Source organism: Anguilla anguilla, chromosome 3, assembly GCF_013347855.1.
Source record: "Anguilla anguilla isolate fAngAng1 chromosome 3, fAngAng1.pri, whole genome shotgun sequence".
Taxonomy (NCBI): Eukaryota; Metazoa; Chordata; class Actinopteri; order Anguilliformes; family Anguillidae; genus Anguilla; species Anguilla anguilla.
This window is the reverse complement of record NC_049203.1, coordinates 23,744,367-24,028,503: the sequence shown is the minus strand read 5'-3', so window position 1 is coordinate 24,028,503 and position 284,137 is coordinate 23,744,367. Positions and strand designations below refer to the sequence as shown.

The window sequence follows — 284,137 nt, the reverse complement described above, 5'->3', positions numbered from 1 at the left end:
GAATGATTACTAGTCTGTAAAGGATAACAGAAGGGAATTACATTACAGATAAATGTTATGCTCATAGTTTTACAGCTTTGTCATTTCTAAACAGACCCGAAGTGACAGTTTTCACACTGAAAACCAATAATTAAATTTGTTTTAAGATTTAAATAGCTGTTTTCACAGTTGCTTTAAATAAAAAATAAAATGAAAATACGTCACAAAATTGCAAAGCAAAATAAAATGCAACTAACACTACTGGTACTACTACACTACTACTACTGATAATAATAATAATAATAATAATAATAATAATAATAATAATTCACTTTGCCACCAGTTTTCTCAGACAGCCCTCAAGAAGTATTACATGCTTCAGTGCATCTTTTGAAAAAAGTGACAAACAGATTAAGTCTGTCTCTGTGTATTTGAAATATTCTGCAGCCAAGACTACCTTGTTAGAGAACTCCTGTCACCATTTTGGTGACATAAATTTGATCAGTCACTTCTTGTATGTTTTTTCTGTGTGGATTTTACTAATATTTGAGCCACTGTAAAAATTAAAATTAAGTTCAGTTTTTTCTTTATTTCTTTGTTTCTTTCTTTTTTGAAGAGACCAAAGCATTCCAATATTTTCCAACAGACCAGTTCACAGCTAGCTCTGGGCAGCCAGTGGGGTAGCCCAAATTCCAAAATCTATCATCTGGAAACACACAAAAGCTCCCTCCATCAGATTTTCTTTTCAAAGCAAGTTGGAAAAAAAGCAAGAGAGGAAAAAGAAAGGAAAAAAGAGACCGAAAGTAGAAATCTGTTATCCCTTGTTCCTCTTTCCTCTCTCTCCCATTCATAAACTCCAGAGAGTGAAGAATGAATAAAACAAATACAGGTAAGAAAGCCCCTATAAAACCTCAGTAATGACAAAACTATCCCACACTTACACCTTGTTTTTACAAATACTACTTTTCTTTCATTGGAGAATTTGAAGATTCTCGTTTTAATCATCTCCCCATTCAATCTTGGTCGGAAAAATAATATTGGAGAGATTTGCATAAATATAAACCATCAAAGACTTTTTATCTTCAAAGGGGTTTCCAGGACCCAATAAGCTTTGTACTGTAATCAGGAGGTCACAAGCCGGCAGGAGTATCGCTGCTATGGTAACAATAAAGCTAACGCCAAAGGCTTAGCATAATGTGCCCCCTAACAGAGAGAAATCCGTGTTCCCAAAAAATGGAACCTCATTTGCGGCCTGCTTCATTTCCTTTTTTTCCAGCCTCCACGAGGGGCTGAGTTCTCTTCATAATTCCCAATCCTTTTTTTTTTTTTTCAAAAAATAATCATAGCTGCTTGATTTTGATGGGGAGGCAAGCCGATGGAAATGCACCTTTGGTAGCTCACAGATTACCGCAAAGCTGAGCAATGCAAGCTCTTATCAGAAACTTAGATGGCTATTAGGACATGTTTGAGCATAGAGCAATTCACAAGTACATTTTCACTGGCCACAGTGTACAAAGAGCACCACTTGTGATGTGTTCATTTGCTTTGACAAGTCTGAAGAGCATTCAGAGTTGTCATTGTAACGGTGTTAAGTAGTCCTCTTCAGGGAAGGCCACTCTTGGCTCTCCATTGTCAGCTCAGAGGAGGATGACCCAGACTGAAAGTGGAAGCCATTTTAACAGTCATTTATCGCCTGTCTGCAGGCACTTTATCTAAAACACCACCCCATACTTCATTTAATGGCACGTTCCCTCACCCACTTGTTACCAATGTAGGATAGTGGACCCAATGGTGGTTTTGAAAAAAAAAAAAAGAAAAAGATATGCCACCGGTCATGATAGAAAGAGAAAAAGGGCACAACCAAGAAGGCGGCAAGTGGACAAGATTCAATTAATTTCCTTTCAAAAGGAGGGCAGATTAAATGTTTCCGGACTGTTGAAGTGTTCATTTCACTGATGAGGCGAGATTGAGGAGGGAACACGAAGAGCGGACCGGGGCTATTCTTCTGAGCGCTAACGCACAGCCGATAGAGCGGCCCCAAGAATGCACACAGCTCCGAGTTTGTGGGAGAATTGTGCCCGCACAAAAAGAGGGGAGTTACGCTTGTTATAGTCCAATAAAGCCTCGTCAGTCAAACAAGTGCACTCAGAAGGGTACAATGGGGGAGCAAGAGATTCTCACACAAAAGAAAACAAGTAAGTCCATCTTTGAGTTACACGTGAGTCTAGCGTTTTCCCCCCCTCATAGGCTATAAATAAAAAGGAGAGGGAAATAAACAGGAGGATGTATAGCTCTGTCAACAAGCCGGGGAATAATGATGCCAGTTTTTTTTCAACTCATAACAAATTTCTAGCAAATTTCTTAGCAAATTTTGCATCCAACATAAGTGTGCTGGGGTGACCACGAAAGTATTCAGTAAGAACCATTAGAGAAAATATTGCAAATCCAATTTATAAATGGTTAATCTATTTCATCACCTTGCTTCATATAGTGCATAAATTTCGGTCGGCATTTAGAAATAAACTGTAAAAATAAAACAAATATGGGCATTAGATACACACAACATGACACAATAAACATTTAATTATATTGTTAATATTGAGGATCAAACAAACAAAAAAATAGAAATAAAAGTCAATATTGGGGAAAAGAGGTCCAGTAATGTTTCTTAGTGTGGTTGTTACTGTGACCAGCAGGTCAGTGTGGGCCCAGTCGTTTTATGTCTCTTGCTCATCACTCTTTCAAAGTAGCCGCCTGGGCAGGGTCACTGTGATGTGACTTCCTCGCTGTGCCCAATGCTATGTGACCTGCTGAGGCTCGGAGCTTTGCCATGTGTAAGGCATGTGGACAGCATGTTTCACACGCCGATGTGTCTCTGTGTGTGCGTGTGTGAGAGTGTGAGACAGAGAGAGAAAGAGAGAGAGAGAGAGAGAGAGAGAGAGAGAGTCTTTGTGATTTTCCAGCGACCTCTGTATTCATACACTACCAATAAAATAAAATGATTTAATGAAAGCAATGCAGACTGACAGTCATTATTTCAATGAACAATGAAAATGAGCATTACTAACTGTCAACTATGTAGAGAAAAAGAGTATTGATACACACAGCAACAGGCAACAATATACAGTACAGGCAACCGATATAGTTAAAAAATATATATATATTTTAATTAATTCTATAATCATTCTGCCTATAGTCATTCAATGTGTAAATGTTCCATGACCAATACACTATAAACCAAATTTACAATGAAGCATACAGTTATATGTGCTGTCTGAAAATGGAAAAAAAGGTCATATGCAAAGTTAACTGAAAGAAGAGTCAGACCCTATCATCAAAGCGGGTAAACAATTTCATTTCAATTCAACAAATGAACCGGCATTCAATTCATCTGTTGAAAAAAAGGCCACAATGGTTTTTTTTTTTTTTTTTTGAATTGACTGAATTGCAATTGAGTTGAGAGCCACCTTTGTTACAATTAAATGAAATCTTAGTCTGTATCCTTTCCTCTTTTGGTAACTTGCGGAAACTGGATATTTTTAAAAACATTATAAAAAAAAAACTTTATATACAGACAGCAGTGCGTGAAAAAAACAAAAGGCTAATGTATTTTTGACTCATGGTGCTGCAACAGGTGTTGCACCCAAATTGCATTTTTTATTTGTAAAATAGTCTCAAGGGAGAGTCACACTATAGTCCTAATTTTCTAATATTGCAGGTGGGAAAGGATACAGTTTTGCTAAATCTATCAATTCCAGCAAGACTTGTCAACATCAGAATCTTGCAGTCGTCCTCTACTGGCAGGACCGTTCTCCAACTATTTTGCGCTCTCTTCACAGCTGTTTCTCCTCTCGATTGGTTCATTTCAAGACCCCGGTGATTTTTAACAATAGTGATTTTCAAAAGCTAATTTCAGCAATGCTGGCTGGCTCACAATTTTCCTAATTGTGGGCAGTTAGTGGACAGCTATTGGATAGTGTATGCTTGCTAGCTGTGATGTATAACTAAAATTGACTTTAACTGCCTCACCCAAAGGCAATTCACATCAAAATGAGTGCTCACATAAAAAAAATACAATAATAAATTCCAAAATATAAAGGATATAATATGTAGATCTAAAGTCAGGTCATACAGTTCTTTCACTTGACTAGACATGTAGCCAGGTAGACATACAATAGCTGAAGAACAATTAAAAGCTGTTTAATGTTTTGGGCATACACGCACAAAAAACAACAATGACAAAAGATTAAAATTTGTACTTAAATCAGCCATTTTAAAAGGAAGAAAGCCAGTCATTTCCAGATAATTGCACTAATTCAAAACATGTGCTTCATAAATGCTAAAAAAACTGGCTCTTGTCTGAAATTTACCACATTTCCTGATTTCCTCCACAGTCTCTCAACCCAGCAATAAAGGCCCACTCCAGACTTATATTATGTGAGAAGTAGTCATATACATGGTCTTGAGACTACTGAGTTTTAAGCACTGATAGAGCATGTCCATGATAATAACACAGTTATTGTAATACATAAAATGGTACCACCAATAGCATAACAATCTCTAAATAAGTGACAATGCAAATACAAGGGGGTGGGGATGGGAGGGGATCCAAGATGCCAGCTGAAAAGGTATGTGTGCACTCTGGCCAGTAATTCTGTTGTCCTGATCATCGCTCATAATTCTGTTTTATTGCATAGCCAGCACATATTGTGCAGGATATTTAGAAGGTGGGGCTGGTATAGTTAGCAACTAAGTGCCAATAGAAGGAATGTACAACCGTTGTGGATACCATCCAAATGTGACACATATTTCATTTTATTTATTTATTTTTTTCTGTACCAAAGTCACATTGTATTTATTACAAGATCAAAACATCCCTGACATCCAGGTCACATTTTAAAATGTCATGTGCTCCTTGAATTGAGTCTTTATATGTTTTTCTCAGGCCCAGAAACAGTGGATCAATAACAATTTTTATGGCTTTGAAGGAACCAGTGACTAACTCCTACTTCCTTAGTTTGTGTAAGACAACTGCTGTGCTCAAAGGGTGAAAAAGTGAAATGTCATGGATATTTTTAGCAACTTCATACTTTGTCCTTATGATTCAATGTGGCACAATGTTTAGTGAGAGAGTAAATTCCTGAAATTAAAAATTTGGTTTTGGAGATCTGTAAAGGTAGCAATGCTTAATTTAATTTCAGTTCGTCTGAAATTATATTACATTGACAACTGTTCATTGTGAAGCATCAGTAAGTTCAGTAGTCTTCATCACTGAAGCTCCTGCCAAACATGCCCCAACAACCACCATCTTTCAAAGTCACTGAGATCTCCTCTTCTAGCCCTGGAAGCCAAAATAATGAGCAATTGGGTCTTCCCAGCATTTTTATACACAACTGTGTGCATGATGGGATTAGTTGCTTAATTAACCACACCTTTTTAGAAACACCCACTTTCAGGATACTTTGTAAGTATTATTTATTCTGTTGTTTTCTTTAATTTGGTAGTTACGTGACTATACTGTATGTGGACTTGGCTGGGAAATATTATTTGACATATCTTTCACAGCAGTTTAATATATTGCAATATCTGAAAACAACACATTTTCCATTATATTGTGAGGAGTTGCAATATATTGAGAATATATTAAAAATATATTCCATTTCCGAAAGTGTATACTGCCCACCATTGAATAAATTACCATCTTTTTTGTGTGTGATTATAAGCATATATTACATTGCCTGTTTTATTTTATGGTCTTCACATGGCAACGGTCTGTGTAAATTATTTAAATACCTCAGAGAGCCCAGAAACAGATATACTGTGAGCCATCTTTATGGATAGATGAAACCGTTTAATGATGGACAGAATTTGGAGGATGCGTTCATTCCATTGGCAAAGATTGGCTCCTAGCTTGAATAAAATGCTTTGAAGGAGAAGTGTTTTACATTAATGGATTGCCTTCTGACAAGCAAAAGAATATCTCCTCAATCAACTCTCATTCCAGTGAGTGTTTGTGTCAAGTATGAGACATCACTAATTTCAACCATCAATTCAGTCAGTAGATCTTCACTTATAGACATGACAGGAGACAAGTGATGTGAAAAAGAGGCTGACTTTTAAGTGATAAACTTTTAAATTCCAAAATTGTAGCCCAATGATGATTTGATGATACAATTCCAGAATTGTATCATTAAAATGCAGATGGACAGCTTCACAATTTTTTGATGCCACAACATTTTCAGAAATCTAATATCTAATAGAAATCTAATATCTCATGATAGATTCCTTCATCAGCCAATGTGTACAAAGTACATGGTTCACCAGATATGGATGTTAACACCCTCTTATTAAAGCTGACAGTCCACACTTTACCCTCTTCTTTATTGTTTTATTTCAAATCCAATGTACCAGAGTATGAAAAGAAAACAACAAAAATTGTGTCACTGTCGAAATACTTACAGACTGCAAAGTAGGTTAAAACTAGTACAGCCACAATGCTGATGTTCACATAAAAAATAAAATCTATGCATAATCTTATCTTATGAAAGTAATTTTGGTTTATTTACAGAAGAAGTCTAAAGGGAGTCAGTCTGTGGGAGCTTACATAATGCATAACTATTGGCTGTGTTAATATTCTCTTTGATTGTGAGTCACTCTTGATAAGAGCAACTGCTTAATGAATGTAATGCAATGTAATTAATTAGCTAGCTGAAGAGTCGTCAGCCCAGACATTGACAGTCATTGAAAGCCCATCACTGTAGCTTTTATTGCAATGCTACTGTAGTGTGTGAATGTGATACTGTTCTTAAATACGAAAGTCTCACATCTGATGTGCGACACTTGAGATCCTTGTCAGGGCTGAATGGAGCACAGTCTCTTCCTTATGCTTATTGGACCATTTATACCTGGAAACTGTTTCCTGTCTCACTGAGGGATGATCTAGGAGCTGGCATGTCAGGCTGCTCCAAAAAGGATGCACTGATCCAGTGAAGAGATCAGTGGAATCACAAGGGAATTCACAGAACTCATTTTCCACAATATTGCAGGTGCAAAGCTGTCATGTTCCCCGTTACCTGCTTGAAACAGACCGCTGAGCAGAACAGGACCGGTATTCTGCAGGCTCGAAGACCTGTCATTGATTGCATCACGCTTGTGAAAAGTGAGCTTACCATGAAAAACCTGCTTACAATGGCTTTCACATTTTCATGTTTATAGAACTGTTGGTTGGCCAAAAGGGGGTGAAGGACAGGCAAGGAGTACATTTGTGGAACACTACAGCCGCTTTTCCACCGCATGGTACCGGCTCAACTCGACTCGACTCTACTCGCTTTTGGTAACAGGTACTTCGTTTTCCACTGCAGATAGTACCGCTGTCAATGTAGCTGGTCGTCATTAGCGACGCCGCATGAAACGTGTTGCTCTGACCAATCAGTGGTTTGCAGTGTTTTCACGTCACCTTTTGGTATCGCCTCAGCTCGCTTGGAACAAAAAGTACCAGGTACCAGGTACTATCCACAACTTTTGCCCGATGGAAAACCAAAAAAGTCAAGTAGAGTCGAGTTAAGTTGAACGGTACCATGCGGTGGAAAAGCGGCTTAACTTGTTTCTTCTGGTGGATGGTGTTTGGTTTGTAATGGTGTATTGCAGCAAACCATTGCTACTTTGTTATTCTAAAGGATACTCGCAAGTGTAACTATTTCATGAGACACATTCAGATCAGGTAGAAGAGGGGAACTTGTAATTAAATGTAATTAAAATGACAAGAATGGACCATAATTGTAATTGTTTGAAAAAAAAAAAAAAAGAAGCATGTAAACAGATTTCATCTTCATGAAAAATATATTTAATACGTTCATGGAATAACAAACATTATAAAAATAAACATGAAAATTGAGCTGCAATACTGACAAATGGCAAAGTGGTAGCTAAATATGTAGCCAGGCAGTGCTTTCTATATTACACGGGAATTGACATTCTCTAGACTAATAATATAACTGTCTTCAACTTGTAAATTTGGCCTACATTTTGTACTGTTTATTTTGGGACATTCTGCATTAAGTGACACTTAATGATCCATGGCTTTTTTCTCACCTAAAATGTCTTCCAGTTCTGAAAGTTTAGTATTGCTTTTGAACATTCAACAATATAATTGCAATTAGTATTTCAATCCTGCTATTTGCTGTTTTTAAAACTGGGACTAGGGAATTAAGTTGCTTTGCTCCTCCGATGGACTTGAATTAAAATAGTTGAATTTACCGAGAACAGTAAATGAGAGGAATTTAATTTGAACAGATTTTAGAAAAACAAATGGATCAGGAAGAATAATCAAATTGATGGAAGTTAAGACAGAACTGCATTTGAATTGAATTAGTGGACCCCTTACCCTAGTTACTATTTATGCCTGTACGATGCTCTGCCTTGGAGGGACTGGGATTAAATATTATTTTGACCTCCGCTAGACCCCCTGCTGTCTAGTTCTTATTTGGCCCCTTTATGGCCACTGATGTCTTGTTCATATCTGGGCCCTTCAGGGTACTGGTGTCTAGTTCTTTTTGACACTTTCAGGGCACTAATGTTTAGTTCAACTGTGACCTCTTTATGGCACCGATTAGTGTGCGTCCTACAATGCCATTAAACGGATGTGTGGTGTCCATTTGACACTCTAAGGGCAATAATGTTTAGTAATCATTTGACCCCTTCTGAGTGTCTGTCACTTTAAACAATACTTTACACAATAAGCGGCAGCTTATAAACTGTAATGCATTTATAATACATTTGAATATATGTTAGCACTACAGATATATTTTCCAGTACATGCTAATATACTGTCTTAATAATATATTCTGATCTAAATACTATATACAACTATATTTTGCCACTACATTCAGATATTCCCACTGAGATTAAATTGGCAGTGATTTGTGTATTTAGCTTCATATTTCAATATAGTATTCACCATATTTCTAAATACAAATTATGATATGTTGTACATTTCAAGTAAGACTGTCCCCAAATACGATGGTATTATGACTTCATATCATTACCACATGAGTCAAAAATACCAATATAATGGGAAAATGTATGTTTTGTTGCATGAGAGATCTGACATCAAAAACAGGAAATCCCTTCAATAGTTAAATTAAAACCAAGTCAATACTATTTCTGAAACACGATTACCAGAAGCAATATCACAAAAATGCTTAAAAATGAAAACAGGAAAATGGGTGGTAGAACTACAGAAGAAAGAAAGAAAAAAAAAACAGCAGTGCAGTTGAAAAAAATAATTCTCCTGTGAGAAGAAAAACACAAGTGGCAAGATTCAAGATCACCACTTCCTGTAGCGAAGATAGTGTAGCAAATTACCAAAGTATACCATTTTCTAAAGAATCTTAGGCTTGGTAATGCACTGGACAGAGAAAACGGCATACATTCCATACTCCTCTGCATGTGTACTATGGCATGAGATAGACTCAAGCTTTGCCATCTGAGCTGGGGAAACAAAAACTCCATTGGGGGAGGAAGGCCTGGCCCATATGCGAACCCCCTCTGCGGACAGAGGTTTCTTCCTCTGCCATGGCCCCTTCTGACCTGTTATCTCTTCTCTATCTGTTACCCCCTCAGTTTGTCCCTGCCTGAAAAAAAAAAAATAAAAAAATCAAAAGAAGAAGGTAGCCTGTTCACTCTCCTTAAAAATAAAAATAAAAATACATAAATTATGATTATTTCAATGTATGAATGTTGTACTAAATCCATTTCTGATATACTGCACAATTTTTAACATTGTGTTTTAGACACATTTTATGTTGTAGTGTGCTAAATAGGGACTGCACTGCAGCCTGTAGTGGGTGTGGAATACATCTGCAAATAATTCACAGAGAGGAACTAGTCAGGCTAGAACCACTCCTAATTTGGACACCGGTACCATTCCCTCACACCACCACTCTCTTTTATCTTGTATAGGGAAGTTAAGGCTCAACCTGATAAAAGCAACATAAACAGAATTAAAGAGCATCGGATCAAACCCACAACCTGCGCTTGTTTTACTTGCCTGTGCTACTGAGTCCTCACTAAACAACAAAGTTGTGAGACCCGACATACCTGACATAAAAAAAAAAAAGTGCTCAGCTTTGAAACCAGAATGCCAGATTCAAAGCTGGTCCTCTGCCCTCTAGGCCACTAGGCAGCAAGGCAAGGAACTCTTCATACTTAAAGTTTTAAACACAAAAAGAACCCCCACCAGCGCTGAATAAACTGGAGCATGGGAGATTGTAGCCAGGACGTTACCTTTATAGCCAAGACAATGGACAATTCAGTGCTTCACAGAATTACCTTTTTTGGCAGATTTTTAAGAGCACTGAAATACTACTGCGCTGAATATTTTCACCATTCCGCATCCCCAAAGGAGTCATTCTGCCACCTTTTTTTCCACTCAGAAAAGCGTGGATGAAATTAGCAGTCTCGGCACAGCTGTGATTTTATACTCCACTCCAGAATGCCATTATTGTGCTAACCAACTGTGTTTGCCTGTTGTGCCGTTATTTTACACCCTCAAAATAGGAGCGTCTATGTTTTGCTATTTGTGATTTTAGAGAGGTAATGGGATTTTTGGAGCAGCAAAATATAAGGGTTGGTAGAAAAGCAGTGTAATGTAATGGAAAGGAAATTAAGCAAAGGTTGTGGGTTTGATTCTCAGCTGGGGTTCTGTTGTTGTGCCCCTGAACAAGGTACTTAACTTGAATTGCTTTACTAAGCTATACAAATGGATTGTATGTAAAAATGTAATGTGTGTAAGCCCTTCTGGAAAAGAGCTTCTATAAGAGTGAAAATGTAATGGAAAAGTACAATGTTGTTGCTGTCATTTTAAGGTTGACTTAAAAAATGTTTTATCTTCAAAGTATATGCTTGATTGAATTCTGTCTGCCTCAACAGAAGCACAGCTGGATTTCAATGGTTACTCTGTCTGTCAAGGGAATGAAGGCTTATCCTAATGCCATTTTCTCCATTCTCAGATCATAGGCACTTCATATTTGTTGACAGGATAATCCTGTAAATTCCTGTAAATTGCTGAATGTGAAGAAAATGAAATAAAATAATACGTATTTATTTATTATTATTTGATAGATCTAGAACAATACAACAATATAATGTTCGATGGGGTTGTGGATGGGCCTAGAATGCTTTCAGCCTGTCACATCTGCTCACTTCCTGCAGTTTGTCATTATGGGGGTGATCACCTCGTTTAAAAGGAATGTGAAAGCGTCCCCCCCCCCCCCCATTAATTATTTCATAAATGTAGATAATGTGGCTATTTTAAGAGTCTCACTTAGGTTGTGTCCTATGGAGTGATTAAGGGCTAGCACAAAAACATAATTTAATCCAAGGTGTATGGAAAATAAAAATGTGTGATCTTTCAATCTGCATCTCACTAAAGCATCTCACTTTTCGACCGCATGGTACCGGCTCAACTCGACTCGACTCTACTCGACTTTTTCGGTTTTCCATCGGGCAAAAGTTGTGGATAGTACATGGTACCTGGTACTTTTTTGGTATCACCTCCGTCGAGGTTCCAACCAAGCCAAAAGGTGACGTGAAAACACTGCAGACCACTGATTGGTCAGAGCTACGCGTTTCATGCGGCATCGCTAATAACGACCAGCTACATTGACGGGGGTACTATCTGCAGTGGAAAACGAAGTAGCCTACCTGGTACCAAAGCGAGTAGAGTCGAGTCGAGTTGAGCCAGTACCATGCGGTGGAAAAGCGGCTTAAGTTACCTTGATGTGACAATCATTTTGACCACTATGGCTTCTCCTTTACTTTTCTCCTCCCCCCAGTTAAAACTACACCCCCAATCCAATGGGCAGACCGGCCCAAACTGTGACCCACAGAAAGAAAATATATAGGCTTAAAAAAAAAGAAACTGCCATCTGACCTGGCTGCTTATCTTCTCTGTTTTATTGTTTTCTGTTTTCAGCTGTCTCATTGCCTAAGGACTCACTTTGAATCTAAAATTGAAACTGCCACAAATAGCCCACAGAATCTATTTACTGTTTTCCGTTCTTCTTAGCCCACCTCCACCTCGTGAACATGGGTGCTGCCCCCATTGAAGTTAAGGAGGCCAGAGTAACAGCCTTACTCAGAAAACCCATGTTCAGTCAATCTGTAGTCCAAAACTAGCAACCTGTACCCCTCCTCCCTTTCTTCTCTAGAACCATTGAATTAGTTGTATTCTCTCATCTTACAAATAGTCTAATCCAGAACAACCTCATTGACCCCAGTCTGCCTTCAAAGCTAACCACTCAATGGGTCTCTTCACTATAATGGAAGCACTCTAATCTGGAGGTGCAGCATCCCTGTCATCTGTCTTGATCCTACTTGAACTTTTGTGGCATTCGACAGAACTGATTATCAGGCATTTTGGCAATCCCTACTGAAATGGGTATCTGAGGCATTACTCACAAATGGTTATCTTCATATCTTTATAACCTATCAAGCAACCTGGTAGGACTCAAAGTCCAACTGCCTTATCACGGGAGTCCCACAGGGAGCCGTTCTCGGCCCCCTCCTGTTTTTCTAAACACTAAATCTCCTGGCTCAATAATATGTTCACACAGCTTCTCCTACCACTGCTATGCTGATGACACACTGATATTCCTTTCATTTCCAGTAACAGAGGAACATATTGCCTCAGAAACAGACATCAAAGCTTGTCAAAATGACATTTCAAGCCAGATGATCAGTTGGCATCTCCAACTCAATCTAGCCAAAACTGAGCTGCTCTACCTACCAGCTACATCCTCCCCCATCCAGGATCCAGGATTACCCTTGATTATACAAAGGCAAGAGACTTGGTATAGTCTTCAATAACAGGCTGTCTTTCACTGAAAATATCACTCCAGTAACTCTGCTGATTTCTCCTTTACATCATCCAGAATATGCGTCCTTTATTTCACATCCTCCCTACCTCATTATTCAGAGTCTTGTGCTGTTCTGAGTGGTTCACTTGAATTCTCTCCTTGCTGATCTCCCTGCAGGTGGCCCTCCAGCTCATTCAAAATGCTGCTGCTTATCCCATCTACCATCAGCCAAAATACACACAACACACCTCTCCTCATCATGAACAAAATACAAATCTGCAGTCCTGACCTATGGTGCAGCAAGAGTAACAGCACCTTCTTACCTATGATCGATTACCAAACATTACGCTCTTACACTTACATAAACCTTTCACATGCACTTCCTGTTCCCTTGGAAAAAAAGGGCCTTCCTCTCAGTTATGTCTCTCCTGGCCTCTTAGTGGTAGAATGAGCTCCCCACTACAATCCAGGCAGCTGAATCCCTGTCCATCTTGTACCGCAGGCAAAAAACTATTTAACCTATTTAAAATAAGTTCACAAAATGCATGGGATGGGTGGGCAATTCCGGTGTGTATGCAGGTTTTTGTTTCCACCTATTGCCCTGGGTAAACGAGCTGATTGGTTGTATAAGCCAACACTGGTTCACTCGTAGATTAGATTACAGAAAACATTTTCATACAGGGACACAAAAACAGTCTTCGGGTGTCATTCACATGCTTATCAAGGAATGTAGCAAAAATGTCAGATGGTGTAAATGTTAGGGCTAATTGCATAATTAAGGCCAGAAGTTGGCATGAAAACCAGAAACAGATATGGCCCTTGTTGCCCACCTCTGATCTATGATAAATCTAAAAATGCATTTCATCACCAATTTTCTTCCAAGTAATAATACATTGTTTACTTGCCTTTTACACCTACCATGGCATCTAACTTTATGTTGTAAGATGATTTATTTGTCAGGAGGTGAGCCTGACAAACCGCCAGCTTAGCTGTGCTGAACTCACGGGGAATTGTTTGATTGGGATCCGCGTGTGGCATGCATTCCAGGGTAATTGATTGATTGGTTGCACTGACGGGGAAGCGGCACAGCTGATTTTCGTTGAAATTAGTTAATGGGCCAGGTTATAAAGAGGGAAAGGAAGAGGCAGAAGACAGAGACGCCTATACTGACAAAGGGGTTTCCTAGTGTGAGGATTTTAAACCTTTGGTTTTCAAATTATTTTGCTTTTGTTTCTGTTTTTTTTTTTGTTTTTTTGTTTTTTGTTGTTATTGAGTTTTTTCTGTGGCAATGAACATGTCATTTTGTTTATACAGATCTTTAAGGCGGGTCTGTTAGGCAGAGATATATTCCCCTTAGATTCCTGTATTGGAAGAATAAAAAGATGAGCTGTACTTTGAAACACTGTAATAGAAAACATCAGAGACAATGTGGCCCTTCTTACCCCTCTGCACAAAGTATTGGGCGATCCCACTGAATAAATCTGTTAAAAGGGTAAAGTGTGTGTGCGTTGGGGGGGGGGGTGTGTGAATGAGAGAGAGGGCTTTATGCGGATGTCTTTAATAAGAGTGATTCCATCGAGAGAGAGACAGAGCATTTTGTTAATGTTTTTCACAGGAATGGTTCGAGAGAGAGAGAGAGAGAGAGAGAGAGAGAGAGAGAGAGAGAGAGAGAGAGAGAGAGAGAGAGAGAGAGAGAGAGAGAGAGAGAGAGAGAGAGAGAGAGAGAGAGAGAGAGAGAGAGAGAGAGAGAGAGAGAGAGAGAGAGAGAGAGAGAGAGAGAGAGAGAGAGAGAGAGAGAGAGAGAGAGAGAGAGAGAGAGAGAGAGAGAGAGAGAGAGAGAGAGAGAGAGAGAGAGAGAGAGAGAGAGAGCATTACATCAATGTATTTTATAGGAATGATTCCGCTGAGAGAGAGACAGCATATCTCTTTCATAGGATTAATTCCAACATGTTGTCCTTATGCTGTGTTGCTGTATATGGGAGCTGTACAGTTTTGCTGCATGTACAGTAGCTACATTCTATTCAGAGCCTGGCTATTGCAAACAACAGCAGCGGATGTATAAACAACAGCAACACACAGAGCCTAAGGGTCATTGAGCATTGCCTTATAAAACATAGTCTTTCCATTGGTTCAGAGGGCCAGAGCCATTTTGTACTAATGTTAATGATCATAGCTGTATACTGTATTCATTATTTATTCTGTAGGTTGGGCTGTATAAACAATTTTAACAAGTGAATGGTTAAAATAGCTATGGATCATCCATATCATCTATCTTTTTCCCTTACCCTTTGCCCTCAAAGAGCATTTAGGTATCTGAGTCACACTTACCAAATCTGGTAGGCTTGTTTGGATGGCTAAACTCTACAGCACAGATTGGCCACCTGGCACTATAAAGCACACAACAAATGTTTTATATTTACAAGCCCAGTCCCTGAACCTCATTTGATCAAGTTACAAAGTGAGTACGTACATTCCTGTCCTCAAGAGAGCAAATTTGCCTCAAAGACCCATAACCTACCCCTTTGTGCAAGCATAGTGGTCAGGACACTGGCATCCTGAGATTGGTCATCCATTTTACGAGCACCCTATCCCTGCAGGGCATGAAAAATACTCATTCAAATTTCCTGTGTGCTGATATGTGCTAGATGAATGTAAAATTTTCCTTTGAGTGATCATAAATAGTAACATGTAAAACGCTGTCCCATCCCCTGCAACAAAAGATTGCAATCTATAGATTACTGGAAAAAACATACAAAAGTGAATGATTGCATATTTAGGTGTCACCGTGTGCCATCATGTTTTTGCATTATTTTTCAATCTGATATAAATTCTTCATCTTAAATTTAAAAAATCATATGAGGCACATTTAAATGCTTTATAATGGGGAAAAAAACATTCATTTTTGGAAAGGTTATGGAAAGGTTTTTGGACCCCTACATATCCTGGACCCGTATACTGAAAATATAATTATTCCCACTTGCAAATAATGCAAAACTGAGTTTCATGAGTCAAAACGGTTGATTTGTTGTGAAATATATGATTATGTTATGATTTATAGCATAATTTACACAGTTTGTATAGATTTGTAGATACTAAGGGATACCAGGGTACACTGCTTAATTGTGCTTCATAGATCTTTTATTGTCTTGTGTAGGTATCTACTTCAGGTTTTGCACATGTGGGGTCAAAGTGTTTATGATCCAGGCCATGCACGCATAGTTTAATCTGTTGATTATATGTGATCTTTCAGTATTTTATTTAAAGCAGAACAACTTCATTTTTGCACAGCCAACATAATAATTGCATCTTTGGCACTTTATCTCATAAATTATGAATATAAACTATTGGAATGGCACAAGTGTATTGCTTCAGTCAGGTCATTGTCTAAGTCTTCTGTGATGCTCACATCTGGAGCTCAAAAGCCTGAAATAGAACACCCCCGTAGATGACTAAATGAGTATTGGTCAGATTTGGCATCTGCACAAAGTTGTTAATATGCTTCCGCTTCAGTAAAAAATGGACCGATTTGCACACAATTAGGGTGTTGCATATATGGACAAGTATTATTTTTCCTGTAGTTTTGCAAAGGATGGCTGAATGACAACCAAATGAATGTGCAGGAGAGCATAGCTCTTTGAATATGTACTAGATGATTTAATGAAATGTCACAACTTGTACATAATCACACATTTGACATGACCTCACAAAATAATGTTTTATCACAGAGATCTCAACTTACTAGAACAGTGCATCCAATACTTAATTACAAGAACATGTGATTCTGGGGTATGTGCCATGGATCTTGGGAAATTCCTTTGGGCCTCCACACTTCAGTTTTGCCATCACTCTGAGTCAACCAAGGCAATCTTGGTCTCATCTGTCCACAAGACCTTTTTCAAGAACTCTGTTGGCTCTTTGTGGTAATTCTTGGCAAACTGTAACCTGGCTGTCCTGTTTTTTCAACTAGTGGTTTGCATCTTGCAGTGTAGCCTCTATTTTTGTTTGTGAAGCCTTATGCAGACTGTAATCACTGACACTGATATCCTACCTCCTGAAGAGTGTTTCTGAGAGGTGTTTGGGGTTTTTTCTTCATTATGGTCAGAATTTTTGGTCATCAACTGTAGAGGTCTTCCTTGGCCTACTAGACCCCTTGCGATTGCTGAGCTCACCTGTTCTCTCTTCTTAATGAGTGTCTTCTTAATGATGTTCCAAACAGTTGATTTTGGTAAGCAGCCTATGTCTTTGACAGTTTTTCAGTTATCCTTATTTCTGCGCCTTATTATGGCTTCCTTGACTTTTATTGGCACAACCCTGGTCCTCATGTTACCAAATGGCAATAACAGACTCCAAAAGCAATCAAAAGCGTAGAATCAAGACTAGATACTGAAAGCTCTCTTATACCCATACTATGAAAGGAATGTAACAGACCCAAGTAATTGGAAACACCTGTGAAGCCATATGACCCAAACATTATGGTGCCCTTAAATGCTCTGAAAGGTATAACAAGTGATTTTCTACATGGTGAGAATGTGCACTTTAACATTTTAATTATAACATTTTAGGCTTGAAGTGGGATAAGATGTGTTTTCATCATTATTTATTACATTTTAAAACTATGAAGATTACCTTCAATAGTCAGAATAATAATCAGATAATTATATTAATCATGTTGTATTTTCAAAGGAACTTTTAGTAAATTGGACAATTCAAGAAAGATGTAATCAATAAAGGATTAAAACCTGTTACATTATTTATCTGGCAAATGTATTGACAAGAAATAGGACATTAAATTGCAGAATGATATTAACTATGCATTACTTCTTTCAATTAAAATGTAACCCTGCCTGGATCTGAAAAAGGGCATTGGAGCTGAGACAGTTCTGAAGCTCTGAAAACATTTGGAATGTCTTGTTTTAATAAGCACTATAATTATGTACTATCTGGACTCTGCTTTTAACACAATTCAGCCTCTGCTAAACATTCAAACACATACACACAAACACACACACACACGCACACAGGCACGCACGCACAAACGCACATGCACACACTTTTTAACTTGCATGGATGCAGTTTTTTTTTGTGTCATTTTTTCCCTCACTCAGTTTCAAAAGGTCATTGCATTTTTCTGCAACATTTTTCAGTTTTATATGTGGCTATGCATGACTGGCCTTCATGTAGCCAGATGTCATTGGGTGCTGCCAGCACATTACTCTGCCCCCTGTGGGAGAAAACAAGGAAATACACATTCACTGGTTTTATGTATGCATGTTTGAACTTTCAAACGCAGGCTATGAGCCAGTGGTGTGTGATTTAATGACAGTTTGAGAGGACCATTAATTTATGTCTTCAAGTGTTCTTTTGCTGTCAGTAGGCCAAATATTGATTTACAACAGTAAGAGGCAATGTTGTTTGTTTTATCATTTCTCCACCAAGCCCATTTTCACAAGGAGCAAGAACATGTTACAAGAACAAGAACATCCAGTTCAAGTCACAATGAAACTACAGGGGAACCCTGTATTTGTTCATCACAGAACAACATCTTTTATGGTCTTTAACAAGCACTTTGAGAGCCATAACATGCTCCATTATAAGAAATAAAATAATAAAAATGAATGAACCATTCTAAACAACACCTTATTAGATTCAATTAAATTAGACAATTTGTTTTAAAGGCAGTATATCAAAATCCAATTGAGCTTATCTACATCTAACATGACCAATGGCAACTGACTTTCTCTCGATATGCTAATTTTACAATTATTTTCAGAAACAGACTGCAACTGCAATCTCAGTGTCTAAAATTCATAGCATTCAAAAATGTTTTTTTCTCTCTCTCTGATAATCAGCATCCTTTTTATATGTAAAACACCTCATTGGTCTGTCAAGCAAAAGCTTTTTAAATTGAATTAAATAAATAAAGATAAATGCTGGTGGGAAATCGATGCTGGGATGCACAAACAAGCCGTCGCTTCCCCACAAAGGAGTCGGCGAGAAATAAAACGGTCAAAAGTCATCAATATTTATCTCTTTTTTTATCGCTCTCCTTGAATTATCGAACCTACGACTCAGCGGCAGAAATAATTCCAGTGAAATATAATTCTCAGCATGAAAGCTACTCTTCCTTATATGCCTCAGGTCTGAAGACACAAGGGCTAGAGCGCAAACTGTGCAGAAATAAACCAAGGGGAGGGGGGTTGAACCAAGAGCCGGAGCACTAAGATTCTGGGCCTGTGTAGGGGCCCAGGGCTGAATGATCCAATCTATACCAAATAGGATCAGCTGGTGGCGAGTGACCCCGCCAACAACATCTCAAGAGCGGCACAATCACATCTCGTTCCCTTCCCCCCCCCCTCCCCCTCTTGCCCTCATTAGGGAGGATTTTACGCCTTAATCCGCACAATGAGGATGAAGCCATACAAGTTATCTTCAGACGTCAATGTATCTACCTGTAATCCCTCGAAAATGCTTGTGCTGTCTCGCTCGCCTCTATCTCCGCTGACAATGCGCCTACAAGCCAAAAGCAAAAGGCTCTGCCTTCAATGCCTCAGTGTTGATGTCTATACACCAGGCCCGTTTCAGCTGTCAGACATCAGATTCCTTTTATTTATTTATCTCCCCCCCCCCCCCCCCCCCCCTCCAAGAGGTTTGAGGTTCCTCTCCTTGTGTGACTGAGGGAAACATCAAACATCTATATCCGAGGTGGGTGTAGGCATAGGAGGAAAAAAAAACCCAAGAAAAATCAAAACAATGCCGCTCACTTGCTCTAATATAAACTCTAATGAACTAAAACAACAAAAACTGCCAACAGTCACTGCTGTGCACTATTAAAGACTAGAAGAAATGAACAGTTTCATTTTTTTCTTCAGTTTTTCAGTACCAGATGCTCCATGGAACCTACCATCTTCACTCCAAAGTTGTTTTTCTTTCTTTTTGTGCTGAGAATTCCAGAAAAGCTCAGAAGATAGCATCTTTTTTTTATTTTCACATATTTTCACTAGAAAAGTCATTGAGAAAAGAAAATCTAATAAAATCAGAAAAGCGGAACCAGGGCTGGGTTGTGGGGAGGGCACAGAGGTTAGCTTTTAACTTAGCATTTTTATTGACTCTGGGAAAACAAAATAACGGGGCCATATTAAGATTATGCACTCTGTAATAGACATTCAGGCCTTTGGAGCCTTTTTGTTGGACTTTGAAGAGCAGAGAAAGGACTCCCACCGGCTGAAATCCAGTGGAACATCCCAACAACAGGGCATAACTGTTCCCTTATGCCTGAATGGGAGGGGGATGAAAGGGGGAGGTGGGGTTTCAGAGGTAGGGCCATGAAACAAAAGCAACAAAAGTGCTGATCATGAGGGAATGACGTGGCTGGGTTTGAGGTGGCGGGGGGGTGGGGGGGGCTAGGAGGCGGGTTCTCCCGGACAATGGCCCTCACAGAGGAGTGACACGCGGAAGAATTGAAAAATCTACACAAGAACTGTCTCCCCTTTGAAAAATAAAAAATAAAAACCCACAATGCACCTCTGGGCGGCTACGAACGGCGGGGGTGGGGCCGGTGCCGTCACCGCGGTTCCCACACCGGGGAGACAGACACCGTGGCACCGCCCCGCGTAAATCTTCGCGCTTCTTCAACCCACGGTCCCTGACGAAGACTTCGCCGAAACACATCAGGATCTTTTACAGTTCGTTAGAAAGTTCCATCTACTGAAGCCATTTTATTTATCATTTTCACTGTAAGAGAGTGCCTTGGTTTTCTTTCTTTGTAGATCATTTACTCACCAAGACTCCTACATCAAAGAGCACCTTCTATTGTTGTTCTTTGACTTTCTTCACTTCTTTTCAATCAGAGTTCATTTTCTGAGGTCTCCCTTCGCGTTCAGATGGTATTAGATTTTCAACCTGCTTATAAGTTCCAGCAGATGCATTCACTTATTTCTGAGCCAAATGGAAACGGTATCCATCACATACATTACATTATATTACATTACAGGCATTTAGCAGACACTCTTATCCAGAGCGACTTACACAACATTATACATAGCATAGAATGAGACATACAATGAGTCCGATGTTGGGTTGAATTAAGAAAGAAAATGGTGTTTCTGGGCTTTGTGCAATTTCTCCTCCTCGTTTAACTTATTCAATGCCAGTTTCAATAATCTCTACTCATTTATAAGAGGAATGCTGTCCTGCCCATTCTAAATGGTGGAAATAGTTCTTCACAGAGATTTAATGAAGGCAGAGAAATGTCCCACAATTGGTGAGAACATGAGACTTGGCTTTTGAATGAAATCTAAAAATTGTGTACAGATAGTATAACATTCTGCTTTTAATACAGTTCTGTTGAACATTTCACACACACACACACACACACACACACACACAAAATACTTATTTGGCATACACAGACTCAAAACCACAAAATCAGCTTGAACCGAAGATATATAATCAAATTTTTTTTTTTTCCCACAGGTGGCAACTGTCAGGCCGAGAATGAAGGATAGAGCACCGCTGTTGCCTGACCGCCTAACGCTTGTTTGAAGCCCCTGCAGCGGCCCGGTTTTAACCAGGGGCCCATTATTCAGCCGCCACTTCAGCTGATTAATGGTTAAACGCGGTAATTGATTTGTGGAGGAGTGTGAATTTAAACAGCGTCGGCAGAGTTCAGCGTAAATAGTGACCCCTCTGACAAAAGCCGGCTGACATAAAATGAAAAAAAAGGACAGCCTGTGGCCGGAGCTATCAAAGGGCGAGAGACGCGAAAGTGGCCGGCCGCTCTCCTGCGCCGCGCACCTCCTCCTCCTCCTCCTCCTCCTCCTCCTCCCTCCTTTTCTCTCGGCAGAGCCGTGTGTTAAACTGACAGGAGCCGTTACGCGAGCCGCTCGTCAGTTCACCTCAAGAAAGCGAGCGGCGGGAACAGCGCTGGAATTTTACGGCGAGCGCGTATCTGGAGGGGGGGGGGGGGGGGGGGCGTCCTAAACCACAGCTCGGGCGGCCCGGTTCTCGCGAGTTTAGGCGGAGCGGACCCTCTCCCTGCACTGCCGCTCCTGAGAACAATCCTGTTTTCCCCAGAGTAGGACCGGAGACGTACGTGGCGCTAGTAAGACAGCTTTGCCAAGAGCAAGAACCACTCACAACGCCCGGCCAATGTGTATCCAACCAATCTGTCACATTCGGTAATTCATATTTTTCATTGACTGTCCTTTGCTTGACCGTTGAAGGAAATAAAAGTGTGACAGGGATAAAACATTACAATGGGAACAACCATTTGTTAGGAAGAAAACAAATAATGACCAAAAGAGCAAATGATATATTTTTTTCAGAAAAAAAATGCACTGGGATATGGAAATAGTGATATGAAAATGGCTGTTTCTGGAACATTCTGCCATTTGTAACATAAAAGTGCGGTGGGATTTTGCTTCAAGTTTATTTACCGAAAACAATTTGCGTATTTTTTCCCTCTCGGTGTGACAATGGGGCCACGGAGCGCTGAGTGTGTTTTCAGTGCAGGAGAGCTGGGCCTTTCCACACATTCAGAGCGACAGCGGGTGTTTGGCACAGAACAGGCTTACAGCACCTGCGGAATAAAAGGGTTAGAGCCCATTCCAGAGCTGAAATGTGCAATAGTCTGTGTGTGATCTGATTCTTCCTTTCCAAAATATTTCCCACAGGCTTCTCCTCTTGTGTGTACTGTGCCTTTGAAGCAGTGTCCAGCGATCTCAAATCCTGGTTCAAAGCTTACAACAAAAAAGGAAAAAAAAGAAAAACACCTGTTCAAAGATTCTTTTTCGTAATAGGCCTACCCTGGAACTTATACATCTAGTCTTCTGAAAGTGTTATTTCATGGCAAGTGGACTGTTGAAGCAAATTTATATTCAAAGTCATGCTACATTTCAACATACATACCTGTGAAGTATACTATATTTATATAAACGGTTGCAACATTCATTTATCTATCATTCATTCATTCATTCATTCATTCCATCATTCATTGTAATAATGATTGGGTTGTCAACCTGGCTGTTGGTTGAAATGTGGGAAAGCTTTGGGAAGCAGATAAATTATCAAAATTGTCTAATGTGAATATACTGTGAAGATGCACATAGTGTGGGGGGTGGGGGAGAACAAGTAGTGTGCTATATAAAGTTGCTCACAATGAATATGAATTAACATCGCAGCCAACCAGGGAACAGCTGAACATTTGAACAGTATACCAGTTCCACATGGTAACTCAAGCACACTGATCAAATAATTAGTCTTGATGAGTATGGCCTATTCCAGTGAATATCCTTTCAGAAAAAGTCACATGACTGGTAAGTCTGTCTGTGTGTATTTAAGATCTCATTTTCAATAAGGACCTAGGAATATACGATAGATAAATGAAAATGTATGTGATAAATAAATAGTGCTTGCTTTGTACATTAGTATATATGTACTGGAGTATAAAGCTCATATCAAAGCTGCTGCATGCTTTAATACCACAAGAAGTTTGACAGAAGGCTCTCTGTGAACTTCTATAGTGCAGTGTACCAGCAGGGGGCGACACATGGCCTTGCAGCCCCACAGGAGGGCTGACCCTTCCGGTAGGAATGCTGAGGTTAGCAAGACGCTCGCTTCAGCCCAGATCGTTGCATACCAGGGTGTACCAGTAGAAAAGGACGATCGCACTGCTCACAGGTTCAGATCGCTCCTCACGGGGCTGCAATAGTGCAGGCTCTGCAGCACTAGCATTACCCTTAGGGGCATTTTTAATCAGGATTGCAGAAAACACAGCTGGTCCTGTTTTGTTGAGGCGATCGGCATCAACAAGGGCAGAGGGTAGGTTTCAACATTGTCTGACCGATCAGTGGACAGCTCACCATGTGGAACAAAATAATGGTCAATTGTCAGAATATATACATACACACACACACACACACACACACACACACACACACACACACACAAACAATAAGCTGAAAACGAAACATTTTTGAAGTCATTCTTTTTCCGGGTATACTTCAGTGTAGAATTCAGTTAATTTGTTTAAATGGTTACTTGCCTGCTTTGTTTACCGTGCCCTCCAGTGGCAAAGTAAAGTTACTACAAGTGTTTTGAAAATGCACACATTACGGAGCATTTCACCCATTAAAAAAATTAATTAGTCTAATTAATGTGCATTATACCATATATTAAGAAGTGTAAATATTAATTAATCACTAATAAGGGCCCATAATCTTGCTGTATAAGATGGAAAATAATAATAATAATAAATAATATCCATCTTTTGGATACATAGTAGCGACTGTGTTCACTCTGTGTGAGTATTCTCAAGCACCACCTTGTAGGAACAAGCTACTCTTTCAGAATGTTCATTACAGGCATGAAGAAGCCAAGGATTCCATTAGAAAAAATGCATATTCATAAAGAATTTAATACTTTTAATATTATCCTTATCTTTACCTGATCGATTTATACTGTTCACAGGGCAAGAGTAAAAAGGTATAATAATAATAATAATAATAATAATAATAATAATAATAATAATAATGATACATTATCTATGCTTATATAATGCGGTCTTGGATAAGGGTAATAGATATTTTAGTTTGGCTCTCAACTCCTCAGTTTCTTCCAGAGGAGGAAAGTCTCTTGTTCCCTGAATGTCCGTGGAGTCCAGATCCTTTAATTAACAGTGGCTTAGGTCTGATTTTTCCCGACACACCGGGAGCTCCCTGAGGCCCCTCCCACTGTCTCCCGACATTATGCTGAAGCCCGGGGCAGAAGCCGCCCATCTCCTGCCCTGTTAACCAGGCCAGTCATTAAAAGTCAGCCTTCCTCAGGTTATAAACTCTGGGATAATAGGCTTTGCCCTAATCTGTGAAGAAGCTACTGATTCTTTCTGTGAGCCAAGAGGGGGGGGGGGGGGGGCATCCAATTGAATTTTATTAGCCTTTCTATCACAATCATTGTCTGAGAATGTGATGATGCCATGAACTCTTCACGGCTATGACTTATTGCTAACAGGAAGTACCAGAAGACACAGAACAGAGCATTATCCTGAGTAATGAAGTAGGTGCTGTTGAACCATTTATAAGAATTACACTGTGCATCTTGCTCATGCCTTTCTGATAGACTCCAACTGCAACCCAATATGTTATAAATTTAAAGATTAATTGATAGTAGACACACATCTCAAATGTATGATAACGTGTAGCTTATTTCATCATGAAAGTGGCAAAATTGTTCATCTTTAAAAAACCTTCATAAAGTCATGGATTTTTTAGTGCCAGGTCATAAAAGGACACTAGGTAGACAAAAGATTCTGTTGGTAATCCTGGATATATGGCTGGTCTCAACAAAGTTTTCAAGACTTCTACATCCACTTTCCTCAAAGGCAAACCACAGGGAATTTTCAGTTTTGTGTACAGGTAAATCAATGAAATGGATCCATAACTGCCTCACATTCTTAATACATGTTTTGAAAATGTAGCCCTGATTCTCAACTAAATCACTAATGCATGTCATCTGAAAAGCAGCATAACAATAACAAACGAAACAAAAAGATCAGATGGCTCGGAGGAAGAGGTGTGCATTCGTTTTCACGCCTCTGGCCAATGAATTTAGTAATTTACCAGGTGGCGGTGGCAAAAACCGAGAGTAAATTGGCCGGAGACTCACAACTTCACAGCATCTTTTAAATTTGGCTAAAACCCAGTAGACTTGCTGCAGTGAGGGGCTTAGGGGTGTGATGGGGAGCCATTTAAAGAGCTCCTTGACCCGTCCCTTATGGATGCCCCAGAATACAAACTATATCTTTCTTGTTTCCATTAGTTTTTTTTATCTCAAACTTTCTGCAAATGAGCAAGATACAAAAACGTTTGCCTGTTTATGCCGAAGAATGAAAAGGCGAAAGTCGCCTGGAGGGGGGGTAAGGGCGTGAGGTCACAGAGGAGAGGGCTGCGCTGGCTCGTGAAAGACCTATGTTCAAGAATGTACTGTAAAATAAGCATTGTCATAGACATTGCACCATAAATGATAAAACGCGGAACTTTTTTTCTCAATGATCAGGATTCTTGGTAGATCTGTTCTAACAGATGTAGAGTTGCAAAGGTGAGTTTCACTGTAAAATGGTGCTCGGCGTTGGGGCTGGCATGGTTTAGGTACAGTCCCTACCACATCACTGTACCATGTAACTGAGTCTGAATGCTATACTTATTGTCAGCTGTTTACAGGTTTATACATTCTATGGTTGTGTGGGTTCACCCTCATAAATGGTGTCGTGTGATGCCAGTCAAGTAAAGCTACAGTACCACAATCCATGGCAGTTGCTATCACTTCAGGCTCTCTCTCCAGGTTTACTTCACCAATGGTTGCTGACCAATTTGTATAAAATATGATAGTAGTGACAAAAGGGATCCTTGCTGCAGATGCATTGATTAACTCAGAATGGTTCTTTTCAATTCTACTTCCCACAGAAGTCTACAGTTGACTTGCAGCTGCTCAGTGTGGACAGAGCATAAGACCGGATTCAAGTTCAACTGAAAAAAAAGGGGAAGCTGCTGCCGGCATGCCTTCCTTAATGATTCCATAAATCCTGAATACGTGCCTTTAATCTTTATTTCTCCTGCGATGCATTGCTACAGTCTGGCCGGAGGGCACCCTTCATTAATGGAAATCAATCCTGTTTTCTGTCCGTTTCTCGCCGGTCTGCGCTCAGACCCAAGCTGGCTCGGTGCGGCGATATTACGAATGCAGAAGTTAACTCGGAGTAATAGTCCCTTCCCCGCCCATGGCTGGACTCTGTCTTTCCCAATTATCACCTTCTAAATGCCAGCTGGGTGCATTCCAGACCATCGGGGGGCAGTTCCATTTGCATTGCTCCGAGACAGCGTCACGCTCAAGTGCCTCCATGATAACGTTCGGCGCACGTCAGGGGAATTTATGGTGTTTTTTTTTTTTTTTTAAAGTTGTATCGGTGGCTAACAGGTCGCCTCGAGTCATCTTCTTATTATCGGCCCTGAAAAGAAATCGCATGCCATGAAATGAAAACAAGCCAGCATCAATAGGAGATGCATTCCCTCAATTAATCACAGAGCCGATTGAGGAACGTCTCTCAGTTCTCCTTTATTTTTTAAGCAAAATTCTGCCTTATTTTAAGATGAATGTTGCACGACTGATGAATTATATAGAGCGCTGCTCTAAATAAAACATTACAAGTTAAGGCTGAGTTACTGTTCTTATATCATAGAGCAGTTCAGAGGCTGAAACAGCTTGTTAAATATTTACTGTGCTGGAAATATTGAGCAACATTACAATTTTATAGTATATTCTTCTGTAAGACAGGTATTCAATCAAAATAATCGTCCAGAACATTTGTATTTAAATGTGGCAAGTCTCCAAAATCTTTTTTGCCATTCTTAGCAGCGCTTTCTTGAGATTAGCTCCTTTCTTTTCTTTATTTTGAAACCTTACCAGGTATTTTTTTAAAATGTATTTTCCCTCACCCGCTGCCAGGCGTACAGCACCATCAGGATCTGTTCCATTTCCCTCCGTACTGGATACAGCATCATTTAGCTGCGATTTAATTTTCATGTTTAGATATGTCCTGCGGTGAGGAGGTTCTGTTGGCACATAATGAAAAATCCACAACACTGTGCATCGATTGGCCTTGCAGTTTTCCTGAGTTGTGCTGTTACACAAAGGACAAGAAAGGGGAGAAAGTCAAAACTGGACCCCCAATGAGGCATGTGACCTCCAGGGCATTATAATATCAGTAATAATAATAATAATAATAATAATAATAATAATAATAATAATAACACAGAACACATCAATGCCTTTCATCCATATATGTATAATATAAATATATATAATTAAATGTAAAAGTACGGAGACAGTTGTGTCAAACTGGTTGTTTTTCCTCCATACTAATAAAATTTTCAAATCAAACAATGACCATGTGGCAGCATTCACAATGTCTGCATTTATTCCATGTTGCTTTTAAAATAGATATTGAGCTATATCACAATAATGTAGTTCAATGGGTCAAGTACCCCTATTCCAAGACAGCATAGGTATTGAGACAAATGTTAAAGTTATTTCAGATTCCACAGGTCTACCATATTACTCTAATCATTTATAAATAGATAGCTGTGAGTGTCAGAGCATATGTTATGAGCTAAAAGAAACAAGACAAGGAAATTACAGATGAGGGTCTGAGAACTGAATATGTCAACCAAGAAAGCTATTGTGTGGGTGAAAGAAAAAAAAAATCAATTAGAGTTATTGCATATTCCAAAGTCAATGACATGGAATATCCTAAAGGAGAACATAACTATTGAAGGACTTCAGAATCAATCGACAGGATTATTATAAGAGCTGAGAAAATAAATCTTAAATTGTAATTGAGTAATCGCTAATGATCTCCATACATCGGGGGTGGAAGCATCACAGGACACAATGTACAGAAGACTGAGAAGCAAGTTAGAGACTACATTTCAAGATGTAAACCTCACTGGCACAAACACTGAAATGCTTGGAATTAGCGAAAAATTACAAAGATGAGCCTGAGAAGTTTTGGAAACAAGTTTTATGGACAGATGTGAGAAAGACAAACCTTCACCAGAGTGATGGAAAGGTGAAAGTGTGGAGGAAGAGAGTGACCTTCAGCACACTTCTTCATCTGTCAAGCATGGTGGAGGCAGTCTGATGGTCTTAAAAAAAAAGGCCCTTCTTTTTTAAATGGTACACAATGACTTTCAGAGCCAGATAATGTGTTCACATGCTTTTATATAGTGATAGCTATTGAAACACTTGCAATTGCATGGGTTAAGTAACGTTCGGTAACCAGGTAACAGTAATTAAAGTACAAGTTCAGTAACGTTCGGTAATCAGGTAACAGTAATTACAGTACAAATGCTCCACCTCTAAACAGTGGAGTGTGTGTATGTGTCTGTGCGTATTTTTGGCTGGGCTGCAACAGCGGGACCAGCCCTACAAACGCGAATGTCTGTGACTGAGTGACTGAGTGATGAAGTTACACCATTGGCCGGCCGAGTTATGAAGTTACACCATTGGTCGGCCGGATGAAGTGTGTTAAGTCCAGCCATATACTAGGTTTTGACTTGGTCTTGTTTTTTTTTAATTTCCTCCAAAAGCTCAGCTGTCACCTATTCCAACAGCTGTTGCGCATCACTAGCGATGGGCTTAAAACAATCTGTCCTACCCTGGGCTAATGCAGTTTGATTTTCTCTCTTTCTCTGCAGCCATATGACAAGCTGGCCTTTGGATGCCACTTCTGAGACATAACCCAGCTTTACAAATTCCAGAACTTATGATAAAAAAAGTAACACCAGACGTGCCATCTTAGAGCGTGTGCAAATGCATAAAATGCATCAAGCTTGAGTTTCTTCTTTTCATCAAAAAGATTCCCGTTGTAATTTTGGTTTCTTTCCTGTTATGTCCGAGTTGCCTTTTATTGTTTATTTATTTATTTATTTATTTATTTATTTATTATTTTGGACCTGTTACAAGGATCAGTGCCATGCAAACTTTAGACATAAAGAAAATTGGACGGAGGTTTATCAAGCAGCAAGACATCATGGACCAACTTGAATATTGTCAACAAAAAAAAAAGAATATGAAACACAGTGCTGTACTGGTGCATTGGTCCAAAAAAGTAACAATAAAAAAAAAGGTGCCAGAAGGATGTTTTCAACAACTCGAAGCGATCGGTAGCACGCAGACTCTCGCACAATCCAATCCTCATGGCACACATGTCACGAGGAGGAATCCCAACGCCGTGGTTAGCGGAGGAGAAAAGGCGAGGAGAAAAGCAGCACATTTTCCCCCACCGTGGAGATCACACTGTTTTTCTATTTTGTCCCACGGCGTGCGGTACCCACAGCGTGTGTGATGAGCAAGGGCGCCGACCAGCAGGACCGATTCAGAACGGGAAGACAAAGGGAAGCTGTTCTGACTCAAAGCCTCAAAGCTAGGAATACAGATCCCCCCCCCCCCCCAGCCCAGAATAATGATGCATCATTCAAATAAATAAATGAATAAAAAATACAATGGAGTATTAATACTGTAAACGCTAAACTGTATCGGTGTAAAACCCAACTGTGCATGGAAATGTATTTCATTATGGCCAACTGCAATATGAATCGGAGGTTAAAAGGAATCATGACCAAATTAGAAAAAGAAAAAAAAAAAGACTGCCCAACATTTAAAACCGGTAACAGTTCACGTAAAAATAGGAGGTTTTGCAAACTGGCCAACTGCTGTGCTCTCTCAACAAACATACATTTGTTTGTATAGTCTGGTATCAGGGAATTATGACAACAGAAATAGAAATGGCTACAATAAGAGAGGCGTAAATGTAAATAAATTCAATCTTGGTTGAATGTGAGTTGCTCAGATGGGTCAGTAGTTCTTGGCATTTATATGGTAATAATTATCATTCCTGAGTGGTTTATGGCCCTTCAATATATTTGTACCTCCTTTGAGAATGTGCCAGCCTCCTCATATTACTAGAATACCTCAGTATTATGTTATTTAACACCATGAAACTATAATTTTATGTATCAGTGCAATTTTTCAAGGGAATGCCTTGGAAAGCGATCCATTGTGTGTAGTGGTTTAAAACGTTGCTTAATTGTCATACTATGGCACTAAATGCCATATTACTCAACCATGGAACAATGCACTAATGATTTTGGGTTCAGATTCTGATCACATAAGTTGTCTTTGTTGAAAGGCAGGATTTAAAAAAAGTATACAGTTTTCATTAAAATCTTCTACTTATATTGAGCACTATTAAAAAACAGATGTCCTGTATAGGGAAATGTATTTTTTTGATTTTGGTTAATTCAATGTAAAGACAGGTTTTTTTTTTTTTTTTTTTTTTGGTAAAACAACAACCAGATGATGTGATGAGTCATCCTCATAATCCCCAGGTTAAGTCACTATTAGAAATTAGATTAAAGGAAATTGCCACAACAAAGTAAATCTCTTATTCATGGCCACTGGAGGAAAAAAAGTCTTCTTAAGAATGTGGAGGTTTTTATAAAGCTGTAGGCTTTGATTAAAGCCTTATTTTAACCACATCCGACAAGAAGAGGATGCCCACCCCTTCATTTACACTGCTTTAGACTCCCATGCCCCTGTAAATCGCTAACAAGCTCATAATGATGGACCACAGCAAATGGATCCAAGCCACTGAGCTGCTGTCCTTACAATTAAGGTAGATATTCCTACATTTCAAAAGACAAATGATGCACTCGAAATGCATCACACGAGTCACCTCAGGAACAAAACAAAAGAGAGAGTGGGGGGAGAAAGAGAGAGAGAGAGAGAGAGAGAGAGAGAGAGAGAGAGAGATGTAGTGGTCTCCTACCCACCTCACAAACAACATGCTGTTGCTTTTAAGCCTTTTATAAAGAGGTTTACTTTCTTCTTGCATTGTAAAACAGCATATTGGAAACAGAAGTTCCGTTTAATACAAAACACAGCCTATAAAAACATCCTTGGGAACCTGAACGCTTTGCAGCCTTCACAGCTTCTGGTTGCCATGGGAACTATAAACACTATAAAATCAACCAAATAAACAAACTATTGCAACAAAAGTTCACATATAGAGTACCTGTCTTTTAAAAAGATGATACAGAACAGTATTTTTGACATTCAAGGTGGAGGCCCTCTCTGTTAACTCAAAATGGGACCAACGTTGTTCTCCTTGGACAACTATCCCTTTCCCCCATACCAGTGTGAAGGGATGCAGTTTTTTTTTTCCCTTTTTGATGCCTTCTGCACCTTTTCTCCCAATTTGGAAAGCGAGACCATATTTTTCTACTGCCGCTCATTGTGCAAACACAGCTTGACAATTCAGACAAGAAGTTACTCTCCTCTGAAGCTTGTGATGCTATTTTCGACATCAGGTTCACACAGAATTGAGTTGAAAGAAAACACTTCATATGCAGCTCAACAGACAGACCTGTAGGCACCTGCTTGACCAGTGGGAGGAGTCGCTGGTGAGCAACGTGCTGACTGAAACCCTCTGTCCCCCAGGGCAACACTAGCACCAACTGTGCATTACCCTATAAGTCTGCATAGCCTGTAATTAAGGACCACAAAACACAACTATGTGTAATCCCATTTCTTGTAATGCATGTGGCAAACCTACATTCCATACATCATATAATTTCACAAACCTCAAAAACTAGCTGCTCTACTACCAAATGATCAGAAGAAATGAAAAAAATAATTTCATAATTTTCTAAGTGTTACAATGTATTTATATTTCAAGCATGTTTTTAATGGGGGGGGGGTTGGTCTGATTTTAAGTAATATAAAAATATAAAAATTGCACTGGAAGTTCATAAAAGCAGCATGCAATAGTAAACTGTGTAATAGTAAACAAAAAGGCCACGGAAAAAACTATGATAGCCAATGCCAATGCCATCTACTGGCCTCGCTCTGCACCAAGATATATTTTTCCCCGTATAAAATGTGTGATATGATGTTCCTCATGCTTTCAAGTTTTGCAGCAGCAGGCAATGGGGGCAGAGTTGTGAAAAAGCATATAATAAGTACATTCATCACTATGGATGCATTTCAGAGACATGATTTCTAATTTATGTTCAGCCACAATGGAAATGTATCAATTTTGAATTACTTTATTATAATTGAGTCATTTCAATGACATCACATTAATTAATTGAATTAATTAGAATTGAAGTCACAGATGATCATGAAAATAATCAAAGAGACAGAGTCTCTATTACCGCCCTCATATTAGACTTTTTAATTTGCTGTGGTATAGACACAGCAATGCCCCAAGAACTCAACCACAACACTGCAAACAGTGACACCATGGGGTATAAAAGGGAACAGCAACTACAATATTATCTTGCTTCAATGTACTGTATGTCACCAACGCAAAATTCATCTCACTAAGGGGGACCAGATTCCCAGGAGAACCATGTACATAATGCAATGGGGGCCTACAACAATGGCAGTTACAGACAAAAAAAAACGAATTGAAATATGATACGGTAGCTGAAATACTGGAGATTTAAAGACTAATTCAGGAAAGGTCAGGACATGTGAAAGAAGGTGGACATACGGAGCTGTCCTGAGATAAATGAGAAGTCTGGTCACTGTACTCCTTGCTAACCAGTCAGACATTGTTGGCTATTAGCATTAGGTGTGTTCAATTGCTTCTTAGTGCAAGTATAAGAGAGCTTTCAGCATCTAGTCTTGATTCTTGGCTTTTGATTGCCTTTGGAGGCTGTTATTGGTGTTGGTTAACATAAGGACCACAGTCATGCCAATGAAAGTCAAAGAAGCCATTACAAGGCTGAGAAAGGTGGGGGGGAAAAATGTCAGAAACATAGGCTAAACCTTAGGCTTACCAAAATCAACATCCTCATTAAGATCACTGTCCCAATACTTCTGCATAATGCAACTTCTTTATTAGTCCTGATATCAAAGGACTACTGCATGGAATTAGCCCTGGAGTCTTGTAGGATCTCCCTAAGAACATGTTGTCAGATCCATATGTAGTGCAATATTCATTTCAAACAACCAGCTTGTTACTTTTGTTCTTTTAACCACCTTGAACCTATAACTCCCGGCAACACAAGCTTGTGCTTAGCCGTATACACCTTTATGTTGTACAGTAGCTGGAGTTAGGTCATTCAGTAAAGGCTAATTTGGCTAATTTCACCAGCCATAAATTATATTGAGTATATATTTCAGAATACTTAAAAGTGTGAATGCTTTTGTTTTGGTTTTTAATTTAGTTTATTCAATGTATTACAATATCAAACATATGGAGAATACACAATAAGAAACATGAGGTTGCCATTATTAGAATTTAAGGTGCACATGTTTCACTGTTCCCTAGTCAAAACTTCAGAAAATATTAATACTTTTCTCAACCTCTCTCAGCTTGAGTCTGAAGACATTACAGACTGTATTAATCATGAATTGGCCAGGTCTGAGAACAAAATTCTTCTCATCTTGAGAGTGTGTTTACACAGATGCAGTTCCACATACTTTCTGAAGAAGCAGACTGCATTCTGTTGGTCAAAAGTTTTAAAGCTAAAGAAAAGGTGATTGTTTGGATCATGGTTTGCCTGTGGGGGGCTCAGAACAGGCCTTTCCATCTGTTAGCCGCAAACATCTTCTCAGTTACCTCTGGGATGAGAGAAATCCTCCCTGTCTTCCCTCTGCATAAATTTACTCAGCTGAGCCTCAATCCCATTGCCAGCGTTTTGTTTTCCCACAGCAACATGTGTTAAGTTAATGCTCTGGAACACATTTCAAAGACAACAGTGCACAGGACAATAGCAATAACAAGCAATATGCTGATCTGTTCCTGACATGACATTTTTACAAAAGCATCCAATGGGAGTTTCCTTATTTTACACAGTCAATAATGAACTTTTGTTCAGTGTTCAGAAAATATAATCAGTGAGATTAAGGATATTTTCTCCGGCATTACAAATGTCTGTTTTTGGAATTGTGTCTGCTTTATTGCCTTTGTTTTGTGGCATGGCCACACACCTCTGCCAGTGCTATCACAATGTACCAATGCGTAAAGACATGTTGACACACCTGCATTTACTCACGACAGATTATTTTACAAAGAGATCCCTCTTACATTGTAAGAAGTCAGCTTGGTTGGGGTGTGTTTAGACAGGGAACTTTCAACTGAAAAGTTTTATCAATCAAAATCCTTGTGCACTGGGTGCAGAGTTAATATTGACATTCATCTCATTGAATACATCCCCATCTACTAATAGTGCCTTTTTATATTCCAAGGACATCTGTACAGTGTACTGTACTTAGAATCTGCCATATGTTCAGCAAATCTTTTTATTGGTTTACCAATATGTACTGTATAACAGCCATGAAATTGCAAGAAGCTCCACACAAAATTACAAATTTGGAATCTATTTTTAAAGTAAAGAATTTTTTACTTAATCCAGCCACCTATAGAAAAGCTGGAAAAGCACTGCTATGTTGGACATAAGATACATTCAAGATAAATCCCATTTAAGGATGTTTCTAGCTTTAAGTTAATAGATTTGTTGAATATAAAGTCTCCAAAATAACTGGATTCTGCGGTATTAAAGTTTATCAACAATCTAATATAAATAACATAACTCACACAAAATAATGAACAAAGATTATTCAATCAAAGCATGAGAGGAAAACCCATGTTTAAATCTGCCCATTTACGGCCACTGCCTATTTACAATTCCTTTGAAACAGATGGTGTCACTGATGAATTATGCTTTATACTCTAAAGCAGTGGTTATAAAACTTTTCTGGGCCCCCAGAAATGAAAGTTAAGTCTGTGGGCCCTGCATCTAATTCCATGCACGGGCCAAAACTCCCGATTTAAGTGAGTAAACATATACCTAGATTTTGCATAGTTGATGGTAGAACAGTAGAACACCTTTGCTCACAGTAGCTGCAAAAGTTAATGTGACCAATGGAGCATTACCATTGTGTGTGACACTATGCCACTCTGGGTAGTTCACCAAATAGTCCTACAAGGAATAGATGTCAGGTTAGTGACACAGGTTCCCCAACACAGTCTTTAAATTTAATGAAACAAACAAGAAATATGAATCACAGTCATAAAAGTTTTATTTACTTAATAAATAAATTAACTTATTTTTCCAAAAATACTCAAAACCGTTAGTAGGGTTATTTGTATATACTGGTCTTATGAGAGACTCACCGGTCGAATGAAGGCCCTGTTGTCACGAGTACGGTTGACGGATCTGGAAAAACAGCAGATTGTGCACAACCAACCATATGAAATAGTGCATAAATTGTGAATGAATATGAACCAGGTCATGAGAGGACCATACGTTCACATAGCAGTGAGAAAAAATAGAATAAGGAGACAAGCTCGGGAAAAATGGCCGATGTGTCCCATATGTGTGTATGTGTATGAGTATGAGTGTTTGTGTGTACACACAGCAAGTGGGTCATATGAAAGTGTGAATGAGTGTGTGTTTGTGTGTGTATGTTCAGCTATGTATGTGTAACTACGAGATTTGTGATAAGCAGGAAGATGGGCATGCAATATATATTATAAACACACAGAGCCGGTGAGTGTGTGTGAAACCCAGTACACTACTTCACTGCCTTCTGGCCCTGTACTGAAAAACTTCAATCCTAGCCTTACAACTGTCACCCTTTATGCTTCACACTCACATACCAGCAAGAGGGTATGACATGACAGCTGCTTCACAGTGTATATTAACAAGGCCATCATTATTGCACCTCCGGGCATTCATCTGCCATGAATTAAAAACACCTGGCACCAAGTTGCAATGACCCCAGCAGACAAATTACTGGAACCTAGCAACTGTGCTTTTCCTCATAGCTGCCATTTAAAACGTTTGAAGTTCCTTGTTAAGTATTTTTTACACAAATTAGACACAGGTGTATAAAGCTCATAGTGTACATTACTAGTTAAATTGAGGGAAAACTGCAGTTTTATGGAACTATTTAATGGTTTATTAGTAGAAGGTCTAGGGGAATGATTTCAGTTTTTTCTACTGGTAAATGTGTGCCTGTAATGCATTGTAAAGACCTACGCTATATGATTTGGACTCCTTACTGCAGTGTCTAACTTGTCTAAGTGGCACTAATATAATAACTCCAGTTGTTTAAGAAATTATGGTGCATATAGTCATTCAGATGAAGTAAAATACATTCTGAAAATCTGCAGCTGTTATAATTTTGTATGAATGGAAAACCTGGAATCACAGCCCATTTGTATGTATTCAACGAATCTCCTGCACCCTAAAATTTGCTACATTCCACTCTATAAAGATGTGTGTCTTTACAACCATCCTGTATTTTACTGAGCAGCTAGCATCTCTAGACATATTGTGACAGTTCTAAAGCTTCTTGTTGTAGAGGGAATGGGATTACCATGTAATAATGACCAGGCAAGGAACATGTTCTAAGAGAGTCTCAATGAGCAACAAATCATTCATTCCACTGCCTAGTACATCACGATTGGAATAGCACAGGCATTTTTCAGGTGTTACGCATTTATATGAAGGAAAACTTTGGCATGTTATATACATATATATAAACTAAAGTGACTTTTATTCACTGGTTTTCAGTGTGTTCTTGGCACCAGTGGATCAAGTCACTGATCGGCTATATAATCCACATATCTGGTCCTCAAAGCCTTAATTGGCAGCTGATTGAAAGGAAACCACAAAGATCTGCAGAAACTGCAGCCCTTGGGGAATATAGTTCGATACCCTGAGACTGTAGGTGATGTTATCCTAACAAAACTGTGAACATATGACCTTTACATCATGGACTATAATCCCTGACAACATTTCAAAAAGAATTTTGAGCTAAACCCACAAAAATAAAGAAATAAAGAACCCCAATTGCAATGACTAAATTAAACACTTTTCAAAAAAGTATGGAAGGAGTCTCAGTTGCTCCACATATTTAAGGCAGTCAATTTTTTTGGGCAGACCCCTTTTGCTCGATGCCTTTATCGTCATCATCTTAACTGTCATTATCAAACCCTTACTCAGAAAGCAAAGGCCAATATTTTCACATTATTAAAAACCCATCAATGCATTTAACAGTTAAATGATTTCACATTTCACTTTATATAACAAATGTGGCATGTGGCAGGCATGTCGAGGTCACAAAGATGCTCCACACCATTTATAGTTCCCTCTTGGTAACACAAAGTCAGTAAAGCCGCGTTTCCACCGCAGGAACTTTACCCCGGAACTAGGAACCTTTTGAGGAACTCAGTGCGTTTCGACCGCAGGAACTAGGGTCTTTATTTTACCCCCAAAATCATCCCTGCTCGGGGGGTAGTACTTTCCAAAAGTACTGGAACCTTTGGGGTGGGGCGCAAGCGCTGAAAATTTCTGATTGGTCGACAACTTGCAGTGTTTTATTTCAACCGCCATTTTTAAAAATCTGCAGCCGCAAACAGATTTATTTTCATAATAACTTGAAATCAAACTTGTATGTTATGCGGCGCAGTAGCCTACTTTTGGTTATAGCCTGCCAACGTCTTGGAATTATAACGTGTGCTCTTCTGTTCTTTTCTTGCTTTAGTATTCGTTTTTATAAAATGCTAAGCATTCGTGCTGGGACAGTTACGTAACAAAACATTCAAACGGTTTAATTCGGTTGCTGAATATTTTCTTCCGGATTTTCTTTGTTAGCCCGTTGTAATTGAATCAAAACGTTTGATACAGTTATGTGAGGTATGCGGTAGTTATGCATAATTTACATTGGTGATACAGTAAAAAGCAAACTTGAAATCACCTTCCGCACTTTTTGTCAGGGTAAAATAACAGGTTAATTCTAGTAATCGTCCCTTTTGCTTTTTCAGACTGCCGTAATTTTACTCCACAAAAAGACCAGGAAGACTATGGACTAATTTATGGTGCATGGTTCACATCTGGAGGGCACACTTCGCTGCTCGGCTAGCAGAAACTTTGAAGGAAAGCAAACGGTGGCTGTACCACTGCTAATTTAAATTTTCACGCAAGTCCGAGTTTTCGTTCTATTCTTGTCATTTTGCGATTAGCCTATATGGAATTGACAATAAGAAAGTAATCAATTCAACAGAAAATTGTTTACAACGTGTGCATGTTTTCTGCTGTTGTTGCCAGTTATTTGTGGAATGTGAATGCATTATGTCGCCTCGGATGTCAAGACATGAAAGTGAATGTTCACATAAAAACATGATGAATGTGTTTGAGAGGATATATAAAACAGTTACAATCTGACTATTGGCCTGTTATATCCTATTTGTTGCATAACAATGGTCCAAGTTCAACTACCAACGGCAGTTTTGCTTGACAATGGTAAAATATGCCCAAACGGCTGCGGAAGAATATTTCAATTTCAGGTGATTAAATCGATATAAATACAAAAGTAACCATATATAGTCATTGTTGGTAATCTGTTGTATATAAGTGGAATAAACCCCTCCGGGCTGTCCCAGTTATTAGAAAATAATGTAGGCTACTTCGGTGGTAGTATGGGGTTACAGAAGAAATCATAGGACAGATGGATCAACGACAACGTCGCTTTTTTATACGTCAGTGGGCTAATTTGCCTAATCTTCGCGGGACTTTAGACCGCGGTGAAAACGCAGACAACAATGGGCTGAAGGAAACTTTCAGTTCCTTGAAAAGTAGATCCTGGGACTAAAAGTTCCGGGTACTTTTGGTGGAAACGCGGCTTAAGTTGGAAAAGTCAGTCAGTAGGGGTGATGATGCCTCTTCACTCATCAGCGACCCCTGCAGGTCAGTGGAGTGCCCACAGTCTCCTTGCTGAAGTTGCATATGAACAGTCTTCCTCAGACTCATTTCTGTGCAAACTTGCTGACTGCTGTGTGAAAAGAAGCAGCAGCTTGACACAGCATGTTTCAGTGCACATGATTGCCTGCACTCTCCCACGTTCATATCTGATTTTCTTTTTGTTAGCAATGACCACTGCTGATAAATATGCTGAGGTTTTTCAAACTGGGTAAAAATGTTGAAAAAACATTTTTCTGTTTTTAAGGATAATGTTCCCTTTTTACACACCACCAGCAAAACTGCTAATTATTGCTGCTCCCAATTTAAATTCTGTAAGTTTCAGCATTCAATCTAATTTTACAGTGGTTTATCCTTGTAATGATTTGATTACATGGTTCAAATTCTATGTTAATTTATAATTTTAGTAATAATAATTATGTACTATGAGCATGCAAAATACTTAAGCTGCTCATGTGTGAAAAGGGTATTTGTCAGAATGACAGGTTTATTTAAGGAAGTCCATCAACCAATCAGATCTAATTCCCAGCTCTGAAATTGGACAGAAATGCTGCTTGTCATTACCAGCCAAGTGAACCAACGAGTATCATACAAATGTCAGTGTATCTGTTGTGAGTACATGACATTTAGACCAAAGCTTTCAGTTGTTTGAGATTTCCAGGAATATGCTGTGCTTCCATTCCATATATCTTCAGTGCAGTACTTACGCTATAATTGCAAAAAACCTACACTGCCTATTTTCCTAAAATATTTCAATTTGTAACCAACCTGCAGCACCCTATCACTGATTACATCCATCAAATGGGGCCCACACATCAATAAGGTGTCAGTACAAAATAATTCAAAACACTTACTGTGGTCATTTGTACATTTATTACTGAAAATTTACAGTATAATCGATAAGTATAATCAAGAGGCACAAAATGTATAGAGGCAAAAAAATTTTTTTTAAATGAAGCAAAGCTCATTAACAGTTCAGTTGGTATCGTACTGAAAAAAAAATAAAATAAAAATGAAGCTTGAAGCATTCCACGACCACATTTATTTTTACACACAATTCAGATTACCTACTTTGAGCATTAGAAAACATTATTTACAATAATATTTACGTTCACTGCGGAGTCTTAACAACACAACTACGGAGGCCTACGGTAATTTCACTCCATGTTAGTAAAATGTATTATTTACAATTTTCATGAAATGCACATATATAATTATAGTGTTTGGTGATATGCCGTCTCCTTTGCAATTCATTTAATCATAGTAACGGTTTACAGGATTCGCTGCATATAAAAGGTGAATTTCTGATGAGTTTGTGGGAAAAAAAAAGTGAAATTTACGACTGGTTTTAACAGAATTTTTCTTTTCCTTTAAAACCGGGAAGTCCTGGACAGAGAGAAATCCCAGGCTGGACAAACTCTGTCTGCTCTGGAGATATCAGTCCACCTTCACCACACTGTAGATCTTGGTTACAAACCAGAAACAGGCAAAGAATCCAATCGTTCCTGAAAGAAAAATAAGGAAAAATCCAAAGTCTTATAGATAGCACAGGATAATTAAGTTACGCAATGTGAAAACTGAATGAAACAGCTGTTAATTAAATATGCAAATAAACAACACAATTTGGCAAAAACCTGTGTAATGTTTTCAAAAGATTCTCCCAGCCTTGACTTCCCTTAAGCCATCCATATCAAAAAGGACAATACTTTGTACAGTCATATAAAGATAGCTAACAAATAAACACCAAACGGAATGTTTCACCCAATACATTCTGAGGGAATTAATATTTGTTGGTGCTGTTACAACATAACTGCTCAGAAACATACGAAGTACAAACACTAATATGTTAAACCACAATATTGTGTTCTATACATCTTATAAGGACGGAGTGTAGCACAGTGGGTAAGGAACTGGGCTTGTAACCGAAAGGTCGCAGGTACGATACCCGGGTAGGACACTGCCGTTGTACCCTTGAGCAAGGTACTTAACCAAAATTACTTCAGTATATATCCAGCTGTATAAATGGATACAATGTAAAAAATGCTTTGTAAAAGTTGTGTAAGTCGCTCTGGATAAGAGCGTCTGCTAAATGCCTGTAATGTAATGTAATGTAATAAGGAGGGCACCACACCTGCACTTTGGAAAGCCAGAAGCCAGGAAGGCCAAGCCATTGAGCTCTTACAATGGCAGCAATCCGACTCTTCGTGTGGAAAGAAACCCTAAACTGATCAGCCAATGCCAGCTAACTCGTCAGATCTGGGCCCTTTCGATCTTCACTTTGTGAAAATAGTAGCAAGTTAACTGATATCCCTTATTTCAGTGTTGTACAACATAAAGGACAACTTGCAAATGTAGCCTTGACATGACAATTTATTTTATTTTTTAAAAAGCACAAAATCATGAGTCCTTAGGCACTCAAAAAATCATTAAATGTAGTCAGTTTAGGAACTCATGACTAAAAATGTCTGAACACCAGTAAATACTAAATATGAATAACAAATATTAATACGTTTTTGCTAGTAAAATATTATGCACATTACTGAAAATTATAAATAACATCTATTTTCAGGCGTCTTCATATTTTCATGGCATCCAATGAGTATTTTAGTATTGATTTGACCCAGGTCTGAATTTAGTATCAGGAGCAACAAATTATATCATGACTAATTCTGCACGCTCGTCAGGCCGGTGAGGGTTCACCAGCTCATTCGCTGTGATACCTGGTTACGGATCCAGCTGCGAATCAGAGACTGTGGAGCGGCTCATGGCCGGCCCCCTGCCGGGGCTGACCAATGACCTGGAAGGCAGCGTTGTGAGCATGTTCAGCACTGAGAGATCAGCGGGGCTCCATCAAAGAGCCCTCCCGAGCAAGCCTTCGACATCGCTCTGACAGATGAGCAGGAGTTAGAAAAGGTTCTTTCCGAAGCACTAAATTCAGGTTTCCCTTGTTTCCTTGACAGGCAGTATATTGCCCTACTACTTACCTTGGTATCCTTTCGTTGAACTTATTTAATAATACCCGTTTCCCCATTTATTATTTACACTGTTTTCCCCCTTTTTTGATAAAGAATTCAAAATTGCTTGTTGAAAAGAGGTTTTGCTCCCATTAAAATTGCAACAAGAGCTGCACATGAATAGAGTACATTACTGGTGGGTACTTTCCAGGCAGTACACATTTCAGGCAGGATGAATAGTTCAAATGAGGATAAGGGATGACAAAAATGGACACCATACACACAGACCCATCATACACATTTTACCATACCAAGAACCAGAGACATAATCATGCATGTAACCATTTAGTCTATCAACTGAGCCATTAAATTTGAGCAGTTGCCTTCTAGGTGTCTCTGCAGCCATTCCAAGTTCAGCAGTTCTATCATTTTGCATTGATAAACAGCTTATTATTCCCTAAAAGGAGGGTCGTATGATGGAATCAGCCCAGACACGTGACTACTTTTACAATTAGGGACTAATTATGCGTTAATTAGTATAACCAATAAAGTACATATATGAATAATTGGCAGACCTTTTTCTTTACTCAAATGTATGACATTAACAGCTGCCCCATTTTTTAACTGCTTACAAATTTATTTTCTTTTTGCCTAGAAGCATTATTTATTTATTTTTTTACGTTTCATTTTTTATTTATTTTTTGGTTTATTCAGACAAGTAGAAACCACAGAAGATAAAAAAAATAGGGATCAGATCCCACTGGGGGGGGGGGGTAACTTTTATATAGCTTGACAGAGTGTAGGCCACCCTAAGGCCTGTGCCAGGTATAAGTATCAATTAAACTTTTTTTAGGCATATAATGATTTAAGAATCGTTATTGAACACATTCATTAATAGACTTTTAATAATTTTCACAACTGACCAAGCTAAAATAGAACGGACACAAATCTTGCTTCCTTAACTGGTGAAATAAAGTAATAAAAACCATCCTGTACTCATGCACTGTTCCAAACTATTCCCCAGCTGTTTTTGCGTTTGAGCAATACTTCAATAAAACTAAATACAAACACAAGACTGGGTTTTGGCAAATTTCATTAGGGCCAAAAGGCTCAACGTTGGCGGAAGACAAATGGGGCGGAGTCAGTGACCCAATAACAGCCAGCTGTCTGAGTGCACTGCCCTGACTGCACATTAACCAAACAACACAAAATGGATTTGGGGGCTCTCTCCCCATTTTGGCTCACTCAGTTTCCTACTTTCTCACTTCAATTAACCAGATTAACGAGCAGGTCCGGAGCAGGCTTCCGTGCACTCATCTGTGCGGCCCCAGGCCTGTATATGGGGCAGCTGTGCAACAGAAAGGAAAGCGGTAGAGGAAGTTAAATAAAGATAAAAACGCAGCTCACCTGTGAAGAGGAAAAAGATCAAAGCCATGATCATTGTGTAACCGAAGTAAAGGATGGTGCTGGCCAGCCCGGTGATCTGGAGCTTAGAGAAGAAGTAGTGCACGGCATACACCAGGAAGTACACGGCGGTGAAGCCGCTGGTCAGGAAGGACCGCCACTGCCAGTGATAGTCCTGGTGGACAAAACAGAGAGGTACATTCATAAAAAAAGGCACATTCACACTCCCACATAAGAACAAAGCTGGTTACCCAGTTACAGATGTGAGTTTACTAAAATACAATAAAAAAAATAGATGCATAAATAATCCAAAAATATCACTGAAGGCCTGTCAAAAACATATATATACATATATATAAAAACAATATATTCATATTTAGGATTTACTGGTGTTCAGACATTTTTAGTCATGAGTTCCTAAAGTGAATACATTTAATGGTTTATTGAGTGCATAAGGACTCATGACTTTGTGCTTAAAAAAATAAATAAATAAATTTGTCACGTAAAGGTTATATTTGCAATTTGTACTCGATGTTGTACAACACAGAAAATAAGGGATATCAGTTCACTTGCGCTACTTTCAATCAAATTCCGCAGAACTATTTGCTCAAAGTGAAGTTGACTGCCAACTTCACCCATTTTGAGTGCAGACTCCACCCCTCCCACCTTTTAAACTATATTAATGATTTCCCTTCATTTAAACAGAAAAAAAACAAAGCTGCTCTTTTCCTGACCGCACTGAGCTGGTGTATATGGGTAATAATGAATAGAGTTATGATAACTAAGTACTAATAGAACTGGCACATCGCTGCATCTCTGGCCAAGCTCACCTCTGCACACAGGTGGAAGTAACAGAGGAGGATGGTGGCTTCGGAACAGGTGATCAATAGGATGATAAACACCAGGAACAGAAACCCGAACATGTAGTACATCTGGTGAGACCTGCAAAGGTAGGGGGAAGGAAAGCATAACTTATTTTATGCCACTCGCCCCAAGGGCCTCCAAGATGGTTGAAAAATAAAAAAGTACATGCTATGATAGAATCCTTTACTGGCATGGTCCACAACAAGTTTGGATGAAAAGGTGTATTCAGTGCAGAGTAATTGTCGGGTACATCTTTTTTCAGGTATAGCACCCCCAAGTGTCCACATTTCATGAGACTTGGTGGGTGGCCCTTAGACGCAATGACATGGAGAGGTACCAATTTTGGCATCAATACATCAAAGCACTGCCAAGATATGACTTACTTCCTGTTTGGCGCCTTCGCCATCAAATGTGTTTGTTTGCAGTGGCCATATTGTTTGATCTAGCAACTGTCTTTTAACAACTTTTGGCCAGCCTACTCTGAAGACGATACATGCCAAATTATGTGTCTAGGAGGATATGTTTAAAATGTGTTTTTCATAAAATTCAAAATGACAGAAACAGATAGGGGTGAGTTGAACTTCGCAGGACTGAAGGAATCTAGAGACAAAAGAATCACAACTCTAGGCGAACAGTTCAAAAGTTTCAGCCAAGAGTTTGTTTAACTTTGACCTGTTGGTGGTGCTAGAGGGGTTGAGGTATTGACCCCAAATTTTGAGGTGATACCTTGGACTGTCTAAACGAACAAATACAATAGGCTCCTACACAGCTACAGTGCTTGGCTCCTAAAAATAACACATTTGATATGAATGGTGCCTTTTAGGGGAATATTAAAGTGTGCATAAAATTAGTGAATTAACTAAAAAGCATGGGACTAGGAAGCAGCTTGAGAAAAGGTCAATTACTTTCCAGGGGTTAAAATACGTTCAAGGATTTTCAAAGACAATAGAAGGCATGTGTTATGTCAGTTTACACACCAGATGCTGTTGAGGATGAAGAAGAGCTGGATGAAGATGCATCCGAAAGGCAGGATTCCTCCCATAATGATCCCAGGGAGGGGCTTGGTGTAGAAAGACTGTTCCGGAATCTGTCGAGGGATCTGGTTCGTACGGACTGGGTGCTCGATCCCCTGTGTTTGATGATGAAGGCAAAGTTTACTATGCAACATTTCACAGAAGATGATTTACCATTTTGCTCTTACAATCTGTTGATATGAAATGAACAGTATAAGAGTTGCATTCTTATGTTACATTACACTTACATTAATGTGACTCTGGTCCTAGTGTGCACGTTGGTTACGGTTTCAAGTATACACAGCTGTATATACCTGTACTAGCACATGCCTATATCAGACCACACCAAAATGTTTTCACCAAGGATGCATGTGCAGTGTGCAGCAACACCTCAAAACTTTATCAAAATGTTCAAAAAATTAATTAAATAATTGAGAGCAGAAGTTGGGATGAAATTCTAAAACAGTTAGTTCCTCATTGTGCAGCAATGGTTCTGCCATTTGGGATCAAGGTGGTGTTGCTGACAACAACCTCATACAACCTGGAGAGTAAAGTACCATTTGGAAAAGCTGTCAAATGAACGGCAAAACAAATTCTGCCGATGGTCGATGCCAGAGATAATTCGCAGAGCCAAGCCTATGGACACTTACGCTTTTCTTGAAGCCGAAGTATGCTCCAATGAATGTGAGGGGCACGGAAATGCAGAACCACAGAGCCAAGATGGCCACCAGTGTCCCGAATGGCATGGCTGCTGACGACCCCTCCCCCCACAGAATCAGGTTCATCAGGAAGAAGTCCGCAAACACAATCCTGTAAAAAAGGGAATCAGTGTGAAAAAAAAAAAACACATCCTCTAGAATTCAAAGCACCATTACTGGGAAATGAATAGGGCTGCTGTTTGCTCAGTCAATGCTTAATATATACAGTAGAGTACTTTTTTATTTATGGCATTGATAAAGATGGAAAAAAACACATACCTGTATTTTACACACTATCACATTCAGTTTTTTTTTTAAATATTCAATTGTATGAATAACAAGGAATCTACTGTGCACTTCACATTACACACATAGAAAAGAATCAATCACATGAAAATAATGAAGCATCTTGGCGAACAAATCTTTGAAGGAAACAATATTGAACAATATTTTTATTCCTTGCCAGTCAAATTGGCATGGATGCAGAAAACTCAAAAGAAATATCAAGGAAAAGAAATACATTAAATGCTGTTTTCCGAACTGATAAACTGATGCAATGAATATGTTTAGGATAAAACAGCAACATACTATTATTTTTTTTACTCCTCATCAAAAAAGTCTAATAATTAAAGGTTTACACTCTTACACGCTTATACAAGTGTTGGACGAAATTTAAAAGCACATGTTATCACCCTGCTGACAGAAACGCTCACTCACCCCGGGCACAGGAAAGCTGTCAGTAGAACATTTGTTTTCCATTTTTCACCACCAAAGGCTGCACAAAGAGTAGAAATAACAAGGTGTTAAGGGAAGTACGCCAACCCTCTGTAACAGAAACCGTTAGCTTCTTAGCATGGCAATTCAACGTCGCTCATTAAAATGCCCCATCAGTGCCTTTCAGACCAATCACGTCCCTGCACCTTTGCCCCTTCCAATAAACACGCACAGGCATAATTCATAACAGACAAATTTGGTCGGAAAGAGTTTTCCATCAACAGACCTATGGTTAAATTTTTGGCAGAGGTTTTAGGATATTGCCCTTTTGTTAAAGTTCCTCTTAGTAAGTGGTGGAGGAAATGATCATACATGCCCATGTTAGATGAACTTCGTTACCAGTTTCACATTAGTCTTTAGGGCTACAGGCAATGGACAAACCAATGACCCTCATAAACCAAGTAGTTACACTGCCAGCTGTCTTGCATTCAATGCTATGCTTCCTCATTTATTTAAATACCACTGAGGAGTATATCAGACAGTGGAAGCATTAAATTCCAAAATAATATTTTACGATAACATTATAACAACATTAAAATATCTTTCAAAAATACACTAAATTTTGTTTAAAAAATAAAAACTATGTATGTATATTTATTTTTATTTATTTATCTGCTATTAAATAATGCCTTTCAAGGTACTTATTTATAAACTCATTACAAACAAATCATGTCGCATATGCTAAACAATAAGCAAAAAAGTTTAAATAAATAAATAAATAAATAAATAAATACATACATAAAATTGTTATAATACGCTCAAATAACTGAGAGATACAATGCTTCAAGCTACATTGTGGATCTTAAGTGTTACGGACACCCGTCATGGGAAACCGCACAAGGGTGGTGTGGTGGACGCGTGGCTAATTGCTGAATTATCGATTGTCCGCGGGCACGGCTGTGGTGTCAGATAGCAGGGGGACTGAAATAGATATCGCGCCCGGGATCTGGTGGCCGCTGGTGCTGCTGCCCTGAGAGGCCGTGGAGGAATGAGGCTGCCAGGCACCCGCCTGTCACCTGCTGACGCTGATCTGGCCTAACGAGTAGGGGCCGGGGGAGGGGGTTGGGGGGTGAGGGGTGGGGTTCGTGCGAGGCTCCTGTCAGACCCTGTTTGGCCTCCTGCTTACATTTGTATAACCTGGCAGCCACGTAACCCGCTGGAGTCCCCAGCAGAACCCACAGCACCACCGCGCACGTCATCAGCGCTCCGCGATTCGCCGGCGACAGGAAGCCCAGGCAGGCGAAGACTGGGAAACAAAACAAACAAACGCACCCAGGTTAATCCCAATTAGCGGTTCGCATTGGGCTAGCGATAAGGCCCGAGCCCGCCTAAGCCCAATACAGCAAGACTCAGACCAGCCAGACCAGCTCTCGTCAGATTTTAAGCCCAAACCCAGTTAGGCCTGATTGCTGAAAGAAGAAGAAGCTGCTGCAAGTGAAGGTGCTTGGGATTATGGAACGGGGGAAAACAACAATTTCGCCAGCTTGTAACAATGATTGACAACAATGGGGCAAATCAAAGCTTCTAGTTTTTGTAGCGTACCATATGCTCAACTAGCAAATTAAAATAGCCGTATTTGAGCTTTCATGCTAACTTAACGGTTTTCTTCTTCTTCTGATGATAAGTTTGGCACTTGCACCACTGCAAAAAACGGCACAGGAGCAACGTCCTCTTTCAGTATCTGTTTGTATAAAATGTCTATTCCTTGTAAGAGGAATAGTTTACAGTGTATTTTAATGTTTGTAATGATCAAAACAGGCTAGCCAGCTAGCTTCAGTGCTGTTTTTCCTTCTCTGAAGTTAATAGGTCTATCGCACCAATGTTATCAAATACGGCTGTTTTCATTTCCTAGATGAGCATAACTGTACACTTCAAAAACTGGAAGCTTTGCACCATTGTTATCAATGATTGTTAACAGCTGTCTACTATTTGTAAACTTTCAGGCTGGCAGTGGGCCAGTAACCAGTATCTGTCCGGATCACAGAGCAAAAACAGGCCCGATACCCAGCCTGATCACAGCATACTTTCGGGCCCCATCGGGTTCGGGTCAGGATGCAGACCTCTATCCTACTAATTACACAGTGAAACAACACTGGTCTGCCAATCGCTCACAATCTTATCACCGAACACCATTTCATTTAAGATGGACAAAAGAAACTTCAGTCCTGTTTGTGCCTTATATCTGCATTTCAAGTGCAAATGTAAGTAACAGTGAATAGAAACCAATGAACCTGAATAAACACATGCTGTGCACAGTGTTATGGAAGTGCATACTTCATAAAACTATTATGAAGGATGTAGTACAAGATGATCCACAGCGAAGCCTATGTTAGCAAGTCTGGTTCTCCCCGGGCAGTGAGTGCAAAAAGAAGCTGCAAACGAAGACGGGGTGCGCTCACAGAGGGTGACGAAGGTCATGATGAAGATCTGAGTCCCAGACCCCAGGAAGACGGAGAGCAGCATGCCCTTCCTCGGCGGCCTGAAGACGTCGCCGTGCACCAGCTTCCAGCCGAATTCCTCCTGGGCGTCCTCCTGGAAAACAGCGTTTTAGCCGAACGTCGCACACCAAGCCCCCGACGCCAATTACACCCCATTGATGCCCATTAAAGACCTCGCGCGGAGGCCGGGGAAGGGGACTGATCACTCCGATAACATCACCTGTCAGTCCGTTTTTTCTGAGGGAGAGAGCTGTTGAAATAATGAGCCGGAGGTCGGCGGATTAGGCCCGCGCAAAAACGCGAAACCGAGCGCGCGCGTGGCCTCGGACGACCCCGAGGCCCGCCGTCTCGCGGGCAACGGGGCGAAGCCGCGCCGGCACAACAGAACTCGGGTTTTGCTTTCAGACGCAACGGGCGTGTCCGCAAAAGGCTCGGTGCTTTGGCGAGAAACGGAACACAGCTACCCAAAACACGGCCATTGTTACGCCGGCTTTTGTCGGGCTGCCCAGCTAGAATCAAAGCGTGACCCTTCGACTCGCTCCTATGGCTAATATAAAATACGCTGTTTAATGCCACTCTTCATTATGCTGACCGTATCACATACGCTAATGCTAATGATGGTCTAGAATTTAACTAGCATTTAAACAGGTTATATTTATATATAACAACCTCAAAAGGACAATAGATAAATCACTCACTGGCACATACCTTTTGAAAATTTGGTAAATAGGGGTGTTTACTTTTTTTAAAAATTCTCTCTCAATTGTCAAGGTCCAACCCGTGTGCCTGTGTTCATCACTGCGACCTCCGCTGTCATTCCAGACAGGCACACGATGCGAAGCCGCTGCATCTTTTCGTTTCGCAGTCCACTTACACGGTCAAGCTTACACGGACGGGTGAGTCGCGAAGGACACTTCATATGCAGCGTGTGCACGCGGACCCCAGGAGCCCGAATGAAGAGAGGGGGCCCGCTGCTGCAGGATGAGACACAGACACCCAGCAGGCCGAATCTCTCCCACCCTGGGCGACGCTACACCAAATCAGCGCTGCCCCACGGGGCCGCCGCGGCGCGGTTTTGGTACGACGGCGGGTGCGGTCTCGGTTCGACTGGCAGGACTGCGAGGCCCCACCCGCACACCGGAGCAATGGCGTAACGGGACGAGCGGCAGGGGCGCGTCAAATTACCACCGAGTCCATCTGGTTGTAGCGGGCGATGTCCTTGTGCAGGGTCCTGAGCATGATCATGGCCACCATGCCGGAGAGGAAGAGAACGATCACCAGGGAGTTCATGATGCTGCAGAGACGTCGGGAACAACATGCAGTGAGGATCGCAAACTCCCACGAGAAAAACTGTCATTAATCCAAGGACAGTTGAAAACTCTCAGATATAACTAATTTAAGTCTTTAAATCCTAATGAAATTTGAGATGATAGTACTGATGACAATGAATGCTTCTCTTAAAATTACCAGCAATAATTCAATCAATAAACTGGTGCCCTTCGATAATTAAGGAATATGCTCAAAGTTTACTGGTGTCGAACCGGCTTTTAAACTAATATATTGGCCTCAGGTATGAGAAGCACTTACCTAAACCACTGGATGTTCGTGTGGGGCATGGACTCCAGGATGTAATCCCAACGAGAAGCCCATCGGATTTTCTGATCCTCCTACAGACATAGTTAAACAACATTACACACTGGTCTAAAACAGTGGAAGGACATTGTGAGGCCAATGTTGGGTGGAGCTACGATGTACTAACAATAACTACGGACTACTCAAAACACTCCGCACACAGCAGCAAGATGGGTATACTGGTCCACACACAGCACATTACAGCTCCACCTCAAACTGTCCAAGACTAGTCTGAAAAACATTTCACGTTTAAAATGTTATTTAATTTTACTGAATCTTTTCTTTGAATTTCATTTAGCCTGTTTACGAACTTAGCATCAATGACCTGGCAAAATATTTTGTTTAAAGACCACACCCTGTTAACAATTGTTGCCATTTTAGTAAATTTTTTTTAAGGAGTCAACAGAAACAAATGAGAAAAACTTACTACAAACTGGACAGAATATGTGTAGGGAATTTTCAGATCGCCAGAGAACTTGTTGCTCAAGTCCATGGGTGCCCCCGTGCAGTCTGGTTTGTCAGCACTTTTATGCTTGTAGCTTTAGGAAAAAAAACAAGAACATTTTACTCAAACACTATTTAAACTTTAAAGGGGGTGGGGAGTAGCATAATGTAACCGCCTATTTATATTCACAATTTTCACACATATACGGCAATGACATTAATAGGTTTACAATCACGAGGATGACATGTACATAGCGTATAATTCTACCTTTTGGGCTCCATTTTAGCCGCAACCAATCTTGCCCCTGCAGCTTCGTTCTCCACCATGTGGTAATAGATTGTGATGTCAACGTGGTTGAAGATGTAGAAGGTGTCTTTATCATTGAAATCCGACTGTCGAGGGAAGAAAAAGGTGCAATTATTCAACTGTCAATGGTAACTTATTTCTTTTAAATTCATGTAATTTTCAAGCCAAGGTAGAATAGATGTCCATGTGTCAACATCTGGGGCTGCCTTTGCCTGGTATGCCTAATAACACTACTTAATGAGGAAAATCTCACTTCCCAGTGTATGAAATAGTGATACACTGAACTTTCTTTACAGGGAACTGATGATTCAGTCCAACTCAAAAAGGCTGATCAGAGGCTGCTGGGTGGCTCATTTAGTCAAGCCACCGTTTTGTTCCGGAGTCTAGGATCAGATCCTGACCGTGCCAGTGATGACACTGGCCGGTAGCCCTGCAGGGCAATGCGTGATTGGCGGTAGCATTGCCCAGTGTTCAGTTAGTGGTGATCCAAGCCAGTATTGTTCTCTAGCGACCCTCGCTGGTTGATCAGGACTTCTGCAAGTCACTTAAACTGACATGAAGCATCTTACACAGACTCGTCTCAGCGCGAGCCGGACTCGCGAGCCGCGGTGTGGTAAGAAGTGGCGCTTGACGTCACGCGCTTCGGAGGAGAGCGCGTGCTTGTCTGCGCTTTCCTGAACTGATAGCCAAGGATCGCACTGATATAGGACTGGCCATTCAAAACTGAGGGGTAAATGCAAAATAAATTTTAAAAAAAGGCTGATCAAAACTCAAACTTTTTTTTTTGACATTTAAAGTCACATTTCTTCTAGATGTTGGTTTCTAATTTTTTTAAATTAAGGCTGTTAAGCCTAAAGAACAATTAAAGGCTTAATTGTTAATTAAACAATTGGGGGCGACATAGCTCAGGAGGTAAGACCGATTGTCTGGCAGTCGGAGGGTTGCCGGTTGAAACCCCGCCCTGGGCATGTCGAAGTGTCCTTGAGCAAGACACCTAACCCCTAACCCCTAACTGCTCTGGCGAATGAGAGGCATCAATTGTAAAGCGCTTTGGATAAAAGCGCTATATAAATGCAGTCCATTTACCATTTACCAAATAAGAAATATCCATCCACTAAGAACAGGACTCTTATCAAGAGCTCAACGCTTCTATACACATGCAACTCCAAAGACGTGTTCGGTATAAAACTAACGTTGACAACGCAGGCGTCTTTGGGTCGGCCCGCATCAGTAACGTAACATCCGATGGGGAACCCGGGATTGCAGAACTTCTGTCCGTCCTCCACGTCGTAGCACCAGGTCACTGGCATGTTATCCACGATCCTGCAGAGTCAGAGTCCGTTATTATCGGCACGGGTCCAACGGGGTCAAACCTGCAACCTTCACAAGCAAATGTCAAGGCCCCCGGCGTACATTAGCAATCCCATCTCAACTCTAGTACAGGGGTCCCTCAACCCTAGCCTGGCAGAGCCACTGAATCTGCTAGTTTTTGTTTTCACCTTGAAATAAGAAACCAATTCAGATCCAAGGATCTGCTCATAAAATAATAACCTTCATTTGGAGAGCACCTTTCATACAATGAATTTGCAGCCCAAAGACAGCATTTCAAATGCAGGAAATAAGTTATAAACAAAAAATATACAATAAAAATATAATAAATGTAAAAAGGGCTAATGTGAAATAACTGTGTAAGGTGGTGAATGACAAAAAAACAGCATAACCTGGCCTACAGCTCTTCAAGGCTCAGGACGATGCCATCGACCACAGCAAATATAGTGCCTTCAGAAAGTATTCAGACCCCTTCACTTTTTCCACATTTTGTTATGTCACAGCCTTATTATAAAATGGATTAAATTATTTTTTTTTTATTCTCATCAATCACACAGTACCCCATAACGACAAAGTGAAAACAGGTCTTTAGAAATTTTTGCAAATTTGCTAAAAATAAAAAACTGAAATATTACATTTACATACGTATTCAGGTCCCTAGGGCCTGGGGCAACTTCCAGAGATGGCCAAACTGATCCATTGAAGAACTAATATATCTCAAGCAGCACTGTGAAAATCTACCAGCAGTCTCAACACTTCAAAAAAGCCAAAAGACCAGGACCACCCGTTATGCGCCCATCAAGCTGCTCTTTTGGCCCCAGAGCAGCTCGGTGACATCACCACCTGTTTGCCGACTTGCACACGCCCTACGTTAACGGCATCCTGAACTCTGAAAATGCTTGGGCGAACGGAGACACGTGAAGCCACGGGCAGTTCAGAAAATATGCGCCTGGGGGCATTTCTCAGGCAGCACGTGTGCCGTCAACACTTAAACGCGACCTAGCGATTCGATTAGGGAAGAGAAAATGAAACGCTTCCTTGATAACTGTGTGTTTAGACTGGTTCCTGCAGTACAGTAAATACACAAGTCCCATAAAAGCATACAACCTTATATAAACAGACCATTGCGGTACAATAGTACATTGATAAAGTTCACGCTAGACCTAGGTCAAACGATTATTCTAAGCCTTCAAACATTTGTAGCCGTTCAATAGACTACTGACATTTTTACAAGAAAGTTATTTTCATCAATATTCAGAATAAAATTCTTGTTTCACATGAAAGTACACTTTGATTAGCAACATCCTTTGGATATTTATAGGGATATGCCAAACTATCTAACTACCAGCATACGAATAGTTAAGTGTTTAAAATGATTGTTTGACTCATGTCCTATTTGCACTCTGCTCAATAGTCTTTTAAATAGGAATAAATAAACCAAACAGGAGGGATCAAAATTCTAACCAAATTCAAATGCAAATGAGGTTTTGAAGTTGAGCATCTTATTCCACAAAGATAGTTCTTGGAAAGTCTCTGTTCTCACTCATCCATTGCGTTTGCCTTTTTCAACTGTTGTACATCCTCTAGTGGAACAGCAGCCTGATGAAGGGTAGTGGCCTCCAGAAGTCTCAGATAACAGGAAATATTGCTCTGGAAACATCACATGCTTCATACTGTCCATTTGCATGTACTGACATTACTGACATAAAGCGTGGGAAGTATGGTAAAACTCTTGAGTAGTAGTTACACCACTGGATTCTTGTCAAGAGTGTTGAGTCTTTTTTAAAATTATTATTTTTTTAAACCATGCTTCTCTTTTTAAAATATCCAATGTTACCAGTTTCAGGCTGGGAAATATGTCTAGTGTATCACTGTAAGCACTCACTGACTCCAGGGTAGGGGCTGCTACAGAGTTAGCAACATAATGACAATACATCAGGCCTGAAATTACTCACCAATGATGTTGGTAGTTCAGCAGCATTCCTTTCTTCAGGAAGTCCAGCTTGGCTTTGTCGTCTGCCTTGTCTTTACTGTAGGTCTTGGTGCAAACATGCTTACACTCTTCTTTCTTTTTAAATTCAAACTGTAAAGTGAAGTCATAGAAAACAGTTCAACATCAAAACAGTTCAGCCATCTGCACAGCTACAAATGGGTAAAATATTGTTTATTGATGAGGATCTCTAAAGCACACGTAATGAGGAAATTGTATTGAAAATGGATGTTTTCTGTAGCATTATACTGTTTTAATGTTTAGTGTAGAAGTTTCAGTGACTTCATTGAGCCTGATTGTTTGCTACTTTTGTGAAGTGAACTATTTGGAGGCATGCTACTTTCCTAAAAATGTATTCAATGTCTACAAAGGCACCCACTTCACTCTCCAAGGACTAAATAGAACAATTTGTTATCAGCACACTGGTATTGCAGTTTCCCTCTTTCATGCTGTGTTAATACATACCTTGTATGGAGATGGTTCGATTCGCTCACCAAATAAAACCTGACCCAAATTCTCAGAGGGTCGTTTCTCTGACTCCTCTGAGCAGAAATCAAACCTGTGACAAAGAATATAGAACAATATTTATATTTTTTAAACATAACCTAAGATGCAAAATGTTTTGTATGGGTTAAATCAATGAACAGTCAGAAGCTAAATAAATACATTTGGCCAAGGAAAGGCCTTTAATATGACACAGATATGTTTTCAACATCACAGGCAATAATTTGATTAATAAAATTCTTCTATAAATCAAAACTCAATTGTTTAAGATGTACTGGGAAGCTAAATGTTTCACATTTCCCTTGATATTCTTCTCAATATGGAAATTAAACAGACAAAAAATGTAATAAAAACAAAACAAACTGCCCAAAAAATACATGCCAAAAAAAGAAGAAAAAAAAAAACAGTCACACCAGACCAGAGTTCATTTCACATGGAATGATCTGTATTTCAGCACTAGACTGAAAACAGGAGTCATTCTGTGTTGAGTTCCCGGACAGAATTGCAAATAGTCATCTCTTCAGAATGGCAGTTGCCTTTAAAAATGATACAGCTCCTGGGGTGTATCTCCTGTCCCCCTACACTTTCTGGTTTCTGCAACACCATTTACTGTGCAAATTCCTTCCGATGCTGTTTTTTACCCCCTCCCTCTTTCCGCTTTCTATCAAACAGAAAAGGTCACCTTTCCAAGAAGTGACTAATGCGGCCGTTTCATGCTGGGTCTTCACTTTAAATTTCACAGAATCATTTTGTCACACAGCCATGGGCCCACCATGTTCTAAGTGCTTGATGGCATTTTCCAGCACGTTACCAAACTGGTGCCTTTGAGATGTAAATTTTAAAAAGAGCATCTTCAGCCAATTTAACTATCTGACAGATAGGGAAACATAAAATAAATATGTAAAATCAATTCTTCTAATACAACACTATACTTAATGGTTCAAGTAAACATGTTGCCTGTTCATTTGTCATTTTTGCAGAAAGCTGCTCAATATTATACAGAAACACAAATAATAAAAATTTACAAGATTAAATAAATGGCTTGTTTACCATGCCTCAGAAGGAAATATTTACTCTGTATGTGCAAAGACAACTTATTGAAGTAGAAACCATGTACATGATTTATCCATTTATCTAGTCAAAACAATTTTGCATACACAGTTCCATAACATGTTTTTATTACAAATGACTGTTATAGATAAGTTATAGCTCCCGCCAGTTTCTGGAGAATTTCAAAAGTCGCAACCTACATGTACACGCAAAGCTCAAGAAACAGGCCACTATTCATTCTGGAACAATCTGGGCCTAAATGTTCTAAGCTATGACCGCAAAGTGTAGCCAGGAGCTTATTTTTAAAAAAAGCAGTGTGTGACAGTGTATGTGTTCATTCAGAGCTTGAGAGCACGAGAGGCAGCAAGAGAGGGAGCATGAGAGGGAGAGACAGAGAGAGAGCGAGAGAGAGAAAGACACCTGGAGTAGAGAATTTCTCTTGGCATGTAATTGTCCAATGGACAACAATGTCCAGAACAACAAAGTAACAGAGGAAAATCACAAACAGAATTAGGCCAAAAACCACTACTAATTAACATCCAAAAAAGAGCCATCAAATCTTGAAAACATCTAAAAATGAGCGGCCCCTACTGCTTTCATTACACAGCCCTGAAAAGCCAGAAGGTGAGAGTAAAGAAGAGTGCCCCAGGACAGTGACATCCTAGCTCAGAGAATACAACCACAATTATTTATAAAACAAAACCAAAAAAACTATTGGACAGAAATGACAAAAACCCAAGACAAACTCAATAGCCATCTGGCCATAAACAAATTACACACCATGGATAATTATTTGACCATGGTAACAGATAGCAACTTGAGGAACACTTTGACAATATACTAATTCAATGAGTGCAGCCAAGCAAAAAAGCCAACACAAGCAGACTTTACTTCCAACAGAGCCGGTTCTGCAGTGAGGGAGTGGTGGAGACAGAGCTGCAATTCATCCAAACATGTCAAAATGATCATGGTACCAAAATTCACAGCAATATGCTCTGAATTCAAACATTTAAATGATGACCATTAACCTCCCTAATTATAAGGGGAACCAAGAAAATGTATTACACTGTACATGATGTTACAGGTTGCCACGAGCATGGGGGAAACCAGAGACCACTAAATTGAGGAAAAGTAAACTTATACACACTTAAGTAAAAATTAGTATATTTGTCTGTACACTACATGACTAAATCAGTCTTTATGCGTTAAATTCCAATTGTAAGTGTTTATTTTCCCTCTGTGCACTGGCAACATAGGATGCATCTTCTCATGCCAATAAGGCATTCCAAATTTAAATTGACTAGCGGCAAATAAACGCTTGTCATAAGCAGAGGGACAACCAGTGATAATATTAGGACAGGCAGCTACTTGTCTGTAAACTGTATGTCAGGATCCATGTACCATGGACTTCCACTGTATATGTTCTATTCTGTGCTTTGGCAACATAAGATATACCTTGTTATACCAAAAAAGCATTTTGAATTTGAGAGAGAGAATTTCTGTTAGCTGGCATATAACCGCACAGCCCAAAGAGACGTATCCAAAGCAGCATTATAAAAAGACATCGTTTTTAAATATCAATATAGTCATGGTTTAGGATTACTTACGCTGTGTATTCATACGGCAGGACTGACTCCACAGAATCCAGTCGATTCACGAAGAGCTCAATTTCAGACTTAACAGGAAAGAGAGAAATAAATCAATACAAAACAACACACATCCCAAATTTCTTTTGAATTTAATTACAGCTACACATATTATTAGAAAAAGTTAATGGGGGGTTACTCACAAAACTTTCCAATATACCATAACGAGCCTGCCTGACAACATTGTGACGTAAGGCGAAGGCTTAACGCCCCCCCCCCCCCCCCACCCCCACCACCACCCAGCAAAGTATTAACGTTATGTCCGGGGCTGCTACAGTCTGCCGTTCTGTTCCATCAATGCGGAATCCATTTCCCTTGATAGCTTTACGATTTAGCCACCAGCTAACTTAACAATTTGCAGCACAGCTAATCATAGCCTTCACGGAATATACAGATATGTGAAACAATGCAACGCAATATAGCTAGGAAGCTAAAATTATCATTAAGCCAAAGTTGCACATCTACCGTTAGCTAGCTAACTTAGCAACTTTCTGGAACGTTAAGACAAACGGTGGGTGCCAGCTAGCAAGCGCTAGATAAGTAACGGAAGAGCAGCTAGCTTGCTAATATAGCGGTGGAATGCGATATCGCACATGACAGTCCATCAGCTAAATTATGTACATCCGACTAATGCCAGCTAGCTAAGACTGCTCAATAGCTAGCTATAATGCATTTTCAGTTCGCTAATTGACGTCATTTAAAAACTAGCGGGGATAGCATGCGTTCATGCCACCCAGGCCTTCACTTATTATTACTAGCTACGTTAGACTACCTCTAGCCAGCTAACAAGATGCACACCCAGATGAATGTTGTCAGTGTACCGCTACGACTTGCCAACTAAATAATTGCCCCACGAATTGAAATTTTTTGCTGTTTTTGCATTGACAAATACCCTGCAATCCGGTACGTCTTGTTCTTTATCAGCTTGTTGTCCTTTTTCACAGAAACTGACAGGAGCCAAACCAGGAAGATAGAAACTTGAGACGCAATTCAAGATTCCAATAAGAAGAAAGACCCTCAGAACGGGAGGGATATAAGCGAATCGCATTTTCTCTGTTAATTCAACACAGTCACGCTTCAACGCTGAATATCGACATACGAAAGCAAATTTGGTTACTCCAATTGTCAGCTAAAATACATGTATTAGCTATCTTATCTACGCTTTTTGCAGGACATCTAGCATAGCTCAACTGCCATGGTGGCTCAGCGTCAGTTCCAATGAGACACGTCATCGACCACTTCGTCGTTGCTTTCTTTGGAAGAGCATTGTGGGATGTTGGCGGAGAAGGTTCGAGCCAGGAAGGCCAATACATTGGGGCGAAAAAAAAAATTATATATATATATATAACCGGTAGCTTAAATCAAGCAATCTGATTGGTTCATAGCCGTGGTATATTAACCATATACCACGGTTATGACGTCTAATTCCTTTGCACAATTCAGTATCACTCCGCCTCTGAGGGGAAAAAAAACGTTTTAAAACTATTTAAATTGGAGTGTGTTTTACTTTCATATCTCCATACTTTGTGACCGTTTTATAAAAGCAGTAGCTCACAACCAGAGTTCTGCTTGTCAACAGTAAAATAATTGTAGTTTGCGCAATTCAGTATTTAAAAACTATTTCAATTGTCTGTTACTGTCATATTGCCATACTTGGTGACCGTTTTATAAAAGCAATAGCTCACTTCAGGGCGTAATATATTGTCAGTATATCAAAGCTAAGGGGCTATATATTATATGCCACGGCCTGTCGTGAGCTATTGCTTAATTGTGTGTGTGTGTATATATATATAAGTATATATGTATAGATGGCCATAGCACACCCACCATGAAGCCATAGTATAGTGACCATGAGCGTAAATTACGGGGGGATGGGGGGGTTGTAATCGCCGCAATAATCAAAACCGGCCAAAACACCCCCGTGTTATTGGCACCGTGGCAATGTGTATCGGGTGGGAGTGGGTTTGAATAGTTGACAAAATGGGTCCACAACCATGCAACTATGTTATTGAACTTTAATACATAAACAGCTAGTCTTTAATAGCCAATCAACAATAAATCCAGTTGGTTCACATTTGTGTATCGCCTATCACTTGCATTTATTTGTAGATTGAGACCATCCTTGTGGCACAATTTGCCAGCCATGTTTTATCTTCATATTTTAAAACATCCTTTCGCTAACGCCCACATTACTCTGACCAATCACAGCACGTATACACTCCAGGATTGTGTTGTGTAGCACCAAGTGAAACTGCATCATCTTATATTTGTACTAGCTCATTAGATTTGGAGAGGGGCTGACTAACAAAGTTGTAACATATGGTCAACATGGCCGCCCCTAAGCCTAGGCCCATAATTACATAATCACTAATTTTAAAACATAACTACAACTGTCATTATAGTGCTGAAAGTGTGGAAGTGAACCACATCATGACAAACACTAAAATGAGCTAGCTAGCTACTGCTGGCTAAGTACATCAGCAAGATATTATTTGCGGTACTTCATTGTGGGACTTCAGCTAGTGCGCTAATTAGCAAGCTAAATAGTTACATATGAGAGAGAGAGAGAGAGAGAGAGAGAGAGAGAGTTTGTTTGCTGTTTGCCTGTGTGATTAATTTGTAATTGAGAATCATAGAAATCATAGAATAAAATCTTTAGTATTATTTATTGGCAAAATATGTAATGTTAGCTCCATAATGTTTGGGACAAAGACTTTTTTTTTCTTGATTTGGCTCTGTACTCCGCAGTGTTAGATCTGTAATCAAACAATACACGTGTGGTCAGCTTTTATTTAAGGGAAATTTATACAATTTGGTTTCACCATGTAGAAATTACAACAGTTTTTATATACAGTCCCCCATTTCAGGGCACCATAATTATTGGGATATATTAATTTTATGTAAATTGAAGTAGTCATGCTTAGTATTTTGTTGAATATACTTTACATTCATTATTATTATTATTATTTTTTTTTTTTTTAACTTTGAAAAACTCCTTTGTTGTTTTAGCAGTATGTGTGGGATTATTGTCTTGCTGTAGGATGATGTGCCATCCAAAGAAAAAAAAACAAACAAAAAAACAGCCAGAGACATAGGCCAAAACTTCTGCTTACCAAAATCAACTATTTGGAACATCATTAAGAAGAAACGGAGCACTGCTGAGCTCTGTAATCTCAAAGCGCCTGGTAGGCAAGGACAACCTCTCCAGTTGATGACCGAAAAATTCTCACCATATTTAGAAATATTCTACACTGCAAGATGCAAAACACTAGTTAGCCACAAAAACATGATGGCCAGGATACAATTTGCTAAGAAGTACCTAAAAGCATATTTCTCAAAACTATTTATTAACTGGTATTTATAAACTGCATTTATTTATAAACTGTTTCACGATTAATGCAATATTTGGCAAGAATGTCTCTTTTTGGCATGATAAATATAATAAATGTAATATCAACATGAAACAAAAATGAAGAAATAATTAGCATTTACTTTAAACAAACAATCTTTCCAATATATGTATTAGCTAATAGCTACATAATTGAGCCATTTAATATATCTTACTGTTTGAAATTTTATAATTAGCTTAAACGTGAATTTATTTGTCCAATGTTTTTTCTGTATAAAAACATAATATTAATGCAAAGAAAACATTTTTTTTGCTTGTATACTTTATTTCAAATCTCACATAATGTCATTACCACTCATGGGCAAGAAGATAACTGTTTTCAATAAACTTTTACTGACAAAAATGACTCTGAGAAACAACGACTGAAGATTAAAGTTTTAAGAGTACTCGACTTCTCCAAGCACAGGCCTTCCATAATTTGTGCCTGTACTGTATCTACAGCTCTCACACACACACACACATATATATATATATATCCTGTAAATCATTAAAAGTTAGTAAGAGTATCTGTCTGCTACATTAATGTAATGTCATGTCATAATGTTCTCACACAGTGCATTGTTCAGATAGCCACTCTTGCCATATGGCATATATTACTTTGGAATAAACCTAATTAAGCAGTCGGTGTCGGCCCTGTCATCAGAATGCGCAGCTCTAACATAATCTAATAATACATGCTAATGATGAAATGAAATGAAGGCTAGGTGTGATCAGAAAATGCTGAACTCGTCTTTGTGACAAAATGGGAAGGAGCTAGTGGCAGGGAGCCTGGCTGAACTTCAGCAGGTGTCCCTGGCCAGGAGGAAAGGTCACTCTTGCACATCCAGCAGGTGGGACACAGCCCAGAATGAATAATGCTGAGGAAAGGAGAACCGGGAAGCATCAGGGGAGAATAAAGCAAATTAAAACTCCTGATCCAACTAACACCTCATCCATCTTGCTGGTGTGCATTTATTTTTGGGGAGAAGGATATTTAAGGAGACTTATGCAAATACATCCAGCTACCTTTGCATAGATGGGATGCAAGAATTAATTTGGCAGCATCTGTGTTACATGGTATCAAAATATGTATGAGGTTTTTGAGAAATGTTAAAGATAGCAGATATTTAAAACATAATCTTATACTATTGTGTGTAGCTATGTTTTTTATTATTAAAAGGGAGCTGATAAGACAATTTTTTCTTCGTTTTCTTCTCTTTCCTACATCAATGACCATGGACACTCTGATCTTTGTTTTTGATGAAACATGCATGATTTTTTATTGCTCCAGTTTGATCTAGTGAGTGTGTAGAGCTTAATGCCTGGCCTGTGTTTCTAAAGCAGCAGGTAATGGCAAGTGAGATGTTGGAGCGTCATAATTATTTGGTATCACGGTTATTCACACACAGATGGAGACCTTGTGAACTTTGACATTTCTGAATGACACATTTGAAATTCCTGCTTTTTATTTGGGCTTCAGAAACTCATTATCTGAATTTTATGCTTTAAAAAGGGACATCTTGCCTCCTCTTCTTTCAGATAGCTCACTAATGAAGTCCATTTGAGTTATTTTCATAAAGCTCAAAACAAGGCCAAATAATCCCCTAATAATATAAAGCATGATAATGATAAAAAAATAATTTGATATAATAAAGATATTGGTGTCATTATCTGATTGGGATATAGGCTACAGTTCAGTAAGGCTGGGTGTTCTTCACGGAGGTCAAAGGTCTCACTCGCGTTCCAGCTGACAAGACTTATATTTAAGAGCCCGCATATGGTCAGCAAGGGGCAATTCTCTTTTCAATAACTTTTTTAGTTTTTCATGAGGCGGCTACAAGGGTTTTATATAGTGCTATATCCAGCCCCTTTGCCAGATCATCAAAAGACAAGAAAGAAGTTGAAATGTCAAAATCAAAATAGTATCAGTAAAGTTTGTAGCAGTGGTAGTAGTGGCAGTGCGACCTGTGTGCGTCTTAGGTTCAGAGGTTATATAATGGGTCAATAGTAGATGCAGTGCTATAAGAAAGTGGGCAGACAGAATAGGATTATGTGAGTGGATTACAACCAGGTCTATAAACTATAACCACAATAATGTGGGAGAGATGTTTTCAGTAAAGCTGATTGATTCTAAAATAAACGTGAATGCAGATGTAAGAAGATAATCTGCATTTTCAAAGTGCAGGGCACATTGGGTGGATTACAACATCACTGTCATCAACACCAAAATTTAATACCAGGTCTAAAGTATGGCCCCAATAATGTGTGGGACTGACAACATTTTGAGTAAAGTTGATTGATTCTAAAATAAGAAAATGCATTTCTGCAAAGAAGAGTGGGCTAAAATTCTTCCACAGCAGTGTAAAAGACTGACATCAAGTAAAATTTAAAAAAATGTGTCAACATAGAAAATTGGGTTAAAGCTATGTTTACATTCTCTATACCTACATTTCAACCTTATGCACTAAACCACTTGCTATTTTAAGATATAATGTGGTTGTTATACACCCACACTGAGGATATTGCATCATTTCTGGTTAGCAGGAAATATGAAATCTTATATAACAACAAAATTATCCAACCCATTTCAGATATTATGGAACATAAAATATCAACAATTTCATTAAAATAAACAGTGAACATGGATGATATTATAAATTAAACCTAAATCATTCGATGGTAGTATGTTTTTTTGTAGTTGGATGTAACAATCCTATTATATTATGAATTACATTAATGATGAGTGACATATGAACACAAGCAGAAAAAAAGAACAAAAGTATTGATAAGTTGACAAAGTATAGGCTAATAGCAGTTTGTTCAGTAAGTGACCCTCCACATGCAAATCACTTCAATCACCTATCATAGTCATCACATTTGGCACAATGTATAATTTTGCATGGGAAATCTTTTCACAGAGTGAACATACACAATGAAATGTCCAATGTTAAATAAACAGCTATTGGATTTGTATGTACTCTATTAGAGTTGAATTGACACTCAACATTTTACTGTGACATTTTTTTGACATAACTTTATTGACATTAAAAATATACTTGAACACACCAGTTAGTGAAAACACTCTTTATCATGCACTTAGATGTATGAAAAAAAACTTTTTTTAGAACAGCAGCTTTCATGTAGATACTATACATGCAGCTATCTTGCTTACTCTGCATTAGCATTTTCTAGTGGGTGTGAGATGAAAGGAGTCTGACACTGTCTTAGGCTTCATTGAAGGCATCCTTCTTCAGTTCAGCATCGACCTTCTGTGAAGACACACAGCGGGAACTGTCTGTTGAACTGTAGAAGATTTTACAAGTTGTCGTAAGTTTCAAAGCTTATATATTTAGTTGTTTTCAAATGTATTCATACTTTTGTGAATTTTAAATATACACTTTGAAATAGCTTTAGGAATTTTAATTGCTTTATGTTTCCATCAGGAGATATGAATGTTACACTACTTAAACATGCATAGTGAAAATAACCATGTCTTTGAAACATGTAATGCTCTTATGAATGGTTTATAAGTCAATATATGTACTGACTATGAGTCAATTTAAGAAAGAGTTGTCTTTTAATTCATAATATTGATGTATGTTTTTGTTGAAGATAGTCACCCATGAATATGATGCTAATGCGGTGGTATTTAAGAACCATGGCATAGTAAGGGAAAAAAGGCTGACTTTCTGAATGATTTGTGCATAAACAGGGATAAAGGCCATTAAGTCAGTGTGGATTGTGTGAGGGAGTGGAATGGATCTGAACGCCAGTGCACCTAATGAGACCTGCGATGTTTATATCTGCAAGGAGACCGCCCAAGTCCTTTTTCCCATATTCTACACCCTGATATTCCTGTTTAGCATCATGGGCAACAGCTTGGTCCTCTATGTCACCTTCCTCAAACAGCAGAAATTTAACTCCACCTCCCTGTACCTGGTCAACCTGGCACTTTCCGACACCCTGTTCTCTCTGGCACTGCCGGGCCGGATCGTCTACTATATCCAAGGGTTCGACTGGCCCTTCGGGGACTTCCTGTGCCGGCTGACCACCGTCATCTTCTACACCAACACCTATTCTGGCATCGCCTTCATGACCTGCATCAGCCTGGATCGCTACCTGGCCATGGTGCACCCACACCGGCTGCTCCGCCTCCGGAAGGTGGAGTCCGTGCGGGTGATCTGCGCCCTGGTGTGGCTGCTGGTGTCCCTCCAGACCACACCCCTCCTCTTCAGGAGCATGCTTGGCCGCAGCGGTGGCAGGCGCACCTGCATGGAGTACTTCCGGCTGGACGGCTCCCCGTCGCTGCCCTACCTGCTCCTCCTGGCCTGCGGTGTCAGTTTCTGCATCCCTCTGGGGGTCATCTTGGCCTGCTACACCCAGATCAACCTCAAGCTGTTCAGGGCGGCCAAGACGAACCCCCTGACGGGCCGCTCTGGGGCTCGGAACCACAGGGCCAACAGCGTCATCCTGCTGATCCTGCTCACCTTCGTCCTGTGCTTCAGCCCCTACCACCTCAACATCATGCAATTCATGGTGCGCAAGCTCATCCGGGAGCCTGCCTGCGAGGAGCTGAAGGCCTTCAAGATGTCCCTGCAGGTCACTGTCTCCCTGATGAACCTCAACTGCTGCCTGGACCCCGTCATCTACTTCTTCGCCATCAAGACCTACAAGCAGAGGGTAATGAGCCTGTTCAAGGGTCGCCTGTCAACATCCGTGCCGTCCCAAAAAACCACAACTGACAACAGCAGCAGCAACACCTGATAGGCTTCCTCTGCCTTGCCACATTGTGGTTTCATTAAACAGGAAGTTTGAAAACATGGGGTGGACTCTCATCTGATTTCAGGCGGCTCGAGTGATTCCTGTTGTTACAGAGTTTGCTCAAGGAGTTAATGTTAAACTGTGTTCAAGGCCGCCTTTGTTGATCAGTATATGGCCATCCTGTCGGAGTGTAAACATATCAGTTCTTACAATGTAAATAATGCATCAGTATCCTCTTTCATACAGAGTCATTAAAAGAGGTTGTTTAAAAAAAGTAGCCAAGTAGATTGTGTTGTGTTGGAACCCAGAATGCCTCATAATTACTGTATGTACACTGCATATCTTGTCTGCATGAAATTCCATTTACCTTTTTGTATAAGAATAGGCCTACATTATAGATAAATCATATAATAATCATTATAAATGTGTATGTTCAAAATCTAATAAAGTTGCTTTTTACTTCATGGTTTCAATATTAAACTGCCAAATGGGAAATTAAATGGAGTGGCTCTATGAATGCAGTTACACAATTCAGTTCCTCTTACTGTTATACTGTTATAATTGATGATAATCAATTAACTAAATCACTATTTATTTTCAGGCTAATAACAAAGACTGACATTACAGTATATGACTTGTGTTACACGCTCCACAAAACTCTGGAACGTTTAATCCAGGATGAAAAATAATATAATTGTACACAAATTTCAAAACTGATCTAGTACCTCACTTCAGGTCCTAGCTGACTTATAAGTGTTAGACATATTTTCAGGGTTGTGTCATATCCTCTCTATTTAGAATGACCATCGGTTTAAAATAAATTTTAAAAATATTAATTTAGTAAAAAATAAAATATATAAATAGAATACCAGATACCCCAGAACACTTTTCCAGACTTATGAAGGATTTCATAGCTCATATATGATTATTTTTCAGTCATCAAGTCTCATTTCATAATGCCTTGTGACATACTAAGCAGTGAAAAAATCTTGTTTTAATCTGAATATTCCAAGTAAAGACAAGTTCCCCACAAAATACACAGAAACAAGGGGAAAACCAGAGAGTGTTATCTTAAATCATTACACTGTGACATGAAAGAAAAAGGTTGCAACAGGGAAACTTGTTGAAAATTAAAAAAAAAATTATTTAGAAAGGACTTTTTCTCTTCATACTAAAAAGTATATCTTTTGCTAGTATTCAAAATGTCAGCTTAAGAAACTCGTTATTCTCTTCGTTGTTTCTTTACAGTAAGTGAGAACCATTTGGGTTTGCCAAATATGGTGTTGAATGTCATGTGATTTTATCAAGAAGTTTAACATTTCACTCAGAAGTGAATTTTCAAAAGTTGACATGTTTTCAAAATAAATGTTCCTTTGCACCATGACAAACTTAGTTCCCATGTTATCAGATTGCAAATTAATATCATATATTTAAATAAAAATAAAATAAAATGACTCACTTGTTTTCCAGTCATACCCTAAAAATGGGATGTACAAAGTCAATTTCTATTTGACACACATCTCTCTCTCTCTCTCTCTCTCTCTCTCTAGATAAATAAACATATTCAGTTCAGAATTCTTTGCCCTTAGTTTTCTAAGAACATCACATATTTTTATACATTGTAAAACACAACACACTGAAAAATGAGAGAAGCGAAATGTCAAAGATTATTGCTAAGACATACTGCTCTGTACCCACAAAACAAAAAAGAAGGAGAGAGACTGTAGGAGGGCAATGAGGTGAGGCAAGAGAGGAAGCAACTACACTTGAATTATCTCTATCTCTCTATCTTCTTTCCTGACCTACTTTCCTTACAAACATTTATCTACAAGCCTGAAAAACTGTAGTAGATTTTTTACAAAAAGAATAAGTGGCAACAGGTGTCCTTTCACAAACTGTGTTTTTGTTCTGTGATGGCATTTTGACAGAGATCTTTGCCAAAACAGGCCAGAATGCTTTACACTGTGAGCAACTGCCAATCAAGATTTATGTAACTTTAACAGGATTTAAGATTAAACTTTCACTTATTGTAAACAGATACAAGCTTGTATTTGTCTTTTGCCAAAAATGTATTTTAAGAAACAGCTGAACATTTGCATTTAATTTGCATAAATTCTGATTGAATTCAGGCCGATGCCTAAAGAGAGTACAAGTTATCTGGTAAAATGAAGGTACAACCCACATCTCAGGGTTATTCGTGGCCTTGATGTCATTTGAATGCAGAAATTACTTCAGTAAAAACTGTCTTTGAGCCAGCACCAAAGTACATTACAGTGAAAAATGTGTGTAGACTAGCAACTGTGCCGACAGCAGGCTAGGAGTGGGCCACTGTATGCTTGTTGGCAGGCTACCTGCAATACTTAACCATGCAGTCTCGATGGGTCCTTTGTCTGAATATACAGAAAATATCATCAGGCATAGAAGGTAGATTTCATGAAATTCAAGATTATCTTATCATGTTTTTACCAGTTTGCATACTAGATGTGATTACCATTAACCATTTATAGCAAGACTAAATAAATATGTGCTTTGCAATTTGATTACCCCATATATTTAGACTATGTTAGATACCTCAGGGTTTTCCTCAAGAAAATTCCTCTCTTAATTTCTCTTAATTTGCCACCCATATAATCATTTTAATGTTTATGTCTCTTTTTTCTTCAAACCAAACACTTGATGAAGAACAAACATAGCTACAATACTACTCTTTGTTTTGCTTAAGCATTTTCTTCCTGGCCCAGCAGTCGGACAGAATCAACGACCCCGAATATACATGTCATTGGTTCCCCCGGTGTACTCATGATTTTTGATTGGTTGAGGGATCGTTCAATGTATGGATCTACATGTAGGTGGTTGACAGGCAGGACTGGGACTTTTTGCACTGCTTCCAAGTGTTACCCCATAACCATGCTCTCCAAATTACAATTTCAACGTCTATGTAAAGTAAACAATACAGGTAATGAGCTAGCAATATAGTATGCTCAAGAAAATAGAAGTATATATTCTTGCATACCACAATGGTTGCAGGGAAAACATTTAGTTTGACAAGTAAAGTCACAAAAAGATAAGTGACACACCCCTTGATTTCAGTAGTTTGTGCCCTCTCTCTTTGGAGGATGGTGCACCCTCCGTTTGCAAGGTTGATGCAAGGATCACGGAGGTAGATCAGGGTTGACTTCTGTCTTATTGAAAGCATTGATCTGGCTGTACTTCTTGCAGTGACTGAGGAGTGATTGACATTTATGTGCTGGGAAATAAAAAAGCATAACCACAATAGAGAAGAAATAACAGATATCGTTTCCAAGATCTACCTTTGCCATCTCTGCACCACATGATTGTGTAAGGCAAAATGTACTCAATATGCATGCATACATGTATGCATACAAATATTAAATCAACATGTATTTCAGATATATATTTTTTAAAGTCTACTGTTTTGAATGTAAAACTAAATCAACAAAACAAACTTTTGTGGTTTTTAATTCAGTTAAAATCACATCAACCATCCAGAGGAAGCTGCCTTACTGCTGTGTATTTTGAAGATGGTATCTCAAGCTTTAGTACATGCATTTGCAAGACTGTGCTCTTTATCTTAATCTCTGTACATAACTGTAGTACATGAGAGGCAAAACATTTATTTTGTACATATGCAAGAGTAAGAGTGTGTGTGTGTGTGTGTCTCAGAACTCACAAGAGTGAAAAGTTGCACACTACAGCTGTAACCGCTTATACTTTTAACCCCTTAGTAACAGTTCTTTTAAAGAAATGTCAATGTTCACCAATATTCAGAAGAAACTCTTATTTTATGTGATTGTTTCTTTTTTCAAGTAAATTACATGTTTGTTTGGTTTGTGTCTTGGGGAGCTATAGCGGTGTTTCCACGTTTTACCAGCACATGCAGAGCTAAAGTACTTCACATGTGTATTTGACCCATATCTGGATGGCAGGAATACTGGGAATATGATTAGTTTTACCATATAATGCCAGAAGGGGGCAATATTCCTCTTTTTATCATCATAGCATGAGCATCTCACCAATCCATGCAATTTTCCAGTGTTTGATCATTTCATCAAACACTCGTATAATCTCATCAAATAAACAGAAAATAATTTATTTAGAACCATTGCTGGAAAAACATAAATCACTGCACTCAGCACAAAATACAGTGCTTGTACCTGTTGGAGGACACTGAATTCCTTTCATACAATAAACTTCACATTACATCACATTAATCGGATGCTTTTAACCCCTAAGAAACGCACAGTTTATGTTTCACCTGCATTAATCCATTTAAAAACATAGTAATTATCCAAGCTATTCAGGTTAAAGACCTGGCTCAAAGATACAACAGTACTGTCCCATCAGTTCCCTAACAAAAACACCACACTCCCCCAACACACAGTGATTGTAAGAAAACCATTGCATATTATGCAGTTATGGAAGCAAGCCTTTGCTAAAGTCATTGAAAGAAAATGGCCACCTCAAGGGTATAACACAAACTCTCTTCCAGGTATTTGTCCTCACAACCTATGGGCTGTGGGCCGTCAAGCATTTTTCCCATGGTGGGTCTTGGTGGGAAGTTATTGGTGATTTGAATCCACTCTGCCTTTGGCAACTGGACTATTTGTATAGTGCTTCTTACAGAAAACTATAAAGATGCTGTACAGAAAATAGAACAAAAACCAGGCGTGAACCCTCAAATAGCAAGCATGTGAGGTAAAAAAAAAAAACACTGAATGGGGAGAAAACACCTCAACCGGTGGTTAGAAACAACACCCCAATGGGAAGAAATATCAGGAGGAACCCAGCTGCACTGTAGGTAGGGGGGAGGCATCCTCCACTGGCCAGCCTGGTGTAAAATAGCGGTAGAATGGATGTAATAAAAATGCAATAAGGGAGCTATCACATCAGTTATAATGGGCTGAGCGGGATACAGTTGAGGTAATTAACTAACTGGAATAGTAGAAGCCCAAATTGTGTAGTTCAGTATAGTACAGTTTAGTGGAGTAGAGTGATATATCTGGAGCTCCACGTTGCTTCAAGGCGTGGGCATGAACTGGGGGAGGAACAGGGCAGCAGCGGTCCGCGGCCACGGAGTGAGGGACAGGGCTAGAGCGATTCTATGAACTCAGGGCGATGAAACAAGGCTGGAGCAGTCTGTGAACTCAGTGCGAGGGAGGGGCAGGAGCTCCAAGCACAAATAAATGGAGAAGACAAGGTTAGGAACTATAAAGATTGTATTTGTACAAGTATTGACAAGTACTAGAACAATGTGTTAGGTGGTCAATGTCCACAGCATGTGCCTATTCATTTTATGTCACACTTCATTCAGTGTGATCAGCACTGTACTAAGTTCCTCTGTTACTTTGTATTGCCGAGGTGCCTACGGTCATGTAGTGCTGTTTCCTGGAATCTTTTTGATGTAAATTAAGAGAGAGAGAAATTTGAATAAAAAAATCAAATGGCAGCTGAGTAACTGCACACCATTGACATTCACATCAGACACAGCCCTACCAAAATCAAATGGGACATTTGTTCTCAGTAGCATTCAAGGCTTTACGTTGGACAAATGACAAGTGATATATGCAGCTTACCTGAAAGTCAAGAAGAGAAAGATTACCCTGCCACAGAAGGAAAACACAGTGGACATTTTCTGGTATCAGTCATAAACGTGACATTTGGTAGCATCTGCTGAGACAAATTGAAACTAAGAAGCCTTGGCCATCAGATGAAATGTTTGCATTTTGATTTCTGAGGTACTTTCGCTGAGTGTTTGCAGAATATTAATAATTTTAAGTTCAAGAGCACTATTCTTTGTAGATCAGACCACAAGGATAGCCTAAAAGCAACAACTTTAGATAGTCTTCTGATGTTCTTTAGAACAGATTGTAAAAAAGGTCACGCGATTTGGCCTTGATTAATATATTTAATCAAGGCCAAATCGTTCCTACCATTAACCTGTGTACTATTTATGTGATTTAATAAATGTAATCTTCTATAATTACATATCACAATGCATTGTTCTGAAGATGAGGCTTTTGCACTTGTTTGGATTACGGTAGGTTCTTTCCCACACAGTAAAACACAGCCGTCTTCACAGATGAAGCTTTACAGGGTGAGAGACAGGATCCACTCTTCCTGTGTGGGTGAAGAATTCGCTCACCTCAGCGATGCTAGTATTTGTACTCTGATAAGGAGTTTATAAACACACTCACACATATACACACAGGCACATATACACATAGGTATGGACAGACGTGCTCCCACAGTCTGCACATACAACACATGACATTTGCCGCACATATGCATGTCAGTGTGTTTGCATGCACAGGCACCCACATAAAGGCACACACACACGTGCATACATGCTGTGGCAGACGGCAGGGAGAGGTGAGGGGAGTGGTAATTGAGGGCAGATATGTTGCAGCCCGCTGGCTCCACCCCCGAGCCTTATATGGACTTCCTGCCCCAACGAGGCAAGCCTGGGCTTCATTAAGCCATTAAGTGCATGGGGATAAAAGGGGAAGCGGGTTGCACAAACAGTGCAAAGTACCGTGAGGGAAACGCGTGTTGCGGAGAGTGAGAGAAAGCTAAAATATCTGTGTGATTACCTGTTGTGACCTGGACTGTTTGACAAACCCCGCTGTGTACCGAACTGCTTTGGCTGAGGACCTGGTTTTTTGGATTACCCCTGGAATACGGAAAAAGGAGAACGAGAACGGATTGTGGACTTTGGATTGGTTGCTGAATTTCCCCCTTTCCCTCCTTGTGTAAATTCTCCCTAATAAATCCCCCAATTGCACTCCAGTTGTGTTTCGTGTGCGTGTTTAGTTATCGAATTGGTGACGTGGAAACCCCACACCCGTGAGCCTGCCACAATGCACACACATGCAAGTACAGTATGCACACAAATGCACAATAGAAGATGTATAATTACCATACCTGACTAAACCTTTGTAAATGTTTGGGTACCTACTGTAACAGTGCAACTGCAGAACACCATAAAAAGCACTGCATTCGTATTTAAACCTGATGGTTCTTTAGTTAGTGTGGCAATGTGATTTAAGTACTTGCACAGTGCCATGAAAGACTATTTGCCCCCTACCTGATTTCCTGTTATTGCATATTTGGTACACTAAATGGTTTCCGATTTTTAGACAAAATGTAAATGGACTGCATTTATATAGCGCTTTTATCCAAAGCGCTTTACAGTTGATGCCTCACATTCACCAGAGCAATTAGGGGTTAGGTGTCTTGCTCAGGGACACTTTGACATGCCCAGGGTGGGGGATCGAACCGGCAACCCTCCGACTGCCAGACAACCGCTCTTACCTCCTGAGCTATGTTGCCCTGTAATATTAAACAAAGGGAAACCGAGTAAAGACAAAATACATTTTTTCTCAATGTAGGTCCATGTAATGTTGTCCCCTTATGCTATTTTGTGTAACCTTATAATGCTGGTACTTTTTGAGGCTAACTCATAAGCATGGAGAAAGTCAGAAGAGCCAATTCAGCCCATCTAAGCTTATCATGTCATCTACTTCAGTTTTCAGTAAAGAATTTTGTAACACAAGCATTTATTCACAAATAATGCCCAAAGCCACAGAATTATTGGAAAAAATTAAAGTTACAGAAAGATTCTCATACATTACATTACATTACATTCATTTGGCAGACACTTTTATCCAAAGCGACGTATAAAAAAGTGCATTTCATGGTCGTAGACAACTGCCAAACACGGGTTCAGTAAGGTACAATACTTATTTTGTACAGCTATTTCTAGCCGAGAACAGTGAACACTATTCTGGCCTAACATCTGCAAAGCCAACTAGGCAGAAGAATAAGCTACAGTATTAGGACAAATACAAATTACCATAAGTGCTGGGATGGGGCAACATGTAACAAGTGACAGGAAAAGGTTTTTTTTTTTTTTTTTTTTTAAATAAAAGAGTGAAATATACAGCGTGGTGGTGGTTAGTCTAGGTATAGTCTGAAGAGATGAGTCTTCAGACCACGGCGGAAGATGGGTAGTGAGGGGGAGGTTCGGAGAGGGACGGGGAGTTCGTTCCACCACTGGGGAGCTAGGGTGGAGAAGCTCTGTGATCCCTTTGGGTGGGTGGGAGGGGTTACAAGGCGCCCTGCTGCCGCAGAGCGGAGTGGTCGAGCAGGCACATAGAATTGAGTCATGTCCTGCAAGTAGATGGGGGCTGTCCTGTTGGCAGCAGTGTAGGCAAGGGTCAGGGCTTTGAACCGGATCCTGGCGGCGACCGGTAGCCAGTGAAGTGATCGCAGCAGAGGAGTGACGTGGGAGAATTTGGGGAGGTTGTAGATGAGTCGGGCAGCGGCATTCTGAATCATCTGTAGTGGCTGTATGGCACAAGCTGGCAGGCTTGCAAGGAGAGAGTTCCAGTAATCAAGGCGAGAGGTCACCGTAGCCTGGACGAGCAGCTGGGTGGAGTGCGTCGTCAGGTATGGTCGAATCCTTCTGATGTTGTACAGAAGGAATCTTCAGGACCGTGATGTTGCCTTGATGTGCTCCTTGAGGTCCAGTTGGTCATCCAGGACCACCCCCAAGCTCTTGGCAGAGTGAGAGGCAGTCACTGTGGTGCCATCAACCGTGATTGAGAGCTCACGAAGTAAGGAGGTCTTGCACGGGAAGAAGAGCAGCTCAGTTTTGTTGAGGTTGAGCTTCAGATGGTGGCTGGCCATCCAGGTGGAGATGTCAGCCAGGCAGGAAGAGATCTTATCATTGACCTGTGTGGCCGAGGGGGGGAAAGAAAAGAAGAGTTGTGTTTCATCTGCATAACAATGATAGGAGAAGCCATGTGAATTAATGACTGAACCAACAGATCTGGTGTATAAGGAGAACAGCAGAGGACCCAGTACAGATCCCTGCGGCACTCCCGTAACAAGTGGTCATACTCTCAAATCTTTGTTATACTCAATCTTGGTTAGTGGTTGAAGACTGGGTTGAGGGTCCACTGGCTTGTTGCAGGAACAAAGTCTTCTGGCCTACATGGAAAGGTTGGCCACATGGTTGGGTAGTGTCCTTCAGCAGCACGATGATGCTGAAGAAGCTCCTGGGAAAGGCCTTCTGGTTTAGATTTCTCACTGAAACTAGTGTCTTGACCTCAGGTGGAATCTACTCTGAACCTTCCATTGTGAATAATATAATGAGGTGATCCCAGCATGGATGAAGTCTTGTATGATGTATGGTTCATCACAAGGTAAGGGGTGGGACCTCATGCATAGAATGTGCATGGATTTCATCCTACATTTTATTGTATGGCCAGTTAAAAAATTGTGTGAACGCATGATTCATAAAATGTGTGTACAAATGAATAAAGTTTCTTAAATCACAAATAGACATGTTTCATTACTAAATCACAAATATCCCCAAAAGTGTGCACTTGTGAACAAGCTTTACAACTCCACCCAGTGAACACTCTCAATTACCCTTATATGGTGGCATCAAACATCTTTGTAGCAGTTGGTCCGCCAGAGAGGCGGATTGGTCTCGGCTGTGCCGGCTGGTGGAGAGAGCACACACACCTGGGCTGTGTTAGCTAATCAGCCCAGGTGCTTAAAGCTGTGCTGCTCTCCACAGTTTGGGGCAGAGACCGGGAGCTAACACCGAGAGCGCAGTTATGATTTTCGTTTTGGTTTATTTTGAGCACGAAAGAAAAAAGAAGTAACTCTCAGCTGGGATGCTGGAGGAGCTGGACCTGGCTTGGAAGGCGGATCAGCTATTTATTTTATTTAATGTTTGTGGGTGTGCGCTTTCTCTCTCCATGCGACAGAAACGGCGTTCCCTGGTACTGCCGCAGCTCTTCTCCCAGGGGTGCCACGCTTGGCATGTGAAAATCTTAATTTAAACGGCTTGAAAACGGCAGTAAAACGCTGCTAAATAATGCAATTGCAAATGTAGTAAAACATAAGGGAAGATAATGGTAGAAAAGTGAGTAAAAAAATAATTCTCTGAATGCTAAATTGAAGTGCTGTCAAAGGAGGTATAGGCAAGTGCACAACTATCATTTGGTCCCATCAGCAGTATTGTACCCAGAAAAATTAAATACGTTGCTTGGCAAGCTGTGAAAGGATGGCTCTGGATAAGTGGTATCGACTCATGAAACATCCATTGCACTTCACGCCGTTGTCTTTAGCCTTATTCCTACTGCATTTGCTGATCTGATACCAAATTTTAAAAATGTATTCAAAGACTCAGTTTCAGTAAAAATCAATCTGAGGCGTTATCTTCATGGAATAATTTCTATTAATACAACACCCAAAATGATTCACCCCCACTCTAAAGTCTTCTTCAACTTCATCACATGATCACATTGGATGAATTTGGAGGGATTATATTTGTGAAATTAGTTGCGATCACACTTGATCAAGAATTCATATCAAAGCAGTCATTCAGTTTCTGAATAGTGTGCTGGAGGAGAGACTGACACATTCACTCCAACACCTACTACCTATTGTCTGGTGGGGGGTTTTGTGAAAAAAATGGCACAAAATGCCTTTATTTCTTTACTTGTTATTTAGAATAGAAAAAACACTGTTTGTTTTATTGTTTATTTAAGAAAATGAAAGGAGGAGGGTAGGCTACTGCATTTACGGTGCTGGAGTAATTCTCATTTTAAAGTATAAACACCTGGTGGCGTGTCCTCTGGCCTTTCTCATATTAACACAATATTTTAATATTTTGGCTCAATTTTGAATGTGAATGTTTGCCTATGTTTCAGGAGGTGCCTTTTTATTATTGTACTGTGTTTGTGGATGTTAATGCAACCTACAGTACATTAATGACATGTAGGTGTTAATGCCAATTTTTGTTGGAATTTTGTTGGAATGTTATTCAGAAATCGCTGTTGCTTTTAAACAACCAAACTGATGTGTTTATACTGTCCCCTTCATACACACGTCATACTCTTCAAATATCAAGGCTATTGAGAGGTCAGGAATGGGGGAAACGTGTCTTATGCCTGCAATACAGCTAAACCACCACATGGAATAGTTCATATGTATGATCTGGAGCTTTCATAGAGGTACACACATTTTCACAACAATTTAAAGGTTTATAAATCTTAACATTTGCGTAGGTCAAATCAGTGCGTACAATCCTTTTATGCACAAGGCCCTTCTAAGGTTATTTCTCACACAGCAGATCACCAACCCTGTGGGACCCAATATCCAACTGATCAATGAGTGCTGATTGGCTGTGTGTGAACAGATGTCCAAACCATAGCCAGAACTATTGGCCTGCTCTGCCATCACACAGGGTAGTATGACAGTCTTAGGCACTGATGCCCTTCTTTCCTTGGTGACTGTGGGATTAATTCATTGTCATTCTGGAATGGGAGTCAAAATGACAATCTTTTGACTGCAGAGACAGTTCTCTTTGGAAAGGGGGAAACAGTGCGAATACGAACCTTCAAAACCAGTTCAACAATGAAATGCAACAAGTGTACATGACATACAGCTATCCCCTGCTAAGAGGAGGTTTTGAGATGCAGCTGGGCTCTGAATGGATGCTGTGATCTGTGGTAGATACTGTATGATAATTACAATGCTTTATATAGCACCTTTCATCACAGGATCTCAGAGCACAGAGGTGGAAAATCTGACATGGTTGTTAAAGAGCTTTTGTCTCCTTACTTCCGGGAATATGTAGAACCCAGAACACAGAGCACCTTATTTTATGTTGTCTGATGAAAGCATTGTAAGAGATTAATGCGACACAACGGATGATGCAAACAGCTGTAATATAACATGGATATGTTTGTGTCATGTGCACCTGGAAAACTTATTCCAAAAGAATTCACTGAAAAAAATGAAAAGATATTTTCCATCTGCATATGATAACACTAAGACCCTGAGGATTATACAGGCAATGCCTTGCGTAGTAAGAAAGCTGATCAAATCACTCCTGATAAAAGCTGAGAAGAGCTTCAGGTACTTGTCCGGGTCAATCAAGCAAATTGGTTTGTCAATAGGATGTTTTACACTTAATTTTGAAAAACTATGCAGCCATTTCTGTGTTTCACGTGCACCAATTTAATATAGTCATTGCACAGTCTATGATGCGTTGGCATTTAATTAAAAGCTATGGGAATTATAATTTTGAAACTGAAGACTTTATGATATGCAGCATTTAATCATATAATAGTCTGAACGAGATCATACTGAATTATTTATAGCCAGTAAATAATGACATTTTCTCCAATGTTCCACTAGATGGCAGCATGTATTTCCACATAGAAAATGTTACTGGCCTCACCTTCCACCTGGGCAGTGTCTTCAGAACTGAACTCACCATCAATTGCCATTATCAATCTTAATTCATACATTTATTATAAGAAAGAAATAAATAAAGACAGAAAAAAAGAATAAATAAAAACTGAGGGGGGGAAATAGGTTATGATGAACTAAGCAAGCGGTTATTGCCTTGGCGTGCTGTAATAATAAACAAGCTCAGGTTATTGCATGCTTTTCTTGTCTGTCATTAAGCCAATTGTAAAAGCTTGGTAACCAGCTGCTGCCCTTCGTACAAATAAAAGTGAGTCATGCAAATTTTAATGAGGATAGTTTCTTTTTTTTTGGTCTTTTGTGCCCCGGACAAACGTGGCAGTGTGCGCAGCGACCATCTGTTTGTTATTTGATACGTGTGAATTCATGTTGTAATGACTTTGTTTGTGGATCCCTCTGTGTGATGGGACACATAAGGATCCTAGATGAGCAGCAGTTTTCAACGCTAATTGTGTAATTGGACACAATAGCCGATGACAAATTGAGATGCATGGAGCTAGCCAGCTGTGAAGTGAATATACAATCATTGCAAAATCATATAATTCTGACAATTTGAAGGCTGCTTAATAGAGTTTGTCTCTCATTACACTTTCGAGAAATGATTAGTGATTACATAATCGTATTTGCTTTACATGCAGTAGTGCTTTGAATTTCCCTATAATATATCATTTACTTTTACTGTCATTCAAAAGACATGCTTGGTAAATGGAAACATTAATTAATGCATGCATGAAACAAAGACCATTTTCAAAAGAAGTATACCATTCCAATATTCATTTTTTGTCAAAATAATCTCAAATGAAAATGACACATACAATAGCCTACCAGATGTGAAACTTAGTATAAAATATCTTCAAAAGCTGCTGAGATTAAAGCTAATCAAATATCCAGACAGTGTACATAAAGAATGAAAAAGAATATTCATAAGATTTTATGTTAGCCAGAAAAAAATAAAAATAAAATAAAAACTGGGAAATGTACATTTTTGTAGTATCTCTCCAAACACCTTCAATGCTTCATTAGTGTTGTCATGTTGTTTCTATTAGAGAGCACAGAAACATGAAAGCCTTCTCCTCCTAATTACACACTGGTCCGGTTCCTTTTGTAGGCTACACTGTTTCCTGGGTTGGAGTTAGAAGCCACCAGCTGTCTTCATTTTGCTTTTATTTCTCAATAGTTTAATGTACATCCCCCACAGGCATATGGCGGGCCATATGATGCACAATAAATATTTTCCAAGTAACCATGGAAAAGTGAGAAGTCTTATAACAATTCAGAATTAAATGGCTATTAAAATGGCAGTCTGTGATCTTGAGTTATCTACCTCAGGCATGGATCAAGGGCTTTGTTTCCAGTCACAGGGCACAAATAAATTAAGTGAAATAATAATAATAATAATAATAACAGCAACAACAACAACAACAACAACAACAACAACAACAATAAATATAGCCGCAAGCGGCGATTCCGGGGTTCAAGCCAACATGGACCATTAGAAGGTGAAAGCTGCAAAGTGCAATAAGAACTAGTCATAATCAGAGTAATTGTAATAGTCAAGTCCAATTATACATACAAGGAATTTGACTTCACACAATATGTTCATTCTCAATGAACATATGAAAAGGTTTAAACATTTAGGTTTAAATGAAAAGGTTTGCACAACAAACTAACAGTAGCATAGGACCATCATCATCATGTCATACAAGAACTATAAGAAAAAAATAGTCATCATATCATACAAGAACTAAATAAAAAATATTTATTTAATGATAGGTATTGGGCTTGAGAAAAGGGAGCCTTCAACACACTTATAATTAATGGCTATATTTCTGTTTGTAATTGTTATTTATTTCACTGGTACACTCGAGGTGACACATAATACCACGATATACCCATATATACTCATTTGAGCTAAATCCAGTTCAAATTTACATTCTTGAATGGTCATTTTTAGATGTGAAGCACCTTTATGACCATAAATGTCACTAACTCACTCAGTCAGTAATTCAGTCAGTTAATTAATGGTTCTTAAGGCAAATTTGTAGAGTGAGGATAGATGGATGTCTGTAGCAAGTTTTGTGTAAATCGGACTCACGGCGTAGGAGTTATGACTTTTCAAAGTTCTAAATTTTGACCTTTAATTATAGCGCCCCCATCAGGCCGATTGGGGTCATATTTCTTGGGCAGCGCTTGCACTCAACTTCCAATCAATGCACAGAATTTCATGTCTCTACCATTTCCATCTCACGGGAATTTGCGCAAACATTTCTGAAGAAGATTAATAATAAACCAGCACAAAAGCAAAAACAATAGGGTTTCAGCCCTTCGGGCTTGAACCCCTAAAAAAACAATAGGGTTTCAGCACTTCGGGCTTGAACCCCTAATAATAATAATAATAATAACAATATTATTATTATTATTATTATTATTATTAAAGGAGAGCTCATTTTCCGATAATGCTGGATCCTGAATTAAAAGTAAACCTTAGCAGTCACACTCTCAGCAAAATGACAGTGGTGACTTTGGCAACAGGTGCTTAAGTTAATATGATTGATATGCTAGTGACACTGCAGCATTCCCTCTAGTTCAGAACACATCAATTATCACATTGCAAATTCACCCCATCAATTGAACATCCATCACACTAAAACACAATATACAGTATGTATCAGTGATCCAAAGATGCAGCCCCTCGCCATGTTGGTTCCACACTTCCTGTCACTGTATTGTCCATTGGAAAATAAATAAATAATTATAGAGCAAAATTAAAATGATGGGTGGCCTGTTCTTTGACATCTCAAAACAGCCATAAAATAAATATCCGCCTTGATACAACACAACAAGTCAACAGCTAAGGCAAGAACAAAATGACTGTCAGTATTTCAAAAAATGTGTAGGCTAAAACCTCTAATACCTATATATATATATATATATATATATATATATATATGGAAGGAAATTCTAAATGCTTATTCCGTTGATGTAGCTGCAGTACGATAGGAAAGCAGCTTAGTTTCCAGCATACATCATTTTCAAATTCTTTCTCATAATGTTCTCAAAACATAGTTCAGTTTAAAGATGATAACTGTCTTTTCTCACATAAAGAATCTAAAACTCCAAAAGTGAATGATGACTGACTAAATAAATAAATAAATAAATACATAAATAATCTGTTCAGCATGTGGTCAGCAGATCAATGGAGTGTGGAAGAGGGCCAGTAATGTTCATGTGAACAATTCCCAAACATTCATTTTTCTATTTTTCAAGAACAAAAGAACAAGTGAAACTCTATGGCATTCAAAAAAAATTAAAAATAAATTAAAATTAATTAAAATAAATAAATAAAACAAGGTTTGCACAACAAAAAAGGTTGGTAGATAGAAAACCCTCAAGCATCTCTGTGCCCACCAAAATCTGGTTTGTGTTCTCCACAGCCAGCTGTGCCTTAATGACAGTGGTGATGAAGGCAGCTAATGATATCTGGGTTGATGACACTGTCACGCACTCAGATGAGCAAGCATGTAGGTGCGGTCGCTGCAGTCCGAGGTTCTGCAGGCTCCCCAGGCAGGGAGATGGTAGATGCCGTACTGCAGATGCTAAGGAGAGGAGTGGCCCTCTGTGCTCCTCTCCTTACCCCTCCTGAGAGGATACACACCCATTTCATGGCCCTTTCCCATCTACCTGCACTGTAGGCTGCGGTCATTGGGACTGACATCAGCCATTTAATTAGCTGAGACAATAATAATAATAATAATAATAATAATAATAATAATAATAACAGTTCTTAATTCATTCATTTAATCAAGTCAATGACAACAGGGGGATTAAAATGTAGAACATCTGTTCTTGGTTTTTCTTTTCACAGATTCAATGAAAAGAAAAAACGATTGTGGCCAAGAAACCACATCAGGTGATTTTAATTGATTTTATTGATCGAACAGCTTCAGAATATATCACCACCAATAGTAAGGTGAAGCAAAGTGGGCTTTCAGTTATAAACAGGGAGTTATAAACAACTCTACGACTTTTGCAGATGAAGATAACATGCTCTGTGCACTCTTGCACACTACACACGCAAATCTATTCAAAAAGTGATGACTTCTGCCAAGGCAAACTATATACACATAATATCACAGAACAACTCTAAATGATCTGTATGTATGGAAACGTGGTATGTTTTCATTTATCACACCATTTTTAACTGTCTTACGTCATGTTTGTTTACATATTTTAAGACACTCACAAGAGAGGCAGAGACCAGCTGCTATTGTGGTATTTTTTTTTCTTTTCTTTTTTAACCAGATCTAGGTCAAATACTATATTTCAAACTATTTATCTTTGGATATCAAGGAAAATATACAGATTTATAAAATACATATTATTTTCATGTATGTCTTCATTTATACTTTAATTTCTAAAGAGGAAAAGAACCTAAAATGGGTATATGACCCAGGTCTGTTTGGAACACCTGTAATATACAGAGCCTGTTAACTCAGGAGGTCTGAACTCCTTGAATGACACTCAATGCTACACAAAACAAGTTTAGGGCTCATTTGCATGGGAGGCTATTTTGTCTGACTGGTGTAAAACAGCAGCCATTTCCTGTAAGGACTGTGGAAAACCCCGATGGCTTGCACATTGAAGCTGTATCAAACACTATTCCTGTAACACACCCCTGCTGTGCCAAAAAATCTGATGTTAGGACAGCTGTGGAGGAAGCACTTCAAGGACTTGGGCCTCCATTTATGAGGCACGCATCGCCTCCACAGATACCCAAAAACGCAGCCATTTCATCCTCTCCGCCATGTGCCCATGGCGGTCAGTGGCTAATCTGAAGAAATCAATTCCAGTTCAAATGACTGCCGTAAAGAACTCTAGAGGTCTGGGATTAAGAAGGCATTTTTTTCTCCAAGATCCTCTTCAGTCTGAAAGTTATTTCTTCTTTAGCTGTTTGCCAACCTCCTGTCAGTGCAATTGCATTGTACTTGTGATCAGAGTGATACACATATGTTCAATAAGGTACTCATCATAAAAAAGGAAAAGTTATTTCTTCAAGGTGTCGTAAAGGACACAAAGGATGCCAATGGGCTTTTTTAAAAGAATGATCTTTCCTGTCCTGTTGACAGAACCAACAAGTGAATTCCCAGGATCATATTTATCACCATGGACACTAGGTATTATTCCAATTTGTTTAATTGAGAATGAGCAGGCCAATTAGGGATCAGTGACTGAGATCAAAGAGTCAGTAAAATATGGGGAACACAATCAAATTGAAAGCAATGCTTACAATAACAGAAACATCAATAGCAAACAGCTGCTATTAGAGAAATAAAACCCATTTTGAAATCATTGTTCCAGTGAGAAATGAGTGACAGCAAATTCAACACATATTCTCTGAGGCTACAATTAAACATAACCATGGTGTTTTTTCTTTGAATAACACAATAAGCAAGAGTTCCTTTTCCATGTACAAGATTGAGACCAGCATTTACTTCAATGGACGTGTTTCGTAAGTAATGACAAAAAAGGAAATTTAATAACAGTAATTGAAGTATTCCGTTTATAACAGTAAAAATGGGCAGCAAACACAGTGCCCAGATTCAGCCAGAGCATTCAGTGGTGGTAATTCCCTCTGTTTTGCTTCAGTTCCTAGCATTGTGAATTCTGTTACAGGTGATGAAACATTATATCCAAAGAAATGTTATTTTGTGCTTTAAAGAAAATTATTAGACTAGAGCACATGTGGCAAGAATAAAATGGGCACATATCATTCTTTGCTTAGTCGCACACACCTAAACGTATGCTCATATGCATGTATGTACACACGCGTGTACACATGCACACAAACCTGTTCTTTAAAGAATTGCAGGGCCTTTACTTCATGTAAATGAACAGCATATTAAAAGGCATCCATTGTACAAATGAAACTCAATTTCATGGTACATTATCCCTCCCTGTTCTTCCCTGGATTTCATTTTCATTAGTAAGAGCATAGAGAAACATAAATTAATAATTACTGCACAATGTCTAAAGGTGGGCACACTTATTTGGCATTTAATTTCCCTCCGTGGCCTTCCATGCCCATGCTTGTGTAATGTTAATTTAGATAATGTGGCCCTGCCCCGTGTCAGATAATTCTGTTTTTGCAATTTCACTAATACATTACAGCCTGTTTTGATTAGCTGCTGTTACTTCTACCTTTCCTTCAGTAAAGGCACTATGTTTTTTTTTTTTTTTTCTGACTGAAAACATGTTTGGATGAATTACACATTTAAATTATACTGACTTTTTACCATACATGTTTCTGGCCAGGTCATTAGTTGTTCTGCTCAGTTATGATCGTTGGTCTGCCTGTCAGTCGATCACAAAAGATTTATTGTGATCATGGGCAAGCGTACTTGAGAGGATGATAGACTGATGGATTGATTTCCTTTGCCTTCACCTCGGTGCTTTCAGATAAATTACCTGCATCCAGGTAGGGAGCAGAAGGGGTTACATAACTAATGGACTGTATAAATGTGTGTGTTCATACGTGTGATTTAGTGAGAGAGAATAATATAAAAATGCTAATGAGTTAGAGAATTTCTGTCCCAATAATATGCCATAATACTCATAATTTGCTTTGTCAATATTGAATTTAATTGAACATATGAAATATGTTTGGAAGCCATGATACTTATTGCCTCATATGGTGTACAATGTTTTAAAGTGTAAATACCTCATAAAAAAGCAAGGTCGGCAACTACTACTGTAAATTGGAATATATGGTACAATAGTAAAAGGTGTGACACACATTTACACAGAAAATGATTTATTTACATTTAAAATGTAAGTTTCATCTTCATTTACACACATATATACTGTAGTAACATGGTAGGTATATAAAAAAAAGTACATACAAGCATACATGCTCTCTCTCTCACTCTCTTTACACACACACATACACACACAGAGCACACAAAGAAAAACAGAACAGAAAAAAAAAATCATATGCACAGGTTTTTTTCCTGCGTTGTACTTGAACGTGTAGAGGAACAATATGCTTATAAATGTATCTAGTGTATACCTGAATGCAATACATTATACATAGAAACTGTATCACAAATAATAAGAAATTATGACCCCATGTTAGCTTCATTAAAGTGACTGAAATAACTTACAGTTAAACAGTACATTTATCTAAGGAAAAAAAAAAAAAACATTAAAGTAATACAATTATAACCATTATAAAAATAGCTGCCTATAATATTACAAATTCCAGAACTAACAAGCATATCTTCAGCATATATGTTTTAAATAAGGAATTTTCCCTATAAATAAGTGATATTTTTTATGTGTCAATATTTCTTATTATTAAAGACATGACTGCCCAAAGCAGCCTGTAGTGGGTTAACTTACGCATCAACAAATGAACACAAAATAAACAAAGCACTATTTAATATGGCAGCACTCCGATCAATTTTATACACCGATAGAAAATTCAAAAGTGAAAAAATACATGACATATGACCCTGGCATAGTGAGGTTTCGCTCATGTTTCAGAAAGCTGAAGTACTTCGATATCTTGTTTGTGTAATTTCAGAATACATCAACTAGATATTAAAAAGGTGTAGAGTTAATGGCAACCAGGTTCTCACCATTTTGTTGAGTCCAAACACTTTCTCTCAGCAGTGTTGAGGCTTAGAGACTGACTAATTTGCCCCAATGTGAAGCAGTGAAAACTTCATGGTACCAAACTACGCAGAATTAAATTGACTTTCAAAAATCAAAACTGATTTTACATTAAATTAAACTGGATTTTTTTTTTTTCAAAAACAATGACTATAGGATATATATGTGTCAATACATACATGAATAGGTGGAACGCAGGGGCAAACAATGTCATAATTTGAAAATCCAGAATTTCTAGGACATGTCTGCACGAGTTCAATTAAAACGGCAGCTCTTGAAAAAACAAAAACAAACAAACAGTGGTTTAAGAACACAAAAGGGTTTTGTTTGTACTGTTTTCTCATCAATATAATGCATACATAATTCCATATGTTAACTTTATATACACATACCATACCATTTATCTAATCTTTCATCTCATATATACATGAATTGTAAAAACAAGCAGTTGTCCTCCTAGTTCATAAAACAGTGATTCAAATATGAATTGTCATTTCATTATCATGAGTGTCCCCACCTTTTCCCCAAAAGCTATCTTCAAGCTATCCTTTTTTATGGTCTTAGCATTTTTATTTTTATTTTAATTTCTTAGGAACAAGAAATAAATTCCCTCAATTGAATTTCCTGTTCAAAACTGTAATGTAAATACAGTATTGAGAAAAAATAAAAATAAAACTCAGTACTGTTAATGTGAAGTATTACTGCCAGTGTACATCCTGATACCATAGTATTCTATGCTGTATAATGAAGACCAAAAACAAATTTTACACATAAGACACAGTTCTGCTGCGGAAACAACTACAGTATGATGAAGACAGTGGCAGAAATGGGGGCATATGCAAAAACACTCTAGTGTTGGCTCAAATGTAATTTGCAATATTATTAACGTATTCCATGAGTGATTTATAAATGTCCCATGTAACTGATCCCACACTGGACCTGACACTGGATCTGCTACAGTGGCAGTAACGGCCATTAATCTGAAAGTTTTCTTGTATAACTGTCAATGTTTACTATGAATAATAATTTTTGAGACGTACACTTTCAAGTGACTAATATTTAGTTCGCTATGTAGTTTCATAGACCAAAATAACGGAACATAAATTAGAAAGAAGTAGCATTTTTTGCTTGTGTTGCCATCTTTGACTGCAAAAGCTGCAGTGACCAGATGATGTCTATGCTTTTGTGGTATGTACCCACAAAACAAACAAAAAAAGACCTTGTATGCTTATCACTCAAAATGTCTCTTGATTGCATCCTTCCCTGGGAGACACTTGAAGCAAAAAAAAAAAGGAAAAAGTGATTTCTGTGAAAGATTAGATTTTGTGACTGCTTCATTCTGCTCTGCCTAGTAAAAAAAGGCTCTAAATAATCTCATGAGCTATTGTCTTTCTTCTTCAATATGCTGTCAGTACATCACTGTTGTTTTCAAAAACAGTCTTCCATCTGTAAGCAAACAAAGAAATCACAATGTTATAAAAAAAGCAATGTCATTTACTGCATATAAAGGGCCTACCTGGCCTCTTTCAATTCAAAAGCTCACTGATGCATGCAAAATGTCAGGTCATTTAGTTCGGGTTACTCCAGGGGTGATAAACTCAATGCCCGTGTCACAAAAATCATTCAGAGTGACTTTCTATTCTAAACGTCTGTTTAACTTGGTCAGGATGGAGAATTTTAACTTTGCTGATGCTATTATTTTCATTGTGGAAGTTTAATTCAAAAGTAATTGTTAAATTATAAACACTTTTCATTCATCACATAAAACTGAGTGGAAAAAGCACATTACAATTACATAATCAATTTTTAATAAGATATCCATATTGGAGAAATATAAATAGAAAAGGGTTTATGAATATTAAGGCCTACAGAAATGAATTACTGTAAGTGCTGTGGACAAACATTGATGACACTTTTCATAAAGAGGCCAAGTTGTTAATTTGCAGAAATGTATTAGGGATGAAGGTTAAAGTAAGGGAACACATTCTGGGCTAATTATGTGTGAAATAACTATATTTAAAAGTGGAAATATAAGCATAAAAAACATAAAAGCAAGAGAGCTAAACAAGAGTCTGTTATGACATGTGCAATTGCAATGCAGATAAAATGCATATGTGACCATGATAACTTGAACAGTAGTTTTGTTTTTCCCCACTCAAGCTGCTTGAAAATGCAACTTTTAAGGCACTCATTCTTCTCTGATGCTATCTACACACACCTGTAATCTAATGATATTGCAGGTGTCATATGCTGCACACACATGCCTCACTGCTGTGGAACTAGTAGAAGCAGCTCAGAAGCTTGCTTGGCTGATACGCTTTTACGTTTTCCTTGTAAAAGAACAGAACTGCATGTCACAGATTTTAAACTGAAAATGAAACATTAAAAATAGTTTTCAATTTAACGTACCCTTGTAGAAACAATGCATTTCTTTTTTACAGATTAACTATTTATGAGTAAACAGCAGGCTTGCTGGCCTGCTACTGGTGTATTCAGGTATATTTAGAAGGCCCATAAGTCGATTCAATGCACTGTTCACTTGAGCTCAGTGGGCAATGAAGAAAGCGAAAGCTAACTATTTGAAAAGCAAACACAAGAGACATGGCACACAGAACCGAATCTTTAAAGAGATGAGCTCAGGCCATCCATCTCCATTCCAGCAGCAATGTCAGACTGAGTGAAATGCTTTACAGTGCGAATTCAGTTTAAAATAATCTGCGAGTAACCACACTGTTCTCGGTATAGCTGGTGTCAAGGAATGACATATCCAAACACTGCCAGAGCTGTCTCAGCCTAACTCCATGACAGACAAAAATATCTCGCAGCTTGCTGCTATATTGGAACCACACTTCATGACAGACTTGACATGTTGAAGGTACTGGCTTGTATTCTTGAAAAACTAAAAAATAAAAACAATATTTTAGACTACATATTGTCATTTTTGTGGAATTGCAAATGGGTACATGCATTTCTGAAGTAATTATGCACATGATTCATTCCCATTGCAAAAGGGTTTGGCAGTTTGAACCGCAAAGAGAACAGCATGTGTGCAATACTGACAGGTACAACACATTCTGAAAAAATCATGGAAAATTCAAGAACAATGTAACATGCAAATAAATAAATAAATAAAAAGTGCATGTGTAAGATTCCGTTTGAAATGTCATGAATATGAGTGAATTAACAGAATACTGCATCCAAATGGCTTTTAACAAGGTTTTTGACATTAGCAATTGTCAAAGCAATCATTATCTTCAATGCAAATGAAGAAAGCAAGTGCAAGTTAACATGCTTAAATTTTATTACACGGTAGGGATATTGGAACCATATAATTATTTCCCCAATTTAAAGCACAGGAGCATTGTGTCATTGTGGGACCTGGACATTCATGTGGAATTAACAAAAGTTTGTCAAAGGGAAGCTTTTGGATTGGACATAGAACCATTCTTATTTATTATTCTATTTGTTCAGCTGACTGCCACCAAATTCACAAGTTACTTCAAGAAATTTAACCAAACTGAATTTAATTTCACAAACGTTTTATCAAATTAATAATAATCAAGTACCATATGTAAACAGAATAATGGCTGATCCTTCAAATAAGCAGTACATTCATCTGAACGAGTGTCAAAAGGTGATGTATTGACATAGACAAATTATCAAATGTATTGCTAAATATGAAATATTTCCAGTAAAAAAAAAAGTCTGGAGCTTGTCACATCATTTTATGAAAGAAAGCTCTAGTCACATTCAAATTTTAAAATTCAAATTATAATGAAAGGTTCATTAAATAAAATAAATATTTCATTAGATGCTAAGAAAACAAGGGGACTTTTTGGCTTCCGTCAGCACAAAATTCCTTTGAAAGATTAATTAATACATATGCATTATGCAAACTATACCCATGCAAATATTTTATGAGGACTATTAAGGGACCCACTCATATCTGCCTATCTTGCTTCACTGAGATTCAGTTCACTTTTGATGTCTGAGCTGGCAACGGTGAACTTTATCTCTCCTCATTGGACAGTATAAACTCACGCAAGTACCAAGACACAGAGATCAGGAGCAAAGCAGGGCGGATATTTATGTATATCCTCAACAAGACTTAATGTGACTGCAGTGTACGGAAACCTGCGTGCTTGTAAATATACTTTGTGTTCAGCAATTAGCACAAGCAAACTGTAAATATAGCAGAATTAGAAAGCATGACAAAGAAATATAAATAATTAAGAGGTTTAATGTTATGCTCTCGTTTATATGCCTTTTTACGAAAGGGACATCAACAACGAACAAACCATGGCAAGCTGTGTGGTCCTCATGATATATATGGACATAATAAGACTGTGTAGTATACCAAGCTTCCGAGTAGATATTTGCATATGAAGTTATATATAATATTTTTGGTCATAATAGCATTGCCATTGCCATTTTCCCAATTGCCAATCATGCTCCAGTCAGAACAATCCCAGAAAGAGATGATGGATAGGTCTAATTGCTTTCACCTTACAGTACATGCCTGGATTATTTGTTTTACTAGTTAATCCCTTGTACAACATGTTAACAGGGATATAAGCCCTGTTGCAGTTTTATGGCTTCAGAGGAGATGGTAAAAGTTGCACGCTGCACATTTAAAATTCCAGGGTGTGTAATGCTGTCTGGTAAAATCACACTTAAATCGAATGCTAGGTAGATTTACAACTAGGGCCACCAGTTTGTCTTCCCTTGTTTTCTCGCATGGTACTTCAGTCCTCCACCAGCTAGAGGTCACAATAGCCTCTTTGTCAAGCCCCTTCTCAAACAATTATCCCTTTTACACCACCACAATTATTTAAGCTGATAAAGCAATTGCCAGCAGTTATGTATTGTAATATTTAGCTTGCACAAAAAAGGTAACATAAAAAAAGAAATTCATGATTCAACTAATTAACTAATCATCATCTTCAATCAATAACTTCAGTAAAATCAAGTCTCTTAGTTTTGGGCTAAAACAAAAACCTGCTTTATATGAATTAATTTTTCTTTTATTTGCAGTAATATGCAGTCCTGGTTCTGGAGTGCCATAGAGTCTGCTGGTTTTTGTTTTTAAAAAATCAGTGACTGATTCAGACCCAAGAAACCAGGTGACCTGAATTAACCGTGTTATCAATTGCTTTAACAGATCAATTGCTGTGCGACTCAAGTGTTTAGCAACAATGAACAATGACCCTGTAGCACTCCAGGACGAGGAGTGATGACCACCGGCTCAAAGACATGCTTTTTGCAGCATTTCAACTTACATCCATTTTCATTTTCCTTCCTGGCTCTTTCCATATTAGAACAACCAATTGTTTTTTTATAATTATAATATAATAATAGTTGTATGATTAGTCACATGACTGTGCCATTGGATTGCCCATGGGTACCCCTGGAGGATGACCATTTAAATTAAAGTTTTTACATCTCTGCAAGTCACATGGGGGAGACAAACTGGTGGCCTGATTTATTACTTCCTTCCACCATCGCATGGACATGAATGTAATGGGGAGGGCTAGGGGGAGGAGTTCAGAGGGCTTCCCCACCTCTTTGGCTTCTTTCAGCTTCCTGTTCCCTCCCACAACCTGGGAGGCCTTCAGGACCTCAGACAGCAGTGATCCCACATACAGGCATGCTCACCTGAGGCCATTCAGAATTAGCAGGGGTCCAGAGGACCACTGTGGCTGTGTGGCTCTCTGTAAAGTGACTGTGACTACTGATAGTCTTCTATATTTGCTTTTCTTAAATCATTTAAATAAACTGACCTTCAGCCATTGAACTATTTCTGTATGTGTGTGTGTGTATGTGTGTACATATATGTATGTGTGTGTGTGTGTGTGTGTATGTGTGCGTGCATGTGTGTGTGTGTGGGCATGCTTGCGCACGTGTGTGTGTGTGTGTGTGTGTGTGTGTGTGTGTTTTTTTAATCGATCACAGCCTTGCATGATAGCTTGATAGCTCCATCTGGCACAGTGCTGCAAACCCCCTTTAAATAAAACCCTGTCACAATAAAATGGCTACTGCATCCAAAATATGATCACTTATAACAGACTTAATACATTGCACAAGTCAGAACACCCTTTACGGTAAAACGTATCAATAAAAATTATCATACATGTTTACCTAAGTAAAATCAACAATGCACTTTGTCCTTAAGTTTGACTGACAAAGCAAAACAGCATTTTATCCAATGGCGAGAAGACAATCTGATTAATATCACAAAGGCTCGCAGCATTTCTCAGTTAACAGCACACACTGCGTTTACATTAAATCTGAGCCATAAAAGATATCAAAGCATAGTGCGGCATTCACACAGACACAATTACACAGACACACACACACACAAATGACCTTCTTTTTGACCTTGCAGCGCTGGTCCAGATGGTGAGCTGCATGCTTGAGCAGCAGGCAGAGGTAAACTAAAGCTCATATCCTGGAATACACAGCTGATTTATGGCCTCCACAAACAATGTACCTTGTATTGTCCTTTCAGCATCTGTTCTGCCACTGTTGTGGTCAGCCTCAATCTCCTGGGTCAACGAGTCTAGGAAAATTGAAGGATAACGATGATTAAACATCAATACATCAGGTAAGAAAATATATGCTTATTAATGACTCAGAGTTTATGAGAAACATAAACGAAGGAATATTTGCATGCAATTTAGCGCACAGCTTGTGAGCAATGACAGAACGCAGACGTGATTTTATCAAGTAAATGAAAGCAGGTGTAGTCTGGAAGGCAAATCCTTTTTCTTGGGTTAAAAAACATCTTGCTGGCTTACACATTTGTGCCAGAGTTCCTCCCTCTTATCATATAAATGTGATCCGTGATGACATATTTTTAAAGAACTGAAGAAAAGAGCTCACTATAAAGATAGTTTGTGCTTTAAAACTGCCAATTTCGGCAAAGTCCCTAAAATGAATGTGAGTGAATTAGGGGCAGGGAGGAATGATGCCATTAATGGACAACAGCTGATGTTGTTAGTATTCACACTACGTGCATACAATGGGGTAAGCTCCACAAAATTAGCTGTGTTATACCAAAGTGAAATATCCCTTGCAGGTGTAAGATTACAAATTAACTGAACAATCTAATCCTGATGTAACAATCACTACTGGTAATTGAAAGCGATGGAGTTCTAAAACACTGAGAAAAAAAAAAACATTCCAAAAAACCTGCTCGGAAAAAAGGGTTAAATATGAATTTAGAGCCTGACCATTCAGCGTTCTGAGGCTGTCGGTTGGTGATGTCTGCTTCAAGGACAGCTCTGCTTGAGTGAGTCGTTTGGTTTCATATTCAAGGGCCTCTTGCAGTTTCCTCTTTGCCTTCTTCTCTTTCTTCAGTCGCTTCTGGATTATTGCTAGGGAGAATAACACGAGTGGTGAATCCAGCCTGCCTTTAAGACCTCACCTTTTTTTAAAAATAGCCCATATACCATGTATCCCTTCTACCTATCTAACAGCTGTGGTGAACTACCCATAATCCACAGTGAGATTGAGGCTTCCAGAAAATGACAAAGCACAGAATAAAAATGAAGGAAAGCAAAAGTATCTATTATACACAAAGATAAAATTTTAAAAAGCACAATGCAGAATTTAGATCCATATTACGCTTTGTTGAATATCTGACTCTCCGTCAAATGTTTCCAATGTTGACGATTTATTAATTTATTTACAACAGCAACAGCAACAACAATAACACACACACACACACACACACACACAATGCTCGATTACGTTTGTTTTCTTTGACATAAATGAATTCAGTGTCTTCATGACGGCGATCGCTTGCGTTTCCGTTCACCGCTCTTTTTTTTACCGTTTAGCAAGCCCACGCCTTACACAGGCTTTGCGCCGAGAGCTCCGGTTTCGTGCGTGCCATAGTCACCTCTGTTCTTCTGCTCCACAGCCAGCTGCCTCTCCAGGGTCTCTCTCATCTCCCGCTCTCGAAACAGCTCCATCTTCAGCTCGCTCTTCTCCAGCTGAACCTGCTTCTCCTGCGCTCGGGTGTTATCGATGGCAACCTTCAAAAGGCCCTGCGGACACAAATATAGCGTGCGTTCGTTTTTTATATTCCTAATATTGATACAACTGATATTCTTGTGAACAGCATGAAATATTATCAACACTGTCAGTAACATGTTTTTTTTAAATTATTCTCATGATGGTAATAATAAGTATTATTATTATTATTATTATTATTATTATTATTATTATTATTAGTATCATTATTATATTGTCTTTAAGGTATGTCTTCCCAAAACAAAGCTTGTTCATACTATATATTTTGCATTACATGGTCAGCGTTGACATTTCTGATTCTGGAAAACTATGTGAGTATGAAATCAGATAAATGTCGATGCTGTACCTGTATGTTTGTTAGTAGTGTTTCTATGGATGACAGGCCTTCAGGAAAGAGGAGATGAGAAGGGAACCCAGCAGGTAAAAGCTGGCCAACCCGGGAGGGTCTCCCATAGCTGTCTCTAGCCGTCGGAGTGCACTGTGGAGTCTCATCTAAAAGCCAACATGTGGAGAAATAACTGTCAAACAACTCGGTGGGTGGCAGTGTAGCATGATGCTTAGGGAACCAGGCTTGTAGCTCTGAGCTTGTAGGTTCAATTCCCAGGTGGTGCATTGCCCTGGTACCCTTGAGCAAGATACTTAACCCGAATTGCTTCAGCAAATATTCAGTGTTATTATTACATGGCATGTACAGAATGTACTGTGTTAATTACTCGGTATAAGTGTGTCTACTAAATGCCTTAAATGTAATACATGTGCTCAAATTGTTTTTTGGAGAACTGCTTTTTTTGTCTTTTCAGCTGTAGCATGGGCTTGTTTGGGAAATGTTACATCAATTACTTATTTCTGGTTAAATGCATGGAGAATAATTCACATCTGTCTTGGACACAATGTTACAGCATAAACACAATGCATATCACCCATATTTATTTAACCGCTTATAATAGGTTAAAAACAGTGCAGGTTGATGATGTTGTCATTATATCAGAATATATTTGAATGGTTATATTTTTTAAGGAAAAAAAAACATCCTAAAATATTTTGTGGGCAAATGATAGCCCAGCATGCAGTAACACACTCCATAAACCATGAGCTTGAAACGATTGACAACCTTTCTTTTTCATCCTCAAATATAGTTTATCAATACGATATGTGACCTTCAGCAATGATTTAGAGCATTCAGGTAGATCAAACCATCCAGCACATGTGTTTAATGGAAAATTTCTATATTTAGGAACATTTGTGCTGAAAGCAAATGCCAGCTCTTTTCCCTGGAACAGTGAACAAGTTTTTTTTTTTTTTTTTGGAAAAAGCATATTTTTTCCAGGAATGCATCAAATATAAAAATCAATATAATAAAGTACATCTCCACACAAGCCCCGAGATGAACTGCTTATGTGTTTAGACAAAAAGCATGATTGTGGGTGATGATTATTCAACACCATTCTCATTTACGGTCGATTGACTTGTGACTTGTGTGCGTAATGATATTGACTGTTCAGCCTGGAAGTGATGGGGTATTTATAAAATATAAATAAATTAAAAGGCACAAGCAGAGCATATGCCCTGAGCATAAATTAATCCTGACAAAACACAGTTTTGTAAGGACATAATCACTTAATTTACTATTACTTTGGTAAATGACAGATTAACGCTGACTCACTATATCTGCTCATTGTACACACATTTGTTTTTTGTTGTTGTTTTATTCACAGAATCAACCACATCAAAGAAAAGTGTTTTTAGGTTCTTCAGCTTGTACATAATAACATCTGTTTCCAACCTTTTAAATAATTTGTTTGTTTTTTTTTAATTGCTTGAGGAAGTACAGGCTACTCCGCTCCAGAAGTGTACTTTTATAAGACCCTGGGCGTGGCCTGGTTTAGATGTCTCTCCCCACTGCACTCTAGCTAACCACCTGGATTGGAATGGTGAAACATTTAAAAAAGAAAGAAAGAAAGAAAGAAAGAAAGAAAGAAAACTAAGAATAAGACAAAGCTTGTGAATTTCACATGTTGAAGACCCCTTAACTCCAGAAATCAGTTAATTTCAAATGCCAGATTTATGCAGCTTGAGGAAGGGGTGGGGGTCTAAAGATAGTTACCTTGACTAAAATGCAAAGATAATTATTTGACATATATTTCTTTCCAATGGACTCAAACAGTCGTGACCACACCGTTGTCAGCATGCTGTCTTTACAGGCATATTAGAGCTCAAACCTTCTGCTACTTGACATCTTGAAATATCTCCCTCTTTTTTGAAAGTCTGAGATGTACTTCCTAAAATATTTTTTTATTGCTACCCAGGTGAACTGGGTCCTCCTAACTGCATAGCAGAATGTGTTAAGGTGCTCTGTGTTCACTGCTATGCTTGCCAAGACCGCAGGCCCTGACTCTTTAATAACATCCTCCTGTCCTCAGAGACTAAATCACATTACACTTTTACAGGGCTTGGTGAATATCATACAGAATACAAATTGAACATTCACCATTTAACAGATGTCATCCGAGTTCAAGATTTAGAATTCAGAGCAGCCGGAGAGGCCCAGCCTCAAAGGCCCAATCTCTTTGGTGTTTGTCAAACCCTCAATGACATCACCTTCCATCTATCACTCTGGTAAGGGCCGAAATTGCCTTGTGCCTTCCAGGATATCATAACTCTATACACATTTACAAGAAAATGCCACACAGTGACACTATCTCTGAGCTGTCATACAGGGGTGCCACTTAAGATCTTAATAAAAGCAGTTTCCGAGGGCCCCTTTGTCAGTGACAAATTGATAAACCTTGCAGGCAGAAGAGAAAATGTGCAGCACAATGATTCTGAAGATGCGGTTTGTTGTATCTAATGACTTTTTCAGTGTTTGTGAATGCAAGACAAAATACACCGAAATCATCTCACTAAATGAACAGATAACGATGAAACAATGGGAAATTTGGCAAAAAATCTTAATGTGAAATCCTGCAAAAACTAGATCAGTTACATTCTGTGACAGTGCCACAGTCGGTCAACATTATTTTTAACTTGTTTTAACTAAACAACAGCTGAATATTTGTTTAAACCTGTGCTTAGGTTTAATTTATTTTTTAAATGGATTGAATTGATGCTGAATGAATATTTACCATTTCAAAGTACAAAAGACCATGAATTATATTAACACATTTATTTTTTTATATGATAAAATACAATAACTGTTTGCTGCAGAGACATTATTTTGTATCATTATGTAAAACCTACATTTAAAGCATTGTTCAATGAACAGAATGGAAAATACTGTGACAATACATAATAAAACACACCTTTTCAGCAGTATGTCCAAATGATATCTGATATCACGTCCCCATTCTGTATGAACATGTATTTCACATTCACTTCTGATTGGCAGTCCACTAAATGGCAGCACCACCGATTGCTTAAAATGTAATGCTATGTGACTTATGTAGCAAACATGGTCTCCAAATCACCGATACCAAATCCTCCTGTAGTGGGCAGTATAAAAGCTTTGTTCCTTTCCGGATAAAAAAGAAAAAAATAGGCTTAATATCATTGTATTTGTTTTATTTAGCCTTTTATCTACGATATGGCTATTAGAATAATCTGGATTTTGATTGCGCAGGATATTTAAATGACAGATGCAGCTGGACCCAGTAAAACTGAATACCTTGATTGTCACTAATATTTCTCCACAGGGGTTTAACAGTGGGAGATGTGACACCACTCATGAAACACTCATGGCTTTATTTTTCAGGTCTCCTGTGTCACATTTTATGCTCAACTGTTTCAGGAGACACACATTTTTTTTTTTAATGGCTCACTGTAAATGCAATGCAAAGAGATTGAAAAGCCGTAATTTAACATAGCACCTCCTCTCACGGCTGCAGTCAGGATCTGTGACACTAGGCTAGCAATGATAAATCACTTTTTCCCTCCAGTTCATTTTCTCTCTCTACATTAGGTTTGGCTGTCAGGAATTAGGAACTGACTTCATAAACAGAAAATGAAAAACACAAATAAAAAATAGATATAAATAAAACAAAACAAAAACGATCAGCTATAATCTACTATCAGAGTGATTTTGGCTAATTATCAATTTATAATATTATAGGTACACTGATGAGTCTTAGAGGTTAAACAATGGTTAAGCAAGTATATCCTAAACGAAAATCATACAGAGAATACAAACACTCAATTGACATGGCACATTCTAGTCAGTGTAATCACAGAAAGTGACAGAGGACAATGGGGAAATCTAACATATTCCTCAAAATAAACAGCTGTAATTGACTCTTGGGACATCAGAATATCCCAAGATGAATTTCAAATTTGTGAGTTTCAATCAAAATCCCAGAAGGCCTTTCAGCTGATTCCCTAAGGGGAAACTGAGCTGAAATATATACAAGTGTCTCATATGTGTCTTTACAAAGTACAGCCAGGAAATTAATCAAGGAGAACCCAAAAGGGAAGACAGGGCACCATTGCGCTGTGCATAACCTGGAATACACTGACAAGCGAAACCTGTCCCTTTGCAAACCTGATATGCATTCAACAAGGCAAACATTAGCCAATGTTTGCAAGCATAAACATTTTTTGCTTGCAGGAACATTTACCAGTAGTCTGAAAATGCAGTGCACAGAGAACAAAAATGACCATCGACAGAGAAGATCAGAGCAAGTCAGTAATCTTTTGTCTGTTATAATTAATTTTAATATAATAATTAACATGATATTTTATTAATTGGTATAGACTATACAATACATTTCCAAAAAACAAACAAAAAAAAACAAAAAACATGGGTAATCCAAGGTGAAAATAATTTTCCTACTCACTGTCATCATTGGTGAATAAAATGTAACCTTCAGTCAGAAATAAGTCAACAGTTAGCATTAAAAAGGGAACAGTTAGCCATATCTCCTTGCTGAATGCACATCAAGGCTCCTCAAAGGAGAAGAAACAAACACTGAAACCGGGAGGATAGTGGCCGGGGTTGGGAAAAGTGTTGCCACACTTTCTTAGACCATTAGTTTCCATTTGGCCTGCTGCTGTTTCACAAAATGCCTGCTATTTTATTCCTTAGATTAAAAGGTTATGACCTTTCAGTCTGATAACACCAGTCAGCACTTAATTGGACGCTGTTCTCATTAATGCGATTCACAATGCGTGAAGGAAGGCCTAATGCTCGCCGTGTAAAACACTTTTGAGCACTACTGCGTGTCCTTGGTGGCGGTAAGCATGTTTCTCTCATTGAACTACGACTCTAAGCCACATTGTGACATAGGATAGAAGGCTGAAAATAAAAGCAATGCAATAACAACTTGAATTTCTGAATTTGTTGCTGAACGTTAAGAATGAAGCCTATAACAGTTAACCTGAGTTAACCCTCCCATGTCAAATAGCTGACTGGCCTGTTCATCCCACACAAAATGCTTTGAATTGATCTCAAGTAAGGCTACTTGAGTTCTTTCCCCCACTAATGGTTGTGCATTTGGACATTACATATTTTGCTGCACAAACCCATTTTGAAATAGGAGATGAGGTGAGAAGTGTAATCGGAATCTTTCACTTATGTGTTTCAAAGGCTCTAGAAAACACGACGAGTTCACAGGCATAAAATTAGCACCAGGACCTTAAAAAGCTGACATTTCGCATGACTTTTTAAAGAGTGACAACCTCATATTTTCTTGGAGGATATCATTAAATTTCAACTGCCCTATGGCTAAACTTTGCCATTTCTCACCATTTCACCGTGTCACTGTGCTCACCCTTCTGAAATAATGAGTCCTTTGTTTTGCCTTAATAAAATGAAATATATTCTCAAGCCCAGCATATGACTGAGGCACAGATGGACAGAGCAAGGATAAAATATTCATGAATCTGCAGCTGCCTGTGATTGCAGTGCTCAAAAGTATCACTCCTTGAATATTCAATATTCTATGAATTATCAGCAAACCTTAAACAAGTGAAACAGCCTTTGTGCCACTTTTCATCAAGCCAGCACAAGGAAGTGATCAATGCACTGACGGATCAATACACATGCATGGTGAATACACACACGCACACACAAAACCCTTCGAATTGTTCAGTGAGCACTCAGGTGCACACACACGCATGCATGCACTGCACACACGCACACACACACACAAAACCCTTTGAATTGTTCATTCAGCACTCACATGCAAACACACACGCACGCATGCACACACACACACACACACACACACACACACACAAAACCCTTTGAATTGTTCATTGTGTTTTCATTCATCCTCTATGAATGAAATAGGTTTTTTACCACAGTATTTTCTTCTTTCTACTTAGAATGCACAATAATATTAAGTGACAGGTCAGTCCCATTGAAACTAACATTGAAACTAGGACAGTCATTTTTAATCACTAAACAACAATTTAACTGAACCTGTCACTTTGCAGGTCAGACCAAAGGCCATATTTTATGAGTGGCTTGTCACTTTTTTCACATTAATTTTTAAAGCAAGAATACTAAATTGAATACACATGACATATTTTAAATGATTTTACTTGAATTAAACACTTAAAACCAAAATTTGAGAGATAAAAAATGAACTTGCTCCCAGTTTCATTTTTTTCAGCGTTTCCCACCTATGTGTGAGAGCAGAGGACATTGTTCAATTGCAGAATGCAGAATCACAGAGGTATGATTCAGTTAAATCAGTAAAGACCACAGGGTATGGCATTAAATGAAGAACAAGTGGTTTAACTGGATGTGCCATCTGACTTACATAATGACTGACTTTGTGAGTGATCCTGTGCCATTTAAAATTATATTCCTTTACAGAGGAGAACAATAGTCTGAATATAAAGTAATACATAATGAAGTATACAATACATCTAATGGTCATTGTTATTGTTTTTAGACAAAATATTGAAAATATTGTCCGTCAATCAAGGACAAGATATCTGTTTTTCCATTCAGCTTGACTTATTTTTACTGAAAAAATGGCAGAATGTTCATTTGTTGTCAAAGACAGCATTTACTCTTCTCTTGTATAATAGAGAAAGAACACCTCATCACCACTTTGCTCCAGTTTAAAACCTTGTATGACAGGTTATCAGGTCTGCCACCGGTGGGGGCGCGGAGGGTGGGGCGGGGGGTGGTTGAATGGAGCAGTCACGCAGGGTCTTGCATCTGTGAAGGCCTGGCGTCATGCAGATATTTCTCTCTTTTTTTGCATTTAAAAGTAGACCCTGGGATATGACATCAAACAAGTGCTAACAGAGAAAAGACTGTGCTGTGAACAACTGTGAATGTTACTCCCCTCCTTAGCTATAATGTCTTGAGAATCCATGGGCATTACCAGATGCAAACAAACCTGGCCACGAGGCAGGTGACTTCTGCATTGACAAAACAAAATAAAACACAATTGTTATGTATAGTGTAATATCTCAAGGAAGATAATACAGACTTCATTCAGGGGAAATATCAGCATAATGTTGTCAACTGAAAAAATTTATTTTCCGGAAGAAGTTTTACGTCAGCATTATCTTTGCATTTTATCAAAAACTCCTACACCTAGCTAGCTAGCTAGCTATAATAAAAACCTTTTAATTTCTAGTTTGAACTAGCTCATAGCAAGAGCAATCACCGAACTAGCTAGAATAAGTTCAGCTGAAAAGCTGGCCAGCAAACGATGGCGAGCTGAAAAGCTGTCATTCTGTTTGGATTTCTTTTGTATTTGTTATTTTAGTTTGTTGTATCAGTTTATTGTTTTTGCCTAGAACCCATGTGGGTGAAGGGTGAAGGTTTTATTTGTTTTTGTGATGGTGTGGGTGAGCTCTCTCTCTCTCTCTCTCTCTCCATGTGGAAAATGATGGTGCAAACCTGGAACTGCCGCATTTCCCGCCCTGGGGTGTCACATGGCTTGTGACACTATCGTTGCCTTCCATTAACTCTTATGGCATATGAACGCGAGGAAAATGGGGAATTCAACAGAAGTAGCTATCTATACCAGCGAAATGTTTCTGATATTGCTGGCTATATCAGATTATTTCAGTAACACAGAGTACAAAGCTAGCTAGCGGCATAACCTTATGTCTCTCAGGTGAAAAATAAATATCACTGGAGTTTCCCTGATAGTTACAGCAAAGGTTAAAGGTTATAGGTCAGATGTCACCACAAAGTACATCCCACTACCAAAGAAAAAGCACTTTCCATGCATATTTCCATACTCCCAAGCAAGCATTGACTGGAGTGTGAACGCGAGTGTACAGTACTGCAGAGCATGGATGTATACGGTTTGGGACACATCTACTTTGTTGCACATGTATGTAGTGAATCACAATAAAATAAATTAATAAAAGTTTTTAAAGTTACAATTGCATTCAAGATAAAGTAGTTATTACATAAAAAGGTAGGTTATTATATAAATGCTAAATTAAAAAGGTAGATTTTGAGAATGCACTTAAAAAGTACAACGGATGTGGCAGATCCACTGGGAGACTATTCCATAGCTTAGGCCTATATGCACTGAAAGCTGCATCTCCATATGTTTGTGACTTTGTTTTAAGGACGGATAACAAAGGGGAGTTAGTGGATCTGACAGTTCTACTTGGGTCATATAGAGGCAGCAATGCATATCATGTATGTATTCAGGGGCCAGGCCATGGACAGATTTAAAAACCAGGAGCAGAAACTTACAGTCACTTCTGAATTTAACTGGTAACCAATGCAGGTGCCTTAAGACTGGAGTGATGTGCTCTCTTTCATTTGCTCTTGAGACAACTTTGGCTGCAGCATTTTGCACAAGTTGAAGATGTCCTGAGGCTTGTTTTTTTAGGAAAGCCAGTGTACAGAACATTGCATTAGCGTAATCTGCTGGCAAAAAGAGCATGTATAGGTTTTTCAGTGTTATTTCGAGAAAAAATGTGTCTGACTCTGCCAATATTTTCAAGATGTTATAAATCTGTTTTAGTTACGTTCTTAATGTGTTGCTTGAAAATAAGGTCACAGTCCTATGTTACCGTGTAATACATCAATTTTACACAGATGTGACCCATGCTGGTAGTCTGAGGTCTCCTGAATGAATAGAGAACATTGTGGGAGGGGGTGGGAGGGGAGAGGAAAAAACATTTGTGTCCTTTTGTGTTCGACATTGGACGAGAATTAAAAATAAATGTGAAATGCTGTATTTTTGACACAGGTGGAATTTGTCACCATTGCTACAGAATGAGATTACATTATTAAATACACTTTTCCACTCACCAGATACGGGTCACTGATTGCAGAATATTTATTGCCCTCTCCTAGCCTTAAATCTTAGCAGAGGAAAACATTTCGTCAATGTAAGACATTTCAATGGAAGACTCCCTCACTGTTTCAACAGCATCGTTTTTTTATAATAGGATTAATGATTCCTGTTGCCATGCAGTGGGATATTTATGCAGGACACAAAATATATAAGTGTGATTCTTCAAACAATTATTACTTGCGCAAGTTTATTCCAAATAATCATGCTGAAAAGCTGATCAAAAATCAGTCAGATCAACAAAAAAAAAACATTTTCTGTCTAGAATTTTCTGTGGCTTTGATCCACATACTTTTCCTCATATTACAATATGTAAATATTATAATATTTTATTTTGGAAGAATATGCAAACAGGAATAATTTAGCTCGACAAGCCTTGATTGAGGTGGCAGAAGAGACTGTACTCAGAGACCGCAGCATAAACTAGAGTATATAATGATTACAGTGAGTGAAATACAAGGAAGCATCTTTTCCATAATGCCTGTTTAAAAATTCATAGTACACACTTCAACAATTACCTCTGTTTTTAAGAGACACAACACTCCTTCAAACTGTCAGCCATTTCACTGCTGAACTCCAATAGAAAAAGGTAATACCAGCTGACCACCCAACCACGCTTGATAATATTATGCACTTTATGTTTTTACAAAAATGTATTTTATGTTTTTACTGTATTCTATGTTTTTACTTGTATTCTATGTTTTTTTACTGCATTTTATGTTTTTACGTTTTATTATACGTTGTATTTAATTGCCTTGGTACTGTTTTCACTGCTGCACAACCAATTGCCCCTCTGGGGACAAATAAAGTTCTACTTGACTTGACTTGACTTGAAACCAATCCAATGCAGCAATATTGCAATGTGATATTATGTTACCCTAGTTACAATTTTTTAATTTTTTAAAACATATATAATATTTGATTAACAGAGCGATGGAACATGACCATCAGATCTGTAAATTTCAAGTGTTCAAGTGGCGATAATGAGATGAAGCTGGCTGTATGCTCAAATGTGCTCAAACCTAAGCACAGAAGTACAGCTCATACTTCCTTGGACATCAGTTCCATCGGACTTTTCACAAATTTATCTCAAACTATTTTAATCCCTTGCATCAGACGCTGAATCAGTACAGTACAATATTTGCATCATTAATTTCATGCCCCTCACTTAATGCTATTATCAGGATTACTTTGGTTATTAGTCTAATGCCTCGGTTACTTTCGGTGTATCTCTGTACCATTTCTCTTGTCTCACCGCATAAACGTGTGTGTGTTTTTCAGATTGCCTCATTTATTATGATAGCTTCCTTGTGTAAATTGTGCTGACTGCTCAGCCTTGCACAGTCCCTCATTAGACTAATGAAAACCTTCAAAAAAACAACTTGCCAAATAAAGGTCTGAGGTTATTATGAAAATTACAACTCTGGGAGCAAGGAGAAGCTCTGTTCATTAATTCATGCTCAGCAAATTGCTAACTAATTTAGTTACACACCTCTGCATTAATGGAGTGTTTTATGAAACTGTTTTCCACAGGCTGAGACCTTGGATGCACCTATTGGAAAGCTCAGAATTCTAATCAACTGAAGAGACACATTAGCAGTTTAGTATCGAAATACTAATGGCAATGTTAAATGCAACACAATATAAAACACACACATGCACGCACGCACGCACACACACACACACATACACACACTGTTATCCCTACATACTTTGTTTTGCTTACATTTTTTAGCATAATGTTTTTTATAAATACATAGTTTTTCAGTAAAGATGATCATTCAATTACAATTATATTTTTAAGGGACTATGAAAATCATACAAGTACTAGCAAGAACAAATCACTTAAATAATTATAAAGATGTTTGTGCACAGGTGGTGAAGCGAATTAACTCGCTGAATGTCGAGTAAGGTGATGACCAAGATATCTAACTGGTATATGGTGCATTGAAATAGTTGTTTTGTAGCAAGCCAACTTGGGAATGGCATTTCTGTCATTGTACCTCTATATGGTGTAAATTTGGTGTAATTGTACAAAAATGGCTAGATATAGTCATATGCCCAATAGCTGGTCAAACACTGCAGCTGACACGTACAGTAAGACAAATTTAATTGTGAATATGTACATAAATTAACCAATAAAAAATATTTTTATTTGCTGACTAATTTAATTAGCATATTCCAGGCAGACTGGCCATGTTTTAAAACCTCAAATGCTCTTTGCGAATCACTTGTGTTTTTGGGTACTCATCCACAATCCTAAAGTTTACAGCCTTAAACTGGCAAGAAGGAAACAAAGCCCCTGCCAAAGACTCCTTGCATTACACTGAATTGAGTAAGCATGGCAAAACAGTGTGTTTATTCTTAAATCATACAGAAATCAACAGATAGTGCCTCAAAGTAGAGAGGAACAAAAATAATAATCTAAGTCATCCTGGATTTCCACTTAAAGGTCCAGTTATGCTAACAAGAACCACATAGGATTATATAGTTAACAATAAGGTTATATAATAAATCAATCAGAGACAGCCAAAAAATTAGGTGTGTCAAAATGAACTGTTCGAAACATTGTTAGGAAGAGAGAATGCTAAGCTAAGCAATAGCAAATGACCTGGTAGACTACAGAAGACCAGTGCAGTGGATGACCAAAATACTTTCAACTGTGAAGAAAAACCCCTTTTCAACTGACGAACAGATCAAGATGAAAACCACTGGCAAGTCTCAAGAACAGAAGTGCCAGTTTATTTTGATAAAAAGAACATTAAAAAACTGTAGAGTTACGAAACTCTTATGGACAGATGAAATGAATATTATCCTGTACCAAAGTGAAAAATAGAAAAGTGTGGAGATGGAAAGGAGATAGTGTGATAGCTTGGGCATGTATGGCCATCACTGGAACTGGCTCACTTACTTAATCAGTTACCAGTCCTCAATACAACTGAGCATGCGTTTCACTTGCTTAAGAGAAAACTGAAGGCAAAAATCCCCCGAAACATCTAGGAACCAAAGATGGCTGCAATGCAGTTGGTCGCAGATTTCAGGCAGCCTTCAAATGCAAAGGTTTTTCCACCAAGTACTAAATATGATGCCTTTATTTAAGATTATGAGTAAAATATTAGTACCACAAAAGTAGTAGGCTAACTTTTACCCAAAATGTGATGAAAGTAAGTAGGCTAGTCCTGCCCAGGATGTATTCCTGCCTCTCGCCTAATGCATGCTGGGATAGGCTCCAGCACACCCCGTGACCCTGACCAGGAATAAGTTGGTATAGATAATGAATGCATATTGTACTTTTGAACACATTAATTAAATTGCCCTACTAATTGCAGCTCACTTTAAAATATCCCATCACTTACGATATGTCTTATGACATACCTTGGTATCATCCCAAGCTTACTTTGAAGCTCGCCCCATGTATGCATTTCTAGGCTCATAGTTTTCAGTTTCAACAGCACACATAGGCTTAATTATTTTTGACGTTAACTTGACATGTTTTTGCTTTTGAGAATTTAAGAAACGTAGCCTTTTTGTTCACAGTTATACACTAGCTATTATTATGCTGCTAATGCATATAATGCTAGAAAATGAGTATTTTCACTTGCTTACAGAACTTCCAGTTTATGCCAGCTTTCATTGTTTAATCTGTACAGTATACCTGTTCATTCAAGCAAAAAATGTTGCTCATGCTTGCACTGTCAGAATTCCCACATCTAATCTACTTAGACTTCTAAAATTGCAACTAAACAACATTGCTAATTGTCCAGACGAAATAGCCATGTTAGATATTTAAACTGAATTGAGTTCCCTCTGTAATGTTTATAGGAGTGTGTGAAAAGGGTCTGACCTCTTTCGGTGTGTGGCTTTTTGACCTCGTGTCCCATTTCGTGAGTTGCGAGGTCTCCCTCCTTCGGGCACGGCAGTGTGCTTGATGACAGGCCTAGGGTGACCTGAGACAAGGACAGCCCATTCTGGTGCAAGGCTGAAAGTCAAGACACGTCATATGAGGGTGAGGAGTTGGGTGACCACCCGTCCAAAATTTCAAGTTGCGGTCCCAAAATGTTGCACATTTGTCACGCATTTCAATGATCATGGGGGGAAATTAAGTTCATAATACAATTATAGTTCCCATAATGCTTCGCTCTAGTTACGCTATAAATTCTGTCATTGAGAAGCAATGTGATTGATTTAAAAAATATCAAGCGCAGCCTTGATCAATTAGTTCATATAGAGAAGAAGACAGCAGAAAGTTTAGCTAAATAGAAGAACATCCCAATAAAAAAATGTTCATTTTATAAAAGACTGAGAGAATGAACACTCTTGGTTCACATCTGTTTCAGGTGACCCCCAGAAAGCAGAGAGCAGGGATTTCTGCTAGTCACAAAACATGTACAACAAAGGAATGCTAATGCTAGCATGACAAGCTTTTTCTCAAAACCAAAAGACAGCAACACAGACAAAGTCACAACAGCGGGGTGACCAGTGTCTACAATAGCATTTCCTGCCTAAGATACATTTTTCTACTCTACATAGGTTATTAAATTTAATTCATGTCATTACAGTAACCTAAGTTAAACTTTACATACCGACAATTTACAGCAGGTTAATAAAACATGCGTGTTGCATGTACCATCTAATATTAAATCATTTAAATAATAAAGTATAGCCTATTTACTATGTTTCTCCGCCACTCCCATGTTTCTCACATTGTCCCGCAGAAGCAGTTCCACTGTCCTGTGAATAAATAGTTACAGCCTGGTCACCCTAGTGAGGAGATGCCCAAATAGAAGATTCCTAAGGAGAATATTTCACATATATCTGAGAACTGAATGTAGCTCAGTACTTGTATTATATATAGTCTTTTTGGTTATTCTTTACACAAGGTAAATCAACCACATCTATTATTCAAAGCATTGTGCAATGCTGTATACAATAGCATAAAACACTCCCTTGCTCTCTCTTTCTTTACATTAAAGGCATTTAGCAGATGCCCTTATCCAGAGCGACATACATTGTATCCATTTATACAGCTGGATATATACTGAAGCAATGCAGGTTAAGCGCCTTGCTCAAGGGTACAACAGCAGTGTCCTACCAGGGAATCGAACCTGCGACCTTTAGGTTACAAGACCAACTCCTTATCCATTAAAATACACTGCCGCCCTCCCTCTCTCTCTCTCCCTCTCTCACTTTCTATTGATAAACAGCTATGACAGAAGGAGAACTAGTGTTTCCTTCTTCTGTATAGGTAAGAATGGGAAACTTACGTATCCTGTCACAGGAGCTTTCTGTGTGTGCTGGAGAGCTGGTCATACTGCTGCTCTGGTGAGAAGATGCATGGCTCCTTGGTCTTCTCCCATCCTCAAGAGAGGGTGCCGGAGAGGGGCTATCTGGAACACGTTCCTTATATCCAAATCGAAAGAGCTTTTAGCACTCAATAGACACAAACCTTCATCTATCCTGAGTCTGAACAAATTTCTGTTAAGCTATGTTATGGGCAACATAGTGTCATGATTAGAATTTACACAACTGTTTTATTTTACTTATTTCTTTAAAAAGAAAAAAGATTTCCATTTTATATTCATTCTAGGTCACATGATATATATTTTAATGAGAAATGTATAGCCATTCCATAGTATACATAGTGAAGTCTGTAAGTATTTGAACAACAACACCAATTTAGTTTATGGGGCCTGTACTCCAGCACACTGGATTTGAAATAAACCAATGAATATGAAGAGAAATGCAGACTGCCTGCTTTAATTTATTTAATTTCAAATGTCATAATATTTAGTACTTGCTTGCAAATCCTTTGCATTCAATGAAGTCTGCCACCCATAGACATCAACAGATGCTGGGTATCTTCCCTGGCGACTTGCTGCCAGGCCTGTACTATACTACCTTCCTCAGTTCCTGTTTGATTTGGTGACTTTTTGCCTTCAATCTTCAGCAAGTGAAACACATGTTCAGGGTCAGGTGATTGATTTGGCCAGGGAAGAACATTCCTCTTTCTGGCCATGAAAAACTCCTTGGTTGCTTTAGCAGGTGCTTTTGGGGTCATTGTCCTGCTGCAAGGTACAGTAAAGCACCATCCAATGAGTTTTGAGGCCTTTGGTTGAATGTTGCAGTCCACTGCAGAATTTATCATACTGCTGCCGTCAGCAGTCAGCAGCCTCATCATCAATAAAGACAAGTGAGCCAGTTCCAGTGGCAGCCATACATGCAGAAATATAACACTACCTCCACCATGTTTCACAGATGAGGTGGTATACTTAAGATCTTAAGCAGTTCCTTTCTTTCTAAACACTTTCTTCTTTCCATCACTTTGATAAATGTAAATCCTCATCTTATCAGTCCATAAGATTTTATTCCAGAACTCTACAGTTTTTCTTTTCTACTTTTTAGCAACCGCTAACCTGGCTGTTCTGGTCTTAAGGCTTACCAGTGGTTTGCATCTTGTGGTGAACATTCTTAGTTTTTTTTTTTTTTGGATCAATATTTGAAAAGCGTTTTTCTTTACAACTGAAATTATTCTTTGGCCATCCACAACAGTGGTCTTGCATTGTCTACCAGGTCGTTTGCTATTGCTTAGCTCACTAGGTGTTCTTGCTTCTTAAGAATGTCCTAAACATTTAATTTTGACAAGCCCAATATTTTGGCTGTCTGTGACCGATTATTCTCATTTTTCATCCTCATGATTGCATAATTACTGGCATTGACAATTATTCGGTCCTCATGTTGAGAAAACAGAAACAAACTCCAAATGCAAATGACAGACTTAAATGAACTCTAGATTTTTCGTTAGCTTATAGGCATACAAACAAATGAGGCAATGACACACAGCTATTCAAGAAAAAGCTGAGCTGGCAATTGTCTGATTATTTATGGGAGTTTCAGGCCTTTTATACATAGTTCCCCTACGTATAAAAAGGGCTGCAATTCGTACATGGTTCACCCAATATGGATGTAAATAACCTCAAATTACTGATGAAAGTGCACAATTCTAGATCCAATATGCTGGGGTACAGAGACAAAACAACTAAAATGTTGCTGCTGTCCAAATACTTACAGACTGCACAATAAATATACGAAATTGACAAGCTCATGTTGCAATTACATAACATTTTTTACATTTTGTTTTTAATACTGCAAAATTAGTCGCTGCAAAACCTTCCATTTGTGTTAAAAATAAAACACTAATATACGCCCTTTGTTAAGTTCCTTTGAAAAATAATCTAAAATGAATGCTTATATTAAGTGAATTCTATAAAAAATGGTAATTTACTTTGATTTAATATTGAAAAGGCTCTTAATTATCAGGATGAATGGAGACAAGTAATATATGTCCACATCACAGAATCTGTTGTACTTAGCAAAATGAATGTCTCTGTATGATACCTTTATAACGGAGGTCACCATTCGGGAGGGCACACTCTGGACCTGAGCAGCTGCAGCCATATTTGCAATGGTGCTGAGGTGGTTCATCTGACTCATTGCCATGGTGACAGATGCAGGAGGTAGGCTGACTGGAATTAGGGGGTGGGGCATCATCATAAATGGAAGTTCTAGACCTTTAAAAAAATGAGATTGGTTTGTATAAACACCACAGGCCAACATATTTAGCAACTGATAACACAGGGTCAAACAAAAGGGTTCTGATAATGAGTACATTAGGTGTAATGTCAACATCATCCATCAACAATGAATGGCTTAAATGTATCACTTAATAATATAATGTGGAAATCTATATAAATTAAATCAATTGAATATGCAAACAATATACTTCATCATTATATATAATGGCAGTTAAATAATATTCTAAAATGGCTGTCACTTCAGATGAGTGATACTAACAGCAACATTTATTGCCTTATACATTTTATTATGAGGCAATGGAAGTTATTAAGAAGTTAATATTAAATAACTCAAAGACGAATGTTCACAAAGTCTTAATGGTGTATCAATTAATTTATAAAATAATATAATTCACATTATGCAGATGTGTTCATGATAAATAGGGATTATGCTTTAAACAGCCGTGTTGAAATGAGATAATTACAAAAGCAATTATCCAGATGATTACAGATCAATGAGTATACTGCATAACCAGCAGACTGTTAGGGCCACAGGTCTGACCACATGAAGGACCACAGGAATAAACCCATTCTTCACAATAGTATTTTTGGTTCTTTATGCTCCAAAACTTATCACATCCTAACTAACACATAATGCACTCGCAAATAGAAAAAAATATAACTGTTGTATCTACTAAAGTTATCACTGAGGCATGGCATATTTGCTTCCTACAAAGGAAGTTCACCCCCTTCTCCTAAACCATGCCCACACCATGAACTGTGCTGTATCGAAACAGACTGTGGCCATTTTGGTCTCTGCAGTTTGAGAATTTAAACAAACACCGAAAAAGAAAACTCCACTCTGCCTCAATTGACTGATTGAATTCCCTTGTCAATATTTCCTGGCTGGCAAAGAGGGAAACAATTCAACTCCTTCGACCAAACAACCAATGGACACATGGCAAAGGGAATTACAGGCTTCTGGAAATAATTATGTCCTGAAGAAATGGAATGCAAGCTTATTCTCCACAGAAGAAAACACCTATTTTCCATAAGAAAGATGCCATGTGGGTTAACAGAGGAGAACCATCCCATGTCATTAATAAGGATAGGAGATGAAAAATCAGTGGGAACATAGTGATGCCTTATGGCTGACTCTTTTGTAGGACAGGGAAATCTGAATCAATCACTGTTCCCATGACTGGACTCAATTAAAAGTTGCACAAAATCTTTACTGATCAGAGAAAAATAGCAAGCGACAATGCGACTATGTATGTGTGTGAACCCTCACCAAATCACACTGAACACAAAATGACAAACAAAAGATGGACTGACTGATATACTACCTTGGGGTGAGGAACAAAAAGATTCTGAAAAATGGCTTTCCTTTATCTACCATCGGCATTAATGCTTGCTGTTTGCAATATGCCATATATTGTAAAAGGTGACTCCAGAGTTATACACAACAATCCAAGTGGACATAGTTAATCTTGTCTTTATGGGTAAGAATTAACAACTTGACACACAAAATATGTGTTTGCTCTAAAAGTAGGTATACCACACTATGCCATTTGCGAAAAAATGTTGTGTAATCCGCAATAGCACTGAACCACATTGCATTAGCATGTGTTATATTCCTGCTTTATTGATTAATTGCAAGTTTAAATCTGAACTACATGGGCTAATATTATTACAGGCTGTGAAATGTATATTCTGCCTCATGTGTTGAAATATGCCAACCAGTTTTTATGATTAAGTGTTTTAGACTTCCATGTTTGAAACAGAAACAGACTCCTAATCACAGACTCCTAATTTCAACATTTTTGGTAGAAATCGTATGTGCATTTGAGAAGCTAATTCTCATATGTAAAAAAAAAAAAAAGCGTTAACTGTGGATGAAACTGAAAAAACAAAAACAAAAAAAAAAACAGTCAATACACATGACTAAGATTGTATTAAGAAAAGGTCATTGAACACAACTGCCGGAACTCCCAGAATAAATGAACTGTATCCATGGAGGCTGTGTAGGCAGAGGACATGGCAAAAAGGGTGAAGTAGATTGACTCACCCTAATTACCATACCCATAGAGGTTTGTGATGCACTGTTACAGAAGACAACCATGAGTTTTTATTGAAGGCCGTGGTGGCCATAAAGAAACTAAATAAACACAGTCAGGTGTCTGTAACTGTGAACACGGAGAGCCACAATTCCTGCTTTCTACAGCCGGCGGTGGCTATGGGCAGGGGTGGTCTGCCCATAGCCCAAACGTGCGTCTTGCCCACCCAATCAAAGTTTAAAGATGAATGCATAACACACAATTCCTCGCGCCCACACCCGCCAGCATCCCACCCTCCCCCCCTCTCGACAGCATCCAACAGCACCCCGCCCCCCCCCGGGTGACACCAACCCTAGTGAGGCCACTGCGCCCAAGTTGCCCACCTATTATTTTTACCAGCCAACCCTAATATAGCAGGCTAAAACCGGCCCTGCTGCTTTCTGTTTTCACCTTATTGCTCGATTTTATTCCTGCTCAAGAAACCAACTGATGTGAGTGAACTGCTGTGATTTATACTTAATCTACTTAAGTAGTCTACTTAATAATATTGTGTGCAACCACTATCCAACATTTTTTTTGAGTGTAGTAGTGTTCTATGTAGTGCTGGGCAGAGCTACTAGCTTAACTACATTTTCCAGTAGCCTACCATGTGTGTAATTTAACTATGTCCAAAATCAAGTAGAATTGTATCTGTATTGGCATAAAAGTAAAATTATTAGACCAGTCACATACCTGGACCAAGAAAACCCCCGTTTTTGGTTTAAAACACCCTTATCCTCAAATGAGAAAAGAGAGAAATTAAGCAAATGAACAAGTATGGGGGAAAAGGACTCCTTTGATCCCAGACTAAATATGAATTCATGGCGCAACAGTTCCATGCAAAGCTAAACTGGAAAAAAAGTTCATAAAAGTTTTCTCAAAATAACAGCTATCAGGGTTTCGCCTGGCAGAGCAAAAGAGCCGCCGTGCCAAGACTGGACACTTAAAAGAAGAGAGCTAATGGACTTAATTAGCCTCGGTTGGAAAACCCGTTTATGATCTAATTCTGGAAAGGCATTGGGAATAAAAGTAGTGCTATGGAACAAGTCCGAAAGCTCAAGGCAACATCTGCACTGGAGTTGAATCAAATTGGATAGGCTGTGGATAGGTTTGTAGGCTTTCAAACAATGCGTATTTGTGCTAAACACTCAGGAATAGAGAATGAGGTCTAGTAAACTAACTGAAAGAACTGACTAATCAAAGTCTATACAAATGTACATGAAAAGAACTATGCATAGCCCACTGACTTACACACAGGGGTGGAAAGAGTACTCACAATGCTTACATAGAAGTACTGCTACTTCAGAGATACCTAACCCAAGTAAAAGTAGTGATTGACAAAGTCACTCTTACTAAGTAAGAATAACGTTGTTCATTTAAAAGTCACTTAAGTATCTGAGTAAAGCTTACTTACATGATACAAAGGAAAATACAAAAAAAAAGAGAAAGGTTTTCCTGTAAAGTTCGACTCATCCTCTAGTCAGCTGAAACTATTGTGGTTTTTGTAGCAGTAGGCTATCTCACTCACTATTTTATACCTACCACAGCAAAATCCCAAAGCAATAGCAGTAGATGGGGGTCCATAATTATGCTTAAATAACATTTAAATACTCTTAAGTACTTATAAATACTTGCATTTATATAAATGCATTTTGCAATAGATCTGCATCACATGCAGCATCCTCCTAATGTTTTATGCTGAGCTCATTAAGTGTAAGACAAATTCCCTTTGGGGCAATGAGTTTCATTCATTCATTCATTCATTAGCAAGTCATTATCATTGTAAATAGAGTGCAGCTCAGCGAACCAAATTTTCAACTCTTAGGAGACAATAAGCATCCTCGTCATCAAAAACAAGCCTGAACCAGCAAAGAGGAGTGGGGGTGTTGAGATAGCATAATTAATGAATTAATAGGCCTGAGCTAGGGCCTTGTCAGATATCTAGTTTTTTATTATTACATTTGAGAAACAGACAATAATATTTTATTATTTGATCAGGAACACTTTCCCTGCTCTCCTCTCCAGAAACATCAAATTAAACATCCTTGGTACAATTAAAAGTCATGTTGCAGGTCTTATCTCTACACAAAACTGCGATGTCCTGGTTGTATTACCTTCTGGTGGGAACACAGGACATCCAAATTATTGAGCCAGAAGCCCTGTGTGGCTAAAGAATGCAAAAAGGATGCACACCGATGTCTACATAGACAAAGGTTGTAGAGGCCTAATACTTGAAATCCGTATATTTTCCAGTTTCAGTGGAAAACAACGTGGTGTGAATTGGTTGTTTTACATGGAAAAAATTTTTCCAGGCTGGATTTAACTATTTTATGGCAACAAATATCACCTCTATTGTTAGAAGCAGAAGTAAACTTTCATGTTTTTTGTACATTTTGATAAAGGTTGATCCAACGGGTTGCCCTGCCAATCAACATGTTTTGCAATTTAATTTATAATTCATATATTTGATAATAAGCAAATTAAATCAACTAAATGTATTTAACATGTTGGATAAGTAAGGGGATTTAACTGTTGACGCACTCCTGTTCGGCATACAGAGTGCTGGACATTCAGAGAGAGCTGTTTAAAACCTCTGGATTCAGAAATTAAACATATTTTCCTAAATCCTCACTTCCCCAACGACGTCATAATCAGAGCTGAGTCTGTACCTGGATACCAAGCCCAAGTACTGGTGGTAGGAGTCAAAAGAAGAAAACCTAAGGCTATTTTCTCTGTGTGACTGACACTTGTTATTTTTGGTATTCTGCTTCCGGTGCATGCTTGTGTTATGGATTTACTCTGCACCTAACAAAGCAGGATCAATAACAAACTGAAAACTGAGGCCGGCTAGAAGTGGCTAGCAAAGGTTCCACCACCACCACCAAGCTAAGCCATAGCTACCCCCATGTGACACTGCCTAACCTTGCTGCAACCTTGCTGAGGTAAATAAATACAAAAGCTAGACTAAGCAAAGATGCAAAGAAAACAAAGCAATGAAATAAAAAATGAATATGAAAGTACATGGTAAGCTACTGTCTGACTCCATTTCATACTTCATACAGGCTTCAATACCTGATTCTGATAAAGTTATATTAAACCCCTCATATTTTGAATAATAGTCTACTTTTCCTTGCTGATAGTTATTAGCTTTTACAGATTCAATATGTTTTGGTATAATTTCTCATTGTTGCTCAACTTTTGTGTTTGTTAGCAGTGTTCACATGATTCTGTATGCAAAAAAGTGACTTTCAAAACATGAAATATTTGTCAAGGGATGCCAAGTGACAACACATAATAACATGTGGAGCACATGGGAAAACATGTGCTCCATGTGTTTTGCTAAATTTTCATTAACATGAAGAGTGTGCTCCACATGTCATAATGAGGACAAAAGACATGTGATATAAATTGTTGTACACATGTGAACCATATGTAATCACACGGACATTTAATGTTTTTTGTTGTTGTAAGGGTTTACATTCTGTGATCAGTGGCCATATAAGTTTAAGTTAGCTGTCCGAGGGATTCACACACACACACACCAAAAATGATTACATATTTCATCTGGTAGGTCATGTGCTTTCATGGTTGAGATTGCCTTGTTTACATTGTCAGACACAAAAAGCTTGATGGACATAGCAACAGTAAGCATAGAGGTGGGGCTTACCGAATGGTGTGGTTGGTGTTGGGAATCAAAATATGTCCTGTCTGTCACAACTACCATGGCCGTTTTTTGATCCCAGTCCGTCATTGCATATGAATTAGAAATGTAATAAATGTATCTGAAATCCTGGGTAGATACTACAGAAAACTTTTTCTTTATTCTTTTAACTTTGCAATATCTCTTAAGTTTGTATGCTTCTGGTAACACTCTTAACAGTTGGGACAAACTGCACTCTCACTTAGGTACTCTGTATTCAAAAAAACATGCACTTCTAGCAAAACATGCACTTTTAGAAGTGTTTTTATTAAGCACGATGCAAGGGGTCCATCCCACACACAGAAAACTCTCACATGGTGTGAATTCAACCTTAAACCCTTAAAGCCCAACGGCCATGAAATTAGATGCGGGGCGTCTAACAATAACATTGTCTAAAATTATTGCTTTTATCGGTCATTGATTCAAGGTGCGGGGCTAGAACCCGTATACTGATGTAAGGCTTAGACTTTGCACTTTGATGCAAAAAAAAATAAAAAATAGACTCAATCAGTAAACCCACAAGAGATAACAAAAGAAATAACAAAGCAGCCCCCCCCTGCCAAAGGAAGGCTGAAATTGACACCCCAGTTTGATGATTATAATATTTTATAATCAAAACATGTCCGCAACAAGACAAACGGCTGCTAATCCTTCTCTACTGAGATTTATGCGAACATTATTCCAGTGCTGAGTAAAGAACCTAAAAGTAAGCTCTTACCTAGAAAAACTGGCCCTCTCGATGATCTAACCATTCTGCCCCTAGCCCTTTCTGGAAACCCCAATATATGTTGCACATGACATTCTTCGAGATAATTTCCGCAGCTTTTGAAATTAGTTTATGGCCTCCTTTTAGCTGAAATTATGAGATAGATATATGTTGTATTGCATAAACAGCAACTCACAGGAGGGTGTTTTTGCAGAACACACAAGATACAGCTTTGCACGCGTAATATTCTTTGGCTCAATATGTTTTAGTGTGAAAATGCCACAGCAATAAAATTGAGCAAATTGACTGATGGAATGTCCCAATACCCTCCCCGTACACTCCCATCTATGATGTGACTGTTTAACAGCACTTAAATGATTGAAGTTGGTAACTAAACTAAATGTTTGAGCCTTGAATAAGCTGAAGGATATAAAACAGAACCTAGTTCAGTCTATATTTAAGAGATTGATTAGGTAGTTATATTGTATAACCACCCATCATAAAAACGATAAAAACAAAAAAATGCTGTCCAGTTGACGAGGCAGCAATAAACATTAGCTGCATAGCTGTTCTGGCTTCAGCTTTAGAACTCCACCGACAGACGCTGTTTACCAACTGTTTCAGAAAGTGGCACAAAACCAAAACAACTATGTTATATTGCGCTGACCAAGAAGATAAAAAAAGACTTGAACAAAAGAAGAAGACCATTTCTGCCATTAAACAAGAACACTTCATGACAATACACATCATGTTATATTGCAACTTTTTATCACAGAGACCAACAAAAATATTTAAAGAAATCAATGACGAACATGTCTGAACACACAAAAGCTTTGTTTAGGACTCCCACACTTACGTGAGTCAAAGATATTTCTTATGTCTATCAGACTCCGGTGGACTAACTTCCCAATATTTAACTAAATTTCACATACTGTGTTTACACAGCGGTTTGAATTTTGAAATTTACGTGAATGTTAGATCTGTTCTTCAGGAATGTGATCCTGGTACAAACTCAATTTTGACCGGATAGTGTCTAACATCGTTTTTCTAACATTTTTCGCCTGCTCTGTGAAATGGTCGACTGCAAGGCATGTATCTTAAGCTTGTAATGGGTCATAAATGCAAAGTGAACTGTGAAACAGGGTTTAGACCCAAATACAATTCCTACATATTACTGACATACAATACATATTTAACGGTACTTGAAGGCACTCCTACAGAATTTTCAACAAAAACATATTACAAATTAAAATGTAAAATCATTTGACAAATCCATCTTCAACACCTCACTCATTCCTACATACTTAAGGGGCACCCTATGATGACATGATATGTATGAACACCAAGAAAAATTAAATTGTTAATTTTAGTTATCAGCTAGCCTTGCATAGCAGGCTTATACCTCGCTATGTTAAGCCTTGACAAAGCCTTGACAAAGCACTAGTTGCAATAATTGCCAACCATTGGTTTACATTCATTCAATGAAGGTGGGCTTAAGGTGAATAGCCGTGACTCAGACAAACTATGAGACAAATGTTTCGCAGAGAACCTCCTTCTAAGAATCTGACCAAGGTCTAAGCTGGGACATCCCTGGTTTGCCTATTGCCGGGGGCGTCGTAGTGGGGGGAAAAGTGGGACTGACTACCCAGGGCCCGAATGGGGGGAGGGCCCTTGAAAAGCCTGGAATGGTGCGTGAGAGACATGGATCAAGAGAGGAAGGGGGCCCACAGAGACTGCTTATGTATAGGGCCCAGGATTTTGTGCTACACACCTGCCTATTGCTGCTACAAATGGTGAGAGGTTAGGCAAGAGTTCATTCTTAATTCCTAGACTAGCTCTTGACTATCAGTGAAACTTTTCTAAAACAGACTAAGGATTTGATAAATGGCTAAATCTTCAGCAATTACAGGACATACAAAGTTACTGTAACAAAAATAATATGCTTATGATCCATAAGTAACATTTATTTCAAATTTACACCAAGTGACACTGTCTCTTCAAATTGTCTCCTATCATTGCTCCAAAGGTCACACAATTATGCTTGTAAATTCAACCTGACAGAGACTAGCAAAAGAGGGACAGTCAGAAGTATGCATCATCACCCAGTCAAACATCTCAAAATGGATTCCTTCAATTAAGGAAAAAAAGTAGTCAGATACTGATTAGGATAGACATGACAACTGGTCATTTAATTTTTAAGCTGTGCATCTGCCATAGAGAGTTAACCAAATTAGACAGCGGTAAGCTACAACAGTACCATTGCTGATGATAACATACTATGCCCTCGTCAATTCAAATAACACAGACAGAAAAGTGTTTTCCCTTGATGTGGATCATATATATATATATATATATATATATATATATATATAAACTATTCTCATATTCTCATATTGTGAGATACATTTCTGTGATGTACATGGTTGTGTACAGTACAATGTAAGTTCATACATCCGTACTTACGCTTATGCAGTCTTATGTCGATACTTGTCTATCAATGACAACTGAATTAGTATGACCAACTGAACACAATGCATTTAAATTATAACCAATTTATCTTTGAAATTATGCTAAATGAACAAGGCTTGCCTGTTGTCATCAGTCGACTGCAGTTGCAATTGTCTAATAGAATTAGTCTCAATTCATATGCCTGGGAGACCCCTCGTCTTGTCAAAACCCAGTCTACTCCAGCTCTGTCCATTGTGACTCAGTATTGCTTTATAATTCATTACAACAGAAATTTAATTTTCAGCGCAAACAAATCAGGAAAAATGTACCCCTTAGACACTATATGTTACTTCTTTGATGGACTGTGTACGTTTACTGAGACTACATACATACATATATATATATATGTGTGTGTGTGTGTGTGTGTGTGTGTGTGTGTGTAAGCTCATTGAGGAAAAAAGCAGGAACATCATAAAATACCTAAATTAAACGTCCTAAATAAATGACATGTAACCTGAGGTTCAATCAACATCTCTCCTTAACTATGATTACCAATAAAATTCAGACACTTTTCCAACAGTTTGGCAGGTTCAGCAGTCATCAAACTCAAATTTTCAAAAAATATGCTGTTGAAAGACACTTTTGGCAATTATTCCAAAGGAAAATTTTGATTGAAACCAGGCCTGTGCCTGAATATTTCCAACAGAATCAATTATAAACACACACACAACCACGTATAAACAAATACAGACACAAATCCACACCCACAAACACACACACACATGTATTTGTTCACGTTTTATTTTTGGCACCAAATTCATTTGAATAAAAAATGTGTTTACATATTTGTTTAATAAATAGGTTTGGTTGCTTTCTGTAGTATATTGCTACAGAGCCCTGGTCCTTGCTGATTGCTTTCCCTACAAACCGACGGTGACGAGAGAAGAGTATCATCAAAGGGAATAAAGCCTTTTAAACACCGTCCACACGCAGCACTGGGTAGCACCAGCTCTGACAAAGAGAGGCCCTCATTGGTTCTGACCGTCCGCAGAGAGGGCTTTATTATTAGAAAGGACATAAACAGACTAATTAAATCACAGCAGTCAGGCTGAGATGACAGCTGGTGCACTGTGTGACCAAACAGATCCCAATCAACAAGCAAGCGACACAGCTCGAACCTGCAGGGCCTGTTTTCACTTTTTTTACACCGGAAAAAGTGCGACATGTGACAAATACAGTACGCCATTTCACTGCAGTGGACGTACAGGAGAGAAGGATTCTGGGTATTCCATGTTGAACCGCTCATTATGTCTGCATGCTGCCTTGTTTTAATTTATAAGCACAATCGCTGCAGATCATGCCATTCCTTGTACATTTTTCAAAGCATACAGATTCTGATAAAAAGATTTTTAAAAAAAACAAGAAAGATGATAGAGAACATCACAGGTTTAGTTGTAAATCGTACTGGGCCCGTGGCTCTTATCATTCACATGTTTTATCACAGAGAATAGCATGTTTGTAGAGATCAGGGCCATCTTGTGGTAGGGTTGTCTGAATGAACAACACAATAAAAAGGCAGTTTAGCAGTACACAAGCTGTTATTTATTATCAGCAGGGTTCCAAGTACAAAGTGAGCTAAAATAACATCAGGCTTGCTCGGTCGCATATAAATAATGGCTAAATGAGCACACATCTGGAGCTAGCTAGTCATAGCAAGGCTAGCTATAGCTTGTGTCAAGCATTATCCCCCATTACTGAACAGCGGGAGCCACAGACTAAGCTACCATGCCTCTTACAGGAAGGAATGAAATTTGTCCTCATGCAAAAATGTACTTAAGTGAATGTAATTGCCAGTGATGGAATCCAGAATGTATGTTCATTACAATGTGAGTACCCATGCTTTTGAGGTGGTCCAGGGGGTGCGGCTTCAAATCCCAGATGTTGTCTTTACCCATGAGCAACATGGTCTTTCTTAATTACGTAAATGAATATATAAATAAATAAATAACAACTATAAAAATACGTGCTCAAAATAAAATAAACCAGACAGTTGAAATTGCAGCTCAGGGCTGTCAAAACATTCACTGTTTATGGCAACCTGTCTATTTCTTTCCTCAATCACTTACACTCTTTGTATGGATCCCCTCCTGAATGATGGGGAGTTTTCAGAACCTTTATTCTCTGACATTTTTGTCCACCCTGATGTTTCCTCCCCCCCCCCCCCCCCCCCCCCCCCCCCCCCCCCCCCCCCCCCCCCCCCCCCCCCCCCCCCCCCCCCCCCCCCCCCCCCCCCCCCCCCCCCCCCCACCAGAAACAGGAACAATATTAACTGGCTGACTTAAAAGAAGGGTTGATTCCCAACATGAGAACACACATAATTGCCCGTAATTGCTCGAAAATGAAGATGAATGGGACAAAGAGATGAGGACCAATTAGCTCCTCTGAGCTTACAGCTGTGGACTCAATTCAGTTATCTCTCTGGTGCATCGACCTCCTATGGCAAGGGGGTCTGACAGACAAAATGGGATGACCCTGTGCACCATGCAATGACATCCTCTTTCTTTCTCTCCCTCTCTCTCTCTTCCTCTGTCGCTCCCTCTCCCTCCTGTTTTTTATACCTCCCTCGCAGCAGACACCTGGTGGAGCTTCTGCCGCAGATCTCCGTTTCTCCCCTCCTCCAAAGAAAATCGGTTTGTTACACCCTGCATCATCTGCCTGATGATACACGCAATTCCCCCATCTAATTACAAAGAGGATTTGAGCTCCATTAAAGTTTCCGTGGCACAGAATCAAGATTTGAAATGGCACCCAGTGGCCACAGAGTAAGATTTCTCTTTCTCCTTCCTCCTTTTTTTTAATCTTTTCTCAAGGTCTCACAAACACACTTTACTTCATAAAGGCATTTCTTCACCTGAAACAGAGAGGTGTCTGTAAAGATGAGATCTGTACCGTTACCAGACTTCTTTTAAGGATTCTGGTTAAGGTCAATTTAACAGTAGGCAAGTGAGCACTATTTACTAATCTCTAAGTCAGGAAATTACATCTTTTGATTTCATGAGTAGTTCCAGGAATTTTCATGAACATCCATGGAAATAACCACACTGTACACCCAGAGCGCCATCTTCTCTTGAGTACATTATTAAAATCATGGGGGGATTAAATACCAATCTATCCATTTAACTGTAGATAAAATCATGTGTTTGTCTCTCAGGCTGTTGCATGGATCAGAGTCAGTCTGAAACTCGAAATAATTGCCATTAACCTGTTATAGTTGATAAGGCTGATGCAAATGGACAAGTGTGATTGCACTGGATATTCAATTAGTGGAGAAAATGACTGTTTTTTATTTATTTACACAATGACATGAGTGATTTATCTCCAGCGCTGAACAACTGAATGGTGCATGGGCACAGTCAATGGCGCATCGCAGATGTGCACTGGGTGTGGCTGCTAGATTTTGGTATTTTTGTGACCAGAGGTGAGGAGCGCACCGCTCAAAGCATGAAAAATGGGCTGGATTAGGCTGAGTATATTATCAGTGGGTGTGTTGCAGCTAGATTCAATCATAGATTAAATTACTTATTTTTATTCCCTCAAAAAGTCGCACACTTTGCAACTTGCGTACTGTCAATTTCCATGGTCTACTTGCATACAAACTTACTGGTAACATTGACAATGGTTGTCAATTAGTCAAGAAAACACATCAGTATCTCTTGAGAATCAATATCTTTTTAAGAATACTCAAATGCATTATTGAAAAGCCAGATTTATTAAACATTGTAATTGCAAATTTGTGAATGAAAATATCTGAAAAATGACTATTCTCAATTCAGATTATTATTACAATTCTATTCTAGGGATAACCAGGAAACAAGACACATCCATTACCTTAATGTTTTTTTTTTCATTTGGTTTTGCACAAATCCAGAAATCTGCTGACATATCTAACATGTTTATGAAACAAAACTACTCCCCTTAAAAAAAGAATAATTTAAGTCGCAATGATTTGATGAAGAGATGAGATGTTCTTCCGAGGAGCATGGATAGAGATCGCAATGTTAGCCCTCCTTATTGCATGCATGTTCTGTCTGCCACCCTGTCACACAAGAGTGCTTGACATAAACAAGATTGCAGCGGTATCCGGCAATCAATATCAGGATGGCTTCAGCACCCAACGTCATTTGTCTCCGCATCTATCCTTTGACCAGACCGAGCATTCAGTCAAACTCATAAATCTGGGGCGATTTAAATCCAGGAACGGGCAGCAGCTCACTTTAATGATTTATTTTGAGCGTTTCTGGGAGCGAGAGATTTGTCCAAATGCGGTGACGGGGTCACCTTCAAACGCCTGCTCGCGCATCTTCGGCCCGTTCATCTCCATGCCAACAAGCTCCTCATCTGCTCGAGCAAATATAATATTCAAAGAGCCCGAGCGATTGTGGATGAGTGAGGGAAGCATTGCTGCTGTGTACTTAACCCAGAGTGCTAATGCCTTCATTTCCGCACTTTCACTCACTGTTTTAACAGCATAATCACATGGATGGGAGGCCATGTTTTTGACCACATGATCTGGTCCTCGGGCCTTTGGATTGCTAAATCTCTGTATAGACCTTGCTTTCAAAATATAAGGCGCCAAACACTTCCAGAAATTCCAACTTTTCCACACTTTCAGGACCTTTGATGTTATGGAGCAAGTATGGGATGGAACGTGTTTACAATTTTACATTACAGTATATTTGCAAGGTGAAGCAGTAAAAAATGCAACATAATTCCAGAGAAAAGATGAGATAAATGGCATATATTCAACATGCTCATATTTCCATATTCTTCCAGTCAGCTTAACTTTCATTTGTTATCCACTGCCACACCTATGTAGATTCAGTCAGGATACAAAATAAGTTGTTTGAATTTCATATGTGAACTTTAGGATTTCAATATTGTCAGTGCATTTCCAGTTAAAAGGATTTCAGATGAAGTATCATTATTATCTATTTGTATGTAATGTTTTGGTGGGTTAAGAATGAATCTGGAAAGAACAACAATACACATCCAGCTGTCTTGTATCACTCAGAAGAAAGGATTCCAAAAGGCTCCTCTGTGTCTCCACAGGGGAACCCTATCTAGTTCAAGGGTTCTTTGTCAGGCAAAACTATTCAATCTGGCAGCTTTCACACTTTTCACACATACCATAGGGGGTTCCATAAGGAACTAAAATGTATAGAAGATATTCAGTGACTTCATTAAATGCAATCGCTGCAGTGGCTCATTGTGAAATTTAATACGTATTTGCATTTGATTTTTACATAATGATGTGCATTTATCACATTATAATTAAAAACAAAAAGCAGATTGCATTGTATTTCATTGCATGTTCTGTCAATAACACTCGTACTGAAATACAACACGGGGTGCATTTTCTTTCAACGTCAGTTCTCGTGACAAGGCTAAATGTAATATACACCATCGAATTTTGCTCTGTGACCACTGGGTGCTGAACAGAATGTGACACAATTCAAAGCAATCCTCATCATTGTATTTATTGAACTGCAGAGTGGTCTTTCATTGCTGTTCAACGTCAGTGTGTGATTTTCATGACAAAATGAAATGCAATACACAAAGGTAGGCCCAAACCAGTGGCAGAACGGGTGGAGGGGTATTCGAGATCGAGATTGTGATGCTGGACCGGGAGGTGGGGGTGGGGGTGGGGGGTTTGTAGTACACCTGCCTCCTGAACACTGTTTCTGATCTGTCGGACAGGGTTCTTCCGTCATTAATGGTAGAGGTCTTCCTTGGCCTAAGAGACCCATTGCATTTACAGAGCACACCAATGCACCTCCTTTTAGACCAGCAGATCACAGTTGCTGAATCACTGAACTCAGGGAAAAAAGAGAGCATTGGTGAACTCTGTAAATGCAATGGGCCTGGTTCAGTATTGATGGTGCTTGACCCACTGTCTTTTCTTCTTGTTAGCAGCATATAGCTAGGGCTTTTTCACAGATCCACATCCTTTCAGACCAGCAGATCATAGGTGCCATTTCACTGTATTCAGAAGAACCTCTCTAGTTGCATTGAGTTATTCCTGTATTTGTGGTGCAGTTTTACTATGATCTCTCTTGTCAGACAACACAAGATATTTGTCCACTACCTCTTGATCTTCCTGGTCTGCTCCTGTTAACATTACTGCCCATCAGCTGGAGTGTGTACTGAACACTGCACCTGGAAATCTTAAGCTTCTTTGCAATTTCTCACTGCGAGTAACCTTCTTGCCACAATGTTTACTTGTCCCTGCACACCTAAGCCTAACTCCTTCTTCTTTGCCATTTCTTGCAACTTTAGTGCCTATTTTACTTGCACTACAGGCTAAAGGTAGTTGGCTACCTGGGGTTAAAATAAATAAATAAATAAATAAATAAATAACTTAAGGTAGATGAGATTTAACTTAATTTAATTACCCCTGCACCTCCCTCCCAGATCTCCACCTCCCACGTAGCAAAATGATTGGACAGACTTTCCATAATTAATTTAATTGTAATCAAAGCCAAAGGAGGCTATTTTAAGAGTAATGTTGTGTCTGAGATGTTCACTTGTTAAATAAAGGTAAAACAGACAGAAAAAAAGTGATACAAATTGGAACAAGACGCCATAGCGTCATGTTCTTGTTGTCTCCATTATTCATGGTGATTAATCGTGACAAGTGAATTAATACTAACACACTAGTAATAGATGGCATAGGTAACTCAAGATGATATCATGCTGATATAATTCCACCAAATTATTTTGACTACATTATTTGACTTTGCTATTAATACAGTTATTAAAAAGGTTATTAGTAGTATTTCCATCCTTGCATAAAGACGATGACAAAAACTAATCATACATTAATAAATACGTGTACATCAAATAAATAATGAGGATAGTTTAATTCATTTAATTAGCTCTTAAATGAGCTTGTCTTTGCCCATATTTGTGCTCTTTCTGACACCTATGTCATTACATGAATTATCAGTAGTCAATGGGGGGGGGGGGGGCATTGGGTCAAATTCCATGCGGCACCCAGTGGTCACAGAGCGAAATGCAATGCACGCTGAAAAACAATACACCCCGGATTGTATTTCAGTATGAGTGCTATTGACAGAGCACGCAATGGAATAAAATGTAATATGCGTTTTGTTTTTAATTATGGTGTGCTAAATGCGTATCATATTTGCGTGAAGGAAATGCAAATACGTATTACATTTCACTATGCACCATTGTAGGGATTGTATTTCATTATTGTATTTAATTCATGAATTCACTGAAAAACTCCCCTATGGAGATAGGTCAAAGAACCTTTTTTTTTCTGAGAGTGTATGTACTGAGCAGATGAAAGTAGATAGAATTCAATGCACTATACAACGCTACCCACATATGATTTACACTATCATGCTCACCTGTGAGACTACACTATAAATGAACATTCTGATATGTGATTCACAGACTTGGCGAATATCCAATGGAGATGAAATGTCATCTTTGGGAGCACTGTTAGTGCGTGAGCAGTTCTATTTTCTCCGCAAGACAGAATCTGAGCTATTGCTTTGTTTCTGTTTTTCTGACAAAACTGAATTTGAAAGTTTCTTTTTTTTTAATGACAAAATGCTTTGGCCCAGGGACAATCAGATGTGGTTTCAAGTGTATGACATTTCAAGCTTTGTTAGAGGGTGTAAAGAATATACAGTTAAGGTGTAGGGGGGTAGGGGTGTTTTGTTTGGGGTGGGTGGGGGGTGGGGGGGGGTACTCACCCACGCTGCAGCCGTAGTCCCCGTTCTCGTCGGCTCCGTGCTGGTTACTGCTGCCATGGTAGTTTCCCATGACTTCCAGCTTGATCTTCTTTACCTTCATGGCCTCGACAAGGGCGGCATTTGTCGCAGCTGCTGCTGCAGCCGCTGCAGCTGAGAGAGAGAGAGAGAGAGAGAGAGAGAGGCTGGTTAAATAGGCAAGCATTTATGTACAGTGAGCTTCGTAGTGTTTAGCTCAGACATATTTTTTCTTAATTTGGCTCTGTGCGCCACAATTTTAGATTAGTAACCAAAAAATATGTATATGGTTGAAGTGCACTTTCTCACTCTCCCTTTTATTCAAGGGAATTTTTATACATATATAGTGGTATATAGTGAGCTTGGGACAAAAACATTTTTTTTCTTGATATGGCTCTGTACTCCACAATTTTACATTTGTAATGAAACAATTGACATGTGGTTAAAGTGCAAATACATAGCCACCCATTCCAGTGCACAAGAATGTTTGGGACATTAATGTTTTGTAAATGAAAGTGGTCACATTTAGTACTTTGCGTGTAATGACGTGCTTGATGTCTGTGACCCACAGGCATCACCAGCTGCTGAGTATCTGTTAGGAACATCCTTAAAAACAAAGAGAGCTCTAGTGAGCTCAGAAAACAGAAAGAGTCTGGAAGCCAAGGAAGACCTCTACAGTTGATGACCAAATAATTCTCACCATAATTTAAAAAAAAACACCCAAACAGCTGTCCAATAGTTCAGAAACACTCTTCAGGAGGTAGGTGTTAATGTGTCAGTGACTAATGTCCACAGAATGCACACACAGATATACAGAGATATGCATATATATACATATATGTGTGTGTGTGTGTGTGTGTGTGTGTGTGAGAGAGAGAGAGAGAGAAAAAGAGAGAGAGACGGTATTTTGTGTTGCTGTAGATTTGTGTTCCCAAGCCTGAAGCAAAGGTAATACAACCCAATAAAGCTGTTAAAAGCTCTAAGACATTTAGTAGAAATGATCGTTGTGGTTATTAACATGATACATTGCAGTGTATACATTTTCATGAGTTTCTGAAAGTAGCCTGAGGAGAAACACCGTAACACCAAAAAAATAAAAAATCTAAACGTGCATATCTGTTTTAATAATTGGTAAATAAAGTATGCAAGACATGGCTTATTTCCTACATCATGAACAACTGTGTTTCTATACATTTTAGTTTATCTGTCAATGTAGAATCAATTCTATTGGTGACAGAGAAACCTACGTGAATTTACAAATTACCACTGTTTTACACAGTCTTTGTGCTCGTGTGTAGATTTGTCCAGTTGTATGTGTGTTTGCATGTATCACAATGGCAATGCATTGCTCATCACAATAAAAAGCTAGAGAGACAAATTTTGATTACATATTTTGAGCATACATCGCATTTAAGTACAGCCCATAAAAGACATTTCTCTAGTCAAAGCTCATCTCAAAAATGCGCTAGTTTTTGCACAAAGGGCATCAAATTTCCAACTCTCACCTTTGATGGCCATGATAGGGTTGCTCTTTTGTATTTGATTAAGTTAAAAGGGCAGCTATAGGGCATCGGAAAAAGCACAAAAGTGTAATTTTCCATTCTCCAGCTAAGACTTAGAAGACTACGGCGTTTCAGCTTTTAAAAAAGGCAAATGAAGGCAAATGTCTGTGTTAAATAAAGAAAAAGAAAAGTTGTTCATATCTAACTCTAGGTTTACTTCTGGCTAAACTCTCTCTCTAGCAGACGTCACCGACGTGTCACAGGAGGATGAGGGTGTTAGAGCACTAATGCCAGGATTGATGTATCCGCAGAAAAACTGCACCTCAAGTCAGCAAACCAGTCAGCACCCTCTGGCCTTTAGAACAAGTGTTTTTTTTTGTTTTTTTTCCCCCAAAAGTACCTCTCATCTAACCGCATGGATTTAATGAACAGTCAGATTTTATAATATTACTATTATTATCATCATCATCATCAACACAGAATCCAGACAGAGCATCACACACAATACATGATGTTCAAGGCTTGACCGTTTTTTTTTTTGTTTTTTTTTTTTCACCATTTGTTTCTGTTAAATCTTTTTAAAAGTGTAATCTACTCTTGTCGGGATTCACTGAGCCAGAGGAGGGTTAAGAATCTGTTCTCAAATTGGACCTACAAGGGCATGTAAATAGTTGTATGACTTTTTTTAAGTCATCATAAACATTATGGGAAAAACCTGGTTTAATTAACAAAATTAACTAAATATTTTCTTCACTTTGCAAGATAATACTCACCCCACTGTTATAAGAAATATTTAGTAAACATTGCAGGCTCTACTGTCTTAATCATTGATCACTGTAATGGCATACAGATAGTCACAAGTTTATCCTACAAATGCACTGAATCATTCTCTTTTATGCACTTAAACACCATTGGAAAATACTTGTGTGAGTCATTTCATTTCTTGAGGGTTTTTAGTTCCATTTTGAGCTCTACTTACCAAGGTTAAAAAAAATGTTACCTTTCACACATTAATCTGTGACTGCCATAAAAGCTATTAGACCTGCATGTCACAAGACACCCTCTGACTCATAAATATCGCATCACTTCATGTATGTTTCACTGACATGACTCAAGTGCAGCTATTAGCTGTGTGCACTGTAACTAGCCAGTGCACAGAGAGCAACATATTGAACATGTGGACATGGAATGAAGCACATTCTGTACCTGAAATTAATGTATGGTTGGCTTTTCAAATTACACAGGGCTTTCTTTTCAAGAAAGCCATACTTATCAGTACTCTTACTTACTGGGGCCAAAAAAAAGAATAGCCGGGTCATAGTGTATATGGGTGCGGATCTGTGCATATAGTAAATGCTATGGTAATATCAGCCTGGAATTCTCTAACATTTCGTAACCTGCAATCAACAATGTCCTGACAATGTTATAAAAATGTGTTGTCAGAACGTTACAGGAACATTTCTGAGAAAAAACATTTTGCAACCAGCCAACAACAACATCCTCACAATATTTTAAAACACCTTGCAGTCAGCATGTTCTATCCTTGTTAACATGTAATATGACAGGGACATTCCTGGAAAAACCATTTTGTAACCTTCCATCAACAACATCCTGACAACATTCTAAAAATGTTGTAGTCAGAACATGCCATCTTTGTTGAATGAAGTCCATTCAAAAATATGAATTTACCCTGGCCAAATTATATTTTGGACAGTACTTAAAAAAAAAAAAAATGTCTTCACACTGAACTAATTATTCTCCAGGGACATTTTTTTCCGTTTAGCCCAACATAAGATATACATTTTTTTCTTCATTTTTATTCCCATTCATTCACATTTTTGTACCCACCTACATTTGTGTCTCTGGTGGCAAAAAGCCCCATAGTCAAGCATGGCAGCTCTATGGCAGGCTTCATGTGCCAGTGAGCAGCTCCCATAGGAATCCCTGGAACCGGTAAGTGGAAGTAGTCTCCAGTTCTTATGTATACTGTATCTCCATGCCTTGGACAGAGTCAGTGTGACTGGCGGCTACTGTCAGTGTGCCTGTCTGCTGCCTGTGCACGCCGGAACTAGACATAACAGTCTCCCACTGTTATATCCGTTTGCAGTGACAGAATTATTCAAATTTTGAGAAGTTAGCCTGATTTATTATAAGTTAGCATTTTGTCTCTCCCATGTAATGTCAATTCATCATCAGAGTTTTGAAATTTTGAGGTCTCATTCAGATGGAATAAAGTGTACAGCCATGGAAGTGAAAAAAAAAAAAAAAGCATGCCTGTCTTAAAATGACCAACAGAACGAGATTTCTTGTGTCAGGATCCGTTGGATTTAAATTGAGTTTATGTTTGTGCAAATACAGTATACGTTTTTAATGCTAATTATTAGGGGGTGGCCACAACATAATAAGTCGTAACATAGCTTTACCCAAATCAGTATTTGAGAAGGCTGTGAAATTCCATTGGAATGGCATCGAGAGTGGCAGCAAAAAAAAGTAAATAAGGGTTGCCAAAGTAAGACAGCCTGGATACTAAGACATATTTTTAGGCCTAATAGATCACGTAATAATCTGCATCAGCCTGCAGTGCATTTGTTGCATTCATAGTAACAATCATGTTAACAAGAAAAGCCAAATTTGCTTTTTGACTATTTCCCTATTTTTCCACGATATGATTGCATTTTTAAATTGAATCTACACTGTTTCACCTTTGAAGTACATTCACCATAATGTCTGCACAATGTTATTTATTTATTTATTTATTTATTTATTTTCAAAAGCCTTGACCAACACATCAATATCACAGGACAAAAAAGGCCTTTCTCCAGTTCTGTTGAGGATGATCAACTTGTTTTTTTTTCCCCCTAGTCTTTTCTTTATGTCGAGCTAAACTGAGCTACAGTCTCTGTTCTTCGCGGTCCCCTCTGGCCTTTCGGTTCCTATTTCCACAAAGACACTGATAGCATGACCTCTGGCGCACATGGAAGCTGAGGGAAAGTGATTCTGCCTCCCCTAGTTGAAAGCACTAGCCTCGCGTCTGTGAGGCCCCATTGTTCCTGATTGCTTACACTACAGCTTCTTTTGAATTTCAAACGCAACCCCAAAACTCACTTTTTGTTACAAACACTGGCATCTGGTATATGGACGAAGCAAGAGAGGAGCAGGAGATGAGAACCCCATGATAACGAGAAGTGAACTTGTGTTCCTGAACACCAAATCAGTTTAGCGAAAAGTGTATTTAGGCACGGCGATACTCGATTTCCACTCGACATGCTGCGAAATGTGCAAATTGGTCAAAAACATTTGAAGGCAGCGATATTACAAATACCCAATTAAACGGTATAATCAGCCTTGTGGAAAAGGATTCAAACATTCAAACTAATTGTTAAAATAACAGTTAATGTAAGTTGATGCAATATCTGCTACAGCACATTATTAAGATGCAACTGAGAGCTAATACAATGACCAGGCCATTTCCCAGTATAGACTTAAAGCCGTGACTGTGTAACCTGCTACAGCTAGAGAGCAAACGCATTAGCTGGAATACGACATGCTTCAGGCTAAATTACAGCACAAATGGTTGCTGCTGGTACTTTCTGAGCTAATGGCCTACATCACTATGGCCTAATCGGGATAATTAAAATTGACTCCAGGCCTAATGCAACATACAGTGATATAAACTGCTGGGTAACCGTTTCACTCTGATGCATTCTCCTTTTATTATTTTTTAAAATGTATTTTATTATTATTATTATTATTATTATTATTATTATTATTATTATTATTTTCTGGGCAATTATTTAAAAAAAATAATAATTCCAGTCATACTATCATTTCTACACACAATGGAAACCACATTCCAAACCTGAATGGAAATCTCAAGCTTTTTATAGATTTTACTAGGTGTTGAATGTAAGATATTCTAACTGGCTTTGATAGTGTTTGTTATTCATCAAATTGTTCAGTGGAAAATCTACTCTGACAGAGTACCTTTTTCCACTAATAGAGAGGACAAGTGGCCAAACTGGGTTCATTTTTACTCTGAGCCACAGGACTTGCAGTTCATTTAGCACTTATTTGTTTCATTGAAGCAGTTTATTACACTTAAACTCACCGCACATGGTTTCTTGAGTCTGAGGTCATATTTCCATACATTTAGGCATTTCGTGTATACTGCTGGAATCCGTTGAGGTTAAGTACTCTGCTCAGAAGTACAACGGCAGTGTTCCAGCTGGGAATCTAACCCGCCACCATTAAGCCAGAAGCCCAGTCCTAACCAGATGCCACACTGTCGCCCAGGAAGCTGGCTGTTGTGACTGGAGGTAACTTGAGAGGCCTAACGAACCCAGACAGACAGTAAACACAGTACGCGTATGAACTAAACATCAACTGAGAATAAAGTTTTGTTGTGTGGTTGTGAGTTATATTTACCTGTAACTGTACATTTTTAAAATAATAAAACTATTATATTAACAGCGCCTATTAGAGGTGTCAATTATCCTGATGAAACCCAGAAATTATTATTTTTTTGTTCCTGTAGGGGACATGAGTCTTTGTTCTTAATCACAAGAACCATATATTTCACCATAATAAAACGTACACTATAAGGGACATTAAATAAAAATGAAAAATAAATAAATAAATACACTTGCATTATGTCAAACAACTTAAATACTTTTTTTCACACAAGCTATTCCAAAAAAGGCTTTACTTATGACTTTGCAGGGTGGAAAACAACAGGCTTCTTGGGAGCTCAACAGAGCTGTTTCTGTCATATAGAACTCTACTTTTGAAAGTGAGCGGAGAAGAGAAGGACCCCAAATGTACCTGTGGGAGGGATGATTCCTGATGACATAAGGCTGGGTACAGTGTGTGGCATCATGTGGGGGTTCTCTGGAGAAGTGACGCCCTGTGTTCTCTTTGGAGGTCTCCCAGGTCTGGAGCTGCATGAAAGAGGGAGGAGAGACTTTATTAAACACAAAAAAACAACAGAGAGAGGGAGAGTGAGAAAGAGAGAGAGAGGGAGAGAGAGACAGAGAGAGATAGAAGAGAGAAAGAAAGAGAATATAAATAACATCCTGGCCACTTTAGAATGCAATTCTATAGCAAAGGGCTAATATTTACGCAAAAACAAATTTCTTTTCAAGGGTAGTTGCTTTCCACAGGTCAACATGGAAGAGTTCCACTTCCAGTAATTAGATTACATGGTGAATTCATTCCCTTTATTGGAGATCAACCACTTTTTGATGCATAATTCATAGGCAGCACCTCGTTACCTACAACGCCCAGCACTATTAGAATTACCTCATTTACATATGCTACAATCCAGCACGCGGTGCTCAGGTTTGAAATTGCATGTTAACTTGTTATAATTATTGCAATCGGGCCACTATTGATTTATGAGCCGGATATGTTCAGCCCTTTGTAATGAATGATGCCTTATAGTTCTGCGGAAAATTAAAAGGCAATGTCTGCCTACGGATAATGTTCGGCTTGTTTGATATAAGGCTGGGGTTAACTGAGAGATGGTGTGAAAGAGGAAGTAAAACCTGCAGTGTCGATACATGCCTTATGGGATGTTTTATTACATCATTATTAATGGCCGTTCTCATGAAACGACCAGTAGGGGTACATACTTAATGTGATGTAAAAACGTCTTCAGAATGTGTTCATTTCCATTTTTATATCTCTATTTAAGGTTATGAATTAATCAGTCAGCCTTTGGTTGTCCACCTTGTGGAAGCATTATTGCTGACACAACTGAGAAGTAATCTTAATTAAGCAGAATGCAAAGTTGTAGAAAACAAGTTTGAATGATCCTGCCATTTTGAAATAACGTGTACAAAACAGAAGGATGTATCTCTTGTCAATCATCTATAATTCCATGATATGTACGGCACAAAAAATGCCATATTTATTTTGCAAGCAAAGTCAGACAACCCATATGTTCAATCGCTAAGGCGAGAGAAAAGCGTGATGAATAACCTTAATTTCCAAGGAAAAAAATACTGCAGAAATACACAAAGAAAATGTGGTGAATAAAATGTGTAAATTCATAATTCAGCCATGAATTAACATTCAAAGAATCCATACAAATACACATGTACAAAAAAACCATTACCACATTATTTACAGTGTTGCTTTCATATAATTATAGCACACGGCTTATTTTAACAAATAATATAAACCAAAAAGCTATGCTTTGTATGTACTGGAAAAAAAGAAAATAAAATTGCAAAAATATCATATGCTTGGGGAATATATAACAATAGCAAGATTTAATATGGGAATTTAAGTCATGTAGCCAAGACAAGAGGATTGAAGAAAAAAAAAAAACAAAAAAAAAAAACAGGATGGCCAATATACATATTTTTACAGTATAGAGTCAATCAATAGGTATTTTCAAAGGCCTTACAGGAAGCTCCTCCCTTAGACATGTTTTCAAGGGAAAAGTATGACAAGGCTAATGTTGTGGGTCATGAGAGGAACCCAGGCTAGACTACGCCCAAACAGTCTGGCTGGCTGTTAAGCAAAGGATGCTGGGTTTCTAAACAGCCTGGCACTGGGATATTACAGACTGAGATATAAAAGATATAACATAAGACTGAATGTTGAGTCCATTGGTGATACTCTATGCTGCCTCTGTATTTTAAAAAGGCAGCAACATATACATCCATTACAGAGCCTGCGATTATTGATGTGTCTTTACTATATTTTTATACATTTAATTCAATCTTGCATGTATAATTTTACAAAGGACTCAGCCTTTTCTTATTTTAAATCAAGCTTGTAATATACCCACAATGACTAATCAAAAGTAAATTTATTGAGGTAACTACATGTAGCAAAAGTAAATAGTAAAAGGAAATACAACAAACTCAGTTTCACCTAATGTTAAAATGTAAATAAGTATTGATTAATCCATACAGCTGAGTAGATGTGCACACTAGAATGCACTCTCTGCAGCAATGAGATGGGGCTATAAATACAATATGGAATTCCAAGCTAGGGCAAAAGTAACAGGGGGATAAAATAAGTTGTTAAAAAAAGCATTAAGCTTATTAAGTGTTTTCCTTTCTCATAACTGTTGAGGAATTAGGGCTTTTTTTCCTGAAAAAAGATCAGATAAATAATGAGTTCTCTATTCACAACTTCAATTCAGGAAACAAAACAGACCACATTCGCTCCAGGGTCCTAATCTAGGAAAGAATGTCACAAATGTAGACTTCCTCCTTTTATAGCTTTGCAAACACGGTGGAAAGAAAATAGTGATTAACTTTCCCTGAACCTTGTTTCCATTACTTGGTTCATGTTGACCCATAAGACCAAGCTGGAACCTACAGTATATCTGATACAATGAAAGCTGAGAGCTAAGTGGTTACAGTCAAATGATCCAATCCACACTTTCACACTCTCAGATAGGGAGGTAAAGATACACTCAACTCACAATTAGTTACGAAACGTGATACAGGGTTCATTTTTCAATGTAATCACAATATTTTTTTAACAAAGTTTGAATGGAAACAAATTATGACAACAGAAGACTCCTTTATTCCTGAGTCATAAAATGTGTTTTTATGTTTAACCATTTATTTCTTTTTTATTTTGTAAACAAAATGTACAGTGATCAGTGCAAATACAAATAATTTTGAAAAGCAGATATAATGTCTAAATAAAGTTAAACAGCAATAAAAATAACATTTCTAAACAATAATGTCCTCATTACAACAAATAAAAAAATCCTCATTTCTTCAATGACTAGAAACTGATTTTCTGTTTCTAGCTTTTCCCCCCAAAAAAATCAGCATGCAAACATTTTCAGGCAGCAGCTTGGATCTTTGAGAATTCACAATGTCTCCTGCAGTTGAAAACACACTGTCACAATTGGGACTTAAGTAGCTGGAAATGCAAGGGGCTTTTACCAGAGGGGCAAATATCAAATAAATTAGATTTTTCTTTCCACTATGTCAGTGGACAACAGGAAATAAAAAATAAAATCATATTCCTGCCATCTATAGGATAATCCACTATCGCTCCCTGATTTCACCGACCAGCATCAGTTCAGGTGAGTTCCAGCTTTCGCACAAGTCATAAGTGTTCAGGATCTGTGCAAATATACCAAACATGAAAGATGGGTGAAAAAAATGTGTTGGGTCCAGGACAGTCAGTGGTAGAATTAGAAGCTTCGGACAATCAGAAGTGTCGTGTACAAGTGGCTCGTATTCAGATGCATTTGAGTGTTCGGTTCCTTTTCGCGGTATTGAGATACAGGCTGTCTTCGATTGTTTGGTGAAACATCTCAGTGATAAGGATGAATGCTCCGCTGCAATTTCCAACACAATACGCAAAAATTTCATTACAGGACGTAACTAGTCCTGTGCGAATTTGGCTAAAGAGTGAATTTTGGTGGCTTAATTGGAATAGATAACCATTATTGTTGATCAGTTTATCATTATCATTATTATTATTATTATTATTATTATTATTATTATTATTATTAATAATAATAATAATAATAATAATAATTTGTTTTTATTTTTATTTCCCACTGAATCATAAGCATTTAGATTTTGAGTGTTTTAGAATATAATTAAATCACAAAATCTACATAAATAAATAACAGTACACCAATACTAGCCAGTAGAATGTCCACTTAAATAAAATATTTCAGAATGAACAGCACATTATATTTTGGAATAAAGGCTATCAGACTGATATTATTAGACTGATTTTAATATCAGACTGATATTAATCAGCCATTTCCCTTTTTAAACTTATCACACAGAATTCCCAAACTGTTCCTTCTCTTTATCTCTTTCCAGCAGTGAGTAAATAAATTATCTTTTGTTGCACTGAATAGCATTTTCACTGAGGGATTTTCCTGTTTGTTTTTCATTTATTTTATGGTGATAGCTGTTCACGCCTCATTGACTTGTTTTCTGGGGTGCCAACCAGCAGTCAAAACAAGGTCTTACTGACATCTCGCAGGCTCCTTACTGAACACTAAGATGTAGCCAAGCAACAATTTTATTTTAATTTTATTTTGTATACATTAAAAGGATTTTAAGTCTAAATCAGTGGGAGTCCATAGGAACAGGGAATAATTGGGTTTGTCCTGTGTCAGGAGTATTTTGGGTTATATTGACCATGTTTCCTTGTACTACTATTTCATTACAGATAGCTCTTCTAAGCCCCTGTCAAGATTCCACAGTTGTAGTATTTGCAAGATAAGCTTCTCTTTTAAGATAGTGGTAGCTCTTCTATTGACCTGTATGGCAAGCAGTGTGAAAAATTCACTGTTGTCAGAGGCAGCGCACTGGAGTGGTGCATGCATTTTAATTGTACCATTGTTTCGGTTGCTACAGGTAGCTCAGTGGCAATTTTACATATACAAGTAATAATGAAAACTCCCAAGTGCAAAGAAAAAAAAAGATTGAAAAGATTTGCAAATTATATTTTCAACAATCAAGATGTGAATATTAGTGATGACTATCAGCATCTTGCAATACACCTTGCTTCAGTTAAGAAGCAAGGTGTATTGCAAGATCTGCTACATGGCTAGAAATCCAACTAATAACATAGCTTGCTTACAACTTCTCAAGTACAAAATACATTTTTAAAGGCATTTTAACATTGTTATTAGAATTAAAAGCTTACAGCTTTACAATTACAGCCGACCAATCAAACTCCTTTTTGAGCCTACAATAGAGTCTAAAAAGTTAGACACAACGGCAAACAGCACCCAAACATTCTGTGGTTCCTGTCTAGTCAATACATCCTCTTCTGAGTTAACAGTTGTTTTACTTTTTTTATATTCCTTTTCTTCGCTTGACATTTATATTCCTGTAATCAATATCTCAGTCACTGGTGGTTAGGGCCTTGAGTGGACGTGTCAAATGATGATTACGCTTCCCTGAAATAACCAGAAATCATGCTTGAAGCATGGCAACAGGAAATTGGAGAGAACAAGCTATTGCCTTAAACGTATTGCTGCCAAAATAAATGTTATGTCTCATAATATACTTTCTATCCCTTAATTAGGAATTGTTGTGTTATGATTAGCCACTACACAATGCATCCATGTGTCAGTTTCCAAATGGAGTACCACTGACTGGTCACTTATCAGCTTACAATGTGAAGTCATAGTACTCTGCCACATGTTAATTAATGACATGATCCATACAAACATTTCTGAAAAGATCCTCATTAAACAGTTCTGGCAAGAACCCCTTTGGTTTAAATGTCATTAACATTTGTTTTCCGGTAATAATGGAACTGTTTTGACATTGCTGTCTGGACAACCAGGAATTAAGTAAGCAACTTTTCTTGGAAATGTGAGAATGTTAACATGAAAGACCTTTTAAACATGAAACACAGTGAGACCTTTGGCTCTGACTCACACAGGCACACACTCGCAAACACACACGCACACGCATGAACACACACACAACACTTTCTTTGAGTAAATAAAACCATTATACAATGTAATAATTGCCAATGCTTTGGTTAACAAAATAAAACAGGTCTTATCTAATTGTTGGATATTTTCTTGGACTGATCTCATTTTCATGAACTGCAATGCATAGGAGACAAGTCATCAAAACAAGGCTTTAGAAACTTACTAGTCAGGGTGCCTTTGAGGATATTTAATTAAAATCTAATCCTGCATTCATTAAGGCTCACATAAATTAAGCTGTCATTCATAAGATTTATGGATTCCTATTTGCATATTGCATACAATTCATCAATTACTCAAGTATGAAAGGAGCACAGTTCCCTTGGAGCCGTCTGCTACCCTGTCAACACTCGAAATGAGGGAAAGTGCACAACTGTCAGGCATTCAAACAAACTTTTCTCACAACGTCCTCCTCCAGATTAATCTAAGTTTCTAACCATCCCTGACAAGACTGTACACAGTGCATCTGCAGTTTCAATTATTTATCCTGCCCACATGCTTGACTGTTTAATTGCAAACAAATACGAGACAGTGCCACAGCCCTGCCTTAACATTATCCTCAGTGCATATTTTGTCAAAAAAAATAACCTGCATCTGGCTCCATGAGTATGTCTGCTTGGCATTCAGACAGAGTGGAGCCGACAGATTCCTCATACAGGCTACAATGCACAATATGATCTTGGCCTGCGTTTGAAATGGCAATCTTGAATGCATCTAATAGAATATGTAAAGCAAGACTGCTTGAGCCATTATTATTAATGGGCAATAAATAACCTCACAATTAGAATCACTGGTGATTATAGTCTTTTAATGTCAGCATTTTTTTTTTTTTTCATTTTGCAGAGATGCAGGCTTCTGTGGAATTTAACTGCAGTTAACTGTATCCTTAATTATGTGTTCATTTTGTTGCGGTTATTGGCTGTTACTGATTTTTTTGGTTACTTATATCATGTATGCATTTATTTATTTTTGTTGCTCAGATCACCACAGACTGGATGTTGTGAAAAAATAAAAAAATTAAAAATATAAATTTAAATATGACACTCAAAATTAGGGACAAAACTAGATTGCTGATAAACCCAGGGTTTCTGCAAAGGCATTCAATATAATTTTCAATACGCACACATCCGACAAAGGTGTGTCCACTGCAATGATTAATTATTGATTAATTCCTGGAACCAAGCATATTTCAACAATTATTAGTCAACCCAAATAGTATTTAATCTCTTTCACACTGACAACACTGTAAACAACACAATAAAATGTAGCCTTGAAATAAAACAATTTGCTGAAAATCATTGAGGAGATAGATATTGATTCCGCTTTTTGCTATAACTGAAGAGAAATAAGCAAATGACTACTGACCAGTGCACTGGAAGAAATTCAACATTACATAAAATCAATACCTTTAACATATTAAATGATTAATTAATGACTATGATATAATGTGGTAATTGCACACTTTAAGTTATTGTTAATACTAGGATGCCAACTATTAATTCCAGAATAGCATCTTAATACAACAGCATTACACAACACAGACTTGCCAATACTAGTTTCACATGTTTGTTATTACCCTTTCATACAAATTGGTGACTTGGGATACCATGGGAAATTCAGAAAATAAATCAAGAAGACTGGATTGCCTTTAATGTCCAATTAAATAGGGCAATCACTGATGCAATCACTGTGATCTCGTGGTGCAAGACTGATGGAGAAAACTGAGGAAATATATTCCTCTCTGAGATAAACACAATTTAAGTACAAGCTAAACAGGAAATCCGTAATGATTAACATTAATTGGACCATGAATCAGAATCCTGTGTAAAACATTAAACAAAAATTATCTCCTCTTTATGCTCTTCTTTATCACCATTAATAATTAATGAAATGTTAATAATCCAGGGAGATGCACAGGGATTCGTAGTGGGAAAGGAAGAGGGATGTTTACATAATATGACAGAGATCTCTGTATGGAAAGAGGTTCCGCCAATGCCCCGTTTTTTTTTCTTCCCATGTTCAAAGTCAGAAATAATCCAGCCTATTCCCCTGAGTTCCTTTGCTGAGAGAACTGTTTGCATATTTAGATATTGTTTACGCAGCTCGACTCATCTGCTCTAGATCACTTTAGTGCGGCTCTGATAAATTTCGCCAGCTGCGCTTTAAATACTGCTTAAAATAACACCGTCGCCGCCATAGTTTTATTCCAAAACAACTGTGCCGTAAGCGTGACAGCCAGAGCACTCCTGCAGACAATACGTTGTACGCTATAAGAGGGGGAGAGTCAGAGACCGATTTCTCAGCAGAATCTCTCCTCGTTTATCTCTGTGGTTCTTCCGGAGCGATATCTTGACTACGTGCACAGGGGCCACATAAACAAGACCACAATAAGCACAGCGCTCTGGGGAATGTACGAATGTGGCGTGCTAAAGTTTTTTACACGTTCCCTCGCGACTGGTATGGCCTTCACTGTGGTCAGTAGAGATTCTGAATGGGACTTGCCGCATTTAAACTTAGCGAAAGGTTATTCGTTAAGACAAACCTGGTCTGGCCAGTTAGGATGTTTGCCCTGAATCAAGCAAATTACTTCATAATACAGAGTTGCAGAGGATTTCATTTTATGTGCTTAAAAGACCACAGTAGTCCCTTTAAAACTGTCATGGAAGGTTACTGTTCATCTAGGTATAACAAAGCCAAACTGGCTGGGTCCTAGTGATTGCACTCTTTATATACAGCTTTAACAAGATCCATGTCCATATTACATTATATAACAATACATTACATATTCACATTTTGATAAATTGTTTGCAACATCCCTCGGGCTAAATCCTTCAACTCTATCTTCTAATAACTCGTAGGCAAAAGGAGAACTGACAGTATGATGAATATCACAACAGACAGCTTCAATATGACACAATTTTGCCAGATCAATATCTCACTGCAATATGCGGGGGGAAAGAGGAGCTGATATTAGTCTACACGGTGTATTACAGATGAAGTGCCTTTCGTCTTTCTGCTCTTGCGCTGAACCCGGGCAATGTTTCATAGATGTCTGAAATGGATTATACCTCTCTTACATGCCCAGAAAACTAATCACAGTGGAAGCATCTGTTTCAAATGACCATGGCACACTGAGCCTAAAACTACTTGTACGACATGATTGGAAACTTGAAAATCAGCCGCAAATGACCACAGTATGAATGGTATTCTGATCAATTGATCTGACAACATCACACGTTACATTTAGCAGACACTCTTATCTGGAGCTGCTTACTAAAGTGTATACACAAAGGACATGATTTTCAACAACTTAATCTACTTTAAACACCAGGCGGAACACCTACAGGAATGTCAGCAGACAGAGTGTTTAGTTTCAATTTTTAATAACACTTGCTTGAACTCACTCAGTGTAGTACAACAGAGATTAATTTACAAGTTTAAATGTTTGTAGCATTAAATATCAACCATTAGAGATGCATTTTGATTCACAAGAAAAGAGGAAACAATTCCATGCACTCTATCTGGTTAATATTTCAATTCAAGTCATAATTCTATTCTTTGCAAATACCATTTTGCAAGTTCTGTGAGAAAAAGAAAATCAAATAAATTAACTTGCCAAACTGTGTTTATGAGGAAAAAAGACAGGTATATGGAAATCAAAGTTAAGGGCAAAAATATATTTCATGTAGGCTATCCTTTCTTACATAAGTTATTGTCACAACATGGTAAGTGCACATTTTCAAATTCATATGCCTTCCACACAGTTACAGAATAAGTAAAATACCTCTTCATTCCCATGGACAATTATGATTGCCAAATGCTCTCAAATTATACATGAATGCTTAAACCATATTGAACAACAGTATAATGCATTTTTTTTTTGTTGCTTTTTTACTTTAGTGTCTATTGCTGCCTTCTGTGGGGTAGCGATGGTGGTGGTGGTAGTGTGTGTGCGTGCATGTGTACCTGTGTTTGTATGCACAAGTGTTTGACGTGTCCTTTGAAGTCAGTTACTCATCTTGCAAATGTAACTGCAAAATACTGACCTGGGTACAATCAACTGACTAATACAATTTCATGTGAACTCGATCGCAATGTAGACAAGAAATACCACACACTGAAACACTTTTAATGCAGAGCAAGTCTGCATCGTCTTTTACAACCTGTTCAAGAATATTTACCACATGTAAGTAATTAGTTACTGAGACTGTTAGTCAGATGATCTGTTTTCAGTCTCCTTGCGAGAAATGTCTGGAGTTAGATAATTAATAACGTCTCAGGTGAAAGTCCAACCACCTTCCTTCCGACGCATGGTCCCACATTCCACGCTTTGTTCATCTTATTAAAACCCACCCCACTTGCTGCCTCTTTAAATGAAATCTTTTCACCCCTCACATAAAACCAAAATTAAAATTGCGGTTCCTCAACTGAATCTAATTATTGCCGCTCTGGAAAAGTTCCACTTTGTCCGCTTTTTTTTTTTTTTTTTCCGCTGCTGAGTTGTTCACTCCCACTTGGAAAGTATCCTCCCGGCTCAGCGATGCTTCATGCCGGTGCAATCCTGTTAGAATCTCACCTTGGTCTGCCCTCATCACTGGCTCGCTCAAGCACTAAGTGAGGAGCTAGGGAGTGTTTGCTCATTTCCCAAGTACATTATTTCACTCATTAATCACCAGACTGGAACTTCTGGACAAGCCAGAATCTGTTATGTTGCCTTCAGTGCCCTGCATCTGAAGTCTGATTAGATTTTAAAATGGCCATTTTGGTTTAGTCTAAGAGACACACTGGGGCTATGGAGCCAATACCTGGCAGTAAATAGCCAAAGATGATTCATTTGGGTTAGTGGGCATGCACATAAACACACACATATGGATATACATATATATATATATATATATATATACATATATATATATATATGTGTGTGTGTGTGTGTGTGTATATCATTATCTGAAATACCAAAAATAACCTAGAATGAGAATGGTACATTTTCATGCTTGCTTAGAGACAGAAAAAAGTCAAATGTTTTTTTCATTATACCTATTTCCTTCCGATTTGCACAATCAAGCTGCTGGTCCCTTTTACTCCCTTGTCTACCAGTCGAGTTCAGACAGACATTGGTTTTAAGGAGAACGCACCTTAAGCTGTGTGTGCAGGCAGGCTGTGGGCATCCAACAGTGGGTGACTGGAGGGAGGTCACTAGTGCTCAGCGACACATGGACATCCCACCAGCTGAGATCCTTCACTCCCCTACGCTACAGAAAAGTATGTGCCATCCAGCAGGGCAGTCAGACGTGGCTGGCACTGGCACAGTTAGCAATTAATTCGACAAAAACACCAAGCTATTTTGTAGTACAGGAGCAGTACAGTACATTTACCATAAAAAAATATTGGAATCTATAAGAATTTATTTCTGTCAGAAGCTCTTTTCCAGGCTGACTTACTAAGTAGAGAAAATACCAATACAAAATATACAGTCAATATGCATGAAACAATCTAACTGGTACTTGTATTTTTAAGCTAAAAAACAAAGCAAAATTGCCACTAAATGCAACACACATAGTATATCCACACAAAACAGTTAGCTGTACCTCACTTTGATGGGCTTCACTTAAACCCTATGGTTTTGTTCCGGTGAAAATTTGAACTATTTGCAACTTTTCTGTGTTAGAAATGTAGTTTCTTCCATCGAATTAAAATGGCACATTTCGCACAATGAGGAAGGCTGAGGCCAAAATGTTTGTGCATGTCATACCTTCATAAATGGATGCAATAAAACAAAAGAATATTCTATTCTAACATTCTAGAGAGTGCTGTCACTTTTTCTCTTTCATTTATAGTTTGTGGGATTCAGCACCCAATTATCGGTTAATACGCTTGAGTGAGCACGTTTATTCCTATGATTTTCTTTCATATATAAATTTTTCCATACTAGGCATCCTAACATATTGCAGGAATGATAACCATTTTTTTATTTATTTTAGGGGTTTTATTCAAATTGCCTAGTGTGCATTCTAAGGAAAAAGAACCCACCAAAAAAAAAATCTGTGTGGGGTGATTTTTAAAATCCTGTAGTGTGCACCAAGAACACACATGTCGGACACTGAAGGACCAAATAGTCTGAATATTTCTCATATTTACACAATGATTTCAACTTAGAAATTTAGGTGAATGGTAGATTTGATCTTCAGCAATGCAATTCCAGCATAAACTCTTTTGTTGTCTGGATAGTGATTTTCCAATGTTTCTCGACTCTCCTGTGAAATAGCCGAGTGTGAGTATGTCAAGTACACATTGGGTCACAATTCATTTGGACATAAGTTTTGATGCTGTGCGAGTGTGCGTGTTTTCTCTCAATACAATTGGGCAGTTTGGACCAGAAACACACCAGATGTCATTTATGTGGCACAATTACAAAATCTGAAAAGGTTTCAAAACATGTAGCCTGGCTAAACTTTTACACATCTGTGAAATCTGCGATATCCGTGGTAATCATTCACCATGTTTTCCACTGGTCTTTACTAACAAAATAATACATAAATGATGCGTATTTCACTCATTAGAGTGGTATAAGTTTAGGCAAATGAGGACTATGCACCAAAAATTCCAAAAAAAAACAAGCGTAGAAATTTGTAATGAAGTTGATTAAAAGGTATAATACAAAATTAGGTGATAAATCTTTATGATTACTTTATACACAGATAAAATGGACAATCGGATTTAGGACGAGAAAACGAACAATAGAAACATGGCATGATCACAACCTGAGGGTTGATTCTGCAAGTAGCACTGAGTCAAAGGAATAGATTGAAAAAGACCTCCGCCAATTGGGAAGCCCTATTCACTTTAACATACACTTCCCTCTCAGTCCTCCAATCTATAATATCCTTTCTTTTTTTCCCGCAAAAATTCTATACAGTCCATGTGCTACAAGCCGATGTGTTATAATAAATTTCAGTTTTGCAGCAGCGGCCAAACAATGTGCTGCGGGAATTAAAAGAAATATAACCTCTCTGGCTGATGCAAACTGAATATTTGACATTTGTGCTAAGATTTATTTTTTTAAAAGAAAAATTGGGGGAAGAGAGACCTTGTAAAATTATGAATAAAATGCCAGTCTTTAAACTAGCAGGAGCCAACACACAAGGCACCATGAAAGTGGAAAACTGTTACTAAGAAACTGAGGTGTGATTTGTTAATGTTGAGCAGTCTGCCTAATGCTCATTTTATTATAATTACATAATGTTAAAAATGCTTTTCAAATATTTGTCACCTGGTAGCAGAGCCTGAGAATTAATACAACCTGCATGAAAAAAGCACAGCAGATGGAGACTTGCAGCATGACTTCCATTCTAAGGGAATTGAAACTCTTGTCATTCTATTCTCTTTGACTGAGAAGCTTAATAAAGACCACAGAGGGGTGTCCATTGTACTGCCTACATGTTCAGCAGGCAGCCCAAAAGAAGAAAATACTGACAGATCGTAAATGCCCTGGAAGACGCCTGACTGAAACGTATTTCATTCAAATCATCAGGTATTATTCTTCATAAACAGCTTGCTAGAAACAGATGAATGTTGCGCTTTTCTTGAATTATGAAGTGAGACATACATTTTTTTTTACATTTAGTATATTGGAATAAGTGTCAAAACATTAATTACTCAATAAATCAATTTTTAAAATGAAATTATTTAATAAAAAACCATGATATATGAGTTTATCAATGACCAAACATTAAATAGCAAAAATGTGCGTCCTGAAAAAGTACAAATGTTGATCAAGCCCATGCCAAAGTCATTTTATGTGTTGAGACTACAGCACAGCTTGTTCAAAATGAGAGTTTTAAAACTTGGCCAGCCCAAGGCACAGCATTAGACCAGGAGCTTGTTTGTGATACCCATGCATGTTAGTGCCTGCTCTGCTAATTCTAATGAGGTAATGGACTTTGGCAACTCCAATCATTAATGACTGCATTCCATGTTTCTCTATAGTCCCCTGCCTACGTGGAGCTGATGTTTTAGCAGGCATCCAAAGGCTGCAATCAGAGTGGAGAGGCATCTGCACTCCAAATAAATGAGCAATGTAAATAGTTAGAGAGAGAGAGAGAGAGAGAGAGAGAGAGAGAGAGATGGAGAGAGAAAGAGAGAGAGAGAGATTTCTCTGTGAACAAAAGCCCCTTATGAGACACTAGTGAGAATTAAAAAAAAAAAAAAAAAACTCTCCATGTGGGGACAGAGGGGGTTGGATGAGCCAGTACAATGTGTCCCTTCTCCTACGGCCACTTGTTATCAGGCAGAGCGCAGAGCTCCTTTCAATCTGCATTTAAATACATTCTGTCCACTCATTTGCATTAATTTCTCCCATTATATCTGGAGATGACCGAGCGTTTGGGCAGCACAATGTGTTGGCCTATCACGGCAGAGCGGGGCCCACACCTGATGCCAATTTAGCCCCGCTCAGATCTTTTCATTACCGCTGCCCAAAGTGACAACCCCGGCTCTCCAAAGTCCCGGGGACTTTTCAATTGGATTTGCTAGTTGTAAAAAAAGAATTGTTGCACTGCTAGTCTCACTCTCTCTCTCGTGCACACACAGATACTCTCCCTCTCCATTTCCCTCTGTCCTTCTATCTCTTCTTCCATCCTCAGCCCTCTCTCTCTCACTCTCTCTCTCTCTCTCTCTCTCTCTCTCTCTCTCTCTCTTTCATTGCGCACCATGGGAAAATGAGAAGCAAATGATTCTCAGTGGCCTCTTATTTCCACTATTTGTTCGGCATTAGGCTGCACTTATCTCCCGAAGAAAAAAAAAGCAACATGTGGAGAGAAAGTGACAGGCGGGAATACACTCTCCCTAACGGGTCTATTGTGCCCCGAGGATCCCCATTCAAAGCAGAGGGGGCCTCTCTCTCAGACACACACAGAAACATTCGGCTCTGCCACAGTCAATTACCGCCGCTAATCCGCCATTGCAATAGAAAGTAAATATTTCATTACACTTTCAAATAAACAGTTGGTCTGGACTGATGGAGAGCCCTCTTTGCTGTGACAGCATTTACCACTCAAGGATTCCTTGAAGGCACACAACTGTTTGAATGGAGCAGTTCTTTCCTCACTGTTTAAAAGGGGGGAAACATTTTAACCACTCTTCAAGCTTAAGACCAAAAAAAAAAAAATCTTCTCACAAAGTGCATGTGACGGTGTTGAAAATACGCTGAAAACACACTTAAAATATGCTGTATTTAAGTTGAAATGTACGCAAATACCTTCTTCCTCTAAACATTTCAGTGGAAACGTGCCTTGTGTGTTTACTTTTTCTTTTTTTAAGGGCATATTAACAGAAACCAGCCCTGCAAACGGCATGTCATTTCCATCCAACAATAAAATCCGGGTAGTCTTAGAAGAATTAGCAGATAAAATGAAAACACGAGGAGGGAAATGACAGAAAGATCCCAGAGCTGCATGCTCATTAATCACCGAAGCGTCTTTGACCTTTCATTCGCCAAGGGCAGAAAGCAAGGAACAGGGTGTCCAGGCAGGAAAGAAAGAAAAAGAGATGAGACAGAGAGAGAGAGCGAGAGAGAAAGGAAGAGAGAGACCACAGACGTGTGAAGTCCAGAAGATGCCACGACACATTCTTAATGAGGAGCTGAATTAATGAGCTGCATTGGGCATTAGAAGATTTGGGCGTTTCCCAGCCCCTAGGTGGTACCAACAGCCTCAAAAGTCTTGATATAGACTGATGGGCCCCTCGTCCATTCAGAGCCATTATCAAAGTAATTACAGCGTGAAAAGATGTAGACGCATTGTTTGAACCGCAAACACGGACTAGCGAGACAGACTAGGTGGGCAGAAGAAAGGCTGGAGACAGCTATAGACGTCGACAGTTAAAAAAAAAAAAAAAAGAAAACTGCAGTGGAAAGAGCCAGAATGGAAGCTGTGGGGAAAATGTTCAGGGGCAGAAGACAGAAGGGGGGGATCATCTCTTAAAATTCAGAGCAACAAGGCAGACAGATGTTAATGTATAAAACACCGCCAGGAAATGAGCCACTTGGGAAGGATGAGCCTGGAATGCGGTAGAATCGACCACGCTAATCATACAGTGTTTACCCCACACTCCACCAGTAGCAAGCCGTGCGCCACATGCTATCTTATATATACATACACACACTGTGCATTTAGCACAATTCACCACCAGATTTAGCCTGCAGTTATGAGCACATGCTATAGCTTTCACTCGTTAACGTTCAAGATTTCTTTAAATCAGACCTTGCACACCTTTGAAGTGCTTGCTCCAGTTTTAATTGCCTATTTTTATTGACTCTGAGAGATTTTAATTGAAACCAGTGGGGATCTAAGAACTGTGACATGCTGATATCTAGAGGAAGGTTATAAATACGACACAAAATATGAGCATCATAAAGTTATTTTTGTTAATGAATCCCTCATAAGATAAAATAAAATATATCCACAGATACAGTAATAATGAAAATCGAAAATAAATTATTTGGCCTCTGCCTGGATTTGTAAGGAGTGTAGTGGATGTAATGACCTGGCTCACATAGAGCTCTGACAGTTGGCAGGCACCATAGATCAGTTACTGGGAAGCAACAGATATAGCTATTACTATGCCTATATGAAATGTCTGCTACTTCTATATTTGGAAGGGAGTCTTTCTGTCTCATGAGTGTGTCTCCTTTTTAAATTTCGAGAGACTTTGACATCACCTTGAAAATTTCGACCAGACAATGATGTGATCCGATATAAAAGTAGCTCCAAACACTCAGCATGGCTTGTTTTTAAAGCTGGCCTGGGCTGAGGCCAGATACCAACCCATAGACACTATATAACCAAAAGTATCTGGACACCCCTTGGAGTGGGGCTGTTTTTAATGGCTTGGGCTAGGCCCCAAAGCTTAAGCTACAGCAAACAACCACATTATAGATGATTCTGTGCTTCCCCAACAGTTTTCAGAAAGCATTTTGCTGTTTCAATATGACAATGCCCCTGGGCATATAGCGAGGTCCACATAAAAATGGTGTTGTCGAAAACAGTGTGGAAGAACTTGACTGACCTGCACAGAGTCCTGACCTCAACCCCATCCAATACCTTTGGGATGAATTGGAAAGCCAATTGCACACCAGGTTTAATCGCCCAATCAGTGTCAGACCTCATTAATGCCCTTCTGGCTGAATGGAAGCAAATCCATGCATCAATGCTCCAACATCTAGTATAAAGTCTTCCCAGAAGAGTGGTTGTTATAGCAGCAAAGGGTGGACCAACTCCATATTAATGCTCATAAATTTGGATGAGTTGTTGGACGTCAGGTGTCCACATACTTTTGGTCATGTAGTGTGTGTGTGTGTGTGTATATATATATATAGACAGGTGACAAATTACAGGAAAATCTTGAATGAGAGGAGAAACATAATGAATGCAGATGCTTCCAAACAGGTGTACTGCATGATACAATTAAGCATTCAAGTCACAAAGACTACTCAACTGGCTAGTGTTATAATAGGAACAGCGACTAAAGTGTCATCTGCATGTATATCTATGTGAAAGACATCAGTAAATAGGGTCAGAGATTTTGGTTGAAAGCACACATTCGATAATGCTCATGCATTAGTGCGATATGTAAAGAAAAACAGAAGAGCAACTCTTCCTTGGATGACTGAGAATGTCAATGCATGACACGATCAGACTGAGTCAGCCAGAACAGCCCGTTGACAACTACATAGAGAGGGATATTGTAATGGGGTAGTAGTGCATGAAAAAAGACGAATGCACATTTGAGAGTTCACTGGTGCAGAAACCACAAGCACTGGTCTACAAAGACGTGGAAAAAAGTGATATGGTCAGACGAGTCATCCTTCACCATATTCTCAACAAGTGGATGAGTGCATGTGTGGCATACACCAAGAGAATGGTACAGGCCTGAATGCTTGACCCATAGAGTGAGGGGGTCCAGTGGCTCTGTTATGCTGTGGTAGGCATTTTCCTGGCATGGTTTTGGTCCACTTGTCCCCTTAGAGGGAAAGGGCACAGCAAATGCGTACAAAGTTATTCTGAGTGATCACCTTTGTCCTATGACATTTCTATCCTGATGGGAGTGGTCTCTTCCAGGATGACAATGCCCCCATCCACAGGGCATGAGGGGTCACTGAAAAAATCATACAGAGCTCACCACCAGCATCATCAAAACACCAAATGAGGGAATATCCTTTGCAAGAATGGTGTTCCATCCCTCCTTAAGAGTTTCAGAGAGTTGTAGAAATCTATGCCAAGGCGTATTAAAGCTTCCTGAACTGAACTACAGAGGCTACACTGCAAGATGCAAACCAGTAGTTAATTGCAAAAACAGGATGGCCCAGTTTGCTAAGAAGTATCTAAAAGAGCCTGCAGAATTCTGGAAAAATGTCTTGTGGACTAGACCTAAATTAATTTTTCAAGGCAGATGCTGATTTCGATATTTTGGAGAACAGGAAGACTGATAAGTTGATATCAGCTGATGTAGTTAGTGATATATGGCTATTATATATTTGCCAATGTATAGCTGATATAATACAACAAACAATCATATAATACAGCAAACAGCACTTTACAGCACTATGGAGCTGCTTTTGAGACCGCTCCATAGTGCCACTCCATCTGGAAGCAATTTCTTAACAACCAGTAGGAACAAACTGGTGTAAAATTAAATGCATTAGATATGCTGAAACAAACCATTCACAAACTTCTTACAAATTTAAACATCAATACATGAACAACATACACATTCTTTTTTATGTATTTCAAATACATATTTAAAAAATACTATATCCCTATATGGGATAGCTCAGATATAGGGAGGCAAACTTAGACTTAGAAAAGCCCTTTTTCATGAAAGTTTTTCATTTATTTTTTTAATAAAAGCCATTGTTAAGTGAACTCTAGTTTAGATTTTTAATGACCAATTACGAGGACAAATATAATCAAATTAAACGTTAATGTATTAGCGGACAAACTTCAGTTTAATTAAACTGATAGATAAAACAACAAGGCTAATATAAATAATAATTTTTATTTGTTTTTAAAAAATGAAATGAAATGATTTTTTTTTTTTAAATTCACAAACCAGACAAAAACATGTGCAGTGTTTTGGAAAAAGAAAATACCTGTAATTATTTTGATTACAAGCCTTTATTGACAAACACTCATATGACAATGTCTGCCATGCTCAACACAAGCCAACCATAGCTGACCAATAGCAGTGTTTGTGCTAGCCCATGGTATAGCAAGCGACGCACAGATTTTAAACTGAGGAAACATTAACCCATGCACAGCTAATGGGAACATAATAATGAGCTCATTCCAATCACTTATTTTATCCGTCCTTTTCTCCTTGGTCCTTGCCTGACCAGGAAATTGATCGAGGTCCGCCATCATCAAGGCCATTCCAACCTGTTAAATGCTCCTTGAAGAAGCTAGGAGCGAGGATCTAGGAGACACCCGAAGCATGCGTGTGTGTGTAATGGAAAATGTATATGCACAGCAATGTAAGAACTAATCTTTAGCAATACAAAAAAGCAACAATTTGTATATTCCCGCATAAATTGGCAGCATTGCTATTTATCTTCTTGATCTTGACAATACATTTAATTTGAATATGTCGCAGTATGATCTTTTTCCATAAGGGCCTCCTGGATGGATATACAATAAGAGATTGGGGGCCACAGCGAGCGGGAGAAACACTGTCAACTGAAGCCTGACATCTGTATAAAAACAGAAATAATCTACTGTCAGCAGAATGTTCAATGACTCCTATCACCCTGATGCTGACAAAGACTAGCGGCTGCAGGCGTTCTCTTGTTCTGCCAGGCTCAGGGGATTGGAATGCATGCTAATTACCGTCAAAATATGAGCTAAGCTTTACCATTTCGGGAATTGCTCTTTCACCTCGTGAAGGACAGGCCAAAGACAAACAATGAGCAATACAGTACGCGGTGTTGAAACGCTACGACATCGAGTCAATAAACTCATTCATTTCATTGCACGCACTGTGTCACAGCCTCAGTTTCACAATGTGTTTTTGTTTGCATTCTATAAAGTTAACATGTTATAAACAGTGACTCAATCAACTGGTGTCTTTGATCTGGTTATCTTTATCTTGATGGTCATTATATTGTCTTGCTTAAAAGACGAATAAATATTGCCCTTTAAATGAATTGATATGTTCTAATTAAACATCATAGACCAGGGGCCATTCGTTTTTTCACAATACATGCCAGTTTTCTCCAAGCAACTAAAGGGCCTTGCCCTCTAAGTACAGTGTACAGTGGATTTCACATTTTCTCTGTAGATCAATGTATTTCTACAAAAATTTAAATGGAAGTGCAGACAGCATTTTTCCCCCACAGAACAGAAAGAGCTGATGAGACAGGTTTGGTTTAATCTCGGCCAATATAAGTCATTAACCGTTCTCCCAGGAATTAAAATATAGCTTACTCTTTTTTCCTCTCACTTATCATTAACATCACTTTAATCTCCAAGCGTTTCACACTGCCATGTTAAATCATCTCATACTGCCTTTTGACAACTGAAGAACAGTCTTCTTTTCCCTTGCTTAGCAGACAAAATCCAGGACAAGATGTAAAAAAATATATATTATTAATTAAAAACCATTCTCATCATCACCACCATTATTGACCTCATACCTATTTGTATTATTTCTGCCATTCACTGAAACATGTGCCAATGCTACCCCGATATCAGAGATAAAGATATAAAATGCTATATTTGATGACAAAGCTACTCCACCTATCACCTTCAAGTAGATCATACTGCACAAATATACAGACATCATCTATTTCCTGTGTAGCTTTAAGTGGGTCATTTGGACAGGGACCATTCATTTCTTTGTCCTTGATTCAATGAAAATTTAAAATAAAAGATGCCATTTTTTTCTAGAGCAGAATATACAGCAAGGGTTATGCACAATTTCTCAAAGATTTCGACAGATGTGGGGCATGTTCTTAAATTTTGTCTTTGGGCCTCAGAGCAGTTGTAGAAAATTTCCCAAAACCTGGAAAATCCAATGCTTTGTGAAAATCACCAGCCATTGTCCAAAAGTACAGATAATAGTACAGGAAATAGTACTGTCATGTAAAAAAGCATATGCTCTCTACACTGTATTTTTTCAGGAATACCACTTTCAGAATTTAACTGCAGTTGATACTTGACTGAATGGCTATTGCCATAAAGCATTTCTCTCAGGTCATTTTGTATCAAGTAAAATGTGCGAAACAAGAATATGTAATGGAATGTGGATTTTAACTGAAATAGAACTTGATGAGATATAGTTGTCATGGTTTGTTCTTACTGAAGGAACATTCATGATGAGCTTTGATCTATGAAAGACAGGAAAAGTCTAAAAAAGTGTTTGATTTGATATACCATGATCAAGTTTCACATGTGCATCCAATCACAGAACAAAAAGATCAAAAAAATTTTCTGCAAATCTTAGGAGTAAAAAAAAGAGCGGTCTAATTAAAGTAGAGTAAGGATACCATAAAATGTATGTTTCAAAACAATAAAAAATTTAAATTATTCAAACTGGAGTGTTTTTAAAAGTTACATTCAAAGTTATTACTTTCAATGTGGCAAACAACAGACATTATCTGTCCATATGTCAGGAACTGTACTGTTATCCACAGGCCTGGTGCACTAGTAAAGCTGTTTCCCAAAAACAAAACTCTGAGCTCTTTTTTCTGTTTGGTCACACAGTTCATGAGAACCTAACGCCACTACTGTCCTGCCTCCACTCAAAATCAACAATGGCTTGTCCTAGAAACAGACGGAAGCAGTTTATGAACACTTCAGCAGCAGAATCCCTCTTTTTACATGAAAAAAAAAAAATTTGGATCCCAGTCCAAGTTCAAAGGCTAACTCGGAGTGATACTTCAGAAGCACCATTCGATCCAACAAACAGCTGTTAAAACAGCCTTCCGTTAGTTTGTATTTCAAAAAAATGGACCTTCACCCAAATCCATAAATGAAGGGCGGAAAAAGCCGATTAAGCAAGGACCATCAATTCAGCTGCTGTGACCTTGCTACGAAATACACGCTATTTTGCAACAATTAAAAAGAAGCAATAACTCAGAATCAATGGCGTTCATCCTGCAGCAGGAAAGGCACTTTATCAGGCCCTTGACATGCAGTGCAGTACAATGTGAAAACAGAGAGCCGACAGTATAGTCCAGTGATGGTTACAGCACACATCCATGCAGGGTATGCAAAATGTACTAAATCTGTGCTGTGTTCTTGAATGAGTTTAGAAGATGGATGCTTTTTGTAGAGGCATGCACACATCATAATGTAATTAGCTGTTTTCTGGAGCATAGCACACTTAACATTTGTTTTCCCATTCAAATTTCATAAGCATGCTGAAGCCACCTACGATGTTATGTCGTAAACTGTATTTTATATGCTTGAAATGAACTCTTACTGAGCAACACAGAAATTCTAATGCTGTTAAAGGAAACAGAAGCAAAACCCAAACTTAATTTATTTATACACGCTGGCACTTTGCAGTAAGTACTTATGGTCTCATCGTGCTCTTAAAGCAGGTAGTTATTTTTTGAATATAACTCTAAAATAAAGAGGGCATTATTATGCAATGCCTTGGATGCTGGATGGGTCCCTTTAGCTGAAAATACCTAGGCTGAGACACACTTAGGAGGAAATTTCCCCTTGGCAAAGCAATGGCCTCCTTCACAGAGTAATAGAGCTTGAAACCCCAGGCATCGGCAGAGAGGGAAACCATTACTTAGCCTGTTACTGGGAGGGAAAAAATGCAATTAAGGCTCTCACCAGGGAACGGGAGTGCAAAACAAAGCTGAACATCTATACACAAGAGCTTTTTCATACCTTTACTCCAACACACAGTGCAAGGGACCAGGTCTTATTGCTTAAGGTCTCACTTGAAAGACAGGAGCTTTAAAAAAAAATCTCTTTGTCTCTCGCACAGAGGAGAACTAAGTGGGTGGGTATTCGCAGAAATAAACTTGAATTTGGGACAGTGGATCAGGAGGGATCTTGGAGAACAGACAACTTGTACATAATCCTAATATATCTGGTAAGGGCCGTGTGAAAGTTGGGGAAATTAAAGCAACAGAACACATGCACTGAAATCCACAATTGAGCTAAAATCGAACAAATGAAAGCGTATCAGGTTGAATATGTATGAAATGTAAAATGCATGCCTCACTGTGAGTTAGTTTATTTGACATAGGGGAGGAGTGTCAGAGGAGTACATGCTCAGAGCTCCCAAAGGGCACCGGCTTTAGCACAGTAGGATTACAGTGGAATTGCCGTTCTCTTCAACACACATGCTCGAACGCACGGACATACAAGTACAGGCACACACTCACATGCACATACACACACACACACACACACATGGCTTGAGATACAACAGAATCATCATGAGCATCTCCTTTAAACAGACCCCAAATTTGCACTACATCACTATGCCTTCCAGACTTTATTATACTTGTCTTGATATGGGACAATTTCATTGTGCTTTTTTGCTGAGAATAGTGATTATATAATTTACATGCGCTACCTACATGCAACAAAATTCAATGGACACATTAAAATAATTGAGAATAATTTCAATTTACATGTAGATGAACATATAGCAAAACTAATGTAAATAATTCTAAAAAGCCAGACAGAAAGGAGAGAGAGAAAGACTAGTCTACCAGTACAACAATATTGTAACCACTAGCAAATCCAATTGAAAAAACCCCAGGACTTATAGAGCCAGCATTGTCAATTTGGGTGACAGTAATGAAAAGATCTGAGCGGGGCTAAATTAGCTCCAGGAATCTGTCAATCGGAAGATCCCAGCACACATGAACTCCCATACAATAGACAGGCCGAACCTGCTGAAGGATATCAAATGACTTAATCGCAAAACAACCACTGAAATGCTTTCAGAACATAACACTAAACTCAACTGAACAAATACAGATAAGAAGGATTTTAGACTGATTGTACTAGTAGAAGACGCCAATGAAACTAGAACACATTAATGTGGCTGCAAAGCATCAACAAATCATAGCTATAAAAATATGAAATAAAAATAAAATGATCAAATGTGAGAAGATTCCCAACTAAATTTTGGGTTTATATGACTGCTTACAAGCTGTTGACTGTTGAGTTAAATGAATTTCATAATGAAAAACATTGCTAAACTGTATTTAAAAGGTCATTCTGCCAATTTTACAACCCTGACCATAAAAAGGCCAGGGCAATCTTGAGGATTTTTAAGATTTCAGTTCATCGTGAAAAACACTTCTGCAATGAAATATTTAAAGAACTCTGTGTGCCAACAGTAAATGAGGAAGGTGGAAACATTGACCAGGGTTAAAAAGCAATCCATGCATTATAGAGTGTTTCCAATGATAGTTTTTCAGTGAGTTCGACTATTCATTTACCACTGTTTTCATTTCATTGCATGCTGCTAAAGTGATTTCTTAATGTTCTGTGTATATATATATACGGTCATTGAAATGAATTCTAAGGGACTGAACTGTGGTTCATTGTGCATTTCATCTGAGAAACATGAGTACATTGTGTATAGGCAAGCATAAACCTTTTTTCAGTGGACAATGTGATGCCAAGAACACTCAGTGTGTTTAAACATGCAGCCCCCATTCATTATTGCAACTCAATGAAGTCTTATATGGTTAATTTCACTGGTGCTTTTAGGCTAGACTGTTTTTTAACCACCCCTCAGTGTTTATGGAAAATGTGTAGTGTTTCCTGTTGAATGGAAATTTACAACAAAGTACCAAACACAGTAATTAACTTCATGTTTAAAATGGTACAATTGTTGTGTGGCCTAGTTTGGACAATGAGAGGCTAGGGAGAGTGGAGCGCTTTATTCCCTTGAAAACACTTGATACAGGAATGGAATGATTCGGTTTTATGATTTAGAACACTGACTGGTAACCGCGATTACAAGCCTTTTGCGCAATCAAAGAACTTATCAAAGTCCTTTTAATCACTCAATTAATTAATAAAAATAAAAAAGAAATATTCAAAGAAGCAGTCTTCCACTTGGGAACACAAACTGGACTGGACACAGTTTCTTTTAGACTGAACTGTCGATTTGCCAACGTTTTACAATGAGGTCGTTGAGCAACTTTTTTTTTTTCCCGGATTTATAAATGCTATCACAAAGCAACAGGCTTTTCAGTAGCTGAGCTCTCAGGTGTGAATTTATTAACAGCCCTGCCCAACAATCACGTGTTAAACAGAACAAAAAGCCCTAGCTGGTAAGCTTTGACTGTATTAGTGTGCTGATATTGTTTACAGGTCTCTGGGGAGGCCCTGGTTTGGCCTCACAGGAGCGAGAATAGGTGGGCGGTGTTTTGGAGGAAGGAGGCTCATGTGGCAGAAGTATTTATTGTGTCAGGTTGATTTATTGAGTGAGCTTCATTCCACTGAATGTGCTCAGATATTTATTTCCCTAAAGGCTGCTGAACAAGCCTCATTCCAGAGATCATCGCTGGCCATTTCAGGGAGTCAGGAGATTTTTATTTTTTTGTTTGTTTCCTTTTTCCTGGTTCAAAAAAGAATGATCAAGCAGCTAAGTAGGGCCCCTTAACGTTTGTAACTTGCCTCACTGTCAGCATAAGTGAATATATCTATTTATGAGATGACTGCTTGTAGATAAACTGTGAGCCTAGATAGGCTGAATGGCCTGTTCCCATCATTATGCATTCTTTTGTAGTTTATATAATTCAGTATCACCTAACGTGTTCTATTTCACGTGATTCAACAATATTATATAACCATCTCTATTTTTTCGGCACTCACTGTTCAGCCCAAAACAGCCTGACATTAGCAGACTATATTCATAAACTGTCTCAGAGCAGGATTACCAATTTAGGATCATGTTTCCCCTGTCCATGCCCAAACATTATTCATTGTGAGCTGAATGCCAAGAATGATCCTGATCAGCACTCCGGCTCTGGACTGCTTTATGAATACAAGACCAGATCACACAGATGAATACACCACAAATAACAAAACAGTTTGATGAATGAAATGAATCAACACTAGATCTCATACATCTTTTCAATGTGAAATATGCCAATGCTACTTTAGTCTCTCAGGATCACACAACCGCACATTTAACAAACTGGCATATAAAAATGATATGCACTTTTGTATGGTATGCACTTTTGTATGTTGCTTTGGATAAAAGCGTCTGCTAAATAAATGTAAAGTAATGGCATATTTGCCAGGCCGTCATTATAAATAAGATTCAAATCGTAACTGACCTGTCTGGCAAAATAAAGGTTAAATTTAAAATAAACTAAGTTCCCAAACAAACAAAATAAAAAATAAAGGTTATACCCATCATGCTCTTACATGATTGTTTATGATAATTTTGGTTATGTACAAAACCAGCTTACCAGACCTTGTCAGGTATCAGTCCCAAAAAGTGATTTCTTAATGTTTCAAATTTGCACAGCTCTGGCCCCAAACTGACAAGTGGTTAACGCTGTAGTATCAGCATTTTCTTTGTATTTACAGTCGTAAATTCTGTTCAAATACAGTACATTACAGTACAAGTCATCTTACATAACACATGGGGTAAAATGACTTCCGGCCAATTAGAACACCAAGAATATATACAGAGGAAATGCATTCCAGGAAGTGATGGATGTGAACGTGCAAACACAGAAACATTTAAAATATTTATGTAGTGGAGTTCTAGAACATACAAATGAGACTTCACTACATACAGCAATGCTATCATATAACAACAGGGCAGGAGTGTATGGCTAAGGTTAGGGTTAAGGTCAGGGTTATGACTTGGCTGGACCAGCTCAGCAAAAGTGTCTTGCTGCTTCTGCTATGAGCACAAAACTACACTGTAAATTGTAGCTATGCATTTATCTTAGGAACTCTTCACTGAGACACAATGTGTTAGCTCATTAGGGCTGTATTACACATATTCCAGTTAGCTGGCAAGAAATTTTACCATTTCTTCTTATGAATAATGTAAACTAAGTAAGTAACCCTTCCATCACATGTCAGCTATGATTTATAGTTACATACCACAAGCTAGCTGCCATAAAGTTACTGTAATATAATGGCTGAATAGCCAACTAGTGATAACAACAAGCTACCAATGCTGTATGTGGATAAAGCGTACCTACCTAATAGTCTGCTCAACAATGTTGGATAATATAATGGAATAACCAGCATGAACATGTGTTCAGAGTGATTTATTTTTGTGTTTTCATATCTCCTCCTACTTGGTAAATGTGGTACTGTATCCATGCCAATGATCAAAGATTAAACACAGTTTTTTAGATCAATATTGTGGAAAAAAAACATATGGTATGTTTCATTGATTTTTCAGATAACAGTCTTGACATGGTTAACAGAATGACACTAGGCAATCTCACTTATGTTCTTCCATAGCAATGTCACTCACATTCCTTGTGCTCATGCGGGTGTGTGTGTGTGTGTGTGTGTGTGTGTGTGTGCATGTGTGTGAGAAAGAGAGTATGTGTGAAGTGTGAATTTTTTTATGTTAGGGACAATGTTCTCAGCAGTGTGAGCCTTTATTCACTCCTTTATGCCACTTTTTGGCTACTTAGACATTTGTTTGACTTTCACCAATGGAAAAACACAAAATAAAATGCAAAACATTAATAATCCCTATCCGGCATTTGTATGAAGAACATAATGCTTAGTTTCATGACCTTAAAACCATTTCTCTCTTGGGCCATGTGTCACATGATCATTAACCTATTCCAAGCACAAAGTTTATTCTTAGTTAATGTGTATTTATGAAAGGACCCAGCATTGCAGCTAAACTTGATTAAATATCGCTCTGTGTTCTTGGACCAAGAATACAAAATTCCTCTTTTGAAATGTTTATCTCTGTTTTTGTTTATCACTGTTTATGTATACCCAGTTCATTATATTCAGTTTCCCAAAAACACACTTTTTTATCTAAAGCCCTTTTTTTTTGTTGCTTTCAGATGTTCTCTCCTTGTATCACCAGTGTTGCTAGTCTTTAATGGGTGCTACTACATGTGCAGCAGTTTCACAACAATACAGAACAAAACGATTGTCCAAGTCTATAAGCACAACTAACATAGAAGGAAGCTAAATTGCAATATTTAGCTTGCAATATATATATGCACTTATGAACGACACATCATAACTTATCTGTGCAGCAATTCATTCAGGGAGTTTGAGTGAACGCAGTTATTAATGGCGTTAAGTAAAATCTTCTATTTAATGTATTTCCAGTAATGGTCACATAAACTACATTTTTAAATAAAACCAAAAGGTGCCCAAATAATGACCAAAAAGGCAAGCAAAAAATGAAAAGCAACCCTGGAATTTGCAAAAATAAATAAATAAAAATTATATTGAGATTTGATGTATTTGGACAGTGACACAATTGCTGTTGTTTTGGCTCTGCACACCAGCACATTGGATTTGAATTGAAACAATGAATATGAGGCCAAAGTGCTAACTGTCAGCTTTTATTTAAGGGCATTTACATCTAATTCCAGTGACTCATGCTGGAATCACAGCCTTATTTATACATAGTTCCATCATTTTTGGGGACCCATGGTAATTAGACAAATTAACCTAATTTTAAAGTCACCATATTTCGTACTTGGTTTAAAATCCTTTGCATTCAATAATCACTTGAAGTCTGTGACCCATAGACATCACCAGATGCTGGGTATATATCCTGGTGATGCTCTGCCAGGCCTGCGCTGCAGCCATCTTTCGTTCCTGTTTGTTTGGGGGGATTTTTGCCTTCTGTCTTGTCTTCAGCAAGTGAAATGCTTGTTTAATTGGATTCAGGTCACGTGATTGACTTGGCCAGTCAAGAACATTTGGCCCTGAAAAATTCCTTGGTTACTTTAGCATTGTGTTTGGAGTGACAAGTTTTGATCCATTTGGTGGGATCCACATCATTTCCATACTCATCCATTCAGTAACCCCTCGTGCCCTGTCGATGAGGGCACTGTCATCCTGGAAGAGACCACTCCCATCAGGATAGAAATGTTTCATCATAGGACAAAGGTGATCCCTCAGAAAAACTTTGTACTGATTTGCAGTGACCCTTCCCTCCAAGGGGACAAGTGGACCCAAACCATGATGGGAAAATGCTCCCCACAGCATAACTGAGCCACCGCACCCCCTCCCTGTAGAGGTCAAGCCATTCTGTTATTGAGGCTTACCAGTGGTTTCACCTTGCAGTGAACCCTTTGCTGGTATAGCTTGTTTTGATTTTAGTCTTTCACACATCTACGCCTACATCCTGGAGAGAGATCTGTTCAACAGTTGAAAAAGTCTTTTCTTTTCACAATTGAAAGTAATCTTCTGTGATACACTACAGTGGTCTTCTATAATCTACTAGGTTTGCTATTATTTATTTTGTAATTAGTTGTACTAAAAGTAGTTGTGCACAGTTATGGAGAGACTATTGCCTGAAAATACTGCCATGGCTTTTCTACAGTCTTTCAACAGAAAAAGCATTATTTAGAATGGCTGAAATGGTAAAAATGCACTGCTTCTACTTCATAGAAAGATATTTCTATTGGGCTGGTTTCATTTTGGAAGAAGAGATAAACATAAATATAGACCCCAGGGACTAAAAATGGGAAATAATAATTTTCAGTTTCATTACACATGTCAAAAAATAAATAAGTAAATGAATAATAATAAAAAATAAAAATGGGTTGCAGTAAAGTGCTGAAGAAAAACAGCTTTTGTAGACTGTTAAGGACACAAATTTGTGGCCCACACAATTTCAAATAAAGTATGTTTATCCCTTCAAAAAGTAATGCATCAACCGAGTTCAGGAGTACACAAGTTTATATTAATAATGTAAAACTTGGCCACAGTATATGAGTAACTCTTCCAGTAATTATATCTCAGTAATTTAACTCCAGGGGTCATAAAAATGGCCCCCTGTTCACAGCCACAACGCTATCGGGGTCCTGCAAATGGAGTATGATTTATCCATTTTTACGTACACTTCTAGTGTAATGGCTGAGTTGGCTTGAATCACCACCTCCAAGTGGATCCCTGCATACACAAGATCATAACTCATCAGAAGTAACTACCCACATCCCCAGAAGTTTGGTGCACTTATCTGACATCAGATGATCCACTTGCCCAGGTATAATACCATTAATTTTAAAAGCCTAAAACAACTCACTCATGTGGTAAAAAGAAAACAAAAAAGCATAAACTGCACAGGGAGATAAGCATGCTTTCAAGCCAAAATCCATGCTCTGTTCATAAACAAACTCTTCCCTATACTAATCCTGGCCTTACCGTGGACTTTCTATTGACTTTTGTACTTTAGATTTGTGTACTTAGCTAGGATTGTTGTTCTGGGAGATCTTATTCGGACACATGAGACATACAGAAGATAGCATGGTGGCAGCATGTTCAGAGGAATGCTATTCAAGAGTCAGTTCAAGGTGGGAAATTCATAAACTACGCATGTTCCCAATATGCTAATACATAACACTGAGAGATAACATAGACAGTGTATTATACTGAGATTAACATATCCAGATCTAATTTTCATTAATGAAATGTGGAAAAAAAAACACTTGTATTTTAAGTAAAATGTTACATTTACATTTTAGGCATTTAGCAGACACTCTCATCCAAAATGACTTTTATTGTTTTTATGTGCAATCCATCTATGCACTTGCATACTATCATAGGCAATTTAGAACGAGTCCCTTACTCAAGGGTACAATGGCAGGGCCTCCACTTGGGAATCAAACCTACAACCATGTAGCCCAATATGCAACACTGCATAAATCAGACAGCTTGTTCATCCTATGTATCAATCTCTGGTTTGTGTTGTGAAACTGAGCCATCGGGATTTGTGGTTTATGTATGTTTATCAATACAATTATTCTATTAATATTATATTAATATTAGATAAATGTAAAAACATTTGTTAAACTAATTTTAACAACATTAACGAACCTAGCTGAAAAACCTTGAATTTTTCACGAGCGTTTGATTTCAATTTCAATTTAGCGTCAGTCAGTTATAAGATCAGGTTGGGTTGTTTTAGTTTAGTTTCAGTTTTTATTTCAGTTTTTGATGGTGTTTTTTTCCCCCTCATGCACTTTTCATCTCAGTTTTATTTCATGATAATAACCTTGTCGGGAACATGTGAAATTAATTTTGCTTACTGATAAAAGTGATTGATGATGATATATAAAATGAAGTGCACAGCCAAACCCAGCACTTAGCAGTGGCGCGTTTGTTGCTGTTGGACTACTTGGCTTATCATGCCTTGGGGAGAGAGCGCGAGTTGCAGATACGTTTGCAAAGAACTATAAATGGCTACTGTTTGTACACTACCGTCGAGGTGACACGCCTTTTATGGGATTGGTAGGGTGCTTCATTTTGCAAATTAACATGAATAGACAAGTGCAGACAATTAACATACAACTGGCACTCATCTGGAGGATGCACAAATAAAATCAAAGGTTGGTGCGTTTCATGAATTCCACGCTGGTTTTTCATTAGAACATTTATTAAGAACAAAAGTAAGAGGAATTTAAGAAAGTTTTGTGAATGAGGACCATTGTCCTTAACTTTGATCAAAAAATTAAAAATAAGCATTTCTTTCTATGAATTCAGTTATTTGAGGTAAACTTGGTGATCACTGCACTCTCCTAACTGTATTTCTGAAAGGGAAAAACTAAATATTAATTGTAAATCAACGTTAAGGCCAGACTTGAATCCAAACATTAGAGCACATCTTGCAGTGGAAGATCAAGAAAGAAATTAATAAATGTAATGTCATAGACATCCCATGAACTTTTTAAGCAAAAATCTTAAACTTAATCTTCAAAAAATCCTCAATGAAAGCAGAATTTGAGGTCACAGCACGGATCTTTCAGAGTAAAAAACTGAGCTACTTCTCTTCATTTCCTCACTGAGAGATTTCATTTTCTGTTAAGTTCTAAAATTTAGCAGTAAGAACACTCTGCCAGGATCTCTCCGGGTTTGATCTGCAGGAACAACAAATAATGTTGAAAATCAGCACGTATCAAGTGAGCAGAGATATTTGATTGTGTCTGATAAGAGATTTAATAAGAATCACAAATGTTCGCTTTCTCTTATCGATAACATTTTGTGCAACTAGTGATGCATGCCAGCTGAAAGTAAGGAGTAAATGAAGAATTCAATAACTTGAGTCAACTTTTTCATTTGCATCAGCTCTTTCAATTGTTTGTTTATGTACAGCGCTGGATAAACTATGTAGGATGATAAATGACACATTAGACTGTTTTGAAGTATAGCTTTTTATCTTATGAAATATTTATGTTGTTGACTTGTGAAATAGCCTACATATTTAGAATGTGCTAGCTACCATGGAATTGTTTTGTGACTATGGGCTCTATTTTCCAGAATCAATATCACATGGTGCAGTCTGCATAGGTGCACTGGGTGTGGCTACTGAATTTAGGCATTTTGTTGACCACAGGCAAGGAGCATACAGCAGTGCAGGTGGAAAATGGGCTGGATAAGGCTGAATATATTATCAGTGGGAATGCTGCAGCTGGATTCAATCATAGCCAATCAAATGATCAATGTTCATTCCCTTTAAGAGCAGTGCACATTGCGCAGGTCATACTGCCAATTTCTGTAATTTTCTGCAACTGCAATGGAAGATGAGGATATACTCATCGGAAGGATTTTCTCTCAATACGTTCTTGTGCAGGAGGTGAAGAGTAGAGCTGTTGATTTTTACAAAAATTGGGTTAGAACAAAATTAATTACATTTTTTTTCCATCAAAATTTCAATAAAACTTAAATGTATTATTTTAAATGGCCAGTTTCATGTCCAATTAAACCTGTAGCTAAATAGCCTAAAAGGCATACTAAGCACAATTTTTTCACCTGTGTTTACAATCAAAAAAGTATCCTCCATTGCCTTCATACCCGCCCACTCACACCTGAGTACTCAACCAAGTCAGACATTCATTAGAAACTTCCTGTACATGTCTCCCATCAATTGCTCAGACCAGAGATTAGGCTATATTGTCCGGTTGGGTCCACAAACCAGACATGGAAGGTGGAAATTGCAACTGGCTGGATTTAACAATTGTTTGTCAACAAATGTCACCTCTGTTGTTCGAAACAGAGGTAAAAGTCCATGTTTTTGAGAGGTATTCCATAGCTAAGCTATAGCTGTACCTCCTAACATATTCATGTTCGGCCTCTTTATAAAGGGACTAAAACCATGAATCTTTTTTAGAATAATGTAATTAGCTTAGCCCTGCTTCCAACAACACAAGACAGTCCTTGTGTTGAACAAGGTTGTTAGCTGTTATAACAGCAGGATTCATAACGTAAACACATTTTACTCAATCCTCGCTGTCCTGACATTATCTTACTAAACAACTAAACTACCAGTCACTACTACAAGCTATTACACAACTAGGTTATAAATGTCAGGTCGTAATTTTTATTTTTGGACTTATTGGCCACAGGCTAGTGGTCAGAGGTTTTAAGATAATGGTGCTGGCTAAACAGAAAGCAAATAAACTTGCAAAATATTGTTCAGTTTCCTCCATTATTGGCAGTCACTGTATATGGAGATGTTTTTGTATCCAAAACTCCCCTAATGCTAATTGCTGAGATGCAAATGTCTATCCTGCATTTTCTGAATGGCTATGTCTTTATTGGTATATCTATTACATCTATTGTGCTGCTACACAAGTGAATGACATCAGATAGCAACTGAAATATATTTGCATATAATGTATTTTATAAATGTGGACCTAAATAAATCATTCAAATGTGTGTGTGTGTGTGTGTGTGTGTGTGTGTGTGTGTGCACTTGAGTGCATATCCATGTTTGTCTAGTTTTCATGCTGCAGACTACATTTCAAGGACGGTTCATTGGTCATTTGAACTGACCCATAAACTCCAGACAAAGTGTAGATGTATCCCCAAAGTTACATACTGTACCTGCTATGTAAGAAGGGATAGACACACAAATAAAAGTAAACAGATGTACAAGTGATGCAAAAACGAAATTTTGTTCACTGGAAACAGAACATCCAGATCATTCAATTGCAACACACATTTATTTCAAGGCTGCACCATTTCTTCAGACCACAAAAGTAACATATTGCAAAACAAACTTCAATGACTCACCATCTCAAATTAACTGCAGTAATAGTATCTCATATACTGGACTTGTACTTTACACATCTACAGATAATTATGTTATTAGTATGTATTGCACATTCATTGCATTATTTTATACACAATTCTTGCAAAATCTGAGATGAAACATTGCAATATTTTTGGTCATACACAGTTGAAAAAGAGCTCTCAATAATTCTGTTTGTCCACTTGAGGTTCATAGCTAAAAATCTATATTACATCGGGGGCTTTCAAGGGATTGAATTTAAATGCTTTAAGCAGGAAATGCTATAATCTTCAAAGGTGAACGGGGTATATCAATTCAATATCAGGAATATATTGTGCATCTTCACACTCATCAAAATACAATACATGTAAACTGATCAAAGTACATCAAAGACTCATCATTCGTTCCCTTGAGCAGAAAGGGCTCATTTTAATTGCAAAATGTAAATGCTCACAATTAAAGCTTTGTGGAACTTAGAGCCCCCCTAAAAAGAAATCTTAAGACTGGCATACAAATGTGCAGCCTTCGAGAGTTGGTTCAGCCGACCAGTAGAAACAGCGGTATTAAAATAACTTATTAAAATAAGCCGTACACCACTATTCATGTCTCCCTCGTACATCTATTGTTGTAAGATTTGTGGTAGACTTACAGTGCCCTCCAAAATTATTCACACCCTGGACAAATACAACCAATGAAGGCTGTCTAGAAGAAACAATACCAGCAATGGGCTATATCTGTACCCTCAAAAATGAGAACATGATATTATTTTATACTAATGCAAATGCAAAAGGAAAATATCTTTTTTTTTTTTTTCCTTTTTCCAAAAAGATATCCACCACAATTACTCATGACCCTAATAATTACTTTCAATAAAATCCAACAAAAAATAATTGGCTGATATAGCATGCAACTTTATTTAGTTCATCCATGTCACTATGGGGCAAGACAGCTCTCAGAAGAAACAAGACAAATGTTTATTGTCGTTCACATGTTAGGAGATGGTAACAAACAAATAGAAAATAAGAGACAATAAGGTCAATAATTAAGAAGTTTAAAAACCACTGTGGAACAGTGGTAAACCTGCCAGACAGGGGATGCAAGTGCATGTTGTTCCCACAGTCACTGAGGCAGACGGTTTTGGGGGCAAAAATAATATAAAAATCTAAGGGCCACAATCAGATCTACAAAATCTACAAAACTAGGTTGCATCTTGTAGTCACAAAGTCTCCAAATCTATCATCAGATACCATCTCCATGCCAATAGGCATTTTGGACAGATTGCCAAAAAAGCTGGTTTTCAGACAAATCAACAAAATAAGAGCCAGTTGTACATACATAAAGTTTGCACAGCAAAATGCGTCCTGACAAGGGTACATTAGTGCATACACAGTCTGTGTGAAATTAATGTCTTATTAACTCAGGCTACAGCTAATTACCCAATCAGTCAATGGGACTGCCTTCTAATCACATTTTGCAAAGGAAAGAGAGCTGAAAATGTGCATTTAATAAAACCCCTGTTCAGTGCATTGAATACCTTCATTGGACATGGGAAAATTGATGAAGAACATATCCAGCACTACTGTCAGTGTGGGACAAAATGCAGAGTGTGATATTCCAGCGGTGGAAAATATGGTGTGGATAAACACGGTTTTAAGTAATATTTTATTTCTTCCATGAGAGTAATTATTTCCATGGATAGGTGTTTGTCACAGAGGTCACAGGTGTCACTGCTTCCATGATTGTAGATGCTGGATATGCTCGTATGTGGCACCAGAAGATACATCAATTTCCCCACCTCCAATGAAGATATGAACACTGGACATTTTACTGCGTATTCAATGCAAACAGGAGTTTTTTGGGATTTTTTGTATTTAGCTGTAGCCTTAGTAAATAAGATGTTCATTTCAGGCGGACCCTCAATTTGCGGCATACGTTTTATGTACAAAATCTGGGCCTAAGTGTTTTAAGTTTAAAACTTAGCTCAAATTTAGCTTTTTGTCCATGTGCACCAGCAGTAGCTGTGACGTTCGATGATGATGGATGCTTATGTTCAGAAGAATACTACACCTTTGCTGAAATATGATGGTGGACATTTGATGTTATAGGGTTCTTTGCAAAAAGAGTTGTTCTGGTTGACTGCACATTTTATGCATCATTATCTCACTCTTCCCTCTTTAAAAAAAGATAAAACTCTAGCACAGACACTGATGCTTTGTGGCTGAATGTGGCACATCCTCCTGTATTCAATTTTAAAAGTGACATGTTTGCTACTTACAGCGAGTGGCATATTGCTTTTACTTTAGAAAAAGAGGGTGCTGAAATAATCATTTGCCCATCCCTCCACTCTATCATTCCACTTCACAGATTTATTTTGAGAATAGGCATTTTGTTAAGCACTGACATAACAGTAAAAAGCAGACACATCATTTAATAAATATCACTAGTGTGCTGCACAATTGAGCAGAACTAGTCATAACTGCTACAGTGTATGACTACAGTTCTGGACATTAAATTGATCACAAGCTTGTATAAGCAAGCACGATTCATCAATCAATCAATCTTAAACTATTACAATATTTCTAGTCAGATTATTTCAAATACACGTTTCCCGAAGATTATGATGTTCTTTAAATAATCATTTCCACATAAACGTTCAGCAGTATAAGAAAACAACCACTAATGAATGTTGGCTGACTGATTCATAATATGAAAAAGATTAATCACTATAAAATTTGATTGGAAGGCACATTACTGCAACAGTTCCATTAGCTATTCACAGTTACAAATGTCATAAATACAGTCTGTTTACATAAATGAAATACCCAATGACCTTACCACACATCCACCATACATCAGAAATGACATTTTTTTGCAGTACCGAAAGAGGAATATAGTAATCTGTGAGGGGGGAATGAAGAACAATTTCTTGGAGGACAGCAGGGAGGAAAGAAAGGCAGCAATGGGATGTCAGAGACAGAAAGGAACATCAGACCTCCAATTTTATTCTTAATAGTGTCTCACCCAGGTGTCCTTAATGTCTCACTGTCTCCTGGGGTAGCGATGGGACAGTGAGGTAATGGGTAGACATACACAGAGCTGTCAATCACAAATTTACAAATGATAATTCACAATTTACTCATTAAGCATTTGATTGGCCTTTATGAACCAATGAAAAGTTTTTGCTCTCCACAGAAATGAACAATTATTGGTTCAGATTAGTCTGCCACCGACAACATCTGGAAGCCCCCTGATCCATTTTTTTGGTTTCATGTAGCCTCCGTCTTCCATCAGTACCTTGGGGGCTCTTCAAAGTCATTCTCAACGCAATCAAGAACAACCGATGGCCTTTCCTTTATTGTTTATTTGCTTATTAACTATATTCTCTTTATACTTTCAAGTCTAAAGTGGCCAACCCATCTTTCTCTACAAAATATGGAACATTCATATTGTTCCGTTTCATGTACTGTACAATGTTTATTTTGTTCACTGAAATGAACACCATCATTGGTACAATTAGATGTAACAGTAGAAATATGCATTCATGAAATAATTCTAAAAAACACTGTGCTATGAACTAAATATTGAGATATAACATGTACATGCTATGCGGTAATGCTGTATATAAGTGCCTTTACAAGCAGGCATGTATGACAGCAAAATTCTGGGTACTGATATCAATAACCAATTGATATCTGGTAAATGAAAAAAGGTGAGATGAAAAACAATGATGAGAAATCATAAGTGGCTAGCATTTTAACAGTTACGAACATAATTTGAGTGAACTGAAATACATAGGCATTGAAGCTATTAGGGTTTTTTATTTTATTTTTATTTCACCTTTATTTCACCAGGCAAGTCATTAAGAACAAATTCTTATTTACAATGGCGTATCTTATTTAGGGTGCCGTATATTGGTAGCAATTGAGAGAAGAGAGAAGCTTCAGAGAGTAGCCTTTTAGATCCCTTATTTGGATACATCACTGCCAAAAGGCCTTAATGAGAGTTGTTACTGGCTTGTTTTATTTGAGTTTTGTTTGTTGCTGGTTTCTTGCATATGATTGGCCCTATTATGTACTACGTCATTAACCAGGTGAACGATATTTCATTGATGACATGCAATTCAGTTTGCTTTTGACATGCTGAAGAAGGGCGTTTTGCCCAAAAATAAACAAACGTACATAAAATATTTTATGGAAGTGCAGTCCTTATCTCATTTTTGCGAATGAAAAAAGTCTGCTGACAAAATATCTGAATTCGGGCTGGGTTCTGGTTTTTTTCCACATACAATTTCAGGCACAGTTTGGGTTCGGGTTTGTTTTCCATTAAATGAAAATTAATTATTATTTTACACGTTAAATGCATTTTTACTTGAATAAATAAACTGATTTTAAATTGTTTTGCACATGCTCACTCTCCATGTCTAACTTCCAGAGGATGACATGAAATTAAAATTTGAAAAGAGAGAACTTTAACTTCCTAAAATTCCAAATGAGTCAGAAATGGCTTTGTTGTGGAAATATGATGACCTCCTTGTGGCAACAGAAAAAAAGCCCAGGGATTGCAATGCTGTTTTGACCTATGATAGCAAGACCCCACTGAACTTAGACATACTGTCCTAGAAATTGAATAAACTTCTCTGGCAGCTGGTAAGTCAGCTGACAAAAACTGGATGTATAAAGTACATGATCACTACTATCCGGTAAGACAAGTGGTTTATTAGCTACACACACTGCTCTGATGATGGGCTGATGTGCCTTGGTAAGCTGTGCTGCTACCATTTACTATCCCATATGTAAATAATATATAGCCAATTGTAGTATGATAATTATTGATATGTCACATGCATAGGAGCTGAGCATAGAATTGTAAAACCATGTCTGTAAGCGATTTCGGTTTCAGGTTTGGTTTGGTTATAAAATTTGTTAGTACTGGTCAGGTCGTGTCTCAAGGCCTTGGGTACAGGCCGGGTTTGAGATTAAATTTCAAGCCTGTGCAGACTTTTAGTCTAGCCAATACTGTTATTATTGTGAATTCTGATTAATGGGTCATTTTGTGCACCTTAAGATCTCCCATTTTAAGGCCAAATAGAACAGAGTTCTTATGCATTGTTTTCCACAGTTGCACAATATTCTATTTTTACATTTTAAAAGTGCTAATTACTTAACGTGACCATACCATACTGCCACCCCTTGCATTCAAGACAATCTCTGTTGAATGTCTGAAACACTATTGTGTAATGGGTACACAGTAATAGTTTCATCAGTTCCTGCACAAAGAGAACAAAGTGTCTCAACAGTGAGCCATCAGTTCAACTGGAGTTACTCTTTAGGCCAACATTGCCTTATCACAAACATTTGAGAGACTGTTCCTTAATTAGTTTTAAAGTTTCTTATTTAGATAACGTCAGTAAACTGACAATTTAGTCCTGCAAATAGAAAGAAGGAAGTTAAACACACCCTTCGTCTGTGCTTGTGATAACAGACTTTGAGCTGTTCTCCTGATAAAAGAAAAATATACACTGATATAATAAAAGACCCAAAGTTTGTAGCTTCAGACATCTTAACTATTTAAGACTTAAGACATATACTGTACATTCATTTATATAAAGAATCTAAGATTTCTGAAAACTTACAATTAGAAAACAGTCCCAGAAAATACTTTCACTTAATGCTCAACTCACATCTAAAAGAGTGTTATATGTTTTGAGGTCATCTTCATTTCTGCATCTTGGAAGATAAAGATGTTTGTATTGTTGCTGGCAGGAAATATTGCACAATAATTGCAGAGAGAGAGAGAGAGAGAGAGAGAGAGAGAGAGAGATTCCAGAAACACAGACATGTATGCATTCACAAAACTTTGAAGGTTGCACAAGTAGGCCATTTCCTGTAAGATACAAATGACACTAAAAAGCAAAACAGGTATAGAGTGTAAGTCCAAAGGCATTACCAAAAAAGGTTTCATGTGCTTACAAAGATAACTATGGACTCAAAACTATTTATTATACCGTTTAAATCCTATGGACTGCACCAAAAAGCTTCAGTGTGAATATGTATTTTTAGATAATGGACGGACTATGTGGCTTAATATGACAACTATTAAGTAATGTAGCACTGGACAGTGTAACCGGTTTCAACATTCATGTTCCATTGGGCTGATTATCTAAGATTAAATTCTGCCAAAATGCCAGTGTAGTGGGGTCACACTGAGTCTTTTTTTTTAACACCGTCACACTGAAATAACCAGATGCGGGAAAGCAGAGACAGCACAAAAGCTTCACCAGCCCGTATCTGGAGCGCACTCACTCACAATACACACCTGTCTGCCGCAGAATGCGCACCTATTCTCCCACAGGGAAGCAGGTGGCGTGTGGCGATGTTTCCGGAAAGGCTTCAAAAATGACAGCTGGCAAGAGGAGACTGAGACAGCTGCAGCCCCGCACAAGAAGGAAAAAAGCAGAAAGCAAACAGTGCTAATACCCTCAGGGTTGTTGACTCCAATTCCTCGAACCCACAGAGCTTTTAACCAGGCAAACAGAGAGAGAAACTGTTGCAGGGAAATGAAATTATTGCCCTGCACTCGCTGAACTGTTTTCCTTTTCAAATACAGCAGGCAAACACCAGATCATACTGCGTGAGAACTGTAGCAGCTGTAAGAACTGTGCCAGTTGAAGTAGATACTGCAGGCAATTCTTGTTGATATTTAAGATTATTTGAATGATAACTGAAAATGCCAGTCATGGGCCTGTATTCAGTCAACATCTGTGCATAGCTCTGTGTCACCAATAGATACCAATCAACAATCAAAATGTACTTGAAAAATTTTGTTTGTGAAGAAAAGCATGATAACACAAGGTGACATTTTTTTTTTCTTCACAAACAATAGTTCAAGTACATTTTGATAGTCAATGAACAAACCCAACTGTTTGTTCAGGAAAAAAAATCCATGGCTGAGAGTCTAAATTTATGAGGAATGTTGATTAAAACTTGGCCTAGGTCCTCTGGTTTTAGTTATTTTTGCTGAGGACAGAGACAAGTAGATACGGACATCCAAGTTTTACTGGCTTCGGCAAGGTTACCGGAAACTGTCTCCAAAGTTCCAGCAGGGGACACACGTGAGAAAACTGGGTCCATGCAGATAAATCACTGGCACGAATCAAAGCCGAATCTGAGGCGGAGGCAAAGGAAGCTGACAAGCGGGGAGCGATGAAGAATGTGAGGCGATGGAGCGTCAGGAGGGGACGCTCACGAGATCCTTCTCAGAAGGGAACAGTCCTGGTTACACGCTTCCCCTGGAGAATGAGAAAGGTGACACTCAACACCTCAACCAGACTGATTCGGCAGATAGATGATCCCGTCCCTCTCTCTCACCACGTCCTCTTGCGAGTAGGCTAACCCATAACCGCCATCCTCAAGCCGGTCACGCACCACAGCCCCAAGTGTGTTTGATTAAGCGCTTCGATGAAAGCAATAAGTAAATATGGGAATTAATAACTCTTTATCATCCATTTGGGAAGCTTTGGAGAAAAGAGCCCTTTCGGGGGGAAAAGCGTCCTTTGGGATATAGGGCAGAATGAAGCAGCAGACTCTGGAACCGCCTCTCTGGACATTAGCATACAATCACGTTGCTCTTCACAGATAAACTATAAACCAACCAAACCGTTTCTTTTACGAGTCGTAATCTCGATCTATTTATGACTTCTGCAAAAGAAATGCTTATACGAGCCTGAGTACATAACATAAAGCTTAGCATGCTTAATTATCTTGGTTTAATTATCTATGACGTTAAATGATGTGTGCACTTCTGAAGAAGAACAGTTCAGATTTTTCTTCTTTTTTTCCAGATGCTTGATAACTTGACAGATCTTTAAAGAGTAAATTGAAATGTGCAGAAAAGCCCTGAGGATCTCTGTCTGTGTATTAATCTAAAGCATTAAAAGAGCTTGCGAATGCTGACTTGAGAAGAATGTGGAGAATGTGGGAAACAACTCCATTGTCATTATTAATTTGCTTCTCAGCTTTTGCTCAATGAGATCAAATATATGTCGTTGCTGTGGTGAGAGCAATAGGCAGTCCTTACCTTCTGTATCACACCAATTCAAATGTGCATGTTCACTGGCAGAAACCACGCTCATCTTTGATGTAACATTTCAAAGCCAAATGTGCATTAAAACCTGTTGGAGTGAACATCACAAAAATCAGCTGTTCTCCAACAGAAACAGCTGGCTGGGTGAGTTGCTGAAAAATGACGTAACCAGCAGCAACCCTGAGAAGAGTTTAATCAAACTGAATTATGACAACAGTGTCGATAAGGTCATTCCATTTCTCTCATGGACATGGCCATTTACGAGAATATAAGGTCATGACTATTTATGAGTATTTATGTAGATATTCACTTATGCAGTAACACTGAATTGAGTCACCGCGTTTTTTAAACAGCATCGCCGCAACTGCTCAGGCTGGTTTACGGGAATAGAAAGCGATAAAAAAACTCAATTTCCACAACAAAGACAGGAAATCCCACACAGATTTGTACGGTTCTCTTTTTTTAGCGTTTACCTTTAGAAACTGGAACGGAGAACAAATACTGCCTGGAGCTGGCAGACACCTGCGATGTATTTTCTTTCCCCCTGACATTAAAGTCCTTCACAGAAATCAGATTTTAATAAATCATCTTGGAGTCTGACAGAGTTTATCTCTGGGGGTCGCTTTGACTCCGGAGCAACTCGCAGACAGACAAAGCTGGGGCTGATACAATGTGAAATTAAATACCGTCAGCGCGCTGAAACAAAGGAGCAAATCTGTCACACCAAACCCTTTACTGCAATAGAGGGAGAAAAAAAAATGCCACCGCAATTTGAAGTACCGCAAAGATTGGACCGATCCATTTACCCCTGTCCAATTTACTCTCTTTTCTACGAACCGCCTCCCACCCTCGACGCGGATATCTAAAGGGCTTTGAAGAACGTCACTGAATGACCGCAATATCCTTTTTTCCCTTGGTTAATCATAGGACACAACTAAACCAAAAATATCCCACAAATTTCCTTTTATGTTTACAGCATGACGCTATAGATAGATATTTTCTCCTAAGAGGAGCAGTCACACTTATCACTTACTGCTTGTCAAATTTCATTCAGTTTACCACATTCATTTTCATTTTGTCTCCACATAATTTTTTTTTAGGACAGCACACAGAAATGATGTATATCGACAGTTTTTTCTTTTTTTTCACCATAAAACATTTTTGCCTGCTACACACAAGCAACTTGCACTGGATCACTCAGAGTGGTCTCAAATGGGCCAGAGCAAAAGTAGAATTTAATGAGAAAGTGGAACTGTTTGTTTGAGAAGATTTGATCTCCTCAAGTAAATGTTATTAATTACAGCGACAAAGCCGCCCAACCCATACCCCCCCCCCCCCCCCCCCCCCATCCTGTGTAAATGGTGGGAACTCTGTGACCCCGGTGGCACTTAATCTAGTGAAACTGTCCCCACTGCAGAGTGGATTCTCGGTATGCTTGCTATCCATGCTAACTGACATGTTCCTGCTGTGACTCTTAGACCACTGTTCGTATGCAGCTATTTGCTCCTGGATCCATGCTGTTGAAAGAGGCTGCCATTTTTTTACAAGCCCTTTGACATTCTTGTTAGCTTGTTTCTGACACAATACATCATACTTTTTGACTAAAAACATCCTGACCTGAAGCTAAATTGGTCCACACGCACATGTATGATTCAAGCAATCATACACGTCAGGACCCCAACCCAGAGACTGGAATCACTTCACAGAATACATTTCAAGACAGCATTGCTGAGAACAGCAACTTACGTGGCAAGAAAAAAAAGAGCTTTCTTAAACACAAACTGACTAAATCAAGGACAAGTCGACCAGGAGTTGATACTCAGATGGAGCAGCAACATTAAAATATTGCAACAAAAGATGCACCATAAATATGAATTTATGGAAATAGAAATTATTACTGCATTCAGATACTTCAACATATGTTGTTGGTGTGAAATTTATTCAACAGTATATTTTCCAAAAAGTATATTGCGGTATATTCTATTTCCGTAAGAGAATATAAGATATTATTGCTTACTGTAACTGTAACCCATGTATAATGCATGCAAATATTTTCCCTGCCTGCTACCACCTCATATTCACATTTGACTTCAAAAAGATCACAAGTAAAAATACATTTGAAAACTACAAAGCTCTTATTCTGCAACCTGGAGATCTCAGTTCCAGGAAACCATTTTTTTTTCTTTGAGGGGGACAAAACCATTCTTCAGTAACTCAAATTCTTGGTTGAATCATTTGTGGCTGCACCAAGTACATAGTCCCACAAGTGTGTGAGCTCCACTGTGTCCTAATTACTAAGTAAATTACTAAGTCATTTGTCATTAACAGAAAGATTGTATAAAAATTTACTAAATCATTTACCAAGCATTTCTGAAGGCATACAGGCCTAGTCACTAAGCAAACATTCTGTATATCATGGTCACCAGCTATTTGCATTTTAAACGATTAATTAATGATTAATGAATAATCACATATATTAAATGATACATGATCAGACTGCTTTTAGGAACCGCTCTTATTTAAGAAGGATGCACAAACACACATATCAAAACAAATGTTCAGCAAAGCAATAATATATCAAATATTTTTTTTCATTACTGAAATTGCAGTTCTGCACAACACTGCAATAAAAAGAAACAAGAATTTTGTGCAAGGTACAGATATGTAAAAATGTTTTAACAAAGCATTTCCTAATCATATTTCCAAAGGCACATTTCAAATCTTGCAATCTATATCTAGGGCAATAAATGTGTTATATTTCTTGACAAGGGCTTAGTCAATACAAAGGAAGGTAAATCCACGCCTTGAAAACTATTCTTCTTCCATTAGAAAGAACTAGGTCATCCGCTCATAATTGTCAATCATGCAATAAATCTACCTCTGCCACAACTGACTACTGCATTAGGGCAGAGACAAAGCTTATTGGCATGGAATGTCTGCCTGACTGAATGCATTCTCCTTTCCAGAAAAGCCAATTCACAAGTGAAGCTAAAGGATGGATGTCCAAGATGAATCACTGGCCTAAGTGGATGTCAGATGTGCAGTGTCTCCAGCTGCCCTATTTTAACAGGTGCCGTTACATTTTTACAGAAAAGGCACTTTGCATTCTGTTCGCAGCGTACGGCTGAAATCGTCACAAGAAGATCTTAGCATGCCACGCGTGTGGGATTGGGGAAACATGAAGTAAATCTCAATGACCGGGCTCTGAGTCGAGGGGCATGTGGGCTGCGTCTGCGCTGCCCACGGGAAGACAGCCGCCTGACTGCATAAGCGCTGCTGCCTCAGCAACATACACAAGATTGTTCTATGATTATTTTTTCCCCCTCTAAACATACGTGCGTGTGCACACGCATGACTGTACATCGCACGTCCTACAAAAGGACTAGTGTCAGGACTGGCTTCGGTAAACATTTTTTCCTTGACTTTGACTCTGAATTTAAATTTGGGCGAGCAGCCCGCTGCCTACTCTGAAACCCCCGGTTGTCAGCTGCCGTTTCCTCTCCGTACTCCCCAGTCCGCCAGCAGAACTGCGCAGCCACAGCGCCGGAGCAGTGCCGTCCCTGCGCAGCTGGTGTAGGCAGCCAGCAGGCACCAAACCGCCAGAGGAGGCGCTGTCCAGCCATGGGTAAAGCGAATTTCCGCCAACTGATCCTGTTTCCACGATAGCTACAGGTACTGGCAGAGTCAGGGTTAGAGATACCAGGGGTCTCATTTATAAAATGGTCCTGAATTCAACGGATTTGATCTTTGAACAAATTGAGATTTATTAAACTAGAAACTGATGTGACAATGTTCTTAAGGGTAGGTGAACTCCAGAGGATGCTTTAAAACATTTCCGTGTGGCTATGCAGCTGTAATGCAGGCCGAAGACGTTTTTTTCACCTAGTTGTGATAACATTTTGCCAATCACTTACCATATGGACTAGTATAGGCTATTAACCCGTAGCAGCACACGCATAAGATTTATTTCTGTGATAAGCACTTTGAGACACAACATTTCGGGCCATTAACTAGGTTATTGCAGACATACGCATATGATTGCAGGAGTGACAGGAAGACATGTTACCCCCAATATTGTTAAATAGTTCTCAGACTACATAGTATGTGTGCGAGACTATGCAAGACTCAGAGGTCCAGCATTGCGTCTCCCCCAAAGTTGAAATAAAACCTATACTTTCGATTGCAGAACTTGCTGGTAACATTATCAAGAGTGCGAACCGTTACAAAAATAGAAAAGCTTAATAATAATAATAATAATAATAATCATCATCATCATCATCAAAACCTTTATAGCAACGTACAGCGAAAGGGTGTTCACTGGATGGAGTTGTTAAGCTAGTTCACTTGTGCACTTGCGGATGATATCTAGTTTGTAAATGGATCATGCATATGGACATTTTGTAAATGGAACATATGGAACACTTTCAAACATACATTCACATTTAGGATGAATTCCAAGATGATTTTATAAATGAGGCTCCAAGACTCTGGATTGTGGGGTGCATCAAATGCTGACACTCTGAGTTTTAGTAGGGTGAGGCCCCTGGAAGAGCTGCAAAACCAAGTTAAAATCTGCACCAGGATCTAGAACAAAAATGAATGGACCTCTGGTGTTGTCCATCATACAGGTGCAAAACCAATCGGTGCCGTGTTAGGAGAGTGTGGTTTTGTGAAACAAAATTTAGCAAAGATACCATAAGCTATCACTGATTTTCAACCAATTACTTTGATCTACTGTGATTGGTTCAAACAATACACTGATTATTACAGCTTGTAGCTCTACCCATTGCTGGGCTTTGAAACCTCACTCTCCCATCGCTACTGTGTAGCAGAGAAAAACGGGTTCTTTGCATACACTCATAGCAATTCAAGTCACAATGCATGTCCTCAAATCTGCTCTTTCCTGGATCCAGAGGGACTAACTCTTTTCAGCTTTCACCATCCCCAGAAAGCAAGTAAAAATGCAGCTGCCGTTCCTAAAAGTTTTATAAAAACAGGAACAGCTAATAAGCCTATTTCTGCTCTGGGGTGAACTTTGAAGGTGACTTCAGTGTCCCAGCATTCATTTTCCCCCCATGAAATGGTCTCTCCAGAGTCTTTTGCTTTCTTTAAATGGCAATGTTATTGTCCTTCTTCTAAATACTTTCTTCCTCTGACCCAGTGGAAAATGTATAGCTCCGGGTGCAGTCAAACCTTCTGAAACATCATCTGCATTTCCATGACAATACAACAAAGGATATTTCTGATAAAACAAACACACTTCCACCTGTTTGTTCTGTATAATGCATACCTTGTTTGTTTCCTCTATGCACTTCATCGACAAAAACAAGTATTAATCAAACTAAGCTACATAGTGAAATGACATTCAGACTGTACTTTCACGTTGGCATATCAAGTGACTACATCTACAAAACGTTTTGCTGTCAATTTTTACAAGAAAATGACCTAAATTACAGAATGTAAAAAAGAATGAATTACAGCAACCTCACAATAATAAATAATTAACTAAATACCTGTATTAAAAATCATATTTTGTTTTGCTTTGAGATTTATTTATTTCAACAAGCTCAGCTCTGAAGATCCCAGATCAAAACTGCCAGAACTCCCCACCCAACTGCTGGGGTATCCTTACAGTTTTCTCATTACAGCTTTCATATCACATTTCACATACAGCTTCATTGTTATTCCCGTTAAACCTTTTATAGCCAGCATGAGAATTAAAAAGGACAGAAAATGAACAGAGGAAATTTCTGGAATCCCATCAGAAATTGGTTCTCCTAGGTATTCTTTTTTTTTCTGCCAGATCCAATGAAGCATGGGGAAAATAATCCTTGATACAGTAACACTGCATTATAGAGGGAAAAATGGAAATTAAGGATGCCAGACTTTAAATTTCAATTTTCTGCATTTTGGACATATATGTATTCAAATTTCAGAGCATGTATTTGGCATATGAATCCTAATTAGAAAATATGAAGCTGCAAACAATGGAGGTTGTGATTGCACAATTTAATAATAACCACTCCACGACAGATTTCCAAGTTTACTGATACATTTATCTACTCGTACAATAATTATTTAAAAGGGCAAAAAGAGGAAACTTCCAAGTGCACACTTTTAAAACTGCACCTTTGGGCTATTTGAGAAATTAATTAATTTCTGAAGAAAATCAATTTCCCAGCGTGACCGTATTAGATAGTGCCACGGAAAGGTCGATTACTTTTTACAATCGGGATATCACACTCTATTCCCACCACGGTTCACTCCCTAAATATACTCAAAAGCAGAGCTGGCATGTCAGCAAATGCAGAAACAAAACACCCCAAAACAGAGGAACCAAAATATACTGCCTTAACTATCTATGAAAACTTACATGACATTACAACTCCATTTTTGCAGACATGGCCAGTTTCATCCATTTGATATTTTAGATATATCGCATATAGTGCCATAGTTTCAAAGTAGCACCAGTGCTATGTAAATCACACAGAAAAATAATGTATTCTTCTTTTAATAAAGTAACACATGGAAATAAACCTTGATAAATCTACCAGTTGTCAGTCACACTATTGAGTTCTAAAATTGAACATCAACATGACATAGAATAGGCAGACTCTGCTTTCAGCTGTATGTCATCCAGTTGATGAAATATGAAAATAAGATTTGGACTTCAATTGGTGTATGAAGAACGTCACTCTGTTTTTCAGTTCCAATAAACATAAATCTAGGGTGTAAAACAAAGATGTTTTAAACAGTCAAGCTGGTCTTTCCTTAACAAATGGGAGACGTGCAATTGTCTATTTTAATGCCACATCTCAGAATCCATTATTGCTTTCAATCAATTACTTTCTGTCCACACAGAAGATTTCCTGGCATGTTGTAAATGATCTGCTGCTCTGATCGCAGGTGGCTAATTTCATTCCAAAATGGCGCTCCACTGACTTGTTAATTAGTGTAAAAGTCACATTTATGGTTTTTAACAAATCCCATTCTCAGCCAATCAATGGGAATACCACAGATCATGAGATACAAGATGAGACTGTTTATTTGATACGTGTGAAGGTACTTGAATCAAATTTTAACAAACTTAATTTTCCATACATACGTCCTCTCTTTCATCCAAATCAGGCATCTGTCACTCTTTTTTTAAGTCATTATCACCGTAGGATGTTATTATCCCACTTGGATGCGGTTGCCGGGTGACGGGTATCTTAGCACCCACTCTGACTGGGAATGATTTGAAACCCATCCAAAGATTTCCCATGAGCACCTGTGAATACATTTATGCCTTGATGAAAACAAACAAACCGTGAAAAAACAGCAAAGAAAAAATCATTCATTTGACAGTGGTTGTACAATTACTTTCTGAACACAAAACAACATTTTGTATATGCTTGTAAATAAATAAATAAATAAATAAATAATGTTTATATCAATCAGAAAAGTGAAAAAGTTTCAAAGAATTTTAACATTTTAGTACATATTTCAAAAATGTAGGGCATTAAATTAGAATGGCATGGCTGGCTAACATACTGTAACAAAAAAGTCACTGCGACACTGCGTGTCATTGGCCTATACCACCAACAATTATTTTAAATTTGAGTAATTTCAGACAGGATGGCACTCGCAGAAAGAGACCTAGGGCAATGGCTAAACCTTAAAAGGCAATGCAGCAAATGAGAGAACATTTACAGCTCCATCCCTGTTCAGATGCATTTATTCTGCCTCACCTGAGTTTTAATATTGTTTTCACAGAGGTCAAATGCCAATAAGCAATGAAAAAAAATCTCTGTCCCACAAGAATAAAGCCAAAAGGAAAACAAATAAAATAGCAGAGGTGCTGCCGTTCAAGGACTGGGTTCATATCTCCTATGAGAGCAAAGAGATTAGGCCTGCTACCGCATAACCCTGGCCCACTAATGGGTTATTAGTCTGAAGTCAGTCCCACAGAATGTGAGGCACAAGCCAAAAAGCTCATTTTAAAACAGAAAAAGCAATTTTCACCTGTGTGGGTGTTGGAGGAAATTATTTTATGTGGGAGGAGGAAATGTGCAGAGCATATCCCAACAGGGCAATATCCTCAATAAATTAAAACAGTGACACCGTTTCATTAAAAAATGCTATGGTTAACAATAATGCACCACAGAATTGTGAAACAGTGAGATCAGTGTCTTGAACTACAGGCGGGAAAAAACATACTGTAACTATGTCTCAACAACCATCCTGAAAATGTTTCAGTGCATCTGTGTTTCACAAATCTGTTCTGAGCTGCATACTGACAAATAAGATACTGATAAAGAAATAAGGCACTGATAAACAAAATGTACATGTAAAAGATCCATTCAACTACACAGAAGAGTTCAGATATAGAAACATTGTTCTGATCTTCAAGGGTAATTCAATTAGTGGCCTAGGGGCCAAACATGACCTGTCATGGTCCAATTGCTGTCCCTTTATCAAATGTAAAACAACAAATATATACACTTAATATACATCAAAAATCTTATGATTCATGTCGATGTCCTGGACAGCAGCAGGAAATTTCACTGGAAATGTTATAAAGGATTGACATACATATTTTAAGAGTGTACATTCAAACACTTACACGTATATGATTACATATATGAGAAGCGGAAAATGTGTGGTCCACCCGCTCCATTAAAAAAAAAATCAATTTGACCCCCCAACCCCCCCCCCCCAAACGAAAAATGAGTTGAAGAGCCCTGTCTTAAAGTGTACACAAATAAAGCACACACAATTATTCAGCAGCCTCGGCTGAAACCCCTTTTACTATATTAGCGTCATCTTAAATACACTTAAATAAAGATGCATGCATGATTGAGGGTTCAATACTGTAGAAATTGTAGCCATTGCCTCTCCGCTTGGCTTTGGGCAATAAAAGTGATGGATTGTGGGTAATGGCACTGCTGCAGGCCGGTGTCCTATCTGAGAGGTGGTGTACTGCACTTTCCATCCTTTCCAATCTGGATAAGCTCTGACCCACTGAGCCACTCAGCTTGGACACGGATCCTTCCTTACCACTTACCTTGTACAATCAATGGCTTCATGCTAATGCCAATGATGTAATCCTGTATATGGACAGCAGCCATTGTGAAAGTGATTGATTTCACCACGATGGCACGACGGGCAGGTGCTTTCAAAGATTATTACAGGCCTCCCTGAGCAGCGGTAATAGCCAAGTAACTTTGCCGCCATTACCCGTGACACGCAGCGCCACGTTACGCTCCGACAATGTCCTACCCCGCATCGTAGAAATCAAAGCCTGGTGCCTACTTGGATGCCTCGTAAAAATGTGACTTCTGCATGGTCTAATCTTCATGCTTGCTTGATGCATAATTCTGACATTCCTTCACAGATCACAATATACTAGGGAAATGTGAAAGGTACCGGCGTAAACTATACAATGGCAGTAGCTCCCAAACAACTGGTCATCCAATATTAAACTGTTTCCAATATGTTTATTTCTGTTCTGTGACAGGAAATGCAATAATAGGTAAAAACAAATCAAGGGCTAAGGGGAAAAACTAGTGGTAAGTGGTAGGCTAACTCAGTTAAACACGTCCCAGTAATGCTGACATATAGCATTTGTTTCATGTTTCTTTATCTTGTTTGAAAAACTGCCATTACACCTGTCACAGGACTTACGGTTTGTTCCCTGTTTGCTTGGCTAATCCCACTGAACCCTTGACAAACGTCTGCAAACAACACGGAGAGAACCTCCTAAATCACACCTATAGTCTGCATTTGCAGACAGCAGTAATCTCAGTTTGCCCATTTGCAAGGACAACATGCTCAGTGAATCTGCTGTACCATGACAGTGGCCCGTTCAGAACACAAAGTTCACAGCATGAGAAATTGCAAAATTCTATCATTCAACTAACAAAGGCATACATCCTATGGCTTTATTTGGCTTTGTCATAAATATTAAATTGATGTTTTGCAGCTTTGAATAAAATCCGCGAGTGAGGATTTTGAATATTCTTCTTGCACATTGGTCTGTTTAAAGCTATCTTGAATTACACAAAGCCAAAGAAACAATGTTTGCATTCTAGATTATTAATGCAAATATTAACTAGAGCAACAACGTAGAGCTGTTTGCCTGTAATATTTTAATTGCAATAAGTTTATTTTATTTTATATTTTTTTTTAAGTAAACATTGATCGAGGGCGTGTATGATGATTCATATGTGTGAATGCAAACAAAGTGACTAGGAGATCAGTTCATGGCCTGAGCAAATCAAGAAAAAAAAACAGGCGTCTTTCCTTCTACATAAAATATGTTAAATGCGTCCATCTGCCAAAAGTCCACATTTTATGCATTTGAGATTTGTGGTATAATTTATGAAAGATTAAAAACTGTATAGGCTACTCTAATACTAAATTATTTACAACTAACAGAGCACGTTATGATTCAGTATTTCTGCGAACATAGCTTTCAGCTGCTACCACTGCAAAACCCACCAACACATAAAAATACACTTGTAAAGATTTATTTTCATAGTTCTTATAAATGAACTTATAGTTATAGTTAAAACTAACGATGGTCTACCACTTGTTGAATCGTAGATGTTTACATTGTAGATTAATATCTCATGAAAAACCGTACTAAATATAAATTAAGTGTTTACGTATAATTTTGGAAAAGCAAAATTGTACAATGAACTTTTGACGCGAGGCCTTCATGTAGGCTGATATATAGTCATCAACAAGCAGGCACGTCCGGTCAGTCATGCAATGCGATAGGATACATTATCTTTCCTTGATTCCGTTGCAAAATTGCTTGTATTTTAAATATTATCAAAACAATTAAACTTAATAACAATCTTTAAACAGATCATAAAGGCGTAAGACAAGGGAAAATAAATATGAATCGCAATTTAAAAATAACGTAAAGAATATGCTGCATTACAAATGTATCAGCATTTGTACAAATTGCTTTTACTGCACTGTACTTCTTGCTTTACTTAGACACCCATGTGGAACTTCAACAATTGCATCTTTCATAGACCACTTTGCGGGTCCGCCCGCACTAAATAACCAACTGAAAGGGACTTGGACAATATTGTTATACCGACGCACTCACCTCGCGTTTGTGCAGTCATTGTACAGAACCTCGAAGTCCTTCCTGGAGATGAGCTTGCATCTATTGACCCCCGGTTGGATAGCCCCGAGTCCCCGCAAGATGCGGACCTGTTCCACATTGCACACGACCGGCGTGATTTCCAACCTCTTCAGCTTGGTGTAAACAGTGTGCAGCCCTCCGACAAAGTGTTTCAAAAAGAGGTCGAACGCCTGGGGAAGACAGATGAGCTCGCGACCGTCCACGGTAAAAGAAGCCACCTTCACTCCCCGCAGCTCTACCATTTTACACTCATTATTCTGTGGAGTGTTTTCCACCGGAGACGGGGTCGAGTACACGGGTTTACCGGGCAGGGTGCCGACTGAGATGCCCGGACTGGTGGTGGCAGTAAGCTCCGATCGGTACAGACTCTGTCCGGAAGGCGCAGATGAAGGCGAGGGAGAAGCGCTTGTCGAGGGCGAGGTGGTTGTCGCTGAAGTTGAGATCGGAGGTGGCTGAACCAGAGCGGTCGGGGGGATCAAAGCAGCTGGTACGGCCATGGTCAGAAGTGAGAATAAGTTAAAAGTACAAAAAACAGTACATAAAGAGTGCCCCGAAACATACAAAAACTAAAAAGTCAAGTAGGAGAGTTATTTTGAAATATGTGTTGTAGAAATAAATGAGCGGCGAGAAAGATTCAATTTATCCTCAGCTCGGCAAGTACATTGATCACTGGATGAGTGAGACTGACAGGGGGGGAAGTGGGCTGAGACTTCTCTCTGTGAAGCCCAGTTGTTGTTGTCACAAGGTACAGAGAAGGAGGAGCCAGAAAGCTGCTTGAGGGACGTGGAACATCACCGCGGACAGTGCAGAATGCTTTTCAGTTATATACATAAGTAATTACAACAAAGTTGGAAAGTAAACGCAGTCATTTTTAACTGTTTTAATAACATAATATATAATAATGTCCTTTCTGAGATTAGCCTACATCATTACGCTTGTTTAAATGAACATGCAAATGAAATGTGTCGGCTAATTCTGTTCAGGGAGGTTAGGTAACATTCCAAGCTAATATCTCCCTCGCAAAGAGTCCCGTGTAAAAACGTGATAGGTCGCTACATGTCAAAAGGAACGTTATGCATTTATAAATGCGTATGTGTGGCTATATAAATGTCGGCTGTGATTAATTGAAATTTAGAATCTCCCATTTTAGACATAATGCAACATTTGCAATTTCACATTTAGCATTAGTTAAACACTTGTGAACTCTTGCAATGTACGTAGTTACAAGTTGTTGGACGTTTTGGAGAAATTCATTCATACACTGTAAAATCTTATAGAGTACATATGGGTCATATTGGCTTTTGGACTCTGTTATAGTTGAATTAACATTGGACAGTTTAATGTGTACAGTAAGGAATAAGCTTGAAGTTTGTAAGTATGCATACAAACCTACTCTTAATTGTGTACAGGGGGTTCACAAATCTCAGTTAATTCACTGAGGGAATGATAATAATAACAAAAACAACAATAATAATAACAATAATGGCAGCAGCAAGTGGGTGAATGCTCACATTTTACATATACATGTTTAGAAGTAATATTTAAATACAGCCATCAGCCATTCATGTTTTTTTTTCTTTTGTTTTTTTTTTTTCTGTGTGGAGCTGGGATCTCACAAGAGATTGAACAGAATGTATGGATACAGTACATAAGACAGGGAAATCAAGTTAAGGCCCCATCTGTTGGTTAGTGGAACTAATAGAGTTGATTAATAAAGCATGTTGTAAAACTGTGTTTAATCCAATGTGACTGCTCAGCTATCTGCCTCCGAAGGCTGTGCACAGCTTGAAAGCAGGAGCCGCATTTGAATAGCAATTTAATGAACGGGGCCCGCAAGTCTTAACATACGCAACACCTGACGTGAGTGGTATGTTCAACTTACAGTGTGCAGGGGGTACAGTAATGAAGCAGCTGCTGTAACAGGATCAGACTGAATGGGCACGGCGCAGGTACATGGGAAACAATTAGCGGCACTGAAGCTGCATTGCTTGCATCTGGATTTAATGCTGTTGTGGAGACATGAGACTAAAAACATAAGCCTTTCTTCCCCATATCAGAGGAGAAAGGGAAAAAAAGCTTATTTTCCATACTCCTGGGAAAGGTGGCTTGTATGGCTTGCAGAGGCTCTATGATCTAAGTATGTGGTTCCCAAACCGTCTGAGCTCACAGCCCAGTTATTGAGAAAATACATTTTCCGTGCCCCATTAGTGACTGTGGAGAGGGGTCACCATTGTTGACCCCCCCCCCCCAAAAAAAAAAACTTCATATAATATGCATTTATTCTGGTCACTGAACCTTTTAAAGAACATGCACTGGACTAGTTAGAGTGCACATGCAGTCAACATGCCTCTTGCCGTCCCCACTCCAGACTCTCTAATGGGCACCATCCTGCATTTTAGGAATCATTGCTCTTGATGTAATTTTTCATTGAGATCACTGCCTTTTGGGACAAGGAGATATTGTTTTTTGATTTGGCTCTGTACTCCTCAGTTTTAGGTTTGGTAATCAAACAATTTGCATGTGGTTGAAGTGTGCATTCTCAGCTTTTATTTACTGTATGGGTATTTTTATACATTTTGGTTTCACTATGAAGGAATTAAGGCACTTTTTATACATAGTCCCCATTTCAGGACGCCATAATGTTTGGGACACTTTGATGTTATGTAAATGAAAGTAGTCATGTTTAGTGCTCTGCTGCATATCCTTGGCATGCAATGTCTGTTTGTCTGTGACCCATAGACATCACCAGGTGCTGAGTATCTTCTCTGGTGATTCCCTGCCAGGCCTGTACTGCAGCCACCTTCAGCTCCTGCTTGTTTCGGGTGCAAGTTGCCTTAAATATTTTCTTAAGCAAATGAAACACACATTCAATTGGATTCAGATCAGGTGAATGACTTTGTCAGTCTAGAATTTTTCAGTTTTTGGCTTTGAAAGACTCGCAGTATAACTTTAGCAGTATGTTTGGGATGAGTGCCTTGCTGTAGGAGGAAGCACTGTCCAATGGGTTTGGAGGCATTTGGTTGAACTTGAGTAGATAAGCTGCTCCTGTACATTTTAGAATTAATTCTGATGCTGCTATCAACAGTTACACCATAGATGCCTAAACCATAACACCCCTACCACTATGTTCACAGATTGGGGGGGTGGGGGATTTTAATCTTGGACAGTACCTTTTTGCCTCCATAGTTTACTCTTGCCAATACTTTTTAAAAGGCTTTTAGGTACTTCTTAGCAAACTATAACCTGGCCATCCTGTTTTCCCGCCTAACACGTGGTTTGCATCTTGCAGTCTGAAGAGTGCTTTTGATCTGTCAGACAGGTGTTTGAGGGTTATTCTTTCTTATGGTGAGACTTATTTGGTCATAAACTGTAGAGGTCTTCTTTGGCCTACCAGGCCCTTTACAATTACTGAGCTCACCAGCACACTCTTTCTTCTTAATGGTGTTCCAAACAGTTGATTTTGCTTTGCCTAAGGTTTGGCATATTTGTCTGATCAGTTTTTTTATTTAAATTCTCAGCCTCATAATGCCTTCCTTGATTTTCATTGGCATGGCTCGGTTGCCCATGTTGACAACCGTCAATAACAGAATCCAAAGGCAATCAAACACCTAGAATCAATACTACACTGTAGATACTGAAAGCTCTCTTATACCCGCTCTAAGGAAGCAATTGAGCACACCGGACTTATCAGAAACACCTGTGAAGCCATTTGCTATAGTGCCCTGAAATAGGGGGCTATATATAAAACATGCTGTAATTTCTACAAATCTCTTTGTCCCTAACATTATGGTGATCGCCACATATATATATATTTATTTATAAAACGGGTAGCTCAAATCAAGCAATCTAATTGGTTCATAGCCGTGGTATATTACCCATATACCACGGCTATGACGTCTAATTCCTTTGCACAATTCAGTATCACTCCGCGTCTGAGGAAAAAAAAAACGTTTTAAAACTATTTAAATTGGAGTGTGTCTATTACTTTCATATTGCCATACATGGTGACCGTTTTATAAAAGCAATAGCTCACTTCAGGCCACGATTAATTAATTATAAAGGGACACCTTTTGTTACCCTCCCCTTTTCAATGTCCAATTTCGCAACTGATGGCAGCATTGAATCACGGTTCTAGTTACTGGCTTCATTTAGGAATGCCAACCATATCGCTAAATACGGAATCGTCCCTTTTTTTGACAGTAGAATATAGGCGTTCCGTATTTAAGTCGTGGCTACGGGACGCATTTTCATCCGTATCTTTGTAAACGATTGCGTTTACATTAACTGCTGTTTTGAATACAATTCAATAGTTAGCTAGCTAGCTAACTAGCTGACCTAAAACTCAGAATTTTAATATTGGCTAGATGACAAGTGACGGCGAACTTATCATAAAGCTAGCTGACTTTCAAACCCGGTTTCAGAGGGTCTTGGAGAAACGCTATGTCCACACTACCTTACCGCAACATTTTAAAAAGCAAGACAGAGCTAGGGAGATTAATTTGATTGAGTTATGGTTTCATGCAGTTTTCTTAAATAATGTAATGCAAAAAATGACAAAAATTGGTGCTAATTGTATGGTAAAAAACGAGAAGGAACTATTTTTCTCGATGGAATCGTTGTTTTCATAGAATTAACAACCAGAGGTTTTTGCTTAACAACAGTGCAAATAGAACGACCAACCAGAGTTTTTGAATAACAACGGTCCAAATAGAACTACCAACCAGAGTTTTGCTTGACAACGGTAAAATAATTGTGTCTTTGCACAATTCAGTATTCAGTATTTAAAAACTATTTTAATTGGAGTTTGTCTATTACTCTCATATTACCATGCATGGTGACCGTTTTATAAAAGCAATAGCTCACTTCAGGCCGTGGTATAGGCTATGGTTATTATATCACAACTAAGGGGCGTTGTTCGGCCCGACGCGAAGCCTGTCGTGAGCTATTGCTCATATATATATATATATATATATATATATATATATATATATATATATATAGCTGCATTAATTCCTGATTAAATGTTGTTGTAAACATTCACAGTTCAGGCTGGGGAAAAAAAATGTGAACCATTGTATCTAGTGACTGGTAGGACCTTTTTTATCAGCAATAAGCTCCAACAAATGTTTCCTATAGCTGCTGATTAGACTTTGTTAGGAGGAATGTTATACCATTTCTCCTTACAGAACTGCTTCAGTTCATTGATATTTCTCTGATTTCTTACAGGAACAGCCCTCTTCAGGTCATGCCACAACATCTCAATTGGATTAAGGTCTGGACTCAGACTTGGCCATTCCAATACATGGATTTTCTTCTGTTTAAACCGTTTTATTGTTGATTTACTTATGTGTTGTGGTTCATTGTCTTGTGGCATCACTGAACTTCTATTAAGCTTCAGGTGACAGCCCGCTATCCTGATATTCTCCTGTAAAATTTCTTGATAGAATTTATAATTCCCCAAACCATGATGCTCCCTCCACTTTGCTTCACAGTTGGAATGAGATTTTGGTGAGCAGTGCTTTTTCCCTCCAAACAAAGTGTTGTGCATTTCTGCCAAAAAGATCAAGTTTTGTTCCGTCCATATAACATAGTCCAAAGATGGTCTTCGGCTAACTTGAGATGTGCAGCAATGTTTTCTTGGAGAGCTGTGGTTTCCTTCGTGGTGTCCTCCCATGAATACCACACACACACACACACGTACACACAAACCAGGTCTGTTATTGTATAACAATTCAAAGACATTTGTTTAATGCTGATGCAGATACGGAGCACGCTGGGGACATACACATTTTTGAAGATAAATATATTGAGATCGTTCTGATTATAATCATGATAATTGTTCTTTATTATGAAAATAAATTCATAATTGTTGGACACACAAAGAATCATGAATACATTTAAGTATTTACTCTAACTGAGTGTCATTGCAAGAAGAAAAAAATATGGCATATTTTGTCATCAACATACTTAACATTACCCAAAAAGTTGTGAAGCTAATAAAATGTTAAACTTGAAAACCACACAGAACATTCCACATTTATTACGATAACCATGGCCCACTAGAAATTTGTGAGTTGCCATTGTATTCTAAATAATCTTATAGATGATAGCCATTTTTGATATGACATACAGTAGTAGACAGTATTCTGCCCATAAAATAAAAATAAAAGATTTGTAGATACAGATACCGAATAAACATCCGTAATGGCTGCTCCTTTGACGGACTCTGCTTATTCTGCAAAATCTGTGATGATTAAAATAAATCTCCATCAGGTCGTCCATTAAATTGCTTGCAGAAGCTAACCCTTGACCTTTATCATTGATCGGACATAACAATGGCCATTCAGCTGCTAAGCAAAGAGCACATTTGTTATGATCTGCAAAATCCCATTCCACTGCTCTGGGTGATCAATGAGTTTACCTCAAAACATTCAAACTGCCTACACCTTACCGAAGATTTACATTTATTTTCTCCCAATAGTCTGGCACCAGATGTGCACCGCTGACCCTACATGGTTCAAATATAATGTCAGACCTTCACTTTGGCTGTGTAATGATGGTGATATTTTTAAACTTTGAGTATTGATAAGCCATTTGAAAAGCAACCTCACGATCCAAAGGTTATTACCTCAGCAGAAAAGGGATTGAATGAATCTCCTGATATTGTAAAACATTGTACTGCACACACACATGCACTCACACACACACAAACACACAGGCGTGCACTCGCATGTATGCACATGTTCACGCACACACACATGCACACATGCACACACTTAGTCTCTCCCCCTGCACAGTTTTTATTGCATCTGGTAACAACTATAATTAGTTAGTTTGTAAGGTTTTTCAGTTTATAAGATTGGTTTCTGTAAAAGAAAAATAATTGAAAAAATAATAAATGAAGAGGTGTTCATTACGTGTTTGTAGTGTTTATTAAAAAAAAAGTTATATTACAGTCAGAATCCACATGTTTAATTTAGCTGAATACTGAAGTAAGTCCATGCCTTATACACCGAGAGGTCTTCAGTCGTCGCTATTTTGTTTTGCGATTTGCGTTTTTGTGAAACACGCTTTAACAAGATTTTGCGATCTGTGAGTGAAAATATTCTCAAATGGTTTTCATGAAACAAGCCCCAGGCTTGCTCAACATGTGCTTCCATACAAAGGTATTCATGGGTTTGGAAACAATGCTGGTTGTGGGAAAGCCCTGACATTCATTCTGAGGCAAAAAAAAAAAAAAATACAAATTTAGAGAAAATATGCCTGCAATAAATCTAGTTTCCTGTAAAATGTGTCCATTAAACTCCATTTTCTCTCATTAAAATATCCAGGGACAAGTCATAAATCACAGACATAAAAAAATAACTAAATAATAAAATGCAAATATGTTTGTGTGGAACAGAAATTATTCAAACACTCCTTATTTTTTCCTCACAAAACACCATTTCATAATCTATAAATGGTTATTGAACCAAAAAGTAATGAATGTCAAAATTTGCATTAAAAAATAAATCCATGCTACATTTGAGTGCAGATCAATCTATAGACCTTTCAAAATTTGTCAAACAAAATGTTAATTGTACCTTAAACAAGTTAGCATGTGTTGAGAAATTAGATGTGTTTCCCCTTAAAATAACAGCATTTTCATAGGCAGCATGCATAAACATAAACATGTAATGAGTGTAAGGGCACATTTGGTGAAGAAAGCTATTTTTCTGCTGGCCTGTCTCAGGTCTCTGAGGTTCTCAGAGTGTGTTTTTCTAACCCAATACTCCTGAGAGGGTGAGTATCGATCTTTTACTATCTGATGGTAAAAAGCTGTAAATAGAAAATATCACTGACAAAGCAATCAATTAAAATGAGTACAGTTCCTTCGTGGCTTCAAAAGTGGTTTACCTTAAATTGGAAAAGATTTATCAACTGCAGAAACCACATGCTTATGTAATTGCATGTCTTGTTCTAGTCCTTGTTCCTTTTTTGGTGTTGTTATTGGTGTTGTTGTTCTTCTTCTTCATCATCTTCTTCTTTATGTGCTTCTTTCTTTTCTTCGAATGGTGCTAATATACAGTAATGCTAATACTACTGTTACTACAACTACTACTAGTAATAATAATAATAATAATAATAATAATAATAATAATGATAATAACCACCGTTATCCTTATAATCATTCAATATTTACATTATTTATTTTATTCATTATATTACTTAGGGGAAAAACAAGAGATTTTTAAATTCAGAGATAAACACAAGTACCATAAATAGATAAAAATAAATATCCCTTGAAATGACTTGTTAATAGATATGTTTATGCGTAAACAGATGCCCTGATGTTCTATAAATGGACGTAGAAGCTATCTGCAAATCACCTGAATCACATTTGACATATGCCTGGTCCTTCTGTTGTCAGTTCTGCAGAAAGCAGAAACCCCTGCAAACACAGATAATGGTGTGTTTAGGCCATCTCATTCAGAAGAAGCCATGTTCCAGTGCCACCCACGGGTCTGCCAAGGATACTGAGGGCCAGGGCGCCAACGCCAACAGCGGTGCCAGTGACATTGATGTTTGTTTGTTTTGTTTCTCTTGCCCCTGAATGGGTCGGAAGAGAAAAAGAATACTGTCTTTCATGGGTATGGAGGGGAATTTGGGATCGTGCCAAAACCACAAATCAGAGAGCCGAAGCAGTGCATCATGGTCGAGGATGATACTGCTTGAAGAAAGGAAATAGACTGCTGGGAGTCCTCCGGATGGTTGAAGTAGAGAGGGAGTGAGGGGGGAGTTTGACATTTATATGTTGTGTGATGTATGCTATGCTATGCTATCATCGATAGAAAGAGCTGTCTGTTCATGCATTTGTATATTAAGGATCCAAAAGTGTTACTGGATGATATTATGTCATACCATGATCTTCAGGATTTAGGATTCTGTCAACATTCCAAATAGTCATTCATACTAAGTACTCAGTGTGTTGTGTGTGTGTGTGTGTGTTGTGCAAGTGTGCATGTTTGTGTATCTGTGTGAGAGAGTGATATTTTCTAGAACAGCTTTAACAATGAGAAATAAACTATGTGGTATATCTGGTGATAAATAGATATCCCGGTGGGAAAAAAAAAATGCGCTTGAAAAGCAAAGTAGCCAACTGTAGTGTCTGTTAAATAGGGTTTTCTTCAGCAATGAAGTATGACCAAAAACACACAGTCAACAGTGTGTTATAAAAGTCTACAGTTTATTGTGCTTTCTTAAAGGACGCATTGTGTGCTCTGTGCCCTTTCGCGCCGTCGCTGAGTTCTTTATGTATTCAGATTTAGTTCAGGGGCATAAAACCCTCCCTGGAGGCATTGTTGTCCTTGTGCTGTGATTCTCTTCTAAATGCAGCATCACATACTGTAGCTGTGGCTCTCCATTCTCAATCACGGTACCCAGAAGACAGGCCGTAGAACAAATGGGAACGTACAGTACGATTCATTCCAACCCCCACCCACCCCCACCTATCACAGATTATGTATGTTTTCAGGGCGTGCAAATTATTTAGGTTTTTTGATGCAAGGAACAAATGGCTATTTGCTTCTTTCAGAATTGTAACATTTGGAATGATCAACTTCTGTCACATAATTGTCCCCAGAAATAAAGGGAAACGTGTGTATGTGCTTGGTTTCATAGTATAATAATAATAATAATAATACTGGGGGGACATTTTACACTGACTGATTTACAAGTATGATGCCAGCACAGAAGTGCTATATAATGATGCATTGAAGAAGGACAAGAATACCAATTAATCAATACACATTATTTTAAGTGACCATTGTCAAGTAAACTGTATAGGGGCATTGAAAACCTGCAGTTTTAGTTTTTTTTTTTTTGTTTTGTTTTGAAGTTTGAAAAGAACCTGTAAACCAATTTCAATTTCAAATTTAAAAAGAAAAAAATCTGTACCATTACCAAAATATAGCATATTCTTACAGAAGACAAATGAGAAGACTTACAGAAGACTTGAACATGCTGAAAAAAATAATGGGCTATTAATGATTAACTGTGTTTTATTTTTTCCTCAGTTTGTGTTTTAATATATTTCTTAGACAAGATAATGAGGAAGCCAAAAAAAGTGCTTAATACTTGCTTATTAGGTGCTAATACATAATGAGTATAGGGTCTTATACATGTTCTCTTAATTAGAATTAGAATCAGTGTTAACTCAAGCATACCAATGGATATGGCTCCAAATATGTGACCCCCTGTCATTTTCAGAGAGGGTTGAAAACAGGACTTTCAGGTGTCATTAATGTGACCAGAGAATGAATGAATAAATGAATGGATTGATTGATTGATTGATTAATTAATTAATTAACCAATCAATTAATAATAATAATGATAATAACAATAATAATAATAATCTGTTTATATGTAAAATTAAGCTGTTCACTATTTTCAACTACTCATGTTCAAATAGATCTCAGTACAGAAATGTAACCACTGTTTCTAGGGCATTTTAACAAGGTCTATAATTTGAAGAGTAGGGTAAAAGGTTATAAAGTCATTGTTTTCCCAATTATTTTATTGCATCTACCAAGTGTATTCACTACTTACAAGACTATGCAAATTAGCCATCTGCTCTGTTGTCAGTCCCCCCCTGGAATATTCTAAGCAAATAAATATTCTTTTCAATTGGGTTTAATCTCGTTATTTTTAATTTGTGAAGACCGCCTGGGCAATAACGGAGAAATTCTGCATAGTAGCAGTTTATAATCACAGACCTGTGCATTGAACGAGCATCAGGAATGAGACATCTTTTGCACCTTTTCAGTCTCTTTTTCTTTGTCTTTCTAATTAATAAGTAAATTAGAATGATTCTAATATTGTGTTTTTAGTCATCCAGTGAATTTCTATTTTTTTGTTTATTCTTTCAGAACGATACAAAAAATGTCTGGCCAGCATATACTAAATTTGTTGAGATCACTAAGTCCACTTTTTGGATACTTTCCCCAATACATTTTACAGATTACAAGAGCAGATGCTGTTATCCAGAATGAGTTACAATACAATCCACAACTACACAGTTGAATATTTACTGAAACTATTTAGCTCAAGTGGAGGGTGAAACAGCAGTGCCTTGCTTGGGAATTTCACTTAAGACCTCAGGGTTGCTGGATCAGTTCCCCAACTATTAAGGCACACTGCTGAACCATACAATAACATAATGGGAATAGTCTCAGTAGAGTACGACATAAACTTACTCCAGGAACAAGAGTGGGGAAATTGTCAACTTTGAAAGTAACCAATGCCAGTGTTACATGTGCACCAGCATTATTTTGTCATGCACTTAATGCTCTCGATTAAAAAATGGTTGTCAGAAGAGTTTTCAAGTCTTTGCTGTTTATGCAGTGACTATGAAGTTGTTATGGACAACATTAATAAATAATTATGTCAGAGTACACTTCATGGAAAATTGCCTTCACTAATATGCCTAAAACCAGTAATCTTGTAAACCGCTTGTCATAATGAAAGTGATGACTTGAACCAATGGTGAAAAGATACTTATTTGAGCATTTGCACTAATAGGAATAGATTATGCGGGGATATTTTTATGTGACCTTTATTGCGCTAATTGAAACAGTATTCAGAGTCGCTGGTGGAGTAATCAAGTTGAGCAGGGAGTCATACATCATCGTGAGCAGCGCTGTCACTCGGCAGCCATTAGAGCCCTGTTTTGCTTCTAGATGGATTTGCGAAAATATCTCGAACACCAATCTTCAGGTTAATGAGAACCGAAAAAGCATAAAGTCTTTCTGGATCAAACGGACTACAGGGTTGGAACGGTCGCTTTGTTGCAGTAATTTACAGGTAATGGGAAGTGATGCAGTTATGTTTGAGAAACTCCAGATGACAGCACAACAAAACTGTGGCCTATTATTGGTCAAACTTATTGGCACCCCTGTTTTCAGTTAGATACCATTGGCAAGGATAATACTACTGTGTCTACTTCTATAATACCATTCAAGATATTTGAGATATACAGAGAATATGTCAGGGTGGATCTTTTGTCATATATTATCCTTGGCCGTGCACACAGCACGTGCGTACAAAAATAGCCTTTTCACATGTGATTTTTTCATAAGGAAAGAAGGAAGGAAGGAAAGAAATCTCAAAAACGTCCAGAGATCTAAATCTCCAGGATTGAACCTGATCAAAAAATGTGTGTGAATTCAAGAGGGCAGTCTACAAGTGTAGACTAATGGATTTGCATCTTGAAAAATTTTGTAATGGTCAGAGATTTCCAATATATGTCACTTGAAACACTGTAGTGGGTGACTCAGATGTGTTATCTTTGCCAAGGGAGAGTGCACAAAGTATTGAAAAAGGAATGTTTTAATAATTTGACACATTCATTTCTTGTAAAAAATGTTTTCACATATTTTGGAGCATAACACAGAGCTAATTACTGCTTATTTCATACAGTCTTTTTTGCTCATCTGTATCAAGGGTGGCAATAATTGGGACTGAGCTTAAACACTCCGGGTACTGTTACTTGATCCATCATGATCCATTACTCACAATCATGAAGCATTGCTGCAGGCACATTTAGAACGGCGATGCTTAAAAAAATGTATTTGTTGTTTTCATGAAACAATGGTTCATTCAACGCAGAGAAATGTCTCATTTTACCATGAATGTTGATCTGTACTCTGATTTCTTTCTACTGTTCAAAGACATGCAAGTTAGGCGAATTGCAGAGTCTGAATTCCCCATGGGTATGAGTGTGTGAGTCAATGGCTTTTTTGCCCTGACCAGTACGAATAAACCTTGGTCATAGTAAACGCTGAGACAATAGCATAGGTTGTCCTTGTACTTCAACTAAAATCTGACATAATATACATTTCCAAACAAGTGAGTATAAATGCAATGTTCAAAAAAAGAAAGATCTATAACATGGTCACAACACATGGCCATTCACAAGTACTGTAAACAGTCACAAAACTCAGGAAGTTTGTCAGCTGCAACAAAAGTATATTAACTATATTATTAGTATATGTTAACATTGTGTCTTTTGACTTGAGTGATGTGTAGCAATGGAGCACATTGCAACATCGGTCAAATGTCATCCTTTCACTGAACAATGGTGAATTTGTATACAAGCTTAGGAATTATTAAAAAATTGCAGCCCATCTCAAGCACTATGTACCAGCTCACCGCAAAATGCCAATGGCACTGTCATTTTGATACTGGGCAATTTGGGAAGTCGACAACATTGACAGCAACTTCATTAACTTCAGTAATTACTCCCATCACAAATTGTGTTTTTTTTTCTTCTTTAAATTCTAGCTTGTTTAAATAACTTGAATAATTAGACACTAACAGTCAGCTGGCATCAATAAAATGTCTATCATCCTTCACTGGCACAAAACTGTATTGTCTGAGCCCTGGTAACAGGTTCTTCCTGAATTGTTTGTGTGGCATTAATCAAATGCCACATCTAATTAAAATAGCTGTACACAAAGCTTTTATTTATTTATTATAAAAGATGTTCAGGTATTCTCTGCAATGCAAATTCTTAGAATGGCTGCAAAATTCTGTGGAGTGATGTCCTGTCAATCAAGGACCTTCTCTTTGCTAATTTGATTTTATTATTTATTTTTATTTTTGTCTCAAGAAAAGAACAGCTGACTTAGTAATTGCACAGTGTTAACTGAGTTGATGCGTCAAATTTTAACAGGATGGTCGTCCGCACTAAGTCAGGGTTGTTCTGAAAAGTTTTCTTGAGCACCCTGAAGACTGCTCATCAGCATTCATTGTTTTCCATTGCTGCACAATGAGAACATGAGCAGATCCTGACACCACCTCCTTCCGTCTCATTAGCAGACCAAACACGTCTTGTTTAACAGTCTGTGAAAGGGATATTTCTGTCTTTTGAATAGTGACCCCCATCCTGTTGGCGAAAGCATCAAAATCCACCCAAACAGCTGCCCTGCTGTCCTCATTGTTTAAACTTCCTCCTCCAAAGGACATATCTGAGGGCATTTTTATCTTTCTTCTTCAGCGTGAAGCTTGCCATGATGACTTCTTCTTAAAACTCCTCAAAGAAATTATTTTGAGCCATGACTCATTTGATGATTCCCCCCAGTGTAGATTTCCTGGAGTTTGCACCGTGGGCGAGCAAATTAAAGCTCTTACAAATATACAAGATGACATACTTAATCAAATAGAGGAAAAATGAAGCCTAACAGCTGATGCTGGTGGTGTCATAAGCAGTCTGCCCATAATGGAATCAAAGCATGAAGAATATGTTTGCTTGTCGGTCTCATGTCCCCTCCCACCCAGCTTTGGTCCTGTTGAGCTGTCACTAGGCAGCAGCATTAAGTTGCATTTAATATTCAGAGGGTATTCACAGCTTTCCAAGTGGCATAGCACTGCTTAGAGCACTCAGGTTGCCACACATCTGGGGAAGATTTTACACATCCAATACAGAGTATATGGCCATTTTTGCCACCAGTTTGTCTCCACCATGTGACCTGCTGGGATCTAAACTTGTATTTCAATGGCTGTCCTCCTGCAGTCCCTATAGGCACTCCAACAGCACAGTCAGGTGACTAAACCTACAATTGAGTATCTAACAGAGATATTTATAAAACAAATAATTGGTGGATCTAATATGGGGAGAGTCAGAAGGGAAAGTGAACATGGATGGAAGTTTAATGCTATGAAAAGCATGCCTCTGAGACAGTGGACCTTACTCCTGGTCCTGGAGAGCAATATGGTCTTCTGGCTTTCATTGTTACTCTGCACTTGAGTAGCACAGCAGTTGATCAGTTAAACCAGTTGATTACATGGTTCTCAGGTCACCTGGTTTCTTGGGACTAAATTGGTCGCTGATCTTAAGGAAAAAATAAAAAACCGGCAGACTCTGTGGCTCTCCAGGACCAGGACTGAGTATCAATGCAGTAAAAAGAATAATGTACTCTTATAAAGCAGGGGTGTCCAGTCTTATCTGAAAAGGGCTGGTGTGGGTGCCGGTTCTTGTTTTAGCCCAGAACTAATATACCTGATTCTATGTAAGATCTTGATTGTTGCCAATAATTAGTGAATTATCTGAATCATATTGGAATTATTTTATGCAAGTTAAATGTTATACAACTGCTCTCATTTTTAATGAGGGAATTTCCCACTGCTTCTAACAAAACCAAGCATGACCCTGCACAACACTTGAAATTACTGCAGTATGCCCATGGTAGTAAGTAATCCAACTGAATTTAGCACCTGAGTGTCACTTGTAAACATTGCTGTCAATTTTAGTTTGTGTTTAATCAGTACAATTACTTAATAAACTTAGATTACATTAATTTAGATTAGAGGTGGTGCAAATGGAATAATTGTTTGAGAAGGAGCTTGACAAAGAGGCTATGGGGACCTCTAGCTGGTGGAGGACTGAAGTACCGTGCAAGAAAACAAGGGGAGACAAACTGGTGACCCTAATGATGATACCTTTTTATCATACCCTAATGAGGGCTGGTAAGCTGGAACACTTTCCTAAGGATCTTCTCAGTGGGCATGCTATATTAAGAAACCCATTTTAAACTTCTTGATCCAATGAGAGATGTTATTAAAGGTTGTATGCAGGCTTTTATAGTATCATATAGTATCATCAGAGTTCTTAGATTTTCAGACCAGGTGGAAAGATTAAGCTGCTAAGCTGGGGAACTGTAAGGCCTACAAAGTGATTTGGTTGGTAAAGGTGCCGCTTGGTAGCCCTGTCTACCAGTAGCAACTAGACTGGTTCAAGTCTAGATCTGGGCTATGGCTTCTGCAGGGTGAGGTTAGGTCAGCCAGTGTTTCTCTGATAACCTTTACATTAGTTCCTATGACAAACCAGGCACCCAAAGGCTATTTGCTCTCAACAAATGTCCTCTGTTCGGATGTGCCCTATAGTGCCATGCACTGTAGACTGATAAATGGCAGTAGCTTGCAGGTATTGTCAAAGTGCACACATCAGCTGTGGACCTGTAGGGGTGTGGTCAACATAGTAATAACGGGAGATGGATAACTGCTGATTCCTCATTGGAACTGGAACTTCTTATCTGGTGAATAATAAATGGATTTACATGTGTTTGAATGAGAGAAATTGATGTCTGCTTGTAAATACAATTAGATTTTCATTACCCATGCATCTAGCACAATATCCACACGCTGTTTTGTACTTGAGGCATCTTTTCCCTGAGTCAACGTGCTTTTCATTCTTTTTCTCTAGTAACTAAAGTGTCACAAACATTACAACGAGCCAGATGTTACATCACATGCCGCAACATTAATTACCGTCATAAACCCATCTGTGGAATTGCTTTTTATGCAAATTTGTACTGCATCTGTATAAATTAAGTTGTAATTGATGCCCTTGAGCAAACCTCCAGTCTTTTTGTTACCAAAGTGTTCTTAATTATTCTTATCAGGTAAAAAGTACAAATTGTCAAAGATGCAGAAATGTTAGCCCTTTCATGAATGTAATTGAATTATTTAAATAATTTCATGACATTCATGCCCTCTGTGCCTGCAATGCAATTCAATTTTAAAATAATTTCAATAATAAAAGTGTCATGTTTGTTTTATAAAACAAAAACAGTTCAGGAGATATGCAGCACTAATTTTATTATTTATTTGCGGCCGCAAAATAATTTTAACTACATTTCCCTTTTGTTCTGGGTCTTATGATATTGGCTATTGTGTTTTGCTATTTGCTTACAAAGCTTCATATGGTTGGTTGTCATTCATATTTGTAAAATTCAAAAATTAAAAACAGGAATCAGTGTTGACAATGAAATCCAATTCCCTAAATAATTACTATGAAGGAATTATTTGCATCCAACATTCTGATGTGGAATACTGGGCTATAGATTCAATCAAAGCTGCCAATTTACAGTATCCTCAGGCAAAGTGAAATTCAGTTTTCAGAAATCTGAATAAATGAGGCGTGTCCATATTCTGTCAGCTTGCCCATATGTTCATAGTGTAAGCCTTACAGTATGTTTGAAGCTCATACGGGCTCAAAATTGAGTGAATGGGAAAAAGTATGGCCTACAATTATTTTCTGACGACACTTTCATCAGCTATAAAATGTCTGTCACAAGAATGGTTTTCCATAGTTATCCAAACCAAATCAAAAGGTGGGGTGGGGATCGTTGGGATCTGTTAGTAATATAGTACCTGTCATGTGACCAGTAATATAGTACCTGTCATGTGACCAAAGGCTTGCAGCTTTGTGATTCTGAGATGCTGCCTGAGTCAGATATACATATCCCAATATTGGGATGTCAAGTAGAATGTTGCTCATGACATTAAATTTCAGTGCAAATCAAAACACAGTCTGTGTGTATTATATACAATGCTATGAAAATACTACACCACACAACAGATTAAGAAACACAGCAATGCGTTTGAAAATCTCCACATGTACATAAACATCTCCAATATGATTTCCCACAGTAGTAAAAATAGAATTTGCACCAGAACTTAAATTTGACTACAAATTCGCCAAACAGGTAAAGAATGCAAATGCATGCAATAAATTGTGTTCTGTTTGATGATGCTCATAAAAAAAATATATAAGTAGGACATAGACATGCAAACTATGTGGGATAAAATAAAAAGTTCCATTGCAAAGGCTAATGAAACTGTGGAACAGGTTGTGGCCAAGTTTATTATTTCAATTATGCACACCGTTATGAAACTGAAAACAACTTTAATGCCCTAAATGCTACTTCCAACATTATAAAATTATCATTTAAATAAGAAAATAATGAAAATATAAATAAAATTACTTTCTATAAAATTTTGAATCGATCCAGATAATTAAGAAAACTAAAAATCACAAAACCAAAACTCTAGAATTTCATAGTTTTGCTTATTATAGCTCCTTTGCTTTCCAACCTGAAACACAAAACACAGGCACTTGTTGCCCTCTACAGGAGAAAATGTGTACCTTTAAGAACATCTTTGCAATGGAAACTCAATCATACAATAGCTTTTAGAAATGAAACATGCTAAATATATTGGAAAACAATACATAGGTTTTACATTATATACATTTCGTAATACATGGGCAAATTAATGCTACTTTCAGATATTACAATGTATTTCATATTGGCTTTAAAATATATTTAGCATTATACTTTCAAAAAGCCCACATTTCTACAATATACTGCAGTATATTCAATTACCATAAGCGATACCTTTTAGCAAATATAACCAGATTCAATCAACCAATAATGATTTAAATACCTCTGTATAGATAATGAATCATTGAAAAGATTAGAGCTAAACTGAATCTATTACTGCATATGTGTACCATTTCTCTCTTCCGTGTTAATATCTAAGTTAATATACATACAAGATATTTATACAAGATATTTAATTGAACTGCCTACATAATACTGAGTATGATACAGTGTGTTTATGAAGTCCATTATATTTGTTTCCTTATTCCCTTCTGTATTGACTCAGAAGATGTGATGTATTGGAATAACTTAATCTGGCTGTGAATCCCCCCCCAACATGTGATTTATATTATAGATTATAGTTCCTGTCAGCTACCTCCCAATGTATTTTCTTGGCAAATAGCCTGAGAGATCTAATTCTATACTGTTTGTGTATACAGCTTGATGATTTCAGGAGAAAGCCATCGCTTGAGCAAACATGGCCAGCCAGGGAAACCTATGGCCCTCTGATTACATAAACATACAAACACAATGTGATCAGACCGCTCAGCCGATCTAGACTTGTCATATACCTACAGTCTAGAGTCTATCCAGGACTGTGTCAGGCCCGTACTTGAACAGCCTAAGTGTATCTGTCTCTGGTACTTGAATTGGCAAGATATTCCACACATTGACAAGATAAGCAATGTTAAGGATAAATTACTTGAACAAAGTTGACACCTCAAAAACACAGATGTCTTTTTGACAAGATCTCCCAACCCCCCGTCTCCAAGGGTTGAACAATGACGGCTGAGAATTCATAGACCTGAAACCTGTTGCCGGTTGTCTCCTTTAATTCTTCTGATGAAATCCTAGTGCATCTTAATCTCCACAAATGGGAAAAGGATCTTTTTATTAAAAACAAAATTCAACTTTATTTACCGTCATGCCTCCATTCAGATTATAATACATGTTTATGATTAAACTCAATTTCAATTCACAGGTCAATTCATTTGGAAAATAAAATAATGCTTGAAAAAGCAAGGTACTGACAAAATGTTTTGACGCTATTGTAAAAAGAAGAAAACAAATTCTTTTGAATCTCTTCAAAGACACTGGGGCATTTAATTTTCTGAAAATCGAATCTGGGACTCCCTTTTAATCATCGCATATAATATTTTTTACTGAAATAATGAAAAGCTCTGAATTATATTTACATTACATACACTGTACATAAATACAAGAACAACACTTAAGATAATATCAGTACACTTACATAGGTATCAGCTCAGCTACTTAGTTTACAATGAAGATAAAATAAACATCATTGATATTAACTGGAAAAAATGCACTAATACATTTACAAAACAAAAAAATTAAAATAAAATAATAAATGTCCAAAAGTTGGGGTCCCAGTCGTTGCACATTCAATATATGTTTTTGAAGTTTCCCAGTGAAATACCATACAACTTCCTTTGAAATAACATGGTACAAATGAAAAGCCATTATTCTAGTTATCTTGGCTTTGCAAATGGGTACATGAAGTAAATCTGTGCAAAAAACCTGAAAGGGTTAAAAAACTGTTCATTATCAATTCATTTCAGAGGTGATTTGAGGTTAAGTTGTTAATATGTCCTTACAAAGCATATGCGACTACCATAGGAGACACATAAAATGTTATAAAAAAGGGGGTGGGGAGGGGGAGGACCCCCCTTTTAGATGGTCACTGCTGGCTGTTAAGATGTCTTATTTTATGTCTAAAATTGTTACATCATAAAACAAAAATTCAAATGTAAAGGCTGGGATGTTTGCAAAATGTAACTTTTGCATATTGGTTAATCTGCTGTTAAAAATATTTTGATTGATTCATTATCAATTTTTGCAGCTAACTGTGGTAATTCTCGTCTGTGTAATGCTTGTACAGGTCCACACTACAGTACAGTTATTAGGAGGCACTACTGATTATTGCATAACTTTGACCCTGGCTGCCGTTACAAAATTATGCCACAAAAATGAATCCTCGCTTACGGGTAAAAATTCAGCTAAAGGAAATATATTGAGTGTTCATAAACTGCAAGCTATATCCAAAATTGATTACATGATTAATTTTAATTATAATAACTTAAAGAGGGAAAAACAGGTCCATTAACAAATGTTGTGACACTGTCAAGTTTGTCAAATTCCATTATATTATATAATGCATGTATTATATAATGCATATATAAATATAATGCATTTGTGTAACAAAGAAGTGAAACACACCACATTTTATGGCATGGTTGCATTGAAAGCTCTGATGGAGTATTTTTGAAAAATAAAATATGCACAGGTTTAGATTTCCCCCCTTATTTGTTGTGGAAAAACAGAACTAGAACCAGTCAGTTAAACTGAAATTAAATATTTTTTTTGTGTGTAATTAGGACAATGCTTTAAGCATCCTGAATATACCAAATTCTATAATTTACTACCTGTAAAAATGTATTCAAAGTATTTATCTGTGTTAAAAAGTCCATCCACACAATAGTATATACATTCTATATAAAACTGGGTTTTGAAATACTCACATATATTACATTATTTTAAAACACCTCTTGTACAGAAACTGAATATAAAATAAAAACAAAACAAAGAAGAAGTGCCCTTCATTTCAGAAAATCACAAAGTGAAAAATGATATGAAATGATAATGTGTTGATGAGAATTACTGAACTATATATCACTTAAACAGGGTGCTGGTGCTATTTGCTTCCTAAAAGGCAATCAAACATTTTTGACTTGAAGAACTGGTGTAATCATGTGTCCACACAAAATATATGAAACCTAGCATCAAAATTCAAAACATATTGGTCTCATTTCATATTGAACATAACACACAGCATAATCCTTTTTGTTTTGTTTGCAGCATTTTTCAGACATATTTTCCATACTTCATAGTAACATAACTGCATTACTTCACTAACGGTATACTGCTTGAGAAACACTGTTATTTACTGTCTCAGTTCTGAGGTTCTCCTCCATTGCAGTGGTCCCCAACCATGGTCCTGGGGACCCCCTGTGTATGCTGGTTTTTGTTCCAGACAAAATTAAAATCACAGAATTTTAAAGAGCTGCTATTTTTTCTTAATTAGGTACTTTTCATATTTTGAAGGATTATTTACCCTCTTAAGCTACATTACGTCAAAAATAGCTATACATGCCATGAAGAATAAAAATATCATGTTTACATTATTCTAATTGTTCTTTATTGCAAAAATTAATATAAAGAGGTAAACATGTTACTGATCAAATTACATGATCAGCAGCCTCATAATTAGACTACTGAATATGTGATTGCTCAATTCTTTTTTTTAACCTTTAACTTAACACCATGCAGGTTGGGCTTATTACCATTTGCTTTGTCTACCTCATGATTAGTTTTAGTGGCCATGTGTCCACACTTTAGCCAATTAGGAGTCATATCGATCCATTTAGGTCTTTAATTTGATTAGTTAGGGTTTTCATCCTCTTTTTATGAAGTCCTTTGAAATATAGCACAATTTCAACATGAGAGGTTAATTCTACATGACATGAATAGCTGAACATGAAAAGCACCAACTGTAATTAAAACTTGTTACAATTTTGGGATTGCAATTGTGGTTGAAACAAAAACCACCATACACAGGGGGGTCCCCATGACAGAGGTTTGGGGTTGGGTACCACAGCTCTATTGGACATTGGTACCATATCAAAGTACAAGCTGGAATTTGTGCTCAGAAAGAATCCATTGGCAACTTGTGTTTATGCTACCAAACCAATGTAATGGAATATCTGTAACAAACCACATAATTTCTACCTTGGCCTCTAATTGAAGTGACATGCCAGATAACCCAAAGCATGATAATGGTAGCAGGCCCCTTTAAGAGTTCATGCTGAAGAGAGAAACAGGCTGGTTGGTTGTTATGGAGAATCTAAGTGATCCAGGTGGCCTTTGCTTATAAAGCCTTTTCCGGTGTATGGGCATATAACTTCAAAATATACAATGTGCACTGCGATGCTGTTTAGATCATGCATTGTGTTCTTAGATAAGGATTTCTGAAAATCTCGAACAAGACCCGAACAAGAACCCATTTTTCCATAAACACAGGGTCTTTTGTGACATTTTGTCAAAGACGTTGTCTGTATGACATGTGCAAAAGTTACAGTCTTATTATATCACTTACTTCTACTAGTAGAACCAGTAAACATGTTTGCTGAGAGTAAATGATGTTTGACATTCCATTATAAGTAGCTCGGAGCCTTGCATTCAGTGTTTCAGAGTAGGAGTTTGGATCTCGGATCAGCTTTTTCCCGGCCCGTATCCTAACCTTATTCATTATGAGCTAAAAGACAAAACTGATCCCAGGTCAGCACTCCTACTCTGATACCCTTTCTGAGTGCAAGACCTGGGCAATGCAACAGTACATCTCAGCTATGACAGGCAATATTTTAGATGATGAAACATCAACATGAACATGAAGCATGCAATATGCTTTTACAAACCGTGAGGTGAATGAGTCTCCCTTTAGCATCCAGCTAAAGCACTAGCCCTTGATGCAGACCAACCCAAAGTCTAAAATTGAACACTGACTGAACCAGTGACCAAGTCAGCCTCAGCTGCATTTTAAGTGTAGTCATCTGACACAGCGACTGCCCAGCTCAGCTGGAGGTGCACACTGAAAAGAAGCAAAGGCTGAGGCTGGCCAATATGGCTGAGAGGAAACGTGTTAGCGTGGGGTTTGCCAGATTTGACAGAGGACACTGTAGCCATGGGCTGGGCTTACACATTCGTCAGGGAATTCCAATTTTGGAGAAAAAGTCAAATTTGGAACGTGAGGGAAATGATTCCAACGAGCTAGCACTCAGAAAAAAACGTCCACATTCTCAGAAAAGAAGGCTCTTTGGCTTGTCTCCACAGAGAAACCTCATTAGTTTCTCTATGTAACCCTCTATGGTAGGTGTGAAAAATGTTAAAGCTCTGAGATTGAACCATTTTGCCTGACAAAGAACCATTCTTTGATCTAGATCTAGAGTTCCCCAATGGAGACACAGAGGAGCGTTTTGAAACCCTTTCTTTTGAGAGTGCAGCTGCTGGTCTGGAACCGTTTTGCAAATTGGCCCTGCAGAGGTCTTCTAGCGGAAGGGCCAATCTGTTTTGCATTGTCTAGCCTGCTCATCCTGATCTCAAGACAACTGTCTGCTTGCGAATCACTGTAGTGAGACAGTGGGCCACTAGGGGGCAGCTGGGAAATGCTGTATGTTTGCTGGTAGAAATTGTTGTATCATAAATCCACATTCCCTTTTTTGGATCTGTCCAAATCTGTCCTATGTTCCAATTAAAAATCTAGCAATAACAATGTGAAAGTATTGCAGGGGGCAAATGCATTAATATATATATATATATATATATATATATATATATATATATATATATATATATATATATATAATAATGCAAAGCATATATGCCCAGATGTCTTCCATGTTCGAAGAGATCCTGTAACAGACAGCCGCTGGTAATGGGACCCAGAGACGAAGCTTCCCTTAACACCATTTCCCAATTGGGGGTTATATTCGGTCCTATTTAACTTTCACAAGAACAAAAATATCCCCCATCCCTTTCACTTCATATAATATACTACTTTTTCAGGAACTAACTGAATTCTTATTTTTTAGTGTAAGGTGCTTAAAGCGTTGTAAATTATACATACTGATATTACAATTCTGCAGTTCAAAATACTGTTTTTTTTTTGTTTGTTTTTTATCAAAGCAGACAGATAAAGATAATAATTAACATAAAATGACAGAAAGTATTTTGTACATTTTTTTTTCTTTTACACAAAACTATATTCACTTGTTCAGATTGCACTTTATGGATTGCTAATCACAGCACAGAATGCACCACCAATGATTTTCTAGACTAGAGAAAAAAAAAAAAAAACTAAAATGGGCATTCAGAAAGATATTGCCGTGTGGAGATTCAAGGATGACTGGAAAAGTTTACTATTACACATCCAACTATACAAAGGCTGTTAGGGATGTACATGGTGTAACCTTCTCAAAAATCCACTTTATGAAAAAAAAAAAAAAAAACAATTACATAAAGGTTTGCAAAACTGCTTAATAACATACATGTATATATACATATGCAGCGTGTGTGTGTGTGTGCGTGTGCGTGTGAAAACAATTACGTCCTTGATCATCTTGCCATTGGTTTATTGGACAACTTTAGGCTATCAAAAATCCGCTGTGTCCTATGTATTTAGGCTTGTGGAGTATTGTCTTTTAAAAATTCCAAAGAGGCAATCAAATGTCCTGTAGATGTCCTGTAAACTGCTTAGAGCACAGAGCAGGGGAAAGATGCAAGGATTTGTGCAATAATACTGTTCTTTAAGAAACCTGCCTGTGTTGCGGCACTAGTAGCACAGTCATTCTGTCTGTATTGTTTCACATTATAGATGCAGAAAAGCAGCCTTTTATACAAAACAACAATATATACTAAAACTGAAAAATATATATATAGTTGACAATGATACTGACCGTAATACCTGTTTGTCCAAACAAGGAACATATATGCCTTTTGAATGTAAGAGAAACGTATCAAACAGTGCTCAGTAAAGGACAGATTCTTTGACTTCGCGCCAGTATCCTATTGGCTTCCGGGCCCTACCTCTGCCGATCCGAGGAGCCAGACCCTGTTTTCTCCCTCGACGTCTGCATAACAGTTCGTCTGTCCGTTGCCTTCCTCTCTGTATGGAGGAGGGGGGGGAGGGGGGGGGGGGTCCTGGGCATGCAGGGGAAAGGCCCAGCTCTCCTGCGTGTGCAAGGAAAGGCCCAGCTCTCCTGCGTTGTCTGTGCGTGCTCCCGTTAGCCCCGCCCCCTTTCCCCGCCCCTCACCGCTCCCCCCCTCCCCCCCGGCTCACACGAGCATGTGCCTGCGCCGGTGCAGCGCCAGGTGGTCGGAGCGAGAGAAGCTGCGGTCGCAGTCCGCGCACTTGAACGGCTTCACCCCCGTGTGCTTCCTGTAGTGGCGCGTCAGCTCGTCAGAGCGGGCAAACTTCCAGGTGCAGCCGTCCCAGGTGCACTTGTACGGCTTCTCGCCTGCGCAGTGGAGAGGGGGAAACACCCAGGTGAATGTCGAATGAGAAGCTACATGAATTAATTAAGACGTCTGTTTCTGTCAGTCTAACTGTCTATCCGCCTGTCTATTTAATAGGGTAGCTCTGCTTCAGGTTTTCAACCGTGACCCCTAGCTGCACAACAAGAGATATGATTAGCCAACTGAGCTAAAGACCAAGGCCCTCAGCTTAGGGAGCTAATCACACTCTTATTGATGTCACAGTATGTGCTAACATATTTTTGCTGCACTAATCCACCTTTCTTTATATCTGTCTCTATCTGTCATTCAGCTCTTGTCCCTGTCTCTTTGTCTGTCTGTTAGACATCAGCTAACCAACCTTTAAAAAATAAAGCAAAATCATAATAAAGCATAGTTAAGTCTGTTTGCTTACAGTACAATAGGAATATGTGATGTAATATTATTCGTGTAACCACTATATTAGGTTTCAGGCTCAAATACAGCACAGAAGTTAGTCTGCTTTGACATATTTAAAATGTAATATATTTAAATTCTATTTTTGACATTTAGCTCCTAGACTCCCTGCATACCAGCATTTCAAATAACGTTTTTTTTTTTTTATGAATGCAATGTCAAAGAAAATTAAAAACCAATAAATACATGTTAATACAAACAAAAAACTTTTATTTAGGTCTATATATCGTAAAACATTTTAGATCAACTGTTGGCAGTAAAAACGCAATGCAGAAAAAAAAGTTATATTTGCAATGTTGTGATTTGATGTTTCTGCGCATAAAAATATGAAGTAAAAAAAAAAAAAAAGTATGGTTGTATGGCCGTAGAGGAACTCACCTGTGTGTGTTCGTCGATGTGCTTTCAAATGGGAGCTTTTTGTGTACACCTTATTGCAGCCCTCAAAGTCACACCTGTGGATGCGTCTCTTCTTGGAGTCTGGGGACTCAGATCTTCGAGGACGTCTCAGGCTCTCAATACTGAACGGTGACATGGAACTGCAAAACACCGGGGGGAGAGACAGCAGAATGGGTTATTAATAATGCGAATATTACAAATGTTCACAAGTACTCATTACAGACTAGGCAGTCTTATGAAAGGAAAGTATGAACAAGACTTTGTATAAGTAGTAGGGGAGAATCGCTGTAAATGTAACACTTTTTGGATTTTGCTCATTTACCCCAAAGCTATTTTCCCTAGCACTATGAAATTTTACTTCAAGCAACTTTGACACGTTAGTAGTCATTAACCGTTTCAATTACATTCATAACTTCATCAAGTCGGATACAATCAAAACCAAATTACAAGCAGTCCTAGTCAGTATGACTGTAACAGAGGTGCTGAATAATTGTAACAATATATAAAAATGCCCTATGATGTGCTCATGCAGTTTTTTTGTTTTGCAAACATCACGTTAATTAAGGAATCGCATTTCCAGTGGTTACATCATACCAGCCACATCATCAGCTAACAGTATAATATGTTGAGACTTTACTGATGAAAAAAAATGACACACAAGCAACTTCATAACTTGCCGTGAAGTGAGTTGTGCCATTTGCATGCCATAAATGGATGGTCAGAATTTTGATCAGAATTAGACAATAACAATACTGACAATAATGCCTCGTCTACTGCAAATGCAAACCAAATCTACCTACGGGCAGAAATAAAGTAACCTGAACCTGAAATGTCACCATATGTCATATGTCATATTGAGTGATTTATTCGTGTTGGAATTACAGCCCTTTTAATACACTGTTCCCCTATTTCATAAACAGCCATATCTAAATCACATCAAAATTAATTTTGACAGCGACATACTTATTCACTTATATCACTGACTAGTAATGTCTTCTTTTCAAAGCACACAATTTTAATCTATTCTGTAACATTTTATCCTTACACGAATTAACTTTTCCACAAGATCCACTGCCTGCTTTGCATATTATGGTGCTGAAATAAAATTCTCAAACACAAATTTTCTCTCTGCAAATATGTATCTAATTTAAATAATCAGTTCACCCACTCTGATCAGCAATCTGATGCAGCCTGCTTCAAGAGCTCATCAGTCTTTTGTGCAGCTCTCAAAAGCCTAACACTTAAGAGTGACACTCTGGTTTTTACAATATCCAGCGCTGATAAAAAAATAAAAAATAAAAACGTACATTGTTTTGTCTGTCTCTGACCACTAGAGGGGGTCACTCCATCCCTTTTTGAGAAAGGCATGGCAGACAACTTTCAGTGATAAAATCTGCAATGAATCATGAAAGATTGACAAAGAGAAAAATAGTACTCTTTTAGCCAAATATTTTAATAGTCTTGTTTTTCTTTTTTTAAAGAATGCTTTCTTTTTTTTGAATGAATGTTTTCATGATGCTAAAACAACACAAGGTGAGGTCATTTCTGAGTTTTAGTAACACAAAAAGAATGACACATATGTTTGTTACAGACTGACGTTGATGTGAGCTAGTCATACAGATGCAGTGCATATAATCTGTAGGTAGACTGGCAGGTCTGCATAGACATCTCAGTGATATTTTAATCTCACAGGGGGCACATTAACCATATTAGTGTGGACCCAAAATCCCACTGAGACAAAAAGGACAATGCTCCACACCCCTCTACGCACCTAAAGGTCCACTCAGCTTCTACTAAAGAAATGCCTTAAGATCCACCAGACACACATACAAACACACATGCACACAATGCATACACACACACACATGCACAAACATACGCACACAAATATGTGTAAGCATACACACATGTGCACACACACACCCGCAAACACACGCACACACACACACACACACACACACACACACACACACACACACACAGAACCACAGAACACGCCTATATGCTAAAGCTAAACTAAAAATGCTATTAATGCTCTCCAATAGGAATAGACAGAAATGTAACAGGCCTCCTGAATGTCTGCTGTGCGTTTGTAACACTGCCACATAACGGGCTGCCCACGCTTCTGTTTTCCTACATCAGGAAGACTTTCCCTCGCCCTGCTCTCGTCTGACTGGCACAGAGAGGCGGAGGCAGGGGAGGAGGAGGAGGAGGAGTGTGAGGAACGGGGGTGGTTTCGCAGGGGGCCAGACGGCCCTTCTGGTGAACTGTCTCAACCACACAGCCCACTTCCTGCTTCTCCCTGGCTGCAGGCATCACCTGTTGCTCTTGGCCGTCTGCCACCCTGGGGCCCAGCGGAAATGAGCAAATCCAGCAGAAATGAGGCTGAACTGCGGCTCCCCTCTCCCACAGAGCAAAGGCGAGTGGAGTGGAGGGGCTCAGACTCAGGCAAATGGAAAACGCACACAGAGCTTCGACGATAAGACGGCTAACTCGTATGCATTAAAAGTTCACTGTCTAATTCACATGAAACTTCTTTGTGAATTTGAACTGGTGTGTGGAGTCCAGTTCACCGTGCCGAGTCAAACTCACCTCACACACCAAACCGAGTCAAACTCACACACTGAGCCGAGTCAAATTCCCCTCACACACCAAGCCAAGTCAAACTCACTCGCCGAGCCGAGTCAAACTCACCTCACACACCAAGCCAAGTCAAACTCACACATCGAGTCGAGTCAAACTCACACATCGAGTCGAGTCAAACTCACACACCGAGCCGAATCAAACTCACACACCGAGCCGAGTCAGAGCTCCTACACTAAAAACAGCCAAGCAGGGAAAGTTGCCTGGTGCACATTCTAAGGCTCAAAGAGGGGCAGGGTCAGCAAGTGATTGACAACACTAGTGTTTTTTTTAATTATAATTATTTCTTTTTTTAATTTGAATAATAGGAAAGTGTATACTGTAGGACAGGTTTAAAAAAAAATCTGCACACGCCTGTCCAAACAGCCTGGCTCTCCCCACTAATCCATACAGATAATGATAACCATAATGATAACACCACTACTAGTAATAATATCACTGATTCACTGAAACAAACCCCAAATATAATTAAATAAATAAATATTTAATACAGTGTGGGGTGAGTCTTCCATTGAGGCCACCCCTCTTTTACTCTGTCACTTACTTCTGAGGACTGGAATAGGAGGTAGACAGCTGTTACTTTGGACAGCATAAAGAGAGCACGGCTGCTTACACAACCGATACACACTGCAGACTCTTCCTACAGTATACACACGTATGGTGGGGGATTCATTTTAATATGCAATTTTTTACCATTAGCCGCAGTAAGAGAATCAATATCCAATTACTGCTCACAAGCAGATGAAAATATTTTGCAAAAAACAAATTAAATTAACCTCATCAAATCAATTTTGTCTTGCCATGTGGGTTTGCATTCCTTCGATATGGACTCAGAAAAAATAATACTTATATATATATTAGGGATGTGATGGTATGAAAATCGTACTACTCAATATCACAATTTTCGGTATATCACGGTATCAGGTTTTAAGCTAAAAAATCACACAAAGTTTACAACTCGATCTGTTTATTTATGGACCTGCAGATTTTTTAAACCATTTTAATTGAAAAATAAAACAAAAAATGCAACTGAATAGTTCTCCTTGTACTCCTTGTAATTGTATATTTAAAATAATCAAAATCCTTTTTCCTGAATCCAAAGTGAGCCCACACAGATGAATGAGTTTGCTTTTTGGAGGGATATAATTCTTCATTATGGTCGGTATCAGAATCAGCGTCAGACATCGCAAGTGTTGTAAGGGACGGAAAATGGAGATGCCGTGTAGCTGTATAACAGCAAGCTAGCCAGTGTTGCCAGGTGGGAAATATTAAACTATCGTACCGGAGGCTTACAATGATCGGATTTTGAAGAAAATTATCGTAGGCAGCCAAAAAAGAGAGATCATAGGTGTAAATATGGAATTTCACAAAAATTAGCATATTTATTGTAAGCAACAACCTTGTTTGACACGCCTACTCACATACTTCAGCCAATGAGTGCAATACCAACAGCCACAAAGGGGAGAAAAACATTTGCGTATCACATACGTTACGTGGAAGCAGGCAACTTCCTGGACCCTACTCAAATGAATGGGACTCACACTAAAAAGCCTGGTCTACGGATAATGTCAAATAGCCTACAATTAAATCACAATCACTCAAACATGTAATCGTTATAATTGAGAGCTGTAACGTTGCAATTCATCAGCATGGAAACAACAGTTGTATAAGTCATCAGTGTAGAATTATAATGTTATCCTGTGTCAATGTATTTGATATGCTGTATCAATATTTGTTTGTTCTTGTGAAAGCATGTCTATTTTCAAAACGTCCAAAAAGTCTCTCAGTGCATAGCCTTGCGAGCCAGTCTCTTTTTTCACTTCATTCAACAGAGCCTGGCCGATGCCTTGGCTTTCTAGGCATAAACGAAGGAGGCAACCTTCCCGGTATAGTTGTATTTTCCCAACCAATCAGAGTGTTTTGGCCGGGCGTGGTCTGAAACGTGCACCCGAAAACATTACCGGAGTCAAACTTTTCCACAGACCCATGTCAGTTCGCCACTATTTGGGGAAAATGATTGTATTGATTGTAACGGGCAAACAATCAAAACCATTGCTTCTTCAGGCCATTTTTCTGGCATCAAGCATAATGATTGGCTGGAAAGACCTGTGTTTTTAAACGACTTTGCCTCTAAATACAGATCTAGGATCAGATTTCATTATCTCAATTCAGGTCCAGTATATTATTTAATATCGGTTATTTAGATATTTTATTAGGGTAATGGTTGGAAAAAAATTCCCTGCATGAAAATAGCTTTTGTCACGTGATTTACTATCACGGTATTACGTTACGTTTATGATAGTACTATTTCATATTTGAATTTTACGGTATACCGTCATACCGGTATACCGTCACATCCCTAATATATATATATCATTTTTTATATTTTGCATTTTAAAGTTAAATGATGTGCATTAAAGACACAAACAAAACTGAGATAAAAGGTAGCACCATAAAAGCAAAATGGGAAAAAAAGTAATGAAGCACTGAGTAATGTTTTCAGACGTCAGAGCTCTCTGTTAACCAGTCCATTGAAACTCCGGATCATTGACCGAATCCCGCCGTGACCTCTGGCATCCAGATTCAGTCACTTTCCTTCCTCAGCGGCTAAGCAGGACACAGAGGAAGTGTAACATAGGTTAGGCTCAAATGAGGTTCCTGCCATTCTGGTCTTCTGATTCTTTTTATTGCTGTGCATCATCTGCCATGGAGTTCTGCATGGTTCACCCTGCTCTGTGGATCAGTGGCGACACACTGGCATTACAAGCTCTTCTCTTTCTCTAGACTACCTCACAAATATGGTTTATAAATACATATATAAAATATACACAAATCATTAGATCACATATAGATAGCCAACCATACAGTAGCTGGTGGTGCGTGTGTTTCTGAGATGCTTCCTTTCCAAACATTCACAAGAAATTAACCTGTGATCCCTTATTAATTTGTGCTACACGCATGTGCATGCACACACACACTCACACACACACACCCATGCACACGCACACACCCATGCACACGCACACACACGCGCACACACTCACCTATGTTACGGTCAGATAAACAGGCTAAGGCTGGTTAGCCGAGCAGGCCATCGGTGCATTGGGGTCATAAATAATCAACGAGAGATGAAGTGACAGACTGCCCTGGCTAACTTTCATTCCCCGAGCGTCCATTCTTTCACAAGTCTGCAACCCCTACACTCACCGGTTCTCCCCCTGAACCCGCTCTACCGAGTGGCCCCGGGTCCCTGGGGGCCAGCCAGAAAAAAAAGCTGGAGTCTTCTCTAACAACAGTTCAGCCAGCCATCCCCAAGGGATTCATGAATATGGAGTACATGGGGGGGAGGAGGAGGGGGAACCGGTGTCAAACGCATGCTCCCGGGAGGGGCCCTGACTTATTCATGGGCTTACCTCAGACTGCCCCCTACAAGCTTGCTTTACAACCCCTGCCTCTGCATCAGCTAGATTCTCTTTCTGAATAAACACACGGGTCGGCACCGGTCTGTAGAATGAACGATTCACAACACCGCCATTCAGGTAACAACAAAGAGAAGGGGAGACATCAGCTCTTTCAACAATGTAAAAACAGGCCGATAAAGCATAAACAAACAGAATTACATTTATGAGATTCTCTTAGTGGCCTACACAGCTTAATTTTTTAAGTTTTATTTATACACCCCAATATTTACTATTAAGTATCCTTCAAGAGTACAATGGCATTGCCCAACCTGAGAATCAAATTTTCAATATCTAAGCCAAGAGTAGTTCAAGGTCAAGCAGCTCCAGTTCCCTAACTGGTATACCCTACAGTCACTCCTGAGGAATAGGATATGAGGATACAACAGCAAAAGACGATGAGCAAACATTGAGGGCTTATGAATTGGTTAACCATAAGACAAAGTTGCACACATCACAGCAGAGGCACGGTGGTCATTGTTTTTAAATGCAGCCAAGTCACACAACATTTATACATGATTAGGAATTTTGTCTTAGTAGAGACGGACTTCCAAAATTAATATGTAGTATATCATCTCATAGGGCATAGTATGATATCAAAGTCACATTCATAAATCTATGAATGGAATATAGCAAAGTAAAATGTGATACTAGTGTATCACAATGTTTAAAAAGGCAGAGCAAAAACTCAAAGGCGGAGCAATGTCATTTGCAACATTCATTGAAGAAAAGGACATCCACAGCAAAGTCATTGGATATTTATACGGCTAGCAGTGCTCATAGATGTGAGAACATAAGAATGTCTAATGAGGAGAACATTGCTATTTTGCCTAGCCTTAAGAGAGTATCAGTGTGAAGTGTGTCATGTCTGGCCAAGACACCCACCTGTACTGACTTTCGGGGGAAATTCCTTATGTAACGAACATATATTAGAAAATCTACACACTTACAGAGACAGAGAACAGCAGATAGAGTCTGTATCATGTGTGTATGTTTGTCTGCGCGCGTGTGTGTGAGAGAGAGCGAGACAGTGAAAAGGAAAGGTTAAGAAGTGAAAACTCAGTTAACATTCTATCACTGTACAAATAAATATAAACCAATCTAATTTTCTCAAGCAGCTTGAACATTTCCAATAATGCTCTGCACCCTGCTGTCGCTTGCTGGACATATTGAGCCGAGAAACCCGGCTGGTGTCAGTTCCCAGTTTCAAATTCAAACATGCGCAATATGGACATGCGCTGGACCCGGCCCATCGTCTCCGGTCGCCCTGGCGGGGGCCGTCGCCATGGAGAGCGGAGCCCGCGCCAGGGCCGGTCGCCTGCGGGAACAGGGGTGCCCACATGGGGCACGCGCAGGCACCCCCGGCCGCTTTTGGAAGCCTGAGTGAAATCAGAGTCCGCGGGCCAGGGAGGGTCCGCTTACGCTGAGCGCTAAGCCTGGCCGCCCGCGCGCTCTCAGCGCTCACACCGCCATCTGCCCCCCCAGCCGCAAACCCAGCCCACTCCCCCGACGCTCGGCCTCCAGCGATAACACACAGAGTAAAAGACTGTCCAGTGAGGATTTGCCTTAAGCACACAAACAAAGATATGCACACATCAGTGCGCACACACACGCGCACACGCAGGCACACACGCACACACAAACCACGGAATAATCATCGCTCGCACTAATGCTATTTTAGATGCAGGCATCTATTGGAACTTTTTTTTTTTTTTTTCTGTGTTGGAGGTCTTATTAAGACAGATTAAGACAGGTCATATGCTAAAAAAACGACCAAAACATGGCAACTTTTGCAACCCAGCTTAATGAGACTGAAATATTGTGCAGTAACTTAAAGCTCCTATTCTTACACAAAAGCAGCTCATACCGATGCCATAATCCCTTGAAAAAAAAAAACCCCATAGAAACAGGAAAAGCTATTCGAGTCTGAATATCAAAAAAAGGAAAAAGCCCAACGGGGAAAAAGAGAGTGGCACTCACTCTTGCACGGCCCTGGCTATGGAGAGAGCAGTGGAACCTGTTTCATTAACACTGTCCAAGGTCACATTTGGCAGGTCGTCATCATCACTGTCGCTTTTGATTTGTCTCGGCGACAAGCCATTAGGGTCCATTTTCCCTGCCGCAGAAGAGACAACAAAAGGAGAAATTAGTCAAACAGCGTGAGGGCTAAACCTGAACGGGGCAATGAGTCACACATTAAGGTCTCAAGACAAAGGATGAAAGCTTCTCTGAACTCCATTACAGGATGTATTCCTGTGGAATCACAGGTAGAGTACAAAACCACAGAAATGAACTCTGGCCAGTCAGGAACGTAATAACATAGGATACCTCCCAGATGTGCTTAAAGTGTATCTTAGTTTAAGTGTCCCTCATATCCTCCAAGCAATTCTCTTAAGTTCAATGACCATATACTCTACTATGCTGAAACCTACCGTACGAGGGACATTCAATAATACTATAAAATTGTATTTCTTTTTAATTTTCATAGCAACTGTTTTTTGTCATCCAAGACTTTTGTATTATGTAATACTTTTTCCAGGTCTTAGGAGGATATAATATAGGCTACACCCATATTACATGAAATGGACATACAGTCTAAAAGTTACTTTTTCCAACACACTCTAGGAAAATTGTGCTGATGGATCCAAATATAAAAGATACTTTACAAAATACATATAAAAAATAAAGCTTTTTGCAGCAGTTCTGGAGCTGGAGCAAATAACTATTTGTGCCACTTCAGATCATAAATTCAATGATCAATATTCAAAACAAAATTTTTGATCATCACATTTGAAAATTCTCAAAGAGATCTGCAGGGGTGCTTTAAAATTTTACTGCGATCTTATGACTCAAATTAAATTCAAATGAAATTCAACTTCCTTTTTATATTGCGCTGTTCAGGCCAAAGTGTTCCAAGGCACGCAACAGTAAAAAATAAAAAATACAAGCAAAACAAATTTCAGTCAGCCATATACAGATTACATTTGGGATTTATTTCAGAATGATTTGAGCCAAGTCTCCTGTGCAGTAGGTCGATCCTCGCAGCAGATATAAATGATCTTCGCAGACCAGGCCTGTGAGGGAGGAACAGCCAGTAGACTGTCACACACTGAGCCACCAGACTACTCCTCCCCCATGCTGTCGAAGGCCTGTCAGCCCCCACCCTTGGTTATCAGCCCGAGGAGGGGGTGGCATGTCCTGAGGCTGTGCCAAAGTATAGAGCCGTTTCCTACAGCCGGGGGCGTACTTCGGCACAATCACCAGCTTCCTCCGCCCGCGCACCACCCAAAGAAAACAACGCCCAAGAATCGCGTAACTTCCATGTGTGTTGGGTAAGGACGGTACCTGACCATTGATTTAGATACCAGCAGAGTTCGGCATATCCGGCTAAGCCAGACTCTCCTATATTCTACTCCCTATGCTCTACAGAATATGCCCTATGCCCTTGTGTCCCAGAGAGACTAATTCTTTATGAGATACTCAGTCCAGAGAGCTAGCTTTTTCTATCTCTGATTTCTTTTCAATGCATTGGCTTCTTCAGCTCTGTGTTCCCTTAAGCATCAAAAGCTTCCATGTAAATGAGAGTGTGTCACAGTGCCCATTCAGAAGGTACTATGAGAGAATGCATCCATGAGAATATATGTGAGGTAAATCATATAACTGCTGCAGGAATTCTGTTACAAGAATAGAAAATTACATAAGTAACATGCTGTTTGTAGTCATTTTTTTATCTGGAAAACAGCATAAAGAATGGATATATGCTTCCAGTTGTATGCATACATATTTTACTACTATTAAAAAATAAACATTGAATTGATACATCATTTTTCAATAAAAGGCCAACCAAGAAACCCAAAGAACGATGCTAGCATAGATCATACTAACATACACATAGCATCTGCGTTTGGTGACACTATACAGAAAGCTAAATTTCTTTTAATATTTAGTTCTCTTTCACAAATGAAATTAGCTGTTTTTCTTGAATAGAATGTTCAGCAGCATACCTTTCAGTGATTCACTGTCCTTCAGTAAGTCCTTGATCTGCTTATAGCTGTATTCTATCCATTCTATTCGATTCACTGTTTCTTGCTTTGCTAATTGCTAATATCAATGGATTGCAATTTCGTACCTTCCCTACCTGTCAGCTCACCTTCCACACTGAGATGTGGTTCGTCTCCCTATGGGCCCTGATTACTTTTCTGAGGAAGGGGGTAGGAGCTGGCAGCCATGTCACCAGGATTCTTCCTGGCAGTCTCACCTGGTTCCTGCTCGCCTGTCAGCATGTCTGTCTGACCTAGTCATTGGCTTTCGATGAATTTCGCAAGCAACCCCATCGATTCAGAAGCACTCATCTCGACAGTTGTCAGTGCTATAATTTCCGTGTCAATGTAGACAAGCTGAAGTGTACCAGCAGCACACTGTGTTCTCATAGCTCACTCATTGTTCCATCCTAATTACAGATTACCAGTTTTCATGGAGTCAGAAATATCAGATGTCACCACATAAACTGAATTTAAACTGAAAATCATTCATAAATTCTTGAACCCTACCAACTAAGGTCAGATCCAAAAGCATTGTTTCAAGAATTATATTAGCTAATTTAATCAATTTTGTTCATGGAATATTGAAGCATGTGAGGACAAAAATTGAGTTATTTCTTAAAAGTTGACTGCACATAATACAATACAATATGAATGTCTTTATCAACAAAAACACATTTTGGCTCTATTGAAGTAGTGAAAAAAAATAAGAAATTGTTTCAATTATTCCCTGTAGAAGATTCTAGATGGATTTCTCAGTAGGGAAGAAGAGTAGAGTGTGGTCAGAGATCTTAAACTCAGTTTGAAAGATAGAGGCTTTCTGTATCATAGTGTTGGAGGGCTTGAGCTTTTGTGCGCTGGAGAGAAAAGTCCTGTTGGTGAGACTGAATACGATATCCTACTGCAGTCTTTATCCAACTGCAGCACAACTGTGACCCATTCCCTGCCACTGAAGTACATTGTATGGACTGATAGTCCACACCATTCGACAACTCCTCCAGAGAGAGATTAATCAGTTGCATAAAAAAACCTCCAGCTATTCTGTAGCACTGAGATCCCTGAAAACTGAAGGAAAAAAAAAAAAAACCTCACTAAAACAGAATAGAATAAGGTTCAGACTGAAATGTACATTTGAAATGATTACACCTCTCTATATAATGACAGCACTTACAGAGACCATTATACTTGAAATGTTGTCCTAACCATTTTTTTTTAAATAAAATTTCCAGCATTAAATAACGCAAGCCCATAATTTAATTTGCCATATCTTCTTGTGTGAAAACCACATTCTAATGTCATGATTATATAAACTGGAAACCAGTGACAGTTTGATGTGAGTAGGATTACACACAGTACATTGGATATCATTACCTCATCGCGCAGGGGCATTCACACCTAATTACCATGAACCCAGCTGGTATATGCAAAGTTTTTGCCAGTCACACATCTTTTAATACACATAAAGTTTTATATACAGAACAAGCAATGAATACAAAATATGTATTAAAAAAGGTATATACTGTAAACCTTTTTGATTTTTTCCCCCCTGTACTTTCATGTCTTTGCTTGTATCCATGGTAACTGTACCAGAGATAGAACACTGAGGAGCCAAAGCCCCCTGGAACAGGACGATCAGGCTTTGTGTGTGTGTGTATGTGTGTGTGTGTGTATATACGTGTGTTTATATGTGTGCGTGTGTGTGTGTTTGTGCGTGTGTGTGTGTGTGTGTGTGTGTGTAGGTGTGTTTGTCTGTGTGTGCGTGCGTGCATGTGTGTGTTTGTGCGTGTGTGTGTGTGTGGACAAAGTCTTTCAAGGGTGGCTACAGGAAGCCCTGGAGCAGGGGGGGGGGAGGGGGGGGTGGGGGTGGGACTGAGCTGTGGTTATCCCGCTGAGTGGGAACCCTCACCCTATTCTGATGCAGTCCAGAAACGAACAAAGCCTCAGGAAGTACTCCAATTTTTTTTTCCAAACAAAAGTTTGAAGTTAGCAGCAGGTCACATTAATATTTTTGGAGCTAGTCACCCATCCAATATTCAGTAGACTTATATAAGACATTACAAGGACCCTGTTTGGTAGAACAGAACTTAAATTGGTACATGCAAATAGCATGAAACTTTAAAGCAAGGGAAACATGTTGCATCCTGTCTTCTCTCTTTTTATCTGCCTGTTTGGGTAGCAGGCCAGCAGCTTTTCCATTTAAAACAACATGGGTTCTAAAAAAGGAGAAACAAAACTTGTGCTTAGCTAAAGCTAGCTACTTAAACTTGCCAACAATTTCTATGCACTCTCTTCTTCAACATGGAAAACCACCAGCTTTCAGTCAGCCCTAGCAGGACTAAGAATATTAGGCACTGCCCTGTGCTAGTGTGCATCATACCTTTCAGATTGCTGTTGGCAAATCACCTTGAGAGGCACTCTCCCAACAGGAGTTCCTCAGGGATCAGTGCTTGGCCCCCATCTGCTCTTTCTTTGTACTAAATCACTTAGCTCTGTTATTTCTGTCTGTGGTTTTTTCTACTACTGCTATGCTTATGACACCCAACTGTTTTTTCTTGCTCCCTCTCTGATACTCAAGGCTCCATATGTGCATTGCCACATACCTGGCTGAAATCTCTGTGGTACCTAGATTTCAAACTACAAATTCAAACCAAACTTTCAAGGAAAATATATTCTGTTTACCCAACAAACACCCACCACTCTAAGATCTCCCAGCGTATCTGGGCCTAAAAACAACCTATGTTAATATTGAGTCAGCACTCATAGACTGCCTTGCTTCTGTGAGTCATTCCAGAAGGTTCATAGTCAAAACAAATAGGAACAGGGGTGCACAACAAATTGTTTTCAGCAATGGTTGATCCATCTCTGTATTTTTGTTTAATTCTGGTATTTTTTTTATTATTTTAGCCCAATATTCAGTGGACACATACACAATGACCCTATGCAGAAGCATAGACCTAAACATGCTATATCAAGATAGCATGAATTTCAACAATTTATAGCAAGATTAAATGTTTAAAAGAAAAAAATTGCAGCACTTATACCCCTTGTCAACACTTTTTACTTTGTAATCAATAATCAGGATACACACACTCTCCAGGAATGGAGCTGGTATGGTTAATGATACTTCGACACTACATAGGCTATCAATGCAGAGTTTCATTTTGGCATACATAATTTCAGCATAATGTCCTGTGTAAAGTTTATGAAAAGTTATGGTGCAAACTATAACTTATAAAATGAGGGAGAAATTATAGTAGCAGCAGAAAATTACAATTTTTGTAATGAGAAAATTGCCCAACCTAGTAATATAAAATGAATTTAAACAATGATTTTCAGTTGTCATTTGCAAATGCATCAACAAATATGGCTAAATGCAGATCACATAAATGTTTGGGTTAATTATATAACCTCTTAATTAGATCAACACTGCTTTACATTCATAAAAACATATGTAATATACACATACCCATGTAATATATACATATCCACTTATCTTACCTCCCAGATTTGATGGACAATCTGCTACTGCAAACTAAACTGCAGTGGCATCTATAACATTGGTTCCACCCTATCACACAATCCCTCTTTTTTGTGGAAAAGGTGAAAAACCAACACCATGCAAGAGGGACAGGCAGCAGTTCTGGACAAGAAACAACTTTCTAACAGAGAGCTCCCTCGTGTAACAGTTTGAGCCTGGACAAGCTTGGACAGCAACACCCAGCATCGTTTGCAGTCGCTCAGAGATGCAGCAAATAAAAACCACACCCTCCAGGAAATCAGTTCTAAACCAGAAGTTCACAAACTCAACTTGTGAGGTCCGATGGTACTCATGGAGAAATTTGGAACAGCACATTCAGTTCTGATTGAAATCGTGGTGCAATCCAAGTGGAATAGGCTTCCTGGACCAGAGACAAAACGGTGCAATAATCTTATACTTTCAATTTCAAACCCTCCTTCCAATGACCAGGACAGCAATGCTGCCTCTGGCTATCCCCTCCCAGGGTGTGAAATTAGCACACACAATAGGACAAATGCTGGTCAAAATTTAATTGTGGCTGGTAAGATTTTCGACTCTGGAAGGCAGGTAACTAAACAGGTTATGTTATATCGTAAAAGATAATGTGGCTTGTAAAATGTTGAAAGCCACTCTGGCCACTGGATTAAAAAGTTAATTTCATTTCTTGCCCCCTGCCCACACACACCCACAGAAGGCAAGCACATACAGACACATTCACACATACACACACGCACACACACCTACTCTATGTAGAATAATAATTTCAAGGATTTGTAGATTTTCTTTTATGTGCAACCCAAAGTGTAGGTAAGCAAACACAAACCAGTCTGAATCTAACAAAGCTCCACTCTGTATTCAAGACAGAATGACTGTATTCAGCTAAGAGTGAATAGCCGGGCCAGTTAAATGAAGCAGAGCATTGCCTGTATTATTAAAGTGAAGGGATTTAGGGAAAAGTGTTTACGAGTTAGCTATTCTGGAGAAAGTACAATTAAATTGGTGGAGGCGTGGGCTGCTCAACAAATGGCACAAAGACACACACCACATGGAAAGGAGGCTCTTAACTACCGAATAATAATGTTGCTGCTTGTTCCAGAGATACACACATAGCTGCTGAAATGAGGAGATGGTACGCCACTGTTATCCTGTTATAGTACTAATGATACCATGGGCCTAAATGAAACTGAATGTTCTCTTCATCTCCTGCACTCCGTAATCATTTCAAAGGTGTTTCTGTTGCACACCTTTGGGCTAAATGGCCAAAACAGGGACACCAACCGATTTAATTAAATATCATAATACATGGAACAAAATAACAAAAGGACGAGTTGGGGACGCTTAAAGACTTGGTTAATCTTAAGAGTGATGTGAAGAAGAAAAAAATCACTAAAATTCAGGAAAACTCTGTTAGGAATCAAAAAATGGGTTTATATTTAAATAGGCTATCAGATCCTAACAAATAAACAGAATTCATTACTAATGTATTATAAATTGAATGTATTAACATGGTAGATTGGTGTGTGTGTGTGTGTGTGTGTGTGTGTGTGTGTTGGTTGGTTGGTTAGCTCTCCAATGTAAAACAGAAATTTTGAACGTTGACATCTCTGCCATTTCAAAACGAATCCCAATGCCATTTCACAGGTGGACTGCAATCGCCATGGGCTTGCCAAATATTGATTTCCTGAGACCTCAATTAATTGTCCATAGACTTAACACAGGAAGGCACGATGCTCACTTATAAATCAGGTTAGCTTGCTTTGTTAGCACAGTGCTCTTCCAGCTGAACCATAGGACTACTATTATGATGTATTTATGTTGTAACTATATGACCTGGAGTTATGAGTTGAAAATTAGATTCATATCCTTAAGAGGTCATAGCAACTGCACGGTATAATATGTACACTCTAATGCAGGATCAATCAATTAATCACACTAGTTTAAAAACATACCGACAGTTTGTGGACAAGCTCTGCTGAAGGAGTCATAGGAGATACGTGATCCTAAATAGGACATATGGGAGCTTAAGCATGCTTTATAAAAGTGAAAAAATCTTATATAAATATATTGCCTCTGGCTTTAATATGCTAAATGTCCATTATACTGCACTGAGCAGTACTCTAAGAGTATGAATCAGGCTCTTTGAGTGAAAGTTTGAATCTTAAGCAATTAGCCCAGTGGTAAGAACAAGTTGTTTAGAGTACAGTAGACATATACAGGGCTGTAGCAGTTGTTAAATCTCCGTTACACTTTGATGAAGAGCAGGCTGATGTTAGCGTTTGGGCACATCAATCTAATGTCATGTCTTTTGTGGCTTTCGGCAAATGTAAACATTTCACTTAAATGTTGTTTTTGTGATTGACTATCTCTTACACCAGCACCACAGTATAATTTATCATCATGTTCATAAGTTTAGTAGACTATGCGAGGCCATACTGTACAGGGTAGAGAAAGCCTTAGCTTAAAGTTTGAAATTTGGCTTGCAGGCCATTGCAGACTTGGATTGGCCTATTAAGATGAGAACTTTGGGCGTGCTTGCGATAATCTAGTGCTTTCCTACCTTTGCCTTGATTCCGGATCTCCTCAAGCAGAGGTAGAATGATGGGGGAGTTGGCATTTGTTGGTGGGCGGATGGATCTGTACATCAGGGGCACGGGCTGCACCACCACAGGGATGCGCCGGACCTGTCCGGGCAGCTTGCTGGTCTGGAGGCTGACAGGGCTGGAGGGAGCTGGGGAGGGGTGGACGATGTGCAAAAACTGCTGGTTCCTGACTCTGGAGGGCGAGGCCACCAGCGGCCTCGGTACGGAGGAGACGGAGGTGATAACGGTGGGGGAGGAGGAGGAGTTCAGGGACATCACTGGCGAGGAACGGGACGAGAAGATTCCGGAAGGGGGCGAGGTGCGGGCTTTGTTAATGGACAGGTCCACGGGCTCAGTCTGTGTGTGGAACTGCTCGGGGGAGAGGAGGTCCTCGGGAGGCTCTGGTTTGACTTTACTCAATAGGAGTGGGACTGCTTCCATATCCGGGTAACTGCGCACTTTGGGGGACTGTGGAAATGAAAGCAAAAATCAGCGAGCCTTTAAAAGTCAACACTGTACAGCATGCCACATGCAGAGCAAGAAACAGCAGTACCACATAGGTTATGCTAAAACCCCTCACACACTACACAGGCAATCTGGAAAAACAACATTTTTTGGCACCACTTTCAGAAATGCACACGCACACACACACATACAATGAAGATGACTAAATTGAATTAAAATACCTTAATTTGATTTTTAAAAAGTGCTGACACAGTACATGTAAATATTATTAAAGGAACGTAATAGAAGTGTACGCAGCATGTTTAATGAACTCTTAACAGTTTTAAGTCAACTCTAACAGTGTTAAACGCATCAGTTAAAATATACTCTAGTGCTGGTTTTACACTGAACATTTTCGTGTCAATATCTTTCGAGTGAATTGTGAGTGAAAGTCAATGGAAAAATTCCCAAAAACGCTACCAGGAAACGCAACACAAGAATCACCCTTCTCCCCTGTAGTAGGCTGAACCAGTTCAGCTTTTCCGTGAACCCTTTAGGAATATGAGGATTGAATGGCACTGAAGATGTTAATGAAAATAAAGGATGCAAAGGCAGGAGAGGAGTTTCAGGCAGACACCAGTCATCTCTCCCTTCTGCTTTTCATCACCCCTGCAGAAACACATCCCTCCTGGCTCCACAAATATCTCCAGTCAATCCTGCTCCCGAGTTTGGAAAAACATCATGTGGGTCCAATTTCCCAACCCCATGCCTCCTAAAAAGATATTCCCATCTGATACTGTAGCTTTACTACTGCTATTACTGTAACGGATACGGATCCACACCTTTGGCTCTCTCTGTGGTAACGTGTGTCCAAACAAAAACTGTCTTTGTTGACATTGCATTTACACTACAGTGTTATTGTAACTTGCTTGTCTCTATTTCGAACTTGCTAGCAACACATAAGTGAATTCAGGCATGGAAACAATCTGTCTATAACCAAAAATAAATAAGTAAATAAAGTCATAAAGGCATGAATGGGTAAGTGGCTTGTGTGCGTCATTCAATATTAGAAACACGAAAACAATAATAAATTCATTGCAGCAGCAGAGGAGATACTTAGTAAGGCATAATCAATGCTATTTTCAAGCACATTACTGATGTTGGGAGGGTGCCTTGTTGAAGAAGTTGAAGAAAAAGTTCTCAAGTTACAAAAAAACAGATGTGAAAAATTTCCTTGTGGTGTATTTTGACATTACTTTGTTTAAAGACCAACATTTCTTTCTGCGCGTGTAATGCTGGCTGAACACCAGGCTGCGGTGAATTAGCGCACTTTTTTGCGTGCTATTTTTAAACCAGACTGCTACAGTCGATTCTAACAAACAGTAAAAAAGGAACTTTCACAATCTCATGAATCAGCAACTTGACTACTCAGTTCACAAGGCTGAATTTCATTTTCCGTGAAAGATAGCTAGGTTCTCCGAGTCAAGGGTAGGGCAAAGTTCATTATGTGGGTCCATGCCCAATGACTCACACACAGTCACGCACTGCCTAACTGACAAAAAACAAACCCATAAACAAAAGAAAATGCCCTGAAGGATATTGTGAGAAGTGAAAAAATACTGAAGTGACGTTTTAGCTTACGAGAGGCTTTGCTCTTAATCTAGTACATACAGAGAATAAATTCCTTGTTTTTTTCTTGACATAGTACAGTATAGTGTAGTGGAGTGGCATGTAGTATAGTATGTATTAATGCTACAAATGTCAGACCAGATTCATTTTTTAACTGAACTTGGTTTCACAGTGGGTTTGTTTTGATTTCAGGATTCCCATAGTTGTCTGTTATAGATTTTCTTGAATTTCCTGGCAAGTAGTGAACTGATTATGAATGTCCAATTCAATTGAATTCAGTTTTATTTGTATAGTACTTTTTAGAAGTGGCATTGTCACAAAGCAACTATATAGAGATCCAGGGCTGAAAGTGCTGCATCTTCCATAAAAACATGAATGTTAGCAGATAAAGCCAATAGACTCATGGCCACAAATTTACTTGCATCACAGCCTGAGGGAATTCAGACAGACAGGGATGTCTCATTGCACATTTCTTCACAGAATATGCATTGTGCTGTATGGGGCAGCAGTGTAGTATAATGCTTCAGGAAGTGGGCTTATAACCCAGAGGTCAGGGGCGCCAGAAAGCGGGGGCCATTGGCCCACCATTTTTGAACCTACTCACTTTTGTCAGCAAGTCAAGTCTGAGTTTAATGCTGAAAAATTCCATGTTATAAATAAAATGGTACAGTACATTTCAGGACATATTATGTCGTCTCAGTAGCTTTGATTACATTGCCATCTGTGTGTGAATTTCTCCTTAGAGGGGTATATATTGTGGGGAATGTACCAACATACTGTCAAAAAAGGAAAAGGGAAAAAATAAAACTATTCTTGAGATAAATGTACTCTGTATACCCTAAGGCATAATGACACAAAGTCCTTCTAGTGTCACAGCGAGTTTGTTGACCAGACAGTCCACTGAAGTTTGAGGTTTGTATCACTGAGGTTTTTAGGTATATGCCATATTAAAATCTGAATCGGCTTTTTTGTAGCTATTTGATGGTTTAATCTGCTACAGTATGCCTTGTTTTTATTGTGACTCTAATCAACTTTTATGTTCTTTGGAACAAATTATGCCGTTTTGATTAATGTCCTCTCGACAAGATCATTAACTGGAAACAATGACTGCAAAAGAGCAGCAGGTTGGCTGGATTTGCCTGGACTTATTTCATGTAATATTAAGGCAGCCGCAGTTACTCACACTGTAAGTTATTTTCTGTGGTGTCTGAAAATGTCATTGAGATATGATCTAGAGCATTCAGCTGAAGGCAGTCAAACAGTTCTGTATTTACCATTTTTAACTTAAAATCAAAGGCCTTGCAGAGCGAGATTTGGCCCCCGGGACATAGTTTGGACATCTATGGGGATAGACTTTGCTTTAGTTTGGCCTGCGAAAGATGGTCATTTAAAAATAAAAAGTAAGGGGAATGAGAAAAAAGATGACTCAGATGCAGAGTAATGCCTGATTCAAAATGAAGTACTATATATAAGTAAAGTGTATAAATACACCATATGCTGTCACATCACCTTTTAAATACACTCGCAATGCTGTATGATGTAAAGATGTGCCCACATAAACATAATTGGCTATGCAAGGCCATGATATGACGGTACATATGAATCATAAATGTTGCTAAATTATTTCCAACTGGCCTACAGTTTAAATCACAGAGTTCAAAACTTTGGTCATGTCTGCCATATACCTCTACGCTCTGGATCTAATGTGACTGGTATGGATTCAATTTTAAAAGCTTTTTTTTATTATTTATTTATTTTTTACACATTTTATAAATTTCTATAAATGTACATCTTTGTGCTTTTTTAAAGAAAAGATTCTGTCAATATGATTCACTGAAGAAACAAACCCTTACATTGACCATGAAAAGCACACAAGCAGAAATTGGAGTAAATTTACATTTCAGAATTCCTCATGAAATATAATAATGAATATTAAAGTATTGCTGTATGTACTAAAATAAAAGAAAAAAAGAATATTGCACCTTCAAGTAAGATAAATACAAGGAGAATACTCTTGATCAATAAAAAATGGCTTTCAATATGGAAAAAAAAATGTTGAAAATATGCAAAAATGCCAAGTTACTCAGGCATACAAAGCACTGTTTATACGTCATTAGTTAAAACTTGCAAAATCTAGGCTTACAGTTAAAAGTATTGATATCAAAATGAGGCCAAATTACAAGCTACATCGGTTATCTCAGTCCACACAAATCAAACAAGCTCAATTTCAAAGCAATGCACCCCAGTATTTCCTGAATTATTTCATGCAAATTGGCCCTGCATTCTTCATCTTACCATCTGAAGAGAAAGTGGTCATGCTGAAAATGGCATTTCTTTGCAGAATTAATAGCAGGTGAGGAGAGAAGAAACATATATTTCATACAGTAAGTTGTTTTCTTCAGGAACGATAGTCATGTCATTGTGTGGTTGTCACCCAACAGGCTATATTTTTAAAGTTAAAGCCTCCCACCTCAAGAATAAAACAGTACTCCCTTTGCAATCCATCCTCGCTGATGTGCAACTCATTGGGAGTTGATGATCTGTAAATAAAAGATAACTATAAGGGGTCCCTATCAGCATGTCCTGAGATACCATAAGCACCACCCATTGATGAATGGAAGATATTAGGAGAACATTGAGGCTCTATTTTGGAAATTCATGAGATAGGTTAGCCTTGTACATCTGACTTGCAGTGTGCTGCTCCAGTGTTAAACACAAAATCAATCTGATAGAGTATATTGCACTCTGATATTGTCATGCGATGTCTGCTGAGCTCATATAGCCAGTGTTGGAGCAAAATTAGCATTGGATATATCATTGTGCATTGTCCTTGTTATGTGTCACAATAAAGTTTTGAAAGGCCTTGCATAGTTTACTATGCAATTGAATACTTTCTTATTTATTTTCACTTTTGAAATGTAAATATGCAATCAGCATTTGTAGCTAAGATCAGGGAAAATGATCCTAATGCTTCACCAGAGCCTTCATCAGTGATAGGGTGTTATGTGCTGAGGGCAGTCACTGTATATACAAAACTCTGAATCACAGGTGTACAAACTAATTAGAGAGACTTGCCCAGGCAGTTTTTAATTAAAGTTTGGATTCACAGGGAGAATCCAATCTAATAAACAACCCATGTGAGAATGCTGATAATTTATGATAGTGTGGACTTCTATGCAGTGGTGGATTGATCAAATTTGGGGCCCCAAGCAAAGTTCAGTTTTGGGGTCGCCAAAACTCCTGACAAGGTGCTGACAAAGCAGTTTGCTTGAAAAGCTCTAGGTTACATAAATTCTTCCATATTGGTCAAACTGTTGTGTTTTCTAAACAAACCAGTCTGTGGTTAGTGGCACCCCAACACTCACTAGTTGAAAGGCTCCTTAGCTTGTGCAAATCCACCTATGGCCAGATTTTGACAACTAACAACAAGAGAGAATCAGAATCAGAATCAGAATCAGGTTTTATTGCCAAGTAGGATTACACATACGAGGAATTTGTTTTGGTCAGGTGGTGCATAACAGTGAACATAAAATAAGATAAATAAAATGAAATAAAATAAGATAAAATAAAATAAACATATAATAATAATAAACAATAAAAACATAACAAACATAACATAACATAAACATAGTGCAAACGGTAAACAGTAAACAATAAAGGATCGAGCTGGCCTGCATATGTGTATTGGTAGCATTATGTTCATATACATAGTACTATTTTAATACCTATTTTATCTTTCGGTTAAATGATTCAAGAATCGTACTGCAGGCCTATATATTTATCCAGAAGTAGCACATTTAATGGTGAAGTCACTGTGTGTAGCCTAACATAATGCACAGCCTAGGCAAGACGAGAGGTTTTACACGTAAATATCACTATAGTGATTTTTTTTAAAGATAAATGAAGCAATGACTGTATCATATGGGAATAACATCTGATAAGGCCTATACAATGTGTATATTATTATTTATTTTTTTACATATTTCTTGAGTCGATCAATGGGCTAGAAGAGATTGCTAGCTGGCTAGCTCTATAACAAGTATTGCTACAGCCACAAATCACTACAAGTATAACCAAACTAGCTAGCTCACAGCCTAATCATCTTATAATACAATACACCTTGACTTTCTCTGCCCTCCAATGCTCAAAAGCTATACCGGAAGCATAGTGCAGATGCCTTATAATCCACGACACCATGATGACGAGAAACGCACAATCCACAAGATTTCTATAATTTGGGGATCATTAAAAATGTAACCACAGTATACCCATTTCTTATCCATAGTAAGACATGTGCTTTCACTATTAGAAACAGTGCTTGTGGATTACAATTATCCTTTACTGAAATTTCTTGATCAGGGCTTACTGTTAACATGACATCTTTACTCACACAAAAAATCTAAAACATAATATAACAGTTTTGTATTGCGGCTGAACAGAAACCCCACACCATTCTTCTTGAAAGGCACTTTGTCTGCTCACTCATTTGAAAGGCATCCTTGCATTGACAAATCAATTTTGCCAGTTTTGTTGGCAAAACTGTCAACAATCTCCAGATAAATACATGGAAAGTACCCTTGATCAATAAAAAATCACTTCCAATCTGGAAAAAACTCAACAAAAACATTTTCAACGTACAATAATGGCAAGTCACTCTAGGCCTGCCATTAAAAGTAGGCTATTGATATCAGAATGCGGCCAAATTACAACAAATAATATAAATGATCTTAGTTCGCACAAATTAAACAAGCTCTATTCCAAAGCAATGCTACCCAATGTTTCCTAAGTAATTTCATGCAACCAGGCCCTGTATTGCATTATGCAAAATGAATCTCCTTCAAATTCAGCTCACAGGTTGTGATGCTCTCAGTAGAAAGCGAAGCCCATCCATTCAATCTCTCCTGCCCTATACTGCCCCACACATAGTTCTAGAATCATTTTAATTTAGAAAATGAGTGCTCCATTGTCACGACTGTGACAGCCGAAGTCATAAATAATAGCAGTGCAGTAACATTAGCCACACACCTCACCAAAGGTAGCAGGTCTGGAATAACAGCAGCTGAGCAGGGAAGGTTATTGATATATCCCTACTAACAGTAGTAGGCTAACTGTAGATAGTGATCACAAATGCTTTGCCATGGTTGAGTCGTGGGTTGGACACTGTCTTTGAAAAAATGAATGCAAGCTAACTTTGTCGACTTGGCTACCTTTTCTGCTGGTTTGTTTTCTCTACTGAGATCCACATTTGTGTTTATGAGGCGTTTTAATTTACTTCATTCGAGCTAAGACTCCTCTTTGCTATCTTCCTCGCTAGCCATCTAGCTGACGTTCAAATTTCACAGCCAAATTAGGCTACCTATTGCATCATTCTGCATCATCATATTATTAAAAATAGACAGTTGACATTAAACAAATGCATACACAGGATTATTTCCCAGCAATCTTTAATTATCAGAAAAGAAGACACCCGCTGCTAAAGGAAGTATCACGGATAATTTAATTATTGGTTTAAAAAAAAAAAAATTTTCTGTTTGATATGTTCTATTGTAAACATATCAGCTTCAGAGTAACCATGAAGCTGATATGTTTGTTGAATCGATATATAACACACATGCTAGCAATGGTTCAGCTATTGAGTCCAAACTTTTTTGTGCCATGTACACGTTTGGTTGAGAATGTCATATACCCTGTGAAAATGACTTATATGCATTCACCAACATTCAAGGTTAACATATAGGCTACCCCTTGTAGCCAGCAGGGTGGCCCTTTGTGTGGTTTGCGTGGTGGCAAAACACACCTCTGCCTCTATGACAGGAAGGCATTAGTTTAACAATATGTGGCTTACATTGAATTATGCTTTAGTGCAACATCATTACAGCTTTCCAGAATCTTCAACACATACTGTACAATAAAGCTCAGAGATTTTCTTTTGATTATTATATGTATGTAGTACTGTCATATATTGATCAGCTTCCACTCGTATTTGGCCTTCGACCTCTTAGATTAAACAGATGCATCTGATATGCATCTTAGTTACATGAAAGATATTCATTTATATCTATTTATTTACTGCACAATAATGGAATTTTTAAGCAGAATTGTGACGGGGCTATGGCCAAAACCCTTCCTCTGACCTTCTCCTCCAGCTGGCCTACCTCTCATGACTGCTGGCATTCCAGCATCAGAGCTACTGGTTAGCCCTGGCTAATCTTCCAAATGGTTTGCAGTCAAACATTTAACGAGACAGAACGTTTCCAGCAAGCCCTTGGCAGTGAGCCACGCAAACAAGGACCATGTTTTTCTGCTGTCTTCGCTGGCCTGTTGTTTTTAAGAGGCTCTGAGATAACCCTGATGGCACTTTGAAGGCAGGGCCCTGTGGGTTGCTCACATCCTGTAGCAAGGCAACAGCAGCTGTGCTCCAAAGTGTTCAGCGAGGAGAACTTGCTAAGTCACTGAACATTCAATGCACAGTGTACCACAAATACATTCAGCGCTAGTTCAACTCTAGCAGAGTACGGAAGGTTCCAGTTGGGATGAAATGCACACAGCGTATGAAATATGTGTGAACGTATGAAGCATTTTGAAAATGCTTTGACATTTGCTGAATATTTTAAACATAAAAAAAAAAAAACATTTAAAGAATGTTTCAAACACTGACTGAACATCGGAAATCGATAAATAATAACATATTTCACTTAAATGTATAGTTTAGTCTTAAATATATAATTGTTTTGGGATAGAATATTTCATCTGTCATTTCAAACATGAAAGTAATTGTGAAAACAGGTGAGATATTATTCTATAGGCAAAATAGGGTTCTGCCTTTAAACTATTGGACCATTATTCAGAGAAAAAAATATCATTAGGTCTGGTGTTCCTCTATTTACCTAATTCTATAGACTGTATGGGTGCAACCACTTTATAGTTTATTAATAACATACGTTAATATATTAAGATGACTAACATGCTGTACATCAATGCTGTACTGTAGAATGCTGCAGAATTTATTTGAAAGCTATATTAATGCTAACACTCTAATTCCAACAGTGCTGTGTGTAACTGTTCAGAGCTTATGACACAGGCTGTCTGTCATGTCATGATGTGTGAATGAGCTCCTGGGGGTACCTGCCTGAAAAAACATTCTGTTCAGCCAGGAATCCCCATGAGCTCATTCACTTGTCAAGACTGTAATGCAGTAGAGGGGGGGGGGTGGGGAACAAACATTCAAATGAACACTAATGTAATTAGAAGTGCTTAACTATACTTTACATTACTTTCAGAGCATAAACCAGTTGCTTTCTGCAAGGGGTGTGTTCTAGCATGAACTTCTCTTATATTGGCAGTACTAAAAGGTGGCATTCCAAGATTGCAGTTTGAAGATCCAGATGATAAATTCAGTCACAGCAAAGCCACGAGTCTACTCAAGTTGCATTACCGCTGATAGTTCGTTAGAAATACTATTTCATGAATATCACTAAAAGCAGGATGCATATTTAAGCCCAAATTGACAACAAGCATGGGAACTGCTCTTCTAATCCTAATATTGCAGGATTGCAGATTACTTCTGGAAATATACATTTTTGTATATTTATATTTAGGAATTAGACTTATCGTGTTGGGCTGTGCAAATAAACAAAGAATATTAATGTACTGTAAATACAAAATTCAACCCAAAAACGAGCTTCGGCATCAGAGCACTATGAGCAGCATACACCCGCAAAGCATTTATTGCTCAATTTCACATTATCTTCACACATTAAAACGGACAAAGAGAACTGAATTCTGCCACGGTATCATTAAGGGAAAGCCTTAACTGTTGCCTAGCAACAGTGCAAGCCTATCGCTTAATTTAAAATATATACGGTATCTATATAAATAAACCTATCCGAACATTTCCAGTGAAGCAGGGAATTTTCTTAACAATGCCAAATGTAAACCAGAAAGAATTCCTCCCTATTCAAAACTGACATTCTGTAAATGCAACACCAAGATCCCATTACAATGACGTCAAAAGACTTTTTTCCACAGACATAGAAGGGAGGGTAGGGTGAGTTGAGCAACACCATAAAAAAAGAATTTCTTCCTTTTTTAAACAGACATCTTGTAGAACAAACGTTAAAAAATAAATAAATAAAACTTCAGAATTCTTGATAATGCTGTCCTGTCACGGTTGTTTTATATTGTCTTGAGAAAAGAAAAGGACGTAAATACAATACATTACGTGTAGTAATTTTACATTTGCCTGGTAAACCTGTATTGTTCAGGGAGACAAATGTGTATTCACTTTGTGTTTACGGTGGTAACTGTCAAGTGTTGGTTGGCATTTTTATTTATTTCTATTTTCATTTTTTGAGCCGCACTTTAAAAAAACAAACACAAAAAAAAACAGGTAGCAGCAGGTGGTGGAGATCATGTGACAGGAAGTGAGTCTGGGGCAACATAAACATGGAAAGAGTGACTGCCAGTTCCAAGGAGCCCTGGTCTGTGTGCCTATCAGTCTTTGTTCTTCTAAAATGTGTGTGTGTGTGTGTGTGTGTGTGTGTGTGTGCGTGTGCGTGCGTGTGTCTGTGTGTGTGTGTGTGTGTGTGTATGTGTGTGTGTGTTGGGGGGGAGTGGGGGGCAGCAAGATTTTCCTGGACCAGCTGTGTTTCTCCACTGTGTTCAGCTCTGTAATGACTGGTATTAGCCTTCACGGACAGGGTCTGGGAATAATTAGAAGGTTTCACGGAGAGGAGAGAAGGGGGAATTGCCTGGAAAACAAGCATTTGCTTACCCCTCGCTCAGATTCCAGAGGTTCTGCTTTGACTCTGACTGCCGGCATCCCGTCAAGCATTAACATCCTGTTATTAATGGTGTCTGTGAGCGAGAAAGAGAGAGGTGTAAGAAACCAGGACATACAGTACAGTAAGACTGTCTGCACTGTCAACACTTCCTGTCTTGTATCTGTTAAAATCAAGAAATTACACCAGTAAATGCAGCACTGTGGTGAACAGGAAGGGGTTTTGGTCAAAGTTGTACATTTTTTTTGTATTATCGTCAAAAAACAGTAACACACCAAAGTGTAACCTCGTTGAAAAATGTGTAATGGATGGAGAGTGGTCATGCTATGATTATATACATGCATCATATCTGTGCATTCGCTATTCACGATGCATTCAAGAGGCAATATGTAGGTTTGGGGGCGTCCCATTCCACATTTCATTGTGTTCTCAGAAGTGTAGTTTCACAAACTTGGAAATGGGCTTATGACATATAAACAAATATTACACTGCTCAATACTGACAATGCAGTAAGCTTTGTGGTGTGCATATTCAAGGAAGTCCTGGGTCTCCCACGGACAATTTACAGCTGATCTCACAGTGGTTTTATCTGATTTGGTTCCAGTCGTCGTCTGCATGCAGTGGTCTGAGGACAGGGTGGAAGTAGGAGCTGAGGAGAGTGGGGGTGGGGGTCGGGGGCGTTGCGCTCAGCACAGTTCCTGCCCATATCCAGGGAAGAGCCAGCTCATGCCATTACTCTCCCTGGATACCCCAGGAGGGAACTGTTTTCACAGCAGAGATACTGCCTGAGAAATACCCCTCAGGGTCCTTTGTGCATGGACAAAGAGGAAACCGAGAGCACAGAGAGAGAGAGAGCGAGAGCGAGAGAGGGAGCGAGAGAGGGAGAGAAAGTGTGAGAGAAAGAGAGGGGGAGAGAGAGAGAAAGTGTGTGTGTGCATGTGTGGGGGTGGGGAGTGGGTGGGTGGGGGGGGGGGGGGGGTTAGAGACAGGGCTCAGAGGAGACAGGTTTAATGAACTGTTAGAATCTGATTACAAGCTAATATAGTTCTTGGAGCACTGCAACAATATTCGACAGATGAAATGCCTTAGCAGTCCAAGCCAACAAACCACTTCTCTGTTTCTTCAGTTTTATATGTGTGAGCTATTTAAAGACCCTGGTTATTTCAGCTGCCTTAGAAAAAAGAAACTGACAAATGTAAATTTCCAACAAGACCTATGAAACCAATACCAAAACAGAAGGCATCATGTCTCCTTTGGCCTGAGAAATATAAAATCCAAATAATTTATATGGTTGATTTATACTTTCTTTTGTGTTGAAAAAATAGTTTTTTCTTTTGTGCTGAAGTATAGTATTTAATGCTTACAATAAGAACAACATTACTTTGATATGGTGTCCACAGAACATGAAAATTCACAAAGGGTCAGAGCAGAGAACCTCCCCATGTGCTTCTCTGAGGTAGCAGTACTGTACCTTTTAGAGAGAGAACCCGCGAGAGAGCCAAATGCAACAAGACAAGCCTCCCTCAACCGGCGATGTCCTGAGGTAACCCGGGCTGTTGTCAGAGCGGCCCTCCATGAAAGAATGCTAGCAAAGCGAACGCGCTCTAAACATTTCTGTTCGACATCGCGCTCGGCATTGTGGGCCGTGCGCATCTATTTTAGTTCAGCATTTGATCCGAGGCTTTCTGGTGCAAGTGCAGATATCACACATTGCCGGAGTGGGAAATAAAAAATCCACCATGTAGATTTTCAAAAGCAGGTGGCAAACTATATACTGAACAAGAACAGTTTTGGGTGTTTCTCTGTATTTTGTCTGTTCTAATTTCCTCGTACACACTTTCCACACTGCTCCTGCAAAAATCATGTAGCATTTTTGCTTTGTTCTGGAATCAGTGCGTTATTATGTGATTCACAGTGGTTTTAGTAATCCTTTGGCATTGATCCACCATTGAAGTCCACAGCTTCCCTTTGAGGCTGCAGAAGTGGTGCTCTGCTCTCCTCTTAGCATTACATTATATTACATTCATTAGGCAGGTGCTGTTATCCAGAGCAACTTAACTGCATCCACATGAGTTATCTGAGAAACAGAAATATATGCCAGGGTAACATCTGTCTTAGACCAATAATAGTGTATGGATAACTTAAAGTACTTTCATGGCTATGGAAAACTGTTACATAATGTGTATGGTACCTTATCGGGCCTGTGTTTTGTAGTAATAAAAGTGCCTGCCAAATAAATGTAATGTAATGTAATACTAATGTAGGTTAACTATGCTAAGCAAAAGACAATAACTGGAAAAAGAATGCAATAACATAAGTAGAGTACAGGGACTTCTGTACCGTTTCAGGTCAATTCCTGAAGAATGCAGACTACTGGGGAATAGACTGCATGGAGAGGGAAAGAGGCAGTATGTTCAGAGCCATACAGATATAAGTGAGCTCTACAATTTTCTGTTACAGAAAGTAATGTATGACCGCATGTATCCATAGAACATAGAAAGAGAAGTCCCTTCACTGGACTGAACCCTTGTCTGCATTAACACAAAGATTTTGGTTCTAATTGCAATATAACGTCTGCACAAACTTCACCCTGAGTCAGACAAATGACTCATAAATCTTGAGCTTTATGTAAATGCAACTGACTTTTAGATGTCATCGCCTCCATTAAAATTACATAATCATACTCTCAGTTTATAGAGCTAAAGTAAGAAAACACTGGGTTTGAATCATCTGGCACCTCTGGTGTATAAACCATTACCTGGCTAAATACAAACTGAAAACTAGGGGGTCTAATTTTAGTTATGAAGAAAATATCATGAATATGTAGAAAAATATGTAGTCTGATTAAAGACAATCGGAAACAAAAGAAAATAATGATATTATAGGAAATATTCAACCACCCTGCAATAAGTCTGTGCCCAGGAAATCCTGGGTTAACAGCCTTGGAATTTCAGTGTGACCGACTTGTCCTTTGGCTTCAGGTCTGTGCAGATCGAGATGGTGTTACCATGGAAACTAAAGGTGGAGCCTCAAACTGATGCAGGTCTGGGCAGAACACAAAGAGACCAGTTTTTCCTGGGAAGACCAGGCGGACGTCCTCATAAGACTGTCAGACAGAGCAGACCAGGATTGGAACATGGAGCAACCCTGGTGCACAGTGGCTCAGGTTGCCCCAGAATAGTTTCCTATCAATGGCCTGAAATCTGACCATTTTCACCAAAGAAGTGACCTGTAATTATACAATCTGCAACATTCTACTGTTTCTTAACAATTAAGTTTTTCAAAATTTTGTCCTCCAAAATAATTCCCAATTGTCTGATAGTTACATAACAAAAATGAACAGAAATAAATTCTTGAACTTCTTAATTTGGTAGTTTTGTTGTGATAACTGGTATTGGTACAAGATAGGCGTCCTACTCCAGGCAAGGCTATTTCAAACAATAGTTATGCCATGTTTTTATGGCAGTTCATATGACAGTCGCTCCAATCACTTCCTCCGCCTGCAGTGATTCTCTTTCTCCCTCCCTCTCCCTCTCTCTTGCTCTGTCTCTCTCACTTCCTACTGTGGCAACACTGGCTCCTTCTCAGGTGTACCCTTAGCTTTTTGCGCCACTCGGACACCACCACTGCATCTTTCTTGGCATTGTGCCAGCTGTTCTTTGATGGTGTTAGTGCTCCTAACATATTCTTTTTTCTGTGATTAAATTCTACACACAGTTCTTTCTTATGCATACAATTTTATATCTATTTAAACATAGATTCACATGACTTGTACCTCCATTGCTTACACTTCTCACAGTTCTCACTGATTTGCATACATGTGCTGTCTTTGTTGTGTTCAGTCATGCCCATTATTTATTTTAAGTACATTACACTGGTAGCTGAATATCTTGCTAATGTTTCATGTTAGCATGCATGTGCTGTGTTTACACAGGTTGTTTGACTGACATAAATCACAATTTTATTGATTTATTTTTTTGACATATAAGATACAGATTTTTTTCTCAGTATCTAGCAAGAAGTTATTTTATCTTTTCAGTTCTGATTTATACCACACACCACATTTCTATGGTGTTTCTTTATTTCAGCTTGCAAGTGACTTGTGTGTATACACCTGGATTCAATTTTAGGCACACTATTAAAATTTTCAAAACTGCTTATCTTTGCCAAGAATATCACTGGTTAATGACATCATCAGTAGCCTAGAAATGTAAGAAAACAACAGCCAGCACAGTCATGCCATAATAACCAGTTTAATTTCATTGTGGGGGATGCTTCTGTTCAAGAGAAACAGAAAGGAAGTTACCAAAACAAATTAATCTTTAAGGAGATCTTCACTGGTATGATGAAGTTACCAAGGGCTTTTCATTTTAGTGAGAGGGACAAAAATAAAAGGCCAAATTTAAATGTATATAGTTTACTTAAAGCCAACTACATAAATAGGAAACTAAATTGATAAATAGCTCAGGTAATTTATAACATCTCAGAATGCAACGATAGTGTAAACACACAAATTTTATATGGATCACAGATGAAACTGTGTAGAAAGCTAGCCAAATGAATGAATGAATAAATAAATAAAATATAACCCAGATGTTAATGGTATTCCAGCTGCAATGTAATCAGAGCCTTCGTGATTTGGAGAATTTTTGCATTATAATACAACTCGTTATGCTACCTAGACACCAACATGCAACAGATCTATTAGAAGTCCAGTGGAAGAGGAGGTGCATGACTCAATAGTAACAAATTCACAAATCAATGAGTAGAACACATAAGAGTGCATAAGAAATATGTATTAGCTCTATGTACAATGAAAAGCTTGCATTGTTAAATGAGTTGCATGATTTCGCTTTTATGTACAGCTAATAGCTGTAAAAAACAATATTCTATCCTATATTTCTATATTCAAGTATATGCTCTCTTCAACCAAACTGCCACCAGGGAGGCATGTATAAGATCTCTGGTATCTCTTTAATCCCTATGATTAACTGCTGATAGAGAACTGTCTGTAGATCATCTAAAAAAGCAACTGACAGTTTGTGAGATTGATTTATTGCAACATGATTGGTTCTACAAAGTTATAGCTAGCATTACTTTATTGGTTAGAGGTTTGGTTTACAGGAATTGTAGTTCCATGATTTGTAGGAGTGGAAGGAGTAACTACCTAACCATTAGTTTATTAACAAAGCATACCAGGCTCACAATTGGGGAAAGATGACAATTTATCAATTAATAATCATGTATTTAAATATACATTTTTGCTTAATTTAACACCCATTCTTCAGCCTTTTTGCCTACATAAGGATGAAAAGATTATTAAAGATATACATGCCTACTTGCATACTGTAAATGGTGGGGTTTAAGCCGTGATGGCAAATGACTTTCTTGAGGTTGGCCAATGACCTCTGCTGCTTGGAGACAGTCCATCAGCAGGACTGACAGCTGAGTAAGAGAGACTGAGGAAATGAAGGTGAGGTCTGCGTGTGTGTGAGTGTGTGTGTGTGTGTGTGCGTGTGTCCTCGTATGTATGTGTGTGCAGTTGGCTTCCTGAGTAGCATGTGGAAACCTTCCTGAGGGCTATTGCTGCTGACTGAATCAATCCCTGCTGCAGCAGGTTAACACCATGGCAAGCCGGACGCATGACGAGCAGATCAATATGAGGTGACAGGCCTCTGAAGAAAATCTGACCTTCTGTGACCCACCTGCGACCTTAGCACATGCTCATTTTAAGAACATGCATAGGTTTTTCTTAGCTGTAGCCTTCAATTCATAGAACAAATTCATGCATTCCCCCAGCCAGAGTTAGGTTCAAAAACTTCTCTCTCTCTCGCTCTTTCTCTCTCTCTCTTTCTCTCTCTCTCTCTCTCTCTCTATATATATATATATATATTTAGAGAGAGAGAGAGATAATTCCCACCATATTGAAGAAAAAACACCTGCCCTATTCATTCTGCTGTGGCTATCAGCAGTTACTGTACATCACAAGTGACGACAAGTGAGCCAGTACATCTAGCAGCCATACATGCCCAAATGGCAACACCCCCACCACCACTTTGGGTCTTGGGCAGTTCCATTTGACCTCTACACTTTGCTCTTGCCATCACTCTGATACAAGTTAATCTTGGTCTTATCTGTCCATAAGACCTTTTTCCAGAACTCTGCAGACTCTATTGCAACCTGGCCATCCTGTTTTTACAGCTAACTAGTTGTTTGCATCTTGCAGTGTAGCCTCTATAGTTCTGTTTGTCTTCTGCACACAATAGTCACTGACTAATGGGCCTATGTGTAAGTTCCTTGTATTAGCCCAACAGATGGTACAAAAAAATCTTTATTCAGTAAGAGATGATTCCTCTTAATTCCAAAATAATGTTACAATAAACAACTAATAATGCAAGATCATCATAGCTTCTTTTGTTGAGTAAAGGTTTATACGCACACTGAATGCATACAAGATGCAGATAGCATTTTTAAAACAATTAATCTTATTGAGCAAAAATAAATCTGTACTTGTATATTTCATGATTCTGATAATCTTGTCTTTGTTTTCAAAAAAAAGTCCAAAGATGAGGGATTAAGATTATATTGTTAAACAAACCTTCCTATCGTGTATACATTACTCACAGATATGGCAAGAATTTTAACCACTTGTCCCACAAATTTTAATCCTTCTTGTCACATTATCTGATCAAATATACTGTGATATAAGGTTTTCTCTTATCAGGTTAGATTTACTGTACATTATAGTGTGTCTTTGGTTACACTGAAAACATTTCTGTCAAACAGCTGGAAAACAATAAATTAACACTTCACAATGCTTACATAATGGACTCAGGGGAAGACAACCAAATGTGAGAATCAAAAATATTTTTAAAGACATTTTTTTAAGATAAGAAATGTTATTTCATGATATATCGTATAATGTTTTGGCACTGAAACCCGATTTTCTTTTTCTGGAGAAGAGGGTGGGCACAAGTGGTTTCTTTAGAAACACTCTGTTCCCACAATGCCGTGTTCCTGTGTCCAGTGCCCTCAGCCAGTCTGTGCATCTGTGACACAGAGAGCAGACCTCCTGCCACGGGCACTGTGGGAAACAAAGGGAGCAGTCACAGGGAAAGTGGACTGCAGCCAAGCAGAGATGTGTACAGAAGATTCCTACTCTCCTTTTCAAAAAGGCAGAAGAAAACATACACATAAAAATGGAAACATTATTATTATTATTATTATTATTATTATTATTATTATTATTATTATTATGGTTGTTGGTGTTCTTGGTTCAAATCCAAATCTTTTATATTGTTAAAGCAGTATAATTTATTGAAAAAGATTAGTACTCCACAGATCTGTAAACAACATTTTTTAAAAAGACTCTGAAATCTACAGTAATCATACTCTGACATGTACAATAAGAATACAATAGTAACACTCTGATCTCTTCTGGGGAGAGCAGTTGTTATGTCATTGTGGAATTTAAAAGCAGGAATGTTCATTTGTGAATCACGGTTTTAGCTAGACCCTGAACTCAAACTGCTGTAGCGAGAACAGCGTCCTCTGACCTGCTCTCTGCCTCTCTGCTGGCTGGGGCTTCACTTCCCCTTCGCGGTGCCTCCAACACCTCAAAATGTGACGAGTCAGCCAGAAACAACCCCCAGCAAAGTCACCGAGAGGCTGCTGCTTGATCCTGTGTTCTTCTCACATCTTGCATTGTGCAGTCATTTTGTTTCCTCTAATGAGTGATTATGAAAGCCATTTTGCAATCTTTTGAACTTCTCTGCTGTTGTGTGATCATATGTAGCTTTTAGGTCAACTGAGAACTAAATTCTCTTTTGTAGTGAAGAACTGGGAAATCACTGAAAATTGAAAATAGAAAACCAGTTGAAGAATTTAAATGTACTGTACGAGGTAAGCTACCAAATAAATTCAACATTTTAGTTTGTTTCACGAATGGTTTCACAGCGGTGGGCATTTCAGAGTTAATCATCTCATTTACCTCGCAAAACTCTGAGGATTTGATTGACTAATGCTGTTGTGCCGTTCAGATATGTAAATTGTTTTCACCACAGCAGTGCTGCCCACACATCCACTGTAGCGCTAACCCTGTCACATCCCCCTTAGACAGCTCATTGGCAGCCTGTTTCCTACATCCCTCTGAATAGGGCTGCCGAAAGAACTCGCCGCAAATGGCCGCTGTAAAGAAGAGACCGCACATGCAACCGAACCGTGTCCTGACGGCATACGAAATGAATTCCTAAAAGGACCTCCGGTCATTCAAATTTCCAAACACGCTCAGTGCTGCGGCACTTTGTGGAGTGTTTCTTCAGCCCTAGATGTACTTTGGACTCCGTTTTATTATTATTTTTTAAATCTTTTCTGGCACACTGTGAATGACTTCAGATTTTCCGTCTCATAAGGTGCATTTTCTTTGGCGGACGAGTCAGCCAAAGGCTTTGGGTGCCATTGGGACATTTCTGAATCAGGCTCAAGAGCAGGATGGCTTTTCTATTTTTTTCCTATCAGTACATATGCACTCTGGCAATCACTGACTTGTGAAGAGAAGCTCTTTACCCTAAACGAGGAGTTCTCAACATTTTCCGAACCAAGGATTCCCATCACAGACTCAAAGGCATCCAGGGGACCCCATTATAAGTTAAAGGGGTTATATTTAAGATAAGGTATTTTAAAATATTTTGTCAATGCTATATATAGACAGTGTATATCAAGTCTGGCCAGAGACCTACTACAGTACCCCCTTAAAGGACTTCCGGGGGTCCTGTTCAAAACTCGAGCCCTAGATCCTAGTTCAATAGTCTGTTGAAGACCTCACAGGCCGTGCTTGTGTTTTCTTTGAATGCTATGTTTTTCATTCCATTGTATTCAATTGTATTTTGAATATTCTTCCTATTTCAATCACTGCACAAATAAAAAATATATGAACAATTTAAATACAGTAAACTACTCAAACCATGAATTTAATGAACAAACACCACATATTTGTTTGTTGGGAGGTAGTAGCATGCTGACTTTGAGTCCTCTTTGCCTTCTTCATGGTCTTCAATATTTGCAAAGGAACTGTCCATTTACAGGAAGGTGACCCCCCCCCCCCCCCTTATAAACATCAAGCTTGTTCTCCAAAAACAAGCTGGTGAGCATAAACTGAATTTTTCAGACAGAGTGGCCAGTAGTTTTGGCTACTCCTGCTCAGGAGAGACTGTGTCAGTATTCCCCCAAGAAGCAGGGCTGGGTCGGTTCAAGGTCCCATAGTTGTCATAGCTGTCTAATCCAAGGACAGGAACTTGTTTAGGTAAATAAATGCAGAATTGAGTCATTCTAACCAACAGATTTCACTGTAACACCAAATGAAATGAGATGGACAGTGAAACTGTCAGCTCTGTCTGTGACAATTGCCATTGTGATGTCAAAGAATAATTTACCATGTGCCCCTCAGAAATAAATGACTGATACTGACATACACATTAGACAGAAGTCCCCTAGCAGGACCACTATCAAACCAGTTCTAATTTCATGATAATCTGGTTTTGGAAAAGCAAATGGTTAGGTCACACAGGGCATGTCATGGAACTTTGAATCAATGATCAGGACATGTACACTTTCTGATTTGCCTTATTAGTAATTGCAAAGTTTAATACAGTGGTCTTTTGAAGGCCTTGTCTTTCATCCCTTTCTGTCTCTTTCAGTTTGTTCCATTTTTTCCCTTTCCCCTTCCCTCATGTTTGCTACTCTGAAAGTGAAAATACCACTGCAGCTGTTGACCAATAGCACAGTTATATGGCCTGTGCCAAGGTTTATGAAAAGACAATAGTGTTCAGGGAATGCTGCTTAAAATACAATTATTGCATCAATCTATGTCCTTAAATATGTTTTCATGTCACACTGTCGTCAGAACCAGGCCCTACCACACCCATGTTTTCCTGAATCTTTTGTATCGACATAACCACAAACACTTTTCGCTTCTGTCTAAAATGACTGAACAAACATCTGTTTGAACTTAGTAGTAGCTACCACTAAAAAAGACAAACGTGTCAAGCCACATTTTCCTGCCTAACCACTCACAGCAATTGTCGCCTATTACATCATGGCATTGTTCAAAACAAAACTAGACAGTAGAACTTCCAGATTGCATGGGTGTCTGAGGGATATCCGCTTATCAAAAACAAGCCTAGCTTCCAGTGCCATAGTAACATGGCTATACCAGTATGCAGTGTGGCACTGTGACCTTTGGTTGCACTCACCCACCACTAACGTCTCTCTCCAATAGAAACCCCCCCTCCCCCATTATCAACTTCTCACCACGCACTGAACACACATACACAGGTTTTCTCTCAAGATAAGCTTTCAGTTGCACATTGTCTTTGCCTTTTCAGCTTGAACAAAGAGAATATGAGGAGGAAGACAGATTATGGACATAAAGTGCGATTAGTAAATATCGTCAGTGTATTATCATTATGCATTCAGTGTTTATTCTCTGATAGTTGCACATTTTGGTCATATGCAAATGCATGCATATTTACAGTATATTGAATATAACCTAGATGTTGTTAACGTTGCTTGCTACTGCGAAACGGTAGATCCATAAACACCACAATGCTCCTCCCCCTGTCAAAAAACATAATATATAATAAGTATTGTACGAATAGCAGAGCTGTAAAATAGACATATATAAAATAAGCATATTGACCTCAGTGATCAAATATTCACGCCATCCACAGGATATTGTATTTGGTAATAAAACTTTTAAACGTTTATAACGAAGTTATTCCTTCTGTGGCAAAAACATGCATACATGTCCATACACATACCATAAAAACAAAACAATATATTTCCATGGCTTTTTTTTTTTAAATGGCTTTTCCTCCCTTTTTCTCACAAGTATTGTTGCTGTTGTTGTTGTTGTTGTTGTTGTGTGTGTGTGTGCTTGTGTGTGTGTATGTCTGTCTGTGTGTGCATCTTGAATGAGAATATGAAATTTAGTCTTCAACAAAACCCCCATTGATATTATCTGCATAACTAAGAAATATAATAAACTGAATAAGTAATTACTCAGATATCCTGATCCAGAAGCACCTTTCCATGAACCTTATTATCTTTTCTCTGTCTATCGTTGCTCCTTCATTGCCAATAGCACTTGTCAAAACTTAGTTTGCCATGACGGATGAAGTAAGAGATTCTGGTGTGTTCAGCATTAGGGTGAAAATCCAGTTTCCTCATTAAGGTGCTTTTGATTGCTGTGATCTCTACACTGGCTGAGCTGAGCCTTCATTAAATGCCAGCCCAACTATTTATGAAAACTTGACACCTGGACAGAACATTTCATAATGGAGACTAATGACCAGAGGTAATTAGGTGAAGTTGTACATAAATTCAAGGTGAAAAAAAAAAAAAAAAAACGTACAAATGGATATCATATTGTCATATTTTGACCAGGAAATGCCTGCAAGCCTTAACATATATTCATTTCACTCTGTACATAGAACACTATTTCTGGGGAGTTATTAATTCAATAAAAAACACAAGCGAAGAGCAGACAATTTTAACAATTACATGCGCATTGTCCATCACGTCGTATAAGTTGAGACCATTATTTCACAGTGGCGACACCAGGATTTTTTCCCTGGAGGTGTTAAGGAGGAGGTGCTATGTCGATACATGGAGGTGCTGATTATTTATTTCTATTGTAAAAATTGAGAGAAAATGCTCGGGGGAAGCTTTGCCGGTGCTATGTAGACTCGTGAGCGAATTGGTGACCCTTAGCACTGCCACTGACTATGCTCGTTAGGATTAAGTACTGTATATGTCGTACTGGAGCGGGAGGTAGAAGAATAAAATATCGACTGCTGTGATGCAATGTGAAGCACAACAAGAAGGGATTTGATTGCTAACCCTGAAAACGCACTGCACAGTTTGATAACTCAGCTGTAATGAGCTTTTTAGGACACTCAGTTAAGTTTAATGTGATGCCAAAAGCTAAGTGGTAAGAACATGCTGTATGTGGGCTTTAAAGCACACTGAGCATGGCAGCGAATGGAAGCACAATGTATCTCTTATACACGTGTATTTTTTGTAAGTCCACTTTAAATTACTGGGACAACCGACAGTGACAATGGCGGTATTGAACAACAGCTGATGTGAAAATGAGAAGATCATGTTATTGTTCCCGCTTTCCCTACAAGAGCTTTCAGACATCTGGGTCAAAATTAGAGGATGACTCTTTTATTGTAAAATGCTTGCTTTAGTTCTGTTCTTGATTGTACACATTTCCCTCAATCCATTCAAATATAACTAATCTAAAATATAACTAATGATTTAACAAATTCATATTGTGAATATAAATATGCATGTCCCCAAATTTAGATATGTTTTAGACAAAGAACATTTTTTTTTTAGCTGTAAAGGAATGATTCTAAAATGCCACACTTAAGTAAAAAAATAAATACATAGGTAGGCTAATGGCATAAAATCAAACCTTGATGAAAAAATCTAAATATTCAACACTGGGGAACAAGATATGCCATATGTCATAATATTTTTCCTCTGAAACACGCAGTGTATCAGAACTATTGTATTTGGAATTATTATTATTATTATTATTATTATTATTATTATTATTATTATTATTATTATTATTATTTTAGTGAAATGCTGAACCATTCTCCCCAGTTTAAATTATCCACAGCATGCATGCTTTCATAATATGCTCAGCAGCTGTGTTTACTTTTATGCTCCAAATAAGCCCATGGTTTTGCGCAAAGTATTGTTGTTCTCATTCTCAGTTACTATCCAACAGGAAATACCCTGGCAGTGACTGCTAATTGAGGAGAGTTATGGCCCGTAACAGCAATATACATTAACACGGGCCTGCCAGTGTTAAATGCAGTCATGGGCTGGAATGCTGCTGGCTTTAAATTGATCCCACATGTTGTTTGAATAATTTCTCCTCAGGGTCAACCTACAACTGTAAACAAAGTCCACACTGATTCATGCAAAGCTGAAGCACACAAAGGGTGTACAAACTGCACGGTGCCCTGGACCTCATCAAGAATGAGACTGCCCTATTTCCCGAAAAAATGTTTTGGAGGACAAGACAGTCAACCCTCCATTCCAGAAGTCACATAACAGAGCAGCACAATGCCCCCCAGCATACACTTCATTATTATGAACACAAGTTTGACTGCTGTGAGTTTTCATATTTGAGTAATACGATATTGAAGAAGTTGGTCCAGTAGAATATGGTTGTGTTTCGTTTTCTAGTGTTTTTATTTTCCAGATAGAAAACTGCTCAATGAAATATGTGTAATGAGATGGAAGCTCTGCTATTAGGGCTCAATTACTTCAAAATGACCAGATCTCAGTGCCAGAATCATCAATGTAAGGTAGTTGGAAATGGATGGGAGAGTTATCATGCCATGTAGAATCTTGAAAGATTAGCCAATTAGATGATTGAATGAGAATGATTTAGGGACACGTGGACACTATGATGTGTATAATTTGATGCATCATAGTGTCATGTCCAACTTCTATAGAGTGAATGCAATAGATGTAGAACACAACAGTACAAGTCGGTCAAATGGCTGCATGATAAGGAAGACAAATACTGGGAAAGAGACTGAAGAATCTTGGAATTAGTGTTAATCATATTCGTCTGTCTTCGTCTCAAAAATTAGCCCAGGAACACAAAACCCGATTCAACTGATTGACTACTCATGGTCTTCAATCAAAACCTTGAAAAGCAGAATCAGGTATCATAGTGCTGTGTTAAAACAAAAACCTGCACCCACACCAGCCTTTTTCAGACAAGATTAAACACTCCTGGTCTGGTCTTCTCAAAAAAGGAAGGTACATACTGTACAACCATGTATTACCTGTAATTAGAAAACTAAAAGCTTCCCTTTGCCAATTTTTTTTTTTTCTTATTGTACCGACTCAGTTGAGAGAACAGAACAGGAAGTTGTAATGTGATGCAGTAACCCAAGTGACAGTAAAATGTTAATCCTGTCAAACCAGCAGTTTTCACTTGTCAGGTTGACGTTGAAGAGCCTTTCTGTGGGATGCAAAAATTACACCGACAGTCTTTGCTAAAAATTGCACCTGCAGCCTCAGCCATTTCCAGTCCATGCCCACAGCTGCATGGTAGAATATTCAGTGTTCATTTACCTTGATATGAATACAAAAGGGTACACATCAGATATGTTAAATGTATGAGATCAGAGTTGATTTAGCTCTAACCATTTTTGTGTATGAAATTAGTTTTTAAACGACTGCGATATGCTGTGAACTCCGATAAACTGAAATTAAAAATGGTATTTCTGATTTTTTATATTGTTTTTCTGCACATGTGTAGGTGGGTAATCAGGCATTCAGTAGTGAGTGATCCAGTCCTGGTGAGTTGTAATTATTATTATTTTTTCATCTATCCCAGTTTGTTTTCTCTTCCTTCTCACCGTGAGCACAGTGTGTCCTAAATGGCACTTTAGTAAACACAACTAGGCTGAACAAGCAGGACAGGGGTTAAGTGTACCAGGGGATAGGCAGAGGGGCATTTGGGAACTTTACAAATGTCACAATATAAAAAAGACCAGGCAGAACACAAAAACGCTGAACATTCCAATTCTGTGCTGCCTCTGCCCCGGACCTGCTTGTCTGAGAGTATGTATCTGTGTCTGTACTCATAATTACCAAACAGTGTTTTAGAATATTGCCATTTTACTCATGAATCAGTCCAATGAATCAGTCCAGCTCTTTCTTTTCTGATGATTATATTTCTACTGAAAATCGAAATATTTTGGAGAACACGATTATGTAGTTGTCCAAGGCACCAAGTACCATTAAATTACGCCTTACCCATCAAATGATCAAACTATACCTGCAGATAGGCCTATTGGCTTGTTTTTTATCATCTGTGATCATGTGTGACCTGTGATCTGTTGGTGACTTTTGTACATTTGAAAATCATGGCATGACAGTACTGGAGTCATCCCTCCCACCCCCCTTGTGCATTCAGAGGTCACTGAGTGCACAGGTGCTGACAGTTCATAGCAGCAGTGACACTATAACTCCAATCATGGGTATTTGTGCCAGAGAAATTTTGAGGACAAGCCAGGGGGCGCAGAGGTGGGGGGTGTGCGTCAATTGTTCAAGATGAACACAGATTTTGTAGTGAGAAATCATGAACAAGAGTCACACACATCAGAAGTCAGAACTCATGTAGAGTTGGGGGGGGGGGGTGGTATCAGAGATTGTAATCACACACTTGGGGAGGAGGAGGGGGGTTGTACTAATCAAAAACTCGGTGTGGCTAGGAAACCCAGGACACAGCTTGCCACTGACATTGGCCCACAGATATCCCACAATTCCCTGCCAACATAATGTGGCTCAGTTTCTGAACATACTCTGTTTTGGATGAGAACCCAACCCATGCTGTAGAGGTAGTGAACAACATTTTAAATGCCAACATAAAGTCACTATATAGTCAATATGGCCTGTATGCTCCATGGAATAGTCTACTGAAGCCTATAACTCTGCAGGAGTACGACAGCACTCCTACACAAGAAAGCTGATGGAAATGCAATACGCTGTCTCTGGTGTTCCAGAATGTCCCATGAATTATCCACTGGGTTCAGAGCTGGAGACTGAAAAAGCCATGATCTCTAGATAATGTCAGTATCATGCTCTACAAACCAGTGAGTGATTACTCGTGGTCTGAGGATGAGGTTATTGTCATCTTTCTTTCAGAGGCATCCATCTCTGCAGGAAACCACAGTTTTAACATGTGAAGTGAACGTCATTGCTCAGTATGATTAAGTAATAAATGACATTGACCTTGCCTGAGATATGAGTGTACCAAAACCATATCAGGAAAATGTACCCCCACACCACTACAAAACTAACTGAACCCTTCACTGCTGAGAAACTCATTTCTAGTTTTTGGAGGTTCCTTGTATGTTGTTAGCAGATGTTTTTGTCTTGGGAAAATCACTTGTATTTTTTTTTTTACTGCAGAGTCCATTTATACAACTGGATATGTATACAAGCAATAAGTGACTCAAATACTCAGTGGCACAGTAGCAATGTTCCACTTGGGATGCAAACCTACAACCCTCTAGTCACATGCATAATTCCTAAGCAAATATTCTCAGATCACGGACATAGCATAGGCCTGCATTGTAGAAAAGTGTAGAAATCCAAATACAGTCCAAATTGAGTTATGATTGATCCAAAGCTCAGCATATATATGTAATTATGCTGTGTGTGTGCTCAAAATCATTACCATGATCATAAGTATAGGTTTGGGGGGTGACAGGAAGATATGTCACTCACAATATTTCCATATGAATTGGTCTTGCTAGTATGCTTGTGAATCTTGATGTTTGACTATGTGGGACTAGGTGGTCCAGCAGGATGTCTCCCCCCAAAGTTGAAAAGAAACCTATGACTGTGGCCATTATGAATTCTTATGTGCCTACTGGACAGGATAAAAAAGTTCCACTTTTTGTGCATTAACCCTCAGATCTAAAGCAGGGGCTAGCTCAGCTACCTCCTTGAGCTCCAGTGCTAACATGGTCAAACCTCAGGGGAAGCTTGCTGAGATATAGCTATGCTTTCCTCAAGTCCCGAGAGTTATCTTCTTGAGCTTGGCCCAAAGCTGGAAATCCAAACAATGTGCTGCTAATTGTTATCTGGGACTCTCGGGCTGCATTGCCCAGAAAACATCTTCTGGAGGCCATGGAAGAAATCAGCAACACTATAACAGACAATCGATAGAAACAGGAGAATGCCCATCTCTGTACAGTACATGTGCCCCTTCCCCTCTCTTTTAACAGGTCATCAGCATTGGATAAATTGATAGATACTGGTTGTGGCCTGATTGATTGGTTGTTGGATATATGTTCGAAAAAAGTCAAATATTGAAAACAGTGAAATACTGATGGTAGAATAGGCCCTACTGAAGCACACATAATGCAAAAACACACAAGCCATTTTGTTGCACTCACTTTATGACTCACCCTGATTGTAATGTGATGAGCACATTATTCAGTGTTGTTTAAAACCCTGATAGCATTTATGAGTCTAAACACTGTACTCTGTCAGAATAAAATCTACTCTTCCAGAGGTGATTTAACAGTGAACATGTATTGTGTGCTGCTGACACAGAGTAAGATAACCCCTGTGAGGAATCTAATTTTCAACACAATCTACAGTTTTTGGAGTCACAACACCATTTCCCTTCCTGCACCTTTTCTCTCAAACCCCCTACCACACATACCAATATCACTTTCCTCTAGCTCGGTCCTGGTCCTCTTTCATTGAAAATAGAAACCATGGGGGGCCAGCCCTCTACAACTCTACACACAAAGCTTGCCCAGTTACATGTGACAGCTACCCATCAATTCCACTGACTACTGCCGTGGAAGTGAAAGTGCAAAATATGACATCTGAGACACCACCCCTGCAAACACCCAGAAAACACCCGCCTCCTCCTCCGCCCACCCAAACCCTAACCCCCCCCCCAGCACACCCCCCCCCCCCATCTCCCCCCCAGTGTCCTTCCACCGCCTTCCAAGCCTCAGAGTATTTAACCCGTTGCTAACGGCTACCTCGGCACCTCTCCTCTCTCCCAAAGCAGCCTCCAGTGTTGTCAGCCACCAAACAGCTCACACGCACGGCACCTTTGGAAATTATCTGGGGTTTTTTAAGGGCATGGGGATCCACAGTCTTCCGCTACAGCCTCCCACACAAGTGCCCAGTGCACCTTTACAAAAGCATGCCAAACTCTTAATGAGAAAAGGTGTGAACACACGCAATCTGCACAGTCTTACAGGAATTATGAGGCAGTCCCAACTATTTCAGTTAACAGCTCTGCAGTTTACTTGATGTATGCTATCATAATACTAATTTAACATTTGTTTACAGCACTATGCAGTATTACGGAAACAACAATATAGCCATGGTCAAAATGAAATCTTTTTAAGTACAACTGTTCTACTGACAATAATGCCAGCACTCTATTTGTTCTACAGATGACAGTTTAGGCTGCACGTTGTCTCGTACAGCACAGAAAAGGGATGCTAATTTAGTTTTTGCTGACTTCTTGCTTGCTTATTTTCCGGGTACAATACAATGAACAAACAACAATGTACAGTATGGTAAGAGATATGGCTTGGTATTTTTTTTTGACACTGCAGTGACAGCTGACCGGGTTGCACAAAAGCAGAGACAAAATCCAACAAAAAGGAAAGAAAAAAGGAAGAGAGGAAAGAAAGCAGGAGAAAGAAAGCACAGACCTTATCAGAGGCTGCTGAGCAGTGGAAAGTGTTTTCCTCGCGTTCTCCGTTGCTCTCTCTCTCTCTCGCTCTCCCTCTCGCACGCTCTTGCTTGCTCTTACTCTCTCGCTCTCTCTCTCTCTCTCTGACTCCCCTCCTTTCAGCCCCTCAGCTGCTCAGCGCAGCTCTCAGGAAATGAATGGGGGCTCACAGAGAACTGTTGTACTTGCAAATGACTTACCATGGTCACATGATCCGCTCAAATGTAGGGTGGGCCAGTGGGTGGAGGCTTCGTAGGCAAGCAAGGACAATATACTCTAAGCTTTAACAGCATGCATCAAATTACACAGGGCCCCTAGTGGGAGGTTTCCAACAAGAATGGTTAGCTCTCGCCGAGCTTGCCTGTGGTAATGAGAGTCCCTCCCCCAAGGGGAGAGGGAGGGAGAGAGAGAGAGAGAGAGAGAGAGAGAGAGAGAGAGAGAGAGAGAGAGAGAGAGAGAGAGAGAGAGAGAGAGAGAGAGAGAGAGAGAGAGAGAGAGAGAGAGAGAGAGAGAGAGAGAGAGAGAGAGAGAGAGAGAGAAATAGAGAGAGAGAGAGAGAGAGAGAGGTCACAGACTCTGTTCAAAAATGTAAGCTGCCCATTGTGAAAAAGTGAGATAAACTGAGCCAAGCAAGAAGAACAGTTGGATGCAGCTGTAGAAGATTCACTTAAAGTAGGATTCCTTAAGGTAGGAATACATGCCTATCAGGGATCCCTACATTCATAGTAGCTTCAATATTGTCCAATATCCCTCTCTTCATACAAAACATACATGTCTCATCACACAAGCATGATGATTACCTTCAGTGAAAGTGATGACATTAAGGCCTCAGAGGAGATGTTCCGGGTATCCTAATTAATGTAAAGGAAATCAGGTCATAATTAATCTAACAGGAAACGAAGAACATTTGCATCCCTTTAAGACCCTTCAGGGCCAAGAAGGAGAAGCTACTGTTCAGCATTGCATAGAAACTGACGATCACAGGGTGAAACTGACTAGCATGCATGAAAATGCTTGTGTTCAGCTGCCTCTTACCTAACTGGAATATACTGCAATATATTGCAATAAAAAGTCATCAATAAAAGCTTTGCAATGCATGTGAACGTATTCAAGTTTATTTTCCTACTATTCAAATATTGCAATCTAGACATGTATTTAAATATATGTACCATATTTTCCTAAATATACACAAAATATGGCAGTATATTCCATTTCCATAAGAAGCCTCCTGCTCATTGACTGTCAAGTGATGGGGTTATTGACTATTGTACAAAAATAGGTAATAGTCAGCAAAATCAAAACATATCATACACAAACAAACCATAAAATGCACCTTTGAGAGTAATTGATTTCAGCTATGAATAATAAATATGCCTATTGGCATGACACCCTTGAGCATGATGCAATACTTTTATTGTTTATGAAATACTGTGGGCATCCAGAATACACTTTTCTTTTAGTGAAGCGTCCCTTGATGATACATCTTAAGAGCAAGTGTGTTTTAATCATCTAGAGATGATGGCACTTGTAAAAGTCATGCTCTGAGGGTCACACATGCTTACTGGTGCTACTGCTACTACTACTGCTACCACTACTAACACTTCTACTGCTACTGCTACTACCGCCACTACTGCTGCTACTACTACTACTACTACAATAGTAATAATAATAATAATAATAATACTTTTTTATGATGCTTTCTTTATAAAATGATGATGCAGTAACACAAATTAAAGCAATCAAACAAAGGAAGCTCTTGAAAAAGCTATTACTACTGCTGAAACTGCAACTACTGCTACATGTTAATTTTCCTTACATTTACATATTTATCTTTTATAATCACAGTACATCATGTTTCTGTAGAACAAATGAAAAGTAATATGTCTCATTCCACATGTTCTTGTTAATATACAAAGTGCTTATTAAAATGGTGTTGGTGATTCATTTCAGCTTTGTAAGTGTAATAAACTTTGCAATGTATAATGGATCAGTAATAGGCCATTATACATTGTAAGTAACAGCCTGTCTTGCTAATTTGTGTAGCTAAGGAGCTAAAGCTGCTCAGATAAGTATAAACATGCACACATTCAAAATTCAACACCTGTACAGGTCTCCTTTTTGAAGAAATGGTAACACTGAATAATATGTCATAAGGCAGAGGGAGGCAACAAGGGCCATATCTGTTTCTGGTTTTCATGCCAACTTCTGGCCTTAATTATGCAATTAGCCCTAACATTTACGCCATCTGACATTTTTGCTACATTCCTTGATAAGCATGTGAATGACACCTGAAGACTGTTCTTATGTCCCTGTATATATTTTTTTTTTCTTTCTGTAATCTAATCAACGAGTGAACCAGTGTTGGTTTATACAATCAGTCAGCTCATTTACCCAGGGCAATAGGTGGAAACAAAAGCCCGCGTACACACCGGCCCTCCAGGACCAGAATTGCCCACCCCTGGCCTACATAAGGCTGTCATAAGCAGGATATAACATGTTGTAACCAGCTTATGACAACATATTACAACTTGTAAAAGTGCAATAACAACACCATAATGTATCCCATGATAATTTTGATTGTGTCATTGTTCATCTGTTTTTGTAAAATACAGAACATACATCATTACACTGCTATGACACATTCGCTGTAAAACTGCCATGTCTGGTTAGGATAGGAGTTGTAATATGTTGTGCTGGCTTTTTGACATATTTTTCCAGTAAAGTCTTACCAAACTTACAGCTTTATATCGACCCAGGTTCACTTTTCAAGTGACTTGCTGATCAAAGCCAAATCAGGTTTCAGTTAACAGATCAATAAACCGTAATTAAAACTTTAATTAACTGAGAGCCCAGCTTGCTCACCCAATGGGTCTGTGCTTGGGAACCTTGGTTTATGTATTTTAATAGTTTTTTATAAAAGTGTTTAAAAACATTGGTAAATTGTTGATGGTGGTGATGGTTGTCTGGTGAAAACTGCTGGCAATATGGAACCTTAGCCATGGAGACCCCCTGGTGTCTACTATCACTCTTTCATGTCCCTGTGCCCTGAATGCTAGATCCAGTCCATTAGGACATGCCGGTGTCAGTTAATGTAGAATAGGTACATAATGAGGCAAAGAAATACTTGCAATGTATGTGTATATGAAAAAGTAGAATCTATAGATTTGAGTTGACCATGCATAAATAAAAATAAAGGCATGGTATATCATGAGTTCCACCTGACAGCCGTTAGAGGCCGCCTGTTTCCTTGTGTTCCCTGTTTCATGTGTCATCTGAGTTGATTGTTTGTGATTATTTAATTATTGATCCTCATTTAGTCTCTTTTGTCTGCATGCTCTGGTGATTGTCTTCAGGTGCGCCCCTGTGTATTTCCTTCCCTGTTTCTCCTATGTTCCCTGCTGAGTCTTAGCATTCCTGCCCAGTTTCATGTTAGCCCTTTGCACTCTAGCTTCTTGTGCCTTTCCAGTGTTTTTGCCTCTTGTGTTTTTTGATGGTTTCGTCCCATAGTTCCAGTGTATTTCTTTCTATTTCTCCAGTGTTCTTAGCTTTCTCCTGTGTTTTTGCCTGCAGCATCTTGGTATTGATTCTTTGAGTCTTCTCTGCACTTGAATCCAAGCCCCAGAACATGCTTGCATTGTGACATGACAAAGCTATACACAGTAAAATGTCCACTACTAATTCAACTCCAATGCCCAATTCACACTATCAACTTGCCACAGCAACACAGCGACAAGATTCCATTCAAAGTCTATGAAGAGCAGCAACATACAGTGAGGAGAAAGTATTCAAAAAAAGTATTCCTACAAGTCCATGCTTTTTTTCTGTTGTTCTGTTGTGGCATCATGGAAGAACAGCTTATAAAACTACACAATTATGTATGCTTAGAGTCCACCCTTTCCAGAGTCCCCCTCCCAATTCGTGAGTCAAACGCTGCGCTTCTCACTTGAACGCAGATCGAGATACTTGTGAACATGGTTTGTCATATATGATTTGAATGCACAACGCGGATACAAAGGACCACCAGACATGAAGCTAGCTTGTTTGTCTACTCCATTTGTTTCAAAACCGCAGCTATCGTTTAATTTGTAGCAAAGCTGTCTTCTTTCATTTGAGTTCCTATATGAAGAGACAATACACTTGTCGACACTTGCTAAATTGAATAAATATTGCACACATTAACACCTTGCTGCTTAGCTAACTCAGTGTTGATGCAACTAAGATATTCAATGTAAAACAAGTGTTCTTTATCATACAATTTAGCTTTGGCATTCACAAGTGGATATTGTACATACAGTAGCCAGCCTGAATTTATAACAGTCATCATGCCACCCCAAAATTTCACCTTGCCACCCTTCCGCCACTGCATGTATAATTTTCTAGAATTACCACCATATAGGATATGTTTATGGGATGAATATAACAAAATAGATTTTCATCATCAACGTGCAAATTCAAGAAATCATTAAAATTATTTTTACAATCGGTAACTTATTGGTGTTGCACCAGAGAGGCAGAAAACGCCGCTTTTTCCGCCATACGCGACCAAGTCGTTGATAGTGTGAATTGGGCGTAACAGAGTACACATGAGTCCAGTAGGGACCATATATACTCTGTAAGAGTTGATTTAACACTCACAAATTTTACTGTGCAGGTTGTTTTTAAAGCTATTAATTTGTTACTGATTAAATATACTGACTACAAAGTGTGATTATTTATTTATTTATTTATTCTTTTAGTATTTGGATCTGAAAAATCAATAGATTATGGCACTGAATTCCAATGGTGAGAGAGTTCCAGATGTGTCATCATTCATGACTATTGAGACGTTCACAGTGCAGCCAGTGAGGGAGATTAAGTCGCCTCAGGAGAGAAGCAGCACTAGCGGGCTCAAATGATTTAAACAACACAAGAAAACATTCAGCCACCAAAACCAGTAAATATGGATCTAAGAAAAGATTCCATTGTTCAAAATAGCTTACGGGAACAGTGAATCTCTGAGAGTATGGTCTTTGGGTGTCTTTTAAATATGTATAGTGGCAGTTTAGAACAGTACTAAATATTAAACTCATTACATTAGAATCATTACTAATGAAGAGCCAACAATATGGAGTAAAGTTTTAACTTCTTGAGAGTACAGACATAAACAAGCTGCAATATGAAATCAGAAATGGCTGTGCACTCTTGCAAACACAGGGAAATATACATTTTTTTTTTTGTTTAATAATTAATTTTCTAGCATACACTGATCCAGAGGGACTTGCGAGGTCACCATGGTAATGAATTAAAAACATTCAAATCACAGGAGTAACAAGAACAACAGCATAATGTTGGAACATAAAAAACACATGGAGGAGCCACCATACTGCTACAGTATAATGCCTCACAATTACCAGTAAGGGGCTACATTAAATCTTTTTCTTGGGGGTTGCAGTAACCACATACTATTTCATGGACACATGATTTGGCCTTTTAAGGAAACCAATTAAAATATCAGGTAAGGAAAATGACTTGTCCTGGAGGTGTGGCCACACAACGGATAAAGGGGCGACATAGCTCAGGAGGTAAGAGCGATTGTCTGGCAGTTGGAGGGTTGCCGGTTCAAACCCTGCCCTGGGCATGTCGAAGTGTCCTTGAGCAAGACACCTAACCCCTAACTGCTCTGGTGAATGAGAGGCATCAATTGTAAAGCGCTTTGGATAAAAGCGTTATATAAATGCAATCCATTTTACCATTTACCAATAACCATAGGTTGTGGAGCAATCTGTTTGGCTGCTTGTGTAGGGGCATACGTTTAGAATTCAATTCATGAACTGAGAATTCCCATAATGGTCTATAGTTTTGTTTTGTTTTTCCAGTGAATGAATTGAATTTCAAATTGTTTCCTGAAGTGACTGAATTGAAATGTACTCCGACTCTTTGATATCTGTTACTGTACAAGCCTATTACTGTTCTGCAGGTATGAAGGACTCTTGAAAATCTATTAGGGATGCTCCAGGCCTTGAAGTTTGTGCAAACAAAGAAGCTAAAGGTTTTAGGAAATAGATGTCTTGCAATGGTGTTATGGGGTTAGTTCATGTAATGGAAAAGCAAGATAATATAGGGCCCTGGACCAAGAGATGGGAATTGTGATGGTGAAAAACTGAGAGAACAAGCCTTTTTGAGAAACAATCTGCTGTACTCAATGATCCCAACCAAGCTCTCTCAGTTTACAGTGCTAGCTATGGACACAAACAACATTTTAAGTGATTCAGAATAAAACAGACGAGAGCCAAGCTCTAATCCCTGTGGAACTCCTGCAAGGTGAGGGAGAGGTTGAGAAAGGGGTCTCTCCACATGACTTGGTAAGAGCAATCAAAGAAGTGCTGCAGGAAGCAAACCATTTCAGAGCAGTGCCTCATGCTCCCACCCCCAATAGGACTCACATGAATCCTGGTGTTCAGTTTTGCTGAAATACATCAACATTGAATTCATGCCTGCACTGTTTTTGCAATCCCTGTTTATATTACTTTTGTATTCTGAAATTTGACTATTTGCTAGCCTTCTAGTGTTTTTTTTCTTCTTTTTTTAAGTGCAAAGTGTCCTATAAGTTGTTGTTGATTTTATTGTTGTTTTTGTTGTTGTTTTCTTCTTCTTCTTCATTGGTAATACTATGCAAATTCACAGACATTCCATGAAAATGTTTTCAGAGAGAGAGAGGACATATATTCAGCAGCAATGTACAGTACAGTACATCTGCCATTTGAGTGAAGAGAGAGATGAGACATCTGTCCTCTCCAGCTCTCCATTTTCAGATGTCTGTTCATGCCTGCACAAGCAAAAGCCCCCACTCCCCCCCATGAGGAACTCAGGCACTACAACTGTAAACTAACAGTCTCACCAGCTGTACCAAGGTCAGTCAGGCACTGCAGGGTGGCAGCTGAAACCTGACCAGTGCCTCAGTGTCCAATAGCAACCATGTACTCTTCCCCATATCACTCACTCACACACGCACACGCGCGCACACACACACAGAGTACAGTTACACAGCTATTTCTTACAAAATGGCTGTCTTTATGCAAAACATAGCTGACCAAGTTTTCTGAAAAAAAGTGTTTAACAGGTGCTTTTTCCCCATTTTCGCCCCAATTTGGAATGCCCAATCATAAACAGCTGCAATACAGAAATCGTCTTAGCCAATGCAGGGGAGTGTACACAAGTATGCACTCACTTCCAAAGCAAGTGATGATGCCTGCTGCATCTTTTCACCCCACAACTCAAAAACCAAGCTTGTACAGACCTGAGTTGGAGGAGGATGTTGAAGGAGGACACCTGTAACATTTAGCTTTAGCAAGCAGACCGCAGGCGCACGATCATCCAGCAGGGGTCACTACAAAGCAATGAGGCATGGATCCCACCCAAGTGTGGGCGTGAGGGTCAACCAGCCACAGTTAGCACTGAATTCTATCTTGAAGATTTGGGGTATATTTTGTGTCTCATGAAAAATATCCTGAAAGTAACAGTTCATATAAGCTTTCAGCTACCTAGAGAAAAGCAGTTTGAATTGCCTGGATCATCTTACTTTCTAGGCCTCTTCTCAACAAAAGGGAGCCTGTCATTAACCTGATTTGCTTAAGTACCTGTCTGGAATACAATGGAACTCTGTGCAAGTGAAGTGGCAAGCATTATGTAACATTATAAGCATGTGCACACTGATGAAACAAGCACAACCATAAATTTCCACATTTTTAAAACTCAGATAATGACTACTTGCACTATATCAGTGAACTGTGTCAGAGATCAAAATTCGACATGGAAGCAAATCGTTTGGGACTACAGTCTTTAATATTATTCACTTTTGAGAAAACAGAGGGCATCAAGTGCACTTGGATTACACATTAACACTGATCGTGTTGACATGGGAATAAATCCTAAATCACAAAAAAAGAAACTTTTGAGGCAGGGGAAATAACATAGAGGTCCTGTTTTGCTCCTTGTTGGTCTTTTTCTGGCCAACCCCAGCTTAGTGTCTCTTGTAGCTGAGAGACCTTTCCTTGTTTCCTAGCAGCTCCGCCCCCCCCCCTCCCCCACCCCTCCCGCCCACCCCTCCCACATGGGCTTGGGTAGGGAACAGCCAGTGCTGTTTATTGTAGGGGGCTCTCCACGCATAGCAGCGGCTGCCAGCAGGTAGCCATGGCAACAGCATTGCTTTTGCTAGCTACTTTTCTGCTTTAAAAGGGGCTGTGGAGAAGTGGAGGGCCCCCTCTTCACAGGCCAGATTAAAGAGGTCACAGCAATTTGCTGGCACCAGTTAAAATAATCGCAGCAACGGGACATGTGTGGCACAGGAAAGAAGAGACCGGGGGACTGAAATGAGCATTTCATTAAGTGCTTGTGCACTACTGCCAGACACGCTGCTTTGTCAAGATTTAAATGAGTAAAGGCTCAGAGAAAATTACATATAACTAAGGATTACCATAACTTTTTGCAGATATCTGTCTGCATTAACTTCCACAGCTATATGTTAGTTTAATCAAAGAGACAAGTTTTGACTGACGTGTGTACAGGACCAGGGACATGCCGTATTCACTGAATGTACGTATTTTCTATATCCAATGTATAGCTGTGATACCACGGTATATTTCAGCTGAAGGTCTATTGTAGATGATGCTCTTGTGCAGTATATTAAAAAAAAATTTGGAAACTCTGGAAATCTGTTGTGCCATGAATTACTACCTGGGCAACTGAGCTAATTAGATAAATGATGTTTCCAGATCTGGATACCTGATTGATTGATTGAAGAGTAGGATTATGCTCTCATCTTTCAGTCAGTCAGTGTGCAGACCAGGCCTTCCTTCTCTTTGCCTTCTTCAAGAGCTGTCCTCTCAGTTCTCCACATGCTACTCTTTAAAATGCATTATTATAGTTGCCAAGCAGCTGTAGATACAGCAGCTGCAGATTCTGTAGATATAAAATGTAATCCTTTGTATCTACAGCCTGGGTGATCATCTCTCCCATACCCCTAATAGTTCTACATCTCAACTGTCTGTATTATGTAGTTCTAACCAAGAAAACATCTGTATTGTGATGTACACACACTGCGTTTATTTAATTTTTGGTGTTATTTTTGCATAAGTGTGTGTGTATATATATATACACACACACACACACGCACACAAATATGTATGTAACATATATACAACTGAGGATACATCAAAAAATATAATTAATAATTTCATAACTGTAATTCAAACATCTATAGACACAATTGGCTTAGAATAACACTTTCAGCCAACACTTGCGACATAGCTCAGGAGGTAAGACCGATTGTCTGGCAGTCGGAGGGTTGCCGGTTCAAACCCCGCCCTGGGCATGTCGAAGTGTCCTTGAGCAAGACACCTAACCCCTAACTGCTCTGGCGAATGAGAGGCATCAATCGTAAAGCGCTTTGGATAAAAGCGCTATATAAATGCAGTCCATTTACCACTTGGGGATGAAATATTTTTTTTTTTTGCAAATGGAGAACTTACAGTATGTACACCTTAACAAATTACACCCTAACTGTAATGTAGGTGCAGTAGAAGAGAAGTACAAAGTATTTCAAATACCCAGATACAGTATTTCACTCACAATAAACAAAGATCTTCCCAGCACGAAAATTATTAGTCAGTGTCACACCATGACAATAAATGAGCGTACTTATTGTGAAAAATGTGAATCATTTTTGTGTCATACAGCATTTGATTCCTCTCCTATATGACCACTTTTAATTACAAATAACAGCAATACAGACTATTATTACTACTATTATTATTATTCACACTACATTTATGAGAATAAACATTCAATAAGCATACAGGAGAATCATGGTTAGATTTACAGAGGCAATCAAGTAGACTGCCTCAATCACAAGCAGGCTGTATCACCCAGTCTGTAATGTGAGTCAAGGTTGTCTGCCAAATGTAAATGAATGGACAGTCCATAAAAATGTTTTATTTTATGACTGTCAGTATATATGCAAATGACAAAGATTGTCCACACATTGGACAGGGATAAAGATGTGGGTAATTGTGCATATTCACTTGCTGGATCTGTTATGTAAGATAACACCACATTGACCTACACTCACATTTACTCTGTCCTCAGTAATTGCAGCAATATGATTAATCTCGATTCAGATATGAGACATAACGGTGCATGTCCAATGCATCCAAATAATTATGTGACAGGAATATGGTATTATAAAGGCAAACTGAATAATAAAAAATCAATACAGAGCAGCAGTGAAAAAAAAACATAGGAGCATAGCATAATGTTTGTCTCTGGCATTGCATATAAAAGCTGTAAATACCACTGTGTCTCATCTTATGACTGAACCCCATTGCACTTATAAGGAATCAGTGGTGTGAAATACAATTAGATCATGGGGCAGAATGTTTGTCATTGAGGTACAAGATATCACAGTAGGTGCAGACAGGGCATACAGTCCCAAAGAAAGAGTGATCCAGCTGCATTTTACTGGCTTTACCACAGATTCTATATAACCACCAGATACTCAACTCTCTATTTTAACATTGTCCTCAGATGAAGCCCAAAAATTCCAGTTTGACAAATTTGAAAATTCGCCAAGAGACATAGCCAACTACAATACTGTGGCAGTGGACATTCTATAATATAATATGGCATTGCTAATTCTTGGGGCCAATCAAAACCTCATGCAGTTAAAAAGGCAGAGATGGTGGAAAGAACACAGGAGCTCAGTATCTGGTGAGTCTGAAGAATCTGTGGTTTTTTTACAGGCTCACGTCAGCTCCCCAGGTACCTCCCCAGACATCACGTCTGACGTTCCCACATTTACACCAGATGGCCATCGATATCGAGAGCGACAGAGGAATTCATCTGGCAGAGGCTCACGCCCGGGCTGCCCCGCCTTTACAATGCTGACCTATTTGTATTCTCTGCACAACAGATGAGGCACCATCTCCTCTCAGCTCCAGCATCCTCTTTGCCATTCGAGATTCAGGCACCGCGAGCTGTCAGTTGTGGGTACTTCACTTTCCACAGTTGTGTGAATCTGTATTTGTCAAGTTACCTGTTCTACCTATGGAATGGATATCCAGTCTGAGAGACAACAGTATGTTTTTAGGCATGTATGTACAGTATGTATGTATGTATGTATGTATGCATGCATGCATGCATGCATGCATGCATGTATCTGGCATCTATCTATCTATCTATCTATCTATTTATATTTTGCCATTTCACTCAGGGCACAAACTGAGAGCACTTCAGCCACTGGCAGAAAGACATTGACAGTTCTGTTCCAGTGCTATAATTCCCCTCATTTCTCTGGAAATATCCCCCAGCCACCTGGGTGTCTACGAGACATTAGCATAGAAATTTCACTCTGTTACTGAGTTTCGCATGACATTGATCTGTGATGTAAGCACTCTATGTAAACTCTGTTGTGATACATGCAAAATGCAGGTGTCTGGCCTTTTGAAACTAAAAGAAACATTTCAATAGCTGTAAAAAAAAATTATTACAATCCGTTCTACTACCATTGACATATTCTTGGCATACTGTCAATGGAGATAAGAAAGACTGACAACATTTCTCCAACAAAAAAAAAGATTAACATTTGAATGCAGTCCAAAATATTTTTTGTCAGTTAATTTCTCTGTGCAACTACTACCCCTCCAGCAGCTTCTTGAGTGGGAGATCTTTGCCAGAGTCAGTGGGCTTTGATAAACCTGTTTTTCTCCACCTTTCAGTGTCCAGCCCCTCCTTTGCTCCTACCCTCCCCCCTCAGGCAGTCGTTAGAGCGGGACATGTCAGAGGGGACACGGAGGAATGCAGGGCTGCATAATCGCTACCTTATCAGCATCTCAGCTCTCAGAGGTGGCCACCCAATAATGCACCTTTAATTGAATAACTTATCTGCACCCGGTCTCCCGGGGGACAGCCACCGGGGAGAGCCAGATAGCGGAGCAGCGTTTCCAAATGGCACGCGGCGAGAAGCATCGTCCCTCACAACATCCGTTCGGGCGCGGCCAGCTCCCAGCGTGCCTCGGGTCGACGTTCGTTCTCCCCGGGCTCGAGTCAGTCCTTTAGCCGCAGCTACAGTCTATTGCTAATCGCCGTGTTCCACCGTTTCCCACCTCTCTTTCATACGGAGAAGCCCTCTTCCTTTGTGATTCTGGAACAATCTGGGAGTAGTGGCCTGGAGGGGGGAGGCCTATTAATTAATTCATTCCCATTAAGCCCCTTCCTCCAGCACTGTGCTCAGCCACCCATGGAGCGGTGATGTGGGGAAATGATAAATCCAGCTCTGTTCCTCCATGGGTGAAAATACCTCCACCCCCCACAACCGCCCCTATAGGGACCCATAGTCACGCCCGCAGTGATGGCAAGAGCACAATGCAGGATTGAGCGGATTCAGTTCTTACTACAACTACCGCAGTGTGAAAAAGCTGTGGGAAAGCTATGGCAATATTTATCGTCCAGTAATTCTTACGCATATTTACTATTTGAAGAGGTGCAGTATCACCTACACCGTAGGATAATAAAATGCATTCTACCTGTCTCTACATTATCACCTTTTCTATCTCAGCTCTCTTCTAGTAACATGCCATGGATTGAACCCCTCAATTAGCTGGAGAACAGAGAACAGCACAGTTGGAATATGGGGAATATCACATGCTCTATCATCCCCACTGATGACAATAGTCATATGTATCCAGCCTACTAATATTTTTAAATGTATTATTTTAAGAATACATAATGCACAGTTCATAAAACATAAAAATTAAAACGCACAAATGTTATTGTTTTCTTCACAAAAAGATCTCAGGACTGACCATACGTACCCTCGTTATGTTAATAAATTTGAAGGTATGTGACTGCAGAGGGAGTGAACTGAGTTTCTCTTCACAGTTCATTGCTCTACCATAGTGCCCTCCAGCTTTTTCCCAATTAGAAACAAATGAAACAAAGAGTTAGGCAAGTAGGTTCTTTGTAACTGTATTTAAACAGCCTCTTATTGTCATGGTCCTGTGTTCCTGTCTGTGTTTCCCTTGTTGGGCCGCCAGATGGCGGCACTTCTGTTTTGTGTCCTGCTCCCCTCCTGTTAATTGTATGATTGTTTCAATTGTCTCGTTATCCCATCATTGTTCCCACCTGTCTTATCCCCTCCTTCTGGTTTGATTGTTTTTTGAGTTCACCTGTGTCTTGTTACCCATTGTCTATTTAAGTTCTCTGTTCCTTTGACTCGGGTGCTGGTTCCTTGCGTTTGTTCTTCCTTGTGTTTGTTGCCTATTAATGTTCAGCCCATTTATACCTGCCTGCGTTTTCTTTTTTGCCTGTTTGTGTTTGTTCCCGAGTTGTGTTTGTTACCTGACATACATGTACCTGCCTGCTTGTGTTTGTTTCCCGACTGTATGTACCTGCTTGTTCCCTTGTGCTCTGCCTTCCCGTGTTCTGCCCCGCCTGTGTTTTTGAGTTCTTGTTGTTTTCTGTTTCATTAGATTATTTTTTGAGTTTGTGTTTTAGCCCATTGTGGCCCTGTCTGTTCCTTGTTTGTTCACCTTTTGTTAGTAAAGTCTTTGTTAGTTTTCCCTTTTGAGTTTGTGTTTTTTTCCCTCTGCGTTTGGGTCCCCCCTACCCGGACCGTCACAGAAGGAACCAGCCAGTGTGGGACCCAGCAGAGGTGTTTTTTTTTTTTTTTTTTTTTTGTTGTTCGTTGTTTGTTTGTTTATCATGCCACCGGGGTGGTGGAGTGACCCGGAGGACTCGCCACCCAGCGACTGGGAGTCCCTCGCCCTTGAGCTTCCCAGTGCCCGGGGTGGGCGGTCACGGAGGCGCCGTGGTCGGGCTGCCTCCCGGTCGGCCAGACCTCCAGCTGCCCAGCCAGCGGTTCCCGGCCCTGCGTCATTCGAAGGGACTCGACTGGCGATCTTTCCAGGGCCCGGCCCGCGGGGGTCCCGCCGGTCCCGTCCAGCTGCCCAGCCTGGTTCCCTACGGCTGTGGTCTGTGTTCTTGTCCCCTGCCCAGCCCAGTCGGCAGGGCCCTCGGCCTGCTCCACCCCAAGTCCAGGAAGGGCCTTCACGGCCTGCTCTGCTCCAAGTCCCGGAGGGGCCTTCACGGCCTGCTCTGCCTCAAGTCCCGGAGCGGCCTTCACGGCCTGCTCTGCCTCAAGTCCCGGAGCGGCCTTCACGGCCTGCTCTGCCTCAAGTCCCGGAGCGGCCTTCACGGCCTGCTCTGCCTCAAGTCCCGGAGCGGCCTTCACGGCCTGCTCTGCCTCAAGTCCCGGAGCGGCCTTCACGGCCTGCTCTGCCTCAAGTCCCGGAGCGGCCTTCACGGCCTGCTCTGCCTCAAGTCCCGGAGCGGCCTTCACGGCCTGCTCTGCCTCAAGTCCCGGAGCGGCCTTCACGGCCTGCTCTGCCTCAAGTCCCGGAGCGGCCCCCAGAGCCACCTCAAGCCCCGGAGAGGCTCCCAGATCTGCCTCGAGCCCCGGAGAGGCTCCCAGATCCGCCTCGAGCCCCGGAGAGGCTCCCAGATCCGCCTCGAGCCCCGGAGAGGCTCCCAGATCCGCCTCGAGCCCCGGAGAGGCTCCCAGAGCCGTCTCCAGCCCCGGAGAGGCCCCCAGAGCCGCCTCCAGCCCCGAAGAGGCCCCCAGAGCCGCCTCCAGCCCCGGAGAGGCCCCCAGAGCCGCCTCCAGCCCCGGAGAGGCCCCCAGAGCCGCCTCCAGCCCCGGAGAGGCCCCCAGAGCCGCCTCCAGCCCCGGAGAGGCCCCCAGAGCCGCCTCCAGCCCCGGAGGTCCCGCCTGCTCTGACCCTTCCGCGGAGGCCGCCTGCTACACCCAAGTTTCGGGCTTTACTTGTGCCTCGAGCCCCGGGGGGGCCTCCGGAGCCGCCTCAAGCCCCAGGGGGGCCTCCGCAGCTGCCTCGAGTCCCGGGGGGGCCTCCGGAGCCGTCCAGAGCTCCGGAGAGGCTTCCAGAGCCGTCCAGAGCCCCGGAGAGGACAACGGTCCCTTCTGTTGTCCCGCAGGGGCCGCCGCAGACTGCTCTGGCCGCCCCGCAGGCTAAGCCACCTGCCTTGCCCCCTGGCGTTCGTGCTCCCCCTGGCGTTTGTGCTCCCCCTGGCGTTCGTTCTCCCCCTAGCGTTCGTGCTCCCCCTAGTGTTCTCGTGCCCCCCAGTGTCCGTTCTTCCCCTAGTGTTCTTGCTCTCCCTAGTGTCCACACCTTGCCCCCTGGCGTTCGTGCTCCCCCTGGCGTTCGTGCTCCCCCTAGTGTTCTCGCTCCCCCTAGTGTCCACACCTTGCCCTCTGGCGTTCGTGCTTCCCCTGGCATTCGTGCTTCCCCTGGCGTTCGTGCTTCCCCTGGTTTCGTTGCTCCCCCCAGTGGTCGTCCCTCCCCCGGTGTCCGTCCTTCCCCCAGTGGTCGTCCCTCCCCCGGTCTCGTCGCTCCCCCCAGTGGTCGTCCCTCCCCCGGTCTCGTCGCTCCCCCTGGTGTCCATTCTCCCTTTGGTGTCTGTCCTCCCAACCGTGTGTCCGTGTGTTCCCCGGCCCCCCTGTCTAATTGTCTGCCCGCCTGTTTGTCTGTTAGTCTACCCGTATGTGTGTCAGCCAGTTTGTTGGCCTGTTTGTCTGCCCCCCAGGCCGTCAGCCCATCAGCTAACGTGTTTGCCCGCCTGTCTGCCTGTCTGTCTGTGTGCCAGTCCGCGTGTGTTTTGTCTTGTTTGCCTGTGTGTCAGTCCCTATGTCAGTTGTTGGGTTCCCCCCTCGTCTTCCCTGTCTGCCTGTCCCTTTGTGTGTCCATCGGTGTCACCATGTGCCTCCCCGCCTGCTTGTCCCTGTGTCTGTCTTTTTAGGTCTCCCTATTGTGCCAGTATCTGGCAGTCTGTTTCCCCCTCAGTCTTGTCCAACCCAGTCCAGTGTTGTCGTGCCCCGTCTCGTTGCTGTCCTGTGTCCACCTCGCCCCAGTCCAGTCCTGTATGTCTGCCTTGCCCCTGTCCAAGTCCCCCCTGGTTTCCTGAGTTCCCCCTGGTTTCCTGAGTCCCCCTGTCACCCGAGTGCGGGCCCTGATTTTCCCCCGAGTCGCCCGATGTGCGGGTCCTGAGTTTCCCCCGAGTCGCCCGATGTGCGGGCCCTGAGTTTCCCCCGTGTCGCCCGAGTGCGGGCCCTGAGTTTCCCCCGAGTCGCCCGATGTGCGGGCCCTGAGTTTCCCCCGAGTCGCCCGATGTGCGGGCCCTGAGTTTCCCCCGAGTCGCCCGATGTGCGGGCCCTGAGTTTCCCCCGAGTCGCCCGATGTGCGGGCCCTGAGTTTCCCCCGAGTCGCCCGATGTGCGGGCCCTAAGTTTCCCCCGTGTCGCCCGGGTCCTGCCCAGCCCTGAGTCTCCCCGTGTCGCCCGGGTCCTGCCCAGCCCTGAGTCTCCCCGTGTCGCCCTGTTTTCCTAGTTCCTGAGTTTTGTCCCAAGTTTTCCTGTGTTCTGTTTTCCCCCGTCCTCCTGTTTCCCCGTCCGAGTCCAGTCCCGAGTCCTGTTCCCCCGTCCGAGTCCAGTCCCGAGTCCTGCATCCCGTTCCAGTCCCGAGTCCCGTCCTGTTCCTGTCCAGTCCTGTTTCTGCCCTGAGTCCTGTGTCCAGTCCTGTTTCTGCCCTGAGTCCTGTTTCCAGCCCCGAGTTCCCGTCCAGCCCCGAGTCTTGTTCTTGTTTTGTTCCTGTCCTGCCCAGTCCAGCCCCGAGTCTTGTTCCTGTCCTGTCCAGTCCAGCCCCGAGTCTTGTCCTGTCCCGTTCCTGTCCTGTTCCTGCCCCAGTTCTGTGTCCAGTCCCTGTTCCTGTCTGAGTCCTGTTCCCCCATCAGAGTCCGGTCCAGAGTCTTGTTCCTGTGTTCTGTCCCTGTTCTTGTCTTGTCCAGTCCTGAATCCGGTCTCCAGCCCCCACCCTCTGTTGACTCCCTCCCCGGGTCGGCCTCCTGGGACGTCAGGAGCCGTCCCTTGGGGGGGGGGTACTGTCATGGTCCTGTGTTCCTGTCTGTGTTTCCCTTGTTGGGCCGCCAGATGGCGGCACTTCTGTTTTGTGTCCTGCTCCCCTCCTGTTAATTGTATGATTGTTTCAATTGTCTCGTTATCCCATCATTGTTCCCACCTGTCTTATCCCCTCCTTCTGGTTTGATTGTTTTTTGAGTTCACCTGTGTCTTGTTACCCATTGTCTATTTAAGTTCTCTGTTCCTTTGACTCGGGTGCTGGTTCCTTGCGTTTGTTCTTCCTTGTGTTTGTTGCCTATTAATGTTCAGCCCATTTATACCTGCCTGCGTTTTCTTTTTTGCCTGTTTGTGTTTGTTCCCGAGTTGTGTTTGTTACCTGACATACATGTACCTGCCTGCTTGTGTTTGTTTCCCGACTGTATGTACCTGCTTGTTCCCTTGTGCTCTGCCTTCCCGTGTTCTGCCCCGCCTGTGTTTTTGAGTTCTTGTTGTTTTCTGTTTCATTAGATTATTTTTTGAGTTTGTGTTTTAGCCCATTGTGGCCCTGTCTGTTCCTTGTTTGTTCACCTTTTGTTAGTAAAGTCTTTGTTAGTTTTCCCTTTTGAGTTTGTGTTTTTTTCCCTCTGCGTTTGGGTCCCCCCTACCCGGACCGTCACACTTATGACTTAAGTGAAAATACTTTATGCATGCACCTGTTTTTTCCAGTCATGAATGAGCAATGATGGAAATGATTGAGAAGATGATTGGGGTGCACTGCTAACCCTGTTAGCAACAGATTGAAACCCTTTAGACCCGAATAATATTCCTGCAGATGTGTTTTTTTCTTCTTTTTTTTCATGATTGCACGTTTAACATGTTTTGTTGAACATCTCAACATATGTTTTAACTACTTAAATATCAGAAAAAGTTGACAATGCTCCTGCAGATTCCTGACAATTCTTTTCAGACCCAAACCCCACACAAATGTATTACCTCATTCCATAACATTTTCAAGTCTGAGCATGAGCTCCAAAACTTGAGCATCAAACTCAATTAGACCATAGGCATTGCGTAGATAACCTTTCATATTGTAGTGTTCTCTGGAGGAGGCGGGGTTTTACATATGTTAATTAAATGCTTTCAGGGTTTCCCTCTCAATCTTCTCCATAGTCTTCCACACCCCCAGTCTTCCGCTCTGGGCAGCATCCACTGACAGTCTCACAAAGAGGCGGCTGCCAGTTTGTGAGCAGTGCATCCTGGGAGATTTGGACCGGCACCAGAACCTCCCCATCCTGCGGAGCCAGGTGTACCTGGGAGAGCCAGGCCCCTGCTGGGGCCGAGACTAAATCGCCTCAGCCTTAAAGAGACAGTATCCTTCTGCCAAGAGCTGCTGAGGTGCAAACCAAATCCTTCTCTTCTTGGCTGAAAAGATCACCCAGTTCTTTCCAGTTAATCAGCGGGCAATTTTTACCACGGTATCGGCTTCCCCCGAGCCCTGACCAATCCACCTCCACCCTACTCACCTACCTTTAATGGTATTGCAGCAGGACATGACTGATTCTCAGCCCCTATCTCCCTTTCTCCCTTCTAAAACAGACATATATTTTCTCAATATATGTAGACCAGTATATTGGCATCTGTGGTGTACCGTTGGACGTAAAGCCAGTGGTGTACCGTTGACAGGATGTAAAACCAGGCCCTCTGTAATCTCATCTTTAAATGGACTATTACTCTTTTTCCTTGTACTTTGCTTGATTAACAAACAATGGATTCGCACAATTTGATTACCAATTTGTTTTTTGAGATTATTGTTTTTTGCATAATAAATGTGTGCAAAATTGTCCTATATCCACATTTATCATGCTATAAGATTTTTTCATATGTTATGCGAAGATTCTGCCGTTTAATTTCTCAAGGAACAGCAAATTTTTGTCAATTTGTTTTTCTAGCCTGAATTAGGTTTTGCACTCAATGGTGGTTCAAAACAATTAACAAGAGGTTTTCCTCTTTAAATTTATACTTCCTATTGTTTAAAATGTTTTAACAAAGTCAAGTGCTGTCTTTAATTAAATTCTTCACCTATGGTGAGAAGAAAATGCTACATTAACGTGACATACAATTCAGAGAAACCATGGGATTTTTTGCTAATTAATTATTCAGATCATTGCCACCCTAGTTAACAATCACATGTTGTAGTTATCTCTTTGTCATTATCATTTCTTAATCATTATAGGTTACAAATTGGTCTTGATTGTTCAATGTAGTAATTGTTTGATTGTTAATCAAGCAAAGTAAATGGAAACAGGCTGAGTACTGATCAGTTTAATGGTAATGCTTTATGCTCCCTTTCTTCTGCACCCCAGCTGTCACAATATATATTGAAATGCTTCACAATTTTATGACATAAAAAAGTGCTAGCACACACACATTCATGATATTTATTGATATTTGTTATTGAGTTGATTAATTGCATGATTGATATATCAAGAAATGTAAATGGAAACAGGTTCTGAGCAGGCTAATCATCCATCTAAAGGTAAGGTTCCCGAAGGCCTAGTTTGACATCCCATGCTATGCAACTGATTAAAGCTTTATGCAGCAGTAAGTCTATCTCCCAAGGGAAACTTGCGAGTACAGATGGGGAGAAGTGGGTCTCAATTCCTTGTTCCCTCCCACTCGCTAAACGTAAGTGTATACTCCTGTTCTGTTGGTGTGTGCGTCACATCCTCTCAAGTGAAATTTGCAATTGAAGTGTGTGTGGGTTGAGCAAAAACTGGATTGGGATGTAGCCTATCATTGCTAGATTGTGCAAGTGCACACAAGTGTGTAAAGTTGCCAGCCAGACAGTTCAAGAGGTGGTCTTACTCCATTTATTCAGTATTTTCTCTCCAGATATAACTTCACATTTATCAGACAGCAGGTTAGAAAATGTGAAATATTTCCAGCCCTTCAGCTGCTTTCAACTGAAGAGATTGTTTGGGACACAAAAAAGCAGATGAGCAAACAAAAAACATGCAGCCAATATGGTGTAACTGTAGACGATTATCTGTGAAACCAAGAGAATGATTAATGTTAAACAGATTCACACCCGAAAACAAAACCTGAATTTTTTATAAAGGATCCAGATTTTGCTTATAGGTCATTTCCTGCTTCGTGGATTTTCTTTCCCAGCTCACCTCAAAAAACAAAGGAAAAAAAGTCTGTGTCTTTGTTCCTGGGAGCACATCTCTGCTCACTTTCAGTCCGACAGTAAGTGTTGGCCTGTTCACTTTGTTCTCATTCTCTCTGGTTAATGATGCAATATATCTCTTTCCAATGGTCTGCCACAGTATTGCTGTTGTGGCTCTCACTGCTGCCCTGGGCCTGTGAAGAGGAGCCTAAATGCACGTTCATGTGATGCGTGCGTTGGGGTAGAGTCACCCTCTCACTAACTTCAGTTAGCTGAACAGAGAGGAACCTTTGCCTGTGGTCCAGCCTGCTCCGTACTGTAAACAGACCTCGGTCAACTACAGATTTGAAATGCTTCTTTAGATCACATGTCAAACTCGCAGTCCTGAAGGGTCACAGTGTCTGTTGGTTTTTGGGGTGCTCTCAGCAACTCTGGTTCATCTAAGTCATGGATTGGTTAAATAATCCACACCACTTGCTCTCAAGGTCCTAACTGGCTTCTGACTGAAAGGAAACCAGTAAAACCCGCAGACACCGCGGCCCCCTGTGAATTCAGTTTGACACCCCTGCTTTAGATGCTGTGAAAACATCTTTGTCAACCCCCTGAGAAGGGGCAACAATATAATGTTTATGTGATATGATGGGACTTTTTTGTTTCCTGAGTACTGAAGAAAGCATGTTTCAAAAACTAAAGAAAAGCTAACATTTGAATAGAATATTTTCTGTCGTAGATCAGATGAACTGTAAATTGTATTGTTTTGCAACTCCAATGTCATTTGGTTAATGTAGTATTAGATTAATGCATTGAAGTATTATTAGACATGCAGCATATTGAATAAGGACCTCATGCTTCTCCTGCAATGCCCTATGTAAATGAACAAACCAATATTTGTCAAGTGGCAAATGAGTGAAATGAATAATGCTAATAGTGTGGAACAGTGCTGCCTGTATTTGAGAGTTGAGGGTTTTAATCCAGCCATGGCACTGGACTGGTGTTGCATCCTTAAGAATTGGCCAAGTGTTCCACTTAGTCCCACCAGCGCAGGTCCAGCTTTATAAATGGGCTCTGTAATGTACAAATTGATGGTCGTCCATTTTCCAGGGAGAATAATCAAGGTAATCATGCAAAAAACCAACAACAAATAAAATGAGTATACAGAGGGATAATCAAATCCACAGAATGGTAATTGAATTGAACGGTAAGACATTGAAATGCTAATGTGACAGATTTTCATGCAAGGCCTTGCTGATTCATTTCTCTGTGCAGTGGTGAATTTATTCACTTGTTTCTTCCTGAGCAGAAATACAGCGCCACTCTCAAAAGCGAGTCTTCTCGTCTTGCATTTCCTGCACTCCTACATTGTTTGCGGTGCTCTATCTGTGTGAGAGCAGCCGGAGCAGGGAATCTGCCCTCAGAACATGACTGCTCCTCAGTAGGCGGAGTGTGGGTGAAGGTGCACGGCATCTGCTTTAGACCACGGCCTGAGGCAGAGCAACCGTGGTTTGCATTTAAAGACGCTAGCATTCTTTAGCATCGTTGCTTCCATGTTGCAGAAGTGAACGACAAAATAAAAAAGGCTTTGACTAATTTGTTCGCAAGCGATGGTGTTAAAAATGTTTCACCCTATTTCTAAAAATAAAATGATTCGTAAATAGATGCTATTTAAAACGGAATATATTGATTCAATGAGTGCTCAGTGGTTGTTTGCAATGCATCTTTTATTTTAATTTTATATTGTTAATCACAAAATTTTAGTGCTGCTTATCTTACATGAGAAAAGTTGGTTTGGGTAGAGGCGGTTACAAAAAAAAAAAAAACACCTGATTCAACTAATCACAGCCTTGATTGATGACTATGATTGGTTAATTAGTTGAATCGGGTGTAGTAGTGCTCTGCTACAACACAACCCTGCACACATGCTGGTCCTTCTCAGATAAGACTGGGGACCTCTGACTTGAGAATGAGAAAACGACTCAAATTAAATTAATATTATTATTTTAAAAATATGGTTTTGAAATGATTAATTGTGGCGCATAGTAGCCTCACCTCTCTGTGGCATGGATTCATTCTGCAAATCTGTGTCTATTTTATCTGTATATCTATCGGGTCTAGAGTTCAAGCTGCCTCATCACAGTCACAAAAGATCTATTTCTACAATGACAGCATCTGATGACTTTGTGTAGCATTTTGAAATGTCTGCCCTTAAGAATAAAACTGAATACTTTTTTCATTCCCTGCTGTAAACAATCTACGGTTATTCTTTTATTCTGGTCCAGGTTACTATCCCTACAAAAAAAAAAAAAAAAAAATACTATGAACATATTAATTGCAGAGGTCTGTAGGGGGCACTCTATAAGTCTTAGGCCTCTCACGACTCTCTCCCTCCTCAGATTCCTCCATACCCCTCTCACAGAAGTCTTACTGTATTCCACATTCATCACACACACACATGCAAGATACACCAGGAATATATTTGACCACAACATCACACTACATGTATAAACATAAACCTTTGAATAAATTGTTTTGGGAAAAAATTAAATCACAATCCTGATTATTTTGAGCCTCAACTTCATTGCTCCTATAATAAATGCACCCCTACAGTATCACTGGTCAATACTGGCATGTGGCCTTCTCCTTGAACTGTTTGTTCCCTGTGTCACCTGTCACTCAAAGTGACAGGATCCGAAGGCATGCAGTTCATTGATCTATTTATTTTCTATTTGATTATTGTACATCATCTGTAAAGCTTTATATATATATAGGCTAGAAATTATACCTACCCATAGCTTACATTGTACTTTCCATGTAAAGGGCATGAAGGTTATAAATTAAATTATATAATAAAGTGTTATTACTGTAAGACTACATACATTCAGAGTAATGATAATTCAGTTTAGATGATTGATAGATAGATGGATACTGTAGATAGATCTTCATTGCCTGTTGTACAGAGAAATTTGCTGCATCACAGCTTGCATCTCTATAATAGTCAAAATAAAAAAATCCAAAAAACACATTTTAAACAATATTATTAAAGACAAGGTGGTACATGAGCATAATAATAACCTCATAACTCATTCAGTCCTGTTCTGATCAATTATCATGCAGGAGTCTGTGTGCAAAGTCTGAGCAATTTTACAGTTCAACGTGTATTACTTCTAGTCAATAAATGGATACATTAACAAAAATTATACCTCGATAATTAGGGAGGAAAATATGCAAAGAAAGCATTTACATTTCAGTTTTTCAGTTTAACTATTTTCAACTATTTATTTATTTATTTTTTTTGTTTGTTTTTTTTACGGACTGCAGTCAACTTGGGGACTCGATGGCAGATGTTCACATTGTGGGTTTAAAATATGGGTGTGGTCTGTGGAGGGCCAGCTCACATACACTTCTAATTACTATCCTGGAAGCCCTTCTCTATAGGTAAGTCAAATAACTTTGATGCTAGTCATGGGTGACACCAGATTCTTGACCTTGCCTGGATCGGAACCTTATTATACCAGGCAGTCATGCAATATTGGATGACACTTTGAATTGTGAAGCAGTAGAACAGGTACTGAATTTGACAGTTAACACGAGAGAGCCTTAGTCACGATATGATGGCACTGCAAGGACAAGTTGTCATAACCCATCAATTGTGCACTGTAGCACACAAATAATGTGCAACTGTAGATGGTAGACGGTGCATTTCATATGATGACGGCAACCGCTGAATTGTATAATCGAAACGGATAGGTCTGCAGTGAGTCGTGAACTATGATGCTTATCTACCAATCTGTTCAAAAAGAGATACGGCTAGCCTGCCGAGCAGTTCATTTGCAGCTGTTAATTTGCTAACTCATGTTTTGAACAACGCTACATGATTATGGAGTCACACATGTTTGTACTGACTCTATTCTATGCTAAATTAGCTTCATTCTATTACACATTTACACTACATTAGCAACAGCTGACTTACTATCACAGTATCATCCCTTCCTAATTCATTTGAAAGTTGGCAGCACAACACGTTAAAAAAAACAGTGTCAGTGAAGATAAATAATTTAGTTCTGTGTTATGGTTTTAGATTTTGATGATGTCATGAATTACTAGCTAATTAGTGAAATTGCTTCAATAAACACCGTATCATATCCATCTGAAATGAAAAGAAAATGTGAAACATAGCTTTTAACCAATTCTCTAGCATTTCCTAGCTCAACCAACCAATATCATAATGAATCACCTGAATCAATACATAGATATATTAGGTATAACCAATTTTATGCTTTTGAATCTGAGTGGGGGTCCCTGGATCAGAAAAGGTTGAAAACACCCTCCATATACTAATTTTACTGACCTTCATGCAACCTTTATAGTGCATAAATGCATGGATACAAAATATGAATTATAATGTAATAGAAACATACTGCTACCACAGCCATTTACTGCAAACTATTTACTTGCCCACCTCTTTTCTAGAGTTCAGTGGAGCAATGAGTTATTGAAAACATTATTGAAAAAGATATCATGGTATTTTATTTTTAAAGATCTGTACTACTTATATGTGCTGTGATAAAAAAAAGAACCCGTGCTGAATCACAGTGTAAGTATTTCCTTTGAACACTGTATACCAATTTTCCTATATGTAACCCACAAGACAGAAAACAGTACACTCACCCATTTATTTTTTATTTTTCTTCTTTTTTTTTTTTACAGGATGTGGTCGACCCAAAGTTGAATGTGAGACTGTCTGCTTGTCGGTTTCCTGTGTGACAGACTACCGCGGCAGTGAGGAATGCTAATTAGGTCTCCTAATGAACCTGTGCTCGTTAGGCTAAAACATGAATTTCTCTCTGCATGGGTGTGATCCCGTTAGCATTTTTGCTCTTTGCATCATTGGCGGGGTAACTGCCCTTTGGAGGAGCACAGGCATTTTATTGCTTTAGCAAAGGTACTGGGGACCTTTATTATTAACCCCTTTTTGTCTGAGCAACACACTAAATGTTTCTAGAGCATTTGGAAGAGAAGGTACACAGGAAGTGATTAAGTGTGATGGCCTGTTCTTCCTATTTGGCCAGTGGGGAGACCACAGAACTGCATAA

The 284,137-nt window shown here is 39.0% G+C and overlaps 4 protein-coding genes and 1 long non-coding RNA gene across 8 annotated transcripts; 2 read left to right on the top strand and 3 right to left on the bottom strand.

The window, feature by feature from the left end:
* Nucleotides 1-40,020: 40,020 nt before the first annotated feature.
* LOC118223492 (transmembrane 9 superfamily member 2) lies at nucleotides 40,021-59,447 on the bottom strand. The gene is made up of 17 exons (XM_035410105.1): nucleotides 59,106-59,447; nucleotides 58,175-58,242; nucleotides 55,479-55,572; nucleotides 54,979-55,106; nucleotides 52,888-53,017; nucleotides 51,656-51,780; nucleotides 51,371-51,482; nucleotides 50,899-50,978; nucleotides 50,497-50,605; nucleotides 49,273-49,405; nucleotides 48,000-48,119; nucleotides 46,817-46,874; nucleotides 46,052-46,211; nucleotides 45,366-45,517; nucleotides 44,355-44,466; nucleotides 43,528-43,699; nucleotides 40,021-40,671 (listed from the first exon to the last, which is right to left on the bottom strand). The coding sequence occupies exons 1-17, from the start codon at nucleotides 59,259-59,261 to the stop codon at nucleotides 40,604-40,606; spliced, it is 1,977 nt and encodes a 658-aa protein (XP_035265996.1). The 5' UTR covers nucleotides 59,262-59,447; the 3' UTR covers nucleotides 40,021-40,603.
* Nucleotides 59,448-64,898: 5,451 nt separating this feature from the next.
* LOC118224332 (G-protein coupled receptor 183-like) lies at nucleotides 64,899-66,374 on the top strand. Its single transcript, XM_035411765.1, has 2 exons — nucleotides 64,899-64,928; nucleotides 65,314-66,374. The coding sequence occupies exon 2, from the start codon at nucleotides 65,358-65,360 to the stop codon at nucleotides 66,363-66,365; it is 1,008 nt and encodes a 335-aa protein (XP_035267656.1). The 5' UTR covers nucleotides 64,899-64,928; nucleotides 65,314-65,357; the 3' UTR covers nucleotides 66,366-66,374.
* Nucleotides 66,375-85,689: 19,315 nt separating this feature from the next.
* Nucleotides 85,690-188,097, bottom strand: LOC118223386 (dachshund homolog 1-like). The gene is made up of 11 exons (XM_035409820.1): nucleotides 187,355-188,097; nucleotides 134,301-134,416; nucleotides 127,963-128,112; nucleotides 111,056-111,228; nucleotides 108,925-109,060; nucleotides 107,505-107,639; nucleotides 94,729-94,874; nucleotides 94,249-94,396; nucleotides 93,578-93,721; nucleotides 92,836-92,904; nucleotides 85,690-87,791 (listed from the first exon to the last, which is right to left on the bottom strand). The coding sequence occupies exons 1-11, from the start codon at nucleotides 187,888-187,890 to the stop codon at nucleotides 87,754-87,756; spliced, it is 1,791 nt and encodes a 596-aa protein (XP_035265711.1). The 5' UTR covers nucleotides 187,891-188,097; the 3' UTR covers nucleotides 85,690-87,753.
* Nucleotides 188,098-206,468: 18,371 nt separating this feature from the next.
* LOC118222945 (Krueppel-like factor 12) lies at nucleotides 206,469-259,288 on the bottom strand. Of its 4 annotated transcripts, none has more exons than XM_035408898.1 (6): nucleotides 259,141-259,288; nucleotides 240,618-240,700; nucleotides 229,750-230,239; nucleotides 221,616-221,751; nucleotides 213,517-213,674; nucleotides 206,469-212,687 (listed from the first exon to the last, which is right to left on the bottom strand). In XM_035408898.1, exons 2-6 carry the CDS (start codon nucleotides 240,681-240,683, stop codon nucleotides 212,506-212,508), a joined length of 1,032 nt encoding a protein of 343 aa, XP_035264789.1. In that variant the 5' UTR covers nucleotides 240,684-240,700; nucleotides 259,141-259,288; the 3' UTR covers nucleotides 206,469-212,505. The 4 variants fall into 4 exon arrangements, with proteins under 4 accessions (XP_035264789.1, XP_035264787.1, XP_035264788.1 ...); XM_035408896.1 differs by lacking the exon at nucleotides 259,141-259,288 and adding an exon at nucleotides 258,921-259,109; XM_035408897.1 differs by lacking the exon at nucleotides 259,141-259,288 and adding an exon at nucleotides 241,128-241,515.
* Nucleotides 259,289-278,429: 19,141 nt separating this feature from the next.
* LOC118222889 lies at nucleotides 278,430-281,041 on the top strand. The gene is made up of 3 exons (XR_004764350.1): nucleotides 278,430-278,563; nucleotides 279,050-279,127; nucleotides 280,348-281,041. It is a non-coding gene; the product is annotated as an uncharacterized LOC118222889 (long non-coding RNA).
* The last annotated feature ends 3,096 nt before the right edge of the window (nucleotides 281,042-284,137 follow it).

Bases quoted from the DNA above. Each gene is read 5' to 3' on its own strand.
- LOC118223492 (XM_035410105.1), bottom strand. From the start codon at position 59,261: ATGCGATTCGCTTATATCCCTCCCGTTCTGAGGGTCTTTCTTCTTATT. The intron at 49,406-50,496 runs GTAATTTGACGC...GCTGTTTTCCAG, and splicing joins ACAACCAGATGGACTCGGTG to GAGGACGCCCAGGAGGAATT. The intron at 45,518-46,051 runs GTAAGTGTCCAT...CATCAAACACAG, and splicing joins ACTTCGGCTTCAAGAAAAGC to GGGATCGAGCACCCAGTCCG.
- LOC118224332 (XM_035411765.1), top strand. From the start codon at position 65,358: ATGGATCTGAACGCCAGTGCACCTAATGAGACCTGCGATGTTTATATC.
- LOC118223386 (XM_035409820.1), bottom strand. From the start codon at position 187,890: ATGGCCGTACCAGCTGCTTTGATCCCCCCGACCGCTCTGGTTCAGCCA. The intron at 134,417-187,354 runs GTGAGTGCGTCG...TCTTTCATGCAG, and splicing joins AATGACTGCACAAACGCGAG to CTCCAGACCTGGGAGACCTC. The intron at 92,905-93,577 runs GTCAGGCTCTAA...CAATTTTCCTAG, and splicing joins CAGCCTCAGAACGCTGAATG to ACTCGTTGACCCAGGAGATT.
- LOC118222945 (XM_035408898.1), bottom strand. From the start codon at position 240,683: ATGTTAATGCTTGACGGGATGCCGGCAGTCAGAGTCAAAGCAGAACCT. The intron at 221,752-229,749 runs GTAGGAAAGCAC...CTTCTGCGGCAG, and splicing joins GATCCGGAATCAAGGCAAAG to GGAAAATGGACCCTAATGGC. The intron at 212,688-213,516 runs GTGAGTTCCTCT...TCCACTGCGCAG, and splicing joins ACATCGACGAACACACACAG to GCGAGAAGCCGTACAAGTGC.